Source organism: Stegodyphus dumicola, chromosome 8 (assembly GCF_044657685.1).
Source record: "Stegodyphus dumicola isolate Sdum_Otavi_A_Nest chromosome 8, ASM4465768v1".
NCBI classification, from domain to species: domain Eukaryota; kingdom Metazoa; phylum Arthropoda; class Arachnida; order Araneae; family Eresidae; genus Stegodyphus; species Stegodyphus dumicola.
Window position 1 is genome coordinate 157895687 of NC_140775.1, and position 288358 is coordinate 158184044.

The 288358-nt window shown below is 33.4% G+C and overlaps 1 protein-coding gene and 1 non-coding gene across 2 annotated transcripts; one reads left to right on the forward strand and one right to left on the reverse strand.

The window, feature by feature from the left end:
- Window positions 1–50339: 50339 nt before the first annotated feature.
- LOC118187743 (protein qui-1-like) lies at window positions 50340–199327 on the reverse strand. The gene is made up of 24 exons (XM_035358018.2): window positions 198262–199327; window positions 161825–162027; window positions 156503–156705; window positions 154313–154479; window positions 148805–148888; window positions 132370–132520; window positions 125813–125984; window positions 120906–121112; window positions 119745–120603; window positions 113363–113538; window positions 100561–100657; window positions 97306–97421; window positions 94611–94728; window positions 93797–94054; window positions 87019–87142; window positions 85789–85976; window positions 83772–84115; window positions 77729–77906; window positions 74325–74515; window positions 70403–70596; window positions 68089–68251; window positions 60788–60986; window positions 58578–58814; window positions 50340–55808 (listed from the first exon to the last, which is right to left on the reverse strand). The coding sequence occupies exons 1-24, from the start codon at window positions 198371–198373 to the stop codon at window positions 55267–55269; spliced, it is 5283 nt and encodes a 1760-aa protein (XP_035213909.1). The 5' UTR covers window positions 198374–199327; the 3' UTR covers window positions 50340–55266.
- On the forward strand, window positions 187857–187930 carry TRNAN-GUU (transfer RNA asparagine (anticodon GUU)). Its single transcript has one exon. It is a non-coding gene; the product is annotated as a tRNA-Asn (tRNA).
- Window positions 199328–288358: the final 89031 nt, after the last annotated feature.

The window sequence follows — 288358 nt, forward strand, 5'->3', positions numbered from 1 at the left end:
ATAGTTAGATAGACTCAAAAAGTTTCATGACCCTTGTCAATGAACTTCTACGTGTGCCCCCTTCGTCACACGGAGAATATCAAGTTGATATTCAATTTCACGCCAGGTACCGGCAAGCATGTCGGCATCCACAGAGGCTATTGCGGTTATAATTCTGGCTTTTAAGTCATCAATGTTCACCACTCTTCTCCTGTAAACGTTGCCCTTTACAAATCCCCAAAGGAAAATATCTAGCGTCCTTATATCAGGTGATCTGTGTGGCCAAGGAATTGGACCTCCTCGCCCAATCCATCTTCCTGTAGAATGGTCATTCAAAGAACTACGCACGATGGTATCCCAATGAGGTGGTGCCCCATCTTGTTGCAAAAAGGACATATGGCCGAAGCTCTTCTAGTTGTGGAAATACGAAGTTTTCCAACATGTCTAAGTATACGACTGATGAAACCGTCTTTTGTGTAAAAAGGAAAGGCCCAATGACTCGGTCGTGCGTAAGTCCACACCACACATTAACCTTTGGGGAATCCCTTTGTGCCTCACGGTATACATGGGGGTTTTCAGATACCCATATGCGCAAATTATGCTGATTAACAATGCCAGAAAGATCAAAGGATGCTTCGTCGGAGTACATTATGCGCTTCAAAATTCAGCATCATCTTCTATCCTCCTTAGCATATCTGTTGCAAAGGCCATCCTCCTACGCCTGTCGTCCGATTCCAAAACTTGAAGAATTTGAACTTTGTATGCATGCAGTCTTAATGTTTTCTTAATAACCTTGTACACCGTCGAAATTGGCATATCCAATTCTCTTGCCGCTGATCTCACAGATCTTCTAGGATTGCGTAAAAATGTCTCTCTGGCACGCTCAACATCAAAATCACTTGTGCATGGACGTCCGCAACGTTTCTTATATCTGCGATACTTCCAGTTTTTAGAAATTTCTTTTTCCACCGCAAGATGCTGCTTTTGGATGGAGGATCTTTTTGGTAAATTCTTCTGCAATTTCTCTGTGTTTGCATTATGGATTTCGTTTCTATGAACCACCGTAAAATCTGTGCTTTATCTTGTGGTGTATGCATTATCTTTAATATTCGGTCGAATAAATCACATACAAAAGTACTAGAACAAACACATCAAAAGTAAACATAACATTGCAATAGTTGCCAGAAACAAAAGAGAGAAAAATGCAATTAATAAGCAGACGATATTTAGACTGGAAAATGAAATTCTCTGAAATTAACCACACGCGCAGACGATATTTACAAAAGTAAAGATATTTAAACCTGAAAAGGAAAATATATAAGTTATTCCATCAATAAATGTCATAAGTTTATTTATATCTTTATTATTTTATGAATTAATAAACATCAAAATGGGTCCGGGACTTTATAAACACTCTGTATTTTGAATATGAAGATTCATGAATACATTAATGGGTGATATATTCTGAAGAATTTATGAAAGTTAAAGGAAGAAAAGAAATTAAAGTGATGTCGCAATAAATATACCATTTTTTAATTAGGCAAATTCCAAAGAAATAAATAATTAGATACTATATCTCAAAAAGAGCAAAAGAGATTACATTTCAGTTTACTTACCATTAACCATTTTGTAAATGTATAATATTCCAATTGGGAGTGACGGGTGTGATGTTTCATATTTTAAATGGGAACACATACAGCAGATCTTCCTTTTGTGTTTTGTTCTTATTTCATTTGAAACAAGAACAAAAGCTTATGAGCCTCTCTACCAAAGGATATGGTAGAGAGGCAATTGCGATTATATACTGTAACACCAACAGCTAATCAGTAGGTTGACCGTATAATAGCTTCATAGGTTGTTTTTGTATGTTCCGTAATGGACTCTTGTGTGAAGATTCATTTCTTCTGCCACTTCATTCTGTGTAGTCAAATTCAATATTGCTACACTAATTCGAATTCTTTCACATGCCATAAAACCATTTTTATGAATATGTTATAAAATATAATACTAAAAATTAAATGATAAGATTGACGGAAAAGTGATGAGGTATTTGGTCTATGTTTTGCCGCCATAAACTTCATGCAACTTTTCACAGTTTTATTGCTTCGTATTCTTGAGGTAAAACAATAAAATATGGCGGAAATGCAACTTTTGTTCTTCCATGTGTTGTAAATAAGTAATAAAAAAATCAATACTAATACATATGGACCTTCAACCTCTCAGCTACTAATTACTTAACGATTGCCATGGATGTGAATAAATCCAGTGCTTCTACCAATCAACACTTGCCATTCTTTGCCAAAATACTTTCCAACAATCCGACAGTTTCGTTTATAAGAATGGCGAAAAGATTAAACTTTTCTACTACCTACCGCTTATAACTAATATCATGCATAAAAACGCCACGGGAACAGGTAAAAACCAACTTGTTCATCTTCATCTAGTGCCGCCGTTACCCGAGCGCTTTTAATTCGCATTAAAATTCGACTAATTCGAAAGACAATCGTCCTCAATAGAAGCCAACTAGTATGAAACTTTTGAATTTTAAGTAAACTTTGATTTGAAGGTATTCTTGCTTAAAATGACGATGCTTAAAATGACTGATATTTAGGATTAATATCAGTGACATGTTGCTTAGTTGACGGCACACCACTGATTGCTATTTACATAAAGATATTTGTCATGTGAGTAATATAGTCTTTGCTCAATATTGTCTCTACAAAGTGTGCAGCTGTCACTATAGGAATGTTTACAAAGGCTAAAATGCCTTTACTTCAGAATTGTGGGAAACAGTTATAAAATAATGTGCCAAACGTGATAATATCCAAAATGTAATGATAGAAATGGTATTAAGTGGCCAAATGTGAACCGCAATAGCCCATAAATACTTGACAAATGTAAATAAAATGTAAGAATGAAAGGTGTGATCTAAAAAAAATATGAAATTAATGTAACGTACCCCCCCCAAAGATGTAAACAGGTATTACCAAATCAATTAATTTTTATTTTTCATCTCCGTTACTGAAATAAGCATTAACATAAATAAAAACTATCAACCAGACAGGCGAATGAAATAGAAATTGACTTTTTAGCACGAGTGATGCGCATCACCAGAACATCGTAGCACTTGGAAATAAAGTTAATCTTTTTTCATCAGCGCGAAACAAAGTCTCCTTGAAAAAGCAACAGTCAATTTTTACGGCAGTAATTGAATGCACTTGTTTAACAGAGATATTTTTCGAAGAAGAAGACGACCTCTTCATATCAGGAAAAGTTGAGTGGCGTGCATACAAAGACTTCTCAAAAGGATATCGAGGTTGAACAAAATTTATCTCTGCAGGTATTAGGTATATGGAGAATCATTTTGCGTCGAATCTTCAATCCATTTCGCCTTGTCATTCGGCGGTCGCAGTTAGCAAACCTTATGCTGAATAATTGTGGAGGCTTGCCTGCACAAGTTGACAGGAGACGGAGACACCCTCATTCTACCAAGAGGTGGTATTGGCTCACGTTTCCGCATATCTAGCATTAGGAGATACAATTGTAGGAGTTGTGGCCCAGGACATAATTACATAATGTACACGCTCAGAGAGTTTTTAGTTACAAATTTATTCATTGCTATTCCTTTCATATTATTTTGTTAATATATTATATGCAAAAATCAAATTTTTCAATCTATTTTGCACATATAATAAAAGATATCTTTTGGTCAAATACCTGAAAATCATTAACATGCATCCTTTAATATTCTGTAAACCGGTAATTTGACTTTCAATGGTATTAAAATTACATCAGTTAAGTTTTATGCCAGTTATTCGAATTTAAATCTGAATAATAAGTTTTATTATATGCAAAATGTATAAAAAGGCAGCTAAACCCACAGTAAATTCCAAGTAATGACATCTTTATTATTTGGAACATTTTCATAGGACACTTAATCTCTAGCCTTATGTATCCCCAGAAACGTGAGACCAAATATTGCAACTCTCAATTTTAAACAAAAACCCATTTTGCGTAATAAATTTTAAAAACCCAACTTGTAGAAATTATATGAGTACAGTAAAGTGCTTATAATTTACTATAATGCACAATTAAGTTTTTAAATCGTAACGACTGCTTCTTTATTGTTGAACGAAAGAAACGAAAATGATTATTTCAGCCTACAGTTAAATTCATTTCTTACACTAAACTGAATTGTGCATTCTTCGGTATCAACTTTTCTTTCTTCCTTAACAACCAATAAATATCTAAAAATATGATCAGTAGTATCAACACATTTATTATCACTGCATTCATCAGTATCCGAATCAGAATCCGAAGATGTAATTTTGTTTATAAATATCTTTCTGAAAAATCTCTACTGTTCCTCATAGCTATTATTTAAATTTTTGTAACCTCGCAACAGATTTCTTCTTCACTTCTGTGTGATTCGCTTAAAAAATTACCTTTTCATTTTTCTTTTACACAGTACAAAAAGTTAGGGTGGCAATTTTAACACAAAACATTTCAACCATTTGTCACTACAGAGAAAATATTTGGAGAAGAAGAAATAATTTACGAATCTTACAGACTTTCTTAGATACTTCGTTCTTGACGAAAGACTTTAAAATGAATGCACTTTCCCAAATGTTTCGTTCTAGACGTTCTAACTCCTATGATCGGTAAAAATTGCACATCCTACCATAGGAGAACTAATGAAAACATTTATCACATTAAAACAGAAATTTAGCCCTTATAAATTAGTTTAGATCCGCTTCTTCCTACGCTTAACTTGGATCTTACCCAGGCTGTCGGGTGATTTATCGTCCTTCTATGAAAATAGTAACTGAGTCAGGATAAGGTTTAAACAAACACTTTCATTTAAATTTTATCTTAACAGTGTACGCCGCGTGCTTCCACTTCAAACACTGATGTTTGCGGGAACTCCAGGTAACATAAAATGTGAACTGAAATTCAAAGTCAATTAATACTGTAGATTCGCAGTATAAAAGCCGATTTAATCCTAAGATACGGTACGCAAGGGATTTGACGAATTTTGGCGACATTATGATGAGTAGTAAACGAGTCGTCTTGGTTTTGGCATAAAGTTTCAAATTTGCGCCAAGGCCGTACCCTCTGCCAGGATTTTACCGAAAAGCCTAACAAGCGCAGGCTATATTTTAACTAACTGCGCGAGTAACTCGGCTAGAATCGGATAACCTAATTCCTAGAGCTAGGTGAGGGAACAGAACAACGGTCAGCGTCGCTGTCACAGCTCTTTGTCAGAAACTATATCCTTATACACACTGTATCCTTATACGTATTGTATCCTTATACGCAGTGTATCTTATACACACATTCTTTGTTTCGGGAACACATCTTTATTGACATCCCAGTGAGAGCTAACGAAAAGTAGAAGTGATAGCAAAATTTAAATCTTAAGGTAATGAGTTAATTAAATTAACCTCTTCGTTACTGACGTGAAGAGAATGAAGCTCCCTCATGTGCCCGTGACCTTCGATAAATGAGCGTCACTGTGCCCTGAATGTATTTTGGAATCAGGCCTAACATGCAAAAGTAATTCCTGTAAAAATCTGCTTCTCATCGAAGTATTTGGATTCTTGTATGCGTTATTTAAATATTGTTTTTATAATATTAATAGAAAAACTGATTTAATTCTAGTAACAACTTACACGCGGGATTTGGCGATGGGGATATTATGATGAAGATTAAACGAGTTATTTCGATGTTGGTTTCAACATTGCGCCAAGGCCGTACCGTGTTTTAGGTTTTTGCCAAAAAAAAAACCTGATGCTTAATAATTAAAATAAAAATTAAAAATTAGGTAATGTTCAGTATTAGTAATAATGATTATATTTACATATATAAATTATTTTGATACAAAAACAATTATTAAACTACAAATTATTTTATATAGAAGCAGAAAAACTTAAGACTTGAAATATCAGTGCCTATATCAGGTACCAAGATTAGGAGGAAGAGGATCAGTCTCGGGGCTGTATAAATTGTATTAAAGAATTGTATGTTCTGCAATCATCCGATACTAACTCTTAGACAGTCCTCCACGAAGCCATTCCTTTCCATAGGGAGATAGTTTTAGTGTGCTTTCCCATAATCTATCAAACCAAACCATCCGATGTTGATGATATTACACAGCCAAGAACACACCAGATGGCACCTTTTTTGTTTCTGTAACATATGTTTTCGGCCTTGTTTTGGATAACAGCCATCTTGGAAACATTGCCCTTGGCTGCATTCTTGGAGAGTCAAAACAAACTTTGACCCACTGTAAATTGTAAGTCCCTTACACTGCATGAAACATTTCTTAAAATTTGAACGCGCGTTTTAAGCATCACGCATTTTACGTTAGTGGAATAAAATAATAAATAATATTCATAACAACAAGGGTAACTTTCAATTCAGAAAAATTTCGCAGCATTCTCACATAAATTATGCATATTTAAAATTTGAAATAAAACGTTCCCTTTAAAGCATATCAAGTACGATATTGCGCCATCAACGACACCTCCCTCTAATTTCACATTTTATATAATGGATCCCCGGAGGGAAACCCAAGCGCATTACATATGATATTTTGGGTGTGAAGAGGTAGCCTTTTTATGCAAAAAACCTTAATAAAAGAATACTTTCATTTTAAAAAAGCGTCACCGCCATGTAAATAGAGCAACAAATTCTAAATTAAGTGCACAATTTTAACAGATATTTTTAGTATAGTAAATTAGCAAATATTAACTATATTTAGTAATGGATATAAACGTGCCACGGTATGAAATAAAAAATAAACACTATTGATAAAAAGTTTTGCTATCTGCTAATAATTGCTAACAATCCCATAGTTAAATCTCATTAATTGCCAAAGGTCTTCCACTTCTTACCCCTCCCAATGTCCAAGAACTTGCTTCTCGAGAATTTGTCTCGAAAAGCCAAATAAATTCGTTATTTTAATGTCTTACCATTGACAACGTTAGTCTGGGTGTACCAGAGATGGCGAGAGATTTTATACACGCTTTGAGAGAGGGGTAAGAGGCGGAAGAAACATCCACAACCTTGATTAGACAGCGCTAACTAATATACCGTGAAGGACAGCCTTAATGAAAGGATAATATCTATAAAATAAGCAATTTAGTGTCCTCAGAATTTTTATGAAATTTTAAAGAAATATTGAAATACCAGGCATCAGAAAAATACCTAGCAGTGTATACGAAATCTATACAATTCCTCAAATTTCAAGTATGTTCAGTTTACGGTTGATTTACGTAAACTGAACTAAGTTTCAAAGGACTTTTTTCAGAAATCTTTGATCATAGTCGACTATAAAGGGAAAAGGAAAAAAAGAATTTCCGAATATTACTTTGAACTGAGAACCGAATTTGATTCTATGAATGGAGTAGCAAATTGAAAGTGCTTGAATATCACCGTCTGAGAATCGTCCTGGAAGATGTGACATCCAATCTAGATATAATGTTACTAGAAAAAGAAAGATTCCAGGAAAGGTACTTCTTGAGCCAACGCAAAGAAGAAAATAACTCATTGGAAACAGGAATGGTTGAGGTAAAGGGAATAAAAAGCTTTTTGGAATCTTTTCTTTTTCCGCAGCAGACGCTGCATTGGTATTCTTATTTCTTTAGATGGTCGGATTTGAATTTTTATTCCAAAGAACTTTGCTTTTGTCCTACCGATGTTCGAAGCGACTACCGAACCGACTTACCGTCAGTTCTTGAAGTTGGCGGAATGGATGCCAAGAACATTCATTGGTGGGTTTTTGTTCATGTTTCCTGAATACTTCTACGGCACTGTTCTGCACTTGAATAGCCAATATCCAAACAAGTTGTTTCAGACTATTACATTTCCAAACACATTTGATTCTATCTTCTCTAGTAATTTACTTTTATTATCTATTTATCAGTTTTATGATCCAATAACCGAGATTATTCCATATAATGTTGAAAGTTGTTATTTCAGATAATTGAAATCTCTAAGACAGTTATTCAGGCAACCATGCAAATGATAAATGTTCAGTATTCGAGCATTTTCGTATGTATGCTTTTCGTTGTATTACAAATTCTAACAGGCCCACCAGCGGCCGAGCGGTAAAGTCGCTGAACACTGGTAGTTCGGCAGATAGCTCTCGAGGCTTTGCCATAATTACATACACACTCACATCAAATTCTAACAGCTTTTATAGAAGAAAGTATGTTTATTTTTTTGTCTTAAATTCGATTTTAGAATCTGTGCTTGAAAGATTTTCCTATAATAGTAGAAAAAGAGATGAAACTTCTGCAGGGCTATATTATTTTGCCTCAAGATCGCTAAAGGAACAATGCTTCGAATTCTTTCTCAAAGCCGTCGCTACGAAATTTCCGCCACAACAAAAACAAAAACCCGTTTGAAACTGGGCTGACTGATTGTCTTTGGAATAAAAATTTCGGTAAAACGTAGAATTATGTATATAATGTACAATGCAACTTATATAACTTTGCAACTATTTTTTTCTTCCGCAAAATTCACCCAGTTGCGCGAAGGTGATTGCGATAATACGTAAGTACCCTTTATATAACTTAGTAAAGTTAATATTACTTGTAAGCAACGAAAAATGCACATTGGGGCTTATATTAATACATTGTTTTTCATATACAAAATTTGTCACAGAGTTTCAGGCATGAAAATATGGATTGCTGTCGTTAAATTTCAATACAAATGTATTTTCTAGTGCTGAAAGTTAAAATAAGATGATTAAAAACAGCGAGGAAAAAATGTTGTAATGCATTGTATAATTTTGAACTTCTAATTAGGCTTTGATTAAAAAAAACAGGAAAGTGTCAATTATGCTTTATAACACACATTTTATCATTATGATCAGACGCAGTGGATAGGGGAACCTACTGTGATACCGAAGGGCCAGGTTTGAATTGAGAAGAAGGAATGGATATTTGTAAATGCACGCGGCATGTGGACATTCTAAATATATGACGAGCTGAAAGTGCTCTCATGTGGTTTGATGGTAGGGGATGGTGTGGAGATCCTCGCATCATACTCCTCCTCCGGTGTGCTCTTCCTCCAAATTGGGTAGAAGTCCAAACTTCTTGAGGCTTTGGCAACTATTCTTCCATGGCATATATGGACAAGACAAGAACAGCAACAACAATATTATAATCTTCCGTAAAAATACCTTATGAGCCTATCAGTTTTTCAGCACTTTTTCGACTTCCATCAGTATATTGTTACAAATTTTGTATTTAGTTAGATATTTTTAGTAGAATTATAATTAAAATTGTTTTATTTCCCCTTGCAATGCAGCACGAGACGAGTTTTAAGAAAAAGTTACACCGAAAAAGTAAAAACATAAGAGCACGTGCAATTAACATTGAATAACTGGATATCTCTTTTATTCGTATTGAAATTGAATAAATGTAATTGACTACTATGTTAGCTGTAACCGTAATTCCTCTTGTTGGTTTCCAGAAATCTCGAGAAGCAAAGAAATTACCAGAAATTTCTCACGACCGATTAAAAGCTATAAAAAGCCAGAGAGAGAACATCTCAGCTCAGTTGTTTAGTTACTATTCCCGCGATTTGCTAAGCTTTCTATTTGAACTGCGTTGTATTTTAACCTTTTTAGTAGTTTGAGTATAGCTGCTGGTTGTATTGCGTTTTATTTAACGTATTTGCTTTCTTTGCCTGATATTGTGAACACTTGTAAGAATATCTCTGTGGAAAATTCTAGCGATTTGTTATATTTCTTGTGATAAGAATAAAATTTTATTAACTTTTTATCGGACTTGTGCATTTAATCTGTTACGAGCGCTTACGCATGCAGCAATATTCTTAAATAACTTCAGCATGAAAATCTCGTTATTCTTTCTACAGTTCAGCCTACAAAACCGATGCCTTTGATCGTGTGTGTTTGAGAAACTGTTTGGATTTTCTGTGATTTCGGTAGGGTACTCACACACGGCAATTTATTTACAAAATCTGTTTTATACAGCTTGCTTACGAAGCTGTGATATTACCAATGAAGATACTAGTTACATAAATAAAGGCATAATATATTTATATTCTTTTATAATTTTTGCGATTGTCTTTTGTAGATTATTAAAAATCTCAAATCCCTGAATAGTCAATTTGACTTCTAACTGTAGTCAAATTTCTTCCCTCTCTTGTAGAGACTAAATTGCTGAATTATTTAAAATATTTATTTGAAGGAATTTTACGTTGTCTTCAAAAAACATTTTATTCTATTTCACCATTTGTTTATTTTAAAAACTTTCTTAAGGAATAACTTTCTTATATGTAGAAACCTTCTGATATCGAAATAAGCTGATGAATGATGTTTTCACGTTGGAAGTTTCAATTTGGCGAATTTATTTTGTTAGAAAACTTTGTATAGCGTATGCTATTCTTTAATGCAAAATTATTGAAAACAGATATTTAAGTTTTTTTCTGAAATAATGCTAGCTATTAAAATATTGTTACGAAATGTACAGGCGCGGCAGGATGGCTTCCCCGCAAAGCAGTTTTAGGGTTGCCATAAAAGGGCAAAGGAAGGCAAATTTGCCACATTTGGCGATTTCTCGCCAAATGTGGCGATATTTAACGACAAAATTGGCGATATACCAATGACGGTTGGAGAACCTTCTGGAACGAATTCTTACCGGTTTAGCTCAGAATGTTCCCGAACACAAGCTGAAAGCTATATAAACCCTGCTGGTCCGCAGTCAGTTAGTCCCCTAGTTGCAGTGGAGCAGCGGTAAGGGTAGGTTGTCTGTCGACGTTGCTCTTTTCCACCTGCAAGTTGCACCTGCGTGTTCTACCCGTACTTGGATGACGTGTTTTCCCGCCTCGGTGTTGGAGATCGTCTGCGTTTTCGCTTTGTGGTTGCTTATCTTGTGCCACTGATCGTTCATCACTGAATTGTTGGATTTCGATCCTTTGATTTTTTACTGTTTTGGATTGTTACTCTTTAGCTTTGACTATCCGTGCTGAAGACAAGGGCCTTGTGAAGTCCCGCCGGCTCATCCAGAACACCTTCGTGTGGGTCTGGTTCCGGAGCGCCGGACTCCATTAATTTGCTTATGAATGATGGAACCATTTTTGAAAGTTTTTGCGGCTACCGTTGAGGAGCTGAGAGTTAAGAAACAAAATGGAAATCTTTCTATCAAAGAAGACAAAGAATTTGATCTACTTCAAAAAGTGTATGATGCCTTAATTACTGCTCACAAAGAAATTGAAGAGTCATTAGAACATCAAGAAGAAACTCCTTCTACACCTACAGAAAGTGAATGGAAAATTGTCAAAAGAAAACGTATGAAAGGCTCACCTAATAAGCCAAATAAAGACAATTCAACTGAAATTCCTTTCGAACAAGAAACGGATAGTTCAGGTAACGAAACTGAACAAAAACCCAAAGGAGATCGAAGTGTGGATAAAAGGAAAAAAGGTCATTTTCGTCCCATTAATCCTTCTCAGCTCAAACCAGATGTTACTCCTTCCATTAACAGTCAAGAATCAATGGACACTAGTCCTGTTGTTCCAAATGAATCTCAGATAAATGAAGAAATACAAAACGATCAAAACAAAAAAGGCAAAGCGCCACCTGCCATTTATATAAATGATAAAAAATTTGATTGGAAAGAACTAAAAGCGTTATTTGCAGAACATAAATTATCAGACAAATCTGATTACACAGGTTACATTCAAAAAGAAGGCTTTAAAATTAAAATCTCTCATGTCAACATTCATAGAGAAATGACAAGTGTTCTGAACAAAAAGGAAATTAAATATCACTCCTTTCTCTTGCCTGATGAGAAGAATCATAAAGTGGTCTTCCGTCATCTTACAATGGACACAGATCCTGATGAAATCAAAGAAGAACTTTTAAGCAAAAATTACGAAGTTATAAGTGTCAGTCAACTCTCTCGTAGATTTAAAGGAGAAGTTAAAAAATTTCCACTTTTTCTTATCACTCTGAAGAAAAATGAAAAATCTAAAGAAATTTCTAAAGAAACCAAAATTTGTGGATTACATATCAAAGTCGAACCATATAAAGGAAGCTCTGGCCCAGTCCAGTGCTTCCGATGTCAAGGATTTCACCATTCACAAGCTGCTTGCCACAATGACTTTAGATGTGTTAAATGTGGTGATAACCATGACTCAAGAACCTGTCAAAAAGACAAGAATGCACCTGCTAAATGTGCAAATTGTGGTCTAGACCACACAGCTTCATTTAAAGGTTGTGAAAAGTTTCCGAAGCAAGCTAAAAAAGAACAAATCAAATCATATGCTGATAGATTTATTATCAATAAGTCTTTTGCTGAAGCCATCAAAGCTAATAACAATCCTTCTCCAAATCTTATTGCAGAAGCAAAAAAGATATTTGATGACCTTAATACTCTAGTCACCTTCCTGAAAAACTCAGGAATACAACTCCTTGCGCAAAACATCCGCCAAAATGCCACTAATACAGTATCAGATGAAACTAATTCTGACCAGCATATTCAATAAGTCAGATTCGCTTAAACTTTGCTATTGGAATGCTGCTGGCATTGTTAACAAAATTGATGAACTTTCGGACTTTTTTATAGAATATAACATAGATATTGGCATGATCTCTGAAACGCATGTTGTTCCTGCCGATAGACTGTATATTGCTAATTATCGCACCTACAGGTGTGATAGACTTTCACAAAGAAGAGGAGGAGCTGCAATTTTTGTTAAAAACTCTCTGCAATCCTGTCTTGTCTCGACAAACTCTGCTTCTGGATTCGAAAGTGTGACTGTTGCTGTTATACTCCCACAATTTGGTACCATCCATTTTACGGCTATTTATAATCCACCACGAAACCGACTTTCTGAAAATATGTTAAAAAACTTACTTCCTGAAGATCAGCAAGTTATTATTGCCGGAGACATGAATGCTAAGCACCTCGAATGGGGATGTCGTCGTTCTAACACCATTGGACGTATTATGCATAATTTTATCTGCAATCATCCTGTCGCATTACATGTACCTTCTGAAGCCACTTATCGTCCTGCCTCTCCAAATCTCTCGGACATCTTGGATATTATCCTTACAAATACTTCTATCCCTATTTTCTTGGAAGTCAAGGCAGAACTTACATCTGATCATGTACCTGTCATTGCCTCTCTTGTGTTTCTAAAGATGACCCTCCTATTACCAGAAATAATACTGACTGGATTACTTTTCACAATATCTTAATCAAACATCCTCCTATTTTCACTTCACTTTCTACCAAACAGGATATCGATCTTGTCATTCATATCTTCACTGACAGTATACTGAAAGCTTTCAGAGATGCTACAGTTACCATTCAATTAACTAACAATAATATTCGACTTCCTCGCAGTATCAGAGACATTATCAAAGAAAGAAACCGATTGCTGAAGCTTTAGCACCGTAACTGGGACCCTGCCCTTAAAAGAGAAATCAATATTTTTAATAGAAGAATCAAGAAACTTATCACTGATTTTAAAAAGGAAACAAGAGAAGATTTTATATCTAAACTTAATATTAATGATGGTTCTCTGTGGAAGTATCTTCAAAATCTTAAAAGAAGTAGTATTAATAATATACCTATTCATACGGATACTAAAATTGCCTACTTACTTAAAGATAAAGTCGATATTTTCGCTGAATACCTGGAAAAGCAGTTTACTCCTAATATGGAGCCTATGAATCAGACCTTTAAAGATGTTTTCGAAAAATATGTGTATTCCTGGCTTCATTCTTCTTCGGCTCATAATATCCTAAGGCTTACTTCTCCTATGGAAATTACTAATATTATTAAATATCTCAACATCAAAAAAGCTCCTGGAAGTGATCAAATTACAAATAAAATGCTTCGTAACTTACCTAGAAAACTTATCAGTAAATTCGCTAGTATTCTCAACGCTTGTCTTGCTCTCAACTATTTCCCTGATCCTTGGAAGCAAGCCAAAATCTTTCTTCTTCCCAAACCGGGTAAAGATGTGACCAAGCCTGATGGCTATCGTCCTATCAGTTTGTTATCCAGCCTTGGTAAAATTTATGAAAGACTTATTCTCACTAGATTGGAACCTTTTCTTCACCTGCTACCTAATGATCAGTACGGATTCAGAAAAAACCTCAGTACTACTCGACAACTAGTAAGAATTGTAGAATTTGTGGGATCTGCATTCCATAACAAGCAAAGTGTTGCGCTCCTTATGCTGGACGTGGCAAAAGCCTTTGACCGTGTCTGGCATGAGGGGCTCGTCTTCAAGCTTATCAACTTGGGACTTCCTAGAGAGCTCATTCTTCTGATCTTCTCCTTTTTGCAAAACCGCACTTTCTTCGTCGCTCAAGGAAATGAAAAATCCAAATCAAGACCTATAAGATCCAGCGTCCCACAAGGAAGTATTCTCGGTCCAGTACTATATCTTTTCTACATATCAGATTTTCCTCACCCTGGCTTGGACAATTACTCTCTGTTAGCATGTTATGCCGACGATACGGCGATTGCAATTAAATCCATTCAAGCTAATCATGCAATAGACAAAATGCAAAATTACCTCTATGCCGTAGAAGACTGGTGCACAAATTGGCGAGTAAAAATCAATGCTAGCAAGTCACAACTTTTAATTCTTAGCAAAACTAAGAAAAACATTGCTTTTAAAGACCTCTACCTTTTTCAGGAAGCTGTTCCTCTGGTCACAAAGGCCAAATACTTAGGAATTATTTTGAACCAAAGGCTCACATGGTCTAATCACATTAATAGTGTCAAGAGCAAAGCCATAGGCATAATATGCAGATTTCTCCCGGTCATTGGAAAATATTCAAATCTTAGCTTGCGTACCAAAAAACATATATATACCACTTGCATTCGACCGATACTTTGTTATGCTGCTCCTGCTTGGAACACGGTCACTCAAACTCAACTGCATCAATTACAAGTAGTGCAAAACAAATTTCTGCACATTATTACTGATTCTCACTATCTTATCCGCAATAAACTTATACACATAGACTTAAAACTTGAGACGATTCCAGATTACATCAGAAGATCTAATGCAAAATTCTTCAACAAAGCTGTGCAATGTGACTTTGTTAATTACTCCCAAGTTTTTAATTATGAAATTCTCTTCGAAGATAGAAGCGTCAGACCACTTGCAGCCCACACCTTCATGGGAGGAGACGACAACTTTTTCACTTAGATCCTCAATTGTTAGCTATTTACACTTCCAATGCATCTGATTTTGATTGAAGTTCTTCTGTTGCTTCGTTGAATAATTGTATTTAAATTGTGTTGTATAGTTGTTTTGTATTGTGTTGTATAGTTGTTTTGTATTGTGTTCTATTTAGCACTACTGATTGATGTTGTTTAAATTTGAATTTGTCATTGGAACTATTGCTGTAGTGTATCTTCTCGTATTGTTGTCATTGATTTCCATTGTCTTGGGTCCTCCTTGAAAGCTATGATCGCTCGTCACCTTTTGCGAACTTTCCGATTGGATTGTCTTGCTCCTTTTGGTACTTCTCTTCTTCCCCTTATCTCCGTTTTCTCATCTGAGATTTTCTCCACGTCCGGATTTATTTATGTCAAGTGCCCTTGGGCTTTAATTTTGGAACCGGCAACATTGCTCTTCGCAATAGCTCGGTCAATTATAGAGTCTAAGTCTAAGTTTAAGTCAGTTAGTGTGCGTCTCTCATCGAGTGAATGTGTCTCGTCTAGCGAGTCAATCCCCGCGGAGGCGATCGCGTTGACAGCCGGCCAGCGAGTGCCGAGTGGGTCGTCGAGTGCACCGAAAGAGTCTCGTGGAGTATTGCGGTTAGTGCATCGTCGAGAGAGCGTGTTGAGCTCCGGGAAAGACTGAACCGAAGAGTCAGGAGCTGTGCTCTGTGTGTCGTCGAGTGCATCGCAAGTTGTAGCGTGGAGAATCTCGAGAGTACGTGGAGTTCCGAGAACGACCAAGCAGAGTCGGCAGCTGTACGCAGAAAGCAGATTCGGCTGCTTTGCAGGAAGCTGTCTCCACCGTGATAGCCTGATAACCTGATAACCTGAAGGCTGTGTCGCTTATTGTGTCAGCGGGTTTATAGTAGATCTTCGACGACTGTAAAACGTGTTTTGGAGTTGTCCTGACAATACCGGCAAACAAAGTGTGTTTCGATACTTTATCAAGTGTCTTCGTTATTCACTCCAAATCTACACAAACCCCCTACGAACGTGAACGAAGAAAATAACGCAACAACTGGTGTGAAAATAATAATAATAATAATAATAATAAAACCGTAACAATATTATTTCTATAATTCATGTTTCACAGCAGCCTCGCTCTACGATGATTAAAAAAGAAAAACATGCAATTTTTTTTTTCTTTCTTAAAATTTCGTGCGCTCTTATAATTCTAAGCCTTCTACAATTTCACAGGTATTCATCAGAATTAGAGGTGATTTAAGGAAGAAGTAACTATAATACTTTTTAAGGTACCATCACACAATGGCCTTCATGGAAATGATAAGGAATTGATAAAATGTGTTATCAAAGAAACGGGATTCTGACACTCCTTTATGGCCCAGAAAGAAATCTGTTGCTATCTTTCGTCTTGTTACTGGCCATTATTGCCTTTCAAAACATCTGCATCGAATGAACATTATCCCAAAACCTATCTATAAATTGTGCAAGATTCATGAGGAAATGAACGCCCACACATCTGAGTCGTTGTCCTGCACTGAATGCTGGATCACTCTGGGGAAGATGTTGAGAGGCAAGATATAACGTTTAGATTTATAGATTATACTGTGGTGTGTTTTTTTAGTTTTGACTCTTCTCTTTCATCTTTGCTTGTTCTGTCTACAGTTGCCTTTGTAATCTGCCATCAGACATAAAAGCAAAAAATTAAATTTAAAAGAACTTTTAAAAAAAATTTGAGCTTTCAGATTTAAAAAAATTACTTTCTGAATGAGCTTTAAGATTTTTTTATAACGCCCAAAGGGACCTTTTCTTTTCATTTACACACACATACACGTTTCGAGAGCATTTGGACTAAAAATATTTAAAAACAGCGTATCTTTAAAATTTTTTGACAAACAGTCTGACGCGTTTGAGAGTGATCATCGCTTTTTCGGATGGCACAGACTTTCAACATCGTTGGGGAATAGCTGACGTATTTTGCACTTTGTAATCGATTAGTCGATCAAGTCCCGATGCTTCGTTTACGTTTTATGCGGAATTGTGGTAAGGCTGTATATAGAAAATCTTGCAGAAGGGAAAAAGGCCTTTTTTCTTACTTCAGTTTTTCTCTTTATATATGAGACTGGACACAATGTAAATAAATCTATGTGATACAGTCAATCGTTTTCACCTTTATAAAAGTCTGAATAAACAGAAAATGGCTCATATTGCTGACACGATGATCAAAAGTATCGATATGCTTAGTTTAGTTCTCTTGTTAATAAAAGACAGCACATATGCATATATTGAGTATAAAAAATTTAAAATTAATATATCTCTGTATTGTTGAGGCATAGTTATAAAATATATATTAGAATCTAGTGATTGTATATGTACGATTTAAAATAATAATTACGTAAGGTAGAGCACATGAGGAAGAGAATCGTTAAATTTTATTTATTTGAAAGTTTCGTTATCGTTAAACAACGTCCACTTGCTTATCGATGATACAAGTTTGTCTATCGATGGTGAAGGACAGTCTATGCTATCCGAAAAGGCGCAGAACCTGGAGATTAAAAATATTTTATTTAGTACAGTGTTGCCACTGCTCGCTTTGAAATCTTTGAATTTCTTAATCAAAAATTCGTTAAACTTTTACAAAATATGAAACAGATAACGAAACAAATTCGAAATTCAAAATTCGGGCTTCCAGTGGTGCCCATGTTCGAGTGGAGGACTACTTTATTCAGAATTTGTACTGTTGTCCAATAGCAATTCAGGTCTGTTTATATAGTATGCAAATTCTAACCTCATGGCCACTTCTATTTTTTCTCCTTCTCATCTTTTTTCCCCATCAAAATTCACAATGGAAAATTGTGTTCCAATAAAATCAGCGTTCAGTAAATTAATTTCGCCTTAAGTATTTAAAAGATTGCTAAATTAATGCTTCAAAAAATTACTTCGTACAGCATAAACGGAAGGAAAAACAATGTTATTTTTCATTAAAACAAATTCTTAAGCTTGGTACGCTTAGAAAACAGTGCTTTGAAAAAATTTCGATGCTATTAAAAGTACGAAATTTTCTAACGACATCTTTTAATATTTTCATTCTTGTCTTTTTGCGACATTCTTTCATAAATCTTTCTTTGTTCGGACAATTTTATGAATCAATTAAGATATGCTTACACAGCTTTAAAAATGAATAATGGCTTTTGAGATATAGTTCACTATTGCTTAATTAGCTAAAGCAGAACATATTTTTATACTTTCTGTAAAAGTTACTAGAATATGAAACTTTTCACAATTATTCTCTAAGATTTATAGATTTGTGAAATTAATGCTTATTTTATGAATATTTGGAGTACAGTCTGATAGAATAATTAATTTCTTAAGACTAATTGCTCTTGAAAAATTCAAAACAAAATGAGAAACATTTTAAAAATTAAAATTTCGGTCAAACACATAGTTTTAAAACAGGAAATGTAAAGATTAATGTATTTAAAGGAAGCACGGTAACTTAAATACTAGGTAGAATTTAGCCTTATATTTTAATTATTGAAAAACCCCGAAATAGGTTCTATTTTCACCATTTTAAAATTCTCTAGTTTATAAGTTAATGAAATTAAGTTACGGAATATACTATATGTTCACAAAAATCTTTACCCGGCCTCTATATTAGCAACCGTTTCTGATAGATATCGTATATTCCCGTGTATAACGTGCACCTGTAATTTAAAACTATATATTTTAATGTTTAGGTATATTCGCCATATAACGCGCACCCTTTTCCTTACGAAGAAGACTGAAAGGTACATGTGTGATGATATCTCTTATCTTTTGAAGTCATTCGTTGGAAGATTTTTTGCAAGCTTTTGAACAATGGTTTGCTGAATTCACAAGCGATAAGAGAACAATATGTGTGAAGGAAATGCTTCAGGGACTAAATAATTCTGCAAACAGGGTGGGCTGGTTCAATGGAGTTGTCCACAAGAATGTTATTCTAGGATTTTGAGAAAAGGTAGAAATAATTTGGGATACGAAGGCACTTCCGACTCGAATGATTTCTCGGAATTAGGAATCAGATGTTTTCTCTTCCTTTAGTCATCTGAAGCCTTGAAATGAATATCGAAGGTTTTAGTAAACAACATTTCCTCAAATACAGTTGATCTAGTGTTCCTTTTAGTAGTAAATATGGCGTCTTCCAAACGAAACAAACATAGTGTTCGTTCCAAATGCAAAATCGTTAAATTTGCCAAAGAAAAGAAAATCATGCTGCTGCAAGGATGTTTGGTATTGGGTAAGCTTCAAACGTGAATGGAATAAATATGACATCACAATAATTAATATGCCAAAGAAAGAATGTGCTTTTCGTTTATGAGTAACAAAATGGCCTATCCTAGAACAAAGTCCTGCAAAATCTGGCCCTAGGAATGTTCCCAGCGAACCGTGTCCTAGAAAATCTGTAGGATCGACAGGAACAGTATTTAGGAACATGTAGAAATTAAATTTCCGTATGCTCATTTTTCCTTATTTTTAAATCTATAATTTTTAAATCCAGGGTGTAACGCGTGCCTGTAAATTTCGATGTTATTTTTTGTAATAAAAGAGGGCGCTATAAGCCGGAATATACGGCATGTACTTCCATCTACAAGGATGATTTAAATGAGACAAATATTTACGTTGAATTATTTAAAAATCGGAAAAAAAAAGTCATTTACTAAAAGTAATGAAATCTAACATTTTATGAGGTCCCCGGTCAATATACCTTTGTTTAATAAAATATTATACTTTTTATTAAAATAATTGACTCGCATACAAAAAATTTTCCAATATTCTGTTCCTGACATAACTTTTGAACTTCAAGATCATAAAATTGCAATTCTTGTCACTTTGAGCAATCACTGCTGGCTAACTTCATCCTTACCTTTCTCGAGGATATTTCTATATTTCATTAAACTCTTAAAATATACACTTCTTGACAGTAGGCTCTGCCAATCAAGGCTTAGTTCGGAAGCGACCCTCTATTCATAAAGTATTCGGGTGCATCGGATCACTCCTTAGAATGTTGGAACGAGGGACCAGAACACAAACCGGAAAGGGAAATTTTCCCGTTTATCGCGTTAAATCCTTTCACTGTATGGTAATTTAGCGTGCTGAATCTTTCTGCCTTAAGAAGGAAAAACAATTAAATGATCTGTCATCTTACTGGAAAGAAACTGTCACTGTTGCAGGTGACATTAATGCTCCCATATTTTAGTATTTGGAGACTAGACATGATTTCCCTTTGAGTTTCACAAAGTTTGGGTAATGACTGCCATAGGTGTCATTTCTTCTGGCGAAATGACTATATCTCCACTGAATTAAGCGTCGCAAGAATATTCTTATGTCTATTAAAATGGTCCTCGCAAAATGCAGCCGTGTACATCGAATTGTTTTTACGGCTAATATCCCTGAAATTTTCTTATGAATATCTCCGTGATTAAGAATTAATATTTAATTATACTTTTACTAAAACTATGAAACTCTAGAAGTACAATGTTAAATATACAATCAACGAAAACTGATATAAATGCTTAATAAATATTAGTCGCACAAATCGGTATAGCGGTTAGCGTTCCAGGCTGTTGACTCGGTTTTGAATCCCGAAGATAGTTTGAATGTTTGTAAATACATAGTGTCTCTGCGGCATAAGGAGATTCACAATACTCGTCATCGAAAAGTCCCTTTGAGATGTTAGAGGTAGGGGAAGAAGGGTGGAAGATCCTCGATTCTGTGGTGTTTTCCATCAGAATGCGATGGACCATCCATGTTCTTGAGGATGTAAAATTCCTCGCCCCAGCTATTGGTGATGAGACGGCCAAATGGATCAGCTGATGTTGACTTTACTCGACAGATTCCCTCTCCGGGGTACATATATGTTGCTAGGATCTCCACGTATACACACTCGGCACCGGAGGTATAAAACCCGAACCCGGTTCATACTTCCAGAAAGAGCAGCTTCTCTTGTTCCGGACGCTAGTGACTTCGGCCATCGGAGTAGGTAGCGTGAAGACCAAGAATACGGAGATATAGTTGCTCTTCCCTTTCCTTGCCGTAGTCTTCTTTACCCAAGACTAGATGTGGGTACGATGGACCGTTTCAGTGATGGGAGTAGTTGTTTTATTTTTTATTTTTTTTTAAGTCTACATTCTGGGACTGAGGACCTCTTTTGCAGTACAAAGTCATTTGTTGTATCCTCTGTCCGAGGTGATTTTCGAATGATTTTGCCCAGCTTTTGCCTAATTTGCATGCATCTCAGTTGGAACCTGGTCACCCTGGTTGCATGTAGTTACAGGAAGGGATTTAAAATTTAATTGATTGCTCGATTAATGCATTTAATTATAAGGATCGTTAATTTATTCTTTATGACAACAGAACTTATTGGATAGAATCACATACGAACTCACTTCAGATGTTAATGCTAAGAATATAGGATCAAATACATAGCTAAACAGATGTATTTTAGGACAAGTCGTCTTTTCCTCTGACCTTCAGAAAGGCCCGCTTTACAAATTGTAGACCTCAGGTAAAAATTATTGCTGAGACCAAGTTTTCTACTGTAATGATGCCATTGGTGCAAATAATATTTTACAAAGTATTTCATGCAATGAACTTGTAGTTTAGCATCTTTTTAAGAAATCATCTTTTATCATCTTTTTATTAAAGATTACTTTTTAGAAAATACACATTTCATATTCTTTGTAGAAATTTTTTTTTCATGATTTTAGGTGAAAGCACGTTACATAAAATATAAATTTCCACATTTTAGGCACAGATCTTTTACAAAATGAACTGATATAAAGAGAAGAGCCTAAAGAATTTTTATTGATTTTGCTACAAAGTTTAATTAAGTCATGTTAAAAAATGCAATTTAATTATCTATCAATTCCAATATCAATTATAAATATTATAAATAAAGTACTTTTCCGTTATCCGAGAGCAAGCGGTTTCCAATATAGAATTTTTTTATTTCTTTAGTGCAAATTGCTTAAAGTTAACAAAAATTAATTTAAATAGAAGGTGGTACTTTTAGAAACAGACGTCTGTGAAACATTTTTGACAACGGCGTGTTTGCAATGCTTTCATTTATTATAGATATTTTCAAACATTCAAAATACTTGCGCAGTCGTGTCTCGCCAATGTTTGCTTAGTTCAATTGCTTCGATTGTGAATGCATATTTAACTATATGTAAAACTTAAGAAAAAAATACTGAAAATTTTTTACTCGCGATTTGTAACAATGTAGGGTTTATATTTATTTTAACTAACATTTATTTTAAGTTTAAACTATCTTTCCTGTCAAGCCTTACTTTCCCCTGGAACTGCCAATGCCAGAATATGTAAATTTGAGTAGAACGCGCAAGGATTCAAATTATCAGCGGAAGTATTCTGATTTAAATAGAAGGAAACGAGTTCGGTGTGATATTCTTACTTAGCGAGCGCGGAGGTAGTTAGCGAGAATTGAAGAACCCCGCGTTGCGGCCTATGTGCTTGGCGGGAAGTAGTGTTAATCGTTCCAGTGAGCTTCAAGTCTGCTGAATTAGCAGCGGTATTGTAAAACGCGGTGAGTTAGTTATTTTAGAGAACCTCGTAGTTAGAATCTTGTCTTTAGTTTCTTTTCAGGTTATTATTTTTATTTGACTGCAGAGTTGGCACCGTCTGTAAGCGTCAAGAGAACGCAATTGTAATTTATTACGTTGAATAAAAAGGGACTTAAACCCTTCACAAGGCTCTGTCTTTTATACAAGTTTTCACAGTCACCTCTTGGTTGCGTGCAAGTTGGAGGCGCGCAACGTTATATTGGTGCCTGAACAATTATCGAACTGAAATGTCCGAAAATTGGATGGAAGCCGCTGGACAACACCAAGAAATGACAACTCACTTAGAAGGATTTGGATACCTGGTCCAGACTTTGAGAGCATCAATCAAGCCAAACGTCCATTTCGACGGAAAAAATTCGGTGGCGGTATTTTTAGAAGGTCTAGAAAACCACTTTCAGCTCTACCCTGTGCCTGAAAGACAAAAAGTTGCCATCGCCACATCAGCACTAAGAGGACAGGCCGCGCTATGGTGGAAAAATATAGGCAAATTTCTTCTAGGTGAATTTGGAAGCCCGACGTATACATTTGAAAATTTCAAAAAATCGTTAGTAAAGGCCTTCCCCATAGTGAAAGATCGCGCACGGCTGGAAGCCGAACTATATAGTTTCTATCAACGGGATACAGCACAATTGACGGACTTTATTTTACGAAAAATCAAGCTAACGGATATGCTGTATGGAAAAAAACCCGATGCGGAGATAATTGAAATAATATTACCAAGATTGTTACCCGCTGTCCAAGACTACTTTGAAATTAGAAAACCAAGCACATTGCAGGAACTTTTCGAATTGGCGGTGAAGTTTCAAAATCGCAGAATAGCGGAAAGAGCGAGAGGGGAAACATATTCTCAAAGTACCCGAAGGAAGGAGGAAACCAGAAATGGAAATCGCTCGTATGGGGGAAAGAACTATCAAGCTAACGCATCGAAACTCGAAGGTCAAGGCCCAAAAAGAAAATTTGAAAATAAACATCCGCGTACCCAGAAGACACAGATTGAAAGGAAAGCTTTAAACGACTAGAGGGGCCTGTGAAAGGGAGGGTCCAGACCCCGGAAGTTTTAAAAAAACCCTCAAATAGACATTTAAACACGGTCATCGTAAAAAACTCACAGCTACCAATTATACAAGTCCTGGTTGGCGATGTACCAGTAGAAGCCCTCATCGATACAGGAGCAGAAGGAAATTTTATGAGTGAAAAGTTCTTCAAAAAGAATTTTTATAGGATACGACTATTTAAAACCAGAAATACGGAAATTATAGCGGCGCAAGGAAAAACATGTCACTGCATCGGGAAATTATCATTAAACTTACAGGTAAAAGAGGAAAATCTCAAAGTATTAATTTTTGTGGTGAAAGACCTACAACACTCTCTTATTTTAGGTATGGACTTTTTAAGGGCCGCGAGGGCCAAATTAAATTTTCAAGATAGTTCCGTGGTGTTAGAGATGGACCAGAGGGTGGTGGCACCTGTGGAGACACCTGAAGTGGACCTTAGCCATCTGAATGACCATGAAAGTAAAGCAATACAGCAAGTGGTGAGTAATTTGTCTCATTTGTTTTCAGAAAAACCAGGAAACTGCCAGATAGCAACTCACAAGATTCAATTAAATGCCGAAAAACCTTGTAGGACTAAACCGTATCGTTATGATAAACAAAAAGACCTAATCATCGAAGAACATATTCAGGAGATGTTAAAGAATAAAATAATAACGCCCATAAATAGTGAGTACGTGAGTCCAGTCGTACTATGTAGGAAAAAGAACGAGTTTCCTCCTTCGGATAAAAGGGCTTGGAGGTTTGCTATTGATTACAGAAAACTAAATAGTATTACTAAATTTCCAGTTTACCCTTTGCCGGTTATAGACGAGATCATTAGACAGATCAAATCGACAAGATATATGTCTACTTTGGACTTAACGTCTGGCTACTATCAAATAGCTATGAGACCCGAAGATATACATAAAACCGCGTTTATAACAAAATCGGGCACTTATGCATTTTTAAGCATGCCCTTTGGGTTGTGTGGGGCCCCATCAACATTCCAGAGAGCTATGGACATTGTTCTAAAGCCTGTCCTAGGAAAATCAACTTTAATTTATCTAGATGATATAATTATAACGAGTAGTACGTTGGAACAACATATTAAAGATTTAAAAGAGGTTTTAAATTATTAAAAGAGGCCGGTCTAACAATTAACGCCTCAAAATGCAAGTTCGCAACTAAAGAACTTAAATATCTCGGTTATAAAATTTCGCAAAAGGTTATAGAAACGCAAGATTCAAAAATAAAAGCTATTAAGAATTTCCCACCGCCCAACACCGCCAAGAAACTTTCATCTTTCCTTGAGTTATGTTCTTACTATCGATCTTTCATAAAAGATTTCGCTAATATTGTTGAACCACTCTTAGTAATCAAAAGAAAAAAGAGTAAATTTACGTGGACAGCGGAAGCTAACACAGCTTTTGAAAGATTAAAAGAAGCGCTTATTAATGCCCCTGTTTTAAAATATCCTGAGGGGGACGAAAACCTGGAAATTGCGACAGATGCGTCAGACTATGCGGTGGGTGCGGTTCTTATGCAAAATAACCATCCGCTGGCATTTTTTAGTAAAACATTGAATCAGACACAAAGGAATTATACAGCTACAGAAAGAGAAACATTAGCCGTATTAATGGCTGTACACAAATTTCGAGTTTATTTCGGCAAATCGCCAGTAACAATCTTTTCGGATCATGCGGCTGTTGGTAGACTTTACTCGGGGAAAAATCTAACGCCCAGGTTAATAAGATGGGCTTTAAAACTCCAAGAATATAATATCACAATAAAATATAAACCGGGTAAGGAAAAGAATGTAGCTGACGCACTTTCTCGTATAAAACTGGACGACGAAGGAAATGAACTTAAATGCGCTGTGTTGACTTAAAAAATTTTAGATTCTAGAGATACGGTTATTACTGAACTGAAAGCTGATCCTGAATTTGGAAATATCTATGCTTATTTGAAAGACCCCGAAAGCTTTGAGCATACAGATATCGATGCGATAAGAAATAGAGCAAAAAACTATGAAATAATAGATAATTTATTATTTTATACGAAAACAACAAACGAAAATCTTGAGTATAAGCCAGTCATCCCAGCCTCGCTTCGATTAAGCATTTTGAAGGAGTTGCACGAAAAAAAAACAGCGGGCCACCTAGGGGTCAGAAAGACTTTAAAAAGGGTACGCGAGGCGGTATATTTCCCGCAATTATACAAAATAGTAACGGCGTATGTCAGGTCCTGCAATCAATGTCAGTTAATAAATGATATTAATTACAGCCCGCCCGGGTACTTAAATAGCATTCGCGCTACATTTCCGAATGAAATTTTAGGCATAGATCTCCTTGGTCCCTTCCCCCAGAGCGGGTTAAATAAAAATCGTTTTCTTTTAGTAATAGTAGATCATTTTTCAAAATGGATAGAAATTGTTCCTCTTAAACGCGCGTCAGCCAAAACAGTCGCAGATGCATTCTTACACAGATACATTTTAAAATACGGTGCACCGATAAAAGTCATTAGCGATAACGGAAAACAATTCATTAGTCAAATATTTGAAAACATATGCAATGGACTTGGCATACGCCATATCAAAATGGTTCCGTATAGACCACAGGCTAACATAGCAAAAAGAGTTAATAAAAACACAGTAAAAATAATTCGCAGTTACGTGAGCACACATCACAAGCGCTGGGATGGCTACATAAATGAATTAGCTTATGCTTTAAGAACGGCACATCATGATACTACGGGAAAAACTCCAGCAGAATTATTTTTAGGCAGAAAGTTAATTACGCCTTTAGATAAATTATTCTTTGTGCAACAAAGAGAGCAGGAGTTTAAACAACAAGATGTGCAAAAGTTGATTGATCAGGCGCTTAAAACCTCGGATACGGCAAGAAATAGGCAGAAACTATATTACGATAGAAAACGCCGTGAAGCAGATTTTAAAGTTGGGGATAAAGTATTGAAGCGGAAATTTTCCTCATCAAGTGCCCCAGACAATTTTATGGCAAAGCTAGCTCCAAAATTTGAAGGTCCCTATGTAATTCAGGAAATCAAAGGAGTAGTCTTATATCTTATGAACGAGAGAGGGGAAATCTGTAAAGCAAGTCCCGACCAGGTGAAAAAATACTATAATCCAAATGATTTTGAAATCCTTAAAAGTTTCTTGCAGGACTCAAGTCTAAACGAAATAGAAGGTCCAGAGACTACAACAACTATTCCACCACCCAAGAAACAGAGAACTGAAGAGAGACCTAGCACTTCTACAACCCGGACGTCAGTATCAAAAAGAAAAAATAATTTTCAAACTCCAGCGTTTACAAAAAACAAAAATACAGATGAATCGGGTAAAGAAACCGTGGTAAAGAGAAAAACACCACCTACAAAGGATGGCAGGAGAAATTACACATCAAGGAGAACGCGCACACGGCCACAGAGTCAGGTGCCAGCAAGGCCGCCGTTCCGGAAACTGAAACGCCAGCAGGAGGCACAAAAATACGAGGAGCAGAAGAAATTCAAGAAGGACTCCAGACCGGAGGACGTCAAGACCAGCCGTCCCAGGCAGAAACGGAAAGGCCAACAACCAGACGATTACTCCGTCAAGAGGCCAGCATGTAGAGGACGCAAAAGAAAAAGCAACGTGGACGACACTCGGAGATCAATAAGGAGAAGATTGACATCCATGAAACCTCTAACTTGGGATCAATTTTGCCAAAAACGGATGACGGAGTTTCAAGCATCGAAAACTCAAAGATAAGTTAAAACCTTCTTTAATTTTTTTTTCTCTCTTTTGTTCCGAAATGTTATGCATAAGTACGAAGTTCTATGTTTTGACGAAAGTCAATATGTCTCGGTTGAGACTTAGTTTTGTTTTACTTTATTTAGCTAAGGCAAAAGTATTATTTTCTTTAAGTGTAAAAGCTAAAAACAAGCATTTTCTGTTGGTCGAAAGACTAATTCTGTTATTTTAAAGCCAAAATTTGGCCGAAGATAAAAATAACTTCGTATTCTTGTACTAATAAGAATTTTAGTTTCAGTGCCGCCAGCTTGGCGAAGAATGAGTAAAGTAAAAATTTATTTTCTCTTATTCATTTTATGGTAAATTGTAAAAAGCATATGTATTAAACTTTTGTAAATGTATGTAAATTCTTGAATGTTATGTAAAAGTAGAATTTAGTCTAGAAGCATAAAATTGTAGATGCTAAAAGTGAATGCTTAAAAGCAATGAAGTCAAAATTTAAGTATTAAACTGTAAAGTCATGCTTTAGAGCGAAAGCCTGCATGTTTAAAGATGAATGAGGGGGAAGTTAGAATGAATGTGTTTTGTAGGGTTCTCCACCTACATTTGAATTTTTAAGACTATTAAAGTAGCTCATGGAGTTGTAGAATGTCGAGTAAGGTGTGTCTATTTGGTCGTTGAATTCTAACAAATCTTGGTGGTTAGGGGAAGTGTTGTAAGACTAAAACACGAATATTCCCGTTTGACACCACACACGGTGGAGAGCCAGGGTAAAGTTAAATTAATGCTTGAAAAATTGAATGAATGTGAAGTAAGCAATAACTAAGAAAAACGAATCGTTTAAAAACAAAAATTTATTGTGTCAAGAAAGTGTAAATTATAATGTATTTAGAAAGATACTGATACTTATTCCTTCCAGATGCTGGAAGGAAAGACCAAGATTGATTGATGAAGGCCAGGAAAAGTTGCTGTAAGAAGAAAGTTATAACGAGCAACAGAATTTTAGTATATAATTGTTACATAAGATTTTTTTGTGTAAACGAGGTTCCCGCCAGTTAGTTCAGAATTAGATAAACTTACAACAGGTCGTTTGTAGGACTTGCTTCCAAGTTTTCCAAATTCTGGCAGCGGCAAATGTAGGGTTTATATTTATTTTAACTAACATTTATTTTAAGTTTAAACTATCTTTCCTGTCAAGCCTTACTTTCCCCTGGAACTGCCAATGCCAGAATATGTAAATTTGAGTAGAACGCGCAAGGATTCAAATTATCAGCGGAAGTATTCTGATTTAAATAGAAGGAAACGAGTTCGGTGTGATATTCTTACTTAGCGAGCGCGGAGGTAGTTAGCGAGAATTGAAGAACCCCGCGTTGCGGCCTATGTGCTTGGCGGGAAGTAGTGTTAATCGTTCCAGTGAGCTTCAAGTCTGCTGAATTAGCAGCGGTATTGTAAAACGCGGTGAGTTAGTTATTTTAGAGAACCTCGTAGTTAGAATCTTGTCTTTAGTTTCTTTTCAGGTTATTATTTTTATTTGACTGCAGAGTTGGCACCGTCTGTAAGCGTCAAGAGAACGCAATTGTAATTTATTACGTTGAATAAAAAGGGACTTAAACCCTTCACAAGGCTCTATCTTTTATACAAGTTTTCACAGTCACCTCTTGGTTGCGTGCAAGTTGGAGGCGCGCAACGTTATAACAATAAGTGTGTATATACCATTTATTGTAAATTACATTTGCTGTGTTTGAACTTCTGATAGCTAGTTCGTAAACAGAGGCCATGCTTTATTAACAAAGTTATAGTGCACGCACGCTTATTCACATTTACTTGTCTACCTATTAGTTTACTATCTGCCTAGTACCAACAACATTAGAGTTGATCCAGACTTAACAGTGTAACTAGTAAGGTTAATCTGCATTTAGGGCACTGATTCAGTTGTTTTAATTAACTAAGGTTGTATCATGATTGATTTCAGCCTAAATTAATTATTTCTTTGACTGAGGTTCTGAACGTTTTCAGGATATCCAAATTTGTCCTGCTTTATGATGCAATTCTGAGTTTGGCCAGGGTATAAGGTCTAAATTAATCTTAAGGAAATACAAGTACTAGTTGTAAATAAAAAGCTTGCTCTTAATGCATTTCCTTTTTGCTACGAAAGTTCTAAGAAGTTTCTCTTAAGTTCTCAAAGGCAGCTAAATCTATCCAGATAGTAAATAAGAGTAAGAAATAATGGAATTCTTACTAAGGCTTTGAAATGCCTTCGATAAACAAAATTATTCTAAAGAAAAATGAGAAAATGCTTGATTCTGCCGACGATTTATGTAAAGACAGAAAAATAAGATTAAAAGCTCTTCCATCGGAATATGCTTGAATAAAATAAAAGTATGCACGAGGTTATAATAACATTAATAACGTCCGAGTGCAGAAGAAAATAACTTCAAAATATGCTGAATAAATCTGATAAATGAAGGAAGCAGGATTTGTAAGGAACAGACATGCTAAAAGAAAATATAATATCCTTGATATTATTTTCATTTATTTTATCTTTAAATATACTTATTTTAAAGTAAATATTAAGGCATAATATTTAGCAATTATAAACATAAAATGATTTGCATTATTTTAGAGTCATTTAATAGAAACTTTCATTGTGTTATTTTTGTTAAACTCATGTTTTGTTAAACTCATGTTTAAACTCATGTTTCATTTTTGTTAAACTCTTGATATTTTGCTCTGTTTATTAAGCTAATTTATTTTTGGAAAATTAAGGGATACCATCACAGAAAACATGCGCATTATATTCTATTCGAAATGCATATAACATTTCTGAAACTTAATACCAGTAAAGACTTTAAACTATGTTAATTATGCATAAAATGTTTTCTGTCCCAAGTAATCAAATATGAAATAGTAAATGTAATTTTGACATACAAGTTTTAAATTTCGTAGATATAAACTACACTTATAAGAGTCAATTTACTGTTCTTATACCTTGTTAACTTTTCTTACTAAGATTAGCCAACTTTAAGAAAACAGTATAGAAAATTTGCTATCTGAAGATAAAAGGTGTACTTAAATAACTTGGAAAACGGCCCACTAAAGTTAAAACATGTATTTAAAAAAATGTAAAATATATATAAATATCAGGAGATTAAAAAGATTCTGATCTTGGTGTTTGTTTTCAGGATAGTCCTTTAAATAGTTTTAAGCTGAGCATCTATGATAAACCTAATAGTGTAAAAAATAGTTCTCAATTAACAGAGAAGGGAAATATGCTGAAATAAACTTTAAAATTAAGCAGAACCAGCGGCCTGGTGTTTTTTGCTCCTGACGAAGGAGTCTGTACGTGTTCAGTTTCTAAATTGATAGAGTTTTAATTCAAATCTTCGCCAAACACAAGGATCTTAATTGGATCTTTTGCTTAATTTAAAATTCTCTTTTATATCATCATAAATTAACGCCTCTGTGAGCAAGTAGTGTGCAGTTATTTAATTAAACAAATTGTAAAAAGGAAAGAAAAAGGCTTAATTATTTAAGATAGAACTGAAATTTTATTTCATATGACTGCTTACGACAATATTACTGCATATTTCTATTTACGACAATACTGCATATTTCCATGAATTGTCAGTACTTTCTATTTTCCTACATCAATGCCACGAACTGAAAATAATAAACACATGGATGATAGTTTTCTTTCAGATGTTTATTGACTAATACGTTTTTAAAAACTAATACAATGGTACTTTGGTATACGTCATTTATTTTTTCCAGGTTATCGAATGAATACCAAGCGAACTTTTCCGACAAGAAATGAAGGAAAAATAATTAATCAGTTCTTATTAAAAATCCAATTGCTATTATAACACTATTTATTACTAAAATACAAATGCAGTGTACGAAATAAATATGTCCATAAATGTTTTTGTACTCTAAAGATCAAATGCAATTTTTCAATATGTTCTAACGTGTGCGATCTTTGTTTTCTAATCGATTTAACCCCTTTCGCAGCATCAGCCAATTTAACAGCGTTTTTGTTTTTTAACATAACACTTAACATACAGTATGTGGTAGGCACGTTCTGAATACCCATGCTATCTTCAAACATTTCAACAGTCTTTTTTTTCATCTCCATAGTGATTAATTTTTTTTTTTTTTTTTTTTTTCTGCTCGACTTTTAAAATTGTTAATGAATTCACAAAATATCTGAGAGAAAAAACACAAAATAATTTGAAAATCAGAATTATATTACGGTTATATTACTCATTGGCAGTCGGAACATTATCTCGAAAGAGTAAACAAATAATATAGTAAACAAATATAGTGCGAGCAGTTGCGAATCACCGAACTCGTATTCAATGAAAATATTACATATCAAACAAAGTTTTCATGTCCAGGAAAGACGTACACTAAATTGGACGTATTTCAAACTGGATATATGCCAAGTTAACTCTGTATTAGTAGACAGCTTTGAAAATGAAGTGCTAAATAGTCATAAAGAAATGTCATGAGAAACCTTTCTTTCTGCTGCCTATTATGCGTCTATAATATAAACTTTGCAGAATTAATATTGTTGCATGTGCAATAAAGACTAATGTTTTGTGTAGTGTAGCCATTTTGTCAGCTAATCAGCTAGTAAAGGATAAAAAAACAAATTTATAGGGTCTGCCGTTTCCTGCTCGGAATTAAGTCACAAATTTTAAATCTCTATAATAATCGACTAATTTTACATTATAAAGAAACTCCTTCCCGTTTCTGTAAGGCTCTCTTGGAAGTGAGTTTTTAGTTAGTTGACATTCCAACAGGTGTCAGTGATCACTCGGCTGGTCGCAGCATCTGCGAGATTTTTGCTGTCTTCTTTACCTTTTGAGTACTTTTCTCTTCTACCTTCTCGGCGCCCCTTTATCCGTAACTTTGCTTTTTCTAGACTCGTTTTCTTGATCTTTTCACAATTTCCGGCCTCCTTTTTTTTTCTTTGAGGATCTTGTATTCCAGATACTGATGGTAATTAAGACACATTTCTTTTTGGTCTTTCATTGCTTACACTACGTGATTCCCGCTGAAAATCTCTTAGCAGTACATAGTGATCATCACGGTGCTTAATCTGGTCTACATTCGGTTTTGTACTTTCACCATTTTCTCCTTTAAAATACTGTTTCCCTTATTCGCTAAATCAAAAATGGTCCTTCGAACTTATTGCAAAACTTCCCTACTTTTCTTGTGCACACGAAAGAGACTGTTTAATTTTCAGATCTCTGTCACCCATCTTAATATTGTGAATTAAAGGGACAGATATGTCCCAGGCACCAAGAAAATTTCAGTGTGGTTATAATAAGAATTTTATTTGAGAGTTATTTGACGGGCATTGATAAGAACTAGTCACAGAGCAGACAGCATATCTCAAATTATACCTATATTATTACTATGAATAAAGAAAAGCATAATACGTAAATCTTCCCAAAAATATGCGTATGTTATCACAGACATGTTACTTAAGAGCCATTGGTGAGTTTTGATTAAATTTAAATTTAAATATCGATCTAAATCTACTGCACTGTGCTACAACGGTGACATCACTAAGGTACTTATTTACCACTACTTAACGTTCAGTTGATACCATTGCGGTATCAACTTAAGGTAAGCAGGAACCCAAACAGCTGGAAGTTCTGACTTTCACTATATAAGCAAGCGCCTGTTATAGCTAATGTTAGACTGATGTTAGTCACAGTTGCAGTGACTGAATTTAAATGGATTAGTTTAAAGTTTCGGATTCATGAAAATCTAAGATTGAACAATTTTTCAAGCCAAATCAGCGACATTTTAGAAATTTCAAAAGACGTATTTTGTAATCCTTAAAAGGGATTTATTATTTTCTCATTTAACAGCCTATAAATAAGAAGCTTTAATCAGTAAAATCTTCGTTAGTTTTATTCGCAACAGTTTTGCTTTGTCATTATTGCTTTAAATTTTTACTTTGTGGATAATTTTGGCTATGGCATTTTAAGAAGAATTTGTGTTCTTTGAGTCATTTATCTTGCTGAATGAGCTATTAATTATTTCAATATAGTTTCTATTTCTTCCTGCTCATCTGGCTAGTTAAAGACTTCCAGTGTTGACGGTGACTGCCGTAGAGATTGAATGCCGGAGAAGGCATGTTTATTTTAGCATAAAGTGCCTGCACCGCAAGGAGAACTCAAAATACACGTCCAGCCGAAATTCCTTTGGAGAGGTTGGGGTATGGAAGAGACAGCGGAAAACTCTCGGACCGTCTCGGGAGGTTCTCTTTCAAAATTGGGGCGGGACTATATCTGTACGACCAATGGTGAATTTCTGATGTCCCGCCTGTTTGTGCCTGTATCTGTTCACCTGGTAAGCTGGTAAGTAGGTAGGTAGTAGAAGTGAGTGGTACAACAGAGACTTTACCACGGATCGCCGAGTTATTGTCCCAGCACACTAACCGTCTTTAGATTTAACCCCACCATGGGGCCATTAGTGCATTACTCAGTTTAAAGCTATTACATGCTCATCTGAGCAAATTCCTGATTTATTGAAATGTACAGTTGTACAGCCTATTATAACGTTCTGTACATCGTGGATGCTGATTACATTCGGTAGTACTTCTTGCATTATTCTGCCTGACCGATTTTATTCCCGTGATGGCTCAGTTTTGCATTTTTTTTATTTTTAAAGTTTCGGGAGGATGTGTCACTGTGTTATTTTATTAACAGATGTCTCAATTGTATGTCAATGTTAGAGGATCCTTTCAAGTGGAGTTCTTTTGTATGCCGACATTTGAAGATGTATCATCCCGTTCTCAGCAATGAACATGTGTCGGTATTTTCTAGAGTGCTCTTGTAGAAGTTAACTGGAAATGGGCCATGTCTTGACAAATATTCCTGCTCATCTAATGCAGTTTCTACCAGTCACCAGTACGCAACAATATGTAGAGATAGTACTGCTTGATATTGTGGAATCCTTATTATTTGTTGGAATTCTTCAAAATTATTTTCTCTATTTCTAATATATAGGTTCTAATGTACAGGTTTAATGTATAGTACGATTATAGTAGTTTAAAGTGAAATTTGCAATTTTTAACTTTTAATCATACAGTAATAAATTTCATTATTTTATCACAAATGTTAATTAAGTGTTTGTTTTTTTTTCTATGATTTTCTACATTCTGAATTTGAAGTTGCTCTATTTTTACGGGAAATCCATTTTCTGCTAAATACTTTACGTGTATTAGAAAAAATTACAATTTTAAACCTAATAAAAAGTAAATTTCCGCGTGTATCTCATAATAACATGGAGATTGAATATTTCAAGTAATTTAAAAATAACGTTTGATGCATCTTTTGTTGAATATTAAAATGAAGCCGATCCAGGAAACGGATTGTGATCATTTTTATCTTTAACGGCCGTGCAATTTCCTGAAATATTTGAGAGAGTCATGGATGAACTATTCTCGAAATTTTACAGGCATTTAAATAAAATTCAAAATACAGCATTAAAAAGTACCATCTAGGAAATAGTTTGCTTCAATGCTTACATTATTGTGACAGTTGTTAAAAGAACTTTTCACGCCACACTGTTAAAGGAAATGCATCATTGCTTATAAATAAAAGACTTTTTCGGATTTTATTCGCACTGTGATATGATAATAGTGTTTGAAAAATAAATGTAGAATTGATAAGGCATTTCAATTTCTATGCGTGATTATAACAAAACGGCTTTCTTTTCAAAGTATATACAGTATTTATAATCTCATCTAAAATTAGTATCCTATGGCTATTAGTATGTGATTAAAATACCCATACATTTGGACTAGATAACCAACAGATAATCATTGATATACAAATTCATTTTCTTCTAGATATCCATACTTTTGCTAGTACGGGTTCGTAAGATCTATTCGGTAAGTACGCTTAATGAGCAAAACGAAACTGTCAGCTTTTTGTAATAATTAAATAGCATACAGCATAAAACCAGAAATCCGTAGCTCAGGGAAGACACAGAGATAACGCAAATTCTTCTAACAATATCACTCACAAATTCAACTCTGAAAAGCAGTTCTAAAACAGGATTCACTCAGATAAAATTTTGAACCGAGCTACTGATTTCACAGTTAAATACAGCTGTTTCTATAAGAATCTTCAAAAATGAGGTTTCCAGAAATTTCCAGAAAGTCGCCGAGTCGGGAAGAAAATTCAGATGTCGTCAAGGGCCTTCAGGAGGCTTTATGCCTGCATCTTGGCTTCTAATTGCACTAATGCTCATATTGTGAACTTTTAAATATTAATAAGTTCAGAATTGCAAAAACTACAACGTTACGTGAGAAATAAATGCTTACGCATAAATTAAGTGACCATAAACTTTTGTAGAGTCATTAGGGTATTTTTGAAGTGGTAGACTTGAAAAATGAGTAATGCCTACCCCGGGACTTGAGCCTGAACCTCTCGCCGAGTTTCCTACCGTTACACCATGAAGGCATGCAGAAAGAAAGGAGAAAATGCCTTATATTTGATTGAAGCAAACTATACGCTAAAGTTATTATATAAAACGCAATAAACAAAACAAAACAACAACAAAAAAAAAAAAAAAAACATATAATATCAGAAACAATATGCAAAAACCAAAATACCTTTATTTACAATAATGATGCCGATGCCTTTGTTTTCACCGTTATCCTTCGGATATTTATGTACTCTATATCCGTATTTTGCAAACGTGTTGAATATTCAAATCTAGATATATGAAAAATCATAGGTGCGAATAAATACTAGATATACAGATCTAGATACATGTATTTTAAAGCGCAACGTGAATGGTAGCTTTAAATAATGTACACCGAAATTATGATTAGTTGGGGATTCGCCGCAGGGTTAAGAAAGCTTATTATAATTACTACTGACAGTGAATTTCTCAATCTGTATTTCCATTCCATTTTCTGATCGTATACTGACACTGATTGTATACTGAGCAAACTTCTGGTAACCTTACAAGTGAACACTGATTGTGGTGATTTTCCATTCTCATTAACTTACATTACATTTTTAAAAATGGAAATGAATATAAAAGCGTGAATGCATGAGAAACGAAATCGAGTAATTGAATTGCAATTTCGACAGTGTAAACCACTAGCTTTATAAATGTATCAAAGACGTCCTTTATCTAAAATTAATTCTTTCTCCAAAATCAAAAGTATTGCTACGAAATGTACAGCTGCGGTAAGTTAGCTTCCCCGCAAAGCAGGGTTAAGTTTGCCAGAAAGTGGCAAAGAAAAGCATGGTTGCCAGATTTGGGAAGAAATCGCCCATTTGGAGATAAATTTGGCGATATTTCGTAGGCGAAGCGAGAACATTCTAGAACGAATTCTTACCAGTTTTCTCGAGAATGTTCTCGAAGATAGATCTAAAGCTACATATAACGCGGAGTATTTTAACTATGTCCAGTTCAGTAGCAGAGTAGTAGAGTTCAAAGATTAGCTTGAGATCGGGAGCTGTAGTTTAGTGCTTTACCGGGAAGCTGTTTCACTCTTGTAGCCTGAAGACTATGTTGCTGATTGTTTCTCGGGGGTTTTTCGACGACTGCAACGCGTGTTTAGAACTATCCTGTGTAATACTGACGAATAAATAGCGTTTTGATTCATCATCAAGTGTTGTTATCAATCAAGCCAAATCCAAGACCCTGAAGAACGCAACAAACTGTGATGTATCAAATTGTGTTAATCGTAAATTCATTGACGAAGAAAGATTTTATTTCTTAATACTTCGTCTCCAACAGCAAAGTACCTGTTTTCTGAATTCTTCGTTTGACAGTGAAAGTGTAATCGGAAAATTTAAATATATACTAGGATTCTGAAATTTAAAATAGAGCATATGAATATTCACCAGGGGATATGCAAGGTAGTCAAACCAGACAATTATTGAACCAGCCTTTTCGAAACTTAGTAAAATCTAGTGAAAACCTCTCTAACCGTCAAGAGAAAAAACATCGTGTCCGGCCACAAACAGTTCATAGCTGATACAGTTGATATTGCCAGCCATCATTAAGCTAGAGAAATAAAAAGGCTTATAAGAAAAATTATAATCTTCTTGGAGAGAAATGGATTTTCATTGAGAAGGCATCGTGATTCTGATGTCAATGGTGACAGAGGTTAATCTCAACAGAATGAAGGAAACTTTTGCCAACTCCCTGGATTTCGAACGGATGCAGGAGATGAAGCATTAAAAACCATTTAGAATCTTGCAGCAGTAACGCAACAAATATTTCGCCAAACAATACAAAATGATAACATAAATGCTTACAATAAATTTATTTTGCAAATATCGTTGAAGAAATGAATGCAAGCAAATGCTTTTCAACTACAGCTGATGAAACTACAGACATTTCATTACAAGAGCGAGTATCCATTTTCGCAAGAACTTGCAAGAAAAACTATTTTCATAGAATTTTTTTTTCGTACCTGTAATGGCGACATGGAAAGAAGATTTGGCTAATTCCATTGTACATAGTTTGTAACCTTAGATTTGAAATATATTGATATGATGGTGGCACAGCCATGTTTGGAATATTCGAAGCCCTACAAGATAAAGTGAGAGAAAAATTTCCTTCACTACTCTATGTCCCTCAGTCGGACTGTTTATGATGTATGTCACATTTAAAGATAATTGTAATTACACGGGAGGGATGGAAACATTTTATTCTTTTATGAACATTCCCAAAAGAAATTCTATTTTGCAAGAAAGTATATCAAATATGTGCCTATTTTTAAAAAGAGAATCTCTGAAAAACCATTCCCACTTATTGGATAAAGAAACACGAATTTTTTATGATTAAATGGTATAATTACTTAAACTTTTGTGTAATGTACTAGCAGTAGAGAACTGACATGATAATGATAATCTTTTGGGACTTTTAGACACCAGAGTTAATTGAAATACTTCTGTGTTTGCATTATTCTCAATTGCAAAAATATTTTTAAATATTTTGCTATTAAACAGGAATTTACATTCGAAATCGATAGATTTCATTGCAACAATTATGTTCTGGGCAATATTTCAATATAAAAAGATTCAAGAATATTTCAAGAAGCAGAAAACATTTGTTGCGTGCGTTCGGTTTTGCAATAGACTGAATGCACGCAGAACTGATAATAGCTTAATAAAATTTATATTATTAAAAGAAACACCCCACAGTTCTGGAATTTTCCACAAAAATGCTGGTACAGCTCTTCAGAGTATCACAGAATACAATCAGTAATTACACCTTAAATTGTTAAACACAACGCAGTGCAAAGCGCACCTAAAACGGATATGCTCTCGCGGATATCTCAATACTCCGGATTCAGCTCTAAAGTAATAATTGAGAGCAGATACTCTCTTCGGTCTTATATAGTTTTGACGCGGCCGCAGAGAAATCTTTGGTAAATTCCATTTCTGGAAATTATTCGGAGGCATATGAGTGTCAGATACGGTTGCAATTGCAGTTACATCGAGGATCAATTACAGTTATTCAGTTATAATATCAATTACAGTTATACAGAAACCAAACCAAAATGCCGCCAAGTTTGGCGACTTTGGTGACTTCTCGCCAAATTTGGAGCAAAAAATTAGTTTCCAAAATTAAGGATAGCTGGGCGATATCTCGCTAATTTAGTGAAACAATCAATGGTAAATAAGCCCGAGGCGTATTAGAATCATGTCTTATTTGCAGATGAAAGCAAATTTAGCATCTTTTATTCCGATGGGAGTATAATTGTAAGGAGGATAAAAAATGAGGACCCAAGATCTTGGTTCGTATAGTAAAGCATGGCGAGGGGGATCTTCTAGTGTGAGGGTGCATGTCGGTATCAGGATTAAATAATTTAGTATTTATTGATGGCGCAATGAAGCATGCTTTTTATTAAAATGTTTTAAAAGGTAATTTAAAATTATCCGACCAAAATTTGGATACTGGAAACAAGTGGAAACAAGTTTATTTATTTATTTTTTTTTTCTTCAGGATCACGATTCTAAGCACACGGCCCTCAATGTTCGACATTTTGGGTGTCTATAATTGTAATTCTCAATAGAAAGTTTTATAATTTCTGACAGTGTATCAAGTATTCAAGCAATAGCTGGTCATAGTCGCTATCATTTGGTTTATACAATATTTACTCGCATATTTTCCAACTGGACAAAAACCTAAATTACACCGGACACGTGTTCCTGTAGGAACGTTGGGCAGCGAAATGGCAGATAGCTTGCCAAAAGAGGCAGCAAATGGTACTACAACAGCAATAACCTGTTTATCAAATCCAATATCACTTTTAAAATCAAGACTTGAATAAGACTTAATTTCTCAAGGGAAACTCATGTGGTCACAAGGTAATACGGGCAGATGAACTTTTATGTTTCTACGAAAACCAACATGAGATTTAGTTACAACAAATAATGCAATAACATATCTTCTAACAGCACATGGACCCTTCATTTGATATCTTTTTCGGTTCGGCTTGTATCATACAGACAACATATGTGTATCAACAGGAACAATAGAACCTGTTTGAATGTACAATCCCTAAAGACCTCTACTTTTGTCCTTTAAAAAGTGAAAATGCCCAAGGATGGTTCAAACAACTACTCAGAAGTAAGCCTTTCCGCAAAAAACTTCAAAATTTAATGGAATATCTCTTAGAAAATTGTGATAATTTAAAGGCAGCATAAAGTAAGGCATCACAATTCCACATCAGCCTTATTTCGACATAATTAGCATCACTTCAAGCCAGCATAACTTCAATCAACAAATCTGAAACTTACTCCAGACTAACTATAAAATTTATCAGAGCTTTATCAGAACTTACTTCGGACTAACTATTAACTTCAACAGATAAATAAACTTAAACAGACTTATGAATTGTGAGCGTTTATGAATAGTGAACTATTTATGAATTATATAATATTTATCAACTATGAACTATTATTACATTTCAACAAATCACCAAATCCTCTATTAATTATTATGTATATAACCAAAATATTGTTTTTAAATCTTTATTTGAATTCTACATTATGCATTCTATATTCTATGTACGTACCATCAAAATTTCTGCTAATATTTATATGAATTATGTTAATGTATGTCAAGTATATATCAAAATTATGTGTACATCAAAATCAAATTTTTATTGCAATATAAAATTGTAAGTAAACGTGGTCACACTGAGTGAGCAATAAAGCTGAAAGTCTTCATGGCGGCACAGCTGCTCACCCAGTGGTCTCCTGTCTCCTGTCTATAAATGTCCACAAGTTTTAAAAAACACCACCTCAGTCACCAGATTAAAACCCAACAGAACATATCTGGAGAGAATTAGAGGTTAGAGTAAGAAGACAAAACATTAAAACAAAAACCAAACCTCAAACAGTAATGATGAAAGAATGGGGGAACATTGATGCAGATATTAAAAAAAAAGAACGAGGAAAAAAAAAAAAAAAACTAGTGAACTCTATTCTCAGATGTTTGAAAGTCATAAATACTGCAGTATATGCTACAAAATACTAACTGACAGAAATACTACAGTATTCACTAACATGTGCAGATGTCTTTAAAGCGTGCGAAGACATTTTTGAGGTAATTTTTTCTGTTAATTTTTTTATTATTGATTTTCCCCGAAAAATTATTTTAATATGTTCATAAAATAATTAATGTAGTTTTACTAAGAGAACTTTATAGATATTATTAAATCATTTTTATTCTAAAATATTAATTATTATTAATGAATAAAGCAATATTTCACTGAAACTCGTAAGTGTCAGAACATTTTCGTAAGCCACTGCACATATACAAATATAATTGTAAAAGAAGTTTTAGACATTTATGAAAAACTCAAACGCAGAAAGAACATTAATGTATGATTTAAAAGATCGCTTTCGAAATATTAGTGTCCTAATAAAATAAAGTGTTTTTGTACTGTTGATTGGATTTTAATAAATTTCCATTATTAATAATATAATAGTACAAATGCAGGCTGCATGTACCATCTAAAAACAACTGAGGGACCAGATTTTTTCCTTTTCTTTTTTACAAAATGAAAAATTTATTTTATTAACAAAATGAAAAATATCTTAAATAAATTTTAAATTTGTTTTTCTAAACATTTATCAAAACATAACATAAATAATGATAATAATATCATAAAGGGAAAAAAACTCAGATTTACTTTATTTATTTTCTATCTGATATCTAAAGTTTGGTACCTGCAAGAGATTTTTGTTTTTTACACTTGGATGGAAGGGTATCCACAGCTAAAACAATAAATTCTTAGACTGACATTTCTTTCAATAATTCTAATATGTTTAATTAATCATTAAGTAATTGATTTTAATTTAAACTAAAAATAAACAAATTATAGAAAGAAGCTATGCAAAGGTTTCAAAGAAACTTTTGCAAGTAGGACGGAACTTGAGAATAAATAATAACAACTTAATTTTTTTTACTTATTAAGTTTTTCTTCGGCCCATTAGCACCTCTTTTTGGTCGGATTTTGTTTCGAATTTCTCACCCCAAAAAGAACATTTTGTTGCTGAAAATTAATGTGTGTTCAGTTCTATCCTAAATTGGAAAATACAAAGTATTTTTGACAGTAAGCAGTTTTTGACGGATCTACGGGTGATCAAATATGTGATATCCCGTTCACTAATCACCAGTTTTCCACTAATCACCCAAGTTTTAAATGTAAAAAAAAACAGTGTGATACTAATAACTTTATACTTATGACAGCTCACAACTTCTTCGAAAAGATGAAGCATAGTCAGCATAACGCAATTAAACAAATGTTGGATTATGATCCAACCATTGAATACACTGTCAAACGCCCAAGGACAATTCATCACAATTCGTCATGGTGGTAACTTGTAAATTTTAATTTTAAAATTTACTTGAACTCTGAAATTGGACTCTATCCTATTATTTGTGTTGCATCTTATACTTATGTTAACCAAGAAACTTTTTTATTCAAGATTTTTATGTTACTATTTCATTTTTAAAATTATTTTTTATAAATTTTTACTTTATTGTATGATTCTACGAACTTTTGAACTTTTTACGGCCATCTAGCTACTGCATACTTCTGAAGGACTTTGAACTCTTATGCCATTCACAGCTTCAAACTGTCTTCGCGCCATTTTCATGATGTCTCACTACTGCTTATCCTGCACTCTTTCTAAATCTTAGTATGTTTTGTAGTATAAATTTTGTAGTCTTGGAGAAAAAATTGCTGGAAATTATCTTTTTCAAGTATTGTTAAATGCTCGTGGGTCAATCGGGTTCTTTTCTTAATATCAATTTCTAACAGCGATGAAAACGTTACTCATTTAGCGTTTCCAAACCAAACGATTATTATTTGCTCATAAATTCAAAACTGAGTTAATTTATTTTTTGGCAAATACAAATAAATTTAAGGAAATCTGCATTTTCGAATCTTTGCATAAGATTTATATTACAGTGTAAATTAATTAACTACACTTATAGGTTTTCTGAGCGATATTCGTAGTATTTTATAAAAATGAAAATAATATAAGCTGGAACTTCAAATAACTAAAATCTTGTATTTTTATTTAATTATTTATATTATTTATTTACTTATTGTAAATTATTTATGCTCCTTACAGGCACAACACTGAATAATGAAATTCTAATTTTTTTTTTTTTTTTTTTTTCTTCCATCCATTTAAACAGTATCTGAGTGAAGCCTGAAGCGTAGTATTTTAAATAAGATAGGTACTTTTAATGAAATACTAAATTTAATTAGGTCAAAATATTTTTTGCAGAACTGCAAGAACAAATCTATTAAAATGATAATAATTTTAATTTAAAAGAAAAAAAATATCATTTCCTCACTACATTTTTACACTATTTCGTACTTTTCATCTTAATTTAATGATTGTTGCTGCCATCTGTGAACGGAACATCAAACTAATAAATTAAAATAGCTTTAGTCTGTGTTATCAGTGCTGCCATCTATGAAGAGATACTTGAGCTAAATCTGAGCGAAACATATTATGTATTAAAGATTGGTACATGGGATAAAAATACAAGTTTTACTTCCGCCTGCGGACGAAGTTATGACTTACAACAGTAACAATTTGCATTGCGTTGTCCTACGCACGTGAACCTAATGAATTCTTTAACATCAGCTTGATTAACATGATTACCGTGATAGTTGCTTTAAGATAAAACTGTTTTTCTAGTATAATGGTTAAAAGCTTGAGTATGTTTATTTTTGCTTGAAATTACTTTTCTTTAATTATTCATTTGATCCTTTTTTATATTTTGTTTAGATTATAATATTATTTTTAAGCTTGAGTATGTTTATTTTTGCTTGAAATTACTTTTCTTTAATTATTCATTTGATCCTTTTTTATATTTTGTTTAGATTATAATATTATTTTTTAGATTTTTTTTATTTAATCTTATTATTTAATCTTCATTTAAAAGTAAGAATACGTTTCCTAAAAATACTTCTTTTCGAAGTTCAGATATATCTAAATTGCAGCGCTAAATTTACATTTTGAAGAAGACAGCAATCTATTCCCGAACTAAGCTTTTAAAAAAATTTACATTTATAATGCTATTACCCCTCAAGGACTGTCCGCCCGCTTGAACTCTTGCTGCTTTTTTCCCTCTTATTCATCTGATTTTTGTTTCTTCGCTGAAATTCGGTTTCGGTTCGGTTTATTTGATTAAGGTTACTCGAGGGCTATCTGTTTTGAGGGGGAAATGCCTTCGCGGAGGACTTTCTAAGGAAAAGTGGCTCGTATACACGCTGCACATTTTTTTTGCTAAAAAATTAATAGTATCATTATCATCTATCACTTAGCTTGACATTCCGTTAATTATAAATTTTACATCTCCTCAATGCCTCCTTCCTTTCTTTTTTAACCGTTCCAAATTAGGCATGAAATTGGAAAGGAAGTGAAATATTTCTATTCCCTATTTTTAGTTGCTGGAGAATCTTGCATTACTCTTTATTTTCGTTTGCTGGTCGCTGGTTAACCTCAATTTCACATAATATCAGGGTTAAATCTGAAATTTTGAGGTATAGCTAAATGATACAAGTTAAAATTACCAAATCTTAGGTAGTTTCAACATCAATGTTCTTTCGAAGTCGCACTTTCCTAACATTAACTGCTTCAAACTATCTATTTCTTGGTTAACAAGGTATTTTTAATCATATTTTTCATTCATTTTCGGAATGAAAACAACGGTCACATAAATTTTGTTTTAGATTCAAAATTAGCCAAACACCACACATAGCAAGATCAGAAGAAGAGGGGGCTGTTCATTCACGGTGATGTGTTTTCGTTCACGAAATTCTACTTGCAGTCTTGCGGAATGAGAAGTTGAATTATAATGGTGAATCATGAATCAGCGTATGGAAGTCAAAGCTTGTCTACACAAGGAGGACAATAAGAAGATGATAAATGTTTCCTCTGTTAAATTACGAATGAACGGGAGACTTAGCCGTTCGTTATCGACGATTACGTGAAATTTGGTGGCAACAATTTGAAAAGTGATATAAAGCATTTAAATGTTTCGATGCAAGATACCGTTTCTAGACTAATATCCCATTCGAAACTACAGTCCTTTTTGGGCTAATACTGTATTATAAAAACTGGAAATCCGTTAGAGTATTGAAATTAATATTTTTATTATTATTGTTCACACTATCGTTCATAGTTTGAACAGTTTCCCTGCATTAAAAGTTAAACGCAGAAATTACGATAGGATGTTTCATAGATGGCACCACTGGTCTAACATAAACGGGCTCTCTCTCAACTTTCGTCCGAATTTTTACTGGTAAGACATTATATAAAGAAATATAATGTAGGATAAATGACTTTATAATAAAAGTAACAAAACTCTAAGCTTCTCATATATCGTTCGTTTAATGGCAGATAATCAAATGACGCCCAAATACGAGGGTGAAGTTTCGTTTTTGTTATAATTTTAAGGGATTCAACTACTGCGTTACACAAATCGAAACATACAATAATTAATATAATAAGTTAATATAGAAACATCTAATAATAATCCGATAGCATACTTTACTTAAAAATAAATATTAAAATAGTTATAGGTCAGCTGCGGTCTAGCGACCGAATTCCATGGCGACGAAAACGCTAAATGGTGGTGTCAGTGAAGTGTCATGGTGGTGTCAGTGAAGAAATATAAATTAATTACTAGTGGCGTGAAAGTAAACATTGTTCATAACTAACAAAAAAGGGAATTAAACTTTATTTTGTCTACGTGTTAAAGAAGTGGGGAAACAAGTATATTAAATAAATAAAATTTAATTTTTTTGTAATTTCACGTTTTTAGTTGAATGCATTCAAACTTTAAAATGAATAAATCGATAATTTATCTAACAGAATATCTTATCACTTGCTACATAAAATAAAATCGTAAGGTTGCTGAACATGAACAAATTTTAAATTCAAAATTATTAAAGAGAAATTTCGATGAAATGAACATTATCATTTGTACGCTTTATCATTTCGAGACTAGCACAGTTGTTTTCTTTTAATATTGTAGCACAATTCTTGTACCATTACAACAGAGTTTCAAGTCATTTATGGCCACGAATATTGTGGCAGAAAAAAACTACATTTATTTCTAATTTTAAGGCCATTTACCTAAACTTATGCGACTTGAGAATTTTTTTTATGTGTATTTAATTCCATTCTTTTCCTCCAAAGCAAGGGAGAAAACAATAAAATCTCCAATCAGAGTAGTAATAAAAGTACGCGTGGTCAGTGCTCTTTCAAAATATTCCAGTCCAGCTGATTCATATTCACTCAATTCATTTAATAATTTGTTTGAGTTAAATGTTCGGATGACATCATCACTTAAAGTCTTAGACTGCTCAAAATAAGGAATAAATTGACACAAATAACATATTTTGATTTGAAAATACGTCATTATAGGCAGCCGCATCCTAACTAAAATAATATACCGATTTTTGAAAAGCTGTCAAAAATCAGAAAATTACATTAGAGATCCCAAAAAATCATCATTTGGAAGACTATATTTTGGTCTATTCGAAAATGTAAAAATCAAAATTCTGCTATATTTAATTTGATTGTTAACCGTCTGAGACTCATACCAGCCGTAGCCCTAAATAAGAAGATTCCGGCACTTCTTTTATGTAAATGAACAACAATTTTAGTAGAAATTTGATCTCAAAAATTTTATTTTTCGCAATAAAATTATATTAAAAATCGCTTATTAAATTTTAGTGTATCTCTTTACATTTTATTTAATTTTAATCATTTAATTACTTTAATCATTCAATTAATTAATTAATTATTTAAACAATAATTATTGATTAAATAATAATTGATAAATATTAATTGAATTGATGATAATTAAGTATTGAATTTTAAAATTATTAATGAATTTAATAGTCATTTTATTTATTTATTTACTTTTGTTCCTCTTTGCTGACGGTCTTCCATAGAGCTCCGGCCCTTCTATTTTAGAAATTAAAAAATAATTTCTAAAAGTTTTATTTTAGAACTTTTAGAAATTAAGTCCTGATATCAGTGATGAGGAAAATAAGGCGTTTAGGCATCTAAAATATTAGAGAAGGCTAAAGGAACTTTATGAAGGAAGGTAAAATTAAGGGAAAAAAAAAATCTGAAGGCTTTCAGATTCTGTATTACGCCCAAAGGGGGCATTTTTTTCATTTACACATACATACACGTTTCGAGAGTATTTAGGCTAACGCCCTTTGAGCAAAAAAATTTAAAAACAGCCTATCTTTAGAATTTCCGCTAGACTCTCTCGCGCGTTGGAGATCAAAATATTTTATTCCGTACAGCATGTTGCCATTGCTCGCATTGAAATCGTTGTTTCCTCATAAAAAATTCTTTACAGTTTAAAAAATATGAAACAGATATTAAAACAAATGCGAAATTCAAGTTTCGGGCTTTCAAATGCCCATGTTCAGGTCAGAGGTCTACGTTATTCGAAAGTTGGCTGTAGGTACCGTTATTTTTGTGACAGTGTGAGAAACATCCATACATTTATGCAGGTTCTGCATTATTTAGTTTCTTTAAATATGAAACAAGGCAATAATATTTGGTGGCCAACAATTTGAAAAGTGATACAGCATTTTTTAGTGATTCGACGCAAAATGCCGTTTCGAGACTAATAATCCTTCTGGGCTAACGCTTCTTTGGGCTAATAAAATATTAAATTAAAAGAGGCGTAGTGGTGCAAATTTGAATCAGGTTTTAAAAATATCTGCCAGCACAGATTTGATAACATATCATACTTCTAAAAAATGTAATTTTTTTAGGTTTTCTTGAACGCCTTATAGTTAGGCGCTGAACTGGTTTATATTGCTTAATTATTTATAGGGTTAAACTTTGATATGGTAATGTTGTTTATGTTCTATAACCCTAACAGAGGTGAAGCGAAAATATTCGACTAGAAGGTTGCTCAATAACTTTACCGGAGCGTCAGATTTACAGTGTCGGCAGCGAGAGAACTCAAAACCGAATAATTACAACTGCTAGAGCTAGCAGGTAATGCGCACACAAGGTCAGAAACACTTTCTGTCTCAAACCCAAAAAGATCAGCTTAAATACTCGTTACTAATTTGCATTGTGGTGAGGAATATGGAAAGGTAAAATTATAGCAAGAAACTAAATTATAAATAACAACATAAGTTACCCTATGCATTGCTAAAGATTTTCTCAGAAACAACTAAGTCACAGACAAAGATGATAATCTGACTGTAAAAGGTCTGAAAATTAATTAATGTAATAACTCAACTGTGGTATCCATAAATATTTTAACTAACACTAAGCAACAATAACAATAATCAATGGGCAGCTTTTTAATGGCATTAAAATATGAAGATATTTAATAAAATGATAAATATTTTATTTTGCTTTCAGCCTTGTCAATTCTCTAACTTGAATTGTTCCTTCGCTTTGATGACGAATTTTGAATGGCTGAAAACTATCAAAACCCGGAACAATGTGAGAAGCAACTTGTTTTATTACTATTCTACTTTTAAACCATATTTTGTGTTCACGCACATAAATTACTCACTTGTAGATTTATCCGAAAGTTAGTAAATATGAAAACAATTGCATGATGCTATGCAGAGATTTTCTCTTTAACCAATTTTATTATGTAAATGAACGTAACCGTTACTGTTATTTTAAATTTTTGGTGAAAAGTTAATTAATAATCCATCATTTTCGATATGAACGGTACTTCAGACCTCTTGATCTGAAATCCCGTGATCTTTTACTATGATGCTATTTCAAATCGTTCTTCTACAATCATTTGACGTCACTGGCAATATGGAAAATAACTATGTGAATAAATGCATCAGTAAATGCTACAGAAAAATACTTTTTCTCCTGATGATGTTTTTAATACCACACCTAGCATTTAATTTTAGACATACTGTTGCTTTAGGGATAAAGTTCCATCTAAAATATATAATTCCGGTTAAAAATATTGGCATAGCGAAATTCCTTAAAAAGAACTCTAGTCTCATTAGAGACGATACTGGCTAAGCTCTTCGAGCTCAGTGAAATGCACGACGTTTATTCACACTGTGATCCTTCTCATTTATTTATTTATTCAGTTTGTATGTGTAATATATTTGTATCATTTTTATTGTTATTATTTCCTAAAATCAAAATTCTAAATTGCGCGACTGTAATTAGTCAGCAAACGATTTTGTAGCTAAATTAAAAGAAATTTTGGAGATAATATACAATGCTGATATTCTGTATTAACAAATTCGATTCGACTAAGAGGTGATCCATGAATTACTTCTGACCAGCAAGATATTTCATCAACCATCTGAAGATTAGTATAAACTCGGTTAAGAATTTTTCTCGTAACTGGTTAATCTCATTGATTGCCGTTAACCCTTTGACTGTAATTTAAAAAAATGATCCCGTTTTTCTATCCAAGTAAACAAAATATGTCATAAATAAGGCAAATTTAGCATGTTTTTTGATAAACGGCTTTCAAGCTAAAGGCTGGAACACATATGTCTCAGCCGTAGTTGATGGTGGGATACATACGTCCCACACTTAGCAATCGACTTTCTATAAGCACACCTATTGTTCTGAACACTTTATTATATGAAATAGATTTTACATCGTATGGTACAGGGTAAAATATTCTTTGCATAACCCTAGCATTACACATTGGGCAACTCGCATCTATTCTTTTCCCTACGTTCATTTGTGTACAACGAACATGGCGGCGTCTTGATTTTCCGACTATTAGAAGATGATTCCAACATTAAGGAGATTCTAAGTACTTTTCAACGCAGCAGTAATTTTTTTAATTTTTAGTGGGTCACGTATGTCCCGTTGGTAGTCAAAGGGTTAAATATTTGGCCAAATGGTATCTAGACGCAGCAATTCTCCGTGTATTTCTGTCTCCCAATAGGATATTTGCCCAGTTCCCCCTTGCCTCTTTACATTATTTCGTTATTTAATTTCTAAATATGTCTGGGGGAATATATGATGAAAGACACTGATTTGGTGTAGAGTGATTATCATTTCTTTTGAGCGCAGAGTTTCTTGGCTATTTTCATTGTAGATTAATTTCCATGAAAAAAATCATTCCCCAAAATGTTTGCGACTGACACCAAGAATCTAGTCATCATTACTCAGAATGCTTTGGAAGTATCTTGCCTTTTACCACCGTCATTGCCAGATTTAGTGAATGTAATCAAGAAATACAGAAGCATATATAGGGAAACATCTTTTTAATATACTATCAGGCACTGCTGTACATTGGTGTAGGAAAAGTATACATAGAATTACGTATGTCTGCAACTTTTATAGATTGTCCATAAGCACAACGTTTAAGATAAAGTTCCAAATGGCACACAGAATCTTCAGATTGTGTACCAACGTTACAGATCATATGCCGGATATATTAAATACTTCAAAAACATACAGTAAAAAATAATCTTTTCTTAAATTACATCGCAATGAAGAAATACGAAAAAAATATTTAAGTTCAGAGGTACAAGATAGTAGTAATCTAAAATATATCAATATTTAAAATTCTATTGTAGAAGATTTCTGATTTAATAGAATATGTATGCTTTACTGCACATTCGGAAAATGACAGAAAACTATAAACAAAGAATAAAACTACAGATTTGTGCAAATGTTAGTGGATAAAATTGAAATGATCTGCGAAGATATTACACAACAATTTGGAAGTTCTAGTTTTTTGTATAACATGAAGTGCAGTACACGTACATTTTTATGTGACGATGAAAAGGAAAGAATGTTTTGTGAAAAGGACATCATAGTTTTGAACGTACATGAGAAAATTTCTTTGGTTTGCTAGCAGTTGATCAATTAGCATAGCTGCCTACTGAAGGGAGAAATAAATAGAAAATATGTTGCATTACAAAACGTCGAAAACAGGCACACGTTTTTTGCAGTTTCTATGACACAAATTGTGATCACATTGTGATATAAACATTACGAATGAACTCCACATAGTGCGTTACTTCCTTACAAAGAATCTATCCTCAAGTGGCAATAAGCATATAAAGCATTTGTGTGAAAACACAGATGAAAATGGAATTATCAAATTTTTATGGAGAACGCAGTGAAGAACAACTTCTGACACGATGCAATTTCAAGTGCATTTGAAATCAGTTATGGCAAATATTTCCACATAAGCTATAAAATTTACTGAATAATCAAACAAACTATATAAAGATGCAATTTTAAATACTTTTAAGTAAAGAGTGCATAAAAATATTCCCACGCTAAATAAATCATGTATAAATTGTATTTTGAATTTGTAAATATTTGTATTTTGTAAATACTATTTTATTTGTTATTTTTGTATATTGTTATATTAATACATAAATATTATTTTATTTGTTATTATTGTATATTGTTATATTAATACATAAATATTATTTTATTTGTATATATTTATATATGTAAATATCATTAATAGTATTATTATTTTGTGAATATTTATAATTTGTAAATATTTGTGTTTGAATATGTAAATTTGTAAATATTTGTATTTTGAATATAATTAATCATATATAATTTGCTTTTGTATATAAAATTTGTACAATATTTTGAACAATTCATGATAAAAATTTCTTTTCAAAGAAAGTGTCAATTAACGTAAGCATTCAAACTGCAACAACGTTGATCAAGTAGCACTTTAGGAAGGAAAAAAATTTAAAATTTTCCCCGGCTTCTTCATAAGATAATTATTAAACTAGATTTATCACAATAAAGACCTTCTAGAGAGGGAATTATGTAATATGCAAAACTGGAGTTGAAAAATGCTTTAGAAGTTTACTGATTTATCCCATTTTCTCTCTCTCGAAAAAACGTACTTACGATTAATATTAATTTAAAAAATGAAATAATAATAATATAAAAATAAATTAATAATATAAACCTAAATTAATAATATAACATGATAACATAAAAATAATTATTTAATTAGTTCTTAATATCTATTTAATTAATTCTTAATAATTACTTAATTAATTCATTATCGAGAGAAAATGATGGAATTTTGAAATGTATATGCTTCTATGGAAAATTTTTCATCTCAAGCAATGTAATTCCGAGACCATCATGAAATCGGCATTCGAAAATTCAACACGCATAGTTATCTTTAGCAATACGTATAAAATTCTCAAAATATGTTAATTAATAAATTCTGAGAAGACTTTGATAGTGTGCAATGGATTTATTTTTATTTGAAAAATTTGACTTTGAGAAATACCTGTCTTCGTGGAATTCTATCCCTCTTCGACGAAAAAAATTTAAGTTTTCTACGTTATTGAGAGGTGCTACGTGACCAAAATCATCAACCTTATTTTTATTACTTGAAATATGAATATGGATCTGATGAGCTGTTGATGAGCTGTTCTGTGAGTGTTGTATTATTTTTAGAAAATCCTATTTGCTTTCTAAAATGCAAAAGAATTAGCTTCTTGAAATTTTCCAGAATTATTTACGAATTACAATGATTAATGGATTTGAAGCACCGAATGAATTTCGACTGTAATTAATTAATTTGAATATTCAAATATATTCTGATTGTTCACAATTTAAGTTAACCAAACGACAATAATGAGACCTGCTTAACGTTGACTGAAGCATAGTATTAACCCTTGATTTTCTGACATGTGTCACCGTATTTAGACATTAACGAGGCTTTGTTCTCATTGGTACGTCAAAAAAGGAGGCTGACCTGTTCTGACCATTGTCATACACACTTCACTGTAGTTGTATAACCATAGAACCTTCTTGCGAGGTTTATTTAAAGTAAACGCTAAAAATCAAACTAAAAATAACTCTTTGCATATCTTATTAATAAAGACTTCCGAAATAAATGTTTCTTGTTTCTTACTTCTGTTCTCTCAATATAATGTAAAGGAAAAGAAATAACTTATTTAATTTCAAATGACATCTTTCCAAGTAAATTAAAACGATTGCTTTGAAGAAAATTTGGCACATTAACATGCATCACAGTTTCTACCTTCTTACTCGTTTTTCGGAACATTATACAGTTTAATTTCATTTTAGAAAATGATTTAATGCATATATTTGTTACATCAAGAAGTGTAGTTAAAGGGTATCAAATATTAGCCAGATTTGTTTAAAATAAATCTTTTCTTTTCCTCTTTCGAATGATGTTTTGGTGCTTATTGCAATACTTGCCATAACTGAATTTGAATTTCTTTTTTAAGTGTGACCTCAGATGGAAACAAATATTTCGATTCAATATATTATTAAAAATATTGGTTTCTTATACAAAAGTAAGAGATGGGACAATTTCAATGAAAATATTAATATTTTTTATACAATTTCATGTACATGATAAGTTAGGTTAATTGGTTAATTTATTACGGCAAAGCACGACAGAGCTATTGTGGAGAACTTTTTAAGGGACATTATTAGCTCGCATTCACGTTACACATGAGGAAAATTACGAAAACTCTGATGTAGATGACACGTTCCACAGGCTTCAAGCATAGGAGGAATTACTAGTGTTTAACGATCTTACCACTCGCCCGATGCCAAGCTTGTAAGTACGCGAATTATGTATGTACATGTTTATTTATAAATCAGGTTGGAAATAATCTGAAATTAAAAAAAAAAAAAAAAAAAAAAAAACTGCATAACAATTTTTTTCTGATTATTTTATTATGTTAATAAATACTGCCCAAATTTTTAATAATGTGGATTATCAGATCTCCGAAAGGAATTTGCCCATATGCTACGAAAATTTTTGTGTTTTATAAACTGTAATCAAAAGAAACTTCTCTGTTAACATTTAATAAGAAAAATCACTAAAAAACAAATTACATTTTATTAGATAGCTTCAAAAGAATTCTGGCAGCTTTGTATGACTCAGACGAAGGAGTCAGCAATTCAACAGGACGCTTGTAGATAATGCAACATGTATAATTGTAGCAGTTAGGTTATTTTGAAGGAGGATTACATGAAAAATGTGCAATGCCTCCGCCAGGACTCGAACCTGGACCTCTTGAAATAGGCGCCGAGTGTGGTACCCTTACACCACGAAGGCATTCATAAAAGGAGGGAGAAATTACCTGATATACTCCCCCTTTTAAAGGGCGACTAGGGATTAGGGCACCCAGTCGCCAAATCCTGGTGATAAAGAATCATCATTCACCACCTTTTAGTTCGGGCGACACTATAGAGTCATTAGGTTATTTGGAAGCAAAGTACATAAAAAATGTGCAGTGCTCTCAGCGGAACTCGAACCTGAACCTCTCGAAATGTGCGCGGAGTATGCTACCGTTACACCACGAAAGCATGTAGAAAATAGCATATTTAATTAAAAACAATTGTAATAAATACATTGGAATTGTTGAGATTTTCTCAAAATTTCTTGCAACTAAAATAACTGAAATAAAATATGAGGTCATATGTATGAAGACCTGCAAAGTGAGCTGCGGAAATTTTTCTGTAACAGTAACAAAAAAACAAACAAAAAAAAACTTTAGCCTTAAAGACAAAGTAACATTTGGTATTTAACAGAATGTGTCGTATTTATTACTGTAACAATGGACGTTTTGTAAATGTAATCACTTTTTAATTTAAATTTTACTTAAAGGGATTACTCCATACTAAATATGTAGTGTGTACATTTTTAGAATGTGTCTATAATAAAATAATTTGTGATTCCAGATGAATTCGGTTTATCTGATACATTGATGTTTGTTCAAAAAATGGGAAATAAATTCATTTCACGCACCTAAGGAACATACATGTGCAATATGTCATACGAATACTATTGATATGCATAGTTGTAAATGCTTTAAGCTTAAAGATATTATTTGAAAAAAACTTGAAAAACATAGCTAATTAACTGAACATAAACATTAATTACCAGGTATTGAAAGAAATATTGTTTATAGGAATGTTTATACCTCGCGCATAAAAAATGATGCTGGATTTCTTTCCAAGGTTATATTCTGGGATGTTATAATTGTGTTTTTATTTCCAAAAATAGTGTGTCAAGAAACGCTTATTTTAAATAAAATATTGACTCGAAATATTTGCTTTTTCTCTGAATGAGTGCTGTATCCGAAATAGGATGTGGAACACAAGTCATTGCAATACTTCATATATACACATATACAATTAAGATATTGTGCACACAGCGGACTGCTTTACCACAGATATATTGGCACCTTCTTGGCTGCCGTTAGAATTGGCACCCGTCTCTTCCAGACTGGCTGCTCTGCTTAAAGATTTCAGTTTTGGAGTAAGTCGCCCAAAATCAGTCACTTTCCTCTGTTGCTCGAGATCTTTCACCAGCCCTTGCGGAGATAACAATTGCTGAGGAGCTGTTTGCTGGGTCATGAACTCTGGGAAGCAGGCAAACATGCTTTGTTGCTTTTTTAGCATCTTGTGCTTGGGTAATTTAGCTTTGGGTTGTAAATCGGAAGAGTGAGGGATACCACGTCCCCCTAATCGACCATCCCAGACAGTGCCAGCTAGGTGTAGGTGCTCTCTTGATCCGAATGGGGAAGGAACTCTTCGAAAATCTTCCAGACTCAAACCCAGATCGTGTTTTGGGGACGCTGATCTCAGATCCCAGTAAAATGAGTCAAATGATTGCTCGCGCTTCAGATTGCCACGAAGTAGAACTCTTTGGGGAACAACTCCTCTCCAAGAATGCCCTAGAATAAAATAGAAGGTGAGCATTGTTGAAAGAAAGATTTTACAACACATTTAAAACAGTACCTCAGTCTGTAACTGATGTTAAGCAATGTTGGGTGTTATTCATTGTAGTAAATTAGCAATAAGAGCTTTGCACACACGATTTAATTAAATACACGTAACGTTTGTCCAAATCAGAAAAGTCAAGGTCCAGTGTTTCAATAACCTATTATTTCACACCAAAATTGACCTAAAATTTATTGGCATTAAACTATACGATTGCCTATCGATATTCGTTCTACAGCTGTGTTATTTCTGTATGGTATTTAACGACAGGTAGTGCTTATATTCTGCATATTAAATAGAGCTATCGCATATGAGAATATTAGATAATTCTGTCACTGCTGAAATTTAAAAGAAACCTTGATTTACTGGTTAAGAAATTTGAGAGGATACTTGGAAATAATTGAAATCACATTCATCTATAATTATATTATGCAGGGAAAAATTGTGCTGGAAATTTGATTTACTCAGTTTTATTTTAGTTAAAAGCTACTTTTTAAGGTTTCAATGAATTCTTTTCATCCGACTGCTTCAGTCGAAATTCGCTTGCAGGATTACTAATTCTTATATGAAGTTTTTTGAATGAAACTTAAAGGAGACATTTTTACTAGTGATGCGTTTATTAATAATAAAGAAATGAACACTTACTGCTTGTCTTCAAGAATGGGCTTTCAGGCGTTCAAAAATATATTTGTTTCTTACTAACTGAAGCATTTGTTCGGAAGTACTTGGAAAATCTTTTATTTTGGAACTGGAAAATTAATTCGGGCTGAAATAAAACTTAACAATCAGTGTGTCAATCGATGAGTACGGTCCTCTTGAATTTCACATTCACGAAATTTGGAAGAACAAATTAAAGCGATTATGAACGTTATAGCTTCATTCTAAAACCTTGTATTCTAGCTACTGTCTCCACAACGATTGTGTTGCTGTTAAAAATACAAAGACGAATGATATATAGAAGTCGATTGTTATAATAACTGAAGCAAAGCTTTTTGAAGTATTATTACTACAGAACTGATATTAAATAGGAATTCATAAATGCAACTAAATAAGTAAAAATGATGCTTTTGTTAAGGAAAAGAAACAAAGAGAAAACCTCCAAGGTGTAGGAAGCAATTGCCTATTTTAGGAGGAAAATCGCTTATACCAATCTTATTATCTACAACTGATTCAACTGGGCAGTATAATAATTACCGATGGCCGAAGTTTAGTGAATTTATACTAAACTGGCTTGTAGAGTCATTAGGTTCTTTTAAAGCCGGAAGACATGAAAAATGAGTAGTGCTCTCGCCGAGACTCGAATCACGGACCCCTCGAATATGCGCCGCGTGTGCTGGCCATTACACCACGAAGGCACACGAAGCAGGCGGGAGAAATGCCTTATATACCCTCTTTTAAAGGGCGACTGGAGATTAAGGCATCCAATCGCCAAATCCTGGTGGGGAAGAATCGTCATCCACCAGCTTTTTTAGTTAGGACGCCGCTGTAGAGTCATTAGGTTATTTTGAAGCAGGAAATCATGAAAAATTAACAATGCTTTACCCGAGACTCTAATCATGGTCCTCTCGAATACGCACCGAGTGTGCTGAATACTACACTACAAAGGCATGATAAGGACGCGGGAGAAATACCTTATAGGCTATATATAATGCGATACAAAATGCTAACAGAACTTTGTGAATATCTTCCAGGAATGAATAGTTTGGGAATGATTTATGAAGTTCTGTACCCTACAAGACAAACTTTTAGAAAGATTCGTGCAGATTAATAAAAGAAGTGTTTCTATATATCTCAGACATTTGATGTTTATTCCAGCTCAATTTGGACATGTCGAAATCAATGGCAATAGGGAAGAAAGGCTTCTGTTTTCCCTGCACCTTCCTTACATCGGTCATTGTCATGAATTCATTTGAAAGAAGAGTACTCATCACAGGCAGAATCTGGATCCGAGTGTTAATTTCAATGCCACATTAGTATAACTGTTATATTTATTAGATTTTCTAGAATATGTATAAATCTGAAAAACTGTAGATTTGCCATCTAGATTTTAATACACCCATATCTTCAAATAGTAATAGGACAAATTTTAGAAATGAACTGAAACATAATTTTAAGCAGAAACAATTGGAATTCATTTACAGTTTAAACTTTAATACGGTGTTGGTACTTCTGCAGCCAAAAAGATACAAGCTAAAACTAAGCCAGAAAGTTAAATATTTTAGTTCAGATAAAACTAAGTATAGTGAAGGGACTTCTAAAGTAAACAATAAAGATACAGATACTTGAATTTCTATGATAAGATATAAAATGTGAATAAGGTGGGGGAAAAACATTCAAATTCAAATTATTGTTTTTTATTCAATGTTTTTATTCTCCAGTTATAACCATATGGCCCCTCTCGTTTTCTAGAGTATTTGCCATACCTCTGTCAGGTATTACTTACCAACACTTCTATATTATTATCTTATTACTTTGAGAGGCATTATTGAAGAGTTTTCAGAGTAATTAACAGAAAGGAAATGATGAAGATAAGCACATCAAAAGTGATGGAAGTCAGCATGCAATGATAAAGACCATTATACCACTCTGATTTCCATCGCTTCTGTATGCTGTTAAAGTAAGAAATAAAATATCACAGAGTTTTCAACATCAAAATTTTGATTACATTACTCAAAGCTGCATGCATATTCCGTGCTTGCTCAAGGGAATGGAGTAACTCTTACCTGAAGTTTTAGCTTCTTCTGTAACTGGTGTTCCAGGTGGTAGATCTAAGATCATACCTTTAGTTGGATTGTTGTGCAGTTTGAGGAATGGAACTACATTTTGGTTAGCCAGCTGAAGCACTACTTGGGAAAGATTTAGAGCACCAGCCATATTGAGGATGGTTTGGTGAATACCTAGCACAGCCAACCGAACACCGGTACTTGTGCTCCAAATGCCTAAAGTGTTATCATCAGCAGCTACGTAGAGAAAAACATACAAACGTTTGCATTAATTGAACTTAAAAGTCATTTAAATAAAAGTCATTAAAAGAAAACTACAATCTGACACTAAAAACCTTAAAATCACACAATAACTACAATTTGAAACTTCAGTTTACAATCATATAAGTCGAAGAATTCATCATAGTAATTTCAAATTGATAAAAATATTTTAAGAGTTAAAAAATAGAAAAACAGCGAAGGATAAAAAGAAATATCAACCAGATCTATGTACGCAGATTTAAAATGAAGGCAAACTTAAAAAATTCTAAGTAGGCAGACTTTAAACAATGAAGACAATGCTATGTAGGCAGACTTGAATAATTCTAATTTAAGCATATACGTTACCGTTATACTCAAGGATAAATCTCCAAAATTTTAATCAAGAGGACATAAAATCTTGTATCTAAAATCAGAAACAAATGACAGAATAGCGATTTTCTAACCACAGGTGATGCGGAGATTTATTTAATAAGGAAAGGAATTAATCATTGAAGATCGAAGATGCAGCTGCGTATCTATTTCATGAAATCGCTTATTGCTTCGAAAAATATTCCTTTAAAATGGTAATATTTTTTATCAGAAAGCAAAATCCACGAATTGAAAGGAGAAAAGTCTTCTTTCGAAGTAATAATAACTAATCACATCGAAGATCTTTACCTATCTCAGTTTACTAGTCTACTTTACGTGCTATCTCTTGTTTAAGTGTTGATCATTTATGTGGTTCCAAATTTCTCATCAACTTTCAGTCAAAAGTAATATCTAATGCAATTACCATTTCCTATTGATTTAAATTAAAAGATACAAAATAACTTCAAGATATAATCTAATTCTGCTTAGCTGAAGAAACCAAAATAGATCTTCTGGACGTGCAGTCTAGTTCAGTCGCCTTACATTGAATGCACCAGAATAAATCATTCTCGATAAGCAGAGACTGGGTAGTTTCTATTTATGGAACTGTATTGAGCGATTCGTCACAGTAGCATGTAAGCCAATCTATGGCTGAATATTAATCTCTTGTGTTTAAAATTTTTGTTACTTGTTTAGTGTTGTAATCGCTTGTTTTTAAAATTTTACTTGCTGCATACCTTTATCTTGCATGTGTTTTATTCAAACCTTTTTTGTTATAAAACTGATAATTTAACTGAAAAATTAAAAGAATTTTTGTGGTACACTATTACTTCAAAGTAACTACATCGGTACTATTTGGTACACTCGGTGATCCAAAAGTAAGAGGAAAAAATCAATAATTCAAAAATTATAAACAATAGCATGATTCGGTTTTCACAAAATGCACAGAAAGAGAGTGCGTTTTTTAAAGAAAGTTTTTTGTTGCCAAGGTAGTTACTCCTTTTCACCGACAGGTTTTGCTGCTGTTCCGTCAAGAGTTTATATAGTGCTCTATTTCAGATCACAATGCATCTAGAATTACAAATATTCAGTAAAACGCTAAACATTCACGAGACCGGGCATCAGGCGAGACTTGACAAACTGCATAGCATCCAAGAGGGTTCAACTGTAATTCCTTTCATATGATGGTAAATAACTTCTTTCAATATGGCCTTATAATGTCGGCTGACCTCTGAGACTTAAAATTGCAAATATTTTTGCAATAAATAATTTGATTATTAAAAAAAACTGATATTTGCTTTTCATTTCTGTAAAAATTGTTAAGTTGCTTTCATCTTTACCTTCAGTTAATTGAATTTTATGTATTATTGCAGAGTTGGGTTATCTTTGGTAACGTAAACTAGTATGACAGACTTGGAGTTAATCATCGCTTCGCCTGAAAAGAACCACAGAGTCTTGATAAGGTTTAAAATAACTTTTTTATGAAATCAGAACTTTAATCAGAACTTAATGTTGAATCCTAATTTAGAGTGAAGAAGTGATCAATCCAACTTTACAAACTTTTAATTTTACTGAGAGAAACAGAGATGAAGAAATCATACCAGATATTGCCAATGTTCCATCCAAGGTAAGTTTGACGCATGTAACATTCTCAGTATGACCACGTAGTGTGAAATTGTCATTCCCTGTTGTAAGATCCCAGACGATCAAATTGCAGTCAGCTGATCCTGATACTGCAAGTGAAGGACTGAGGGGGGCGCAGGCTGCACACGTAACAGGACCTTCATGACCAACTAGAACCTAGACATTGAAAGAAACTATGCTTAAGCCATTTATTTCTGTGAAATAGTATTACAAAGTAAGTGGTTAAAGTTCTTTCCCAGCTTAGGTATAACTACTTGGCGTGTTTATTTTGCATTAAGAAATAATGTCTTCCAGAAAGAAAGTAATTAAATTCAGTGAAGATATATATATTCGCTAATAAATTTCAAGAAATATAAATAAGCATCGTATGTTTTATGATTCGGAGAGTATGTAAATGATATCTGCCATGCTTGTCAGTTTAGCGATGATTTATATTTCACATAAATCTAATTATAACATGTTTTTGTTACTTACAAACAGGACTTTACAAAAGAAATATTTATTACAATATTACTACTAGACTTTATAAAATAATAAAGAAGACATTATAGACTTTATAAAAGAAAGTTTGAAAAAAATATATTGGAAGGAATACCCACAGTTTTAAACGTTTTTTAACTCAGGTATTCTCAACAATTACAACATTTTATCAGCCGCACTGGTTAAAAACCAGACTCAAACTCCGATGCGACCACACTACCGAAGTTCTCCAGACAACACCAATTTTCAACTGATGGTCTGTCTCGCTTGCTGGTCCTTAGCCGCGAGAAGGAGGCAGATGATTGGTGAACTGCGGACAGACACATGACAATATCCATTTCTTTTTCTAATACATTCTCGTAAAGGATTATCATCTTCTTTGCACAGCTATCTGATAAATCAAATAATTAGGAAACTAATTAATTTAATTATTATTTAATGCTATATTTAGCATGCCTTTTCCCACAAATTACGAAAATTCACTTCTTTTCCAAAGCTTTCATAAACAACCTCGTAAATAATCACAAAAAAATTATCTCAATTGTCATAAATGTAACGACATAAACACTAGTTTCTTAACCTTTTGAGGCCGGGGCTTTGGTAGCAGTAAAAGCTACCAAAAGACGGGAAATCTTGAACCGAATGCTTTCCCCCCATTAAGAAATCACCTCCTATTTGCAACAAAGATTCTTGTGTAGTTTAATGGATTCTCAGAGGGGTGCATCTATGTCGCAAAAGGGAGATCTTTGAAAGAGATAAGTGGTTGAAAACCCAGGGACGTCAAATTTGACATTTCACCCCACTTTTCAGCCTGTAAAATGGGAGAAAAAGACATAGCCAATAAAGTGGACAACCCCGTCCATTCAAACAGGGAATACAACTACCAATATATTGGCCATCCGTCTACAAAAGGTTAAACAGGTATGATACGTTAAGTTTAAACTTTAATTACTTTCTAAAAAGGAAACTTTTATTGTGCATAGAAATCTTCAAACAAATTTAATGTATTAACTAATGAATTTCTTCCATTCATTTGAATTCAGTTCCATTCAGAAGAAAATTTAAATACATGACCAGAGTTATAATACTAGTATGTGTCAAAGGATTTCTGAATTTTCTTGTTTTGTCATGTAAAACGTTTGAAGTCGCCCAAAAATGTGTTAGTCATATTGTAATTTCTGCTCTGTTTTATTACCCTAAACTTAGCTAGAAATTAGATGACTTAGGGATCTTAAACTCAGGAGTGTTAAACTCTGTTACTAGTCTTAAACTCAGGAGAAGGATATAAAGAACACTTTATTAACTGAAATAAATTTCGCAGATGGCACCAATTCGTGTTTACAAAAACCAACACTTTTGGCTTAACTCAAAAAAGTAATGACTAACTTAAATGAAGTTCAGTTTCGCTTTACAGATTCACAGGTTAATTATCGTGCAGGCTGTCTCTGACTCAAAAGTAGGCGTAACGGTAAGACGGGCTCAATGCCACAGATATCTAATCGCTAGCGAAAGCAATACAATAACGTGGCTTTCACATGACCTCCCAAAACCTTCCCTTAAATGCTAACTTCTTTCTACCTCATTTGAATACACGCGCTCTAGATCATTTACATTCTGGTAAGAAAGTATGAGTTGAACACAAGAGCGATAGGAAAACTTTCTTAAACATAAATTATCTGTTAAGTAAATTAAATTAATCCCCACAATATTACGCGTGATGTTATAATAAATATTATATTTTATACAAGAGCTAGGCTTAAACCTTTTTCAATTATTCAATGTTTTCGGCACTCATTCCAAGGATTTATATGACGTAAATATGTAAATTACAAAGGAAATTTAATAGATGAATCAAGTTAACCTTTAATTACTGTGACTTTAAATTGTCGCATAAGTACTGTGAGCGGTCTCGAGACCGCTCCTGCTAAAAACAAAATAAGATATTGTTTTTTTTTTTTTTTTTTTTTTTCTTATTTGAATAAATATTATTTAATTTCATATATTTAACTTCTTCACGAAGATATAAAGCAATTTTATACTTAAACCAATTCATTAAAATAAAATATATACTATCCTCCTATTTGCAACAAAGATTCAAAGATAATAATTCCTTCGCTTACATATCTGGATGGAAGTAGTAGATTTTAAAATTCAACTTTTTTATTTTGCATTAAAATTTACGATAAGAATGCTTTAATAAGAATATAGAAAATTAACTTTTATTTTAAAAATTATAATTCGAGCTGCATTTCTACTGCTTTGTAGACAAGCTGATTCTTTGCATGCTATATATTTGTAAGCGGTTTTCCTTTTTTTGCTCGGTGAACAAATATAGCACGTTCTTTTTTTTTATCTAATTTATCGTCTTCAATCGCAATGTTTCCTTCATCATCATTTATTCCGAAAACTCTTCTTATTGTAAGTTTGAGTTCTTTAGGTAAAAATGATGAAATTATCCTCCGTTTTACATGGTACTGCACCAATTGAATTGCCAATGAAATCTTTTCGTTTCATTTTCGGAGCCAATGGGATAAGATTGAAATAATACGAATGCATTTGTTGCACGGATAATACAAGTTTCTGAATAATATTGCCATATGTTAACGTCGGGTTCGACGAGCAGTTGAATAGATTGAACGAAGAACAATATTGTGACTACGAGTTCGAACACCCCTGTTGGGCTCTTGAATAGACATTTTTCCAATAAAAAGATTTCTTGTAGAAGGAGAACATGGATTTTCATTTTCATCGGCAGATGTTTCTGAAGTTGTGTCGTGGTCGTTCTCAATAATTTCATCATGGGAACTTTCATCAGAGAACTCTAAATTAGACCAATTTCGAACTATGTATTCAATTTGGTCTTAGGTAAGATATTTAGAACGTTTTCTGCACGCATTTGAAGCCATGTCAAGAATATTTATAAAAAAGCGAAATATGTAACAACAACGAAAAGTGAACTTTATCGGCCGAAATTTGAATCGTATCTGCTGTGATCGGTCCCACAGACCGCTGAGGAGGAAAAATTTTTAAAAGTGAAAGAATAAATATAGCTACCCAAATGCAACTTGGTATGTGACCTTGGACAACTGATTTAGGAAGGTACTAGGAATGGCAATATCCATTAATTATTCTAAGGGGTGGAAGCATTTAATGGAAAATGTCTCGAGGTCTGAGAGACCGCTCACAGTAGTTAAAGGTTAAGATGTGGTTATTTGCTGAAATAACACAAATGCTGAATTATTAACTATTAGATGGATATATTTCAGAGCTTTGTTTCATCCTCTAAATTAATATAATGTAGCTTAATAAAGTTTTTACTTAATGTCGTTTGTTATGTATGTTTAGGATTTTTTCATTTACTCTGAGATGACAGCAATTGATAGAAAAGTTAATGTAACTTTCGATACATCTAAGCTGCATGGAAAATAAATTTTATATATTGTTTCTTTAGTTCATATGAAACTGTAGGTGTCTATATGTTGAAAGTCTCAGATTTTATACTCTAGCAATTACAAACCATTAAACAGTGCTTTACGTTAAACCTTCTTTGAAGCTTTTTGTTTCATGTAGGTAAGTAGTTACTCTAGTTTACTAGGTTACACCACATAATTAAAATGAAGAACAAGCAGATGTTGAAAGAGAAAATTGTCGCAATCAGAAACTTCAGAAAACACTGCAATATCTCAAAGTGCTTAATATTTAAGTTTCAAAAAGATTTTAAAAATATAAGCGTCATAATTTGCAAACTGTCACTGGATGACTTGCATCACAGATGAAACTGGCGACTAGAAAAGCTATAGTCGCAGACGATTCGGAACATTTCCGGAACTCCCGATAGCCCCATCTGGCCCAAATGGAAATGAGTGTACCACCGAGAAGTTAAGCATTGTATTAGTGAACCTGAATAGAAGACCGAATTTCATTCAGTTTTTTTGTGATATATTAAGAGAATCATCTACTTGAATAAACCAAATGTTAAATGCTGACCTTTGCTGCTAACAGTTGGACAGACAAGAGAAAAGAACTGACATCTAAAAGTACAACACTCTTCAATCGCAAAGAAGTTTCGTTCATCATGATGATGCCAGACCACATGCCATTTCAATCACTCTGCAAAAGTTACTGAAACTTGGTTAGGAAGGTCTACCCTACTTAGTGTCTTTCCTTTGAACTTGCTTCCACAGACTACTGTCTCATTATAGAACATATTCACTCTCCAAAACTTCGATGATGAGGAAAATGTAAAAACAGCATTATAATGTTTTTTTTATGCTGAACACACAAGACATTTCCATTGTGGGATAAATCTATTACAATCTATTACCAACAAGACATGTATAATGATGGAGAATCTATACAAGCATAACTATTTTTTTTTTTTTTTTTGAGTTCTTCACCTTTTTCACCTTTGACCAAAAAAAAAAAAAAAAAAAAAACTCGTAGATTTTTTGGACACACTTTAGAAAAGGAAATCCTTAACATAAAAATAAGTTGTTCAAAATGGTAAATATAAATGGTGGGAAACATTTGCAATAATACTATTTTAACGTAAGTTATCTCCTCATGGAGATTATTGCATTTATTCAATAGAGAAAAAAACTCCCTTAAACTGTTGCTGTGCTTTTGTCTTACCATCAATGTTATTTATATTATTGATTTATATGTCTTATTCACTTATTGGTGGATTAACGAAGAAATGAATTATGTACGAGAGTCTAAAATACTGTTACACGTTTGAAGCAAATGCAGTGTGCTGCTGCATATTGTAGAGGGAACTGGTGAGTTGTACATTAAACTTTGAAACTTCATTTTTCGTGTGCCCGAGATTAATCATTAATCAAGATCGAGCTGAAAGTGGGCTACTGCATAGTATAATGATAGCGAGGCTAGAAAGGCAAAATATTTAACCTTTTGAGGCCGGGGCTTTGGTAGCAGTGAAAGCTACCAAAGGACGGGGAATCTTGAACCGAATGCTTTCCCCCTATAAGAAATCACCTCCTATTTGCAACAAAGATTCTTGTATGTAGTTTAATGGATTCTCAGAGGGGTGCATCTATGTCGCAAAAGGAAGATCTTTGAAAGAGATAAGTGGTTATAGGGAGGGACGTCAAATTTGACATTTCAACCCACTTTTCAGCCTGGAAAATGGGGGAAAAAGACATGGCCACTAAAGTGGGCAACCCTGTCTTTTCAAAGAAAGGACTCTATGGCCCCTATAATGGCCATCCCGTCTTCAAAAGGTTAATCCAGCTTACAACCGTTAACTGTGGAAAAGAAGAGTTATCGACTGCTTATAACAGGCAACCTTCAGGATACCTTCAGGATGGGTCGATACTAGATACTCTCATTATACGGTGCATTTAAACATGTAGCCATATTTTTTTAAACATGTAGTCACACCCGTTTCAAGCTGACCCTGTATTTGATAGTTAGTCAGTTCTTATAAGTGACATTTAATTAAGGACTGTTACAAGAGTCTGCATTTGAGTAGATCTTTAGTGTGATTCTTTTTTCTGGTTAAGCTCTACATTTTAATTGATTGGAAATAATCTAATTTCTGTTCATTTCTGTGTTAGTCTCCAAAGTGACTACAGAGAAATTGTCTTTAAATATTTGTACATAGGTTAGTTTATGTTTTCCTTCCCTTTGTAAGGATTTATATTATTTTAACTAACGATTTAAAGTTTGAATTTAGACCTTTCCTGTAAGAATACATTTCCCTAATTGTCAGTGCCAGAATAGTTAAATGTTGTAGTGCGCTAATTGCATTTATCTGCTGCCACTAGCTTCAAAGGGGGTTTAAATTACGGGATCTCGCTGAGCCCCGTGGGCTAGTTTTATCACTTGTTAATATTTCAACTTTTAGTTTCAATTATCTGACTTTCATTTACCGCCCAAGCAGAGACGAAGTTTGTTAGCGTCGAGCTGACGCATTGGAAATTTTAAAGATTTAATAAAGAGTACTTTAACTCTTCCCCTGTGTAGTTTCCTACTGCTTCAATTTCAGATAGAAGTTAACCCACCTGGACTCCACAACTTAATGAATAAGTAATTGAGATCTGATACCTCGATAAATGTAAATACGCTTATCGTCACCATCTGAGTTCACACCATCCTCTAGCAAAAGCGCGGAGCTTTTATCGGATGTAAGTTACAGTTGTATATGTTGTTGTTACTTATGCTAACTTGTCTGACGTAGTCAGCCCAAGCCCACGAAATTCCTTGGGGGAAGGAGCTCTAGATTACGCCTGCCGTTGGCAACAGCCTTGAGCACCATTCAGATGACAGTGAGATTTAGCTCAGTTCTGCCCCCAATTTGAATGGAGAATACCCCGGGCAGACGGATCCGTGGGTCTGCAACCCCTCTCCCCTTCCACCAAACCACATGAGAGGACTTTCGGCTCGCCGCATATTTAGAGTGCCTCCATGCTGCACCGACACTATACATTTACAAACATCCATGCTTTCTCCTGTATTCGAATCCCGGGCCCTTCGGCACGGCAGTCAGTGATGCTAACCACTGTACCGGGAGGCACATGTTACATTAGTAAAAGACTGCATACAAAAGGTTAAAAATACCACGTCATACAAAATACTATCACTTAACACATTACCAAAATTTCCTGATTAAAATGAGAATTTTTGTGAGAAAAAATATAGTATAATTGCTACATGCAGAAAATCAGCCACTTTCGTTTACTGTAGTTCAGCATACATAAGGAACAAAACTATGAAAACAGTTTCTGCATATATCAATATTACGAAAGCAAGAGGTTACCTGAGTGAGTTTTCCTGTGCCTACTTCCCACACTTTCAGTGACATGTCATTCGATCCTGTCACGATTGTCTGGCAGTCATAGGTGACAGTAAAGCAGGTGATGGCATCGCTGTGACTTACAGACTTTTCGGAATCCATATCCATCACTGGCCAAAACTTTAGGCTTTTTAAATAAAAAGAAATGAATTATTATTTGAATAATGGAAAATACTTTTACAACAAAAAGTAAATAAATTATTAATAATAAACTGTATCTGCATGATTAACTCCTTTATAGTCGTTTATAAGGAACTATCGCATTTTTTCCTGTGTTTTCTTATAGTGTAAGTGCAGCACGTTCAGCTACCGAGATGGTTCGAGTCCTAGAGAGACTATAATTGAATTTTCATGCTTCCAGAAACTTAATAAATCTCTACACGTTTAGTACGATGTTTAAAATAATGCAAATATATCTTTAAAAATATTTTCATGAAATTTAATTATGAAGATTAGTGATACATTAAAAAGATATACATATCTTGCATTACACGAGTTAATGATTATCAAACATTGATTTGACTACAGAATAAATGCCAGTACAATCACAAGTTTTGGTGGATGTGGGGGATCTGTTTTTAACATCAAACCCTTCAGAATTTCAATATAGTTGTAGTGTTTATTTTTGTTCTGTAAATGTCTGAGAATAATAGAGATTTCGAACTTCAGAATAAATGCCTCATCTCTCTTTTACAAATAATAGCATATTATAGTCTAGCTATTATAGTCAGCTTTATGTATTACATAACACGAAACTTGGCATAAAAATCAGTTATTTGTTGCTATAGAAGCACGTCTGCAACATTAACCTTAGTGTTATAGTTGTTACTGTTGTTACCAGTCTCTTTTGCCTGACAAAGGTCAGTACAAGTCAACGACATTCATCGTGGCAACAGGTCATAAGCGCCTGTAGTTGGCTAGAGCTTTGAGCACCATATAGCTGACAGCCCGATTTCGACTGTCTCCCACCCCTCTTGCCCTTTTCGGCTCACTGCATATTTAGAGTGCCCCATGCCACACAGACACTATACATTTACAAACATCCATGCTTTCTCCGGGATTCGAACCTCCACTCTGCCAGTCAGAGTCACTAACCACAAAAATAAAAATGAGGAACGTTTAGGACATGACATTAAATCTGATGACGGAAAACTTTTCCTGACATACTCAAACTTCTACTTACCTTGCATGTTGCAAAATAAATTGGTCCTCTAAAATTCAAGAAGTTAACTATTTTGCTTATTTTCAGATTTGATTGAAAAGCATCGCCTATGTAGCGAAGATTAACAATTGTGAATCGATAGGTATAGCTATAACAAAGGTTGATGGTTGTCAGCTAAGGAAGACAGCGGTGATTTATGATGGATATATCATCCTGGCAGGCGAAAAGAGATCAAAACCAGACAGCGGACAACATTGCTCTGCAATTCGCAGCACAAGGGATGACGAGTGTTCGAGTTTAAAGTGGCCAGACGCTTTCATAAAGGTGAGATCAATAAAGGATCTTTCATTTTTGGAATTTGGCGAGTTTTTCTTTGGGCCAGTTTTCGTAGTTTGTTCTTTAATTGCCGTTTATTGTCGTTTTATTGAATTGTCATACTTTCTATTGTGTATTTGTACGTAAATTCTTTGATGCATTAATCGTGTTTCGTTTCGTATTGTACTGCATTGCATATTATTTTCATTTGAACATTTTTCTTATTGACGCTTCGTATTTTAACTATTTTGCACTGTTTTATAATTTTAGTATTCAGCACCTTTTTTTTTACTTATTTCTCTTTCGATTTAACATGTCAACAGGAGAACCGATTTTGTAGGTTACGTCTGAAGCGTATAAAACTCTTGACGTTTTACGGAGTAGCGGGAAAAATTACGACAGTTGCTTAAGTTTTAGCACACCAGTATATGTAAATATTATACAAAATGCAAAGACAATAAATCAAAAATTTTAAATAAGAAGATATTTTAATTAAAAGAAATAAAATAGATTTCTTTTAATGGAGTACCAAAGACACAGAATGTACAAGTACTTCTGTGTCTTTAGCACTTTTGTGTCTTAGACACAAAATGTACAAGTACTTCTGTGTCTTTCTGAAGTACTTAAAATGAAGTACCAAAGATACAGAATGTACAAGTTACTAAGAATAAGGCAAATGGAAAAACAAATTACAAAAAAGGGAAAATAGCTTAAAATTTGAAAATGCGGAAACTCAAAAAGCATTCAAAAATGAAAACCAAAAGACAGAAGTAGTAGATTGTTTACGAAGCTGCGTTGTACCTGCTGTCGTTTTTACCTCCCACTGCAAACACCATGTTGGCATGGACAGCCACGTTGTGAGAAGGCTTGGAGCAAACTACTAGCTGTACTCCAGTATCGGCCTGCCACAGACGGTGATTACTTTGAGAGTCTACAGACAGAATTCTTCGACTGTCAGATGTTATCGCCACAGCGGTGATTTTACTCTGATGTTCCTATAAATAAGATCATACATTTTATTCTTTTGCCTTTATGTAATCTGTGAGTAAGCCTGATTAAAACCTGGGAGGGAAATAGAAAAGGAACTGGTATGACAAAGAAGTGGTAAACAATTTCTGAATTTTAAAATTATTAACATCTTATAATCTCATCTTGATATCTTGAAATAAATCTACGCCAAACTCAAGGCTGTTGTGTCACTAATTTTATATTTCACTTGGCGTATTTCTCTTCTGTTTTAACTTCTAAATTGTTTCAAGAAATATAGACTCAATGCTTTAATACATATCAAGTACAAAACACGCCTCCGGTTTTGAATGCTTATGACTTTAACACTTAAAGAACTACCCTGTCCAAATTTTTTTGCTATAACGTATACGTTCATAAAGTTTTAGTGGTACAGCAGCAGTCTGTTATGCGAGAAATATTGATGCGATCATTCAGCTTCAATGACACGTTTGAATGGTATCCGATGTAAAGAGTTAACTCTTTCACATCGTTAAAGGCCAAAATCTGTTTCAGGATCTGAAATGCCCCTATGTATGAATTTTTGTTCGAATGTATTTCTTTTCCCCCCGTGCAGGTACATAGAATGTTATAGCGTTAACAATAACGTATACTTAAGTGAAATGATTACTTCTCTCTTGGGGACTTTTGTGCGGTTTCACCCACTGTGTTCAGTTTCTCCTTAGGACAAGCTTGAAAGTCAGATCATCAATATCTAAACAAAGGAAAGTGCTTTCAAATAGCAGAACTAATTTAATCGCTTGAAAAGAATGATTAACAACTCCCTAAAAAATAAGCCATGCGCTAATACGATGATCACGAGGTTAGAAAAGGACGCAGGCGAGAGGGCAATTTTGCTGTGAAAGAGCTAACAGCAGCGTTGATATTGCTGCAGGTAGCCTACCTCCGAGCATTACAGGTTCCTCCCTAAAACTCGTAACGTTCCCTTAAATGGGAAAAATGAATGACATTTTCTTAAATATAATTCCAAAGAGATCGTCTCACTTTGACTGAGAAAGTCACTGAACACTGGTAGTTGGGCCTGGGTTCAATACCAGGCGAACTTGTTGGCTTCTGTGGGTTTCCCTATATGTAAAGGCTTAGTGGATAAGAAGTTGGCAAGATTCAGACAACATTATATTTTATGACTTCTTGAAATCAAACATTGTGTCTGTTTTCATCCTCCGCTGTAATTTTTGTAATATTTTTTTTTAAAAATTAGCTTTTTAATAGAAACTCGGGTACTGACTGATGACAACACAGTGAAAAACAAGACTTTTTAAAATTTGTATCCTAAATAATGAAATGAGAAATCAATACCTTAATATAAATGCGGTACTTCGTAATTTTAATATAAATGCTTCGATATAAATTCAGAAAATGCTGTGGTGGAGAAGAGCAAAACAGCATTTTCAGAATGTGAATACAAACCCTTTCTTAATTATAAACCTTTTCAGGAACACTTAAGTAAATATGGGGTTTTACATATAATAAATGATAACACATATGTAAATTAAATGTTAACATAACATAGATGTCCGTTAATATAAATATAAATTATCACAGATATAAGGCAAATATAATTGAATGATAACATAGATATAAGTTTAGGATTTTAGATGTAATGAATGATAGCATAGTTAATAAAATGAGGATGAAAAACAAAATAAACATTTATTCCAATTTTATATCATACTTCTAAATAACAAGTTCTCCAAATTTAAATTTCACAAAGAATGATTACAAAACTATCTAAATTAAATAAAAATAAAACATTTTTTTATTTTTCAGTGACTTCGATGTATTTGAGTCTTCGAATTAATTCTTTTAATGTCAAGCACGATGTTAGAAATCTGAATTACTATTTAATTTGAATTACTATTAAATTCAGAATTTTACAAAGAATGATTACAAAACCATTTTAATTAAATAAAAATAAAAATATTTTTATTTGTCAGTGACTTTGATGTATTTGATTCTTCGAATTACAAATTCTATTAATGTCAGGCACAATGTCAGAAATCTGAATTACTATGTCAGATCAAGTCGGTCTATATATTTGGATTTCGTTGCAATGTAATTTGAGAAATTTGCCTCTTAGAAATATGTTGCCGGAAAAGGAAATATGAGTACCTGATTTTGATAAATTTAAACATTCTTCTCAAAACTTTATCCAAAATCGTTTAACGCTAGTTCTTTATATTTTTGTTTATGCCGGAATCAATTTTGAAAAGAATTAATTTTTTAAACAATAGTAATTTTAACGGTAAGAAGTATCACACTTATTAGTTAGTATTATTAAACATATTATATTACTTACGAATTTCGAAGAGAAGATAAAATAAAAAAGTAAGAATTCCAAAGAAAGCTGATACGTTTACAATACTAAAGCAACACTTAAAACTCTGTATTTCTGAGGACAGAACAGAGCCCTAAATGTATCCTGCGTGTATTTTGCTGGCAATGTAAATCATCTGGTGTATTACTAAATGTATTACGTGAGCGATTTAAATCTCTTTATATTTTGGTTTCTCTCTAAAATTTCATTTTTAAGAATTTTTTTAAATTGTGTTAAATATACAAAAGCTGACAATGTTTCGTTGTCCTTTAACATGAGTTTCACATTTCGAGGAACACTTAATGGATGTTTCGGAACACAGTCTGAAAAACACTTTTCACTTAACACAAAATACTGGCTGATTTAAAAGCCATTATGTGTTAAAGAATTTGTATAATTGCTACAAATTAAAATAATTTAATTTACAATATATTCAAGTGATAATTTTTGGACATAAATAGCTTTATTGTAGTTAATAAAAAGTATTTTTAAATCCATATATTGCGCTATTGCATAACAGTTTCCTAAGTTTGCTAATGTTTTAGTTATTATTGTTATTTTTCGAAGTTATAACTGCAAACATTTTAAGATTTATAAAACTCACCGGTAATTTTACGTTCATTTACTTTCGTGCTTTTCTTTTTCTTTTCTTTTTTTTTTTCAATCTTCACCAGAACATATGTTTGTTAAGGTTTAAATAGAAGTGAAACAGGTATTTAGAGAAGATGGTTCGGTCACTCGTTTATCTTGAGAGTGAACAAGTGTTGAGTCGTTAATTTGCTGGTTGTCTAATCATTATTGGTGTTAGGCAGTGTTCAACTGTAATGAAGCTGAAGCTTGTTATATGCAGTTTTATTACATCCTTTAAGTTTAAATATTGTGCATTAAACACAGGTAGTTGTAGACAATTTCGATTAATTTTGAATATTATTGTTAAGTGAACGAAAAATAGTAAAGATTTATTACTTGTGTCACTGAAACTCGATGCATATATTAGTAAGTTTGTGACACCGATAATTTCAAAAAGAAAAATTATAATTTTTCATCATGAAATCGTGTTCATTCATTTGATTTTTCATAGCTTTGAAGATCAGATTATATCATATTCGAAATCACTTGCAATTGCTTTCCTACCGTCATTTAGAATACCTTACCTCCAAAATGGCGTTAAATTATTTTCGGAAAGTTACGTAGTGCCAATGCGACGACAAAATAATTTAATAGCAATTAAGAAAAATGAACCAAGGACATCATTCTTTATTTGTTTGTGTGCTGAATGCGCATAAATCTACTTTGAAATCAACATCAATAAATTCGAAGAATGTAATGCGTTAACAAATGGAATAAAGCATAAGATTTTTATATATTTACAAACTATACCTGAAATGTTGAGACTATAAGCCCTAGCGTGAGGCCCCAGACTTTAAGTGTGGCGTCATCTGATCCTGAAACAGCAAACAAGCCATTCGGGGAGAAAGCCACACAAGTAATACTGGCTGTATGTCCTTTCAGACTAGCGTGGAGTTCTCCTGAATTCAGCTGCCAGACTTTCACTACTTTATCCCTGGAACCTTAAAGAAAGAAAAATAAATTGCTAATTCAAGTTATAGCCAAATGCTTCTAAGAGTTTTTAATTAAAGCTTGGAAAGATTAAGAAATATTGAAACAAATAAAAGTCGCCATATGATATTATCTGATATTAATTTACGAATTTGAACTGAATACTTTACTTAAAAACATTAAGTTGGTACGATTACTTACTAGTTTAGACTTAATTTCCCAGAAATTGAGAAAGAAAGTATAGAAATCCATAAATGTTCCGATTATTATTTTACGGTAAAAAGTTGGAAGAAAACAACTGTTGGTCTTATAATGTACATATAGTAAAAATTAGTAAGTGTAATGAAATCAACACAATAATTATATAGTTATTATTTATTATATAGTTAAGTACATTTACGTTACTATGTATTCGACTGGATAAGTAAAAGACATAAAGCAATTTTTTTATTTCACTAACATTTCAGTAGCATATGAAATGAAGCAGATGAGATCAAGTAGTGATCTCTAAAGTCTTTAAATAAATTACTTTAAAAGAACTGTATACTCCCTGATGAAACTGTTTAAAGATATCATTTATCTCAAGCTACCATTAGACCATCGATCACGTATAGAGTGAAACACTGAACATTTCAATTATGCAAAACAGCAATGCCAGAGTGAAATCAGTCACTTTGTTCTTTTCTTTGCAATTCTTGACTAGAGAATTAGGACATTGTTTATCTTGGGAAAACAGTTTCCATCAAGCATTAATTCTAGAGGGATGGAAGACATCAATTTATTTCCGAGAACTTGTAATACCTCCTTCCCTTAGGACTATTTACATTTCAGAAGTAGATGGGAGTTGATTACGCTATGTTTCCAAAGGAAGTTCAATGTTCTCTGCATTACTCGATGTTCACTTACATCACGTAACATAGTGTTCAATGGTCTGTAACTCAGAAGATTTTTCAGCGTTGTTGACTGTTAATCGATGTCAATGAAAGGAAATGTCCTGCGTAGTACTTTTTTTACAGTAAGATTGATGTGTGTGATGTTCCGAAGTAGAGCAATGTGAAATTTGCTAATTTTCATTCTCTAGCAGTTATAAAAACCTTTGGATTGTGAAGATTTCTAGAGTAAGAAAGGCTTGCACAAATTATTATCCCTTTTTTGAGAAATTAACTTTGATAGCTGAGAGATTCCCAAATCTTTCTAAAAATCTAAAATTTATAGAATAATTTTGCTATGTCAGCGAATTTCATCCAGTGGACTACTGATGTTCCAATATATTTGATTTTCAGAGTTAGGCGAGGTATTTTGCTGATGTTTCTCAGGATTCTATTATATTTTTCTTCTTCAGTACTTTCCAGTAATCAATATTTTACACAACTTTTAGTTCTTTCACCTGTTACTTTTATTGCTGTGGGGATATCTTAATAACCACGATCAATTTAACCTTCTCAGTCTCACTCTATATAAGCAAAATTTCGGAAAAAGCGCCGTGAAATTAGAAATAATACGTTCCAGAGAGTATTGTTACGGATTTTGTACTTCGTTAGCATTATTTTGGTAGAACTATAATTAAAATTGTTAAATTTTCCCGAGCAATGCAGCGCGTGACGAGTTTTAAGAGAAAGCTACTACGCAAGAAAAATACAGGAGAACTCGTATTTAACAATTAATAAATAGATAACTGATAATTGTACTCTTTTGCTTTCCAGAAAACGCCAAATTCTTCTCGTGCATGATTAAAAAGCTTATAAAAGCCGGAGGAAAACATCTCAATGTAGTTGTTTACTAAGTTTTTGTTGCTGATTGCAGCGAATTCGCGGTGAGATCGGATTAGCTTTCTCTGCTTTGAATTGTGTTCTATTTAACGTTTTAGTAATTCTAAATATAACTACTGTGAGATACTGGGATATTGTACGATTATCTCTGAAAACATTTCATCATTTTGGTTTGTTTCTTGAGATAAGAATAAACTGTACGAACATTTTATCGACTTGTGCATTCAATCCATTACGAAACCGTACGCACGCAACAGTATTATTAATTTACAAAAATTATGTGTTCAGTACTTTGAACATTAAAAGGTTTCTAGCAAAAGTTAACTTTTGTTTTGTTTTGTTTCGTTTCTACCTGTGATATTCGATTTTTATAACTTAAAGAATTTGACTATCTTTAGTAACATAAACTAGTACGAAACCCTAACCGACTTAGAATGGATTATCATATGGCCTGAGACGTTAAGAGTGGGTTACCGCTTGGTCTAAAGATACATAAAAAGCATATTTTTTGTTTATCTTGAAATGCACGTCCTATGTTTGAGAATATCACCAGTTGTGGCAATGTAACTTAAAGTAACAGTCAAATTCAAATTAAAACTGAAGCTAGTAGTCAAAGACTATGCAATTTATTTAAAATCTATGTTGGCTCAGAGCTTCGTAACAATTTAATCGCAAAGCCGAATAATTACAATGGTATCAAAGCTGGCAAAGCTTTGTAACGTGGCTCCGACAGGCAGAAACAGGTTCCGTCTTACAATCCTAAAATTTCAGCTTGAATACTGTCTAACAGATTTATGTTTATAATGAAGAAACGGAAAATGAGAAGTTGTAGTAAAGATCTAAATCATAATAACGAGGTAATTAAAATAATATAATAACCATACACACTTTATAACACTAATTAATAGTTGTTAATAGAAATCTTCTGACCTTAAACCGTCAGACACTGATCTAAAACCAAATTAATTGCATTAATTGCATTAAATTAATTTGAGAATCATTATAGTGTTTTCATAAGTTTTCAGATGTCTGATGTAATTTTCATCATGGCTAAATAAATAAGCTATGATCTAATTTTTATAGAGGATAATGATATATGATAGGAAGTATTAACTGATTGATTTGCGTACTGAATTATTTCGCAAACCGATTTAGAAAGCAGATTTTTTTTGCATGTTATTAATTACATAAAAAACGAATTTCTCAGCTACATAGGGATTATGAAATCAGGTAGCTGCCATTTTCAGATGTGGCATGCATCTCTAATCTGGCAATAATATTGTCAAAATGTTTTACTAAGTTTCAAGAAATGTATCATGGCGTAGCTAAAAACATGTAAAGTAGGAAATTAACATTCTCCGAATGGTACATGCAGTACTCACTCAGAATCGTTTGTTAGTGAATAATCAAAAATAAAATACTTCAGTTCTTTTTCTAAGTTTTTTCATATTTTACCTGAAACTGCAAGAGATCCGTCTCTTGAAACAGCAACACATGTAACTGGCTCTTGATGCTTATCTTCTTTCCTGCTGCGGGATTTTGGGCCGAACATTTCAGATTTTTTACAGAAGAAATTCCATACAACGATCTTATTACCTCCTGATGTTATAAGAAATCGATCGTTGTCTTGAGCCTAAAGAAAAAAATCTACCGTTAAAATGAAATTTATCATCATTTCAAAATAAAAAGGTATATTACACTAAAAATTCTTTGAAATATCATAGAAGAGTAATTTTAAAACTTTAAAATGTTGTATAGTCACTAAGTTCAATAAAGTTTAGAAAAATGTCTAAAATTTATGTGTTTCTAATTATAGAATTTGAAAGAACATTGCATTTTTAAATGAATTCTTTGCGAAAAGTAATTCATATTTCAAAACTAAAGTACATATATACACAGATAAAATTACGAAGGGCCTTTTGCATGCAAGTGAGAATGAACACTAAGCATATTTTACATAAAATACTCATGTAATGTTTTTACACATGTATGTGGTAATAAACATTTTACATAGGTTTGTATTTCGAATTTGGTACTATTCCGTTTTGAGGACCGTAAAAAAATTGCAGCGAAAATATATGCGTAAAAGGGCCAAAACTAGAAAACGTGCACATTTAACAGAGCGCCAAATCTAGAGTACGCGCTGATTTCAAATTGCGTAAGTTTAGATAGTTCTGTATTTCTTAAGATGCCATTGAAATACTAGTTTAATTTTTAAATACTTTTTTGATTTTAAATCCTTTTTTGATATCCTATGGATTTAACAATTTGGGAATTGCCCATGACGAAAAGTCTGCAATAGAATTTTTCTAAGAAAAGGCATCATTCATTATAGAAAATTGTGTTTGAACAACCAACGAGATGAAATTATGCTTTAGCTATGACTCGGTAGCGAAATAACGATGCAGGAATCCATTCAGTTATGTTTAGCCATTTTTTATATAAATTATAATAATGATCTGAAATAGTTATTTATTCTTATGCTTCCATTCAGTTATGTTTAGCCTTTTTCATATAAATTATAACAATAAAAAAGTATTATATGAAATTAACCTTTCATCTAAATTAAAACAATAACCTTTTAGATAGTTATTTACTATTATACTTCCTTTTTTGTGTTAGGGTTGCCGCAATTATTTTTGGCAGCACTGGCATCAACAATAGTTTGGCGATTTTTTACAGTCCTCAAAACGGAATCGTATCCGCATTTTTTACACATCTGAAAATTTTAACTAAATATTTTATCTCGGTATGGTATATTTTAAAACAAGGAACAGCGCAAGAAAGTAGTTTAAAACAAGGAACGAACGAAAATTAACACATGCAAATTGCAATGATATAATTTAAAAGAAATTTTATACACTTTTAATAATAGAGATAAAAAATTAATTCATTTATAATAAAACATTACTAAGCTAAACCTTCAGCAAATGCGAAATAATATATCTGTAAGAAAATAAAAGTTGCAGTATGAATTCAATAGGAAAAAAAGAAAAAAAAATGCAAATCAAGTAATGCCATCTAGAAATAAAAAAGTAAACTAAAGTAAATAATGCGGGATAGTCAAGAAGTAAAATTTTGAAAAGGAGATAACCGTACCACATACGGTAAATCTTGCTAAACAACAAAATGGTTGCTTGTATAATCTACGGTATTTGACCAAAATTGTTAAGTGGGTAAATTAATTAGTTTCCAGTATTTCTGCACGAGAACGCTGGCTGTAAAATAAAAATCGGTAAATAATAAACAGAATAAACTTTCGTGAATATGAAATAACTGCTAAACATTTATAGACTACTTCTTTTTTGCAACGAGATTCTAGACTTTCATTTCATTCATTTCAGATATTTTGCAATAGAAATCTAATGCAACGATTTTATTGTTATGTGATATTATGACAAATTGTTATTTTGGATGAAATTATTTATCCTTTTTTTAAACAGATGACTCTCAAGAGTTTTGTAACAATTAACTATTTAATATAGCTAACAAGCATTCATAAATATGCACATGGTAAATGAATCTAATTTGAATGCATTCTTTTTAGCACTTTTAGGCTGTTTCTCAGTATTTTGAATATTAGCCATTCTTGGTTAAAGCCATGGATTTATCTGCATATGTCACTCGAGTAAAAGTATTATCTAAGGACGAATAAAAGGCAGAAGAAATACTGAATAAAAGTGAAAATTATTAAAAAATAAAACGTTTAACAGTTAAAAAATGCAACAAATAATATATAGAAATAAATAATATAGGAAAACAAAGAAACTGATGCATATTGAAAGCATAGAATAGAAGAAAACGCGATCTAAAATAGTAAATCTTTACAAATTACAAAGCTAGTTTATATTAAGGGTATATGTTTTTTCAAGTTCTTTCAAATTCCAAAAGCTTTTTTCTTCTCTAATTCAAAAATGTAAAAAAATAATAGTAAGTAATAATTAATAACTTAATTTCTTTAATAGAAAAATAATGGAAATAAAAATGTCCTAACAAAATAAATAACTAAATATTTTCCAGTAAATATTTTAAATCTTAGTTTGAATTTTTAGATCAATGGCATTTTAGGCAAAGCAACAACTTTGTGTTTGGTGTAAATTTCAGCCAAGATTCTATTAATTTCGAAGGCAAACAGGTACAGGTCGCTCTTCATCAGCAACAAAGAAATATGCAACGAAGGAAAAGCCGTGGCTGTATTTACACGCAAAAGACATAAAGCGAACGAAAAGGTAGCGCCATCTATCTAAAGAAATCTACAGTTTGAGTGTATACATGTTTGCCTCGATCAAGACTCCAATGAGTCTTGACTAAAATCTTCACCAAACACTAGGTTGTCGAATGGCATTTCTTTTTTATTATGTCGTGTAAAATTCCGAGAATTGCCGAGAAAATTGCGAACTTTTCAAGTAAAGCTTTAATTCTCAATCTGATTTTCTTTGGATTTTTCCTAAATGTTCAATATTTGTCTGTTTCCTAGTTGTAGTAAATTAGACTGCATTTGACATAAAACTTATAAAATAAAATTTTGTTCTGTTATCATTTCCGTTACGTAAAAAAATGTAATAAAAATAGACAAATATGTAAATAAACTAAAATCACTTTATAGTATTAACAGAATTGGTATCAGAAGGCTACCGAAGCAATGACAGTGATAAATGCTTGTACAAATATCTTAATTTTTGGTTCGTGAAAGGGGAACTCGAATTCACAACCTAAGTACGGAGATGTGTCTAATGATTATCATAAAATAAAGGCGGATTTAAAGCGATTTTAACGTAATAGCTTCAAGTAAAGAATATTTAAGAAAACTTCAGTCCTCGGTATATGCTCCTGAATTAGTAAAAGGATAAATTTGAGAAGAAAATGTATAGTACCATAAATTATAAAGGAATCTCGAGATAAAATTCTAATAAAAAGACTTCAGTTAGTAACATTAATTTAGAAAAGACAGCATAGGAAAATTGTATTTTAAAAGGATGTTGCTCAATTTGATTGCTGAGAAGCAATATTCAAAACATCTGCGCTATGTATTACAATTAAGGCAACCTTTTTTAAAAATGCTCTGATCCATTCTATTTGGTATTTTCTGACATAACGTAGTGTACAGATAAGAAAGAAGTTATTTCTAGGAATACATATAACTCATCATCGCGTAAAAATTTAACATTTGAAGACACTGAAAGGCAGCATATGATTCTAAAGTTACATAAAGTGTTCACTATGCGCTTTAAGGAAAGTGTAAGAAGTGTAAGTGACATGTTGGCCTTTTTTTGACAGAGAGACTTAACAATTCTTCGATTATACGAAATTCCAGGAGTTCCCGCGATCAGAAGTCATACTAACAAAATCTGAAAGTGGGGAAACAAAACATCTGAAAGCATCAGCAGTTGGCACGAGCTTCATCAAAGTTGGTCCGAAGCAATCCCTTCAATTTCTAATTAGAATAAAGTATTGCTCAATCTTACACAAATACGGTGGTCTCCAAGACAACTCCTTCGTGTAAAGCAGAAAGCATAAGCTGCTCAAAAGGTGGCTTTAACTGGCACTTGCAGCAATGTGCTTTAATGGAGCATAAAAAAAGTCACTGACGTGAAAAAAAATAAGCCAAGGCAAAAAGTAGCTATTTAGTCACACAATAGAGAAATGTAATCGGTTTCAAGCATATGTTTTTACACACCATTACAGATATACAAATTCTGATATGTACACCACATAACTTTCTTGTACGGAATATTAAATTATACGCATTTTTTCTTGCATTTCATTTAAACTTATTGAATTGAATTAAATCTACTTCGTCGATAGCGCATAAACCACAATAGAATAAATGCACTCTTTAAAATTCACTCTATTTGTTTACAATAGCAACGCTCTGGCGCTACGTTCACTTAACAGCGTTATATTTCGTTCATATTTTAGCTCTGCACAAAATTTATATCATTTGAAGAATTATCGAATCGTTGCCACATGTTCTATTCAATTATTATAATAAATCTAGACTCATGTATACAAGAAATTAAGCAAACAAAAAAAAAAAAAAAAAGAAACAGCTTTTCACAGACGATTCAGTATTTCTCATTCAATTAATTCAGTTCTCACTTCGAGACAAGGCAAAAATACTTAAAAATGCAGAATATCTATATTAAAAATTACGAAGTAAATCTTAAACACTTATTTCCTCGAAAAAATTCCAGAAAGGATTAAGCATGATTTAATTCGCAATAATAAATGAAGGCGTTATCTTTGTTGTTGCGAAGCTTAGTCTCTCTAGATTGGAAACAAATCTACTATACTGCTGTTTCAATTGTAAAGAAACATATCCGCCATGTTATTTAAAAATTGGGTTTAACCACACTTAAACAGCTTTTAAATTGTTGATAATTATACAAATATTGCTTGCAGATTTCCGAAAGGCATAAAAACCTTAACCGGAAGATAAGAACTACATAATTCGATCATTTTTAAAGCAAAAAATGCACAATTTACAAGAGTAAAGAAACTGAGATCACTGAGCCGGGTAACAGAGTGGATATATATATAAATATATTTATATACTCGTACGTTTGGTGCGGCCGATTGCAACTAAAATACGAGGTGCACATTTACATGCTATAGCAGTCTTATATACAAAATTTCAACGTTCTGAAGCTATTCGTTTTTGAGTTATGCGAGATACATACGTAACATACATACGTACAGACACCACGAAAAATTCTCTTCAGAATTCATTTTAAGGCAGTTTTATAATTTTTTTGAAGGAAAAGAATTTTTTATTCTGTTCTTACGTACAGATGTCACGCAAAAACATCGTTAAATTGCATTCGTTAGCGGTCAAAATGGATATTTTCGTTGAAATATGCTGCCTAAAATGCTTCGCAATTACAATACTTCCTTTTTACTTCGTACAAGGAAATAAACATTATATGTTTGGTCAACTAAGTATTTGTCACATTCACCTAGTTAAAATGTGTCTCTTCAGTCCAAAATTTCAGACCAAACGCCTATAAGCAAATCTCATCGATTCAGATCACGTTTAACCACTCCACGATATCGTTGTCTAACACACCACATTACATTTGGCTAATTATAAACCTCTTTCCATAAATAAGGGACAGAAAAGCATGTACTTCAGCTTAAGAATTCATCGAAGGATTTTACGCACTTGTATCTCTCCCTGTACCGATAAACTAATCGAACGAAAGCGAGTATTTTCTTCTTTTAAGTAATATATGCAGAACGGATTAACTGAAAATGCTGCTTACTTTCCATATAATAAAAAAATTTTTGCTTGCATAACTTTTCTGTTAAAATGTCATCGATGGCAAAGTTTACAAACTACATTTTCATTCTAGAAAGTATTTTCCTATAATTAACATATATGCCAAGTTTCAATTTCATATGACAATTAGAAAAGACTACAGACGATTTTGAAGAGGATTGCTTACTTATTAACAACTCAGTATCTCAACAAGTCGTCTTGTGTCTTGTATAATCTTACCTGAATGCTGGAGACAGGATCACTGTGTCCTGTGAGGGTCTGTAACAGCTTCGCAGAATGTATGTCAAAGAGATAGATTTTTCCATCTTTGCAACCAACCACACATCTGCAATTGTCCCTGGCGAAACATAAAGATGTAACTGGAGACGTATGGCCGTAAAGGCAATGAACATCGGAGCCCGTGGTCAATGACCGTACATGTACAGATTGGTCAGTACAGGCAAGTAACAAGAATGTTGAATCCCATGAGATATCCATATGGGTAATGGGAGAAGTGAGATGGATTGTATTCAGCAAGGTGAAATCTTCCAGACTCCATATACAAACGCAACGGTCTGTGGAAGCTACAAATGTAAGAATCAACAAATTACAATATTTGCGATAAATGAATGCAAGAAATAATCTTAAAATTAGACTGAAATGTAATAATGGCAGAATTAATGAATTTTAAAACTAGATTTTAATGTAGAAAAAGAGAGATGAAAAACACTTAAAATTTCATAACAGGAAAACTAGCACATATTATAACATGGAAAATAGTTATTTAAAAATTCTACTTAAAAATATATTTATCTATTTAGTAAATCCATAATGTGCAAAAATTTAGAAACGTTTTAAAATGAAAAAGTGTAAAATTTAGAGATCTTTAAAACAGTTTACATGATTATTAAAGGCAGAAAAAAATGAAAATGTTAGATGTCGGATTTATAACTGAAAATGGTTGCTCATACAATGCCTTGAAAATAAGTTAAAAACCACTAAACTAAAATCTCTATAAATTAAAAAAATATTTCTTTTTCTATACGTTAGCAAGACAATTCAAATAGCGGTTTCAGTACGCCTTTCATTCAAAGAGGTATTTTCTGAATCTTTATTATATGCGGCTTAAGTCTCTGTTTGTCGCCGATAGTTTTTTGGTTGCTTGCGTAACTGTACTAGCCAATGGGGTGAAGTTGCCACGGCATTCAAATAGTCCATATACACTGATATCATACATACAGTTATCATTGTTTTAATTAAATTATCATGGTATTTAAGAACATTTAAATATTTTTAATTCATACAGTTGTTGCTTATTATGCATTTAACTACATTTACATATGAATTACCAAATTTGCAAACGTTGAGAAATTAAAGGAGACGAAACCAACTAACGAGTTGCGCGTAGTACATCTCAGGTAGGTTTACCCAAATTCCTATGCTAAATATTCTTTCGCGTAAAGAGTTTAAAATGTTGGACGATTTTATTCCGACATTATATTTTCAACTGAATTTTCAGCTGAACGCAAATTGGGCGTGTCAGGGGGAACGTAAACATTTGTTTGCATTAGAAATCATCTGTTTATAATCAATTTATAATATTTAGAATAGTCATTTCGTATAACCGCCGGGCTTTCTAGTTTCATCATATGGAGATAGCAAAGAAAACAAATTTCTCCACAGCTGACATAAGTAACTACGCTTTAAGTCTTGGTAAAACCTTTAACTTTGACTTGAAGAACTCTAAAAAAAGGCACGAAATCCTTTAAACGTTTCATGCGTGAAATTGATAATATTTAAAACACTAAAAATTTAATCTAATCTAAGAAATAAAAAATCAAAACAGAATATACCAAAATAAGATTTCTTTTCTTGAACGTCATGCATAATTTTAAAGTCTGATCATATATTATGTATTAAAAATTATTATTATTTCGTCTTTTGGCATTAAATCGCTCCATCTCCATAATGAAATCAATTTAAAAATTTTATACTGTAATCGGTTAATTATATTACATACAGTTTAAGCTTTCCCTATGAATGGTTTACAAGCACTTGCACAATAATATTTACTTGATCATCTTTTCATTCTGACCACCGCTTCATTTTCAAAGCAATAACATCGGTTGCTTCATTCTCGAAGCGTCTCTGGATGCAATAAAATGTGCTAGATAGTTTAATCTTTAAATACAGAGGAAGTTCTTTCAGTTCTGTTTGCATGACACAGTTAATTTCGTTTTCGTATATTTTACTTTACCTGAAGCAAAAATATCATCTCCAGAGTTGACTGCTACGCTGCTAATGACACCTCTATGGTTTTCCAGTTTATGGATCACTTGACCATTATCTCTTCTACTGATAGCTACGACCCCTGAGTCTGAGCCGCTAATAATAAGTACTTCAGAATGGATAGTCGTTAGGCACTGTACACCTGAAGTATGGTGCCTGAAAGTAAATATATTTTCTTAATATAAGTGGTTTCAAAGCAAGCTAACAAATGCTCTCTCTTTCATACAGTATTTATTAAGTATTAATACAAAAATCTATTTGCCCAACGTCTAAAACTACTACTAAAACATCACATAGCACTCATTTCTGCGTAATTATATTTATCTATAAAGCACGGTTATGACTATAACCGTGTTTTATAGATAAATATAATTTATCTATAATAATCTATAATAATATATAATAATATATAATAATATAATTTATCTATAATAAGTTTTATAGATAAATATATTTATCTATAAACACGGTTATGACTATAACTGTGTTTATAGATAAATAAATCTGCCATACTCGCTGAGGAATTTAATATTAAGAATGAATCCCGTAATTTAAGTTAATATTTCGGAATAATAAAATCTTCTGCAAACAAGTGTTAGCAGAAGCTTGAAATAAGAAGCTTACTTAGCTTGAAATAAGATTTCACGTACATTCATAAATTTCAATAATATTTCGTGTACAGAATTACTTTCTTCATGAAAACATGTTGAAAGTTAACAGCTTTGTTGCATATTCTACTTCTTAATTTTAATACTTAGAAGTTTGTGAAAACGAACGCGTGAAAAATGCCAGTTTTTTGCATAAAATACATATAGAATTTCAGAATATCGTTAAAGTGACTTTATATTGACATCATGCTTAAAATCTTCAGTAGCAGTTCTTGTGTCATTATTTTTTCTACCGTTTAACGACTTCTGATTATTTGTGTCATATATTAGGGAATAAATTGCTAACTAATAATTGCTAATAATTACTAACTAATAATCGAGTCTAGCCAACTGAGATCAGGGGATAAAATGGCTTTTCCCGACAGATAAATCTATTCAAAGATTTACATATTATTTATACTAAAAACACAATTTCTTTCATAAATGGTTTTGACCGTTAATAAATGTCTTTCTGCTTTCAACGATGAGTTAAATATTTCTCAATGCAAGATTATTATTATTTTAAAAATAAAACAGATTTCCAAAATTACGTCAGTTTGTGAACGATATCTCCTTTCTCTACATTCCAAACTATGATTTCCGAATCTTTGGATCCACTGAGAAGCCATCTTCCCGATGGTGTCAGGTACAGACATGTTATTCGTGCCTTGTGCCCTGTAAAAGAATAGAATTTTAAAGATAAATACGCCAACGTACAGTATTGGATTAATATTTTAAATGATATTGATGAACATCAATTGTTACTTAACATTTAAATTTAGTTGAATGTGAAAGTTACCTTGTGTTTACAGATACTGACATATTTTCGATGTAATAATGAAACATTTGCACTGAAAATAATTGACGTGAGTTGATATGAGTGACGTGAAGTGAATATGTGTTATATCTAACTAACTATATATTGTTATTACGCTGAATCCTGATATAGATTTAAATTGTCCTCAAGTTTAATAGATTATAGCTAATAAATCATTAAAATCAGCTATGTTATCGAAGATTCAAAACGCGTATTTCGTGAGGAAATAAAATCTGTTCTATAACTAATTAATACTATAGATAATAACTACTTAGATTACGAATGGTCTATATCTCTTTAACATAATACCGCAAACATCTAAATTTCGCTTTAAAGTATATGTATAGATAAATTTCATTAAGAACTGTGATATGTATGTAAAAATTAATACCTTAAATTTAAGTGGTTTAAAATATATTAAATAGGAATCAGTTACTGCTCAAATATAGTCCTTGTACGATGAAAATTATATGCAACTTCAAATCAAGTAAAAGTTTAAAAAAACGTACTTTCTTGCAAATTAGGGAGATAGAAAAGCATCGTATACTAACGGATATATTGCACTATACGTAATAACTGTATAAAAGTTAGCACATAATCAGAAAATTCAGAAAAAATCAAAAAATTATTTAATAGGAAAAACGCAATGAAAAGAAGAGGTAATAGACCATGAATGGAAGATGATAAAAACAACTTGATATTACCATAAACGCGAAATTTGCTATTAAGCTGTGGTCACTAAAGTTATCTTATCAGTTACTGTATAATTCGTTATACATGGTAATCTGTGTGTATACGTCGAGAGGTAACGTTTTGCTTAAAACGTTTATACAAAATTGTAAACAACCTATGCAACCCGAATTTTAAACCATGCTATCTATCCAGCTAGCTACATATATTGCCAGATATGCAAATAACTTGTGGTCTAACATAGATAAGCTTATTCGACGACCTGAAGACAAATGCCGAGTCACTCTCTACTTCTCTTGGAATACCACAGGATAGATCAATGTTGATGAAAAGGCAGTTTCTCCATCAGAAACTTTTTTTTCTCATTTCATTCAAATTCAAGGTATGTGCATTATTTGGAACTTTGGATATACCCTGGTGACATTCATTTTAGTTGTTATTTGCGGTAATTATTTTCAAGCAATAGCGAGATTTTTTTCCTCCATCATTTGCACTCTTGCTTTTACGATTAAAACACAATTCTTTATAAGAGATATTGTAAAGGTGACGTAAAGACGTTTTCGGTATCGTAAAGACTCGAAATGCTGTAACTTTTAAGTGCTTTTAATATTTTCGTGATGTAATCTTGAATTTAATATTTTGTTTCTAGTGAGTGGCCAGATCTATTCAACAACAACAAGAGAAATTCAACACATGGGAAACAACAACAAGAGAAATTCAACACAAGAAGAAATAACAACAACAATTCTTTATTTTTATTATGTTCGAAAAAAGTCTATATATTATTCTAATTTTAATTAAGAGCTCAGCAATCCTAAAGAGGGAACTGAAGGTGATCATCTGATGGTCAAAAGTAATTCACCAAGCTTCTCATACCAGAGAAAGGATTATTAGAACACTTTATGTCGGCTAGCGATATTGAGAAATATGATTAATGTATTGTTACGAATTTGGTATTTAAAAAGCTAATGTTAGTTCAATTATAAATTAAATGGTTTTATTTCTCGCGCAGTGCAGCGCGTGACGAATATTAAAAGAAAGCTAAGCCGGAAAAATTAAAAATACAAGAGCGCGTGCGTTAAATAAATAAATATCACTTTTTGATTTCCAGAAAGTACTAGAAAATTCTAGCGCGTGATTTTAAAATCTTATAAAAGGAGGAAAACATCTCAGTTTGTAGTAGTTGCTTACTTTGTTGTTGTTTAGAAAACTGCTGTTGTTGATTATAGCGAATTCGCGGATTAGCGTTCTATTGTACATTTGAGTAGTTAAAAGATAACTACTGTGAGATATTGTAATACTGCATGATAATTTGAGAAAATTTAAGCATTTTTGTTGTGATAATAAAAAGTTTTGTTCATTTTTCATCGGACTTGTGCATTCACTTCATAACGAACCCGTACTCACGCAACAATTTTTGGTGTCAGAAGTGGGGTTTGAATGCCAATAACAAGATGGAAGAACAATTCAGGCAAATGATGACTGCATTTGCTGCTTTCCAAGAAAAGATGGAAGGAGCCGTCAACTCCGTTAAAGAAGAAATTAAAGGCGAGATGAAATTGGGCCAAGAATCCGTTAAGGAAGAGATGGAGGCCATTCAAGCTGGTCAATTAACTTTTAAAGACGAAATAAAAGCCGTACAAGTAAAGATTGAAGAAAGTCAATACGAAATGAAAAGAGAAATTGCCTGCATAATAGAAACCAAATTCGATGCTATGGAAGGTAGAATAGATGTGGTTGAAAATAAAGTTGGGCAAATTGAAGAAAAGGTTTCTTCTGTCAAAGATGAAATAGAAGATAGAGTGTCGGCTGTGGAGCGACAAGTCGAAGGAAGAGTTTCGGTCTTCCAACAACAAATTGAAGAAAGAGTTTCTGCCGTCCAAGGACATATTGAACAACAAATCGAAGACAGAATTTCTGCTGTAGTCGCCAAAGAAGTTGACACTTTAAAGAAATTCGTAGCGACGGCAGGGAGCACTTCGGATGGTTTAAATTTCTACCCATGCCTGCTCGTCCCTCTCTGAAGCTATCGACATATGATGGGAAGACCTCCTGGCAGGTGTATAAGACACAATTTTCTATCGTGGCGGATGCGAATGGATGGGATTCCCAAGCTAAGGCCTGTCATCTCGCCGCTTCTTTAAGAGCCGACGCAGCGGATATCCTTCAGACTCTTCCCGAAAACAAAAGGTTAGATTTCGAAGCTCTGTCCGGCGCCTTGGAGCTGCGCTTCGGGGAGAAATGTTTAAAAGACTACAGCAGGCTCCAATTAAAATCCCGTCAACAGAAGCTCACCGAAACACTCCAGGAACTCGCCACGGATGTTGAAAGGCTGTCCCACCTCGCATTTACGGAGTGCCCGAGAGAAACGAGGGAAATTCTGTCGCTGCAATATTTCATCGATGGCATCCGGGACCCTGAAATACAGAAAGCACTGCGAATGGCAGATGTAAAAGATGTAAAAAGCGCTCTGTTGTACGCCGTGAAATTGGAGGCAGCCCAGCAAGCAACTCTTAGGGATCGCTATCCAGTCAGAGCTGTGCGAGTCCACGACCCAGGGGACCAGTTGATGGCTCGTTTAGATGATTTATCCAGACAAGTCGATGCTTTGATACGGAGTAGCAGTGAGAACAAAGTGGCTGTAAGATGTTGGAGATGTGGTTCTGAAGGTCACCTACAACGGCATTGCAGAACACCCTAGGGCACGGATAATAAAACGGATGAGTTGACAAGACCAGTGAATGCTTTAAAACGGAATAGTGGTGAAACGAAACCGACCCTAAAGTGCTGGAATTGCGGTGTTGAAGGCCACCTACGAGGGAACTGCAGAACTCCCCAGAGCACGGAAAATAAGGCATACGATTTAAACAGACAATTAAATGCCACGGGAAGGAAAAGGACTGACAAGAAACCAAAGTGCTGGAACTGTGCAGTTGAAGGCCAAGTAAGAAAGAATTGCAGAACACCCCAGGGTACGAAAATTGAGACAATTTCTGAGCAACGACGCAGGAAACAAATTAATGACCATATCAAGGAACGGAGGTTGCCAGATAATGAAAAACCCTGTTTTAAAGCGCTTAAGATCTCTATAGTGAGTGGCAACAATAACGGACTGTCCATCAATGGGAATATCGATGGAGTTCCCTGCAATATGATCATTGACACAGGAGCTAATGTTACCATCATTAGGAAAGATTTAGCTGAACAGTTTAAAGATAAACTTATTTGGACGCCATCCTGTGTTACCCTTCAGACTGCGTCTGGTGATAAAATCGACATAAGTGGAAAGTTAAACGTAAACATCACATTTGGAAATGCCGCCTACCATCACACGGCTTATGTAGCGGATATCACAGATCCATGCATACTCGGATTGGACTTTTTAAGGAAATACAGTTTTTCCTTAGACTTGAAAAACAACAAACTGCTCTCAGCATCTGATGGCATGACTATCCATCCTCAAAAGGGATCCTCACTTGGAAATGCCAACGCCTTGTCCGAAAGACCCAGCTCAGGAAGCTGCCGAAATCGTGCTAGGGCCAAAAAGAAACGCAAGACTACCAGCTATTCTCCATCACAGATGCTTTTCGGTCGAGACCTTCGTCTCCCTTGTGACCGCCTGTTTGATCTCCGTACGGATGCTCCTACATTGCCTGAGGAAGACATCCAAGATGTCCAGGCCCGTTTTGAAGTGATGCACCGTTCCGCACGAAAGCGAGTGAACTTGGCGACGGAGAAGGTGATGACCACATACTACACGAGAGCTACTGGACATAAATTCAAATAAGGAGACAAGGTGAGGTTGTGGAACCCGATTCAACGAAAAGGACTGAGTCCTAAATTACAGTCACCTTCGGATGGTCCATATACAGTACTGAACACGAATGACGTCGTGGTTCGGATCCGTGAGTCTTCGAACTCTTACGACAGGTTAGCTTATTACTATGGCCATAGTACGTAATGTAAATAATTGTAAATAGTATTAGACCATGGTCCTTTTTGTTTATAAATATGTATTTGATTTGATTTGTATTTAGTATTTGATTTGCATTTTGTATTTGATAGCATTTGATTTGTTTTATTTATTGCATTTATTGTTCATGTTGTTTATTATTGTAATGTAATGCTTATTAATGCATTTATGCCACAGTTGTAAGTTTAGCTTCCTGTCCAGGGATTGTACTGCCCGGGACGTGCAGTCCTTGGGAAGGGGGCAATGTTACGAATTTGGTATTTAAAAAGCTAATGTTAGTTCAATTATAAATTAAATGGTTTTATTTCTCGCGCAGTGCATCGCGTGACGAATATTAAAAGAAAGCTAAGCCGGAAAAATTAAAAATACAAGAGCGCGTGCGTTAAATAAATAAATATCTCTTTTTGATTTCCAGAAAGTACTAGAAAATTCTAGATTATGTGATTTTAAAATCTTATAAAAGGAGGAAAACATCTCAGTTCGTAGTAGTTGCTTAGTTTGTTGTTGTTTAGAAAACTGCTGTTGTTGATTATAGCGAATTCGCGGATTAGCGTTCTTTAGCTGTTTTGAATTACGTTCTATTGTACATTTGAGTAGTTAAAAGATAACTACTGTGAGATATTGTAATACTGCATGATAATTTGAGAAAAGTTAAGCATTTTTGTTGTGATAATAAAAAGTTTTGTTCATTTTTCATCGGACTTGTGCATTCACTTCATAACGAACCCGTACGCACGCAACAGTATAATGGGATTAAATAAAATAAGAACAATACATTTTAACATCTATTATGTCACGTTTTGGGATAAAGAATTATTCGTAGGTCATTTGAATATTGAACTCTTATAAAAAGTCAACCCCAAAAATACAACGATAAAACAACTCAGCAAAATATTATCGGCTTACACACGGAAACTGCCTCAGCAATAAATTAGTGTTTTGTCGGTGGTATATGATGTTACAGAGTTAGTTTTGAAATTAGAACTGATATAATTCCAGAAAATAACCGTAATTTATTTTGATGTTTGGAGTGTTTACATTTTGTACTTCAAACTGTTTATGCAATCCATTTGGACGCTCAGATTTGTTCATTTACATGTTCTTCGCAGTAATAAGCTTTGTATAATAACGAGAATGAGTAATAATACGGAGTGTATAAACAGGTCTTAAATGACAATTATGTTTAGTCTTGTGAGAAAATGAAATAATATTAACATAATATGAATCATTTACTTATTCTGCGAACAAGCATTATGTTGCAGTAGTATTCTTGTATTCTAAAACAAACAAACAAACAAACAAAAAAACAAACAAAAAAAAAAATGCTACAATATCCATTAACTGACTGCCAAACGGGGGAAGAATAGGCAAATTTAAATAAAAATTGACATTGATATCGACATCAATTAAAAATGAATGCTATAAATAAAATCACAATAAATGCTGTTTACTGTCCGCTAATCTAAATGCACCGAAATTGCGAAATTTCAAATTTTTATATTTTTTATAAATTCAGACTACTTCTACTAAATGTAATCCAATTAATATATAATACACTTAGAAGTATATATCAAAACGGTTATAGGTCAGCAACGTTCTGAAACCCATAGCAGGTGCAACGTTATATCGTATCGCTAACGCTATCTCCAGTTGCAATACGCTATATATCGTGTTGATAAGGAAGCCATCTAGCCTGGGAGTTACCAAATGTCTTTGTATCATATAATCATTAATTTCAAACGCTTGTTTTGTTCACATTCGTACTTGTAAATTTCGGAAAAGTTTTTCAGTTTTTAACAGTTAAATATTGCTCTCTGTAACTGACATAAGTTGGCAGTTAGAGTCTTACCTGGAAACATGCGAACAAAATTTCGGGAAGGTAGATGGTACATTTCAATGTTGGTTTCTTGAGAACAACATATCACATGTTGACTATCAGGCGTGCTCACCATGTGTGTGATAGGGTGGGGACAAGTCATCATTGTCACTTGAGGTGGAAGACTTAGAGTCAACCAGTTGTTTTGAGGCACAAGTATAGGGATGACGTTATTGTTACACCATTCGCGAGCATTGTTAACCAAGTGATCCATGGTTTCAGTAGTACCATCTGAAGAAAAGGTTTATAGTAAAATAAAGCTATACATTTTAATAAATGAAGAAGTTCAAACTTTTATCTGTTCGTTTAGGAAAAAAGGATAATTATATTTTACATCACAATGAGATTTTTTGTAACATTTTTCAATTCATATTATTAAAAAAATGGTAAAATAGATGATATATCTAGGATACACAATCGGTCGGACTGTCTTTCTGTAGCATACTTCCACACTACGAAGCTTGACTAAACGTGATGAATAAAGATACTAATTAGCATCATTTTTAGATGAACAAGAAACATGGATATTTAAAACTTCTAAATTCGATTTCATAGACACTTAAAAATAACAACAATTAACCAAGAGACATTGAACTAGCGTAAAACAGAGATAAAAGAAAGAAAACTTACTGTAAAAATGTGCAAATTAGAATGCAATAATTTTTGATTAAATTAATTAAATGGGGCTTGTTTATTATACTTCTTCATTTTAATAAACACATACTTAGGCATATTACCCATTAAGCTATCTTTAAACTGGCGTACAACTAAGAATCTCGAAACTTACTCAAGAATGGTCTCAACCAGTTGATGATTTCGGTTGCTAATTGTTGCGGATCTTGGCTAAGAACATCCACAGATTGTTTTGTCATGCTGTAAAGCAACTCCACTTCCCAGTCCAGCATCTACATATAAATATATTAATGAATCAATTATCAATCGGAAAAAGGTTTAGAAAAAACTAAACCTAATACGAAAGAATTAAGGATTAATTGTTATTAATTTGATAATTTTTAACATACACATATCGATAAGTTACCGCACATTTTTTAAATTTTTCTCTTATTTTTAAATCACCGCACAGAAGTGGCGGCCTGTAACATCGTGAACAAAAACGCCGGCTAATCTTTGGAATATGGTAACAGGTAGTTTGGAGACATTTTGGTAAGGCGATAAAGGTTACTAGCTAGGACTTTAACAGTGTACATGGATAAAGTCAAGAGTGTGCGCAATGCCATTTTTGTGCAATTCTGGGATGTTTTTTAAGTGAAAATAGGTCGACGTGTACATGGATGATACCGTGTATGTCCAATTCTTAAAAACGCGGCGAGCAGTTTGCGATTCTGCACTTTCTCCTAATTTCGCACCTAATCTTCGTTATGATTAAGCACTTTTGTTCATAAAAGTTCTAGCATAAGCGTAATTCGGCTAGCAGATTGTTGGAAAAAATTTTCAGTAAAATAAAAAAGAAAAAAAGAAACATGACTTTACTTCGTGAGAACAAAATGGCGTCCAAACAAAAACTAGCAGGTTGTTGTAGCAGGGTTGGTCGCCAAATGTTCGCCAAAAAATCGCCAAGTTGCCATAATCCAAAGATTAACCAAAACGCCCTAGAGAAACAATGCAAGGAGAAAACATCGACCTATAAAACATGCGATGAAAGCGACGGAAAACAAAAGATGAAAAAACGAGGGAAGAACGTATTTTCTGAAATATAGTAGTTCTGAAATATTGCAATATAAAACATCATTTAAGATATGAAATAATGATGGGATTTTGCAATTTGAAAACGTCGTCATAAAAGGCATTCTGGTAAAAAATTAAGCAGCTACAAAACATCGAATGAACAAACATCGCAACAATACGCATTTATACCGGATAAGATATTTAGAATTCCATGAAACATAGCTTTTGAAATTGCAGTATTATTTTCAGTGAAGCAAATACTCTCTAAGATGGCCACTCGTAGTTTCAGATGATTTTAATCTTCTCTGGATGTAGTGTTTTTAGGGAATATGATGTTAAATAATGATGTTAATTTTTCTCTTTAGAAATATTTTTTACTTTCATAGGTAGTCGTCTTTGAGAGCTGGCTAACCAAGAAACATTTCTTGCATTTTAATTGTCTAAAGAATATAAAAAGCATTTTTTCCTATGACTTTTAGATATTGATTAATGTGCAGATCGAAATTAGTTATCAGTATCTTTCGTTTAATATGCATATCCTTGTTTATTGGTATTGTACTTAAGTAGTTTTAATTCATGATTTTGACATTTTTAAGAATTTTTTCATAGACACAGAACATATTGCTCTACTAATTATTCAAAAATTATTGTTACAGAACAATCACAAAACACAGATTCTAGTATAGTATTCTGTAATTATTCTGTATTGTTACAGAGTAATTACAGAATAATCACAAAACATATTGCTCTACTAATTATTCAAAAATTATTGTTCATATGCAATTAGATGTCGTGATCTTTCCTTTTTTTCTGATAGGTTGACCTATGCGTAATATAATGTCGAACAGAAGCTCCCGCTGTATTCGCAGAAATTGTGCCTGTCATTCGTACTAATTCTCTAATAAGGATTAAGCAAAAATGACCCATTTTGGGTCGTTAAACCACTTTCTAAAGTACCAGTGTTCAAAATGACGCTGATAGTACTTTTCTTAAAATCTGATGTTAAAATCCTCTCCATATACAGAAAGCTAGAACCCTAAGTTATGAGTATCAATAACGGTTTTCATTAGGTGGAAACAACCAGCGTCCAATAGTAACCTGCTGCAAAGAAAAATGAAACTAGTGCAGTCTAATGTTCTGCATGAGGATGAACTAGAGAAAAATACAGAAACAAAGACTGCAAATAAATCCTACATCTAATTTCACAGATATATGCAGGAAAAAATACACGTTTTTTGCAAAAATGTAAATAACCCGTTACTTAAAAGCAATGGCTGATAGGAAAAATGGAAACTAATTCTTAAATCAGGGCGAAAGTTCAGAATTTAAGTGTGTTTAGCAAAGACTATGTTAAAATTTATAGTTCAGTTAAATAATACATATTTGTAGTTCATTTTGAAGAAACGCTTGAAAAGTTTAATAAAACTAGATAGCAAATGTAGCAAAATTTTGCTATTCTTAAAAAAAGAAAGTTCACAATGCAAAAGCTACGAGGTATACTTTATTCTCGTAATGCATTAAAATAGTTGTATTCCATGATTTCCAAGTGTTCCATTGTTTCCAAATGAGTCAAAACTCGACTTTAGGTTGGCACTGCTTTTGAAGAGAAAATCGTGAAATCCGTTGAATGCTAATTCAGAAGGCTCTCATGGGCTCGTTCCTATGAAATCAGTGTCAATCTACCGCTGAATATTACTTAGTTATAAATTTGAATTTTCCATGTTTATTATGCGTTATAATACTCCAAAGTGCAAATTGCACGTTAAAATACTCAATGTCCAAATTCACAGCGTTACCTGACATCTCACTATTTCCAGTACACTGCGAGTATAACTGATTGAAGCGCCCCTAGTAGCAGCAAGAAGAAAATCGAAGTTGCAAACTGCATCTTGCTTCAACTTCTTATGATCTCCTGCAAAATAGAGATTGCGATTAAAATTCTTTAGAGGTTAAATAACAATAAATAATTTACGTTTTGATAAAATTCTTAAAACATTTCATCCTGTGTGTGAAATTAACGTAAATGCTTTAAAAGCATATATTCCAATTCTAAATAAAAGATCTAGGGTATTCGAAATTATAACATAATTCCTATACATTTCAACTTTTCAAGATGCAGTAGCTTTATCGTATCAGAAGATTAAATATCCACAGTAGTAATGCACTAACATTTTACCTCAAAATTATGATAATAAATAAATAAGGATTCACAAAACACGCCACACAGTGATCAGTAACACAATAAAATGTAACAAAAATAACACATTAAAGAATTTCTTTTCGTGGCAGTTTCCCGACCATTAGCCTACATAAGCATGAGGGATTCTCATCTATATTTCATGATTTACAGATTGTTGTAACCAAACATTGTGTATGCAATGAAATTTCTATTTCATACCTACAAATGAAAGACGCTTTTCTTGATCTGTCCTCTCCTGAATTCCACCCCATTAAAGATACGGTACATCATAAGTCACTTATGCAATAACAATGCAATATTTATACCTTAGTTCACTGTATTTAAGGATAAATTGAAATACCAGACAATTTAGCAAACAGTAGAGTGTAGAATAATAGAGAAGCTGATCGCCACTGATGATTGTTATAAATATTTCGTACGTTAGAATCCCACAGATGTTCAAGTAAAATTTAGAACAACATCATAGATAAAAGGAATTGCTCTTTGATTAGGAAACTACTACTCATCTAAATAAGAAATGTATAGTTATGGATATTTACTTTATATTAGTATGCTTTCACTGTCCGCGAAGGCATCAGAACTGCTAGCAGTTGCATGAAACTTGGAAGACGAATAAAAGTAATTTTATGCTTGATAACCAATAATACTTCGAACTTTCTATGGTATTATGATAATTATGAGTGCTTCATTAAAGAGTGACACATCTGTAAGCTATAATGTAATTTGGAGCAGCTACATTGTCGTGCAGAAATTAAGGACGAAATGGTGGAGAAATTAAAATAAAAATGGAACAAGACAACAGAACGACCCAAAAGACCAGTCAGGAAATGGAATTGGGATAGGTACATTACGGCATGCTCATATATGGTACATGACATAAGGGGAAGGAGTGTTGGAGGGATATCGCTCACGAGTGATGTACGCTCACCAATTCATTGAAAGATATTGCGCGGTGGATAGAGAATTCAAGGTCATCCAATTGCTACTACCGCAATATATGGCAAAAAGGACATCCAAGAGACATCATCTGGATGACTTGGCGACAGGTCGAACCCCTGGAAGCCAGAAAAATTTCAAAGTGTGACATATGCGGCGGAGGACTTTGAGATCACTTACAACATCGTTTCATGAGACTGTACAGCATTTAAAACGGCAGTAACAGCTGTTCTAGAGTTCAACAACAGTCGTCCATGAACAACAATGTCGGTGGACGAGCGTTATAATGTCATACTTACGAGAAGAAGCAGATGGCGAACAGCGGAAATTATCCTAAAGCATTTGCAGAGACTACTAAATACCCTATATCACCTTCTCAATAAGAAATGTAGAGTTATGGATATTTATGTTTTCTGGATGCGTTATCTATATCTGCATAAAGAAATGTAGATATAGATAATGCATCCAGAAAACTGCACAAACGTGGTCTATATTCCCGACGACCAGTAAGGTCTGTACTGTTAACGGCTGCTTATCGAGGATGCCGGTTTTTCTTGTGCCGAGAACACGCGAACTGGAAATAACAAGAATGGGGTTGAATGTTCTCTGTGGATGAGAGCCAGTTTTAGTCTGACAAGTGATTCGATACGTGTACAGATAACCCCTGCAGAAATAAGGGGTCAGCCCTCTAACATCATCGAAAGGGTCTACTTAGGAAATGCTGCAGCTCTAGGTGGGGGTAGCATTATGCTTGGCAGCAGTACTGGCCTGCACATCTCCCAAGGAGTTTCAGTCACTGGTGCTTGCTATTGTGAAGAGGTTCTCTAGTCTCATGTGCGATACACATCAACCTACAGCAGCTGTCGCATCGTACAATAACAGCGCTACATCTCATCGTACAGTATCTTGGAGAATGAAGGTATTCAAGGTATGGATTAATCTGCAAGGTCTTCAGAACTAAATATCATAGAACATGTGTGGAGCCTTTTCTAGAGTCTCTTGTCACCACGTGACCAGCCGCCAGCAGGATTCCTCAACTGAAATTTTAGCAACCAGAAGAATGCACCACAATGTTTCAGCAGCACGTTGACAAGCTTTCCCTTACGTTGTAATTTCCGAATCGCTGTCAGAGGTGATATTATCCCTTTCTAAAGCCTAGATCTTTCTTGCCATATGCTATCACATGAATATCTCTGTCTTCTATAAAGTTGCACTCAGAGTCATCTTTTAAATAAAGTGTTCTTTTATCTTTTTTATTCTTTGTTAGGAAGTTTTGGCCATACGTCCATATCTTCCCGTCTTGGGTGTATTATGGTATGATTTGGGTTGATGAAGAACACTTCTCTAAGACGTTATATTCAAAAACCTATTTTGTCCTTAAAATTTGAACACCAGTGTAGTTGCATGATGGTAAAACTATAAATCATATGCAAAATTGCTCTCCGTTTCTTTAAACTTGTAATTGTTTAGAGACATCAGAATTTACAAAGTTCTGTTATTTTGAATTACCTCTTAGTATTAAGTTAATTGCTTTGCAGTTTCCTACCCTTATATTGTAGTGCACTGAACGTATAAATATATTATCTTATCGTACATATTATGCCAATATAATAAAAAGTTAATTCATTTATGGTCCTTTATTTTATGGAACCCAGAAGAAATGATTACATTGTATGATACAGAACAGTAAAAATCAAACTTGATAACTGATTTTAAAAATGAACTTCTGTAATGGATGAATTCTTACATGCTTTATAAGTAATCAAGATAAATAAGTCGAATGTCTGAAAAAAGGAATTAAATTAAGAAAAAAAATTAAACCAGAAAGGTACGATTAGAATGCAACGTATAAGTTAGGAAGGAAAGAAGGAAGGTTAGGAAATGACATGAAGACAAACCACTTAATTCGACTGACCACTGAGCATGAAGTGGTACCAGAGCTCATCAATCTCTCTCAACATATCCGACCAGTCTTCTTTACGTTTCGACTTGGATTCGTCCAGAGGAGAACCCTGAAACACAGAAGAGTTAGCATTCGAGGTAATGAAAGATGTCATTAGAAGATAGCAGGCACTAGACTCTGCGGAAGGAAATTCATACCAAAGAAAATTATACGAATACATCAGTCGAGATAATTGCTTAATACTACTTTATATTTATCTTGCTGAACTGGCATTTTTATTTCATAAATTATAAGGTATTTTTCTCGCCTTTTCAGCACGCTTTCCTGGCGCAGTGGTCAGCACAGTCGGCGCGCATTCGAGAGGTCCGTGGTTCGAGTCCCAGCGAGGGCATTGCTCATTTATCATGTCTTCAGCATAAAAAAAATGCCTAATGTTTCTACAATGGCGCCCGAACTAAAATGGGTGGTGGATGATGATTCTCCACCACCAGGATTTGGCGATTGGGTCATCCCCTAATCCTCAGCCGCCCTTTAAAAGGGGGTGTATAAGGTATTACTCCCGCCTTCTTAGCAAGACTTCGTGGTGTAGTGCACACTCGGCACGTATTCGAGAGGTCCATGGTTCGAGTCTCGGTGAGGGCATTGCTAATTTTTCACGTCTTCAGCGTCAATGTCTCTACAAAGTATTATTTCTTTGTATTTCTTTTGAAATAGTATAAGCTAAATTCCTAGGGCAACTAATTTTAAACAAAAGAAATCAAAGAAATGTGAGTAGATTTGCAAAAACTTAGTTTTGAAAGTTAAATGGAATCTTCTTCCTCAGCCGCGGGTCGATGAATGAAGAAAAGGACATATATGCCTACGTGAGAACAATCTCTTGGCTGCTCTGCCGGCGTGACTCGAGTGATCCGCACTACAGATCCAACTCCCCCTCAGGACTAGGCGCGGAGATTCAACCTCCGCTCTGGCCCCTCAGGAGAGCTAGCGCACCACCTGGAATTCACCAGGCAGCACTGGTCGTTAATTTGCTACCTGTAAGTCGCATGGGCGAGCCCGTCGCAGTAAGTCATTACCCAGCAAACTGGGGGGCGTCCACCTCTCGGCTACCAGCATCTAGGTAAGAAAGGAAGGAGTGGCCAACCGGCACTAGAAGTGAAGCACTGCTTCGAAGCTTCGGTCACCAGATGGAGTGTTCTTTGTTTACATTCAGACGCTCGCTCGACACTGTTCTGATAGTATTTCGACACACGACAGTTCCATACAAATCGAAAAAGGGACACTTTCGAGAATGAAAGAAACATTCATAGTGTGATGGATTTGTATAGTTTAGTGACATTTACACAAAAATCACATCTTGGTTATTTTTCGATAACTAACAACAGCGATTTTGATTATGAATTTGTTTTATAAAATTCTAAGCTCTTGAACTACAAAAATATAGATTTTAAGAAAAATGTTATGGTTAAAGAATGAAAAATACCTTACGGTACCTTTAAAATTGTATACGTCTTTCGATACCCTTGATAGAGTAATCGCTACTTTTATTTTATGTTCCAAATGCCAAAATGTTTTAAATAAAATAATTTTTTTTCACATCCACATATTATTGTAACATGTACCTTTTAAAATTTTTCAGAGGAGAGGCTTTACTGTTGCTCATTTTAAACTCATCGTTTTAATTTTATATATCTGAAAAATAATCACTTTGGGATTACACGTTTTACTTATTTGGGTTAATTAAAAATAAAATTCTTATTTTATTCCCTTTCAGAAATGTTCAGAGAAAGTTAAGTACTATTTAAAGTACTCGTATTTCGCTAATTTCTAATAATTCTCTAATTTAAAATGAACCGAATAGAGTATTAATTATAAATTGACTTATATTTTTCGATTTAAAAGATGCCTCAGAAGCCAAAAAATCATGTCATATTTAAGAACGTATTTTAGGAAGAAACTCTATAAATAGAAAAGAAATAATGCATAATTTTAACATTAATAATACAATAAACTTTGATCTTAATTTTTGTACCTTAACCGAATAAAATCGAATTACCTTAAATTTTTTTTCTGATGTAATTAACGAAAACTTGTGAAAATACTTCCTTCAAATTAAACCATTCTGAGAAAACAGTTCTGTGAAAAGTATAACATTTTATTCCGTTCAGAATGAAATGTTGTTTAAAAATATGTTGTTTTCATATACTTAGGACTCTGAAGTGTTGTAGAAAAATAAAATATATACATTTATATGTATATTTACGATGTAATTACAAAATATTTACATCTGATCTCGCGTCAAAACCCATTGAACTTAATGGTAAATGACCCAATGTTTTGGTCACCACGTAGGGATCGCCGGTGCTTCAGAGCAGGGTACGGGAGAAACCTGTTTAGGGCCACTCCATCTTACTTCCTACCTCTATGGCTACCAGAGCCGTATCGCTGAGGACAGGCCAGACCCCGAGGCCGGCGAATAAATGACCTTCAGAACCACCAAGTTCATACATTTTATACCCCCGTGGCGGAGCCTGCCTAGGTACAGATCCTAGCCAGTAGCTTCTCAGAGTTCTCGACCCCCGGGGGGAGCCTACGTGAGAACAGCAGAAAAAAAAATTGAAAGTGTTCTAAAATGTTCAAATAACCATTAAAATATTGAATGAGCTCCATTACTATAAGAATTTGAAATTACAAATTTAGAATTATTTACGTTTTCCATTACTATATTTTTATTGGATTATTAGAACTGATTATCCAAATTAAAAATCGATATAAAGAAGGGATTTACTTGATTGCATTTGATGGATAACACCGTCCGACAGAGGAAGGAAAGAAGTAAAGTTGAGGGCCTAACCAGTTTCTTTTCTTTATAGGCTTAAAGCAGAGAATATCCCGCCTTGTTTATCAAAATATTTAGTGATTTGCCCTTAAAACCCACTTTCGACACTTTTGGCTGTAAATATTCCGTAATTAAGTTGCAATATCTACTTATTAAGTTTTTGGTGTGACAGCTGAAGTACGTGCAGCAACCAGACAGGAGAAGGGTAAAAAAGCACCTTTTATTAAGATTCTTCAAAATTCACAATGTTAACTTGAAGTTAACAAACTACGCCTCGCTCGGGCGATAACTCAAATAACAAGAACTAAACTAAAAACTCAAAGATATTAACAAAGAGTAGAATTATTCTCCAGGATTCGGATAATCCTGTTACCTAAAACTGCGTTGAAGTCTAGTGGCAGTAAAGTAATAGCTGAATAGCTGTTACGCCACAATTCACCAGGAATAAATGCAGAACTAGAAACTCACGCTATCAAGGTAAAGTGTTTGCCTGCACTCTCTAACGTTCCCTTCATGAACTCTATCCCGAGTATTTAAAACTTTTCGTCCTCAAGGTTGAATTTACCTTCCTTCACGCATGCTACTAAATAAAAATATTCTGGCACTGACAATTAGCAGAATGAAGGCTTATGGGAAAGCGTAAACGTAAACTTAACTGGTTATTCAAAATAAATATAAATTTCTATTTTAGAAATTTATATTTATATATGACCCGGGGGTCATAAAATTGTCCGCATAAATGCATATATTTTCTTTTTTTTTTACAATATTTCAGAGTCCTAACTATGTGAAAGAATTCTCTTTTAACCCTTTGCGGCACAGTGTGTCCGGTCTGGACACACCTAAAAATTTCCTTCTGTACGCACAGGATTTATAAGTTACTATAGGTTACTCTGAACCTTCTTTATTTATAGTAGATGGCAGCTCAACACAAACCAGTCCATATATTTTAGCCACGTTTAGTTTTTTAAGAGCCTCATTTTTCAAAGAAATCTTCCAGATTTTTTAGGGTATAAAAGGATTTGTTTTAAAAGAAATTTCTATGTTATTTTTTTGCCTGTATGCTAATCTTCTTATTCTATATTAGTTTTAAATTTTTACCTTGAAATCTTGCCTAAAATTAAACGGCGAACCCTAGGTGTGGCCAGACCGGGCTCACCGGTAATCTAGGACAACTGAGAGTCTGTATTCTTTGCTTCTCCGCATCTCATCGGTCATTGACAACAATGCTCGTTTCAGCACTCTTTTCGAAGATCCATCCAATCAGTGTGCCACTTTGGGCACACTCACAGAATTAAAACGATCTTTACAAAATTTTACTTGTGTACTCCTCTAGGCCTAATTAGACTGTCTACCTTTTCTTTTTTTCTTTTTTTTCTTTCTTTCTTTCTTTTTTTTTTTTTTTTTTTTTTTATCAATACTTTGACTTTAAAAGGTAGCGTGTCGGAAAGGGTTAAACAACGTTTCATTCTAAACGAAATTAAACGCTATACTCTTACTTTAGAAAGGTAGTAGTAACTACTTAGCTATCAATTTAAACAAATTTAACTCCTATGTTAATAGCAGTTTGAATCTGAACGAAACGTTTTGGCAAGTTTTTGTTAATTATATTAAGAAGAAATTTAATACAAATCGGTTTCCTTTGATTAACAATTACAAAAATTAAAATAAAATTATATGTAATTTACATTTTTTCATTAAAATAAGACGTTATTTCTTTCATAGAGACCCTCTTTCCGAAATATTATTTCAAATTTTAGGTGAATTTTAGCTAAGTTTAGCTAATTTTAGCTTTTTAAATCGAAAATCATAATCTTTCTAAAATTAATGCTCTCTTTTGTTTGTTTCAAATTAGAGCACTTTTAATTTTAATAGTGCTCTAATTCGGATATTTAAGGGTTAGAATTTCAGCTGATCTCTGTTTTCCATGTAATTTACTTGAATGAGAATTTAGGCAAGGGAAATAGGAAAAATGCTCATTAGTTAAGGTTCTTAGAAAGTCTTACATGAAGATATTCCTCCCTTTAGAAAGATAGCCATCGTGAGCTTCAAATAACTTGTAGAGACATTAGGTTAATTGGAAAAGCCGAAGAGATGAAAAATGAACAATCGCCTTCGCCGGGAATCGAACCACGGACCTCTGGAATACCGACCCAGCGTGCAGAACCACTCCACCACGAAGGCACGTTAGAAAAGCGGGAGAAATACCTTATATACTCCCCTTTTTAAAGGGCAACTAGGGTTTTTAGGGAACTAATCGCCAAATCCTCGGCGTGGAGAAACCTCATCCACAACCCTTTTAGTTCGGGCGCCACTGTAGAAACATTAGGTTAATTGGAAAAGGCGGAGAGATGAAAAATGAATAATTGTCTTCGCTGGGAGTCGAACCACGGACCTCTGGAATACCGGCCCAGCGTGCAGAACCACTCCACCACGAAGGCACGCTAGGAAAGCGAGAGAAATACTTTATAAACTTAACATAAACGATGTGCCGAATAACAAGCATTTTAACATGCATGGTTTATCATTTTCATTTGTACATCAGTTTGCAAGCGTTTGATTTATAACGCGTTTCTTTATACGATCATTATTAAATTCAAAATATTTCTAGTAATTATATTTTGGCAGTATATTTAATAGATCTCTAATTCTGTGAATTTAATAAACAAAGGTTCCCAATTCTTTATTCTAATATTAACCATATTGTTACCAGATAACAATTTTGATTGCCATAATTTTGCAGGCCAAAGATAACTCAACGCGTTATTGAGTAGGTGGTCATAATGTTTTGGCTTTTCATTGTTGCATTTAATTTTTCTGTACCTGTGCAATAGTTGACGGTATAAGTATCCATTTTGTACTAATTCCACAGATTAAACTTTTAGTGTAATTTTTCTTTTCCTCCTATACCGTCCCATTTATTCGTTTGTCCCCGCTTCTAGAATTGTTCTGGTTATTCCGGGCTGACTTTAATTTTGTGGTCCTCTAGTAATGTCTTCACATTTCCATTATTAACTTTCAAACCAATGGTCAAAATGTAGTCGAATCCTTCAAAGTCTCGGTCTGAGACATGTTCTGACTAGTTTCCACAAGGCAGAATTCATGGTCTCGTAAGTCGCATGCTGCCAGACTTTGCCAATTAGAATTAAGTAATAGAAAATATTAAAATAATTTTTGAAGCAGTCTGTGCGAATTAATTCTGTCGGAGGTTATCTTAAACTGCTTTAAAATTAAACAATCATTTTGGGTGTTTTTTTATTAATAACTCGAAATATTTTTGTCACCCGAGACATGTTTTATTCAAAAAATTTTTTGTTGATAAAAGGAGTTCACGATTCCCCTATAAGGATTGTAGAGCTCGAACCGTCTTAGCCCAGAAGGGCTATTAATTTCGTTTTGGCATTTTTAGTTGATTCGCTTTTCAAACTGTTGCCACCAAATATTACAGCTTTGTATTATATTTAAAGAAATATATGTTTGCCATGTTTTTGCCTTCATCTCTTCATTTGGTAATTATTTATTTGTCTTTATGCTTATAAATAAGACTGAAAAGCTAAAAAAGCAAAATAGTTTTATTTTGCTTTTTTAAACAGAATCATTTTTCATTTGCCTTTCGAGAACAATAAGACTAGCTAAAGAAAGAAGTCCAAAGTATCAGTGTTGGTGAAAAGAATGTAGAATAGCTTGAATGCTGGAATCCTGTTTATGAAAAGCCTTTCAGAAATCCCATACTACTAATACAAGACTATTGAAAAATTTAAAACCATCTCACTTTCTTCATTTATACCTTGTTTTCCAAACTTTCCAACGACATCTCTCTCAACAACGTTCAGTAAGCTTGGATAATTGTATCAGATAATCGAAGCTTTAATGTTATAAAGATTTATTTAGTTTTTGTAATCATATATTTTATGTTAATCGTCTTTACTGTCTTTCTGGCCTTCCGGTTTCCTACTAGAATGCTAATTTATAGTTTACTTGTATTCAGATGAACTAGAAAGAGATAATATTTAAAGGAAGGTTTTAGATTGTAGAATCAGAGCGTATTCCGCCTGCTGAAGGCCACGTTATTAATTGAATCTCTTAATCCGCGGCGTTGCGTTATTCTCGCTATTAGCTTTTCACACCAGTATTAGGTCTGAGCCAATTTGCACGCATTCTGTTTGCGTAGCATTTGGGCTAACCTACGATTTACTTTGTTAAATTCGTTATTTTTCTGAGTTACGCCATAAATGCTAGAAGGTTGTTTTGTGATAACGAGCATAGTCTTCTGCTAATCAATTTATTTAAATGGGTCCTTTACAACCTTTCCCAGTTCTGTGTTGTAAATTCTAAGAAAACTGCGATAATTCGCTTGTCTTCCAGAGTTCTCACTTAGTTCATTTTACCAAACAGATTGAAACTCAATACTGTATTGAAATTTAAGGCTTTAAACCTCTTAGCTACTAATTTGCAACGAAGCTGAATATTATTATATTACATAAGAAGCAAATATTTCATGTAGAATGTAGAATACTTTTGGAAGTCAAGGTTTTGACATAAAGTTATTCTGGACCTTAATACTCGCGCATTTTAAAACGAATGCCTAGTTCGAAGAGTGCACTGATTTATATTTCCAGAAATTTCATGTTAAGGAAAATACTTATATATATATACTGTAATAAAATTCATTTCAATGATGGCTGTCATCTTTAAGTGCTGATAAACATTAACTTCTTTTTTCTAACAGTACTTTGGCATCCTGAATAAAAGTAATCTTTGCGCGTAAAATGTAGATAGAAAAGTACTCATAGAATTAGAACGTAAAAAAGTTATAATGGTTTCTTTATTAAAAGAAATTTAAACATGAAACAGAATTGAAACCTCAAACGAAACTGCATTTTAAAATGCATTACAGTTTTATTCGTGATACTCATATTATTTGAATAAAGCCAAATCCTTGGAGAGAAAAAAAAAATGTATTTACGGGTATGCAGGATGAAAATAAAATCTTGTCTTCCCATTTCAGAATATCTGTTTTGGAAAATCGCTGTTTGAAATATATTTCTCCGCATTATCACGCAAATTACACAAAGAGGCAAAAAATTAATTTTCATAGAATATAAATTTTCAGGCATTTATTTCTTTCCTTATAAGAAAGAAAAATAATTATTTTAACTAAAATTTACATTTAAGAGTCATTAGTTTATAAATTTATACTGCGTGTGGTTTGAACAGTATGCACGTTTCAAAGCAAATATGAATGTAATTATGCATTTTAACCCATTTGCGCTTCATTAAAATCATTTATAAAGCTTTATAAGTAAAGCTTAATGTTTCCTTTGCTTTGTTGTGGAATTCTAAAAAGTATGTTTACGCACTGCTAAAAAATTTCTCTCTCTTAAGTTCACATTTGTTCTTAGATAAAGAAATGTTAAAAGCATATTATTTTACTTCAGATAAATTACTTGCAACATCTAACATATGTTTAATTATAAAAGATACTTATTTAACATATTGTATTATTTAATGTTTATTAACTGAAATCTTATTGATTTTAATCAGTTTCTTTCAGTGCACTACAGGACATTTTCTCTAGAAGAGGAAAGACTCAATATTTAAAATTAAGCATAAAATCAACCCCAGTTTGGTGTAGCTTTGAATATAGTTTGAATATAGTTGTAATATAGTTTAATATAATAATATGTAATATAGTTTGTAATATAGTTTTGAGTATAGTTGTAACAGAAGGATGAAATAAATGATGAAATTTAAAGGTAATTTTGAGGTACAGAACATGCAGAAATATATACCGCGGACACCCGTATCTGGTTTAGAAAGTCCTCCACGAAGGCATCCCTACCCTTAGGCAGATAGCCCTAGTGTGCTTTACCGTAATAAAATAAACCAAGCCAAACCCGTATCTGGTTGTAATTTCAGCTGCAATGCTGGCCTTGTAGTTAAACATACTTTTGATGGCATTTCAGATATAAATGTTGATGGTATTTCCATGTGGCTTCAATTCTGTGCTAGGTTGTGCCTATGTAATAGTGCAACTCTTGTGCCGTATAGACTGGCGGATGTTGTCATGTTAATCTCTCTACAACCATTGATCAGATATTTTCAGTCAGTAAGAAATCTGGAGATGACATCATTCGAGCAATGATCACCCTGCTGGCATTCCGTGGCTTTATAGATGTCATCGTATCTTATATACGTGCACTTGGACTAAGAAAAAATTTGTTAGATGATTCTTATCTCGGGTACTTGTACTGGGATCCCGAACGTTGCTGTATGTGGTTCTTCTGGTTTCAATGAATGCACATTTATGTAAGTCATTGGATCTCAACGAGAGCGATCAACAGTTTTGCGGTGTGGTAATTCGTAGTTCCGTAAGTTACGATTCATTTAGTATGAGTTAGTTGTTTTACACGAAGCATAACATGATCTCCAACACAAAAGCATCAACTAAAGGCGATTTTTGAATAAAAAATCGACGTTTCAATCTGCCTTTTATACTGTTTCGAACAGTTGGGTCATTATGTTTTCCTATAATGTGAGCATTCCATGAAATGCTAATCATTTGCATATCTCAGCTTATTTTAATTTGTATTCAAATTTGAATTTGCTGAAAACTTCTTTCATGGTCTTAACGGACAGCAGACCACTTTAGAAGCGGTTGTTGTAAAAACTTCTAAAGAAATAAAAAAATTGTTAAGCTCGAGGGATTGTGAAAGAAAAATTAATAGTTAACATATTTTTTAACCATATAAAGAGGATAACATACATTCTAAAATCGTGTCTTATGAAGCCACAAAATCGAATGGGCACTGTAGAATACTTAGCATATTGCTGATTGGACGCTGCTCGAATTGGCCTCTTTCTGGGTTTTGCCCATAGTGGTTTGTATGCCAACCAGTCTGAAGCAAAGGCTAAAACAGTTATACGAACTCTGTGAATTGAAGACATATATTACTATATTCAGAATAATAAGAGAATGCAATGATTTACAAAAGACCTGAACACTGGCAACATTTTGAGTAATCAGGAGAAAGACAGAATTTGTGACAGCTTGACATGAACATATTCAAATTGCAACTGTTCAAGCTTATGTGCGTACACTTATGTAGAATGGCATCTGATAAAAACATGTAAGCAATTAATAAATAAAATGAAACAGCAACACTATTATGCTACTGATATTTTATCCAGGAGATGCGAAACGAGGGGAGAAAAAATATATAAATCTGTTAAAGTGGAGTTTTACATAAGACATGTTTTCTCCTGCCAGAACTTCATTAATTCTGCAAAATCTGATTTAGCTCCTTAGTGCTTCTTTTTTTAGATATAATTTCGTACATTTTATGCTCCCAGTTTCAGACTCACGTGTAATAGCTTCGCCTTCAGCAGTGGGCATTTTCGTTTCCCATGTTCCCTGTAAGCGCTTTCATACAACAATTGAAATTTTAATTTGGCTGTTTACTTGTAGGAGATGGAAAACATTTTTCTTCTTCTTCTTCTTGTGCATTCTTGTGTCTATTAAGGGTATTTGAACTTTGTTATTGCATGCAGAAAAGAGAAAGTAATATTATAAGGTATTTCTCCCACTTCCCTAGCGTGCCTTCGTGGTGTAACGGTAGCACGCTGGGCCGGTATTCCAGAGGTGCGCGGTTCGATTCCCGGCGAAGGCGGTTGCATATTTTACATCTTTTCTGCTTCCAGTTAGCCTAATGAAGTGGCGCCCGAACTAAAAAGGCTGTGGATGATAATTCTCCGCACCCAGGATTTGGCGACTAGGTCCCCTAAAATCCTAGTCGCCCTTTAAAAAGGGGAGTATATAAGGTATTTTACCCAATTCCCTAGCGTGCCTTCGTGGTGTAATGGTAGCACGCTGGGCCGGTATTCCAGAGGTCCGTGGTTTGATTCCCGGGGAAGGCGGTTGCATATTTTTCATCTTTTCTGCTTCCAATTAGCTTAGTGACTCTACAATATCACTAGACAGAAGACCAACTTCATTTATTATTAATTTAAATTTCCATTACACTTTTACTAGATAAACATTGTAAAACTGTATTTTCTGAGGACAGAAAAATTTACAGGGTATTTTTAGATTTTCGTCTTTAAGGAAGGAGGAATTATTTTGTATGGCGTTATGAAAGCTGTTCCAACGTTTACATATATACTACTTGATTCATCTGTGTAAGCTATTTTGTAGGTATGCAGTATATAGTTTTAAATCAGATTTTGATATTATGAGAATTTTCAGGGTGCAGGAATACGAAACGATTGGGAATTCAAAGATATTCGGTCTTATGTTAGCCCGTATAAGGAAGCTTGATTATTGAGCTCTATAAATTCTCTAGCTTTGATGGAAGTTATATTGGCGTTATTGCGTACTATATTCGAAGTGCAGCTTCAGATATGATGTGGAAAGATTTCTTTGTATTGCGGAGATAAGGTCGTGAAGAGCACTGAAGTCTTTCCTGTAATAGTGTAATAGAGACAGCCTGTAATAGTGACAGCCCAAGTAACAGCTCCATAATTAACAAATATCGCGTGAAAAAGCTTCTGAATATGAGGATTTACGTCTCAATCATATTCATTCATTCTGTTTCATTTTCATCCTCATTTTTCTCTTAATTCTTCATACGGCTTCTTTTAAAGTTTTGTTTGATTTCTTGAAGATGCGCTATCCAGGAGAATTTTCCAACTATAGTAATTCCAAGAACTGTTTTTCATCAGTGTCAAAAGTATGTTTTTTGTTTCATTTCGTTTTGTTCGAAAGTGGCATTGTTTGCACATGTAAATATTCTGGAAACAATGCTTGACGCGTATTACTATTTAAAAGCTCTCAAAATACTACTTGGTATATTTCTTGAGTTTCTTGCTTATACTGAACAGCAATTCAGTGTTCTAATAAGTTCCATTATTCTCAGTTTTAGAGTAAAAGGAAGAACAATTTCATGGGACCGATTTGAAGTTAATGAATGCTTAGCTGATTAATGGCTCCCATATTTACGACGCGAAAAATTCTTATAACTCAACTGCAGACAAAGATTGATTAAAACTAATAAAAGCTATATTAATGAGAAAGTAGAAGGGAGTCTTTAACGATTATTCAAGATTTTAAGTCATAAATATTCATACAGAAAGAACAAAGTTTAAAATATAAAGGGCTTTGTATTGTTTGAAATACTTCCTGCTCATCCGTGCCAATTAACCCATGCTTTAACATACATTGACTATTTAAGTATTACGTATAAATTACGTATTTGGTAACGTTTTACGTTAATCGAATTTCACGTCTATTGTGTCCATTAAATAACCTCATTTGTTTACTCAAATTTCTTTCAAAATTATGTTGGCATTAATTCTTTAATTGTCCGTGTAGAAATAACTGCTACTACAAAACAGAAATACAATGTAATTGTACTTTTTATTTCTCGAAAACGTTTGATTAAAAACCGTATGTTCGTGTGAAAGACGACGCTAAAATGATTAATCATGATCAGGTGTGATAAGATGTATGGAAATCAGATTTCAAAATTAAGCAAAATTCATCTTTAGAAGCTTTAGTGTTTGAAATGCACTGCATTTTATTTTATCATCCAGTGTATCAAACGTGTTTCTGGCGTTTTTGACTTTTTTTTTCCAATCCTTTTAATACAATTAAACACTGGAGATTTAATGTTATAAGATGTAAACAATAAGTACTGTTTTTGCTCAAAGAAATTAAGGAAACACTTGTATAACTAACTTTCTACCAGTGTGCGTTACAGAAAAATTAACTCTTGGAGTCTGGATTCTTTATAATTAAAGTTTAATTTATACTGCATATATATAACTAACTGCTTTTGATATGTAAGAAAATAATTTTAGATTTGTTTTGTACCTACATTTTTGGAACAACAAAAAAAATATTTTACAACATTGAGCCTGCAGAACTCATAGCATGTTCAACAATTATGGTTATATTTAAATACAAACATAAAAGCTTACCTTTTGTTCTTTTTCCATGAGAAAACCTAAATGAAATGCATGTGCAAGATCTGCATGGCACAAGCGAGAGTCATTGCTGTTGGGAAGGTATCGAGATTTGATGGCGTTGGCTATTGTTGTATGGCTCCAGTATAAATACGGCCTTTTATCTACGTAATACATTTTCATCAAAACACCTATATACGCAGGATAAAAACAATTAAAAATTACTCTTAAAATCCTCAAGAAAGATTTAGTTAAAATGTTTCAAAAATGAAATTAAATCAATCAATTTAAAATAAAAACACAAAGACATAATTGCATGTAAAAAAAAAGTTCATAAAAGAACCATATTTTAAATCATAGAACATACCTCTAATATAAAACAGTTGATATAAACAGTCTCTACCTAATATAAAGCAGTTGATGTTTTATAGTGTTTTCGAAACTAGATGATTTATTTAAATACATTTTCTTATTTAAATTAAATCTAGTATCAAATTTTTACTGTAACTCATATTCGAAATTATCTTTCTTGCAGCCTGATGTTAAGTCATTCTACTGCATAAATTATCGGATCGAACTACAGTATCCAGTATGACTTTAATGTTTTTTGCATTTTATTTTTATACCGAAATTATTCTCATAAATATTAATTCTCGAAATTTGTCAAACGAGGATACCCTAACATTTTTATTTGAAAATTACAAATAATTAGATGCATTACTTTTCTGAATTTATAAAGCTACGATTAAAAATACTTTAAGAATAATTTATGCAGTAAGATATAATTATGCAATAAGAATTATGATATTTTGATTTAATATAGTTACTTTTTGTTTAACACAAATATTGTTAATTTGATTATGTGCAGGAGCGCATTTAACTTTTTGCCTCTGGTCAAACTAGGCATGGCTCTGATTCCAGATTGTTATTATTTATTTACGTGCCCTGTCCTAAGGCAATACACGGTGGGGAGGGATGCCTTCGTGGAGGACTGACTAGTGTTAACACGTTACATATAAGGAAAACCACAAAAACGCCCATGCAGACTGCCCGTTGAGGGACATTACCGCTCGGCCACTGATAGGCTCTGGTTCCAGATGAAGTTCGAGGTAATTTCTTATATTGTGATTTGGAATTTCCTCGAACTATAAGCAAAATTCGAGACTGAAAGGCGGTTTATTTAGTTTTATATTATAAAACCAGCGCTTAATTAAAGTTGCGTATCTCATTTCACAGAGACGAAAAAACATTCACAGAAACTCTTCATACTGAAACTTTTATTAAAAGAAAAGCAATCACATAAGCATTTACTAATTTATTATTTTCTTTTTACCCACAAACTTTAAAATTATGCTTACGGAAGAAAATTATTTAATAAATTAGTTTTTTCTTTATCTGGAGTGTTTTAGTCAAGCAAAAATTTGCATTTCATTCCCTCAGATTTGAATGTAGAAGCAGGTAAAAAGCTTCAAAAAAGAGCAATAATATCAAACGCAGAAAATTACAAAAAGAAACGTACGAACGAGAAAAAATATGCTAAGTGTTACAGTTTTCGAAAATAAATAGAGAAAAAAAAACCGCATGTTGCATCAACGCGTTTTTTTCTTTTTACTGGTAAGGAAATTTATAGCTTAAAAATACGCACGCCATAACTCTAAGGAATTTAAGAAATTAAGAAATCAGTAAAAGGAAAAGACACTCAAAAATTAAATTCATTGCTTTTTTCCCCTTTCAAGCAAAACCAAGATGCATTTCAAAGATAAGACAGAACGTTATTTCAAAAAAAAAAAAAAAAAAAAAATCTTTCTGCAGTCTTTTTTTTTTTATTACAGGGATGTCTCCTTTCAAGTTAATTTATGGTTCAGAGATACGTAGTCCACTGAGTGTTCTGAAGTCCAGTTAGAGTGGTGAGATAGCGATACCTTTAAATATGAAGCAATCAGTTGTTGATTATTTACAAGAAATGAAAATAAACCTTCTTAATAGAATCTGAGAAACAAGCAGCTTTTTCAAATTACTTTAATTTTCGAGCTATTCCTGAAGAATTTAAAGTAGCAGAAAAGGTTTATTTTCTTATTTGTAACTCATTCAATAAAATCTATGCGAGATGGACTAGTCCAGGGGAGGATTATAAAGTATTGTCCATCTCATTCATATAAAGCCAAACTATTTGATGGAAAATAACACATGTTGACGTGAATAAAATCAGAAAACATATCGGTGGAATAATTGTTGTGGTAGTTTTCTTCGAATATGTAAGAGTTTGGAGAGATTCATCCAGCTCCGCGAACTTCATCTCAAGATATAAAATGTGTTCTCCAGAAATTGCAGCTTGAACATTTAACGTGTGATCAACAGCAGCAGCAAATTAGACAACTCAAAGAAAGCACGAATCGTTATTTACAGGTGAAGTGAAAATTTCGAAAGTGGGTTGCCATAAAAATAAAATTAAAATCCAACGAAGAAAGGGAAAAAAACCGCACATTTACCAAAATAGTGAAATTTTAAAAGCCAAAGTTTGGAAGAAACCAGTGCAGAAATTGCATATCCTATAGTTTGAACAAGAAAAACGGAATAATTCGACTCTGTAATTGATTATCATGAAATTAAATGCTATAACAATTACAGATGATTTTCCTTTGCGAAATGCAGTAGGGCAAGCTAATATAATAGTTACACTGGATTTATTACGAGGTTATTGGGCTATTCCCACGGATCCTTAAATTTGTGATTACCCTTCGTTTAAAACTCATAGACAACAGTACAGATTTAAAGTTATGAGTTTTGGTCTGAATGCAACAGCATTTCAAAGAGTAATTAATAAAGCACTCTATGAATACAGAGACTTTGCCAGAGAATATATTGACGACGTCGCAGTTTTCCAAAGGACTAGAAATCTCGTATGATTCATTTGGTATGATACTCACCAAGTTTAAAAAGCTTCGCTTTACAGTCAATAGCAGCAAATGTCATTTTGCCAAACCACAAATCAAATATTTGGGCCATGTAATTGGTTCTAGAAAACATCAAGAGGATCCTGATAAGATAAAAGCCATTTTCAGATTATCAAAACCGAAAACAAAGAAGCAGATCAGAAGTTTATTAGGCCTATGTAACTATTATAGAATCTATATTCTAAAATATTCTGAATTAGTATGTTCACTTACTAAACGTACAAAGAAGAACATGATAAAACACCATGGAAAGAAGAGCACGACATAGCTTTTGAGGAACTTAAAGCTCTACATTGTATACACCAGTTTTGAGGGATCCATTCATCATACATTGTGATGTCTCTCAAAGAAGAGTTACAGCATGTTTATCTAAAAGTTTCAATGAGCACAATCCACCCCATAACCTTTGCAATTCAGAAATTAAATCGAACTCAGCAATCGTGATTTACTATAGAAAGACGAGTATACGCTATTCCATGATGGAGTTTGAAGAAATTTGAAACCTGGATTTTCAGATCCGAAGTTGAACTATACACCGACCATAATCCATTACCTTACCTAACGAAATATACATTGTAATCATTTAGATTACAGCGTTGGACTTACAAAAATACAATATCGACATGAAATACTGTCCAAAATGGGTAATGCAGATACTTTATCCAAACTTGATAGAAGAAGGAATATCTTATTCTTAAATGGACAGAAAAACGTTTTAGGTACTTAATTTTAGGTACAATTCCCAAGACTTCAATTTTAATGTTTTATATTGATTTTTTAATTTTCTTATTATCTTTAAAGTTTATTGCAAGATATTTTTTTACTAAGTAATATTTGTAAAGTTACAGAAATTAGTTGCTTATAGCAATTAGGTAACTTAAACGTAACATTCTTAACCATTTTTGAAGATTTCATTTAAAATTATTTACGTTTAAGAGTTAACTTTGTTATGTAAATGTTGTCATATTTTTATATTTTCTTGTAGATTGGGAAAGGAAGTATCAGATTAGTAGACATAATGTTCGATTTTGTGCCCCAGACATTTAGTTATCAGAATGCCTTTGGACATCCTGACTAACCACTAGTTTGGGGCTGGGAGGTGTAGTGCCTGGTCCTCCAAAATTTTACTCCTAAAAGAAACTTGTGCCGTCTAGGTGGAGGAAAAGAGTCAGTTGGAGACTAGCTCCCGGCGGGAGAAGCCGAATGTTCAGTGTAGTGAATTCGAGATCGGCAGTTCTGGGCTAATTAATACATTTTCTATTTGCATAAAGTGTATGAGAAAGTTAACCTGAGTGACTCGACACCGGCCACAACTGGATCTTACACAATGATTAATATTTAGGAAGAACTTACCATTTAACAGAATAACAGAAAATAAGCAGAGCCTAATATGTATGTTAAAGGAATTTGTATGCCCATGTAACTGAACAGTAATTGTTTAATTTATGTTTCCAATCCTTCCGAATCTTGGCCGTGGAGCACAGATCGTATATATATATATATATATATATATATATATATATATATATATTCTATGGAGGACTCCCAATAACAGCTTAAGCTTATTTGCAGGGCTATTTTGCTCATGAGTTTCAGAGAGAGAGAGAGAAATGATTAATATGAAATATTGTTTTCTACAAAATAACGTTATACTCGCTCGTCCTTCAGTGTTCTTAACGTATTTACAACTCTATAATTAAAATAAGAAAAAAATCGCGAATGATATGTCAGCACAAGGAAGCATTAGAAGGGTACATTAATTATCATATGGATGCTAGATTAAGAATAGAAAAGTTTTCATTCTCCATTATCTTATCCTCCAAATTTTGAAGGATAAAGAATGTGGAGAATAAGATAATAACCACAGTAAAAATTAGGATTTTTTTGTAATTAAATAGTTTTAAGAGCCAAGTGATTTACAGCGCAAATGTACACAAAAACACGACTGTTTTTAGTGAGGTTTTACACAGATTTTTAAGTGATGCATTAAACACCTTTTGTCTTTTACTTATAGTCCAAAAGGACTATTAGTCTCGAAATGCGATTTTGCTTTGTGTCGCTTTTAAGTCTGTTGCTATTCGGTAAAATTTAATATTTATCTTTTAAAGTCGGTCTGTCTGTTATTGGAGAACCTGAACCAACAAAGCTATTTAAAAATAATAGATGCAGTTCTAAAGAACAGTAAATTTTTACTTTTGAATTTGCCTCAATTAAAAAAAATGCACTTAATTTATAGGTTTTTATTAATTTTACTAACCAATTTTTTATATTAAATTGCTTTGCAATCGTTTCTCTGGCCCATTTTCCTGCCAGAATATAAATTTCTAGTTCACGCAATATTCAACTGAGTCAGAAAGGAAATAATATTTAAAGCAAGGTTTTAGTGGGTAGAATCAGGGCCTGCTGAAGGCCACGCATGCTAACTAATTCTCTTGAGAGTAGTTTTCTGCGGCGTTGGGTTATTTTCTCCATTAGGTTTGTCACGCCAGTTTTAAGTCAGAGCCAACTTGCGCGTTTTGTGTTTGTGCAGCTCTTCGAGTAACGTATGCTAACTTAATTTAAAATTCCTTATTTTTGATTTGAGAAATAAATGTTGGCTGTTTTGTAACCACAAGCAGTGTATTATGTTAAACCTTTAACTGAATTAAATAAAAGTCTCTTTCATACCCTTTCTCAGTCCCTGTGGTAATTCAAAAGCGTAGTGATAAGTCACTTAGGTGTTAGAGTTCTCATCTATGGTATCAAAGAAGGAGAAACTCTATAAAAACTTTTGACATTTTTGTAGAATTAGGTTACATATTTTTTCACGTTAATGCGTTGTTTCACCTTCAGTTCGACTTTGTTGCCATTAGGAAAAGCTTAGATATTTCTTTCATATTCAGTCTGTCTGCCATTAATTAACAAACTATTCTATCTAAAAACAACACATGAAGTTCTTAAAAATATTATTATTTTTTTTACATTTTAATCTGATTGATTTAAATAAAAATGAATTTAACTTATGATATATATAATTTAAAAACATTAAATATTTTTAAAGAATAACATTACAGATTTTTTCATTTTTTAAATATACAAATGATACGCCGGGTTAGTCTAAATTCATATTCATCTAATATCCTATAAAATGTTTCGTTGTTCCATCTGGATCATGTCTATTGATAATCTCTACTAATAAAACATGTTAAATTTTAAAACAGCCGTTTTGGTTGATGGTTAAAATTTGAAACCTTACAGAATATTTTTCAGTCTTCCTTTACTGATTTTTAAAATTTTCTCGTGACTAGTATTTCTAAGGTGAGAAAAATGAAAAAAAGCAGGTTTCCTTAAAAATTAACTTTTCTTTCAAAGATATATAATATGTTTCTTAACAGTATTTCTGCACTGATAAATGAATAATAACAATTAATACATGGCGCATACTCATAAAAAACTTTACTTACTCAGTTCTTTCTTGATATCCAACCAATTTATTGGCGAAAATTCAACTTTCTTGCTATCGACATCATTATCTAGTTGCGGACCTTCATATTCTGTAGAGGCTAGAAGTTCCACAATTTCAGCCTCTCTGAGTCCAAAACTGGTACAAGTCAAGTATGTTGCAATTTTCCTGATTGTCTCCACTCCATATTTGTTTTCGAGATCTATCAAAAATATGTTCACAATTTCTTCTATACTCAGAGGTACATCTTTGTCATTTAAGCTTTTGTAAGATGGCCATCGCTTGGCTAAACTTGAGAGCAATTTTACATATAGCGGGCTCACAGATTTGTCATTTATTCTTTGTTTCACTACCTGCCATTGATCTGATGTTAGCACATGTTTGTTATCTTTTAAGTTTGACTGCATCATACTCAGTGCTGATTGGCCATTTAGAGATGATATGTACACGAAATTTTCACTGGTGGATATTCTGGTTTTCAACAAACCAAGAATTTTTTCCTCCTCTTCCGATATGGAACAAATGATGTGAACATTTGGTGGTAAATTCCATGGCAGCCATCCCAAGATAGATGCCTGGTTGTTTGGTGCGCATCGCAAAGAATGGAGATTGTCGAGCACAATAATGAGATCATTGTCTTTGGCTTCAACGAGTTTAAGAAGGTCCTGAAACCATATACTGAGTTTTCCAAGCTCGAAGCTGTAATGCCTTGGTGTTATCTCGAAACCAAAAAGTAAACTGATGTGTAAACATAAATTTCGAAGAAGTTCAGGCGTAAATGAAGTGCACGGACTTCGACCAACATGGCGGATTATCCTGACCACATCATTTCCAAGCCATTCGGGAGAGTACATGAATACCTTAAAAACAGAAATGAAGACAGTATAGTAAAAGTTAGCAGCTAATTTTGTGCATAGCTATTCTGAATGAATTGAAATGCAATTGTTATAAAGATACATTAGCTTTTGTTTACAGAATTATATGGATAAATTACGAGAATTATAAATCTATATTTCTGTTAACAATACATGAAGTTTGCTGAAATCTGATAAGTTCCTTTACAAAAAAGATAAGAAACAGGAAGGACTTTGAGATAATCCTGAAAACGAATTAATGAGTTAATATTTACCAGTATAATAGGTATATAGTGATACAACCGCACCTGTGAGAGTAGTGTTGATTTTCCTGATCCGTCTTGACCGCAGACAATGACAGGTGAATGTCTTATGCATGTATCTTCCTGCCCCAGCATCAGATTTTGGATTTGAAGTAGAGGTCCACAGTCGCTGTCTAAGGATTGTGATACTCCGAGGACTCTCAAATGTTGTCTGCTGTTGCTTAAATGGCTTTGTGACTCTCTTACTACTTCCTTGAAGACAAAAAAGTATACAGTTAGTAGAATGCAAGTATTCCTCAAATGAGTTCGATTACAGCCTACAGCAATAACGAGAAAAATTGCAACAAAATAAGTGGTTTGACGTTTTCCCCTCGTTGTGTATAAAAGTTCATTAACATTATAAAGTAGAGCTTATCTGCAATACTTAGCACAGTAGCCAATCCGAATAATCCTCTACATATGAATCTGTGCCTAAGCATATAATTATGGTGTGATTGACAGCTTTCAGATAAAGGAATTGGTCGAGACAACGCCAACCGCCAAGCAAGGCTCTCGCCGGAGGACTTGTGACAATTCATTTGAAATTATGTACACCTGGCTACGGAGCTCTAGCTGTAGATCTGATCTGCTATGTATAATTATTTGTTTTTAACTATGCTGAAATAATAAAAAATGTATTTACAGGATAAAGTACATCGGACTGAATGCAGGTTTAACTTAAAAGACGTTATTCGGTGATTTTTATTACTTCGCGCAAACATTCAGAGTACTTAATTATATTTAAAACTTAATTATACTTAAAAAAATAAATGTAGGGTTAGCCTGAAATTTACATGGCTAAGTTACAACAACATTACATGCACAACTCTTTTGTAACATGATAGATAACAGTGCGTTAATCAAGTTCTTCCCAAACAAGAATCATCATTTCCATATCGACAGCTGTTGAGTTGAGATGCATTGTTTAAGCCCTTAAACGTTTAGAAAAAGGGGAGAGAAGAAAATTTGGTCAGTCATACAGTCATTGGAGGCCAATATTCTGGCATGCTGAAGGCCAAATGCAACTCCAAGTCAGATTTTGGACTTTACCGTTTTTCTACCTGATTTACGGACACACTACTCGACCAATGTCAAGAGAGCCCACGTGATGCTTGCTGGTATTAAGAAACAAACGAGAAGATGATGTCTTGCTCTACAAAATGGTAATAAATCTTTCCTAATAAAAAGAAATATTTTTCGATTTATAAGAGCTTATTCTGTCTAATTTTTAGGCTAACCTGTATAATGTGTTGTGTAACATATAATACAATTTTCAGTAAATATTGCAGGATCGCCACTAATATTATGGTAATTAAATTCAATATTATTAATTAGAGCTTTTTATTTACATTCTTAATACACACTGCGTATTCCGAATGTAATGAGTTATATATAATAAAACAGAATGTTAAAAATTATTATATTCTTGAATGCATGATATTAATTTGCACTTATTATATACGTGACCACTTGTCCAGGCAAAGATGCAGAAGCACCCCGGAGCCCACGGTGTAGAAAACAGATAACAGGGCACTACCGACCATAACTCTCTAAGGGCTGTTTGTCCCGCCGAGTTTAGTTTTATATACGCACTCATGATAAAAATGTTCAGGCTGTGATATAAAAGCATAAAGGCTATCATTAATAGTGTGATTAACTACGCTCATGTATTAAAAATCTATATAACTGGGTTTGCGTTTTTTTCCGTTGATAGAAAACATAATTATAATATAATGCTACCTTAATTTTATTAAGAGGATGTATAAATATGAGGCACTTAAAATGAAAACACTTTATGGACTAAATTATAATCAAAGATCCTTTGAATTCCCTTAATATATAATCGATTTTTATTTTAACACATACGAACCCTTGATGAGAAAATGCATAAGAAAACTGATTTTTAATTTTAGTCATGAGGATTAAAAAAAATAAGGCAGTAATTTTTTATTTTAAAGCACTGGAGTTTAACAAAAAAAAATATATTTTTATTTCATATAAAAAACACATTTTCTACACTAAATCACGATAGGCATATAAATATATAAAAACCTAATATATTAATATATCGATATATAAATGTTTAATATAAGTTACGCTTCTGTCTTTAATACCTACTAGGCTACATATCAAACAAATTTATCAATATGTCAAGTAAATGAACTTAAAATAATTTAATACCTTCGTAAAAATTATGTATTTCATTGCATTTATTATAATAGTTAAAGCAAATAGATTGAAAATTTGTAAGTGTATTGAGAAAAGCTTTGTTTTGCTTGTCTTAGAAAAAAAGAACAGACAGTTCCGGAGTTTGGAACTCCAAATATCTGAAGTAAACTGCTTTAAAAATATTACAGTTCCTTTTTATCTAGTTGTTTGGAGAGTTAGAACTTGGATATATATCTCTCGGATCGTATTTTAATGAATACCGTCGTTGTAGAGGGTTGTCGTGCAGGAGCTTTCAGGTGGGCTAGTTTCAACATATACACATTCAGAAATGTATCAGATCGCATTTTTATGACAATCAATCATTTCTAAATAGCTCTTTAGAATATTTGATGGATGCATCGTCAATCGAATGTCCATCAGATGCCTTATCCATCAAATACAACATCAGCAGTACTTTATCTATCACATATCATATCCATAGGACACTAATACATTTCTCCACGTCTTATACTAGAAGATACCTATGTCCTAAGCTAGTTAAGTGATAAATTGCAACTTATGAGAATGATACTTTTCCTCCCTTACTAAAATACAAAAATAAAATTTAAAAAAAAAAAAAAAAAAAAAACTAACTGACAGTTGTTCTTTACAACTAGTAGTTGTGAAATAAAACTGCACTAAAATAAAAATAAAATAAAATAAAAAAAACTGACAGTTGTTCTTACAACTAGTAGTTGCGAAATAAAAATGTGAGAATAATACAACTGATTGCCAATAGCTAAAATTTCACTATCGGCAGATAAAATATTGCGAGAATTTAAAACTGCTTTATTCTTCAGGATAATAAGTATAACAGTGCAAGCTGATATATTTACTGATATTTAATTAATGTCTCATGCCCTAACCTAAAATATGTTGAGTATATACATATATGTTAAAACAAGGGATGCCTCTTCAAAGAAGATATTTCAAGTCGAAACTACTCTTATTTGCGTTACTACGAAACCCCCATAGCTTTAGCTCGTAAATACAAATCCAAACCTAGAGCGAACTACCTTTATTCAGCCATCTCATCCACTCGGCCACTGATGGAGAATAAGAAAACAAATAAATGGATTTCAAGAACAACCAAATTACAAAATTCTGCAACTTAAATTATTTTAGCGAAGAGTTATCATAACCATTTTCTATCATTATATCATTTGCTTTGTTTTAAGGTATATACTTTATAAGGAATTTAAAATTTTATTAGTCTTCATAAATGCACTTACAAAATTTTGACTGCGGTTTAATGACAATAATTTATTCAAAGTTACTTGAAATTTCTAAGTGAAACATATTCCCAATCACGATTTTTTTTCAACAATGTGTTTGATATAATTTGAAATACATAAATTATGTTTTAATTACGCTTAAAATCTTGCTCTCCAGATTAAGATAAGAAATAACTGTGATAAAATGAAAACCACATTAGCGCATGGACTCTCAGTTGAAGATTGTTTTGTACAACATAACAGTGAAACTGCTCTTGGAAATGATTCTTACTAATTGAATTGCCTTGAACTAATTTTTATTAATTGCATTGCATTGAAATGAATTTGTAGTAATTTCATACATTGAACTAATTTTTACCAATTGCATTGCATTGAAAGTAATTCTTACTAATTTCTAATATTGAACTAATTTTTACCAGTTGCATTAAATTAGAGTTTATTCTTACTTTTTGCTTATATTGAAATTGATTCTTACTTATTACTGGATACATAATGGAAGATACTTGGAATCTCATAAGAAAAGTCTGATTAGAATAACTTTATGTGAAGCTCGGAATTTCAATCATTTTTTCCTAGTGATATAACATTTTTAATAGTATTTATTCGTATTATGTAATGGGCCCACCAGCGGCCGAGCGGTAAAGGCGCTGAACACTGGTAGTTCGGTCTGAGGTTCGAATCCCGCGAACGGGCTGGCTGCATGGGCGTTTTCGTGGTTTTCCCCATGTGTAACGTGTATACGAGCCAGTTTCCCTTAGAAAGTCCTCCACGAAAGGCATCCCTCCCTTTAGGCAGATAGCCCTCGTGTGCTTTGCCATAATTAAATACACCAACGTATTATGTAATAACAGTAGAACCTACAATTTTTAAATAATAATTTCTGATTAAAATACTTACCTTTTGATTTAACTACAATAAGAAATCTTGAACAAATGCAGTAACCGGACCATTCGTAACGATGCAAAGAAATGTTTCTTCATAGCGTTAATCTCAAAATTTTTAACTATAATTGTATTCATAAAGAAATTTTTAATCTTTTCTGTTATAGGAAAAGTACATGTCAAACAGTTTGCTACAGAAAGATTTACGCTCCAATGTGGGAATTCGATTCATTGGAGAAACCCAAATAAATATGATAAAAATATTAAAAATTGTAGCAGATACTGTTACTTATTTGCTGCTTTTAAACGAAATTTGCATTTCGTATCTCTTATAGCTGAGTTCTTGATTTCTTTAGAACTATGTTATTCTATTTCAGTTCCTAACTTATTACAATAATTACCTAAAAGATATATTTACTCAGTTAAAACATACTTGCGCTCTATATTGTTTTCTGTAACGAAAATTATTTGAAATATTGCATTATATTCTATAACAGATGCTTCTGAACATAGAACAAAATTACGCAAAACAAATATTTGGTATCAGCATGAATCATTTCAATCTGAGATGTTTAGATAGTTACTTTACCTGAATTGGTTTCCTGATGCGTGGCGGGAGATTCTGCCAATCAGGAGTAGTGGCTAACAAGTCTTCGTTCACAAGTGATTTGATGTTAGTGAATACTGAATTTCCGAATTTCTCCAGATAATATCTGTGTTCAGAATAACTGGAGTCGAGACCACCTTCTTTCCATGGCACACTGTTGATTTTTAATAAATTTGCTTAGTTAGTATTCAGGAAACATAATGCTTGCAGCAAAGAGTCTAAAGAACTTTAGACCATAATTTTTGCAAGACATTAAGCATTTTAACTTGAGTTCTGCATATTTTAAAAGATTAGAGAATAAAAATATTACACATGATTTAGGATATGTCATTTAAAAAAAAAAAAAAAAAAAAAACACAAACGAGGTAATTTTCTTTCATTAAATTTCACTTATATGAGCAAAGAATCAGGTGACACTCATATTTTTTGTTTAAGAAATGTTACCCTGTTCATAAATATGCAAATATGCATCATAGTTTCCTAACTGTATTCAAAATATGAAAAAGCAATACCTTAACCTAAAAGACAGATATCAAATAACATGAGTTTATTATCATAAAAATCATAATGATGATAAATTTTATAGGGAGAGAAAACTTTAAAGCCGTTCTATCGCAAAAAGTTTCTTTTCTTTTTATATTTTTTCCTCCAGTTTCGCTCAGGACATTTAAAAGCCTATTCAAAATATCTCCATCAAATTTGTGTCATAGTAACACTACTCTATTTCACTTAACTTGAGTTAACATATGACTTAACATTTTAATACTTAACATTTTTAGTTAAATTTTATTCTCCTACATTCTTTTGCATAAAAAAATAAATCTGAAACACAGTCTTGTATGTGTGCGCATAGTAGATTATAACATAACTAGATGAAAAAAAATAAAAATTCATCGTTGACTTTTAATATTATTTGTTGCATTCATAAGGACAAAAATATTTAGTAACAATCAAGGCTATATTATTAATTATGCTTATTACTAATGACTTAATTTGCTCACATATCTGATCAGTACTAAATGAATGTTAGGCTATTTGATTATGGCAAAGCAAATGAGAGATATGTTCTTAAAAAGAGGGATATGTTCTCGGAAGAATTTCTGGCTCATATTCACATTGCACGGGATTAAAATCGCAATAAAAACCAACAATGCGATCAGCCCGTTTGCTTTTGAGTTCGGACCCAAGTAGAATTACCAGAATTCAGTGATTTGTAATCACTCAGCCACTGATATGAACTACTAAATTCATCAAAAATTAAATACTACGCTTGCATGAATTTAAGGTGAGTGTTAGCAAATGTTTAAAATATTCTGCATTTCAGCATTTTTGTTTCGTTGCATTGGAACAATGTATTTTCACTATGGAAACATAGTTCCGTGAGAAACATTTTAAAAGCTCGCAATTGTTGGAAATTCCTTTTACCAAGCACTAAGTCAAGCGCGTAAAATACACTCATGTCCATAAATTAAGGATAATGAAAAATCAGGCAAAGGAAGAGTTAGAAGCAAAACAAATTTGACTTGTAAAGCTTATTTATTTATTAAACAAAAGGTAAAGAGCAAAAAAAGATGCTATATGCTTGATATTATTAAAAAAATTAGCGATTTTTTCTCCCTGGAGCAAATTACAAAATACATCTATTTACAAAAACCAATATTACATGGTTGGTATGATTGTTAATACATTGTATGTCTCCCAGACGATGCAATACAGTCCGTACAACGCCTAGGCATGCTGAGTATCAAATTATCGATCTGCTCTTGGGAGATATTACACCACTCAAAAAGCAATGCTCTCCGAAGTTCCGGTAGACATGTAGGAGGAGGTTTACGGGCTGCAACTCGTCGGCCAAGCATGTCCCACACGTGCTCTACTGGATTCAAGTCCGGTGAGAATGCTGTCCAGTCCATACGGGTGATATCCTCCGATTGAAGGCATTCGCTTATGATGTTTGCTCGGTGAGGACGGGAGTTGTCATCCATAAAAAATAATGTGCACTCATGGTGCCCCGAAACAAACGTACATGTTGTTCCAGAATGACGTCCAGATAGATTTGGCTTGTCATGGTTCCAATTTGAACATGCAGGTCAGTTCTGAAACCCAGAATAATTCCACCCCAAACGAGCACTCCTGCACCACCGTAACGGTGTCGTTTAGTGATATTTTCTTGGTGGTAACGGGTACCTGGAGCTCTCCATATGAATGTCCGGCGAGAATCAGACTGCAAGCTAAACCTGGACTCGTCGGAAAACATCACACAAGCCCACTGTTGCGGTGTCTACAATGCATGCTCTCTACTCCAGGGTAACCGCAGGCGACAGTGAGTTGCAGTAAGTGTGAACGCATCTGACAGGTCTACGAGCATATAGACCAATCTGCCCTAAGCGTCTGTACACGGTCTGCCTTGAAATTGTCATACCAGTGGCTGAAGAGACTTGACGAGACAGGTCTGAGGCTGTGCTCCGTCTGTTTTTTTGGTAGTAACTGCCAAATACCGGTCCTCATTCGGCGTTGTAACTCTGGGGCGACCTGTGCTGTAACGTCTACTCACATTACCATCATCTTGGAATCGTTGCCAAAGCCTGGAGATGACACTCTGGGCAATTCAAAGTTCGTCTGATACTTCCAGTTGGGTACGCCCACATTCCAGACGGCCGATAATTCTACCACGTAAAAAATCATCCAAATGCATCCTTTGTGTCATAACTATTCGGTTATTGCACTGAAATGCTTATAAAGCGCCTGCGAACAATTTTACTTCTTTGCCTGTATTCCTTATATATCACTCTCTTACACTCTCGTCATTGTGACGTACCATCGGTGTCATCTGGTTACTTCCTGCAATTTGCATATGATTCTTGAAGATGTGTGTAGTGATTTTACAGGTGATATATTTATTTTAGAGTTCCATTTCCGCGTGACTCCGAATTATCCTTAATTTATGGTCATGAGTGTATTTCGGTGCCTCTCAGACGGGAAAGCTGTTAGCGACTGCCGTTTCACTGCCGCATCGAAAGGCTCGGATTCGAATCCCGCGAAGGCACAGATGCTAGTAAATGAATAGTGTCTGTGCGGCATATGGGCACTCAAAATATATGAAGAGGATAATGGTACGGAAAGAGGAGAAAGAGATCCTCGGATCCTTTCCCCGGTGTGCTGTCCTTCAGAACGAAGCGCGGAACTGAGCGTGAAGTGTGACAGTCACTTGTATTGGGCTCAATGTAGGCATGTTCTTATTGCTTCGGATAAGCGAGATTAGTAACAACAGCAACAAAGTTCGTTTCCCAGCATAGTTTAAATAACGTATTTATTGTATCATTTTGGTATCTCTTTCACCGTGTTTCATTTTGCACCTGAAATAAGGAGACAAAATGCGAAAGATCTTGTGCGAAGTCCTTTCAAACGCACTTAGATACTTTTCTATGAAAATCTGACAAGAACCAAGAACTTCGTAAAAAAATTTAGTTTGTAAAAAAATGCAGTCATCTGACCAAAATTTCTCATTCGAAAATTCAAAATAATTGATAACTTCTTTCATGTCAGTATAACACTCTTCCAATATTTACTTATTCAGAGGAATTAAACAAACATTTTTAAGAGATTTATAATGCGAAACAAAGACATGTTAATCCAAGACAAATAAAGGTGTCCTAATCTAAGTTAATTAATTATTCGTTGCAGTTTCATCCAGTCAAATGTTAAGTCTGGGTAAATATGCGCTTCGATTATTTTGTCGTTAAATAATCCGATATGTATTTCTTTTTCTTCCGCTTTTATAATGACAACTCTGAACATTATAAACTTTTATTACTTCACAAAATTATTAATGTCTCGAAAATATAGATAATATTTTCGCCAACATTAATTAGAGTACGTTGGCATTTACTTTTAAATATCTTACTAAAATTATTCTCTTTCCCTAATTCTAGGTACGTAGAACGTCAGCTTAACTTATATATTGTGAATAGTGTATTTTTGTATTTCTACTCTGAATGTATAATCACATTCAAACTTAAAAGTTAGTGAAAAAAAATCTAAAAAAATGCTTTTCCCCGCGATGTAAACATTTAATTCAATATTTTAAGCTTTTTTCGGTTACTACAAAGTAAAATGTATCTCCTTATAGGCTTGTATGAAAATTTGCAACTGATATGTGTTCTAAAAAGAGATGCCTGTATAGAGGACTCTCTAATGGAAATTGACTTAAGCATTACTTTTTGAAGACTACTTTTCACTTGTTTATGCTTTTATCATATATTGTACAGCTAGTAAAATAACGATAACTATAAAAATGTTAAAACAGAGGGAAATGAGTTTGCTTTTAATGTATCACATTATAAAAATGCGAAAACGAGAAAAATGAATTTATCTCCAATATTCTCTTGTCATTACTTTTAAAGGTAAAAGTAAGACAAGTTCCATTTAGAAATGGAAGCGACAGTATACATCTTTGGTACGACACATACCGTATCTGTCGGCGTATAAGACGCACTTTTTTTCTTTGAAAATAGGTCTGGAAAAGGGGTGTGTCTTATACGTCGATACTCAGTTTTTGATTACATTAATTTCTGGGAATTTTCTTTATCCGGAGTTTTGCGATTTGTTTCCTTCTTTTTTTTTTGTGGAATGTTGGAATATTACAGTTACAAATCTGTAGATTTCAAAGGTACAAAAAATGTTACTGTTAAAACTTCAGGGCACGAAAAAACTCACTACACGGTTGTTTTATCCTGCGGTGCTGATGGGAACAAAACTGCCCCCCACTATTGCTTTTTAAAAGGCTGGATGGACGGAGGAGGAATAATGTTATGGATAAATAAAATTTGGTCGAGGCGGACTGGCGGGCTGTTGAAGAAATCTGCCCTATTAGTATGGGATCAGTTTCGTTCTCACAGAACAGAAGATGTTAAAAATAAACTCAAAGAATTTAAAACTCAATTAGGGGGAATTCCAGAGGCCTAACTAGTCAGCTTCAACCTTTGTCTGCATTAATAAACCATTTAAGAAATTTATGAATAAGAAGTGGAATAGCTGGATGTAGTTTTCAAATTTTGAAGTTACACCACAAGAAAGAAGGAAGACGCCTAGGATTTTGCAAGTTTGTGAATGGGTCAAAGCTTCATGGAATGCTGTAAAAACAGAGACAGTGGTTAAATTATATTAAAAATGTCGCTACTAATGCAGAGGGCAATTTGTTGTATGAGGACTCAGATGCTGATTTAGAAGAGGTTTCAAGTGACTCTTCATTTAACTCTGGAGATGAGTGTCTTGGTTTCGACGAAGAAGATTAAAAGGTGTTCTTTCCCAGATAGATTGGGTATTAGCAGAAAGTATTACTTTGTATTTGTATTACTTTATATTTAAAATACTGTAAGATCATTATAATGATCAGTAATAAAGTTTTATCTTTCAAAAATGTGTAAAACAAAAGAGGGTGAATGTTATAGACATGTGCGTCTTATACGCCGACAAATACAGTATATTCACTAAGGAGTCAACAAGAATTTCAAATAACAAATTATCTTCTTCTTTAATTTAAGTAACAAACATTTAATTTCATTATTCCGATTGACATCTGTAATCACAATATGCTTCAGTTTAGAATTTGGACTTTTCAGCAAAAAATATTTTCATTGTACCTATAATTATTCCGTGAATAATAAACGAGGAATTGCGCAATGAAATGCTGTTATGCTAATTACTGCACAGCGTAAAAGAAAATATTATGAAAATAATTCTTCTACTCTGGGGAACCATGCAGAAATAAACGAACGCCTAAACTATCTAATTGTTGGATCTAGAATCTGAATAAAAAATAGTAAATAGAATATATAGAGTTAATTAATGTAGATTTTATGCAAGTAATGTAAATTATTGCAAGAGGTGAACGTCAAGTAAAATAAAAGCGCTTGACTAAATCAAACCTTTATTTGGAGTTACTGTTAGCGTAACCTCCGACCAGTAACAAAATATGTTAATTTAAATCATAGTATAATTCCAGTCAATAAAAAGGTATTTTCTTATCATCTGTCAGAAACTTTGTTTCCCTGTCACTTTTTATAGCAATGTATATATTTACTTATCGGTTAATTTGTTGTCAGACTGGAAAACAGTTTCCTTCGAAGCCTTAATGGAATTCAACTTTTCGAACTTTTGCTTCCAAGAATTTTACGTTGTTTGGTCCCATGAGTTTTCCTTCCTCCTACTGATTTATCTACTCGAAACTTTGCGTCGAGAAGAATTCTCGCCATCGACGTAAAATATTGCAACAGAAATTTGTCGTTCAGACTATTTCTATGGGAATGCGCTTCTAAGTAAAGTTGACTATTGTGTTTCGTGTCTATACATATGGATATCGACTACAAATTCAAGGGAAGAACACCGACTTGCCTTATTAAATAAATCTCAATTTAATAAGAAAGGGACAATTTTATTGCTTTTTTTATTAAACATTTTATAAGCCATTCATAAATTTAGTCATCCATAAGTATTACAGATAAATAATTCATAATTCATAGGTGAGAACCACTTCTTACTTGAAATAGTGTATGTTCTTTCGGTTGACAGAAAATATGACATCATCTATCAGACCTTGTAAACTGGAAGCTGATTCTTCATCTGCGGAGAAACTTTCTTGGGATGATACATCAATGTATTGGGAAATACTTGGGTCGTTGCAGACAAATCCTGTAATAAATTAGCGAAGTGACAAAATTAAGATCGTTGATCTTTTTATGAAATTTACAAATTCTTCACGAAGATAAACTTAATGGTTAACTATAATGACAGTGCTTGTAGCCCAAAACGGAATAAAGGCTCAGAAAATACTCTAAAAATATTTGAAATGTAAAGATTGTATTCTAACTTTGGTAAAAAACACTTTCTAATACTAAAAAATATTTAGAGTTATTATAATAGTCAGATATTCTAGAACTTGTTTTGTGATGATAGCCTTATAATTTTAAATACTATTTTTTATTTTCTACTTTCTACAGTATTCTGTGGTTAGAAGGAAAGTACCGTAATTTAAAGGTTAAGTTAGGTTATTAGGGTAAGTTAAAGCGCAAGATTATTTACGTAAGGCAAAGCATAGGACTATCTGCCTAAGCAAAGGAATGCCTTAGAAGGACATTCTAACGGAAACTGGCTCGTATAAATGCCACACGTGGGGTTACGAGGTGTGACATGTATAAGACACATGGAGCTATAACTGAAAGCTATAACGGCGCTCATACAGCTGGCCCTTTCGAAGTTTTCTGGCCCTGGACCAAATTACCAGTGTTTCACTCAGTTACAAATGGAGAAGACACAAAAATCACACGTTAGCCAACACGTTAGCTTCAGTTCGAACTACCAGTATTCAACGGTCTTAACAAATCGGCTACTGGTAGGACATTGCATTTAAAAATTCGAAGACTAAAATATATGCAGTCTAACTTATGAAATTATTTCTATATCTAATGATTGTTACATTAAGAGGAAAACTCTAGATAATAAGAGGGAAAAAATGTGAAACTTAAAAGAATAATAAAATTCTATTTTCTTACGTTCTTACACTGCTTGTCTGATCGTGATTTTTTAATAAACAAATTTAACTGAATAAATTTAGAACAAATTTCGTCTGCCCATCAGAATGCAGCGACTGTTCAGCACAACTAACATTATCGCAGAGTGGCCTCCCTTACAGTCTGAGCTAATTGCCTTTTTAAGCACTTGCCAGCAACGTTGAGGTGGCAGCAATGCCGGAGTTTCAGTTGGCAGTTCAGACCGTTAATAGATTTACTATTGACCTTCTCCTAATATTAATACTGAGCGCTGCAATACCACATAATCACTATTATAATACTACATAATCATTATTACAATAAGCACAATGTATCTAGATTGCTAATACATGTTATCATTTTACACTACATAGATATGTTATACGTATTATTATTTTTGTCTCCGCATTACAACTATTCCAGTCATACTGATGCAATATTCAGATTCTATATACTATTAGTAACATTTACAAATGAAAGTTTCATTATGTTGTATTATTAGTGCTATAATGCACATAATCACTTTAACAGTGTTACATTACAGTAGGATTTTACAACACGTACATGCGTATGTATTACGTAGCGTTACATTTCCTCTTGTCTTGCAAACATTACGTTCTGTTCACGTAATATTAATGTACGGTATACTTATACGGAATTTAGTACTATTACATTTTTAATTTTCTTGTATTGTGAGTGCTATATTATAAATAACCAGCATTAAAATGTTGCAATACATCAATGCACGTTATCATTTTATAGTAATCCACCGAAAGACTGAAGAGAATCAACAACTGCAAGATATATACGGAAATTAGCAGTTACGGAAGTGTTCAAAAGCAGTACAATAATAAAATAAAATTGAAAATAATTAGAAATAGGGAGTCCGCAAGCAAATCATTCTTTTAACGATTTGGTATTTCTTGCATTCTTGTAATATTCTCTCAGTTAGTTTAATTACTTGTTTATCACTATTAGTGTTGTTCTTTATTTTTCTTAAAGATTCGAAACGCAAAAACATTGCATTGGCAATAAATACGAAGGCAAAACTGGTGATAAAGCTAAAAACAAATACGCAATTATTTAGAAATAAATTATAAAATAATTTGTATATTAGAAGAGTATATATCAACGCAAGAGTATTATATCAGCGCGAGAGTATTATATCAGCGCGAGAATATTATATCAACTACTGCTTAAAATATAATTCGACCTACTTCTACAGTGAATATGAGAATGAGGGATCTTTCGAATTTTTGAAAGCATGGAAGGTTTTCCTGCACTAAATTAATTATATTGTTATACAAAATTTCAAGGCTAAGTAGAAATGTGGTATTTTATGTTATAAATTCTCATTTAAATTATGTATTACTGACTTCATCTGGAGTATTTGTTAAAATTGAAATTGGATTTAACTAAATGTAAGGTATTTATAAGGTATCAATTTAAAGGGATTATAAGTAAAGGTGTACAACTAAATGCTTATCTTAAAAGTAAATTCTTATATTTACGTGAAGATGAAAAGAACTGTTTTGATAATATTGCAAATAATAAGCTTGAAAATTCTTGTGTAAATGAGCAGTTAAAGGAATCATTAAATAATCTAGTAATACATTTACAAAACCTAAATATGAATTCAGTTGTATTAATGCTGAACCTCTAAGTGTAATATGGATTTGGGAACTTTCTGCAACTTATAGATTCATATAGCGACTCCTCTAAATACAATAATGTAAATTAATGCGTAAAACAAATTGAGATTTGTTACGATTATTCCAAATCAGTAGTAGACATAGAATTTTTATATTTGTGACATTGTGTGGAAAGTTTCAAAAAGGCTTTCCTAAATAAATACGACTATGAAGATTCTAAAGAAAAAATATTATTTTTTATGAATTTTTAAGTCCTAACTTGCATTTACAAGTCATTAGTGTTAATTTGAATTTGAATTTTAGTATATTTATGTTTTTATTTCAGTTAAGTAATATTGAAGAAAATTTATGACTATAAATCGTAATTAAACTCTGATATATTCATGGAATGCTAAAAGCCGCTCACCTTGTTCAAAGGAACAGAGTTTTTATATACTACTGTATTTAAGTATCGCACGGCCATCACAAAATATTTAAACTGATTTGCTTGTAGAGGACCTACCTATTTTCCATCAACGCTTATTCTATTATTGTAGTTTTCGAAGGCCTAACACTCACAAATTGGTACGCGACGCTGAACATGGGTAGTTCTTCTCGAGCTATCTTCCTAGCCAACGAGATAACTGTATGGGATTTTCAAGATAATACCGGCTAATATTGGTATACTAAGGCAATTTTACTTAAAACTTCCTTCCTGAAGGTAAGTGTTCTTTTATAGATGCCCCTCAAATGCATTCTCTTAAACAAACTGAAGTTCTAGAATTTATGAATTCATTAAAGTTCAAATGCGTTCTCTTAAACAAACTGAAGTTCTAGAATCTATGAATCCACTAGCAGCTTCGCTGCCAACCTTCGTCTGGCTTTTAAATGTACCGGAAAAATGGCTGAAGGGAACACCAAACATTAAATTTAAAAACTGCGTATAATTTTACTCAACTTCATAAAAAAAGCAGAACAACTTCATAAAAAAGTTATTACGTATAACAAAATTACAATGAAATAAGCAGTATCCCTTAATACAAATATTAATGATCCTAATAAATAAATTAACCAACTTCCTTTTGCAAAATCTTAAGAACTCAAATGGTATAAAGGAGGTTAAGAATTTTGTTTCCTAAAAAAATCACTCAAATCTTTTCAATATCTTTAAGACAGTGAAATGAGCAATAAATAACATAAAAGAATACAAAAAACAAAAAATTCAAAAAAGCAAGGTATAATTAATCATATTTTATCTTATATTTTCAAGAGAAAAAAACAACAATGAAATAAGTTACATCCCTTAATACAAATATTAATTATCCTAATAAAAAAATTAACCAACTTTCCGTTGAAGAAACAAAAATCATGCAAAACTTCTCAATATCTTACAAACAGTGAAATAAGCAAAAAATAACATGAAAGCAACTCAAGAAACATACAATTCCGCACAGAATTTTACTCTGCAGAACAACTTTATTAAAAAAATCAATAAAAATGTATTATATATATATATAAAATGAAAATGAAATATGCCGATCTGTTAAAAACAGTGACATAAAAAATACGATGAAAAATGGTTGCATTTAAAAATTTTTATAAAAGTACAAAATATTATCATTTTTCCAAAATTCTTTTTGTAAAAGCAGTCGCAAGGATGAAAGTTTAGCGTGTCCAAAAATCAAAGAAAAATAAACTGTACATTTCTAAAAATAAACACTTTTAGAAAAAATCCCATTGAAAATGTGTTAAGCTGCCTTTGTTAAATAAATTTGTATTCAATCGATTTATTGAAACACGAAATTTATTTTAAGTTCGTAAAATAGCTAAGTGCCTACGTTTCATGACGATGTGAAAATGGAATGTGTAGAGTAAAATCTCGCTTTCCTATAGCCCATTATGTCTCAAAATGACGCGATTTCGTCACAAAACATAAAATAATAAAAACTCTAATTCGAATTTCGAAAAAATCCCTTCGAGGTGCACTGGTTTTTGGTCTAGATGCACCTATGTACCAAATTTCGTAGCCGTGGGTCTATTAGCTTACGCGCAGGGCGAACGAAAGACAGACACATACACACACACACAGACTCTTTCTTTTATTATATGTAGAGATTAACGTTCAAACGCATTCTCACTTTATGATAATAAAATTTTAAGATAATTTGTTACAGTATTATTCAAAAATTATTCTTCGTGCTTCTTATACCTGGTATAAATCCATAACTATCACTTATTCCTTCTCCAAACACTTATAAAATCTATTTCCCCCTTTTTTTTTTCTAAACAGAATACACGTTAGTCTTTATCAGCTGCTCCGACGCAATTATTCTTAAATTAAAAATGTTATAGATGAAGCTCAATAGATGGCAGCACTGCCGAAATATTCTTCAATTTCCAAGAAGACTTTAAACGGCGGATGATGATAAATACGTTTTACTGAAGACAGTTTATTTGCATATTATGCATTTAAGTAAATTTCTCTTAATTTCGAAAACGCAAAACAATGTAATTACTTTTTAGCGGTATGTCGATCGTTAAAGTTTAAATTTATGAGCTTTCATCAGAGATTAAATGGAAAAATGAAATAAAGACTGATCTCATTCTTTAAATTTCCTTTCCGCTTTCAATTTGGAGAAATTCCTCTCGCTTAATTTGAAGAATAATTGCTATTCATACAAACAGAACCTTTATTGAACTTCATTATTACTATTATTAAATTATGTTTATGCGTGATCTGCCTAAAAAGAGCAATGACTTTATGGAAGTCTTTTAAATGAAAACTGGATTACTTTTCAGATTGAACCTTAGAATAAATTCTGAAAATTTTTGCGTGTCAAGCGCGCTGTATGAGATTTGAAATCGGGTCGAACTACCAGTGTTCAGTTTTCTTTTCCCCAGGTATTACATGACTCATGCAGAGCGGAAAGATGTATGGCTACGCAAAGGGGTATACTCCTCAAAAAGGACTCCAAGAAAAAGACATCACTGGTTTATTTTTCTTGGAGGTAGTTTATGCATTGCAGAACGTCGTGTATCTTATGTGTGAACTACGTCTTGGTAAGGTAAGTCTGGATGTTTTAAACTACAATATTCACTTAATTTTCCCCGGACACCAGGTACAATTTTCCGTGTGAATCTTCTTGCATCACTAATTAGAACGAAAATCAATAGTTAGTCTTGGGATTTGCTGATTGAAAAGGATACAGAACGTCGAATCAAACTTTGTTTTTTAAATCAAATGTCCAGACATTTGCTGGGAAAACATTTATCGGAAATTTCCAAACATTTATCGGGACTGGCGTAATAAATTTGTCTTTTACCCGCGCCATTATTGAGTACATCGCTTAAAATCCACCAAAGGAAAGAGACTGGTACTTCAAACCTGCGAGAACAAGATGCTTTCATAAGGGTGCGTCGTCACTGTTCGAAAAGACAGAAACCTCCATAAGGGTGCCCCAGCATAACGGAGTGTGCACAAACTGACAAGCAGTTTCTAGCTTGAAAAAAAGCGACCCTTACGTCAAGGTAACCTTATTTCAGTTCAGTTTTTGTTTCAATTACTGATTAATTTATTGAGCAATGGGGGAAATAAATCTTCGGTATTTTAAAGAAGAAGTGGGATTCTTACTAAGGGCATCCTCATCTTTATGAAAAATGCTGAATTGTTATAAACCTGTCCGCATCTTCATGATAAATCCTGCACTAGCATAAGGATGCCTATACCTTTATGAAAAACGCCGGATTGAGATTAGTGTACCAACGTTCAGCGTGTGTACAAAATTTGAATTCGATAGGTTATAAGGAAGCGCCTTAAAAATCGATGGCAAACTTCCTACCATAGTGAGCTTATAGCATAAAAAGCATCTTCATTGGTATCATTGGAATGCATCACCTTTCTATGTATTTTATGGTCTTTCTTTGTGTGTTGGTGGTGTATTTAATTATGGCAAAGCACACGAGGGCTATCTGCCTAAGGGGAGGGATGCCTTCGTGGAGGACTTTCTAAGGGAAACTGGCTCGTATACACGTTACACATGGGGAAAACCACGAAAACACCCATGCAGCCAGCCCGTTCGCGGGATTCGAACCTCGGACCGAACTACCAGTGTTCAGCGACTTTACCGCTCGGCCGCTGGTGGGCCCCTATGTATTTTATGTTTTTTATCATTTTAGTTATTCCCCGGTATTTTTAATATCACGATCTATGGAGTGGTTGCTAATTTTTGTTTTTTATTTCAAATCACACTTCATGACTTCGTCATGTGCCGTTTCTTTTACAATGAACCTTTTGTTTTTACTCAGATAATTCAATAGTATTTTCCACAATTTCTGCATCCTTATTATAGATTCTGATTTTTTGCGTTGCCTTTGAGCCGTTTTCCAGGTACTCAGGTTGAAAATTAGTATCATTATTATTATTAGTACTTTGAAGGCCTGAAAATAATTCATATTGTTATTATTTATTTTAATAATAATTATAATAAATAATAATAACATGACCCTTATTTTTGTTTGTTTATAAGCATCCAAATTAATATCAGGACCCAGAGAGAATATTTTCCTTGGGATCGAGATTACAGGTATTAAAAATACTGTAATTTAAGCAATTCTTATTACATTAAAAATACACTTACGTAATTTACAGTAAATATTAATTAATTAATCAGTAACTCAAACGAAGCTCGGAGTTGCACAATGATACCCTCATCATTATAAAAAACGCCACTCTGGCGTAAGGGTGACGGAGATCGGTTTCAAACCAAAAACTGATCTACACAGTTTGTGCGGCCTTCCTTACTATACTGGGGTGACCTTATATAGGTTTCTGTCCTTTCGAACAATAACCGACTGGCAAAAGAGTGCTGAATATTTATGCCGGAGCACCACCTGTATGAGCATATGCAAAGTTCTGGTGCTCCGTCCACTTTTCCCTGTCTCTGCCGGAACACCTTTATGAAGCGGACCCACGACAGCAGTGTAAGAACACACATAAACACGGAGTTTGTACGCAAATCTGATTTCCATTAGCGTGGTACGAATGTTTGTGTAAGTGGTTCTCTAATCTGCAAAAGAATGGTCTTTGGTTGAAATCTGTGCTTTGGCGAACGAATTCGAACCGTGAGGAGTTGAACTACATTTAAGTTTTATTCATAAGTCTGCGGAAGAGACCGGAGTCACGTGGTAAAAGAGGAGCAATCAGACGGTATTAAAAAAACTAATCGCGACAGAATCATATTTGGCGTTTCAAGAAAAAATATTTTATTTAGAAATACTTGTTTATGAGTTTAAAAGATGCAGATATTATAGCGAAAAATCTGAGCACTGCGCTCATTGAAAAAGACAGCGACTGATTGAATCTAGTTAAAAAAAAGGAGCAGCAACAATAACAAAAAGATAATAAGCATGTGCGGTGCTAGTGTGTAGTGAAGAGTCAGCAGTGTCAGTTTAACTATAAAAAATATAATTCAAGTCCATGAATTCGCAAAATTTTCCTAAATGTACGTACTTATACATTTACCTTTTAAAAAAAAACTTCTGATTACCTCAAAATAATATAGCAAATGAAATATGGCATTAGTAAAATTTTTTAAATAGGTAAAAAATTAATAACATGCTTTAGAAATTAAATTGAATAGTCTTTTACATATTCAACTTTACGAAATTTACTTTAAATTTGTAATTTTTTATTTATAAAAACATTTTTGAGTTTACAGATATCTGTAGGCACATCTTTTATTTTGCATATTAGCAGCCACTCTAATCTCAATCGAAACGCCATTTTATTATTATTTTCTTTTTTATTTATTTTAACCCAAAGAGCGTTAGACCAGAAAGGCTATTAATCTCAAAACGGCAATTTGCGTCGTGGATTCACTTTTCAAACTATTGCCACCAAATATTGTCGCCATGTATTACATTTAAGGAAACTAAGCAATGAAGAATCTTCATGAATGTTTCTCGCATTGTGACGAAACAACGGTACCTATAGAGCCATCAAATTTTGAATAACGTAGTCTTCCAACCGAACGTGGGCATTTTGGAAGCCGGAATTTGTTTTAATATCTATTTCATATTTTGTAAAACTTTAACGAATTTTTGATTAACAAACTCAACGATTTAAAAGCAAGTAATGGCAACAGTCTACGGGGAAAAAACATCTTTATCTCCAGCGCGCGAGACTGTGTATCGGAAATTTTAAAGGTATGCTCTCTTTAAATTGCTTTGTGATATTACTGTTGAATTAAATTTTATGGTTTACGTTCTAAGAATATGATATTTGATATATAAACGTAACATACACAACATTAAAAAAATGTCCCTTTGGGCGTAATACAAAATCTGAAAACTTTCAGTTTTTATTTTTTATTCATTATTTTTTTAAGAAAATGAACTAGAATTAAAAGAATATGAGATGAACAGTCTCAGGCAGCAAATGTAAATAAGATCAAAAAATGTAATTAAAAAACCCATTACTTGGTCGTCTGTGTAAGTCAGATTTGGTAAGGTTGACTTACACAGATTATGACGATAGCGTGGAGTTAAAGCTAGTAGCAGAGATAAGAGTAGAATTATGGCGTAGCAGTATTATTACATAGAGGTTTCCGTTTTCCTTTTTGTTTATGTTTTTGTTTCCTAGGTAAATATATGTTTTTGTTTTCCTTTTCTGTTAATGTTCATACCAGTCCATGACTTTAGATTTATGTTATATATGCAGTGTTCATGCATGTATTTTATTTATATCGTGAGAGGATTTTAAATCGTTGCAGAATTCCCTGTGAAACTTTATTATGCACAAATGTTTATGAAGTTTATGAAGTTTAAATTTATAAATTAGAAGTAAAATGATATAAGTTATGTACATAATATACTGCATATTGTGCAGTTTAATACATAAACAAGATTTCTAATAAAATATCTAGCTATGACACTGAAAAAAATCACTGCTAAAATTTTATGCTACGTATTTTCCGTTTTACTTAAATTAATTCGGTGTAAATCTGATCTTTAAGGAATCAAGTCTAAAATCTGACGTTATGTATATCTTTTTTTTTTCCTCAAAATTTGGGCATATTTTTGAAATGTACAATGTCGCATAGCAGTGAGCTGTATACATTCAAAGCATTCAATTCTGTGCAAGTATTACCAAACTCTCCTTATAATTACTCTGTATTTTTAAAGTACCATCTATTTTTAAACTATTCATATGTTTAAATTTTTTGTTTGTTTTGCATTAATAATATGTTTTAATATTATTTCATCAATATTTAAGGCTTATGAAAAGGCAGGGAAAAATGTTTTGATTACTTAAAATAAGCTTCTACGCAAACACATAAATTCATAAAGTAGATTATAACCTTAATAAAAAACTGGTAACATATTGTACTTTCTCATTCATAAACAGAAATAAATAATTAAAAAACTAAATTTAAGTATCTCAGGAGTCCGAATCCCTTAGGTTAAACACAAAGACATCTGGTGGCAGTAAATGCAAATGATCACCGAACTTTCTTAAGCGCAGTCCAATGCAATAGTGTGAACGGTCTTTCATGTTCGAATGCGTTTCTCCCAATGACACTACGCTCACGAACCACACTTATAACCTTAATAAAAACTGGTAACATATTGTACTTTCCCATTAACATATTGTACTTTCTCATTTATAAACAGAAATAAATAATTAAAAATCTAAATTTAAGTATCTCAGGAGTCCGAATCCCTTAGGTTAAACACAGAGACATCTGGGGGCAGTAAATGCAAATGATCACCGAACTCTCTTAAGCGTTCTCCAATGCAATAGTGTGAACGGTCTTTCATGTTCGAAGGCGTTTCTCCCAATGACACTACGCTCACGAACCACACTTATACCTTAATAAAAACTGGTAACATATTGTACTTTCTCATTAACATATTGTACTTTCTCATTAACATATCGTACTTTCTCATTCATAAACAGAAAGAAATAATTAAAAAACTAAATTTAAGTATCTCAGGAGTCCGAATCCCTTAGGTTAAACACAGAGACATCTGCGGGCAGTAAATGCAAATGATCACCGAACTCTCTTAAGCGCAGTCCAATGCAATAGTGTGAACGGTCTTTCATGTTCGAATGCGTTTCTCCCAATGACACTTCGCTCACGAACCACACTTATAACCTTAATAAAAACTGGTAACATATTGTATTTTCTCATTAACATATCGTACTTTCTCATTCATAAACAGAAAGAAATAATTAAAAAACTAAATTTAAGTATCTCAGGAGTCCGAATCCCTTAGGTTAAACACAGAGACATCTGGGGGCAGTAAATGCAAATGATCCCCAAACTCTCTTAAGCGCAGTCCAATGCAATAGTGTGAACGGTCTTTCATGTTCGAATGCGTTTCTCCCAATGACACTACGCTCACGAACCACACTTATAACCTTAATAAAAACTGGTAACATATTGTACTTTATCATTCATAAACAGAAAGAAATAATTAAAAAACTAAATTTAAGTATCTCAGGAGTCCGAATCCCTTAGGTTAAACACAGAGACATCTGCGGGCAGTAAATGCAAATGATTACCAAACTCTCTTAAGCGCAGTCCAATGCAATAGTGTGAACGGTCTTTCATGTTCGAATGCGTTTCTCCCAATGACACTACGCTCACGAACCACACTTATAACCTTAATAAAAACTGGTAACATATTGTACTTTATCATTCATAAACAGAAAAAAATAATTAAAAAACTAAATTTAAGTATCTCAGGAGTCCGAATCCCTTAGGTTAAACACAGAGACATCTGCAGGCAGTAAATGCAAATAATTACCAAACTCTCTTAAGCGCAGTCCAATGCAATAGTGTGAACGGTCTTTCATGTTCGAATGCGTTTCTCCCAATGACACTACGCTCACGAACCACACTTATAACCTTAATAAAAACTGGTAACGTATTGTACTTTATCATTCATAAACAGAAAGATATAATTAAAAAACTAAATTTAAGTATCTCAGGAGTCCGAATCCCTTAGGTTAAACACAGAGACATCTGCGGGCAGTAAATGCAAATGATTACCAAACTCTCTTAAGCGCAGTCCAATGCAATAGTGTGAACGGTCTTCCATGTTCGAATGCGTTTCTCCCAATGACACTTCGCTCACGAACCACACTTATAACCTTAATAAAAACTGGTAACATATTGTATTTTCTCATTAACATATCGTACTTTCTCATTCATAAACAGAAAGAAATAATTAAAAAACTAAATTTAAGTATCTCAGGAGTCCGAATCCCTTAGGTTAAACACAGAGACATCTGGGGGCAGTAAATGCAAATGATCACCAAACTCTCTTAAGCGCAGTCCAATGCAATAGTGTGAACGGTCTTTCATGTTCGAATGCGTTTCTCCCAATGACACTACGCTCACGAACCACACTTATAACCTTAATAAAAACTGGTAACATATTGTACTTTCTCATTAACATATCGTACTTTCTCATTCATAAACAGAAAGAAATAATTAAAAAACTAAATTTAAGTATCTCAGGAGTCCGAATCCCTTAGGTTAAACACAGAGACATCTGCGGGCAGTAAATGCAAATGATTACCAAACTCTCTTAAGCGCAGTCCAATGCAATAGTGTGAACGGTCTTTCATGTTCGAATGCGTTTCTCCCAATGACACTACGCTCACGAACTACACTTATAACCTTAATAAAAACTGGTAACATATTGTACTTTATCATTCATAAACAGAAAGATATAATTAAAAAACTAAATTTAAGTATCTCAGGAGTCCGAATCCCTTAGGTTAAACACAGAGACATCTGCGGGCAGTAAATGCAAATGATCACCGAACTCTCTTAAGCGCAGTCCAATGCAATAGTGTGAACGGTCTTTCATGTTCGAATGCGTTTCTCCCAATGAGACTACGCTCACGAACCACACTAGTGGAAACGGGGCATTCGTTAACCACTGTACCGCCCAGAACGACTGAAAACAAACATTTTATTAATCAAATTCAGGCAACAGATGCAGTAATTTACGTACAGAGCAAGAGATCATTGTCAAATGCAGCATAAGATATAAAACTGACTTCGATAAAATAGAGGCATAATTGTTTTGTCAAGAATTTGAATTTCAAATATTTAATCATTACTGTATCATTACGCTAAAAAAAGGGAGGGGAAAAAACAGGGAAAACTGAATTTCTTGATAAGCGAGAGAGAACACAGCGAAATTTCAATAATGATTGAATAACAAGGAGGAAAATAAAAACCGCAGCACCATTTCAAGCGCTTAATTTAGTATTTTACTTTCAACTCTGCATCTTCGTATTATTCTCTTTGAGTAAATGAATATAAACACGAAAATTCCGTCCATTCAGACGCTTATTTAATACATTTACGGCTGCGTGTCCATTCTGTCAACATCTTTTCCACGTAACGACGCCTATCAGAATCAAAATCGTTATAAGTGTACCAATTACGAGTGCAGAATAAGTCACATCACTGCACAGAGTAAACAAACTCGAGGCGAACATTCCAATTTCTATTTCGATTGCAGAAGAATAGAAATAGAGTGGGATCTTTCAAATCTATCCGTTAGGAATTTGAATATATATTGAAATTTCCCCGTGGAGGAGGAAGTTCAGAGACACGAAAGAGGCACCATTTCACCCTCTAAGCTCATTATAATGAAAGTAATATTTCCCGGGTATCGTCACGGATTCTTTTGTGTTTTCGATTGCTGATATATTCACTTGCAGTAGTAATTCCAATGCTTTCTAGGCAGTTAAATAATGAGGTGATAGATTCTATTTCAATCCGTGCACTCCGTTTGTAATCCTTTTGCGATATTCTTTGATTAAAATTTGCTGTGCCCCCCCCCCTGGAAAAAAGTCCAATTTAATCTATGACATTTTTGAGCATGAAGATCTCAGAAAAATATCTCTTTTATAATAATACCGCGCAATACTGATTTGCATCATTGATTATCTATTAATTAACTACAGGAAAAAAAGTGAACACTAGCGGGAGACTAACAACATGAGGGAACACTAACAGCTCAACTCGAATGCGAATCCCACTGAATCTGGCTAAGTTGGAGATTTCATGTTTTTCGTCATGTATAATATGAATATGAACCGGTTTCCCTCAAAATGTTGTCCACGAAAGCATCCTTTTCCTTAGCATGTTTTACTATATCCATATCCTATCTTATCCTGCAATGGAGAAAGTGAAGTCTATTCATTTGTCTTAAAAATGATGCTTTTATGAAGGATGAAAAGATGATGATATATATGTATTGCAATGCGTTTGTGGAATATTTCACAGCACATAATGTAATATATATTCGGGTGATTTAAAAGATGACTTTGGTTGGAGTATTGTCAACTTTGGAAGTTATGCAGGAAGCTGTACAAATAAGCAACAACACGGAGAAGGCCGTGGTTGTTATTCATAAATCGCCTACGAATATTAATTTCTAAATGACGAAAAAATGCACTTCCAAGCCCGAAGTTTGTTTTTTATTTTTACTTATTTTGCGCTTTGTATGAACTTAGGGAATTTTTTATAAACAAAGTACTCAACGATTTAAAAGAAACGTTTCGCCTCTCGGCAAAGCGAAATATATTTACCCTTCAAATTTAATGAAAAAAAAATCTGCAGTTTTAAAGAAATAGGTTGCTATTAGGTAAATCGTGTGACATGTTTCACTTAAATTTAGTCAATTAAAAGAATTTAAAAGAAATGTGCTATCAGCACCCTAAATTAAATATTTTTTAAGCTTCCACGAATCAGGGTTTTGCCATTCAGTAAAGAATAATATATTTAATTTATGTTTCAAATTTAATTTACTGTTATTAATTAATAAACGGAGCGATTTAAAAGCAAATAAACGCTGTTAACGATATATAAAATCAAAAGAATTACGCTCGTATGAAATGAAATATAAAATCAAAAGTATTTATTTTAAGTAAAATGGAGTTATAGATAACTTTTTGCGAATGTGAAATGTATCAAGGAAATATAACACACCAAAATAACAAGTTTTGTAGATATTTTTTGCATAATTAATCAAGTCAAATTTATGAGTCAAATTTATGAGTAAGCGCCCAACTATGATTAGCTATCGAAGATCTGCTTATTTCTCTTTATCGAACATAATATTTGTGGACAAATCGAACAATTTCTTAACTAAAAGAAATATGAAACTGGATGGCAATAAATTTATGGTAATTTTTAACAGGGAATATCTTTTATGATGACAAGTGGATTTCATAACGAACAGTATAACAAAAGCACCATACAATGCTTTTAAATCTTATAATCGTTAATTAATAGCAATCGTCCCCCATGCAAGAATAATGAATTTACAGAATCCCTGTCGTCAGTAGTAGAGGGAGCTTATTGTTTCGTTTTAGTTCAGTGACCTGTGTGCAAGATGTCATTTTGCTTTGATTGCTTGACCAATGGTCAAGTTGCTAGTGTTAGCCAGAGCAGAAAATAAAGGTAGTTAACCATCTAAAAAGTAACTAATTATCCTAATAATTGCTGGAAACACTGTTGATATTGGGATAATATATTTATTTCGCAATATATTTATCGTTTTTGACATTCATTTGAAACCTTAATATTGAAAAACGGCTGGAGTTTGGAAAGTTCAAATGTAAAAATGATAACAGTTTGGGCTCAAACCACGGTAAACACAGCAATAAAAACCTTGTTGAGGGAAAATTTCAGAACAGTGCGGAATGCAGTCAACTACCGATTTACTTGATTCTGATTAACTGGCCCCCTATGTAAAAACATTACATTTGTTTATTATGGAATGATGAAAAAACTGATATCATTGACTTTAAGCATAAAATAATTGTTCAAGGCAAATCTAAAAACGAAAAGCAAATGCTTGGCATAAAATCTGTAACAGGTTATATCATACTATATGAGAATTAATTTTATACACAGTAATGTAATCTAATTTTACACAGTCTGAAACAGTTAAACGCTGTTGAATCATTACTAAAAGCAAATTGCTCAGTCGTAAAAAATTAATCAACTGTACAGACTGTAATCTTTTCAAGTTCTTGCAAACATTGTGCATCAGTACTATTTATAACTAAGTTTCTTCATTGTGTAGAGTCACTAGGCTTATTTGAGAGCAGGCAGTATGAAAAATCATAAAAGTCTTTCCTTTTTCGAACTTTGGATTCCCGATTACACGCCAGGGAATTACACCCCAGGCCGATTACACGCCACGATTACACATCATCTTTATTTTGTGAATACGCCAATTACATCACGTATTCACAAAATAAAGATGATGAAAATTCCTTATATCTTCCCCTGATGAAGGGGCGACTGTAGGGTAGAGGATTCAGTTAATGAAAAAATATCGTCAACCACATTTTAGTTTGGTAACCATTTGTATAGTCCTTTTATAGTTTTTCATAGTCGGGAAACGTTAAAACACCAGTTACGTTCTCACCTGGGTTTGAGTTCCGGATCATCCTATTCTAGCGAGTAGGACTTCCATTTACACCATGAAAGAAAGCGATGAGGAAAGGGAAAATACCTTTTAACTGCGCATAGCAGTTTTAAAGCGGATAGTCTGATTATGATGGTCGTTATAAAAATTAATCGATTTGCTACAACAACGTTTAAAAAACAAAATAATTTTCTGAAGCAATTGCAAACAAATTAAATATTCGTTTGAATGGCAGAAACAGGGTCTGACAGTGAAGAATTTATTTCTGATGCATGTATATTTAGATTAATTATATAAGGAAAATGAATAAAATGTGGTACACTCACCTTCGATTTGTCTTATCACGCATAGAATTCGCTGTTGAGCACTTGAGGACAAGCTAAGAGCGAAATCTAATTGATTATAAACACCTGAAAAGCAAAATATTCTTCAATATTCATACACATTAGTCAGTAGATTCAAAATAAAAACCATACTTTGAAATTTTACACTAAGAAAAGATGAAAAAGAAAAAGAAGATGAAGACAACGGGAAAGCTTTAACAAGAAAATATAAATTAAAATTTACGTTCTTAAATTAAAACATTAAAACATATTTAAGTTCTGTAACAGTGTTAACATTTTTACGTCGTTTTGAAAAGGTTACTAATTTGATTAATTTCTATAAAATGTTTGTCACTAAAATATAGAATTCATGTACTTTCTCAGGAAATGGCAACACTGTTCATATACCCTTACTGCGTTTAAATTTAAAATAATAAAAGTGTTTATATGTATATATATATATATTGATGTTTATAGATAAAATCTTAGTTATAAGTGCGAATTTGAACAGGTGGAACATATTTGTTAGTAGTAAATGTTTTCTGATATCCGCAAATGACTAGTAAATTTAAGAATGATGATAAAGTTTGAAATAGAAATGCATAGAAAAGTACTCTATATATGCATGTGCATGCTCTGTATATTTTAAGGGAACTTATACCATAAACAGTCGGTCTGAAAATACAAATATATGGATGTCCTTTTTCTTTGGAAAAATTGTGTGTAAATTGTGCGTAGTAGCATGGTCTCGGAAGCTACTTTCAGAAAGCGCATAAACTTCTAGAAGTAGCTTCAGAAAACAACCTCTCAAACGAACAGTAGCATTAAATCGATAACAGGCTATGGCACTGAATAACGGTTGCCGTATACTGACAGCTGTCATGTTCACAGATCCTGTACCTGTACGTCCATATTACCGAGACAAATACACTAGGCGTTCTAAATCAATTTGATTTGTAGCGGTTAAAATGCTGCGATGTTCCATAGGCTAACATCTAAAATAGACTAACGAGACGAAACATTAAGTCATTTTCCACATTTTTCAATGAACTCGTCTGGGTTACATGGAAGTCACATAATTAAGCGGAAATGGCATTTAGCTGATGCTGGAGGAGATAAGAAATCATTCTTACACATACTTTTGTGAGTGATGGGAAAGGCTGTTGATCTAATCGAATTTGATAGAGGGAAGACTGTAATGGCTCGGAAGACTCGAACGAGTATTTCCGAAGCTGCACGCCTGGTAGGTTGTTTACGATCTGCCGTTGTTACTATTTAAGCAAAGACAAAAAATGACAGTGAACCAGCAGTAAATACCAAAGTGTTGGACGTCCATACGTCGGAGACTGTTCTGTTCCCCTTGGTACAGCAAAATTGGCGCCACACTCAGTGTCTCAGCTGACAGCCCAATACATTGCAGGTCCAAGCGCAAGTGTTTCGGAACACACAGTTTAGCGGACATTGTTTGATAAGGAACTGCGCAGCAGACGTCCCACTCGTGTGGCTTTATAGAACAAGCATCATTGTCAACTACGCCGACAGTGGGCCCGGGAACATCGAGACTGGACCTTGGATAAGTGGAAGACTGTTGCTTGGTTAGACGAATCATGCTTTCTCATAGTCGTGTCAGGGAGAACAGTTGCTGTCTTCCAGGTGAACAGTTGCTCTCCCTATACAACAGGTCATATAGAGGCTGCTGGTGGCGGTATTATGCTTTGGGATCCTAATTTGTGGTAGAACAGACAAGACCATGAAAGCTGCGGACTATCTGAACGTAACTGCAGATTAGTTGCACCCTTACATAGCGTCCGTCTTTCCAGCTGGAAACAGAGTCTTCCAGTAGGACAACGTCCATGTCACAAAGCTTGAATTGTGTTGGAGTAGTTCGGGGAGCATGAGTATGAATTCCAATTAAATGTCCCGGCCATCTAACTCACCGAATATTTACCCGATAGAGCACATTTGGGATATCATAAAGCGGCAGTTGAGAGCTAAGACGCCGTCATTTCGGAATATCACAACTTTGCATGTTCGCTACTTGTACATTTTGTATACCTTGTCTCCAGTCATCTACCAAGAACTTGTGGCAATCCTGCGAAAGCAAGTTGCAGCTATTTTGCAGGTCAAAGTTCGCACTACGCTTTATTGAGTAGGGGGACATAACGTTTTGGATCTTGAGTGTATGTTGTTGTTGACGGGGCAGTGAGCATTAAATGTGAAGATGCATATTGCATGAATATTCTGTTGGTAGAAGTGAAATAAAATTTAGTTGCCGTCTGATTTATGGATGATAGAATATCTAACACGACTACCTTGAAATAAATTGCATAGGTCATATAAGGAATGGCCTTTCGAGGCACAATGTAAAGTGAAAGATCGGATAATAAGAGATGATAAAATAACCAACTAATAAGAAAGCTTAGTTATGATACTGAATACAAACGAAGGATTCTTCAGTATTTTTTGAAGCATCGTTCTAAAAATAAGCGTAACTAGTACCAGTCGTGTATTCCAGTCAAGAATAAGTGCATATCGAATTAACAGTTTTCTGTGGGAGAGCGGCTTTATTTAATATTTCTTCCTATTTTGTTTCTTCTTCTCCAATAATAAAACATAATACATTTTGCATAATTATTTCTTCAGGTAAAACTGTGTAACTTTCCTTATGTGTACAAGCTGTATAGGATTTTTAGAATTTTTTTTCAAGACAGGAAACACGCAGAATCAATCCTTGTTGGGATTGTAACTGTAGACTTACGACTATCAATTAGTTATACTTCCACAGTTACCCCGCGAAGGCTCGAAGTAGGGAAGGTGAAAATTCCTTGCAAAGTTTCTGATAGTTTTGCCACTACTTGAAATTAAAATAATCTTATCATATTATTGTTTAGCATATCTTATAGTAGTAACTGATTCATAATTTGTGATAGTTATGCCATTGTATTTGTACAAAGTATGCATTATAATAGCTGAAATCTTGAAATTCTTAAATATTAATTCTAGTTGTATATTCCCAATGTTTCTTAAAGAAAGTATATAACTATATGAAAACAACTTCAACTTTATATGTAGGGCTATATTATAAATTCAAAATTTGATTTACTATATACGGTTTCGGTAAAGTAAGATGTCAAATCAATAAAATATTCACGATGCTTTAACAATAACAAACGTGAAATGCATTTATAATTTCGAGCATTTTAGTATATAATTTTTTAGAAAGCAAAGTTGTTTTCAAAGCACAATTAATCTTTCATGTATCCGGGCTTATTATACTGGTGGCTGCGTATAAAAAGAATAAAATGAATGAAGTTCACAGAAACATTAGAACAAAGTAAAAAATGAGTAATAAAATCTGTTTTTCAATTTTTTGATAAAAAGTTTGCATATTTATATGTATTACGTGGTACACAGGAATTACATGACTTATATGTATTACCTATCTTATGAATTATCTCATTATTTTAATATTATTATATACATAACTATTATTTTAAATAATACGATATAAATCTTTGCAGCGCACACAATAACAAGGTAAATCTGTTTAGAATAGTTTCGTTTAAAATATATAAATTTAAGTCAATATCTATATTCTTTAAATGGAAAATAAAGAATATGATTATTCATTAAAGGAAAAATAATGCATAAGGAGTAAAAGATGCATACGCTAATAACAAGAGAAGGAAAAATATAAATTTAAAACTGCTATTTTCCAAAACTAACGCTAACAGCTTATAAAAATTTATTTAAATTCAAAGTCGATTCCGTTTAAATATAAAATAATATACCAGAAATAAAAAAACAAATTTACATTTTCTAATATTTATTGTATTATTGGTGTTTGTATTTTTAGTGTTATTTTTACGACACTAAAAATACAGAACATATCTACAAAATTGCATATGTAAAGTATTTTCTTCATGACTGTATGTAAATTCCAAATTCCTATCCGAAAATACATTCTCTCTGTTCTACTGTTCAACTAACCGTTTTTTAATTAATCTTCAAAGAGACGCTTGTAGGAGCCATTTACTAATCGGCAAAATTAGAATAGTTTAATTAATGGTCGTATTGCTGTAGGAAACTACGTGGTCTGTATTCTTCAGTCATTCCCAGAGTGTTTGCATTACCGAAAGTGAAAGGTGGTCACTTCAGTTCACGAAACAATGTACTGGACACTTATCCGAATCTGGTTGACAGAGTAACAATTTATTAGAGTTAGATTGTGAATACAATACATTAGTGAACAGTAATATGTGAATAGAATCAATGGAGATAATCTGTTTGGTTAGATAAGCTATTGCATGTACTTCGAGCATGATGGAACGCTGGATCACTACCATACTGTTAGAGGGAATGTCTCATTTCATTGTATAGCTAACGCTGCGTTGGTAGACGGCAGCAATTAGTTGCAATCACGAAGTGTACATCTATAGCCTTCAGATTCCTTTACACCGGAATGTTTGAATTTCGTTGTAGAACAGCAGCAAGCTATGCAGTTTTGTGAAATTTTAAGCAAATTTTGTGTCATGCCGGATCATAATTCTACATAAAGATGCACTTAATGCTGCTGCATAATATTGAAAATTTAAAATCAGATCAATAAAAAATTTTGAACTATAAATTTATTGATTAATAACAAATTAAAATGTCTAGTTAAATGCATTAATTACACCTTTTAAAGATGAAGAAACTACCTGCACACACACATATACACAGAAAAACGTACATGTATGCGTCAATAAACTTCGATAATGCAATTGCACTACGTTTTAGATTTCAGAAATAGCCGTCGAGATATGTATACGCAGAAAAATATGTTTTCTTCAATCGACTTTTAATTATTGATATACCGTATTTGCCGGCGTATAAGACGCACCCCTTATTTGTGCACATTTTTGAAGGGTAAAGCTTTTATTACTGACCATTTTAATGAATTTATAGTATTTTAAATACAGATACAAAGTAATACTTTCTTCAAATACCCAGTCTATCCGGGAAAGCACACATTTTAATCTTCTTCGTCCAAACCCAGACACTCATCTCCAGAGCTAAATGAAGAGTCACTTAAAACCTCTTCTAAATCAGCATCCGTGTTCTCAAAGCATCTCAACATCTTGTACAACCAATTGTCACCTAACCATCCAGTGCACTACTTATGCCACACTTCTTAAATGATTTAACCACTGTCCACAACATCCCATAAAGCTTTGACCCATTCATAAACGACGTATCTACGCAATAAGTATCAACGTATAAGACGCAAGTATCGCCGTATAAGATGCGGACCGTTTTTAGACCTATTTTCAAATAAAAACAGTGCGTCATATACGCCGTCAAATACGGTAATTGTCGAATTGGTAAATACGTTTCTGCGCAGATCTTATAATAGACGCGGAATTATTTTCACTTCTAGAAGTTATAATCAGTCTACATGCAAAATATACTGTTTCACAGGAAAGACATTAGGATGGTGGTCTAGAAGCCATGATAAAGCATTTTAATCACCTGACATGAAGTATCTTCTCTGCCTGGTGTCTTTGTTTTGGTTAATGAGTCCTTCCTGGTGTGCCACCCGTGCACCGTATTGGATGATTTTCAGGACCTGTTCTTCCTCTTCGATCCATTCTTGAGCTTCAGCTTCGAAATCTTTCTTTCGCATATCGGGAGGACGCCTGTATAAAACAAAACATTACTAAATACGGGTAAGGTTTTAGAAATTTTGCTTTGAAAATCATGCAAATTAAATGAAACTAGAGAGACTGCACATGATATGCAGATGATTAGAATTTAAGAGTAATAATGCAGGCTGAGCAAGTCCGAGTTACCTCTAACGTCTTGTTTAAATAGAGAACCACAGAAGAAAACTAAAAGTTGTGCTTCATAATCAGTCTGTGGTAACAATTTTATGAGAAGCTCACTGTACCTGGAGACGAAGGACCCAATACACGCTTATTACGTTGCTTGGATGCAGGCGAATGTGAGGCCTGTGAGAAGGAAGATGTTTCTGTGAACTTTACTTTGGAGTGAAGACGGTATGCTGCCCTGATGGCGCGACTTCATGTGGTAAGTGGTGTTGGTTGCGTTTGTTAAAGTTGTGTATTACTTACTGCATATAGAACTAAAATACATTTAATATAAATTTAGGAGGGGATGTATTGCAATACCTAACAACACTGAAGACACAGAAGCGATTATTGTCAATTATTGTTCTCATTATGTGAGGATTTTGCTAGCGGCAAAAATCTGTCTAGTCGAGAGTTTAGGAGCGTTCTTAGTTCATGCCTTGTCTAAAACAGTTTGCAGACTAAAGTAGTCACACCGTCTTACTTCTTAGGTTGTATTTTACGTCCTGTGACTCGTTATAGTTGAAACAGTACCAGAGAAGCAACAGGATCACTGGCCCATCAGCCTCCCTGAAATCGAGACGTTTTGGTGAGACACACAGTGCAGGTCGTTAAAATCCCTTGACACTGGCTGTGAAGTTATTATTCTTATAATGTCAAGTGAGACGTAACTGATCGAATTATTACTTCTGCAATATCAGATTCTGATTAAATTTCCTTTCGCTCTAACATATGTACATAAATACGTATGTTGTTTGAAGATAAAATGTCAATCTCGTCCTCTGTATATTTTTTTTCTTACCTTTATCTGTGAATTTGTAAATTTTATTATATTTTGAGCTGTGATTTTTATATTTTTTATTTACTTCTACAAGCCTTGTGTTGCACTGAGTGGTGCACAAAGAGTTTAAATTGTTTAAAATATTTTTAAATATGTTTAAAATAATATATATTAATTTGTTTTAATATTTAAAAAGTTCATCACTTTTATCAATGTGAAAACAAAATTTATTTTTTTCTCATAACGACAGCAGATTATGTTTAATCCATTCGATAAGTTTATCAGCTTGAAATAAAAATCTTATACGATTAGGTTTCTTGTTAACACGAAATTCGTGGGAGAGTTTGTAGTCATGAATGAGAAACAATGAGATGGAAACAAAGAATGTCATTGTGAGATTTACGTGAACTTACGTATGATGAGATTACTCTAATATTCACGGTCCGCGTAACTAATAAACTGGATGGACAAACTATTTATGTTTATTTTGTTTTCGAGACATCAGAATAAAAAAAAGACAACTAGATTTGGAAACAGTAGTTTTAGTGAAGAAGAATCACAGTTAGACTTCCAGTCCTTTCTTGTGAGCATTTCCACTCGCTTTTTCGCTTTCCACGTGTTATAATTCCACTACAAACTGCTGCAATTCTTGCACATTGCTGAAAAATTATTTATATAGTTTCAAAACTTCAACTACAAATGCTCTGCTGTGTATATGACAAATGAAAAGCTTAAAAGTTGCAAAAAAGAATGGTCAATAGTAGTGCCTAAAACCTCCTTTTCTAATGTTGCGATATGTCCTTCGAATACATTAAAAATTTAAAATTTTAACTTTCATAAATCAATAAACTATCATTTTTAATAGGTTTCTGATTTTATGCAAATTAATTGGAAAATAAAAAATAGTTTACGAGCACTGCAATAGCAAATTTGTTTTAATTAATCATAAATAAGATTTCAAAAATTGAAAAATATTATTAATCGTATAAAAAGAGACACGATATCGATAATGGGAGATACTGTCAAGGGATTGCTAAGTTAAATGGAAAAAAAAAAGAAAAAGGAACAAACCTCAATGAGAATTTTGTGTTTTTTGAGTCTAGAGAACGGACGACGTAAGCTGGTGGTACCATATTTGAGTTGAGCGTGTACCATTGGTTTAGAAGGTTAACATCTAGACCTGCTTCTTGGGCCTTTTCATAGATTGGATCGAACTCTGTAGCTTCGATACACCACGGTAGAGGACAGGGCTTGTACTTATTACCAATCATGCACTAAAGATTGAAGAGAAAAATCATTAGTGTCCGCTCGTTTTTATAAAATTATCCTGAAATAAATATGAAAGTGAGGCTCCAGTTAAAATGCTGATGTCATATAAAATGTAAAATATTTATTTTTGCTTTAAAGGTTTTTTTGTCAAAAGTAAAAATAAGGGCTAATACAATAGTGACACAGTCATATATGTATATACAAATTTAGAATAACATTCCATTAAAACCGTTAAGTAAAACAAAAACGAACAAATCAACGTAAAATGCCAATAGCCCTTTTGGGCTAACGCCCTTTGGGCTAGTTATGACTAAATTGTAAGCTATTATACTATCAAAATATAATTACATTATTATGTTAATATAATATTAATTAATAGTTATATATATATAATATATATATATATTTATAATAATTATACTATAATGGTAAGAACAACTACCTCGAGCGTTCAGAAAGGTATTGCTTTTAAAGATATTGATTAAAAGCTATTGCTTGCTTTTATTCTCATTATTATATATTTCAGTTTAAGGACCACAGAAGCAGTTTAAATATCTATTATAGCCAGCCAGAATGTCGCTTAACTTATATTGTTAAACAGGTGTGAAGTAATTTTCAAATAAACTTAGGTATGTGTAGTTTTCTATTTCATATTAGGCGGAAAGGCAAAGTCAGTTTTATTTTAAATTATGTATAAATTTAAGCAGGTTAGTGATGATTTATTACTGATACTTTAAGCAGGACAATCTATAACCAGTTCTAATTGTGGTCCAAAATTATTCTGATAAATATGTGAATTATATTTAACGTGTCGGCTTAATTATATCCCTTAGGTGCATATACAATGAATTGTTTCACTAAGACACACAGTGTATTAAACCAAACAAAGGAAATGATGCGATATTATATTATGTCAAATAACATATTCATTTTGCAAGAAATTCCAAATATTCTGCTCATGCGCACTTATGATGCTGTAATCAATTTATCAGTCCACTAACTTCAAGATTCGGCTTAGAATACAAGCGAAAGACAGCAGAGAAATTCTTAACTCTTAATATTTCTACTATGTTATATGAACATTACAGGTATTCAAAAAGGAATTCTTGACACACATAAATAGCATTTTATAATTTTAAAAATGAATTTCTTTCGATTCACGTCTTCATTGTCGATGGGCATCCCGAATAGTAACTTTGGAAAAAATGAAATATATCGAGGTAACATAATTTTATACTTTATTTTTGACTCTATTTATACTCAAGACATGCAAAATTTCAGGCAGTCAGATTAAGTGAACGTAATGAGTTCACTAGACAAAAGGAAAAAGTAAGTATAATGCTAAAGCATTAGCTTAAATTTCGAGACAGAAACAGTCCAAGTAATTGCTCCAATTATTGAAATAACATGATTTAAAATAATGATGCTTCATATGCTATCAATGAACTCTAGACGATTAGTAACAATATTTTTTCCTGCTGGTAGACTCAGCATAATGAATAGAAACAAAGTAAGGAAAACGTTTCAAATAAATCATCCTGTTTAATTACTTGATTTATTGCTATGCAAATATGATTTATCTGCAATTTCAGTTTTGTAATTTTTAAACTATATTAGTAAGCAATTTAACTTGTAGGAGTAACTAATGCTAGCTAATATATAATGGAAGACCTTCAGAAAGTGTAAGAAAAAATCTTACAGATGACACAAGTGTTCTCATAAGCCTTCGAAATAAACATGAAATACACTAGTTATCATAGAGGAAAAATCACAAAAATAGCGATAACTCCCTCAAAAATAAGCAAAACCGTGTAAAATTTGAATATGTTGCCAAGTAAAATTAGCTGAGTAAAACTACCATATGCAAATTAGTGGCGCTGCACTCTGAATATGTCATCTGCGAGGAGAATAAAAGTCCATGTTTGAGAGCAAGCCCACATATTTTACTGTGATAGTGACATCAGAAATGTGAGATAGGCAATTCGTAACAATGACCTCCAGGCATCATTTGCCTGCAGAACTATGATGGAAAGCCATTGGGAGACTAGAGGCAGGATACAGTCAAACAGAAGTGGCCAGATGGCTAAATGTGAGTCCTTCTGTGGTTCATAGACTTTGGAGGCGATTTCAAACAACAGATTCGGCATCTAGGAGGTTAAGCCAAGGACGGCCAACTGCTACGACGAGCGCCGATGACCGATATTTGACATTATGTACATTCAAGAATAGAACCGTTGCTCCGACTCTTCTTAGATCCTCTCTTGCTGCAGCCACCGGAAGGTTGGTGTCAACGTCAACTGTGCGTGGAAGGCTTCACGAAAGTGGTCTGTATGCGAGACGACCAGCCATTTGCGTGCCGCTCACGTCACGCCATAGGAAGGACCGTTTTGCAGTAGGCACGACGACATGTCCACTGGACGCCTGATCGGTGGAGTGCTGTGCTCTTTACAGATGAGTCCAGGTTTAATCTAGAAAGCGATAGTAGGCGTTATTTCATATGTAGAGAACCTGGAAACCGTTATCATCTGTCAAGCATCCGTTAAAGAGATGCATACGGAAGAGGCAGTGTCTGTGTTTGGGGTGGCATCTCTTTGTGTGGACGCACAGACCTTCATGTCTTTTCTACGGAAACCGTGAATGCACCGGTTTATAGAGATGACATCCTTGATGCTTATGTGCGGCCATGTGCCGGGATAATAGGTGATGCTTTCTTGTTACAGGACGATAACGCAAGACCACACAGGACTTGCATCGTAGATGATTATCTTCAACAGGAAACAATTATGCGCATGGAGTGGACAGCTCGATCCCCGGACTTGAATCCTATCGAGCACGTTTGGGATGCTTTAGAGAGACGTCTAGCTGCTCTCAATCCGCCCCCTCAGATCCTTGCCGAGTTTGCAACTGCTTTGCAAGATCAGTGGCTCTCGCTTCCTATGGAACTGATAGACCGCATATTTGAAAGCATCACACATCGCTGAATGTGATGCATTGCTTTTAGAGGCGATTATATTCCATATTGAAGGTACTTTTACTATAGCAAACTGACACCTTCGATTTGCTCATTTTATACATGTGCTAATTTTTATACTACCATAATTGTCTGGTAATTTATTTTTATGTTATTTGTTATAATTTATTTTTATGTTATTGCTTACTATATGTTGTATATTGTGGGTGAGTTTCATAAAATTCTACATGTAACGTTTTCAGTAATCGTGATTTTTGTGATCTTTCCTTAATTTATGATAACCAGTGTATTTGGAATACAGATACTGCACTACTGAAAAATGGACTTCTGGATCACTGGCGTAATTAAAGCAACATTGATTTAAACAAAAACTCGGCACATTATATAATGACGATGATTTCCAGCATATGATTGAATTTCTGATGAGAGCTACTCGTCTAATCCCAGGACTGTTCAAGCAGTCGTGCAGTCTTTCATTATTATTTCAAACTACTCTTTTATCACTTCTCTCGCAGTGCAGTAAACCTTTCGTTTTATCAGAAATGTTGTACAGGGACATTTGATCAAGAGGTTAAATCAAGTCAAGGTTATAAATTCAAATAACTTTGATTTGATCACATTCACCAAATAGAAATTATCAGAAATTGTCTACTAAGTATCCAGAACACTGGTGAAACCACCTGTCCGCCGGGAAAAATTGCTGCAGCTCAAAATTTTATTAATTGGCATTTGCAAACAAAGTTTATATAGCTTTGCCCTATCTCAGAAATGATGTATGACTGTTTGTCATCTCTGTTGTGAAATCTTAAATTTTCGATTTTTATGATAATGCAAAGCCTCCCAGCCGATATAGTGGTTAGTGACCCTGCCTGTCCCAGCGATGGGCCCAGGTTTGAACTGTCCGACCCTTCATAGGAAGCAACAGTGGCCACCTATTTAGAATAATGAATTGGCCAGTTCGCAATGGTGGCCAATTCACACCTATTGGCTATTAAATACAGCGTCTGACTGTAGAGACATTAGGTATTTTTTTTTGGAAGCCGGAGAGATGAAAAATTATCAACCGCCTTCGTCGGGAATCGAACCACCGACCTCTGGATAGTGATAATGATAGTCATAGTGATTTCTGACTCAAAACCTTGGAGATTATATGCTCCGAATACAGGTGTGATATTTCAATATGCAGATGAATTACAGGTGCACATATTAAAAGAAATAATTTAAAACAAGCACACTGATGATAAAATCGACAGATAGAATAAAGTGATGAAAGCTGACATGTATAGTAAAATCCAAATGATTCAACTGTTAAAAAAGGTAAAATTCATGAATGACATTAGACATTAAAACTATTTCAAAATGAATGATAAAACCCAATATCTCTTAGATAAAAGAATATGTTAGTATTAAAATCTTGCCCGATGAGATGTTGAAGAGCTACCTCAGAACTATTAAATATTTTCTCACGAAGTTTACTAAAAAAGGGCGCTCTGTTAAAATGTGACACAGGAAGGGTATAGAATTACATCTGCAACAAACAGGTTATCTGTCTGCTTTTAAAAGGTAGTTATGTGTCACTCGTGAATGACCAATTCTGAGGCGAGCTAAAAGCACTTCCTCTCCCCGATTTCCATCTGCTTTCCAATGTTCTATTCTCGTTTTTATTTTTCTCAGCTTGTTATTAAGCTGAGAATCCCAGAATAGATGCCACATACATAGGACCTTCTGCTTGATTACAATACGGAACTCTGGAATACCGGCCCAGTGTGCAGAACCACTACACCACAAAGGCACGAATTTATATTAAAACCATGCAGTTAGATAAATCTCTGTTAGGGGGAGAGTGATTCTGACACGGGTCCCTCTTCGTCAGGAGCAAAATCATTTCTATAAAATGGGATGAACTATGATTATATTCATATCAAACCATTACTTCTAAATCTGCGCAAAGCAGCAAAATAAATGTCTGCTTTGCTCAATCTAAAATGTTATTTAAATGTATAAAAGTTTTAGTTAAAAATGTTGAAGCCTTACCTTATATTAGTATAACTTTTAGAATAGCAAGCTTAAAAATTTTATAAACCTCTGAATTAGAAGAAAGAATACTTTTAGGTTTTTAATTTTTTAATGAAACACAGAAATCTAAAACTCACCAACAAAAAACATCCGAGAGATTCCTGGTGACAATTTTCAATCTCCCTGAGTTGCTGCCCAAATGCGTGTGGATCGTACGTAGAATCGAGATCTACTCCTTGCTGCACATCCAGAACTTCGAGATCAACTCCCACTGCCGCACAGTGTCTTTGCATTTCAGGCCAAACGTTTTCGTGCAGGTATCGCCTTTCCAATTCAAAATCTATAAAACGAAGCACGCATTAAAAAGAAAATAAAGCTTAATAAAAATAAGTCCATTTCGCATTGATAAAGTAAAATCCATTTAAAATTGATTAAATGCGTATCTCGGTAATTTGGCGAGATATCGCAAAACTGACAATGTGTTTTGGCGATTTAATTTGTCGCCAAATGTGGCGATGTAGCAACAAAAGTCGCCAAACTTGCCTAGCATTTGGCGACATTTTGGTATGGGCCCTATATCACCGTAATAACTATTGTAACTGGATAAATGTAATTGATCGAGGATATATTGTCTTTGAAAAATATAAAGCATTGTCATTTGAGAGAAATGTTTCCTGCAGTCCTCGTGTGCAAGCGATCCAGTGAAACAATACATAGCAATATCTTGAATATTTGAGTCTTTCTTTCATTAAATAAAAATATTATACGATAGCTAATGATGAAATAACATGACGAGGGTACCCCCTACCACTAACTTCAGCTACACATTTTGATTATACTAACAACTGTATTTTTTAAGATATCCTATTCTCATTAAAAGGAGTGCACATACTTGAGAAATCATATATTTGATTAACGTAAAGATAAAGTCCAGTTCTCTTTATTTTAGCCAAGCGCATTTCTGTATGCGTATACCTTCTTCTTGTTCGACATGTTCAAAACCGAAACACTGCTAGAAACTGGAAATTGCTTAAATATGAATCAAGTATTTTTCCAGCATTTTCAAATACCTCGAGGGAAACATCTTCTTCGTGATATTTATCATGTAATTGTGAATCCATTTTTTTTTTTTTTTTTGTAAATGCATTCACATTTAAATAAAAAATCTGACGTGTACATCACATGACTTCCTTATACGGAATATTAAATTATACGCAATTTCCCTGCATTTCATTTAAACATATTGAATTAACAGTTAACGAATTTTGAAGTAAATCTACTTCGTCGATGCGCATAAACCACACTACAATAAATGCGTTCTTTAACGTTTACTATATTTATTTAGCATAGCGACACTAGCGTTACGTTCACTTAACAGCATTAACATTCATTTTATAATTCAGAGTGCACAAAAATTATATAATCTAAAGAATTACAAGTTCTATTCAAGTACTATAATAAATCTAAAACGATGTATAAAAGAAATTAAAGAAATAAAAAAGAAACAGGTTTCCCCAGACGATTCAGGGCCGTTTACCTAATGCGCATGCGCTATGCAGTTCTTTCTTCGCGGCAAGGCAAAAATACATAAAAATTCAAAATATTTTCATTAAAATTTGAAACATATAGAAAAACGCAAGACGCTAAATACAGTTAAAACAATTAAAAAATAATTTTTACAATTAAAATTACAGTTTCTACGCCAAAACAAGCTAATAACTTAAATTGTAATTCCAGAATGAATTAAGCATGATTTAATTCGCAACAATAAAAGAAGACGTCACTTTGTTGCTGCGAAGCTTAGTTTCTCTAGATTGGCAACAAATCCACTATTTTGCTAAGTTTCATTTGTAAACAAAAATGGCTGCCAGGGTAATCAAAAATTAGGCTTAGCCACCTTTAAAAAACTTTAAATTTGTTGATAATTCCACAATTCTTAAATGCAGGTTAACTAAAGGCATAAAAATCCTAACCAGAACAATATAGTTCAATCATTTTTAAAGCAAAAAATGCACAGTTGACAAACATGTAAGAATAAAGAAACTCAGCTCACTGAGCCGAGTAACAGAGTGTATTTATATACTTGCGGCGCTGCCGATTGCAACCAAAATGGGAGGTGCACATCTACATGTTATAGCTGTCCTATATACAAAATTTCAACGTTCCGAGGCTACTTGTTTTTGAGGTATGGGAGATACGTACAGACGCTACGAAAAATTCTCTTTAGAATTTATTTTAAATCAGTTTTATAATTTTTTTGGGGGGAAAAAGTGTCCTTAATTCTGTCCTTACCTGCAGATGTCACGCAAAAACATCGTTGAATTGCATTCGATAGCGGTCAAAATGGGTAATTTCGTTGAAATATGATTGCCGAAATTTTTTGGGTTTACGATACTTCCTTCTTATTTCGTACAAAGAAGTAATTATTGAGAATTATTGAAAAGGATATGTCTAATAATTCTCCACTTAAAATCCAAATTCAGAGGAGACACTGAGTCTTCATACGAGAATAATAATCAGTTATTCAAAATATCCCAAATTTGAAGAAAAATGATGTTTTGAAGTGAAATTTGCGAAATTTAAGACATCACTCTTAGCATTTATAACTTTGTAGGGATTATTTTAACTTTCTAACAGTTATTTTTAATTTTTGAAACGCTTTCCTTTACTTTTTTGTTTTCCAACTACAATTTCCTGCCAGAATGAGATTTCAATATCGCATTTTATGTAAATGAGGTAGAACCAGTATTTAATGAGAAGTGCAGTGACTTCCGTAGAGAGATCTTAGAAGTTCTTAGTAGAGCGTGTTCTGTCATCTGGCCACGTCGTTGCTTTAAGACTATCTTGCTACGTTCGGTCGTAGCAAGGCCGACTATCTTGCTATGTTCGGCCGACTATCTTGCTACGTTCGGCCAACTATCTTGCTACGTACGGCCGACTATCTTGCTACTAAGGCCGACTATCTTGCTACGTTCGGCCATAGTACGGCCAATACGAGCAGGCACTTTTACGTGCCTGTTAGTATTGGCCGGTGAGGTTTAATTAAGGGCAAACTCGGCCTGTTATTTCTGTACGATTTCGACTGGTTTTTAATTAGAATTAGTTTCTTACTTTCTATTTTAAGCGCAAGTGGTGGCTCTCCTGTAAGTCCGAGAGGGGCCAAATATTATTATTGAGTAGAATGAAAGGGTATTTTAATCCGTCTTTGGACTTTGCTCCTATAGTTGTAAGAAGAACTGCGAATAATCGCTATGCTCTTCTCCAAAGTATAACTTTAACAGATGAGGTATCGGCGTGATGAAAATGAAAGGTTTAACAATTTTTATTTATTTCTAAGGAAAGTACTTCTTGATTTCTTTTTAATTTTATTGGAGCTTGTAGAGGAATTAGGTTATTTTTTGGAAGAAGGTAAGATGAAAAATGAGCAAACGCCTTCGCCGGGAATCGAACCACGGACCTCTGGAATACCGGCCCAGTGTGCAGACCACCACACCACGAAGGCACGCTAGGAAAGTGAGAGAAATAGTACCATATAATATATCTCCAGATTAAATACATAATTTTACTTACTTTACCATTTTTGTGATCAATTTTACGTATTACACTTTATATACCTGCAGGTATTTGTTTCTTTGTTCTTTCACAAAGGGTAGGTTAAACATTTCATATTTTTTGGACTGAAGACATTTCCAAAATCTTATTACAATCTTAGTATTACTAGTTAACTTTCCGTTAATTTCTTTCCTGTGTGCCTTATCTCGTCACGATACGCACTCAGACCTGCAAGTTTATATTCAGGTTTATGCATGTTTTACGGCAATGAACATATAGTATAAGACTAGGTGCAATTCTGCGCGCGAAATCAGAAGTTGTTTCGACGGATTTTTTATTCTAATTAGCCCAAAGGGACGTCACCTCACACAAGGGCTATTAGTCTCAAAACGACATTTTGTGGAGTTTCACTATAAATGCCGACAACGTAATCCTCCATGGGTACCTGGACGGCTGAATGTTTGAATCTCGTATTTGCTTTATTATCTGTTACATGTTTTGTAGACTTTTAATGAATTTTAGCTTAACAAGCTCAACGATTTCAAAGCAAGCAATGGCAACACTGTACGGAAAAAACTTTGAGCAAGCGAGACTGTCAATCGGAAATTTTAAAGATATGCTGTTTTTAAATATTTCGTGCTACTGCTGTTGAATTCAATTTTTTGTGGTTTAAGTACGAAAAATATGATATTTTCTAAATAAAATAACATGCTTCTTTGGACGTAATATAAAATCTGAATTGTTTCAGATTTTTCTAAAAATTTTTATTTCTACATTTGAGCATGGATAAGATTAAGATTGTTTGGTTCCTTGACTAGGTCAAGCCAGTTTCTGATACTGTTTTTTCTATTGATTTTTATATTCATTTAGCTTATTAACTCTTGTCTACAAAAATGTATATCATCTTACATATTATCCATATAAATGATTTATAATGTATACGAGTGAATCTAAAAGTTGTCAAATTTATAAAGTTTACAGAAATGTCAGATTTAAATAATGATGACACAGTCAACGATACATTTACAATTATATGAAGTCAACAAAAGCCTTAGAATATAGGCATGGAACTGCGGGTAATGCAGCTGAATTTTGAAAATATGCGAATTGTCTGAAAAAACACTGAAGTAACAGCGTAAGTTTTTTATAGTCTTTGTTTTCTCTTGAAGTTGTCTGACCTGCGTCTGGGCAATTTCGAAATTAATACAGTTTTATTTAAAATTAAGAAGAGAAAACTGTTGGTTTAAAAAATATGAAGAAGAAGCTGTCGCAATATTAAACGTTATAGTCGAATTTCGTATCAATTTATCTAGAAAGAATTAAGAACAGGATTCTCAGATACTTTTACAAATATCAGAATATGCAACACGTTATTGTTACTTTTTACTTCCTTGTGGGAAGTAAAGGAAGTATTGTAATCAAGAAAAATTCCGGGTATCATATTTCAACAAAAATATCCATTTTGACCGCTATCGAATGCAATTTAACAATTTTTTTTTGCGTGACATCTGTACGTAAGGACAGAATAAAGGACTCTATTTTCTCAAACGGATTATAAAACTGATTTCAAATGGATTCAGAAGAGAATGTTTTTCATGGCGTCTGTATGTATGTATGTATTTCGCCAAAAATGAGCACATTCAGAAAGTTGAAATTTTGTATCTAGGACTGCTACAACATGTATTTGTGCACTTCCGTTTTTGGTTGCAATCGGCCTTACCAAAAGCGTATAAATATATATATATATATATATATAGCAAGTAGTAGTAACTTGTTTTCGCACTAAATGAATTTAAGATCATGCAACATTTGATATGCTAAATAGCAGCTATTAGCGCTATTTATCTCTTGCCTAATGTACCCACTTTATATATTATCTCCATTCTTCTTTTTTAATATTTTAATTTTTAAAATTTAAAATTCTTATACAAAAACTTTATACTGTACTGAAAGTTAGCAGCCTCCTTACTTTTATATCTTGCTAGTTTATCTCAAATTGAAATCATTAAATGTCATTCCACCAGATGACAAACTTGAAAATTTAACGCCATGCCTGCTACATGTAAACCCAAAAAACAATTTCTATGAAAACCATTTAACTGTATTTACATGATTACATGCGGCACTTGACATATAAAATATATAGGACAGACTAAAAACAATCTTAACTTTCGAATCAATAACCATAGAGCTCAAATCAAAAAATTCAACGCAGAAAAAAAAAAAAAAAATAGCATTAAAATAAGTACACCATCACAACTCAATACAGCAGAATTAGAGCACGTTAAACACCATGACTTCAACTCTATTCAACTTCAGATACTAGATATAATACCCAATCACAAAACACGAATTTTTCAGAAATCTCTCTATATACTAAAACAACGTTCACTTTATCCATATGGACTTAACATTTATAAACATAGTCAGAGAGATACTTCTAAGAAGTCTATTTTCAGCCAATTTAAGCAATAAAACGCAGAGAGGAATAAGAGGAAGCAAAATAAAAAATAATGCGAGATTTTTAGCCACTTTGGATACACTTGCATTGAAAAAACAATTGAAATGTTTTTTTTTTTTTTTTTTTTTTTTTTTTTTTTTTTTTTTTGACTTAGACAATTTTTCCAAGAAACTTCTCAACTGGTTACACTCCTGTACTAATAAATTCCTTATCAAACTAAAAAAATTCATTCAAGAAAGCTACGACGACATACAAATCATTAAAGACATGATTCTCGATTTTAGTCTTTTCAGACTCTCTAATAGTCTCACTCAACGCAAAATTTATTTTAAAGTCAATTTTCTACATCCGCAGTTTGACAATATTCATTTCTCAAGAATCATCAGAGATTGTTAAGATTACTTCCCTGCAGTTGACACAATACCTATGGTTGCATTTAAATATCAAAGGACCTTAAGCAACTTCCTGACTAACCACCATGAAATAGACGAAACAGCAGAATGACATTGTAAGACACCAATTTACAGCAATTACGTAGATTCTCATCACCAGCGCATAATTACTGGCAACCTGAATATCATACAAAACCATCAACTTAAAACACTGATGAGTTATGGTACAGAATTTAGACCAGTCAGAAACATGACTACAAATTTCTGTTACAAGACTTTCGAAAACAACATCAACGAATTTATAGTTAAAGCAAGCCATCAACTGAATTTACCCATAGATACTTTCTTAAAATGGAAAGCTAAAATTCTTCAACGCATATCCACGGAAATAAGTTCCCTCAAGTTTAAAAGTACACTGAATTGGTCGCAACTGACATCAGATATTAAAAAATTAAAACAGCTTTTTACTATTACAAAAATAGATAAGGCAACTAATAACTTTAGCATTATATGAAAACAATTCTACGCAGAAATTATTCATAAAGAACTTCTCAACGCAACTACTTATCAATTAGCCAACCTTACAGAAACATCTATAATTAACAGGTTTAAAACATTTCATAAGAACTCAATATTACTTTCAATGCAAACTACAACAGATTTACCAATCTTTATGCGATTCCCAAATTCCATAAAACACCATTAAAATTCAGATTTATTGCTAATGGAACTAATAATTACAAGAAAAATGTAGACTATTATTTTTCAATTCAACTTAAATCTGTAAATTTATTTTCAATGATTGTAACGCTAATCATAACTATTGCTGGATCATTCATAATAACACTCCTGTAAATTTATTTTCAATGATTGTAACACTAATCATAACTATTGCTGGATCATTCATAATAACACCCCTGTGTATTAATACAATTCAAACCATTAACATCCAAAACATTAATTGCTATGACTTTGAAAACTTAAATACCTCATTTTCTCTAGAAGAAATCTATACCAGTCTACTTGATCTACCTAAACTCTTCCCTGATATGCTGAATATCATGACTCTTAACAAATGGAAAACCTACCTAAAATGCACACTTTTTCATAACAACAATAATTTAAGTTTCAAAATCAACTATTTAAACAAGTCAGAGGATTGCCAATGGGCTTACATTCCAGCACCTCGATCTGTAATATCTTTTTATTTGTCAAAGAATTTAACTTCCAAAAAAATCTACAACCACAAGAGTTAAATTACTACAAACACACCTACAGATATATTGATGACCTTATTACAATTAATAATTTTGATAAAATTGAACACTCCGAGATTTATCCAAATTGTCTTACACTTAATAAAACTAATAATTCACAAAATAGCATAGACTTTCTAGATCTTCAAATCATTAACTACAAAAAAATTTTACTTTTTGAAAAAACAAGAAACTTCATTTTCAATACTAACAAATTAATAAATTGGAACTCCAACATATCCAAAACAGTAATTAACAATACTATAATTAATCAAATACAACGAATTAAAATTATATGCACAGATACAATGTATTTACAACGCGAAATTTTGCTCGTTGTTAAAATTCTCAAAAATAATCTAATACCCATTCAATTTATCAATCATTGCCTTAAAAGAGCAGGCGTTAAATACTCACTCTAAATCATTTAACTGATAGAGATATGATAATTTGTTCCTAAACCTGAGAAGGCGGTATAAGCTGGATGACTATCAGTTGAAGGATTTGTATATAGTGTAATTACTCAGTTGTATATATTGTAAAAAGCTAATTGTCTTCAGACTTATGCTGTTACTAAAAAAATGCTGTTACTAAATATATATATATATACATATTTTTAGTAACAGCATTTATATATATATATATATATATAATGTACCCATTCTGTTACTCGGCTCCATGAGCTCGAGCTCAGTTTTTTTAGCATTTAAACGGAAAATAAAATCGATTACTGACGTTGAATTACGACATTAAGCCTGGCTCAAATTCAAAAAAGAAAATGCTAACTACAAAAAGATGATTCTCGAATCTAAATTAAAAAGTTGGCTCAAATTGTTCAAACAATAAAGAAATTTATAGCACCCTATACGTGATCACCAATAGTAAAATATTTAAACCGTCACAAATCCAACTTTCCTCAAACTTGCTTTCAAGTTCTGCTGAAATTCAGGATGCCACTCTCTCTACCCTATATGGAAATTCTTGACTCTGTCTCCAGCTGAAGACTATCCTATTAAAATCATAATCCGCAACTGCAATGACATTCGACAAACAGACAACGATATTCCGTTCCCAAAACAAAAAATCAAGCAAATAATTAAAAACCTAGCTTTGAAAAAGGCACCAGACCCAGATGGCGTCGATACCCATATTATAAAAATAATCAATCAAGCCCCTCCTCACATAATCTGTAGTTTTTGCAATGGATGTATAGAGCTCTCGACCTTTCCTGATTATCTGAAAATTGGTAATATAAGGCCCATATCCACACGGCGTTTGTTTCCCACGAACAACTGTTTCGGACAACTTTTCTGCCTGGTTTACTATTGAAAGAAAGACGTGCGACTTTTTCCTTATTTTCCAAAAAAGTTGCAAGTTGTTCGGTTTCAACCAATCAGTTATCAGCTTCGAATGCTATCAGTTTGTTTGTAATGGAGAACAGTTTCCCCTTGTGTTAACCCCAAAGCGATCTATGGTGATTGGCTGATGTGACAAAGCAGAAACATTTTTCCAAACAATTGTTCTTCCGAAACAAGCCGATGTGTGATAGCAGCCTATTACTCTTCAATAAGAAGAATAAAAGCTCCAATGAACCTAAATCTTGTCGTCTGATAAATCTTCTCCCAGCCCTGGGAAACGTTTTGGAAAAATGTCTTATTGGTCGCCTAAAATTTCACGTTTAAAGCAAAAACTTAATAAGCAATAACCAGTTTGGATTTCAAAGCCTACTTTAAACAGGTCATGCAATTAAATCGGCTCTTGAACACGTCAGAAACAATAAAATCAACCAACTTCATTCTGCAATAGTATGTCTCGACTTAAAATCAGCTTTTGATTCCTTATGGTGACCAACAGTTTTACAAACGCTGCGTTCCTTTAAAAGTGCCTTCAAATTTATTTATAATTATTCAAAATTACTTCAGAAACAGGAAAAGTACGATTCATTACAACAACACTGAAATTGTACGTAACCAAGTCAGACGATGTCCCCAGTCTTGCGTGAGTGCAGATCTATGGAATATCAATTTCAACAGCATCATTGCCTATCCATGCCCAAATCACTCAAAAATTGTAGCTTTTGCAGACGATGTAGCTTTTATTACAAGTGACCGTACAAGAGACATTGTACGGGATAATTGTAACGAAACGCTTCAGATTTTCAACCAACTTTGTAAAATTTAAAAACTGCAAATTTCACATAGTAAGTTCCAAGTCTTAATGATCCATAAACCAGGGCAAATTATAACTAAAGCTTTAGCTCTAAAATTTGATAATCAAAAGATCAAATCTGTGAATACCATCAAGTACCACAACTTGGATATTCTTCTCGTAAATAATACCCATATATAAACTTTATAAATATTTTATACATTATAGTCTTCTCTAATATTTTAAATAAACGATTTTATACAACAGCAGTATGAAGTTCACTATAATATATATACTCAATAGAAATGGCATCATTCGCTACTACACTTGTTTTGAGGCAGCCAATTGAGATCTGTTGGTGAGCGACGCACGTGTGCGGAAATCTAGTTAGTTAGACAATATTGCTCCATTGTTTCGTAAATTAACTCTCAGCCCTACAGAATGTGAATTGCGTAATGATGAATTCGATTAAAGGAGACCCACCTCTGGAATTCGGTTCTAAATTTAGTCGTTGTTTGGCGGAGGTGGTTGAATTTTCCAAATATATGCACAACATAGTTTGCAAGTAGAAAAAACAGATTTGTTTAGATTTAAGTGATTTCTGAAGGCAAACTCTTGCAGGCAGAAAGAGAATTCGTTAAAACTCTATGAACATTAATTGCCTGAATGAGAAACATATACTTCATTTCAGATTTTAAGTGTACTTATAAAGATTTTGGAGGGCTTAGGTCGTAAAAGGAAAGAATGTAAAGAATTTGACCACATTTTATCTTATTTCGGCTTACAGTTTAGCACAAAGCTGTTTAATAACGCGTATTTTTCATTCACTGGAACATGTGTTATTTCGTTTTCTGATACATTTTTATTTGCAGAATATTATTAAATCGTTCTTAAATCGAAAATTAATTATTATTAAAATCTGAAGTACTGTTTACTCACCATCTCATTTGTCTTTTATATTAATATATTTTATATATATATTTTTTATGCATATACCGAAATGGTTAACAGTGAATCCCTAAATTTTTAAGGTATCTTTAAAAGAAATAATTAGAAAAAAAAACATGCTTATCTTCTTACAATTATTAATTTCTTTTTAAAGTTATTCAAATTTTTTAAAAATAAAACTGACGAACAGCTAAATATTTAATTCCTTCTTACTCTTTTCTTTGAAAAACGAATTTTATTTCAGAGGAAGATTCATCAATTTCTTATGCTAATTAGTTGATAATTTTAGAAATTAGTGTAATTGCTTACGAAAATATAAAAGTTTAAAGAATTTACTGGTAGCATATTGCTAACACTACGTACTTTTCACTTTGATATGTCAGATCTTGTTTTGAAACTGAGAAGAGCAAATCAAGTTGAAAATGCCAAAAATCTTAAATGTTCATGATTTGCTGTACAATATATTTTGGAACATTTTAAAAAAGCAGAAGGATAAAAATGATGAAATGAAGAAGAAAAGTGGGCAAATATTAAGTTTCCCAATGAATCTATTATCAGCAAAGCTTCGTTTTAATTCTTTTTCAGATAAGAATAATCTTACGAAATGTCCAAAATGATTTTAGATAAAACAATGTAATCTCTAAAATATGTATCATTTCTCCCTTGCCGTTTAAGTGCTTAGTACACCTGTTGCACCTTATACAGAGGCTGTTCGCTCATTTTTTAGACGATTTTGGTAAGCGGTAATAAAATTCATTTGCTGCAAAAGAAGTTAATTGCAATTGTACTATGTTTTTAAAAGTCAAAATTATCGTCTGTGGCTTGAAAGTTTTGTTTTTACTCAAGATGGCGAATTTAACAAAGCAGTGGTCCGAAGGCAACATTTACGCTCTTTCCGAAGAGAAATATGCATACTCCGTTATCCAAAAACGACGTGAGAGTCATGGTTTTGTGATATCTAAAGCATTGATAAGTAATATCATCAACAAGAAAGGAAAAAAACGTGAAATTGGAGCCTCAAGTGGGACAAAAATTCCAAACAAGTATCCAAGGAGAAAAGGGACATCTTCGACTATTGCAAAGGTACGTTGTTTAATGTTGAAAGAAAATCCCCTTAGTCAAAGGATAGCTGCAAAACCATTAAAATTCTCGGTGTCCACTGTAAACAAAAGGCTAAACGTTGATTTAAATCTTAAGAAAGCGAAAAAAGGCAATGTGCATCGTCTTCTTCCAAAGCATATCGCTCAACGCAGGACACGCTGCAGAATTCTATATGAGAAACACTTATCCAAAGAAAAATGGAAAAATATTGTCACAATAGATGAAGCATGGGTGTATTAAAATGATTGTACCAAAAAAAGGGCCATTTGTTATTGTAAAAGGGGAGTAAAAACTTTAAGTACAAGGTTCAAAGAATCGAAAGAACGTTTTTCTAAGGGATTCATGATTGTTGCTGGTTTTTCTTATAATGGCAAGTTAAAAATAAAGAGAGTGCAAAAAAATGTCAAGATTAACTTCAAATACTATCAGGAACATATTTTATCGCCAATTTTTCTGAATGAAATACCATCGCTTTACCCACAGTACCATCCATCTGTGAGACTCCATCAGGACAAAGTTAGCAGTCACACATCAAAATCCACTGTAAATTTCCTAAAAGAAATGAACAAAAAACTGGTATCAGGGCCATACCCTTCACTGATATCCCTACTAAATCCCCCGATGTGTTGCCTATGGATTTTTGTGCTTTTGGACTTTTAAAAACTGCATTATCCAAACGCTGTCCCAAAACCCTAACAGGACTCTGGAAAGCTGTTCGGGAGGAATGGGAGAGAATACCTCTTCTGCCACTTCAAAAGGCATTATTATCCTGGAAATTGCGGTGTCGAAAGATAGTTCAGAGTAAGGGATGTCAAATAGAACATTTAAAACACAAAAATTTTATGTAATTTAGTTTTGTGAATACAATATACCTCGTCTAAAAATGTGTGAACAGCCTCTTAATGAGATGAAAAAAAGGTTAAGAATACAATGAGTAAGTGTTAACTAACACAGAGTGTTAGTTATGACTATAAAACACGCGAGGAGGCAGTATTATGATGGAAATTAGGAACGCATGTCGACCATTGGTGTAAGGAAAATGTGCATTTTGAATTTCACATGAATAGCAAAACGTATATGAGTGTTTTTAAGCGACTCTACAATCATCATTTCGTAAATTATTCGGTGGCGTCAAAATTTCAGTAGGATAACGCATCGTGTCACAAATAACTCACTTGAAGGGTAGTGATTTCTTCATAATAGTATTGATTTTTTACACTGGTCATCAGAGTCTTTAGATCTTAACCCAATAGTATATGCGGGGTATCTATTGCAGCAATAGCTGTGGTAATACCCAATAACATTCAAAATATCTCTTAAAATTGCGCTTGAATAAATTTGGAATGGAATAAATGAGGAAGATAGTCGTAACATAGTGGCTAGCGTGAAGAGGAGAATTGCTGCTGTAAGTAAAAGTGGGAAATATAAATGAATGTGAAAAAATATTACTTCAATATTATTCAATGATAAAAAGTTTGGAATTTATTTCTTGCTAAACTGTTTTATAGTCGCCCAGACGGTATAGTGGTTAGGGGAGCTTACTGTGGTACCAAAGGGCCTGGTTTCGAATCCCGAAGACATGGATGTTTGTAAATGTGTAGGGTCTGTGTGACATGTGGGCACTGTAAATAAGCGGAGAGCCAAAAGTCCTCTTGTGTGGTTTGGTAGAAGTGGAGAAGTTCATACTGTAATGTTACACATAATTTCACTAAAATTATTTGCATATATAGAAAAGTCGTAATAATATTGTAAAATATTGTTGTCTGCGTATGTGTTCGTAATAAATTGAATGCACACAGGTTCGTTAAGAGGTTAATAAAATTTACTTTTGTCAAATTAAACACCTCAAAGTTCTGGAACTTTCAACAGAAATACTAGTACAGGTGTTCACAGTATCACAGAGTACAATCAGTAATTACGCTTCACACTATTAAGAACGTTAAACCCAACGCATTGCAAAGCGCATCTAGTGAAGAAACTAACACATAGATATCTCCGTTGGCTCTAAACTAACAAATCGCAACAACAATAACTAAACAATTGACAGCAGATTATAGTTTTCAACCGGCCGCCTTGATATTTCTAGTACTTTTTATTTCTCGAAAGTACTGAAAAGCAATAAGAATTAAGGTTGTAGCTATATAGTAATAAATTACATTTATTGAATTACTGCATCAAGTACGTTGATACATGGAACCGGACAAAATTGCCGCCAAATAGTAGCCAAGTTTGGCGACTTTGGGCGATTTCTTGCCAAATTTGGTGAAAAATAAGTCACCATCACCGTTGTCACCTTGACGATATCTTGCAAAATTACCGAGATACTCATTTACCCAATGTTTAAAGATACTCATTTACCCAATGCTACTCGCCCCTATATTCTTACTTTTCTTACATTATTCCTATATTCTTACATTATGCATAAAAAATACGACAATTTCACATACAATTGCCCTAAAATCATCTATGTATATACAAAATTCGTAATAATATCAATAGGATAAAATAAAAAAAACTTTGTCACGTGAAAATAGTATTTAAAATTCTCATAAGAATAATTTTTGTGTGTAAATAATATTTATCCCAAATTAATAAATATAGACTCGAAGATATTTCTCATTCATTTGCACTAATTCTCGAATGATGGATTAATTTAATGGAAAATCGTTAAAACTCCTGGTAGAGTAAAATAACGCATTCCTTTACAGGAAATGTCGGATGGTAATGATACTAATTAACTTACATGCATCAGAGATATCTCGAATCGTTTAAATGAAAACTATAATCATCCACCGGCGATAGATTCAACACACTTTAGAAATACGATATGATTTTACTTTATACCTGAGTCGACGGTTAATGTCCATTTTCCTTATTAAATATGCGAAGCTGAAAATCGATACTTGAAGGAAAAGAAAAGTCGATGAATTATGACTTTTTACGGTCAATTGAAAAAAGCTGTTAAGCTATTAATCATAAATTTAATTTTGCAAGGAGGAGAGATACGTAAGGAATTACTTTCCAGAACCTAGTTATGTTTTTTGAATAAGTTCAGCACTTTTTGTCAGAAAAAATTCTCCTAAACAATTAATGGCTTTTTTATAACTTGGAGGCACAGAAATCCATAATCGCTTCACTCAAAAATATTATACTCTAAGAGAATTTGGGAAATAAATATTTAAAAAGTTTCTGTATAAGCTTCAAATAATGCATAAAAATACACCTGTTACTATTTATTATAGTAAAGTTTTCATTAACATTATATTCATATTTTTTTTAATTTAGTTCTGCCAATCACATATTTCATTGAAAAATACCAAATCGGAAAATGCAAGTTAATGACGTATTTTATAATTTATTTTTTTTCTTGAGAGAAAAAGCTAGTGTAAAATTAACTACACAAGAATGAAATTAATTAACATAAAATACTATAACGTCTTGTGTGCTTGGCTATCATAAACTGAGTTCGACGTTAGAAGACTGTTTATAGAATAATTCTGAAGAACTACAAAGTCAGAAGAGGGGCATAAAGAACTTTTTATTAACTCAAATAAAATTCATAGATGGAACCAACTCGTGTTTACGAAAGCCAACAGTTTTGGCTTAACTCAAAAGGTTATGAATAACTTAAAAGAAGGTTAAGTTCAGCACAACAGCTTCAGAGGGTAACTATCGAGCAAGCAGACTTTGACTGAAAAGTTGGCTTAAATAAAAAAAGAATAGCAAGAATAGCTCAAAGCCACAGAAATCTAATGCCAAGAAAATCGAAGATAGCCAAGTGGCCATTTGGCAGGCAAAACAATTCTACCTTCCAAAACCTTCCCTTAAATACTAAGTAACCTTGTTTGTACCTCATTTGAATACACTCACGGTAGACAATTTGCATTCTGGAAGAAAGTGTGAGGTGAAAGCAAGAGGAATAGGAAAGTCGCTTAAACACAAAATAACTGTTAAGTAAATTAAGTAAATCCGCACAATGCAAAGAATTTATGCACATGCATCAATATACGTGGGTTGTAAATTAAATAGTGGCAACTTAACCTTGAAACTCGCAGAAGGGCGGGCATGTGCAAATAGGATATGGGAACGGTGAGGTGGCGCTGTTGTAGATCTGAAGCGTGCAAAAAAAAGAGGTCGATCTGCTTAGAAGGGTAGTTGTTGTGTGGCGAGTTCAAGCATTTCGTTCGGGTCGGAATGTGATTGCGGATTTGCAACGCACAGGTCGGCCCTCCATTCCTCAAGAGCAGATTGACATCCTGATCGGTTTCCTTACCATAGACCGCGGATGGACTGTCGGATAATTATCCTTAGAGGTTAGTCTGAGTCATCAAACGGTGTGGCGCATAATGAAAAAATCTCTCATCACGAGGAAAATTACTTTCCGCTGGGTTTCACATCGACTAACCGAAATGGCACCTCTATGCACTGGCTGGTACCCACTTGGAGAGATACTGCAATGAAGGAGACGCAATTCTGCAGCGTATTGTCGCCATTGATGAGACTTGGGCACGAGCTTATGAGCCTGAATTAAAGCGTCAATCAAATGAATGGCGTCACCAAGGTTTGCCACGTCCACAGAAATTTCGACAGGAACCCAGTCGGGTGAAGGTTATGCTGATTATGGCATACGAATGGGACGGTGTGATTCTTACACATGCTGTACCTGAAGGACAAACTGTCAACGCAGATTACTATTGCCGATTTCTACAGCACCATCTGTGTCCGGCTATGCGGCGTAAACGTCCACGTTTATTGCACAACAATCTCCCTATCGTATTGCATGCCAACGCTCGTTGCCACCTCGCAAACAATGTCACTCTCCTTTTGCGACGGTGGCAGTGGAAAATCCTAGAACACCCTCCCTACTCACCCGACATGAGTCCTTGTGACTTCGATCTGTTTCCGAAATTGAAGGCACCCCTCCGAGATCGCCGATTTCATGACGTTTCGTCTGTACTCCACGCAGTAGGGCGCTCGGTCGTTCACATTTACAATCAACACCTTGCCACTGGTCTACAACTGCTACCCGACATTTGGCAAAAGGTTATAAGCTTTGTTGCGGATTACATAGAAGGAATGTAATGCAATTGTACTTGTAAGTTTATTAAAAACTGATTTATACCTATGTTGCCATTACTTAATTTACGGCCCTCGTAAAAATAAATTATGGAAAGTAATAATAAACAAATAAAATACAATTACTGGGCTATAAAAAGGAAAATTGTAAAAATAAATACACACATTTTATCGATTTTAAAAAAATTTTCCCTTCCTTAAGAACAACAAGTCTGGCTAGTTTAAACCAAAAGACCAAGCATATTTAATCTTCGACTGCTACAGTAAGGCGCGAAATCTATCAAGTGCGGCACTTTTTAAGGAAGAATCCGCATACAGCCCCCTTCATGGTACACACACTTCAATGTTGTTAAATCTCCTAATCACACATAAAAGCCACTTCAGTTATTTTGCAGCTTGTGTGAAATTTCTCGACAAAATTTTGAGATTCAAACGTCCTACCCAGGTTCTTTCGTTGAGCCCATCTTCCGTCGTTTAAGTAATAAAACGAGGTTTCTCCTCTCAAGCATCTGAATGATCTTCCATTCGTGCTATCAGACGAACATTAATTTAACGAGCCTGTTCGCTTATCACTGAGATGACGAAGGTACTTCTGGAGTTTATTCGCAAAGTAAGGCCAGAAATAAATTTGTGGCTACCATTAGGTTTTTTTAAAAAAAATGGTAATATAAGAAATCATGTGCCTTCTCATGTGAAACTATGTCTTTTTTGTTTGCCAAGGACGTCCCAAACACTTTCCTCTCGACACTTTGACACTGCGACACTTCTTTACACCTTTTCCATTAAAAAGAAATCCAAACAACAAGATATAAGTAGTTATGAATTATTTACCCTCCACTACATGTTATTTCGAGGCCACTGTAGGTAGTTCTCGAATTTGTGGCCGAAGAAATGTTGAAGTCAGCTGTACTCTCCCCAGGTTCGAACTATGGATCGTCCACTTAACAGTTGACGTGCTAATCATTTACATTATAACAGCATTACATTCTTTACACTTCGGAAGAGAAATATGGTAACTTTCTAAAATATGTGACGTTATAAATCTGGTACTTTCGCAAACATTGCTCCTATATATTAGTTAGAACAATGATAAGTATTGGTCCCATTTCTCTTTATACCTGAATATAAATAGTAAGAAGATATTTAGGATTATTCGATTAAACCTATCTTCATAACATTCTAATATGTGTATAGAGAGCTCTATGAGTTTAGGCGGTACATATAATTTAAACCATTTTTTAATACGTTAGAAATGAAATTCGTTTCCTGATTCGAATGAGTAAGAAGACAATCAGAATCAAGAAGCTTCTTGGTGGCTTCCTAAACAAGGTATATGGCATGTGACAAGCTTCCTAAACTAAGACGTACTTTTAGCTTTTAATAGGATTGATCCAAGAATGTCCGTCGTGTTTATCTTCAATGGTACTCCAGCTATAGTATAGTAAGCTGTGCAGTGTGCATAATAGCGTGCCTGTTCATGAAACTCATGCAGCAAAAGATTTGAACCAATCTCCCACTCCCACTTTGGCTTTGTACCATAAGAATATTCAAATACAATTTATGGATTTCTTCGTAAAACAAAAATGGTTACCAGCTGGACGACTAAAAAGTTCTGATTTAAGATTTTTAATTTGATTATTACTGAGATTTTTATTTCCTTATTACTCCCAGATTTGTCTCTAATATCATGGAATGTGCGTTAATTTATTTGCCCGCATGGCCTCTAAATCTGTTGCTTTGCATCAGAGCATTAGTTTTCTTTTTCAATCACCGTGCCCTAGGAAATGCAACAACTGTTCTGCAAAAGACTTTCTGAATGAAGAAATTCATTGCCAAATTTTTCAACAGATTCATTCTTCTACATGATTTCCCAGTGAATGTTTGAAATTAAATATTGAGGTATAATTGCAATAACGTATTGTCAAAATATTTTAATGCGGCAATGATGTAATTAGGTATTGTCTGTGTTCAGCAAGAATATGTACCCAAAAAGACAGTGAAAAAAAGCATTTTACAGATCTTTTAATAGGGTTTCTAAAACGCTTGCTCAAACATTATATTCCTTGCACAAAATAAAGAAATAAGAACTAGAAACAACTATTTCTTTCAAGAGAACTAACCACAGATGAAATTTTAGTGTTATCATTTGTGTCAAAAATGAAGTCACATTCGGATTGGTTATAATCCAATATAGCAGGAAAGCACGATATCTTTTGTTTCCACATTGAGGTTTAAAAAATCATATAAACTAACATTCGTAAGATGCAAAGGCAGTCAAATTTGTTTGTTTGCTAAGGCAGTCAATTTTTCTGATTCTTACGCAGCCATTCAATCAAGCTCTGTTGAACACCCATTAACACCCAAAATTTCGCAATGTTAAGAATTTTTTCATAACTCTCACTTTAAAAGGAAAACAAATCGTCCTCCAATGGACGCTTGATCAATGTTGCCTTTGGGAGCAATGGACAAGCGGACTTCCTTGCGAAAAGAGGAGCCAGCTTACTACAGCACCCTAATACAGGCATATCTTACAGGAGAATTAAAAGGTTTTTAATGTATTTACTAACGCCTAATATCTTACGAGATCTTTAGACTCGTACAGCCTTAAAAAGTTAAGGAATGATAAGTCCTTCTCTTATTCCTGATAGTCCAAGACGCAATGTAGTTACAGTTTTCCGTCTGTCTACAGGACTTAATTGCCTCGCCGCCCACGTGAACCTCATAAGCATTTCAACCGATCCTATTTGTCCACTTTGGGATTCTGGAGAAGAAATGGACAGAGACCACCTGCTTCTATGTGGAGTTCTTCGTGGTCTTACGGAGTCGAGATAATGGGAGGCAAGAACTCTCTTTAGGCAATGACTCGGTCTTTCTGTTCTTAGTTCCATTATTTGTAACTTTTATTTACAAGATTTTAGATCTTTGCAACTTTTTGCCTGATCATTAGAAATAAAAATAAAGCATTCATAAGATGTCATCTTACTTAATTTAATAAAATTAAGTAAGAAAGCGAGATATTTTATATTATAAGCTAATATGTTTCAAGCGACAAAACAGCTCATTACCAGATAAAGCTGATCATGCCGCCCATAAGGAACCCGAAACATTATCTCTCTTATCCACGTATGCTGGCTATCCATGCGTATTAAGAACAGTAAGTGTTTGTTTCCTCTTAGAAAAGCCTTGAAGTTCATTAGCGTTCCTTGTGCTCTATGTCCCGCTAGTTTATGGGTACGGAATCGATAAATAAAGTACCACATTCCGTTGTCCAATTTGTACCAGAATGTAATGAATAGTTTATATGAGTATATAAAGATTAAATACGGAAAATGAAAAATTTTGGAACTTTCATGCAAGAGTTCGTGGATAAACCAATCATCATACATCTATACACACACACACAGACAGAGATAAATCATTATAGAAATAGTAAGAATTTGTTGTGGGGACCTTAATTCCTGCTTATTCAAGAAAAATTCACCACCGAATTTTTGGACCAAAAACATTATCTCCTTTACGTATAAAGGTTAACGAAGGGTAACAAAATTAGGAATTTTAGCAAATCAGCAGCAAAGGCGTAAAATAAGTTTCTGCAATGCGTCGTATATAGTGTTTCGAATTGAAAATTAGATTCAAGTGCGGGCAAACACTCCTTAAAGAAGACAAGGTAAGTGAAAGAGCTAAGGGAATTGCTGCTGAAAAGGGAAAACCAAATTTGGGAACTTTTGCAAGCTGAATATAGGAGAATCATCAGCGACATTGCATCTTGTGAGTATGCTGGATGTTTATAGCGTTAAAATCGAAATGCCATAAACATGCTGAAGACCCATCGGATTCTATACAGTGACATTACCTCTGTCACCGAGTACTCCTTATTCTCGAGTTTCTTGCAAACCTCAATATGTTATCCTTTGCGTATCTGTTCTATTCGTCAGATCTAACTCTTGTCAAATTCTTCCTTTTTTACTGAAGCTGAAAATACACATGAAAGGTCACCGATTTCCCACCGTTGCCCCGAGATCTCTCGAAATCGCAAAATGTTGTGAACTCTTTTGTGAAAAATGAATTAGGGGATATATTCTAGGAGTAGCAAGAAGGTAGATATGCACTTTTTCTTCCGCAAGGTGACTGTTTCAAAGATATGACGTTCATATTTCAAAATGGGGGAAATTATTGATAGAAGCATATAATTTAAACCTATTTTTAACTCTTGGAGTTATATTATTCATATCTGTTGAGATATTCTTAGGGGATAAATTTATTCCTTCTCGTAAATCCATTACCTTAGAAAGTTATGAACATGTTAATATATCTCTTTTATTCTTTTCGAATTATATATATATTATATCAAAGTCGTTTAATTCATTTTCGTGAAATATCGCAGCAGGCGATAAACATATATAACAGTAAAAGTTCTTGATTTGATTTACTTTATGAAATAATTTTTCATTAATTTTACCAGGAAAGTTGAAAAATTTCTATGTATAAATATCTAAGCTTCTTTTCATATGAGCTTTTCGAGCTTTCTTACAGCTTTGACTCTCAGCGATGCTGCAAATAAGAGATATGTTTTTAATTTTATTTTTATTTTATTTTGAATGTGCGTATGGCTGTCTGTTTGAAGATCGTCATTCAACAAAATTTACTTTAAATGCGACGAAAAAATATTCTTGCTAAGTGCAGTGAATTTAGGATGAAAGTCATAATAACTTTTGTCTTAACTATACTGTTTTCTTGCTTACGGGTTTATATTTAATAAACAGTGAAATGTTTGATTTATGTCATTAATGGATAAACAATATATTAAGCATGAAGAATGCTTTGATTTATTAGGTTATACCTATATATACCTATAAAAGTTATATGGAATTCTCTTCTTATACATACACATACATGCAAAGAAGACGAGAAGAGGTGGTCTTTAATTGCTTTTAAAATACAGCAGTTTTTTAATGTTCGCAACTATTGATCCAGCGAATTTAATATGATTGTACTCTTTACTTCTCATAATCTCCTACTTACTGATTAATAACTCTTCTCCCTAGAAAAACAGATTTGCCGAAAATATCGCCTATTCTACGAAAGAAAACTTACCAAAGAAAGTTGCGATAACTTGATAAACAACAACCAAATGACATCCAGCAGGAAAATTTCATTTACTCTTCGCACATTGAACACGTACATGACCGTTAAAAATCTATTAGTTAATGTTTCGATTATCCATATTTTAATTAACATTTTGCTTTTATTACCACATTAAGTTTAAGGTAGTTTAATTTGTAATACACAGGGTATACCATAAATATTGGTACAGACTTTAAGGGGAGGAAGGGCGTATCAAAAGCACTGGCATTGCATAGCATCCTGTAACCGGAAGCATAATAGGAAAATGATATCAAATTTGCAAGAAATGAAAAGACAAAAGAGATTATTAAAAGTATTTATTGCTCATAAATATTATATATGCTGCAGTAAATGATACTATTTCAAAATGTTACAAAATATTTTCAAAGTTTCCATCGCTACATATGTAGACCAACAAACCATGGATTGTTGGACATGGTCCAAATCGTATGGATTTGCTTGGACATCTGCCCCAATACAGCACACGATTCCCGCAAACGGTGAGAGTGGGGGGAGGCTAGGCAACCAATTTAGCTCGCCCAACTCATCCTTGACTAAATGACATACTCAGATGTCCTCGAACATACCTTTCGTAATAGGGAGCCGCCCCCATCATATAGTGAAACCCCGTGTTGCTTTTCACATTTTATGCTATAGGTCAGCGGTTTTCAACTTTTTGATTAATGCGTATCATCTAAACAAAAATTGAAAAACCTTTAGTACCACCACTACGAAATACTACTATTACTACCACTCTTTAACAAATCTCAGACAGCATAAATTTAAGAGTGTTGGAGAAAAAAACTCAATCAGGATGTTGGGATTTTAATTTTTGAATTGAATCGTTAAAATACTTTGCTTCTTTGCGTACCACATATTTTTCTCTTGCGTACCACCGGTTGAGAACCCCTGCTATAGGTGAAATAGGCCTGGCAGAAGCTGTTCCAAAAAGTTGAGATAATTTGCTGTTGTCACAGACAATAGCAACAATGCGCATCGTGCTAGTTAAACACCCCTTCGACGTCTCCGAGTTCGGTTGCGTTACCACATTTTGAGCCAAAGCTTCAATCTTCGTGTCCAGTTTGGGGAATATTAACCCCATTCCCTTTCGGTCGACAGGGGGACAAACACGCTTTTGTTAGGCAAAGCTCAACGTCCCCCTTCGGAACGAATTTCTCCGATTGCTTAGGACCAACTAACCCACGTTCAACTGCTGTTCATATGGAAACCTTCTCCACCGTCAGTCCTCAAGGTTCTTACTTGAGTATTTGCTACTACCACCAAGATTTGCACCAGCGGCTGCTCCAGGCGGGCTCACGCCCGGCACCTTCGACGCACACCGCTGAGACTCTCCTACTACATCTCGTTGAAACACACCAACCCACGCGAAGTACGCCGCACCAGTTAACAAAGCGTAGTCTCAGAAATGGACATCTTTGGCACTTTGGTAGAGATACCACTGATACCAAATCGCTGGTGGTTCATCTACGGATGACCTTAAATGTAACTGTATCGGCTCGCGTTCTTTCATTAGTTAATATTTTAATCTGACACGCCGATAATTTATTGAGCTAACTTAGTATTTAACTTTTTAGTATACAGATCAATGTCCAAACAATGTCTATGGATCAATGTTTAATTTGAATTGACTGTTCTCGTTTTAATTTGCATTTCCGCATGCTGTGGTTATTTATAGCACAAAGCTGTTCTATTTAAATAAAAAGGATTGTTTTAAAACCTTAAGAGTTTGTCTTATTATCTAAGACCTAGCGATAATTCACTACATGTTTGTTAGGGTTATAGGTAGAAGTACTAGCTAAAGTAACAGTACTAGACCAGGTATAACTTTATAGTAGATTAAGTATAACTTTATAAGATAATTTTCAAGTCAATACCACACACCATGCATCTATTTTACAGAATTTTGTAATGAATTTAAGACTTCTTATAGACTAAAAAAGGTTAACACTCTCCTGTACATTATACAAGAGATGAATGACATTTGAGAAGCACAAATGGTTCAAGCGCCGAAGATAGATTTTATATCTTTAAGCCTTGATTTTAAACATGCGTTTCCAATGAAAAATTTCTCAATATAAGATTGAAACTTTATAAAACGAATTTCAGCAGTGGGAGGGGTGATTTTGTAAAATGCAGAATTTAAATTTATGCATATGCCCAAAAAGGAAAAAAGGTCCAATAATGCAATAATGTTCCATACCTTTACATGCTAAAATTCGTATAGTTATGCTCAAATAAGGTTTTCATAAGCCATCTACAAATTCAGCGACATATTCCTTTTTCGTCAATATAGAACCATTAATCATTAAAATTACAAAAAAATCTTGTTTTGCAGTTCTAGGCGAAATCTAAGCGAACAATATCTAGTTTTCTTTTGTTATGGGTGATCAACTTCAGGAAATTCATTACAATGTAGAGACATTGGGTTTTTTTTTTTTTCTTCTTGCAAGCAGGAGAGATGAAAAATGAGCAATACCCTCGCCGAGACTCGAACCATAGTCCTCTCGAATACGCGTCGAACGTGCTGACTACTACACTACAAGGGCATGCTAAGAAGTCGGGAGAAATACCTTTTAATATGTCTGAAAATTCCGAAAGCAAAGATATAAAGAAATCTTTGTATGTAAGTTAGGAAATCCTGAAAAACATTTTAACAAGTGTAAACGCTTTTGCGTGACTTTCATAAAAATCAAACGTTTTGCAGATGTAAAGCCTTCAACTTTGTCTACTGAGATTGCTTGATAGAAATATGCCTATATATTACACGAAACTTCAGAAAGTGTGCGATGTTTAAAGAAATAAAACTTTTAATAGCCCCCATATATGCATACAGTACAAAATACTTTGCGCAAGTCGGACTCTTCTAAAAGAAAACTGGATAATCTTATACTACTATCTTAATAAAATTAAAAACTAAGTATTTATCGCTCGAAGCCAGATTCTTTAAAGAGAAAAAAGTTCCCACTTCTCATTCTCCTTTCTTTCTCTGCCCAGGGACCTGGTATCTTACCATAATTATTTCTCATTTTTGAATTCTCAAAGGTTCGCTGAATTTTAAAGGAACAAATGTTTCGAGAAATCTACAAAAGAAATATTATCGAATTTTAAAACAGGAGCCCATAAATCATCGCATGCGCCTGTACAGTGAACGATATCTGCAGTGTACTCATTTTTAGTTCTAATGGGAAATGCTAAATTAAAATTCTTTAAAGTTATATTTAATTTAAGAAATTTGATCCTGTTCATGGATTAAAATTTTGCTTTTCTTTTGCACTAAATTGCAATGAAATAGCAGCTACCAGAAGAATGTTGAAAAATGTGTCTCGAATAATAATTTAAAAGACGGATAAAATAAAAATTGCACTTATTATAGATAAAACAATAAAAATCTAAAATTGCAGTATGAAAATTTCATATCGTAGTCTAAAACCACGACGAATTTACCACAAAAATTTCAAAAGAATTTTAAAATATTAAAAATATAAAAAATCATAGGATGCAGAAGAAAATACAAATTGATCCTTACATGCAGATTTATATTTGAAGCGTGAAAAAATTTTAAGTTTAGTAGTTATAGTAAGTCTGCTGCGGTAAGAATCATTCCCCTAAAAATTAACGTTCTAAAACCCAAAATCTTATATTTAAAATAGGGAAACAATTAGTAGGAAAAAAAACGCAATATTATTTCATTCGAAATTAAAATATTTAGAGATTTGTGCATATGATTATTAAAGAAAAAACTTAATTTTTGAAAATATAACTATGTATTTATTTAACACTGGATAATTTGTGCACCAAGAGTTGAAATAAACGTTTCGTTGAAAGTCGCATACTTTTTTTTTTTTGCCAAGATAACAAATTCTTTCACTGAATAAAAATTTGAAAGAAACATTGCATGGCAACATGTGAACAATGATCAGCTGACTTGCTTTCACGGGACACACATCCCCCTTTTCTAATATAAAATCATAAACGGGTAGGGTGTGTTAGATAAGATCTGCATTATCGTACTAAAACAATTATTTAGTTTTTCCCAGTGAAAGATAAAAGAAGGAATGATATTACTCGTTATCTGAAAGAACTGCGCGTAGCCTCCGTGGCGCAATCGGCTAGCGCGTTCGGCTGTTAACCGAAAGGTTGGTGGTTCGAGCCCACCCGGGGGCGATGTCGTTTTTTTTTTTTTTTTTTTTAAGAACTTACTCTAAAAAAATCTGAAAGCGTTCAGACTTGAACGATCGGCAAAGAGGATTGGAATAGCGAATAATATGAGTTACATGAGCGCGCGCACTGGGTCCAAAAGATCCGAATCGGGATTTTTGAAGAAAAAATTGTAAATCTTCAAAAAAAAAAAAATGCTGCATCTTTGCCAATAGTACATTTTAGGATCAAACTTAAGAAAATATGAACATTAAATTTTTTATTTCTACAAATACTTTTATGAAATAAAATTTCTTAAAGGAATAGAAAATTGTATCATATATTAGGATAGGAAAAAATATATTGTATCTTTGTGTCGCATTCTTTTTTTCTTTATTAGCTCTACTCTGTATCGATTTTTTATTTTCTTTATTAACACAACAGACACCGAGAAAAAATGCAACAACAAATGTTAGCAGTACTTTGTACAAATTGTTGTGTGTTCTGCATACAAATATTTTTCACATTCTGTACAGCGAGTTTTCGTTTTTGTATGTTTTTCCGCTTGGCACAATCTTCATTTTTTATCATTCCCGATAACTTTTTTTTCCAATAAAGCAATTGATATCATTCTCACGATTCTCTTATCTTATGATATGATCTTATGATATCTTATCTTATGATAATGATTCTCAGTTTCTGAGAATCATTATCATAAGAACTAAACAGTCATGATTACTTCCATTCCCTCATTTTCTTGAATACATTCTACGCCAGTTGATGCATTTAAGATACTATTTTGCAACATTTCTTCCTTGTAAGATAAATTACTTGACATGTTTGCTGCTTTCTATACTATCACAAATCACTTATATAATAGTAATACGAATAGAGGCGCCGGGTCTAGAAGGCCCGATCCGATCAAAATCAAGACTCCGAATCAAAGCTGCAGTAAAAAGAAATCGGAAACATAAAGAAGTCGACCTCAGACACGACAACACTGAATTTCAACAATTTGCATAAAATAGGCGTGCTTCGAGAAAGGTTTGTTTAATCGCGTGGGACCGTTGGATTTCCGCTCGCGAGTTAAAATGCCTTATCAGAAACATTTCGTGTTTGTCGCCATTAATTATAGTATCTTTTGAGTTCTAAAGCACTACTGCATTAATTATTACGTGCGACACCAATGTTCGTAAAAGGCTATTTCAGTCAATCCACAATTTAGAAACTATTTCTACTTCTGCAATCAAAGACAGAATTTCTGTCCTACTCCTGTATTTTTTTATTCCAGTCATAGCTTTTGGATATTTCTTTGATGTCCAAATTCCACATCACGTATCTTGAGTAAAAATATCGAGCAACTTCTAAAGAATATTCGATAAAAGATAGAGTTAACGCATCAGACTAAGAGTAAACAACGGTGGATGCGTGCCGGGAATTAAGTAGGAAAAATGAAGATCCAAAAAGAGAAATATCGAATGAGTGATCAGAAAAAAGGTGGCAAAGACTGATTTCCAAAAAGACTTGAAAAGGCAAGCAAAATGAGGCTGAATAAAAGACGCTGAATGAATTTTTGATATGCGGGTGCTTTATGAATGAACTAGTGTTTTCAGTACTACAAAACATTGATTAAAGCTGAAATAAAATGGAAAACGTAAGCGGAGGGTTCGTTATCAACAAATAGGAAGACGACAAATATTCACCTCGGTTAGATTTATCTCGTTTTATGCAACTTTAATTCACTCTTTTTAGCTCGAATGATTCAGCTGATGATCCAGCCTAATAATACGGCATAAAAAGCCTTTTCTTTGCGCTTCTAGAGTTACAAGTGTTATTGACCGCTATCTTATCGTAGCAATTTCTGGACTACCAAGATATCCAATTTTACTGTTTGAACAATATTGCGGTTAACAGCGAACTGACGCAAACGTCAAGAAAAAGTACCTCTGTAGTGAGGTTAGTTAACCACTTGCGCTAACCGAATTAATGGCTGATATAAGAAATGCTATTTCTGTTCCAGGATGTGCATACAGATATGTAGTCACAATTAAAGTTCCACCTCAGTATAAGTTCTTAGCATTTATACCTGTAAGTCTGATATGTGGCCTAAGCCGCATTGCATAAGTAATATCATATCTTAGTAGTGTATCACAACTAATCCTATTAATATTTGTCTGTATCTGTTGTTATACTGTATATATTTATAATAATGAACTTAGTTGTCATAGAGACGATGTGACAATGTAATAGTAATAGCCTGTATCTGTTGCTATAACTGTATATGTTTATAATCAAGGTACAGTGTTATTCACTCCCCTATGCTGAGCTAATTAGTGTTGTAATGTCATAATCATTGTCCACTTTCCTCTGTCTGTGTTAAGTTCCGCTAGATATTTGCAATGCAGTAATGTATGTCCTAATGCGCAGATATATATGGCGCAGCTTTTATGTGAATCTATCATACCATACACGAATATGTCATTGTCTTATGTATATCTACAGGCCAACTGTACCTTAACCCATAATTTATATGTATTACCGATAAGTATTGTATGTAGTGCACTTTTTAATACCAATTTCAAATATGTATGTAATCTCCCATTATTCTAATAGCCAAACTCTAGATAAAGGTGGACGTGGCGCTGTACCAATTAACCCAATGGTAAAGGGATGGTGCCCACGTCCCCCGTCGCATATCGCATATCGCATATCAGTATAAGTTCCACCTCAGTACGACAAGTCAAATAGGTTTGACTTGTCGTAAATCATATTGGGAAAGAAAGACAAATATCATGTTCCTGAATAGAAGTCATCACAACACCGTCATGAACGTGTAATTATTAATTGATACACATGATTCAAAAAAAACATCCCAGCGTGGATAGCAGATGTCATCTAAGCATTCATGGAGAAGATTACGTAGCCATGAAGTTTTATACTGTGTAGTTCTATCCAAAAATTAATATGAGATTACCAACAGGTGTAAATTCGCATTCCATGAGAAAGTAAACTAAAAGTGATTCATTCCTGTACCAAACGATGCAACATGCATTGGTTTCGAATACAGCTGGACGACATATGGGATCCATAGATTAGAGCAGAGGAAAAGAATGTTATAAAATTTGCGGAAGGAGGTATTGAAAAAAATAAAATATATGAAAACAGGAATTGTATTAGTGTAGGCAGAGTGATAACCAGCTGTATTACGCATACAAAAGACCTATTAAACTATTAAGCCAGCCAGCTTTGTAATAAATTACTTGAGAGTTTTCTAACAACAATGAAGCACAGATCGCAACTGTTAAGTAAACCTACAGTGCTGTACAGCATACCAAACATAACCCTATAAAATGTGCAGGGATATTATTATTTTAATTAACCAATTATTTAGACCATTACCATAACATCTACTTTTCCGTTTCCTCACCAGCAATGTAAATTAGTTTTGAGAGATCTAAGCTGAGGTTTTCGGATTGTAATACAGAGCGCCTATCGATGCCACGTGGAAATGGAACTATTCGCCGTGGCTGTTTCGACGTGACCGTTTCTCCGGCGGCCGTTTCGACGTCAAGACACATTTTTCTTCACACGACTGTATTATATCTTGTCATATGTATTAACTTGACTTAAACTAATAACTGTTAAGTTTAATAATTAAATTTAATTTGATAAACATTTTAAGTGAATTAATATATAAAATGCTTTATTGTACATTTTATGCAAATACAACGTTACACATGACATATTAATTTTAAGAGAGTAAGGTTAAGGCAGTATAAGACAAGATTGCAAAGTCATTCCGCTTTCCATTCAGATTTCATAAAAATGTGAATTTTCTGCTTGTATGAGTTCTCTGAACTAGCCGATTAAAATTTCACGAAATTTTAACGAATCATATAAACACTGTACCCGCATAACTTTAAAATCGATATTATAACTTCTGTTTTACCAGAAGTTTAGCCTCAGTTCTCTTTGATACTGATATAATTTCCCAACTATGTGTAATTTCTTCATATCTCATACTTATTATTATACATATTAAAAGCAACCTTTATTAAGTAGACTAAAGGTAAGCAGAAATTATTAAACTAAATAAATTTAACACGAGTATAATGCGGCAAGATAAAATACAGTCAATGTAAAGAAAAATATGTTTTGACGGCGAAATGTCCCGACGGCAAAACGGCCACGGCGAAATCGCCACGGTGCAATGCGAAAAGTTCTAGACCCTGCCACGTTACTAGGTTTCACTAGCTCTGATAACATTATAAATATTCGAATTTGAGCTATTGCTGCCGACATTTCATTGCCATGCATGTGGGAAGTTCTGAGCCAATTTAGAGTTTAAAATCAAATATGTATTAGTCTTTGAATACTGGGCTGAGTTTTTAAAACTGAATTTGGTTGTTACTTTAAGTCTATGATCACATGTGGTGGTTGTTTTGTTAAGCACAAGGAATACGTTTTATGTTCAGATTCTGATTTAATAAAAAGGTTATTTAATTGCGATGCCGGTGTGAAGTTCTGAGCCAGTTTAGAGTTTAAAATCAAATGTGTAGTCTTTGACTACTGGGTTGAGTTTTTAAAACTGAATTTGGTTGTTACTTTAAGTCTATGATCACATGTGGTGGTTGTTTTGTTAAGCACAAGGAATACGTTTTATGTTCAGATTCTGATTTAATAAAAAGGTTATTTTAAACTCCTCACGTCTCTGCAGTTAACTTCAAGTACAGCGACAATTTACTTCTAGTCTGTTAGGAGTTTCATGCTATTTTATGCTACCAGAGAAAGTCAAACTCTATAAATGCTATATAATAATGTATTATAAGATATAATAGATGGTTCATTTAGATCTTCAGAGGAACATCCAAGAATGACGAAGGCTGCATTCTTTATGGTGTAAACTGGAATTTCAAAGAGTGCTGATACCTTCATTGAAGTCTGTGACTGTTCACTAGTTGTTCATATTGGTGTCCCAGCACCTTGATGAAAGTTGCATTCTGCGTGGTGAAAAATTAAACTTCATAAGGATGCCACGCACTTCTTATGTCTTAATAAACAAGAGTAACTTGCAAAAGATGATTAGTTCTTGATATGCATTACATCCTAATGTATAAAATTAATAAAAAATATTTGCATCTTGGAAGAGAGGGAATTTATCAGTTTTAGTCATGCAACGTTACATGAATTCTCAAAATTCCATCCTCTTTTTTTAAATTTTAGTATTCTTTACTTATTCAAGCTCATTGATATTAAAAAAAATCAGGTGATAATTTCATAAAAATCTGTAACACGTTATATAAGATAAAGTCAGCAAAAGGAATTCTTTCGTCAGCTTAAAGAACTTACTTTGTTCCAAAACTGTCTCTCTGAATAATTTTATACGTTTGAATCTGATTGGTGAAATAAATTCTACCTATTGTTTATTCAATACCTAACATGATACTTTTCTTTTGCTTTCACACAGTGCACATTGTAGGAATAACGGTGAATTTCATTCAATTTACTCCATTATTTCCAGAAGGGCGTATGATTGCATAGAAATAATTTTCTTCACAACACCAGAGTAAATAAATTTGTCATACATTCAACGTACATGAACTATGGTTTTCAACTTCGTAAGACTCATTCTTGTAGATGAGGTGCTGTCACAATTTATTTACATAAATTATTTTCTTCTGTAGAAAGTAGAAAGACCTTCTTTATATCCTTCCTCGAGGATTATTGAAGTTCTTAGTTTGAAATCGACTCCGAAAGAAAATGAAATTTTGTAAACCTTTGAGTTAGCATTGCCACAAAAAAAAAAAAAAGACGAAAACTTCCATGCAGGGGAAACTTATTCACCGAATTTGAACTCGGGCCGAACCACAAATGTTTAGCTGTTTCATTTTTGGACCATTCAAGAAAATGAATTTTCTGCATTATTAAATATAAACATAGATAAATATATTTCTTCTGTCCAAAGAACTAAAATAAAACGTATAATTTTCCTCTTATCAAACTCGCATTAAATGAATTATAACCGCATTCAGTATTTTAACACTCTGCTTTCGCAATCACTTAAAAACCATCAAGATAAATGTTACATTCCAGATTATTGGTTTACACAATTTTGTTTAAAATTAAGAAATCCTAGATTAATATTGACAAGGCAATTGAAATTTAACGATAAATGTTACAAAACATGCCAATTTAAATATGAGAATTTTCAATCAATTCAGGACAAATCTTTTACACTATTACCCAATGTCGTTTTTCATACAAAAAAGCACACTGAAGCTAAATAATGTTGGAACTTAGAATAATGTGAAAAGTTACTTACAATTCATAAAATGCTCTATTCTCTAAGAAAGTGTTTGTCTGTGTGTCAGTGTGTGTGTGTCTTTCGTTCGCGCTGCGCGGAAGCTAATAGACCTACGGCTACGAAATTTGGTATACAGGTGCATCTAGACAAGAGCCAGTCCACGTCGAAGCGATTTTTTCGAAATTCGAATTTTTTTTTATTTTATGTTTTGGGACGAAATCGCGCCATTTTGAGACCTAATGGGCTATAGGAAAGTGAGATTTTACTCTACACACTCCATTTTCACATCGTCATGAAACGTAGGCACTTAGCTATTTTACGAACTTAAAATAAATTTCGTGTTTCAATAAATTGATTCAATACGAATTTATTTAACAAAGTAAGCTTAATACATTTCAACGAGATTTTTTCTAAAAAAGTTTATTTAAAAAATGTACAGTTTATTTTTCTTTGATTTTTGGACACGTTAAACTTTCATCCTTGCGACTGCTTTTACAAAAAGAATTTTGGAAAAATGATAATATTTTGTATTTAAAAAAAAAAATAAATGAAGCTTCCGAGTACACTTCTCACATCTCACATCCTTAACAATGTGATTTTGACAGCAATTTTCCTTTCTTATTGTTGTTGATAGTTTTTGATGAAATCGCATCATTTTGAATAGTTTCATTCTTTTAAAAATATGGGTTTGGAAACAATTTTCCATCGCATTTCTTATGTCACTGTTTTTAAGAGATTGGCATATTTCATTGCCATTTTTTATATATATAATACATTTTTTTTTTTTTTTTTTTTTTTTTTTTTTGATAAAGTTGTTCTGCAGAGTAAAATTCTGCGCGGAATTTATTGCATTTTGAGTTTCTTTCATGTTATTTTTTGCTTATTTCACTATTTGTAAGATATTGAAAAGTTTTGCATGATTTTGTTTTTCTTCAACGGAAAATTCGTTAATTTTTTTATTAGGATTATTAATATTTGTATTAAGGAATATAGCTTTTTTCATTGCAATATTTTTTGTCTTGAAAATATAAGATAAAATATCAATAATTATACTTTGCTTTTCAGAATTTTTTGTATTCTTTTATGTTATTTATTGCACATTTCACTGTGTTTAAGATATTGAAAAGTTTTGAGTGATTTTTTTAGGAAACAAAGTTCTTAACCTCTTTTATACCATTTGAGTTCTTAAGATTTTGCAAAGGGAAGTTGGTTAATTTATTTGTATTAAGAAATATTGCTTATTTCATCATAATTTTGTTATAGATAATATATTTTTTATGAAGTTGTTCTGCAGAGTAAAATTCTACGCAGTTTTTAAATTTAACGTATGGTGTTCCCTCAGTCATTTTCCCGGTACATTTAAAAGCCAGACGAAGGCTGGCAGCGAAGCTGCTAGTATATAATAAAAAGAAGAGTCTGTCTATCTGTGCGTGTGTTTTTCGTTCGTGTTGCGCGTAAGCTAACAGATCCCTGGCTCCGAAATTTGGTATGTAGGTGCATCTAGACATGTGCCAGTGCACCTCGAAGCGAGTTTTGCAAAATTCGAATAAGTTTTTTTTTTTTTTTTATGTTTTTTGATGAAATCGCATCAAATCGATAATTATGTCTCATTATATCAGCAACATTGGCACGCAGCCATTGTTGATGATATATGTCTGTTGCCATTTTTGCTGGTATCAGCACTGTAGCCGCTCGGAAAAATAAGGGCGATAATTCTATGCAGTGTTTAAATTTAATGTTTCTCTTGGATACTAGACGTTTGTCGAGAGAAGGCAACGGGAAGATGGTTAATTTATTTATTCGGATAATTAATTTTTGTATTAAGGGATATTGCTTATTTCATTGTAATGTTTTTATATGCCATATATTTTTACTGAAATTTTTTTTGATAAAGTTGTTCTTCAGAGCAAAATTCTGTGCAGTTTTTAAATTTAATGTTTGGTGTTCCCTTTAGGCATTTTTCTGGTACATTTAAAAGCCAGACAAACTGGCCACATAGCGGTTAATGTATAATATATGTTGCAGTAATAATCTGTAACGAAAATCGGAAATTTTTCATTGCACCTACGAGTGTGAAAAAGTAACAAATCATTGATTGATGAATAAAATAGTAAATCCATAACTCAGAGGCGGAAACGCCTTAGTTATTAATGAAGGTGGAATAAGTATAGAAGTTTCGTTAATTTTTAAATGGCATCGTCCTTTATATAGAATGTTCGCACATTTTTTAGCCGATGTTCATAGTGTTTACAGAAATATTTTGTCTTTCAAATGTTCTGTGTGATAAACCTTAATCCTGACTATTTTTTCACACCGTGATTTCCAAGACAGTGAAGCCTTTTGTACTATAGAAAAATATATTTTATCCCATTCCTCTTGGACACTTTCCAAAGTCCAAGGAGGTCGACGTTTGGTCAGGCAATTTTTAAAATTCCAAAAGCGCAAAACTCCATGAGTAATACATCAAGAAATTTAGTAGGGATATCAGTGGATGTATAGCTTTAATGCCCATTTTTTGTTCCATTTTTTAGAGGAATTTAACAGCGGAATTTCATGTGTGGCTACTTGCTTTATCTTGATGAAGTTCTATTAATTGATGGCTCTGTGCGTGAAGAGTAGGTATTTCATATTTACAATGCGGGTATGAAATATGTTCTTGATAATATATGGAGTTGATCTTAATATATTCCCTCACTCTCTTAATTTTAAATTCTGCCGTTATATGAAAAATCAACAACAATCATAAATCTCCTTGAAAAACTTTCTTTAGATTCTTTGAACCAAGTTTTAAGATTTTTATCTCCCCTATGATAGTAATAAAGGAATCTATTTTTTTAAGTCATTTAAATACACCCCAAATTCATCTATTGTGAAAACATTTATCCACTTCCGTTCGGATATATGTTTCACATAAAGAATTCTGCAGCGCGCTCTGCGTTCGGCGTTGTGTCGTGGAGAAAGACGAACATATTCGTATTATGTTTTTTTTTGTTTTTTTTTTTAAGATTTAAATCAGCATTAACCACTTTGCGGCTGACACTCAGTATTTTTAGGATTTTGCAACTGTCCTTTGAATTGGTGGATTTTCTTTTAAGATTACAAATCTTACCTCTACAGCATTCTAAACATTCCTTTTTTTTTTTTTTTTTTATTTATTTTTTTTATATGCATTTGAAATAATTTTTCCACACGAAGCCAAACGTTGACGTTGTTTTACTTTCTTGTTGCTAATATTACCTATCGTAGCTTTATATATCGAAACATCATGGCTTTCAAAGCGTTTTTTAGTAACTAGTTTTTTTTTAATTTATATAACTAGGTTAATAACTAAAATAAACTAATAACTAATAACTAAAATTTTTTTAATAATTTTTTTTTTGGGGGGGAAAGAGCACAAACGTAGCCTTCCTTCTATTGCTTCTTTAAAAGCGCCATTTTGCATGAAAACAAAACTGTCAACTAAGAGACGGTTATTTATGCCTTCAAAAATGCAGTTGCATTTAGAAAAACATTAGGCAGACGAATTTTTATATCGAAACAAAATCGTATAAAAAATGTGCGAACAGCCTGTGTATTTCATTATTAGCATCATTTTTAGTTCTGTCCGTAGCTTTCCTGATGCAACAGTTTTTTGAACCATCAAACGTTCATTTCCAGCTTATTTGTTGGAATGAATGGGACATGGCATTCACAGACAGCTCGTCTTTTATATCTAGCTAAATCAACCTGTAAGTTATTTGAGCTTTTATGTCTTTGCACCAGATTTATAGAGCAATTTTAAATTTCTGCTTATATACACAGGCTTTCAGTTTGGGCTGATTTTTTGCAGAAACTTCTTCCATCTCAACGTATGTACAAATCGGTTTATATTCGGAAATTGTATTTTGTAAAAAAAATAGTTTCACTTATTAATAGGTTTCTATTTAAAATTTGATTTCTGAAATGTGAAACTTTTATGTGAAATCATTAGTTTTTTATCTAACCAAGCGTGAGAATACATAATAAAGTCATATTTGTACGTAAGCCTAAATCTCAATTTACGTTGGATGCTCACCTGTTTTTGATGACACGATCATTATCTTCACAACCCTGGAAGGCGGCTCAGGTATACTCGTCAGATTTCCATGCAAGACCGAGTCTAATATGCTGTCCTGCGAATCCGCCATCTTGAGGATTGACGTGGTAACTGCCTCAGAAGAAGATCTAAATAGTCCACTTGCCCTTGCTCTCAATCATTTCTAAAATATAATACGAGCCATAAGTTGGAAGAAATCGTATCGGAAACATGCACAATCATAGTCAATTTTGATAAAGTACTGTTCCGACTAAAATCTTTAGAATATTACAAATGCTTGAATGACAAAAAAATTCAGGTTTTCTTTCTATTCACAAACAGACATAAAATAATAATATATACTAAAAAATCAATAATTAAGCGTTGCCACTAAACCTGATAATTAGCATCAAGTAATAATCATACTTGTTCAAAATTTAGCTTAAATGGAGAAGATAAATTTCAAATATTTGTTTGGTTTTTATTATAAATTCTTCCGGAAAGTATTTTCTACGTAAGATTTATCCATATTATTCTTTTACAGCACAGACTTTGGCGTTTTCATCTGAAATATGTCTATGCCGTATGAAAGGAAATATTAAACCGGAGATCTAAACTAAATTACTCTTGAACCAGACTAAGGTAAACTGTTTTAGCTCAAGTTCAAGTGCATCAGTTCAAACTGTGACTTTAGCCTTGATATTATTAACCACGTAGAATTGACAATTATTTTGCATTTTAAAATTAGTAAAATAACCTAAGTGTTATTTAAATGTACAATAATTCCTCATTTGCCTCTTTATACCTGTTTTAAGTTTGAATTCAATAATTTGTAGGTAATTTCTGTCTCCTTTCTCCATGCATTATTGGTGTAACAATACCACACTCGGCGCGTATTCGGGAGATCCAGATTTGTATTCCAGCGACGGCATTGCACATTTATTCAGTTTCCTGAGATCGGAAAAAAATTCTAATGATTCTACTATAGCGCCCGAACTAATAGATGGTGGATGCTGATTCTTCACCCCCCAGGATTTGGCGACTGGTCCCCTAATCCCCAGTCGCCCTTTAAAAGAGAGAGTATACAAGCTATTTTCTCCCTCCTTTTCTGCATGCCTTCGTGATGTGACGGTGGCACACTTGGCGTATATTGGAAAGGCCCACGTTCGAGTTCCAGTGAGAGAATTGCACATTTTTCGTGTTTCCTACATCAAAAAATAATTTCCTAATGACTCTACAAAGTTAACATAAAATTAAATGAAAATAATAGAATACATAACAAGAATTTGATCAATGTTGTAGTTCTTCAATTTAACACATGAATTTGCAATATCAATTTACACGAGCTTAGGCATAACTTGCAAAACATTTTTATAAAATGGTTAACAAAAATGCAAAGCTCGGAGTATTCATAGTTGTACTTTTTACTACGAAATTCAAGACCTCTGATTGTCTATTTATGTTCTTGAATTTTGAATCTATGTTCTTGAAAAGCTCTTGGATTTTTTAAAGTATTGAATTTAAGAAACTATTTGCATGTTGTAAGATTATAGCTTAAAAAATCAGGTTGAATTTAGCTTTTTTCTCTTTGTTCCATTGCAATTTAATCCAATCCGGATGAAGCAAATTTAAAATTTTGCGTTTTCAAAGTTATCTTTCTCAAAATTCAAAAAATCTGTTTACTATGTGGTGGCGCTACGATAGGTATGCTATGAATTTTTTTTTTTTTTTTTTTTTTTTTTTTTTTAGGAAGGCAGGAATTTTAGCTCTCTTTGTTCGAGTACAGAGACAGACATAGTGAAATTTCCAAAATCACAGGAAACGAAACAGCTATTAGTTAATAGCTGTTAGTGTATATCGTTAATAGTGAGTATTGGAGTTAATTATTTCTGCTTTTTATCAAGATGGATTAGAAAGGCTGCACTCTGATAACGTCTAAACGCAACATTTGCTTTCTTACCCAAGTACTGTATGGTTTTGAAAGCTATTGTGTCCAAGAAAGTTATTACTAGAATAATATAATTAAAAAATACAAAAAAATCTGAAAGTTTTCAGATTTTATATTAAGCTCAAATGGTCATTTTGTAAGGTTTTATGTTAAACTAACTAAGTTTCTTTTTATTTTAAGTTATCCTTTCCTGTGAACTCTTATTTCAACTTCCCTTCAGAATGAGCGCACGGTTCAGCTTTATGCTAATTTGGTTTGGAGCCAAGTTGTATTCAAGGTTAGTGAGAAACTTCTCAATTGTGAGAGAGCTTTTAGTCTCAGACCACGTCGGCTCGGTGGACGTTCGCCAGAATAGTTTATTCAAGTTCTTACGCCTTAGTGCTGTTCCTCAAATACTGATGGAAGTGATTTAAGTGCGTTAGTACTTAGCAAAGGCTTGCTACGCACCATAAATAGGCCAATCTCGCGTTTAAGCTCTGTGACAGCAACTATTTAAATGTCTACTGAAGTTTTACTTTTAACTTGCTTGATTGTTCAAGACCCAAGCGCGATTATTATTTGTTCTGTTATCACTCCCGAGTTGGGAGTTGCTGTAAATAGTGATTCCAATAAAAGGGTCTTTTACACCCTTCTTACTTTGTAATTCTTCTAGCATTCTTAAGAACATAGCTGCATTCAGCTCACTGTTCGAGGTCAGGACATTGATACTAGCACCATTATGTTTGCCAAAAGTATGCACAGAACATTAAGTCCTGATAATTTTATTAAAGTTTTGTGTGTTACCTTCATTTATTAAATATCATGTTCTTGGCACCTAAATCATAAAATTCAATTCAACAGCAATATCACGAAATATTTAAAAAGAGCATATTTTTAGCATTTCCGATACACAGTCTCGAGCTTCAGATAAAAAAAAAATCGCGAACCTAGAAGTTCTTTCCAAAAGTCACGTGCTCAGTTAATACATACAGCGGAGTACAAACACAATTCTACACTGGCCATGGTCCCTTCCCACATTACCTTAAGAGATTCGGCATACGAGCATCAGATTTGTGTGAATGTGGTGCGGTAGGTGATGCAGATCACTTCCTCTTCAACTGCCCACAAACCGATAAACTGCATTTAAAAATGCCAAGCAGTGAATACTGGCCGCAATGGGCGGAGAATACCCGCGGCAACAAACAGACGAAAACTAAAATAGAGGAGGTAATCAGGCTTTGCTCAGCAAGATTCTAAGAAATTCTCCCCCTCTCTTGAGAACTGTATCTTCGCAGCATAATTTTAATAGCAATTCAAAATACTACAACAACTGAACATCAACACTAGGAAAATAGCTCACCCCGTAGAATAATAACAGGACTGTAAGAGCAAAACTATTGTAATGTAAGCATATTACTATCCAATTTATATGTACTTGATAAAAATAATATTGTAAAGCAGTTTAAATGATATTGAAAATCCAGTCAATGTGTAAATGAATTACAAGTTTAATTTTGATTATCTCAGTAAAGGTATTGTAAATATGAATTCATATAATGTCTAAATGTACACATAGCTGTCATGATTTCATGTATCTATCATATGTAACTTGTACAAGACAATGATTGTAATCAACATATCTATGCTTATTCACAGGCCTTGTATGCCCATGTAATATTTATATGTATATTCTTACACGGAGGAAATTTTCCCTTCTGCCAGGATGACTACTAACACTGTAAGACTTTTACAACAAAGTCAGGTCAGTGGTTATCTCAGGCGGCGCTCAGTATTGCCATTGCTCGCTTTGAAATTATTTTGTCAATCAAAAATTCGTTGAAATTTTACGAAATAGGAAATTGATAATAAAAATTTAGGCTTTCAGATGCGAATATTCGAGAGGAGGACTACATTATTCAAAACTGGATGTCCCTAGTTACCGTTGTGTTTTCACAGTGCGAGAAACATATATGCATTCATACAGATTCTTTATCGTTTAATTTTTTTAATATAATGCAGGGCTGTATTTGAAAAGTGAAACGCCGTTTCATAGTTGGCGACGCAATGTCCCCCTTCTGGGCAAATTGCCCCTTTGGGCTAAAAAATAATTTTTTTAATAAGATAAGCGTTTTTTTAAAACTCATAACACTGTAAACGAACTAGAAGTGACAAAAATTATATGGGAACAAGAGATTAAATAACTCTTTCTACAAAATTCATTGACAGCGTTATATCACGAGTAATAAAAGCGTGAGTGTGAAAGTAACGAAATTTAGCAATCGAGTAGCATTTCTTATTTTATAACTTTTTTATTGTTATCTTTTTAGTCTCAATACCATGTTGTCAATCAAATTATTCAACTGAAAAATAAACTTTCAACAATGTATAAAAATTCTTTTATTTCCAACAATTATCTTACATCAAATAATGGAAATCTATCCATTGATTTTAAGGAAAAACAGAGATTATGGTAAAACTTTATATAAACCACATTAAAAGTTTCTCCGCTCTATCCGATGGTGCAAATGGCACAGAAGATTTCATTTTGGCTCAGTAGTATAACATTGAATTTGTATTTCTCAGCAATGCCGAAGGATAAAGAAGTAGTTTCGCTTCTGTTCATCATTGCATCATATTTTTAAAGCATATATTATTCCGCTCATATTACTATTCACTGGGCTCGTAAATAGTCCAATGAATATTTTTAATCCTATGTGTTTTAAAAGAAGGTGAAAAGTTTGTGATGCAAATTTCAAATTTTTCTAACCGATGCATTTTTCAGCTGTTGAAATTTTAAATAATAAATGACAAATAGTCAGCAAATTCCAGCAATTTCAAAAATTCGTCCTCCCCCCAAAAAATACAGGACGTTAGAACGTTTATAGAAATTTTATTTAAAAGAATTTTTTCTGCTCTATAGGATGGCGTAAATGGTAAATTCTTAGATTTTTAGTTCGCTCGTTAAATGAAGATGTGATGAAAAAGACGTAGAGAACATTGTGATGAAAAGAACGCATCAATATAGGGCTTGGAGAAAGCTGCAACGGATTGACAATGGTTCTCTGCGTTATAACTTGGAGAGACTTTACTGCGTTGCTAGAAAGATGACACGAAGGAGACGCTTGCACACAGACATGGCCGAAATGAATATTTTGTATTGCTAAACACGGAACTAATTATCGAAATTATATTTTTAGTCGCACATGATCATGGGCACAATAGACATCCCACAATTTTACGCATAGTATTACATTTTAGATAACGGCCTAGTTAGCAGCAGCACAAAGCAAAGCGAGAGAAGTAGCGTCTTAACTGCAAGAGAGCTGAAGCAAAAGTGCGTAATTATCCCGTATGAAGACGCACCAAGAGACGGTTTTGGTTTAGATTAGAAAAAACTCAGCTCTTACAATTTTGAATTCAGGTTTCTAATTATATGATGAGCGTTACGCAAGCACTACAAGATGGACTGCTCTAGAAATGACGCAGTCCAGGAAAGTTGTCAGGACTGCTATTCCTTCTAATTGCATTTAGTAATCCTGGATAGGAGCAGGGAGCTTACTCAAACTATGCTTGTGTGTGTGTGTAGGACAAACATCACCAATAAGAAGGATTAACTTTACCCTTTATTTCTCACAGCGTACAGTCACTCCTGCATTTCGGGATACAGAGACCAGCACTTTTGGTCTAAACACAGAAAATAAGAAATAAACTAACTTAATAAAAACTAAACTTAAATGCTTTACAGAGACTACTAACGCCAAGATTGGCCTTTTGACACTACGTATGTGGTGAGCGAAATTCAAATACTACAATACATCTTAGTATATAAGCACGAACTAAGTTCTGGCCTTAAAAGGCAGACATGAACTGACTAAAAAGCACTCGCGTGGCATTGCAGCAAGAAGGCTATCTCTTTCTCTCTTGGCTAAAAGCCACATCTTAATTACCCATACAGTTTGCAACCTCATTAGCAGAAACAATTCTACTCGCGCTTATTCTGGCCGGAAATGGAAAATAAGAGATGATAGCAATGATTTTAAAATAAAATAAACGTTAGTAAAACTCAAAATCGTTAGAAAGTTATTACGATTTTTACAATAACAGAGAGGGGAAATTAAAAGGTTACCGCTTGCTCATATTATAATTTTGATTTACTCATACATATTTCTTATCTTACGTACATGCATATATATGCAAAAAATCACTTAAAGATTAAATTTTAATCAATGGAAATAAAATTTTGTGAAAAGAAATGCGTTATCATATTGCATTTTAATCAACAAACTGTGTGTTTGTGTAAAAAATTTCAATTCGATAGCTTAGCAGGAAGTAGGTTAGAAGCCGTTGACAAAATGTAAGCATAGTATACCAAGAGTGAGCTTAATAAAAATTTATAAACCTCGCCATGATACATAACCTCGACAAAATTTGTGTTGCTCTTGACACATCGTTGATACCACTTGCTGCCCTTTTATATCTTGAGTCCTCTTTCCTACCGGCGTCAGTGTTAAACCAGAAATGGATGCATTTGAGAAATATTTTAAAAATGCTTTGTCGTATATAGGGCAACTGCCTTGTGATAAATTTCCACTTCAAGTTTACACAACGGAGTAGTCCACGCAGTTTCATTTCGGTGAACAAAAGAGAACAAACCCGCTTTGAAAGAGAATGCTTGAACTTCACGAAAGTAAAGAAAGATATGTGCGTGTTTTGACTTACAGTTGCTTAATTTCAGCTAAAACAACTGAAAATACCAATCCACTGTCTGCGCCATTTCTGGTCTCATTACACAAACATTTTCTTGACATGCGTACTATGTTCCAAAATTAGTTCCTCTCCCTTCACAAAGTGCTGTTTTTTAATTTTGCAATCTGAATTCTTTGCAACTGAGAAAAAATTAACTGTGGTTGTAGCACCCACTCACATTTACTTTAGTTAAAATTAGGGGTCTTCAATCCGTGGCCCGCTGAAGGTATCTTGGTGGTCCCCCATTTGGATTTGAAGAATTCGGAGAAATTTTGACTTCAAGAAAAATTGCCTTGTCAACGTTTTACCTTAATTTTTTCTCTTATTCCTGATATTAAAAAAAAAAAAATTATTGACATGCCTGATATGTGAGATAACATTTTTTGAAAATGATGAAATTTTCAAAAATTTTACTTTTTATGTAATTTATCTTATGTAATATTGTTTCAACTCCAATTATAATTTATAGATTTACAGTGTGACTCTGCAGTAAAATGCAAGTTTCTTTAAAAATCCTATATTAATTGATTTTTATCCGAAGTATGTGACCGAAGACAAGTATCGAGGAATTCTTAAACATGCACTCTTCATGCCTTCTATCTTTGGCAGTACCTACATACGTGAACAGCTTTTTTTTAAAATGAAAATCCTAAAATCAAAACCAAGAACACGGCTGATAGACAAACATTTGGAGGAAACTTTACGAATTGCAACAATACAGTATTTAACCGGATATTGAAGCTTTAATCAAGCAGAAACGAATGTGAAATTTTGCATTAAAACTAAAGTAATTACCATCTCCTGCCAGAAATGTAAGTTTTTTCTTTCTTTTTTTTATTGCAAATGAAATTTGTAACATCGTTCTGTATAATCATCTTTATATTTTTTACAGTTAAAAAAATATTTAAAACAATTTAATTCGATTTCCAGTTCACTTTTTATAAGAAATGTGTGTGTGTGTATATATACACTCACTTCCAAACGTTAAGCACGAAGATGTAAAATGCAAAACAAAATCAACAATTACTGCTTTGATTGACACAAAATTCGGAGGAAACTAGCATATATATTTATGCATAAATCAAAATCAATAATTATATACAGAAATGAAAACAATATTAAATTTTTGCAAGTTATCAGATAATGACATACTGGAGACTTGAACAGAATTATGTATAAAGTGAAAATAAACAGCATAAAATGAAAAAAAGGACATAATAGGGTATGTGATCCCCCCTCATCTGTATACAAAGTTTACACCTTGTGACCATGCTTTCAATTAGGTGGTCAACCACCGCAGAATTAAGCAATCACCATTCTTCTTGTAGAGCAGTTTCCAGATCAATAAGAGTGGCTGGATGTGAGAAACGTGAAGATACAGCACGGCCGAGAGCATCGCAAAGATTTTAGATGGGATTAAGGTCGGGCGAGTATGCTGGCTACGCCATACGCGCAATCCCTTCACTTTCCAGGTAGTCATCAACGATGTCAGCTCTATGGGACGTGCGTTATCGTCCATTAAAACAAAAATAGGGCAAACTTCTGCAGCGTATAATCTCACAATGAGTTCTAGGACTTCATCTCGATACCGAACAGCCGTCAAAGAACCCGTTTAATGTTGTGCAGGTCGGAGCGGAATCCTAATGAAATCCCTGCCCACACCGTAATGCTTCCGCCTCGGAATGCGTGATGTTCCGTTATGTTTTGGGACTGATTGCGTGTTCGTTGTTCACGCCATATCCTTATACGCTTGTCTGACTCATCAGTAAACATGACATTGCCCCAGTCAGAGACATTGCAATTGACATGTTCCCTGCACCACTGTAATCGTGCCCCTCTTGATTGGACAAATAGAGGAACACAAACTCGAGGTACCCGGGCATACAGTCCACTCATATGTAGTCTTCAGCGTACAGTAGCTGCAGATATCGCCTTACCAATGGACGCTGTAACCATAGATGTCACACATGTGAAGGTCGCTCTCCGATTCCGCGTGGCTACAATAGCAATATGTCGATCTTCCCCGGGGGTTGTAATCCTTGGGCGACCGGCTATGGGCTTCGGACAACCGTCTGTGTGGTTTGAAATTGTTTCGATAAACGCGAAATTGCAGAAGGATGAACGCCGATGAAAAAGCAACATCTGTGATCGACTGTCTGCTTCAATGCGCCCCACAGTACTCCAGCGCTTAGAATCTTCCATTCGTCTTCTGGAAGTCATAGAAACACGTATGTCTTGAAAACAAATTATACGAAAATTTTAAACACCTTCTATCAGCACTTACATCAACTTCTGTAACCCTTCCTAAAGCTGGCTTCTTATAAGACTGCCTTTTTTGCATATTTCTTGACATGAAAGTGCGATTGGCTGTTACTTAACATATTTGCATACTTCCATCTACCTCTGCAGCGAATTGCATCCTCTTCAATTCTGATTGGCTTCTGGAAATTAGCATTTTACTCTCCTTGCTTAACTTTTGGAACTGAGTGTACATATATAATATACAAATCTGTAACACTATTTCTTCGCTTAGAATCAGTTGTGGTCTTGTAAAACAAACCTCCCTTTTTATATAAATTGTTTTACTACACTATTTTTTTGACAGACATGTAGCCCGCGGATCTCTGTGAATTTATTGATGTAACTCTTTGGGCGTGAAAGTTTGAAGACCTCCTAGTTAGTGACACTGAGTGTCGTACCAAAGGGCCCGGTTTTGAATCCCATAGAAGGCATGGATGTTTGTAAATGTCTGTGTGGCAAGAGGGAACTTTAAATATGCGACGGGCCGAAAGTCCTTTCGAAAGTTGCTGATAGGGGAAGAGGAGTGGGAGACCATCGGAAGCGTCCCCTCAGGGTGGTCTTTGTCAAAACTGGAGGTGGAACTGAACAAAGTTGTACTGTTACCTGCGTGGTACTCAAGGTTCTTGCCAACGACAGGCGTGGTCTTGCACTTCTTGCTACGATGAATTTCGTGAACTTGTTCTGATGTTACTCTCAGACAAGTCAGATAAGTCACAACACAACACACGTAAGTTGCTTTTAACACACTTATCTTCATTGTTTTAAAATTTACCCTCTAAAACCATAAAAAAGTTTCATAGCTTTAGGGATGATTCTGAAGAAAACTAAAGGGATTTGGTAGCAACGACATTTGACGTGCAATCTTAAAAACTCTCAATTTCTTAGAATCTAATTTGTAAAAAGTTGATCTGTGTCAAAACTAATCAACGTCGGATCAGCTGAATCCTGCTTAAATAAACTCACACGTGAAACTCAAATAAATTCGCATTTCTGCCTTGAATAGTAGAAATGAAATTTCATTGCGACTTTCACTGATCTTCTATTGATGCAAATGCTTCATGTCATAGAAAGTGGAATTACCACGCTCAAAAAGTTATCGACCATCAAAATTTCAAATACAAGTTATAGTAACAACGATAGAACAGCAATTATTTGATTCAAAATCACGTTTCTATTAAAAAAATGAAGTACTTTGGAAAAGCAAACTTTAATTAAAAAGAGCCTTGTATATAAGAAAGATTATATATAAAACATATTAAAATTTAAAATATTTAATTAAATATTTTATATATTGTTATGGATTAAGAAACACTGCTATTAAAATCTCATTAATAATTCATGACGTTATAAGTTATGTAATTAATAATCACTCTGCTTTTTGAGATCAGTAGGAAAAAGCGGATTAGCAGTTGATCTTCTTTTATGAGCTCCCAAAAAACCTCGATATGCCATGTTAAACGTGCTGCAAACCGATTAAAATTATTTCTAATGTAAAAAGGATTAAGCCATTTATGATGTCATGTATAGCCCTTTTTGATTACATTTTGGTCTCTATAAAAAGTAAATTAATTGTTTAAAACTACAGTTTATCGCATGCATCTATAGTCTTGAAATGTAAGTTTTTAAATTGTTCTATTGTTATTCTCTCACACTTGTAAAAAATGCTTTCCGCTGAGTAAAAGAAATCTGACTCAAAATCCAAGAAAATATATTTTTTTCAACTTATTTAATTTTCTTCAATTAAATATTTAAAACTCAGTTAAGAAACTTTTATTACATACTTTCAATGATTACAGAGTCTTTTATTTCCAGATTTAGTTTTGGTAAGCAGTTAGTTACACGCATAAAGTACGGTAAAGCTCTAGGTATATGAACCTTATTTCGTTACTAAAAAGCTATAAGATTCTACTATTATCTCAAGCTCTAAAATGCGAGCAGTCCACGAATAATCGTAGATAGAATATTGGGAATGTTTGTGGCTGTTCAAGAATTCAGCCGCCATTGGAACATTATTATTTTTAACCAACCCTGCTTCAGTAAGAGGTTAGGTTAGGTTATATAATTACGGCAAAGCTTCTAGGGTTATCAGCCTAAGGGGAGGGATGCCTTCGTGGAGGACTTTCTAAGGGAAATTGGCTCGTACACACGTTACAGATGAGGAAAACCACGAAAACACCCATGCAGCCAGCCCGGTCTTGGGATTCGAACCTCGGACTGAACTCCCAGAGTTCAGCAACTTTACCGCTCGGCCGCTGGTGAGCCTGCTTCAGTAAGAATCTGTCTAGAATGGAATACGAAAGTTTTCACCTCTCTTTCACTTCCAAAAAAGTTTAAGAGCATTTTACACAGGCTTGGATTATGTACACTGCACGGAAATTAAGAAAAAAAATGGACTCTGTATCTTCCGTTCTACTAGGTCGATTGGCGTAATTCAACTTGCGTTTTTCATGCCTTGTAAGCGTAACTTAGGATATGTATTAGATTTACATATAGCATTGTTCTAATAAGGGCATTTTGACACAAAATCAGGCGTTTTAGGAAATGACATGCCATTCTTTTTTCCATATTTCGATTCTACGATTAGCTCTCAAAATGTTAGCTCCTTAATGTTAATTCAATTTTGTATGTATTTATTAATATCTCTTTTTTATTATCCTTATTTTATTCTTTCTTTCACAGTACACAATTTAATTTTCTTCTAAATAAAATTCACTCATTTTTTATGATTCATTTTTAAATTTGTATTTTTAAATAATTTGTATAAGTTTTTGAAAAAAAATTTGAATTATAACCTATAAAATTTTTACCATCATCTTAAAATATATGTATTTCTAAATATACCTGAAAATTTAGAGCATTTTAACTAATTTTTCGGAAGATATACGCGAATTTTGTATATTGGCGCGTTTTGAAATTTGGCGTATTTGTTGAAAGCGATAATAACTGACTTTTTTCCGCTGCTGTACAATGGAAGGGAGAGGAAAACAGGTTGCCATATATTAAGAAATTCGCCAAGTGAATCATTCTTGGCGCAAACTGAAAAAAATGCGCCAAGCTAAATTTTTTAATTTCTCCCTAAATTTCGCAGTAAATTAAAAAAATCTAATATTTAAGGCATAATCTGAGTCATGAATCGAAATATGGAAAAAAAATTGGCATGTCATTTCAGAAGAAGTCAGATTTTGTATCAAAATACCTATATTAGAACAGTGTTATATATAAATCTAATACATATCCTAAGTCGCGCTTTCGAGACATGAAAAACGGAAGTTGGATTTCGTCAATCGGCCCAGTAGAACGGGAGCTATAGAACTTCCCCCCCGTGCCAAGTGTACATTTCTGATGGCATACCTTTATCGATACATTCTAACTGTGGCTTACTATTAGCTAAGCCATAGACGCGATGCATTTCCAATAACAGAGGATTCGTAAATTGATGCATGTTCTCAGTACGACATCGGAAGCGTTATTACTCTAGCGTACCTCTAGTACCGAACTGGAGCGTCAGCGTATAGTGTAATCTATCGGATTGTTGTCCTGATTTCCTACGTGATATGTTCATGCGATGTTCTCTAACCACCTTGAAAGCAACATGTACGCGGAGTTCTAAGAAAATTTGTAGAGAAGGACCTACATTTATCTTTATATGAGCTAAATGAATAGCAGATAGGCCACTTGAAAACTAATAACTACAATATTTATGAGCTGATTAAGTACAAATTTAACTTATTATAGGCCGGTTCCACTGAAGAAGCCTGGTCCAGAATGGCTGACAAAGTTGCCTAACATTTCAAGCAAAGCTCGTTTTAATACAGAATTTAAAATTCGGGAAATTTCTGCTCTGTTTCAGTGAGTCAAGTCAAAAGAGTTATCTCACTAGTGAGAGTAAAATTTTCACACTTTTCCGGAATATTTTTCATCTTGTAGAAAAGAAAATTTAAATATCTGGCACATTTCAAGCAGCAATTTATATATTCAAGTATAAAAGAGAAGAATGTGACGGTATATGTATTCTAAATACGTTCGATATTATTATATTCACTGGGTATCTACTTCAAAATATTCACTATTTAACATATAACAGAAACAGCTTCGAGAATTTATATAAATATGCATAAGCAGTTGGAAAATTCAGTAAAATATTTAAAACTCTATAACTTACTTATAGATTCTGTGAAATATTCCTTGTTTGCTATTTGTAAAAGTAAACTTGCTTCAAAAAATACTTTGAGAAAATTCTAAACACGCTGCAATGTTTCTAGATCATATGCTCGTATGTTTACAGAGATAAAAATTCTGATGTAATCTGCTTAATTACAGAAGTCAATGCTAACTGAAATTTTGATGAACACTTTAGAAACTTAGTATGTACAAGGCAGTATATGCAAAATATCAATTTGATCAGTTTGTTCAAAGTGATAATCCATTTTAAAGCAGTGTAAGAGCTTTATTTTGATCTACAGTTTCTCTAAACTTACTGTTTACACTACATAGTTACGTTGTAGAATCATTAGGTTTTTTTTTTTTTTTTTTTTTTTTTTTTTGAAGCTGGAAACATGAAAAATGAGCAAATCCCTTGCCAGGACTAGAACCTGGACCTCTATGCGCCGAGTGTGCTAAGCATTACACCACGAAGGCATTCAGAAAAGAGGGAGAAAATACCTTATATACTCCCCCTTTTAAAGAACGACTGCGGATTGGATGACCCAATCGCCAAATCCTGGTGGTGAAGAATCATCATCCACTGCCTTTTTTAGTTGGGGTCCCACTGTAGAGTCATTAATTTTTTGAAGCAGGAGATATGAAAAATGAGCAATGCCCCTGCAGGGACTCTAATCTGGACCTCTTGTTACAGTTTATGTAGAGTTATGTAGCCCGCGAGTTACAGTTATGTAGCCCACGAGACGGCGCAGCTTTTTTACTTTTAGCTTGTTATATTTTTCTTACCGCACTGCGGATTTTTGATATAGATTTAGTGGCAACCAGAGAAACATGATGAACGTTCTTCTGTAAGCATACAGTTGTTGTAAATAACTGTAAATAAAGTTTCTGTGTGAAAACCAAAATGAAACAGAATTCCAAGCTTTCTGTGAATATTCAGCAAGAACGGTAAGCAAAAAATCCCTTATCAAATGTTGTTAAATGTAAACAAAAAGAATAAAATACAAATAAGAAAAAAGATCATGAATTGTGCAACACCTCTCGAATTCGCGCCGAGGGTGCTAAGCATTACACCACGAAGCCATACAGAAAGGAGGGAGAAAATTTATAGAACAGTTTTAAGGTAAAAATCTCATGTATGTAAATCAGTCTAAATATGCAAACATGTTTTCTTTCGAAACGCTTTTAAAAATGCATGTTTATATTATACAAGAATTCTTCTACACTGGCTTCTAAACGTTAAACACGCAATGCAAATTAGCAATTTTCAAAAGCACAGTTTATCTCGAGTGGCTGAAAATCACTGTAGATGCAGATGGCAGTATGCAGATCGAATATTACAGACAATCACAACTGACTGTCTGATCAAAGAACCGTCGTCGAAGACGCCAGCATTCCTAAAGGTTTGAGAATGATCAACTAAATGCCGATATTAAATGTTTACAATATTCGTAAGATAATTCTTGATGACATTCATGTTTGTATGACTGAAAATGAACGTCAGACAGTGAGCTCTGGGATGCTGTCATACGTATTAAAGCAGGGCATGCGCACCGCAAGCTTCACATGATGACAGTGTACACCTCAGTTCCACCACACAATCCAGACGGCCAAGATAAATGTGGTGTCGCCAACAGCTCAATATTAGTCTTAAATATCAAATTGTTAATGACTAAAATGTGACGCCATCACTAATTTATGAAAACTAAATATTATTTTCATCTTTGAACATAATGCTTGTTACATACATAAACACATTTGTTACTTTCATGTGACATTTTCTGTTAATAAAAGCTTTGCTTTTCCATTTTTATTGATTTTTGTTGGGTTTAATGTTTGTAGATGTTATGTTTGTTGGGAAGCCAGTGTGTTTGGATCAATGAAATGCTGTTTAAAAGTTACACATAGCTTCTCATATTCTCTAGTAATATAGCAGGTGATCTCATGTTTTGAATAACAGAAACATTACTTTTATTTATTTATTTTATATCTGTACTCATATTTAATTACTTTGCTGTCAATTAGATCAAATCTTATCTGAAACTTTCGTGTCATACAGGGATAATCACTTAGGTGGTGGAAAGTTATAGAGAGGCAGCGAATATTTTAAACTGTATCTAGTACTTTTTCAAATGCTAATGGGAAACTGCTGCAAGCTATATTGACCTGTGTTTGCGTGTGTTTATGACGTTGAATATAATCGTATTGCAAATTTCATTAGTTGTGTCTTCAAAAAAGAAAAAAAAAATTATACATTATTGAAAAATGCATCTTTTTTACTACGTTCGAAATTGCATGTTCGAGGTAAATCTGTATTATATGAGATTCAAATATGTAATAGGTTTCAATTGGGGAATTTTATAACCATTTCAAATACTGTGTTTTGCATCGAAAATCATTTACTTTAATTGTTTTAACATTGTTATTATTATTACTTTAGCATTTACTTAAAATGCACAATTAGCTATTTACAGAATCGGCAGTCAAAATAGTGTATCCTTAACTATAATTTTTTAAGACATTAGTTCGCAGTTCTGCTACAGTTTGAGAAACTGTAAAAGTAATGTAATAGAAAATAGTAACAATTACTTTACTACAAGAAAACACTGAAGCTTTGAAGCGACTCTGACTAATGTATCAAAGGCCCAGGTTCGAAACTCGAAGAAAGCATGTATGTTTGTGAAAGTATAGTATCTATTCTGATATCAGGCAAGCGAGATTAGCCACAACAACAACATGAATGGAACATTTATAGAAATAACATTAATTAAATTGGCTTCTAATTACATAACACATTAGAAAAGCGATGAAATCCAATGCAACAATTCAATTCTATATGCAGGAATCGAGTTTAGGACGAAATGTACACTTTCACTGTCTTAGACACTCGGCCGCAGCATCAATATTTTGAGGACCTATATGTATATAAAAATATATATGCATATATATAACAAACATTCTTTATTCGTAAAAAGCAAATTTAAAGTTAATTAAATTTTAAATGAAATTGAATTACAAAAAAAATATTAATTATTGCTGCGAACTAATCGACAAAATCATTTAAATTCTAGAAGCAAATGTAAATCAAATTAAGATGAGCCATTATAAAAGTAAAGGGGGAGCTAACCTACAATACAGTGAATTTTTAAAGTAAAAAATTCTTAACTCAATTTTTTGACAGGAAAATTTTAAAAAACTGGGAATTTAAATGGTATTGCTAATTTAATACACTAAATTTCAAAGCTAAAATGAACTATTGTATTTAAACAGAAACTGTAAGTAAAATGTAAATAAAGCTAAGTGCAAAACTTAGCTTTATTTACATTTTACTTACAGTTATATATACATATATAAACATTCATATACATATATATATATATATATGTGTGCATATAAAGTTTATGCATGTATATATATATGTGTGTGTATGTACACACACATATATATATACATGTATAAAGTTTGCGAATATATATATACGAGGGTAAGTTGAAAAATAAGGTTCCCCTGTCGACTGTGATCAGAGTTGTGTATGAAAGTCAAAAAATAGAATGAGACATTAAAGATATGACATACCTTTATTTTTCCACATAGGTACCAAGTACATTGAGACATTTGTCATATCGCTTGATAAGCTTCAAAAAGCCCTCCAGGAAAGAATCAGGGCTTTGCATATGGAAGAAGCGTTGAACGGCTTGTTTCACTTCAGTATTGCTTCCAAAGCGCCTTCTCCCGAGATTTTTCTTCAAAGCCGGAAACAGATGGAAGTCGCTTGGTGCGAGATCAGGACTGTATGGCGGATGGTGTAGGCGCTCCCAACCAAGAGTTGCAATATGGTTTTGCGTTGCCGTCGCCGAATGTGGTCTGGCGTTGTCATCCAACAGCAGAACGCCAGATGTGAGAAGGCCAGGCCGCTTTTTCCGAATCGCCTCTTTCAATTTCGACAGGGTGTCACAGTCCATCACTGATCGACTGTGACACCCTGTCCATCACTGAATGTGCAACACCATCTCCGCACCATTTGCTTTGACATCACATGTGGCCCATAGACTTCCACGAGGCGGTTAGGAATTGTTAAAGAGTTTTTCATAAATCTTCAGTTTTTTTTTAAATTCAGGAATGGATTTACAACCGTATAAAATTATTTTGTTGTTTGATGAATCAGGAATACCATGTATCACATACTCAATCAAAGAAGAATCATCCATAGAACCTTTGTGTGCGAGGTCTCTCATAGCTAAAAAATATTCTTGTAAGGTTTCAGATGTTTTTATGTGACAAGATTCCATTATTTTATGTAATTGAAGGCTATTAATTTTTTCCGAAAATTCATCTAATAAATGGTGTTTTAATTGTTCCCAATTAGTATATCCACGAATTGATCTAATTAATGTTAAAGCTGGACCTGTAAGACATTTTTTAACAAAAATTACTTGGTGTACAGGATTCGTGATTTGATAGAGATTAAAAATGTCATCAATGTCAGAAATAAAAGTTTCAACCCTGTAATTATCCCGAGAGGAAAAGGGTTTGATCAAATCAACAATGTCCTTTAAGCTAAAACATTGAAACGGAACAGTCTGTGTTTGCGAGTTAGTTGATACCAATAAATTTGCAGGCGCGCTTTCAAGACAGGTTTTTGACTCCATTTGTTTACATAACGATTCATCTGGAGTGTGATTAATGTTCTTTTGGGCGACGCTATGCGTCGAGAGTGAACTTTGCACCAAAGCTTCTTCTTCAAGGTCGCTGTAGTCAGCGGAATCTGATTTTAATAACGATACATCAGCTAGATTCGTAAGAATTTTATTAGCACAGTTTTCAATATCGGTGGATAATTCTAAATATAGTAAGCTACATATGGCAATTAAATCTGTGAGAGAAAATTCTTTCATAATTTTTTGTTTCGTATCGTCAAAGTTAAATGGTTTGGGAAAACCAGAAAAATTGCGTAACCTAGCACGATTCTGCGGATCACCATCTGAGCCAAAAACTAATCGATGTAAAAGCTTGATGTGCTTTGTACTGGCAGTGTTTAATGACTGTGCAATGTTGGGATAATCGTTAAGTGTAGCCATTATTTATCAGTTTTGTTTTTACCAAATATGAAATTCACAAAATATGTATATTTCGATTTCATCAAATATGTATCTGGTATTAAATATTTATCAGAAATTAGCATGCCAAAATATATTCTTAATTTTTCTTATTCTTCACAATAATATTAATTCTTCTTAGTATATTACACAATAACTATGATGTCAAAAATCATAAATGAAATTGTGAACATATGATTCAAAAAAATGGTAAAATATATCGTCAAACAAATCTTCATATAAGACTATGTTAAGAATGAAAAATAGAATTGCACGTTAGGATATGATATCAAAATTAATAATTTAAAATAATATTATACAGTCCTTGTAAAATATAGGCATCACAAGAAATAAGAAATTTATGCACCAGATTCGAAAACGAAAGTAATTCTTCAAAGTAACTTTTTTAATACATCACAATTCTGTAAATAGTCAGTAATGGATTTTCATCAAAGTCAAATACCTGTAGTTTATTCAATTAAATTTCATCAAAGCTGTTTAATTAATTATCATCAACATCAAATTCGAAAACGGAAGTGTTAATTCTTCAAATTAATAATCATTCAAAAATAAAATGAATTTTCATCAAAATCAAATGCCTTTCGCTTCTTCAAATAAACTTCATAAAAAGGCGTCATCAAATATTCATAATTTGAAAGAATATTACTTCCTGATTAGCATTACTTCATCAAATAAAGTTAGCTCTACTTACGTGCTGACGAATCACAACAACGGGAATCTTGCGATATTATACCACAGTAGTACATCATTGATAGTTATATTCCGTGGTAGTCTAGGGGATTTAAAAAGCTGAAGAGAAGAACAGAATTTAGTTCAAGGAGTCGAAAGAGTTCGTGGGGCCGAGCCCCCATGTAGGATGAGGTTAGGATTAAAACAGAGGACGGCAGTGACATTTTTAAAGGTATTTAATGAGGAAAGAATAAACATGATTATTGTATGTACAAAATGAAAGGAAGTAAGATAAAATGTTTGATTCATCATGAAACGAAATTATATCGTCAATCAATGTTCTCGAGCGGCATGGTTCAGCTCCATCCAACGCCACGTTCTCACATCATCGGAATGCCAGTCAGTCCATTTCCTCGCGCAGCTTGAAGAAGTATCTCGCCGCTGTCGCTGTTGCCAGATTCAGGAAAAGGCGTACGAGTTATAGGAGCGAATTACCACATATATATATGCATAAAGTTTGCGAATATATATATGTGAATAAAATTTGCGAAAATATATATATGAATAAAATTTGAGAATATATATGTATGAATAAAAATTGAAATATTTTGCGGATATATATGCGCAAGTTTAAGTTTACGAATATATATATTTTAATAAAATTTGCGGATATATATATATGAACAAAATTGGAAATATTTTGCAGATATATATAATTTATGTAATTTGAAAAATATATAAAGATAACATTTTATAAATATATAATGTGAAATATTTTTCAGATATATATACGAATACAATTTGAAAGATTGCAGTAGATTTAGAAGATTCACATCAGCGTAAATTTCAATAATTAGCGCTGTAATTTAACCACGTTTCCAAACCAAATATATCAATTTCTAGAGCTAAAAAACGTAATCTCTCTTCTGGAAATTGAGCTTATTTAATGTAAATTTATATTAAATTATAATGCTCCAGAGTTGCCTGAAGGAGCATTAAGAATGTGAATAATGAAACATTTATGATAACAGAATAAAAAGTAATTCTTGTTCAGAGTTTCGGACTTTTTATTTTTCAGAGTATAATTTCTTACTTTTGCATTTTCCTCTTTAAATCCATATACCAGTTAAGCAACACAGGTGTTGCGACAAAGACTTAAGGAAAAAAATGTATATCGTAGTTTGTATTTCGCTTGGGGTTTATACCATTCCGTGAGAAAAACTGCAGTCTCACATTTCGCCTACATGCTCTAAAAATAACAATAATCCTGTTAAAGTAGCTTTTACTTAAAAAATCGCTAACAAGATAAACAAACAAGCCATGTCTTTGAAGAAGATCACGTTAATAAAAAGAAAATGCGCAGACTTTTTAGCTAAAATAACCTAGTAAGCAAAGTTTGTTTTCATTTTTATTCTCTCTTTCCTTCAAGATGTTATACAAAAATAAAAGTACTCCCTTAATGTATTTCAAAATTTAACCACAAATTTTCGTTTGCTGCATCACATCAAAGGAACTGAACATTCCATAGTTTTTATTTTTATTTATTTATTTAGTTTATCGAATGACACAGTGACATCGTAAAAATGGGATTTCGTATTTGTAACAATCTATGCAAGCTACAAATTTTCACACCATAGATTTATTATAAAAAACTGACATGAAATGGAGCATTCTAAAGGTTTTGTTCGATATTTAAGTACATTTTAAGAAGTTATTTTATTTATCATATCATCTTCAAGAGGTATCTGCCTATTGCAAGGATGAATTCGCGGAAGAATTTTTAAGGAAAACTAATTTGTATTCACATTACTGTTAGAAGATAAACCTCGAGAATTCCCATGTAGCTGGCCCATTTGTCGGTATTTGAATGGGAATTAAACGACCAGGGCTAACGGATTTTACCGCTCGGCTGCTGGTGGGCCTCATTTCTGAAGTAAGGTTATTACTTCCGCGAATTCATCCTTGCAATAGCTATAAGAGTTTATATATATATATATATATATACAGACTAAATAATATTTTAATTTATATATATATATATAAATTAAAATATAGTGTATAACTCAGTGCCGTACATAAATTAGTGTGTGTGTGTGTGTATTTAATTATGGCAAAGCACACGAGGGCTATCTGCCTAAGGGGAGGGATGCCTTTCGTGGAGGACTTTCTAAGGGAAACTGGCTCGTATACACGTTACAAATGGGGAAAACCACGAAAACGCCCATGCAGCGAGCCCGTTCGCGGGATTCGAACCTCGGACCGAACTACCAGTGTTCAGCGACTTTACCGCTCGGCCGCTGGTGGGCCTCGTACATAAATTAGAGAAATGAAAAAAAAAAAAAAAAAGCCACAGATGGTAATGCAAAATTTTGAGAATATATCAAAATACACACGAATTTATAATGATGCAAATCAGAGACGAACATTTGTTTACATTAGCTTCTACATATCTTCAAACTATTACGTTAATTCTTCGACAAATAATTATTTCAATAGCTCTAATCCCTTTTTAAATAGGAAGCATAACCATAATCTTTCATTACAAATTCGTAAGATTATCATAAAATGAAGATGAATCATGTTATTTGACTTCGAAATTCAGTTTTATTGAGCAATATACTATATCGTACACCTGCATTCTGTCATGCGAAGAATGGAATGCCGAAGTATGCAATGCGGAATATGCTATGCGAAGTATGCAATAATGCGAAATATTGCAATGCCGATCTACACGTATGACGATGAAATGTTAATTTTTAATTTTTGTAAACTGATAACTATTTTATTTAATAAAAAGTTTAAAAAAAACCTGATGTGTAGACCACATGACTTCCTTGTACGGAATATTAAAGTATACCCATTTTTTCTTGCATTTCATTTAAACTTGTTGGATTGAATTAAATCTACTACCTCGTTGATAGCGCATAAACCACAATAGAATAAATGCACTCTTTAAAATTCACTATATTTGTTTACCTTAGCGACACTCTGGCGCTAGGTTCACTTAACAGCGTTATATTTCGTCCATATTATAACTATGTCTATGTCTATGTCTTATCACTTAGTAAGAGGCAATCGACCATTAACTGCCTTTACCAATATATTATACTTGACTTTTAAATGCTTGAGGAATCGAGTAAGTTGCATCCAATAATATGGAAGTACTTGTGCACATGCTGTGCTAGAACACAGAGGTTACTAGCGACGGAGGCTCCTGTGCCGCCGTCGTAGAATAAGTACACTTTAAACAAATGAGGCGCTCGTGTGGCGCCATCTATTAGTAGGGATGAAAATCATTTTAGTTGACTGGAGCTGTGGTGAAGCTATCTCTTGCAGGATGTATTGTAAGGCATTTTTAAAATTTCATAAAAATTATTCTTCTGATAAGCAATACTTGGAAAGTGAAATGATGAAAAACTTTCACTTTCCAAGTATTGCAATTTGCAGTACATTGAAACGTTTCACAAGCGTAAAAACTATTTATACACAAAGTTTGCCTGCTTTGGCAGGGAAAAAGTTCATAGCGCTTTGTAATTTGATAAGTATATCTATATGTAAAGAAAATGAAGTAAAATATTGGCTAAATAAGAAGAAAACGAAAATATATAGATTACCACCAACTATTATGGTGAATAGTGCGGGTGCTCTTGTGGCGTTGTTCAATTGTGAAATCATAATTTCCTTATTTTTTTATGATATACTTAGGATGACTGTCAGATTTCATAAAAAAGTTATGAGAAGCTTTTAGAATTTCAGAATCCGTGGGTTTAATTTTTAAGTCATTGTGAAGAGTGCTGTTTCATACGAACCAAGGCGCATTTGTAATTATTCGGATGGCCTTGTTTTGAATTCTTTGTAATTTTTTCGCGATGAGTTCTTGCAGTTGCAGCCCACGCTGGGGAAGCATACAGTAAAATCAGGCGGATAGCTTGTAGACAAATAACTCTTTTTGTAGCGAGACTAAGAATTTCTTCGTATGAGTGCATAGATACTACCCTATTGCTTGGTTGGCTCTTTTACAGATATTTTCGATATGGTTTTTGAAGGTTAGTATTTGATCGAGATAAACGCCTAAATATTTAACACATTTTTCATTTGGGATAGAGATATTATTAATTGTGATATTGTTGAGATATCTTCTAGAAGGGTTTTTTTGGAAATATATAGTAGTGGATTTGCTTTCATTGATTTAAATTTTCCTAACGTTAAACCATGGGAAGATATAGTCTTTTTCATTTTGGAGGTTTTGGATGCCTCTTTGTGGATTGATGGATTTGCTAAGCATTGCAATATCGTCTGCATAGGTGATAATGGCATCTTTGTGATTGGGAGGATCATTTATGTAGATGTTAAAAAGAAAGTGAAAAATCGAGCGCTGAGGGACACCTGCTTTTATTACACTGATATAAGATAGCTCGTTCTTAATACGAACTTGAAAAGTTCTGTTTTCCAAAAAACTTGAAATTAGTATTATTAATCCAGGTGGAAATTTGTTTCCGATAAGTTTGGTAAGGAGGCCTGTGTGCCAAATCTTATCAAACGCTTTTTCAATATCAATGAAGATGCCATATTATAACTCAGAATGCACAAAATTTATACTATAATAAATCTAAAACGATGTATAAAAGAAATTAAGCAAAGAACAACAACAACAAAAAAGAAACAGTTTTTCACAGACGATTCAGTATTTTTCATTCAATTATTTCAGTTCTCACTTCGCGACAAAGCAAAAATACATTAAATCTCAAGATGTCTGTATTGAAACTTATGAAGTAAATCTTAATCACTTAATTCCAGAATGGACTAAGCATGATTTAATTCGCACTAATAAAAAAAAGGCGTTATCTTTGTTATTTCAAATCTTACTTTCTCAAGATTGGCAACAAATGTACTATTCTGCTGTTTCAAATGTAAACAAGCAACGGCCGCCATGGAAAACATTATTAGGCTTAGCGGCACTTAGGCAATTTTTAATTGTTGATAATTCTAAAAATATGCAGACAGATTTGCTTAAGTCATAAAAACCTTAACTCGAAGATAAGAACAATATAATTCAATCAATTTTAAAGCAAAAAATGCACAATTTACAAACATATAAGAATAAAGAAACTGAAGTAACTGAGCCAAGTAACAGAGTGGATACATTTATATATATATACATATATGTATATACTTTTGGTGCAGCCGATTGCAACCAAAATACGTTCCTTTCTGAGTTATTATGCAAGATACATACGTGCGTACGTATGTACGCACGCATAGACGCCACGAAAAATTCTCTTCAGAATTCCTTTCAAATTAGTTTTTTTGGGTGAAAGGAGTCCTTTATCCTGTTTTGCGTTGAAATATGATGCCTGAAACTTTTCGCGATTACAACACTTCCTTTTTTACGTCGTACAAGGAAGTAAAAAAGAGAATGACGATAACGTATTGTTATTTTATCATAAATGTTTTATTTCTACATTTGCTATCAAGAAGCGATTATTTTACCTGTTAGGTGAATTACGTATGTAAGAGTACATTTATCACACTTACAGTTTAGATCAGTAACAGGAATATTCCATATTCTACAATGATCGTGCGCCACTAATTCCGAAAATTTCTTTTCTGCATTTGATTTCTTCAATGAGGACTGCTTTAATGTAACGATTTGACACACAGTTGGTTTGATGACAATGGTCGTGTCATGCTGATCTGATATGCAGTATATACGATGCATACAATGCATAATTGTTTCATATTTTGTAAACCTTACACATTTTTTATTAACAAATTGTACGATTCGAAAACGAGCAGTGGCAACATTTTTCGACTTAAAGCAGATTTTTATCTTCAGCGCGCAAGATTGTTGCCACTGGGAAAAATGAGAGCGAAAAGTAACGTTTTCAGAACTTTTAATTAATATCTGAGTTAATTAAAGTCATACGAAGATGAGAACGGCGAAATGGCTTCCAACGAATTTTTGGAATCGGGAGTACCTCTCTTGAAACTCAATTCCCTTCCGTTCCAGAGGAGTTTGCTACAAACAAACATATAGGATCCGCATAGATATTAGTAGTATAGATGTTGTTTTTAAATATTTTATTTTATATTTCAAATTTTGTAGAACGTTAACGAATTTTTGATTAACAAACTGAATGGTGTCAAAGCGAGCGAGTAACGGCAACAAAGTACGAAAAAAGAAAAATTTTATCTCCATCAAGCAAGACTGTCTATCAGAAATTCTAAAGAAAAGTGTTTTTAAATATTAGAAACATTAGCCCAAATGTTCTCGAAGGGTGCATGCGTATGTAAATGAAAAAAAAGAACACTCCTTTTGGTGTAATACAAAATCTGAAATCTTTCGGATTTTTATGTTTATATTGCTTTAGAATTTTTTGCCTGGTTTTGTATCTGGTATGCTAGATTTTTAGTGGGACAATCCTTAGAATTTCTTATTAAGAATTCATTATACTTCAGGCTGATTTTATAGAACAGCATGTTAAAACCGTATTGAGATATGCATAATTTAATAGAATACCAAATCTCACTGCATTTAATATGAAATGTGCACACCTAAGTTTGCTAATCCAAGACACTCATATTGGACTAATAACTTTACTCGATCTTTTAAGTAACATCTGGGGTCTTCGGTATTCTTTATCTTTTGTGCTGGGTTTATAAAGTTTCTACTTATTCAACAGTTTCACTCGCTTGGGAAGACGACAGGTTTCATGAAATTTACAAAACTCTCACCCAAATATAATATTAATCAAAAGAGATCCACAGTATCTCAAAGAATCAGAATAAAACAGCAACTTGGAGTAATAATGAGTTCAGGATCATGGCACAGATGCAATGAATTATTTTTCAATTAAAAGTTAAGTAAGTCTATGATATTTAGACTTTCTGAAACTCAGATGTTTTCTGCGACAATCTTATGAATATTTAAAGCAATTCCATTTGTGAATATTCAAATGTACAGAAGCTTTCTACATGAATATTCATATAGCAAGTTACTGTATCTTCGTGAAAGATGATATCGCAGTCTATACAGTAAAAATGCTACACAAACGGAGTATATCGTTTCTTTCAGAAAGCTTCAACATCATTCTTGATTTCTCTAACTTAACTATTCTTTGAATTTTTTATGCGTGGATCAATCTTTTGAGAAATCCAACAAGTTTGACCCTAAAGGAAAGATATAAATATTATCATAATTGTTATTTGAATTTCTTGGATTTCTTTCATATTGAAATATTGAAACTATTGATATATTGCCTTAAACTTGCAATATTCATTTCAAAATAATATATCTTCGAAGTTCTTAGCCTGCACAAAAATTTATCAATTCTTGAGATTGGTTGAACCCTTTATTTATCATAAGATCTTTAAATTAATGCTATTACTGTATGTTTTTATGCACTCATCATGTTTATGTTTGCTCATGTGCTCGTCATGTTTATGGTATCTCATAATTATGTTTACATGTATCATCTGGTTTCGTTAGAGTTAATTAAACTACCTCAAATGAGAAATAAAATAATTAATTGTTAGATTGTTAAGAGATGCTTAGAACTTATTGTTACTTTTATATCTAACGCAAATTTTCATAGTGAAAACATAACTTCGAATATAAGCAATGAGAAAAGATCTGAAAGGTTTCACATTTTAACGGTCTCTCAGAAGAGTTTGTTAAGCTTTCTTACGCTCTCTTCTAGCTCGCAGTCTACCAATCCGCTATTACACTCATTGCTACTAACCCATTTTTTTTCTTTTGTCCTTTTAGCTTTATTATTAAGCATCATGTTCTCCACATTTAACAACAGCAAAATTACAAAAGTTTTAAAAGCAGCATAGCATTCTACACTGCTGGCCACCGTAAATGCAAGACCTTGAAGGAAGCATGCAAATAAGATGAAATTTACAACATGCATTAGCGGAGGTAAGATATGCAAATGATTAGAATATCAGCGCAGACGCACATCAACGATTTCAAGTTCGGAATTTTTTTTTTTGTGTGTTTTTTTTCAAAAAAAAAAAAAAAGGATCAATTATGCCTGGTAGTAAACAGCAATCATCGTTTGATCAAGTATACGAGTTCGACAAAGGAAGAATAGTGACCTACCGAGAGTGTGGATTATCTTTCAGGGAAATCTGCAGTCGTGTTGGACGAAATCCAAAAACTGTAATGCGGATATGTGACCGTTGGATGCAGGAGGATACGACGAACCGACGTGTTCGATCCACCCACCTCAGTGCACCACTTCACGTGATGACAGGAACATTGTGCGCATGGCAGTGACGGATCTCTCAGTCACATCACAAAACATTAGCACAGCACATTCAGTCTGTAACGCATCATCTAGCGTCTGCGCGTACAATTCGACGTCGTTTACAGCAGAGTGGTCTGTCCGCAAGACGTCCATTGCTTCGTCTACCCTTGACACAGAACCACATACGTCTCCAACGCCAATGGCGTGATGAAAGAAGGATGTGGACGGCAGAATGGAATGAAATTGTCTTTACTGACGAGTCACGCTTCTGTCTGCAACATCACGATGGTCGGAATCCAGTCTGGAGATACCATGGAGAAAGGATGCTAAAAAGCTGCGTTATGCACCACCACATTGGTCTTGCACCGGGTATTATGGTTTATGGGGCGGTATTGGATATTACTCTGGCATTAACAGCCAGCGATTACCTATGCGTATTAACAGCCAGCGATACATCTCCGAGGTGTTGGAGCCAGTTGTCCTTCCTTACCTTCAGGGCTTGCCCACAGCCATATTTCAAAAGGTTAATGCGCGACCACACGTGGCACGCATTGTCCAAGGTTTCTTCGTCAATCGCCAGATTGAATTGTTTCCCTGGCCGGCTCGCTCTCCGGATCTTTCGCAGATAGAAAACATGTGGTCCATGGTTGCTGAATGATTGACACAGATTACATCACAAGCTGCCACACCAGATCAACTTTGGCAACGTGTGGAAGCTGCTTGGTCTGCTGTACCCCAAGAACACATCCAAAGTCTCTTTGAATCAATGCGGAGGCGTGTGGCAGCGGTGATCTCCAAAAATGGCGGCTACTCTGGCTACGCTTTCTGGAAGGAACCACACTTCACAGAAGTCATTTGATACTTTGATAAATTTAATCATTTGATACTTGCTCATCATGTTAGCTACTAAATAAATTGTGTTGTGATATCTCTTGTCTTTGTTGGTGTTGCAATTTTGGTGGCGAGCAATGTACATTTAGAATTCCCAATCTAGCGTTAAGTATTGGCATACATTTTTCTGTTTTTTTTTTTTCAGTCTTTTCTCAGTTCATCATAGCAATGTTCAGTTTTCTTGCTCAGGATGGCTTTAGAAAACTTATTTTTTGTCTTTTTCTTATTAAAGTTTTGAGTGTTAACTTTATTTTCTTCGCACTTACGCCGAATAAATTTAGATCCAACATCAAAATAACAAAATATTTAAAAATACAGCATATGTTTAGAACTTCCGTTAAACAGTCTTAAATGCTCGAGATAAAAATGTTTTATTTCGTACGATGTTGCCACTGCTCGCTCTCAAATCTTTGAGTTTGTTAATCAAAAATTCGTTAAACGTTTAGAAAATACGAAAGAGATAATAAAACAAATTTGAAATTCAAAATTAGGGCTTCCAAGTGCCCATGTTCAGTTGGAGGACTGCGTTATTCAAAATTTTAGAGCTCTAGGTATCATTCTTTTCTTCACAATGCGAGAAACATACATACATTTGAACAGATTCTCAATTATTTAATTTCTTTAAATATAATACAGGGCTACAATATTTGGTGGCAACAATGTGGAAAGTGAGACAACGCATTTAAGCGTTAAGACCTAAAATGCTCTTTCGAAACTAGTATCCCGTTCGGGACGAACGTCCGTTTTGGGCTACGAATTCCTAGAATATGATTTTAGAATTTAATTACTTATGTTTCCTTTTCAATGTTACGAGAAACATATATGAATAGAGACTTTTTTATTCTAGATCTCGGGTGGAGTTCGGAATAGGTCTCATGAAATTACGTTTTTCAATTTGGCAAAATTAATGAAAAAAAGAAGGATAGTCATTGATTTTATTTAACAAATTGTTACCTGGTTGCAGGAATTTTGAACACCAATATTATGTAATTCGTTCGGTGGAAATCTTTCTATCAAAAGGTTTCATTAAAATATAAACCACATAAGATCCAATGGACTTTAATTTTAAATTAAAAAGCTGCTTTACTTTCGATTTACGTATAATGATACGGACAATGACTAGTTTTGTGTACGAATATGTAGCCGTCATGATCGGTACAGTGGTCAGCGAATCAGGGTGCCATACAAATGGGGCCAGGTTGAATTACAGAGAAGACATAGATGTTTGTAAATGTAAGATAAATGCGCAACATGCCGAAAAACCCTCTCCCCCCAAAAAAACACCAGTCCACTCGAGTGATTTGGTGGTAGGAGAATACAAGTCGAAGACCATCGGACTAACCCCTCGCCGTGCTCTTAAACAAACTGGGCCGGAATTGCATAGTTAGTGAGGATGGGATGACATCTCTACGACCAAATGCGAAACTCTAGTGACCTCTATAAACATGTGTTTTTGTAAACGGCATCTGCAATATTTTCACCCAGCCAAATTTGGGCTGTTAAGTAAGCAATTGATAGTTAAGAAAGAGCAAGTATACTTGGGAACCACACTTTGGATACGACTTAGCAAAGAATACAGTCTTTAGTTCCAGTTTTTTCAGCTCTCTGTTAGGAAATATTTACCAGTTTCCCCTTTAAAATTTTCCCTGAAGTTTTCTAATTAACAACTAAAAGTTAAATTTCGGTAAAAAATATAGTTCATTAAATTCTGTTAGTACATTTATTCGATATAATGCTATTAATACCACTTTGCTATTAAGAAAGCTTTGTTATTACTTAACGAGTTGAGCAGCAGTATCCCGTTAAGAACTGTGGACTGATTTTCTTCGAGCAAAGGATAAAAATAAAGCTTTTGGCATTTATGTGCCATACGGCATTTGCATCGATTTCAAAATGGTTCTTCTCTTTACAAATTGATTGCTGTCCTTGCCGAAAAGTAATCAAAATTCCTTTTCGGAACAGTATGTAAATACTGCCAAATTAATTAAGGGAACTTTCGTTGGAGCAGAAATTAGATAAAGTCCCTAATTGGGGGATCTGAGTTCCTTCATGTATATCCTAAACGAGGAAGAGTGACAAGACTTGTTCTAAGAAAGTTGACACCAAAAATAATTCCTTCATTAAATTTGGAGGATTGGGTATTGCTCGAAAAATTATTTAAAACTAAAATAACAGGACACAAATCTCAGCTTCTAAGCAGATAATTTTTTTTTTGCTCTGTGTCTTAGACTTTTGCAAATGTCTTAACAATTAATTTTTGATTAATTAGTGTAATGCATGAAATATTATATCACAACAAAACGCATGTTTACATAAAAGCTGTTCAAATAACTGATTAAAAAAAACTACAAAATTGATTTAATATTAACTTATTTTATGAAAGTGGTAACTAATTTCACTAAAATTCGATTGAATGTCTGGATGTATGTCGGTTCCACGTTTCCGAATCTGGAGTAAGCTCTAAAATTTGAGCCCACCAGCGGCCGAGCGGTAAAGTCGCTGAACACTGGTAGTTCGGTTTGAGATTCGAATCCCCCGAACGGGCTGGCTGCATGGGGGTTTTCGTAGTTTTTCCCATGTGTAACGTGTATACGAGCCAGTTCCCTTAGAAAGTCCTCCCCGAAGGCATCCCTTCCTTTAGGCAGATAGCCCTAGTGTGCTTTGCCATAATTAAATACACCACCACCTTTAAAATTTCTTGTAAAAGCAAATGTTCAGGAACTTATTACACATGCAACTCTCTGCGACAAACAAAATTTGTTTAGAACAAACTTTTCAAGCTATTTATTATAGAAAGACAGGCCCATTTGGATAAAAATATCGAACTGCATATTTTTCAAATGTTAAGTTGTCAGCATTATCTCAGCCATAGTATTCTCAACATAAAATCCCAGTACCAGTCTTTTGAGGTTTGTCGACCTTTTTTTTACTAAAGTCAAAACTCAGGAAACTGACATCAAATTTTTCATTGTTTCAAAACATGCCATTTTATAATAAAGGTTTTAAATGCAGTGAAGCATGCACGTCCCGGATTTTCTTCTCTTTGTCACTTATGTTTCTTCTCTTTGTCACTTATGTTTCTTCTCTTTGTCACTTATGTTCTTATTATTGCATTAGATAATGCAATAATTAAATGATGCATAACATGACGAGCAACTGTAGAACATTTTCTATCATTTTTTCAAATGTTTTATAAAACACAAGGGGTTGTGGAGGATCAGCCTGCATTTAAACAGCCCCCTTTCCCTACCAGCAACTTTCATCTCAGCGCAAGCGCAATGCTGGTGCCGTACAGATACTATACATTTACAAACATCCATGCCTTCTCCGGGATTCGAATCCGGGCTCTTCGGTACGGCAGTCAGAGTCACTAACCAGTATCTGGGCTGGTCGAAGAATTATAAAGAAGGCAAATAGTGAAATTTGTAATTTCATTCACTAAGCGACTACGAAACATCAAAACATTCTCATCAATGTAACTGCACCAGAAGTGCTTTGGATTACAGTTTCTAAATATGAAACACTATAAATATTTTTGAAGTGAAAAATATATTTCAGTAGCAAAAGAGAATTCGTTTTTTAGGTTAGTAATGTAATATATTATGTAATATGGCCATCTGGTTAGAAGTAATGAAGATAGTTGCAGCAAGAAAATCTTTCTGGCAAAGCCCATGGGAAATAGACCTCGGGGCAGACCTCTGCTAAGATGGATTGATTGTGCCGAAAAAGATCTTAATATTTTAAAGGTTAAAATCTGGAGGACAGTTTCCAGGAGTAGAAATTCCTGGAGAAGGCCATGGGCCCTCAGGGCTGTCGAGCCATTGAAGAAGAAGTATGTAATATCAGCATTAGTCTAGAAGAATGCATTTAATGTGGAAAAATATAATTAATCTAGCACACTAGAGTGATACATAGCTATCTTCTGAAAGCTGAAAATGAGCCTATTTGTTTAAATTGTAATGTCTGTGTATCTGTTCGTCATAATTTAATAGAGTGTCCATGTTTTAATAGTCTTCGTCAAAAATATTTTAATAGCTGTGACTTACCTCTCGACCGTTTAATCGGATGAGAAGTCAATTGTAATTTATTTTATTATTTAAAAGAGACTGGCTTTTATCACCTAATGTAATTTGTTTTGAAGATTGTGTCTTGGATTATAATGTGTGCTTTTACCTTGTTTTTATATGACTTCATCCTCTGGATTTGGTACATTTATCCACTTGTTTTTATTTATTGTATTTTAATTTCATCAATTTTAATCATCCCACCTTGTGTTTGGCGAGTTTTAATCGTCTTTGGTTTTGCGCCAATAACCTTCACTCACTCACTCACTCACTAATTAATCTGGAAAATTCAGTCATCCAGATTAACACAATTAATCTGGAATTTGGATAGCGGGAACACGTATTTCTCGAATTACTACGTAACGAAGCAGTGCAGTTACAGACCTCCTTTGGAAAAAGCTGATTTGTTGCTTGGAATTTGTGATCGTAAAATAATCATTGCGAGATAATGAATTAATTTGATTTTTTTTTCAGAATTCAAGGGACAGTTATAATATTTCCAACACATTAATCAAGATTACAATTATTCTTTATCCTACTTGTAACCCTGATTATAAATATCATTGCAAATATGTGCATTCAATTTTGAATGCATTTCATGGCACTGTTGTTTCTGGCTATTGCTATAACGTTTTGTATTGTTTTATCTATTTATTATTTTATTTGTTACATTTTTATGTAATAATTATAGAATTTACACTTGTATAAGTGAATTTTGGTCATGTATTTCGTATTTAAGCGTTTATTTTTTCAACAGAATTGTAGATTTTTTTCATTCTGAATCTGAATTAAACTGTAAAAATAGCTCAACTAGAACCACTGGTAGAAACCTAGGCCATCTTGATCACAGAGCTCTTCAAGATGGCCTTTGCAGAGGCTCTCCTGGCGAGTCTTAGTGACGAAGTTTATCGTCAAGTTGGCAAAATTTGAAAAGGTTTTGCCAGTTTGGTGTCTTCAGGAATTTTTAGATGAACGCATTTTCGAAGCTGAAGCAGCGAGTTTTCGCGAAGTTTCCAGAAGATTTAGCCCAATCCCATAAACATGGTTCCGACAGCTACGATCAGTCAGTTGATAGTCAAATCTTAGTAATTTTAGAGGGGTTGCTATCAAAAGAAAATTAGACAAACTGCGTTTTAGAATTTACTCTCCGAGTGATATCCTTTATTTACGATATTAATCGCTTATTAAAGTAGATTTAACTAATATCTGCGTTTTCCATGAGTTATTTATAAGTATTTATTTGCTGTGTAATATTTTTACTGTAAAACTGTCAATTGTTCCTGCTCGTCTGGAGCGATTATTTAAAAAGGTATCGACAAACTCGAAGCTGTTCAACAATATTAATTACAGAAAGCCTGCAGAGTTTAATGTGCTTCGCAATCATCCAAAGTGTTCAAACGCTTGGTAAAAGTTAACAGAATCATCGCTAAGTTTAAATAATAACTGAAACTTCACAAAGATGTAAAAGACCATTTACTATAAAAACAGAAGGCCGACTTTGTGCTTGCAGATCAGCCAGTCACTTGAGGCAAAATAACTTAAAGCAACTTGAGTCAAATATAGCATTTATATTCAAATAAGCTAAGCTTAGTTAACGCGAAGTTGGCTCATAACTTAATGGGCATGAATTTCAACTATCTGCAATTAAAATGCAAGGCCGAAGACTAAAATCTTATTTTATCTAGAAATCCTAGTAATGTGGCCTAGAGATGCTGAACATGCTCTGTCTTACAATCTAAAAATATCATCTTAAATACATTGGAACTAAATTTGCATTCTGGTAGTGAAACGGAATGGAGAAGTGAAAGTGACAGTAAAGATCCAAAATATAAAATAATTGTAATCTTTTATTAATTAAAATAAAGGATCCTCACAGGTTTAATAGCTAATATTAAATTATACCTATACAAAGTGACTTTGCATTTCTCTTTGTCTCAGATATCTACTTCAATGTCTGATCTTTGAAATTCACATTTTGAATTTCATTCTCATGACTTGCCTTAGCAAAATTTAATATCTAAGACGTATAGGCATAATGTTACGCTCTATAAATAAATTTATGTATCTTATATATGGAATTATTTTTTACGCTTTCTTGGAGAATATTAAAACAAGAAATTGAAGATTGTTTCTAGATTTGCCATAAAAACAGCAATTTATATTTCATTAACGGATTAATGACTAGTGAAATTCTGGTTTAAAATTGTTTTATGGAATTAAAATTATATAAATCCAGAATTTAATTAAACAGGAATATTTACCTACATTATTAGTTTTATAATGAAATACAGGGTGTTTCTAAAGTCCCGGACCCATTTTGATGTTTAATAACTCATAAAATAATGAAGATATAAACAAACTTATGGCATTTATTGTTGGAATAACTTATATATTTTCCTTTTCAGGTTTAAATATCTTTACTTTTGTAAATATCGTCTGCGCGTGTGGTTAATTTCAGATAATTTCATTTTCCAGTCTAAATATCTGTACTTTTCTAAATATCGTCTGTAATATCGTCGTAAACACCCTTTCATCTTTCTCGCATTGTTAATTGCCATAATGTGCGCATATGGGGATCTGAAAACCCCTATGAATACCGTGAGGCACAAAAGGATTCCCCAAAGGTTAATGTGTGGTGTGGACTAATGCACGACCGAGTCATTGGACCTTTCGTTTTTACAGAAAAGACGGCCTCATCAGTCGTATACTTAGACATGTTGGAAAAATTCGTATTTCCACAACAAGAAGAGCTTCAGCCGCATGTCGGTTTGCAACAAGATGGTGCACCACCTCATTGGGGTACCATCGTTCATAGTTCTTTGAATGACCATTTTACAGGAAGATGGATTGGGCGAGGAGGTCCAATTCCTTGGCCACCCAGATCAACTGATATAACGCCGCTGGACTTTTTCCTTTGGGGATTTGTAAAGGTTTACAACCACATTAGCCTCTATGGATGCCGACATGCTTGCCGGTACCTGGTGTGAAATTGAATATCGACTTGATATTTTCCGTGCGACGAAGGGGACACACGTGGAAGTTCATTGACAAGGGTCATGAAACGTTTTGATTATCTAATCATTTATGTTATTAATTTTAATCTATCTTTATTATTTTATGAGTTATTAAACATCAAAATGGGTCCGGGACTTTATAAACACCCTGCATTTATTAAATATTTTTCGTTAGGAAATTAAAACCTAAATATTTGCTGATTTGCAGATCACTTCTTTATTTCAAATACTTAAAAGAAAGGAAAAAAAGGTAGCATTTCTGGAATTAAACTTGCAAAATGACAGAATACATTATTTTTAACAGAAGCTGAGACTTTCTAAGCCGTGGGCTAACCAAGGGAAATAAAAAATGTTATATCTCACCCGATAAGAAAACGCAGTTAGACTCAGCAAGCTTAAACAAGATTATGATATAACCACAACATTTATTTTAGCAATTTATCGGAGTTCTTAAGAAGTCTGAAAAGAAAAATATTTTATTCCTGAAGAATAAATGTAGTTAGTTTAAAGGGGAAAAAGTAGAATATCGTGAATAAAACATCACCCCATTACTCAGGCAATAAGATTATACCCTTAAGCTTTGATAAATCGAGAGATTGCGACCGTATGTCCTTTTCAAAATAAACTCTAGTACTTTTATTTTTCTTACATAAAAGAGTCTTAAATGTGTAGGATAGATTTTTTAAGGACTAGTATCGCATGACAGAACAGACACGTAAATCTATCTAGTTTCATTTCCTATATCTGAGAATTTTTCTTTGCAACTCATGAGTAAAGTAATAAAAGTTTATTTTACAGTGAAGCCACCGTTTTTCTGGTAAAGAAAAATCAACGATCTTTTTAAACACATTTGTAAAGGAATTATTGGATTTCTGCTTGAGTGCTGTCTGAATGTAAGTCCTTCCCAGCCTGTTTAGCAAAGATTTAAAGGATCTAAATCCCGGCAAGGCACAGAAAATTCTTGACGCTGAGAAATATAAAATGTCACAACAGTGGCGTCTGGGGTAAAATGTAGTAGAGGGCAACATGCCACTTCTTGAATTTGGACGACTGGGTCTCGTGCCTCTCTTTCATATACGATTTCGTGTAGAACATCTGACAAGAAGCTGAAAGATATATAGTTTAAGTCCCAACAAGGCAGCATCTTGTCTTTTTCATTTCTCTCTTGCAAAATCGGAATAAATACTGGACCAAAATACAAAGTATTTTCGTACGCGCAGTATAATATTGAAATCAAATGTTTCCTGTTTCATAATACATAATTATTAACTTCATAAATTAACTCTCTTGGCGCATGGTTAGTTAGAACTTGTTAACACTGAAAGTTTCTTTCAGTTCTGCTTGGTTTAAAATTTTTAATTGTGTTTTTCATCCTTTTTTCTAGTGCAGACCAGTTTTATAAATTCGAATGTTCTGCGGATCACTTTTTTACTCTTATTTCCTTCGAAAGAAATTTTTCAAGTGTATAATACTATCTGCATATTTAGATTTTTAAAACAGCCTTAATTAAAATTCATTTAATTTTCTATTGGTGTTAAGTAAGTTAATGCAAAAAATATATGTTTGTTTTTAATGATTCGAGTCCATTAGAGTCTCTATGATCTTTAATAAATAGATATCTTGTAAATTATATTTAAACTGAATAAATATGATTGACTACTATGTTAACTCTAACTGTAATTCCATCCTCTTATTCGTTTCCAGAAATCTCGAGAAGCTGAAAATAAATGCTGGAACTATCTAGCGCGACCGTTTGAAAGATATAAAAAGCCAGAGAGAGAACATCTCAGCTCAGTTGTTTAGTTAGTTGCGATTTGTAGTTACGCACGAAAAGATAAATCTTAGTTAGTATTCGTTTTAATAACGCTTTGCATTTTAACGTTTTTAATACTTTAAAGTATAACTACTGATTATATTGCGTGATATTTTAAGCACTTGTGTGAATATCTCTAGGGAAAATTTCCGCATTCTGTTATATTTATTTTGATAAGAATACATTTTATTAACCTTTTATCGGACTTGTTATTTTCGGACTTTATTAACCTTGCATTCAATCTCTTACGAACCCATAGGCACGCAACAATATTTTGATTTCTAAAGAAGATTTACAAATCATACATTGTACACTTCTCGATTTTTATCGTTTCAAGATGGTGCAGAAGCAACTCCGAAACAGCTATACCAGAAAAAAATCACGAAGTAGCAAGCGGGAGGATAAAATATTGTTGTACAAAACATCGTGAGAATAAAATTTGTAAAGTATAAAAATCTCAGTTCTGAAAATTTGTGGTAGAAATAAAGCGTTTTCATTTCAAAAATTTCGCAGCTCTAAAATATCATCATACAAAATATCGTGTTAAAAAAGGTACCAACAAATCCTCACATGATGATAATATTGCACACATACGTTTCATGACTAAAGAAACTTTACGTGAATTTACGAGCAATGATTTATGGGCATAAGAAGAATTAAGTAATACTTTTGCTTCGATTTCTTCGATTTTTGCATTAATGAAATAAATACAATTTTAAACTTAGTAGAATAGAATTTTAAACATATAATACTGTTTAACATATAATACTGTTTTATTTCAAATTTTCCTCAGTTGTTTAACTCCGAATAAATCGTTCTCCACGTTACTCCATGACCTTACATAGAGAGGTTTCACTTACGAATATTTTAAAGCTTCCAGATAATGTTGTGTTGTGTTGTGACTTATCTCACTTATCTGACAGTAACATGAGAACAAGCCCACGCAATTCATCGATTCATCGTAGTAACTTGTCTGACAGTAACATGAGAACAAGCCCACGCAATTCATCGTAGTAACTTGTCTGACAGTAATATGAGAACAAGCCCACGCAATTCATCGTAGTAACTTGTCTGACAGTAACATGAGAACAAGCCCAGCCCGCGCAATTCATCGTAGTAACGTGTCTGACAGTAACATGAGAACAAGCCCACGCAATTCATCGTAGTAACTTGTCTGACAGTAACATGAGAACAAGCCCACGCAATTCATCGTAGTAACTTGTCTGACAGTAACATGAGAACAAGCCCACGCAATTCATCGTAGTAACTTGTCTGACAGTAACATGAGAACAAGCCCACGCAATTCATCGTAGTAACTTGTCTGACAGTTACATGAGAACAAGCCCACGCAATTCATCGTAGTAACTTGTCTGACAGTAACATGAGAACAAGCCCACGCAATTCATCGTAGTAACTTGTCTGACAGTAACATGAGAACAAGCCCACGCAATTCATCGTAGTAACGTGTCTGACAGTAACATGAGAACAAGCCCAGCCCGCGCAATTCATCGTAGTAACGTGTCTGACAGTAACATGAGAACAAGCCCACGCAATTCATCGTAGTAACTTGTCTGACAGTAACATGAGAACAAGCCCACGCAATTCATCGTAGTAACTTGTCTGACAGTAACATGAGAACAAGCCCACGCAATTCATCGTAGTAACTTGTCTGACAGTAACATGAGAACAAGCCCACGCAATTCATCGTAGTAACTTGTCTGACAGTAACATGAGAACAAGTCCACGCAATTCATCGTAGTAACTTGTCTGACAGTAACATGAGAACAAGCCCACGCAATTCATCGTAGTAACTTGTCTGACAGTAACATGAGAACAAGCCCACGCAATTCATCGTAGTAACTTGTCTGACAGTAACATGAGAACAAGCCCACGCAATTCATCGTAGTAACTTGTCTGACAGTAACATGAGAACAAGCCCACGCAATTCATCGTAGTAACTTGTCTGACAGTAACATGAGAACAAGCCCACGCAATTCATCGTAGTAACTTGTCTGACAGTTACATGAGAACAAGCCCACGCAATTCATCGTAGTAACTTGTCTGACAGTAACATGAGAACAAGCCCACGCAATTCATCGTAGTAACTTGTCTGACAGTAACATGAGAACAAGCCCACGCAATTCATCGTAGTAACTTGTCTGACAGTAACATGAGAACAAGCCCACGCAATTCATCGTAGTAACGTGTCTGACAGTAACATGAGAACAAGCCAACGCAATTCATCGTAGTAACTTGTCTGACAGTAACATGAGAACAAGCTCACGCAATTCATCGTAGCAAGTAGTGCAAGACTGCGCATGTCGCTGACAAGAGCGTTGAGCATCGTACAGGTGACAGCACGACTTCGTTTAGTTTCGCCTCCAATTTTGAAAAGAGCAACCCCGGGGGGGGGTTACGGGTACGATTATCTTCCATCCCTCTTTCTCTACCACTAACCTCTCAAGAGGACTTTTGTCTCACCGCATAGCTAGAGGGCCCTCATGCTGCAAAGGCACTATACATTTATCGACATCAACATCAGTTTCACCGGGATTCGAAGGCGGGTTGAATGAGGAAAAAAGAGCGCAAAAATTAGCGCTTTCGGAGATTTTAATTAATATATCGGCTGACTAAAGTGTAGTACCAAGATGAGAATGGTTGTAATGGCTTCCCACAAATTTTTGAAATCTGGGGGGTACCTTTTTGGAAACTCAACTCCCCGCAGTTCCGAAAGAGAAGAATGCCAGAAACAAACAGACATACGCACACAAATATTATTGGAATCTTTATATTTGCATCCTTATGATTTGATAAATATACTAAAATGTGATGCTAAAATGTGAGTAGACTTATGAAATGCATTTCCTCCTCTTTTTCTAATGATAGGTAAAAGAAGTTATTATCCAAAACCTGATGAAAGCATGTTTTCACATTTCAATGAATTCTTTTATTTAGAATTTAATGAAAGATTTAGTTTCGCATCCATTACGTAAATTATGCGTGGAAAAAAAGAATTCTCCCTCGTATTTTGAAATTTTACCTAATTTTGATATATGAAAAGATACATTATGGTATATATCTCGCAACATTTGCAGAATACAAACAGAAATGTTTCAAGTTCGGAAGTACTGTAAGCATTCCCTATGGTCTGAAATAGCAAATGCAAGCTTTCAACCATTCGTCATATATATTATTTTGGGTAGCTGAAGTTCTACAAACCCATACTAACGTCACTTTCCTAGCGGCAGTCGTAATATACTACACTGCAAAAAACATTGGCTCTGTTTTATCTTCGTAATTTATTAAAAATGCGCATACGTAATTAACGGAGAAGTTAAACACATTTCCGGACTCTTTCAACGCAGCTCAATATTAACCAGCTTCCATTCCTAACTTATTCAGAATCTGGAATATTTGAATATTTTAAAAAGGCGCTTTTGTAGAGATGAAGAGGAACATGCACATCTATTTATATTTTCTTTCTTAGAAATTTTTATTTTTTAAAAGCGCGAGTGAAGAAATATGTTCGCCTGAAATAGGAAGGAAACTTTATTGCTCTTTTACTATCGAAAAAACGGCTTGCGTTACCTCTGTTTATACATGACATGCATAAGCCGTTAATAGACTTCCTGAGATGTACGAGTTTATAAATCATTTTAAAGCTTTGTTGAAAGCGAGTTGTGGAAAAGTTTTTCGAGCCCAAAGTTTAAATACTTAAACGATGTTGAAACATATGAAGGTTATTGGGATATGGAGACATAATGTGCTTTCTAATGATAATTTGTTTCATATTTAATTTATACGATGAAAAAATACAAACTTCTAAGGAAATCCGTGTGAAAAGCTTGAAAGGTATTTTCTCCCTCCTTCCAGCATGCCTTTGTGATGTATTCAAACATGCCTTCGAGGGCACTGCATAATTTTTATATCTCTTGCTTTTTTTTTTAAAAAAAAAAAAAAAACCCTAATGACTCTACAGTAGCACACGAACTAAAAGAGTAACAACAATATTTCGTCAGCACTAGCATTTGGGGACTAAGTCCTCTAATCTCCAGTCTCCCTTTAAAACGGAGAGTACATAAAGTATTATCTCCTTCCTTCCAGCACGCTTTCGTGGTCTAACGGTAGCACACTTGGCTCGTATTCGAGAGGTCTCTGACGAGAGCATTGATCATTTTTAACCAACAGCATCAAAAAACCTAATGACTCTACAAGTCGAGCCCGAACTGAAAGTTGATAGACAATAGCTCGTTAAGACTGGAAATTGGTGACTGGGTTCTCTAATCCACAGTCGCTCTTTAAAGGGCCATTCATACTTGGGCTCATCTGAGCTAACGGAGGCATCTGGCATAGCCAACGCAACGTTAAAAATAGTTTTTCCTCATAGCTCAGAGAGTTGATAGTTGATAGTTGACGGGGGACGTGTGCACCATCCCTTTACCGTAATGGTTAATTGGCATATGCAACACGTCCACCTCTATCTTGAGCCAGATGGGCCACACAGGCACCGCGCACCATACACCGAAACCCAGCGACCAGGCCATCCAGGTAGCAGTCCAAAAGACCAAAGAAAACCCCAGAAGCATATTCACACCAACCGCCCGGGCCTAGTATTTATTGAGTCAAAGTTCAACAAATACATGGCCAGACAAGGGCTCAAAAAAAAAAATAGATAAATAAAGGGTACATTTGTAGTTTTGACAAAGCATAAGATTACCAAGGTGCAAGTGCCAGTTTTGAATAAATACTATAATCACATGATATAATTAGAACAAAACGCATACAGATAGCGATAACAATAGAAAACCAAAGGAGTAAACACCATTACAAAACTACTATTGCTACATACTACAATACTACAAAACTACTACTAGAATACTTACAAACAGTACTACAAACTGATACAATGCTAAATATTACAAAACTGCTACTGCTGCTATATACTAGGCTGATATTAATGCTGATAGTATGATATCGGTGATGTAATGATCTTAATACTGATGGTAAGTTCAATACAATAGTTAGTGTACAAAGCAAGAATATAATACATAAATACATTATGCAACTATATAAATACCAATACAAGGTAAAGAGGATACATTATACAACTATATATACACACACATATATATATATATATATATATACCAATACAAGGTAAAACGATACTAATGATTCTGTACGAGATGCAAGACAAGATAGATAATTCAATATAAGATCAATAAGCCATATTGTTCAATACAATAGTTAATGCAAAGTTAATAAAACACTATTTATATTACTATACCAACTGTATATTTCCTATATTAGTGCAATTTTATACAAGATGACGCATATCTATACGATGCTCACAATTTAGTATATATTACTCCCTTAAAAGGGGGAGTATATAACGCATTTTCTCCTTCCCTCCTGTTGTAATGATACAACAAACGGCAGGTATTCGAGAGGTCCAGATTCGAGTCCCCTCGAGGGCACTGCACATTTTCATGTCTCCTGCTTCAGGGAAAATTAAAAAAACCTAAAAAAGTCTGAAATGTGTCAGATTTTAATTTACGTCCAAAGGGGCGTTTTTTTAACGATTTGTGTGTTTTCTTTATTTACTAAATATTATATTCTTCGCACTTAAAACGTAAATTCAGTTCAACAGCAACAGCGGGAGATAAAAAGTCCCCCCCCCCATAGAGTATTGCCATTGCTCGCTTTTAACTCGTTGAGTTTGTTAATAAAAAATAATTTTAAAGCTAGCTATAAAAATCATTTTAAAGTTTTACAAAATATGAAATCGATCACAAAACAAATTCGAAATTTCAAATTTGGGCTTTCAGATCCCCATATTCGCAGTAGGATTACGTCATTCAAGAATGGATAGCTCTAGGGACCGTTGTTTTATCACAATGCGAGAAATAGACATACATATGTGCAGATTCTTCATTATTGAAATTCATTAAACATAATACAGGGCTCTAATATTTGGTGGCAACAATTTGAAAAGTGATACAGCCTTTTGAAGTTTTCAACGCAAAATTCCAAAACAAAAATAATAGTCTTTAAACATAAATGTATGAATCTTTCTCGCACTGTGATAAAACGAAAATACTTAGACCGATCAAATATTGAATAACGTAATGGCAACATATTCGAAAAGTAAAATAATGCATTTACATTGAGCGATATATAAAGTGAATAAGCACAAAATGGTATTTCTAGTAATCTTTTGAGCATTTAGAAAAAAAATCTGAAAGCTTTTAGATTCTACATTATGCCTAATGGGGTAATTTTTAACGTTTTGCGTGTTACTCTTATTTATTAAATATCATGTTCTTCGTATTTAAACCATAAAATTCAGTTCAACAACAGTATCGTAGAATAATTTTAAAATGAGCGTATCTTTAGAATTTCCGATAAACAGTCTCGCGCGCTGGAGATAATTTTTTTTTTCGTACAGTGTTGCCATTCCTCGCTTTGAAATCGTTCATTTTGTTAATCAAAAATTGGTTGAAGTGTTACAAAATATAAAATCGATAGTAAAACAAATTCCAAATTTTTAATTTTGGTCTTCCAGATGCCCATATTCGGAGAGGATTACCTTATTCGAAATTCGATGGCTCTAGGTACCCTTGTTTTACCACAGTGCGAGAAACATACATACATTTGTGCAGATTCTTCATTATTTATTTTTTAATATAATAGAGGGCTCTAATATTTGGTGGCAACAATTTGAAAAGTGAACCGACATTTCAGCACAAAATGCCAAAGCGAAATTAATAGTCCCTCTGCGCTAATTGCCCCTTTGGACCCCCCCCCCCAAAAAAATAAAAATAAAGAACCACGTACGGGAATTGACCAATAAATTAAGAGGCGTAGTGATTTCAGTGAAGTTTGTCGTACCTGAGGTAATTTCCTTATATAAAAACATCACAAGACATTGAGCGTTTTATGCTTTAAACATCAAATGAACAATGTGGCAAATTATTTTTCGAAATTTTCATAGATTAAAATCATAAAGAATTAAACACATCCTTATCTTATAAAACAAAATTATTAGAAAAAGAAGAAATACTTTTTGTTTCTTATCGTTATCGGAAATAATACTAAAAATTTTTACAAAATCAAAAGTTAAAATAATGAAATAATTCAATGAGACAATTTTGTCTTGAAGTAATTAATGAAACTAGGTGCACGTAAAAAATAAATTACATATTCTTAGTAGAAATAAATAGATAATGAGCGACTTTTTAATTTCTTAAGCCTACGTTTTAAGGGAAAAAAACGGTTTTTCTTAATAATTAAGAAAGCTTTAATAGCTTTTTAATTGCTCTTTTGATCTAGGATTTAGCAATGAGACAAAAGTGTAACATTTATAATTAATGATGCCAGTAAAGGAAAGCGTAAGAATTTAAAAATAAGTTATTTTAGTTAAATTAGCCGTCAATAAAAGCCTGTAGTTTGAATCAACAAGCCAGTAAAAAAGACATTCAGAGGTTTAAGTAAAATGTATTAATGAATAGTATAATAGTGCCATACAATATCATTTATTTCATTGCTACTTAGTAATATTCATTACTGTGTGGAAGAAGCTATACTCATCATATTTTCTGTGCACCTGTCTTCGTGAGCAATACTGTTAAGGGAACTCATACACCTTAAACCTCTCATGATCTTCGAATATGTGACTGTTGCAAGAATTGGGATATTTTATTTATTTTAAAAGCAATTACTTCCAACTTTTTACAGCTGACTATATAATATAGCTTCTTTGGAAACTAGTAACCATAAAGTTTGTGTTGCCACAAGTATTTTTGTAATTTAATCCTCTTTGTGACAAAATATTTCGCCGTGTTTCCACCTTGCGCGCATGATATTTTAAAAATGGCTAATGGTACACGCTTGAAATTTAATGGAATTCTTTATATGGGCACTATTTTCTAACCGAATCAACAATCTGATGAATATTTTAATATTGAAAAATTTTATGGGCGAAAACATTAAAAAATTTTTTAATAAAATACATTTTATAATCTCAACTCAAAATAAAATAAATATTTAACATGAAATTTTTAGAATTTTAGGTTCACAGTAGTTTCCAAATGTTATAAAAGCTATATATTAAATATGGAATCAAATTATGAAACAGAATGTTTCAAACTGTGCGCGCAAGTTGGAAACATAACGAAAAATGTTGTCACAAAGCGGATTAAATTATAAAAATATTTGTGGCAACACAAACTTTCAGATTACTATTTCATAAAGCAGCTATATTATGTAGTCAGCTGTAAAATGTTGGTAGTAATTGCTTTTAAAATAAATAAGTTATCCCAATTCTCGCAACAGTCACCTATTCGAACATCTTACGGGTTTTAAGGTGTATGAATCCCCTTAAATAAAAAATGTGATATAGACACCACTTGACTTCCTGGTACAGCCTATTTAATTATATACAATTAAAATTAAAGTTTTCCTTAATTACAATTAAACAGAAAGACATATGTTTTTGGTTTTTTGGCCCCACTCGGCAAAAAGGCACTGAAGTGTGTGCAGAAACTGACTTAATTCACTATGCCACTAAGTTTCAAATGTAAGCAAATGACGGAGTCGTTAGGCTTAGTGGAACTTAAACAACTTTCAAACTGTCGATAATTCTACAACTTTTTCATGCAGGTTAAGTAACGGCATAAAAATCTTAACCAGAACATAAGAAAAATTTCAATCACTTTAAAGCAAAAAATGCACAATTTACCAAAATATAAGAATAAAAAATACTTAGCTCACCGACTTGGGTAACAGAGTTGATATATATGCATACACATATTTATATACTTTTAATGTGGCCAATTGCAACCAAAAAGAGAGGTGCACATCTACATGTTATATCGGTCCCATAGACACAAATTAACGTTCTGATTTTGCCTTGATTATGCATCTCTCTCTATTACTCATTTGATGTACCGTATAAGTTTGCATCATACTATTATTTCTGTAATTTGTATCATTCACATCAGTAATCAACTTGAGCTCTTAATAATTAATAAAAATTCCATTCTTTTTGTCAGAAACTCTGTGAATTGCCCCTGCTTATTTACTTCCTGTTTGCATAGGGAGAACAAGGATATTTATCGTTTCTATAGCACACTGTTTATTGAGGTATATCATTAAAATACATTAAGCTTAAACCATTTTAGTTCAAACATAATTTCGAATATTTGCCAACTAGAAATAGAATATCAGCACTTATATTTTGCATTTACACTATGTTATCATATGCTGGATTTTTCACATTATAGTAGAGCACATTAGGGTTAATCTGCTTTAAGATCAGATAATTACCTAAACGTTGAGAACATTACATTATTGTAAAATATTTTGTATTAATTTGAAAATTCCTGTAAATTCATAATATTTTATGTTTATGAATTTATTTGAATGGATTATAATTTGAATAAAATGGTAATTATTGTTTGAATCAAATTCGATTATACTGTTGCGTTTGTACAAGTTTGCAATAGTAGATTGAATGCATAAGTCCGATAAAAAGTTAATAAAATTTACTCTTATCAAAATCAATATAACATTCAGTTATATTGCTATAATTTTCCTCAGAGATGTTCGTACAAGTGTTCAAAATATCACGCTGTGACAATTAGTAGTTATACTTCAAACTACTAAAAACTTTAAAATACAACACAATGCGAAGCGTATATCTAAAGAGGAAGCTAACTCCGATTTACCTCAGTTCATGCGGTAATACAATTCGCAACAACAGTAACTAAGCAACTAAATAAACAACTGCACTGAGATGCTTTGATAATTAAGACACAATAACACACCGAATAAATACTAATTCAGAAGTCAAACAACAAAAATCAGCGTTATATTTACAAAATTTTCACAGGACTAGTTTCGATGGTTTTACCGAACCATCATCTTCAGCTGCAAAACCGCAAATGAACAACACAATGCGATTTATTTCCTATCTTGTTCATTTGCGGTTTTGCAGCTGAAGATGATGGTTCGGTAAAACCATCGAAACTAGTCCTGTGAAAATTTTGTAAATATAACGCTGATTTTTGTTGTTTGACTTCTGAATTAGTATGCTTTGATACTTTCATATCATACTGGCCCACAGCAGGGATTTCATTTCCTGCCCTTATCAGTTCCTTAATGAGTCCCAAACGGGCCTGTCGGAAATGAGAAACATCAGCGACGAACTGAACTGAGACGCAGTTTCTTCGACCTTATATAGTTTTTAACCGGCAGCGCGAGATCTTTCTAGTAAATTCTGCTTCTCGAGATTTCTGGAAAGCAAAAAGAGGATGTAATTATGGTTACAGCTAACATAGTGGTCAATTACATTTGTACAATTTAAAAATAAATTACCGAGATAAACTTTTACTCAATGTTAAATAAACGTGCTCCCGTATTTTTAATTTTCCCTCATAACTTTCTCTTAAAATTCGTCTCCCGCTGCATTCCACGGGGAAATACAATAATTTTATTAATTTTAATTATAATTCTACTAAAATTAGCTACCTGAATAAAGTGTGTAACACTACGAGGTCACGAAATAACAACCGTAATTTATTTAATTAAATGCTACTTATATAATCATAAATTAATATTTCATTTTGTTGCTAAGTTGGTTAATTGGTCACATCAAAGCAAACGAACGGCATTCCTTTAGAAGGGATATCTTCCTAGGTATTAATCAAATTATGTTCTATTTTTGCTATATTTAGGGAAAGTCAAAGAAATTCTATGCAGTTAGTTCTTTCACTGGACGCTCAGTAGTTTGCAGTGAGCGAACTAGCTGCATAAGATATTTAGAGCCGACAGGATCTATTAGTGTGTAACCATTTTAGCCGCTCGGTCACAGTTGGCTCCATAAAATACTAATTTGTTTAAAATTCTGCGAATTTTATAAAGGAACTTTTATGATGAGTATACTAAGGAATGATAATAATTTTACTATTGATGTGTCAATAGGGTATATATAGGAAGTGGGTTATAATGGGAAACATCCCTGCCATTTACACTATTGAAACTGGTTTCAGAAAATTATCTATCTTGCTTTCAGAAACTTCCTGGCTAGAAGGCTATAACAACAGTAAGAATTTTAGGATTTAAAGCATTTAGCTACTTTTCGCATACGTAACGTATACCCCAGTGTTTCGTTATTAGAAATTTCGGAAGATTATATCCTTTGACGCTAGCATTATCACACCACCGATACACTTCTGATTTCTCATAAGATGACACGTCCAATTTACCATCGCCATCTGTGGAAACCGTATCTGATTTTATAAGACAATTTTCAATTACTTTCAATTAATCAGACAGGCATCTTGCCAAAATTCCGATTTATAATATTAAGTTTCTTCGATAATGCTACAGATAAGTAGGCTTCATTAACCTTTACTCTAAGGAAATCGTTACCATTCTGTAGTTGCAATGCCAACTACCGAAACAAGTTATTTTGAGTGACTACTGGACAAGTAACTGCGGAATGCAATTATATCGTGGTCCGGAGAAACCTAATTATTTCTTGACACCTACTTCCGACCTGATGAATAATTCCTAATTTACCCACTAGATCCGGGAGATCACAAACTGTACTTAATTGAATTCTTTGCCTACTTGCTCGCGAACAATTGACTGTTGTCGCATTGCTGAGAGTGTACTTTCCACTTCAGTTGCCTTAAGAAAGCCACCTATACACAAAGAATGACCATTCTTGAGTGAAAAGGGAAGATGAGTTGAAGAATATGGCATATTCATTTGAAAAGAGTATGAATAATATTCTTCTCACAGAATAAAATCCCAGTTAGTTTCTCCTTTATCCAAAACAGGTGGCTTTCAAATGCTAACAAACATTACTGCATTTCAAGGGAATTTTTAGTCCAAAGGGATTTCAGTCCCGAAGGACTATTGCTTTCGTTTTGGCATTTTGCGTCGGATTCATAAACGTCGGTTCACTTTTCAAACTGTTGCCACAAAATGTTAGAGTCCTGCATTATATTTGAAGAAATTAAATAATGAAAAATCTGCATAAATGATTGTCTATTTCTTGCATTGTGATAAAACAATGGTACATAGAGCCATCGAATTTTGAATGACGAAATCCTACTGCGAATATGGGCATCTGAAATCCCAAATTTGGAATTTGTTTTATTATAGATTTTATATTTTGTAAAACTTTAACGAATTTTTGATTTACAAACTCAATGCTTTAAAAGCGAGAAATGGCAACGTTATATATAAAAAAAAATACTTTTATCTCCAGCTCGCGAGACTGTGTATATCGGAAATTCTAAAGATATGCTTAATTTAACATTATTTTGCGATATTGCTCTTGAACTGAATTTTATGGTTTAAGTGCAAAGAACATCATATTTAATAAATAAAGGTAACACTCAAAACGTTAAAAAAAAGGCCCTTTTGGACGTAATTTAAAATCTGAAAAATTTCAGATTTTTTTTTTAAAGAATTTAATTCATTAGCCTTTTCTTAGGGACTTTTTACATAAGTAATAAAACTAAAATAAAAGAATGTGCAAGCTTCAGTTTCACCATCTGAACAGATTTCAGTTTCAATGCAGATCATTTTACTTCCTCGTACAAAGGAAGTATTGTAATCGCGAAAAGTTTCAGGCATCATATTTCAACGAAAATATCCATTTTGACCGCTATCAAATGCAATTTAACGAAGTTTTTCCGAGTAAGAACAGAATAAAAGACTCTTTTCCCAAAAAAATTATAAAGCTGATTTAAAATGAAATCTGAGGAGAGTTTTTCGTGGCGTCTGGTGCGTACGAACGTATCTCGCATAACTCAAAATCAGGTAGCCTCAGAACGTTGACATTTTGTATATAGGACTAGTATAACATATAGATGTGCACCTCGTATTTTGGTTTCAATTGGCCGCACCAAACGTATATAAATATATGTATGTATGTATATATATATCCACTCTGTTAACCGGCTCAGTTTTCTCAAATTCTTTACTCTTATATGTTTGTAAGTTGTGCATTTTTTGCTTTAAAAATCATTGAATTATGTTGTTCTTATCTTTTAAGATTTTTATGCCTTTAGTAAATCTGCATGCCATATTTGTGAAGTTATTAACAATTTATAAGTTGTTCAAGTTTGGCTAAGCCTAATGAGTTTTGCGATGGCGGCCATGATCGTTTACATTTTAAACTTGGCAGAATAGCGGATTTGTTGCCAATCTAGGAAAACAAGCTTTGAAACAACAAAGATAACACCTTCATTTATTATTGCGAATTAAATCATGCTTAATTCATTCTGGAATTTATTCGAGGAAATAAGTGTTTAAGATTTACTTCGTAATTTTTAATATAGATATTTTGAGTTTTATGTATCTTTGCCTTGTCTGGAAGTGAGAACTGAATTAATTGAATGAGAAATACTGAATCGTCTGTGAGAAACTGTTTCTTTATTGTTTGTTTAATTTCTTTTATACATCGTTTTAGATTTACTATAGTATTTGAATAGAACTTGTGGCAACGTTTAAATAACTCTTCAAATGATATGAATTTTGTGCATTCTGAGTTATAACTAAGTTCTGAGTTAATTATAATAATTATAATTAAGTATAATTCTAAGTTAGGAATAAAATGTAACGCTGTGAAGTGAACCTAGCGCCAGAGTGTCGCTATGGTAAACAAATGTAGTGAATTTTAAGACTGCATTTATTCTATTATGGTTTATGCGCTGCCGAAGAAGTAGATTTAATTGAATCCAATAAGTTTAAATGAAATGCAAGAAAAATGCATATAATTTGATGTCCCGTACAAAGAAGTCATTTGGCATACACATCAGATTTTTTTTTAGTCCAAAGGGGCTTTGTCCCTGAAGGACTGGTGTTTTCGTTTTGCGATTTTGCGTCGATTCACTACAAATGGCGAATCACTTTTCAAACTGTAGCCAGAAAGTATTATTGCCCTGTGTTATATTTAAATAAATTAAATAATGAAAAATCTGCATAAATGTATGTATATTTTGCTCATTGTGATAAAACAACGGTACGTAGAGCCTTCGAATTTTGAATGACGTAATCCTCCTACGAATATGGGCATGTGAAAGACCAAGTTTGAAATTAGGAATTTGTTTTATTATTGATTTCCTATTTTGTAGAACTTTAACGAAATTTTGATTAACAAATCGAGGATTTCAAAGCTAGAAATGGCAACGTTATACAGAAAAAACATTTTTATCTTCAGTACTTGAAGTATCCGGGAATTCAAAGATATGCTCATTTTTAAACTATTTTGAAATATTGCTGTTGAACTGAGTTTTATCGTGTAAGTGGAAAGAACGTGATCTTGTCTATACATATAATAATAATAATAATAATAATGATAATAATAATAATAATAATACATATAATAAAAGAAAGAGTTTGTCTGTGTGAGTGTGTCTTTCGTTCGCGCTTGCGCGTAAGCTAATAGACCCACGGCTACGAGATTTGGCACATAGGTGCATCTAGAGAAGAGCCAGTGCACTTCGAAGCGATTTTTTCGAAATTCGAATTCGAATTTTTTTTATTTTATGTTTTGTGACGAAATTGAATTATTTTGAGACATAATGTGCTATAGGAAAGCGAGTCCATTTTCTCATCGTCATGAAACGTAGACACTTAGCTATTTTACGAACTTAAAATAAATTTCGTGTTTCAATAAATCGATTAAATACGAATTTATTTAACAAAGTGATCTTAACACTTTTTTCAAGGGGATTTGTTTCTAAAAAAGTCTATTTTTAAAAATGTAAAGTTTATTTTTCTTTGAATTTTGGACACGTTAAACTTTTCTCCTTGCGACTGCTTTTACAAAAATAATTTTGGAAAAATGATAAAATTTGGAATTTATTTAATTAAATGAAGCTTGAACTTTAAATGAGTACACTTTTCACATCTCACATCCTTAAAAATGTGATTTTGGCAGCAATTTTCCTATCTTATTGTTGATAGATTTTTGATGAAATCGCATCATTTTGAATAGATTCATTCTTTTAGAAATATGGGTTTGGCAACAATTTTTCATCGTATTTCTTATGTCACTGTTTTTAAGAGATTGCCATATTTCATTGTCATTTTTTATATGTATAATACTCTGCAGAGTAATATTCTGTGCAGTTTTTTAATTTAATGTTTGTTGTTCCCTTCAGGCAATTTTCCGGTACATTTAAAAGCCAGACGAAGGCTGGCCGCGCAACGACTAGTATTTAATAAATAACTGTTACACACAAAATGTTAAAAAAATACCTCTTTAGTAGTGATTTAAAATCTGAAACATTTCAGATTTTCTTTCTCTTTGTTAAAAGAAACTTTAAATTGTCATTGGTTCTTAAGAACAGCTGAAGTGTTAGGAATGAAAAGAGATTAGGATGCTTATGAATCTTGAATTCTATAATTTGTTAAGAGAGCAGAGATGATAGAAACATCTTGAGTTCTACAGCATTTCGAAACTGAGATTTAGCATTGCCATTTGAGATAGTTCTTAGCCAAAAGCGGTTTTTACTGTATCTGAAATCTTTCAGATTTTATATTACGCCTAAAGGGGATTTTTTTTTATGTTTTATGTGTTACCTTTATATATTAAAAATAATGTTCTTCGCACTTAAAAACCACATGAAATCCAATTCAACAGAAATATCACGAAATATTTAAAAACAGCATATCTTTAAAATTTCCGATAGAGAGTCTCGCGCCCTGGAGAAAATTGTTGTTTTCCGTACAGTGTTGCCATTCCTGTTTTTGAAATCGTCGTGTTTGTTAATAAAAAATTTGTTAATGTTTTACAAAATATAAAATAGATTATAAAACAAATTCGAAATTCGGGCGCCCAGGTGACCATTTTCAGGTGGAGGATAACTTTATTCAAAATTTAATGGCTCCAGGTACCTTTTTTTTTCACAATGCGAGAAACGTACCTACATTCATGCAGATTCTTCATTATTTAATTTCTTTAAATGTAGTATACGGCGTTGGTGGCAAGAATTTGAAAAGTTATGCGGACATTTATAGCAAAACATATATTTTATAATTAAACGACATTTATGGAGATTTATAATTAAATGGACAATTATAGTGTAAGAACGCAAAATGCCGTTTGGAAACTAATAGCCTATCTGGGCTACAGCTCCTTTGGACTAAAAAAAATGAATGCTTCTTTTATGACAACATTTAAATAAAATTAGGAATAATAACTGAAAACATGCACTTGCTGTTTCACTTGTAGCTCGAAAAATAATTAATGAAAATGAAAATAAATGTTTACATTAATAAAATACAAATTATTCAAATAGAAATTCAGAACAGTAAAATATAAAATTTACTTCGTCAAAGGAAAATGTAAGTATAAATTAGATGGGAAAGTGAAGAAAGAGCAAACACAAATTAAACTAGCTAAGCGCATTGATGTAAATTAGTTTTAAAATCGCATTGATTTGTTTGTATATCTTGTATTTTATGAACAAACATTCTCTATTCGTAAAATGCAAATTTAAAGTTAATTAAATTTTAAATGATAAACATTTAAAAATATTTTTAAAAATAAATTCAAAATTAAAATTAATTTTATTTCAAAAACATTTTCGATTTTTTTTTCAGTCCTTAATGTTTTTCAACTCTTAATATTTTGCAACCATTTTTTCACATTGCGTTACAGTTAGCATTTTTACAATTTTTTACACATTTTTACACTTCACAGTTACTTCAAAGTTAGCAAAAACATTTTTCAACAGTACATACATTTTACATTATTAAAAATGTATAGAATAGGTTTTTAAAATAGATCTAACAAACAGCAGCTTAACACTCAACTTTGCCTTATATTAGCGCTCTCTATCTATAAAGTTAGAAGAAACACGCTACTTAACATCACTTAGTTTGGCATGCTGCTCCACTCTCCAAATATAAATATAGTTGGTAAGTTAAATTAAAACTTACTTTTTACTTGCCTTTTCAGTATTATTTTAGTATTATTTATATATTTTTTATAAATAGTATCTAGTTCCTTTTTTATTTACTTGCATAATTCGTGTCGGGGAAGTTTTTTGTAGGCAAGAGTTTTTAAATTACTTTGGTTTTTTAAAAAATTTGGTTTTCTACGCTTAATGGACTTTAATTATTCTAGTCTTAGACTTGCTAATTTCTCTAAATTCCGCTTGTTTAAATTTCTTTTTAATAATTCACAGCATTTGGTTTTACTTTTGGTTTCGAAACACGAATTGAATAATTGAAGAGTTAGGTTTGGAGGCAATTTCCCTTTGATAAGTCTGTCTCCTGCCTGCTCAATTCACTTATCCATTTTTTATAAATTTTTAGGTTTAAAAAATTTATTGGAATTATATATTATACACTTATTACAGTGGATGGACAAAAATATGGAAACACCTTGTGAAATGCATGTTTGAAAAAAAAGATTGATTTTAATGAAATATGTAGGTGGCGCTGGCGTTTTTGACTACTGACGTCACCTATACAACTTCGTAAATGTGCTAAACAGTTCAGTTGTTGTCGGAGTACTGTTATGTGAGGTTGTCATTGCATTATGTCAGAGTTAACAGACTTCGAACGTGGGCAAATTGTTGGAGCACGTATGGTAGGTGCTTCCGTAAGCAAGGTAGCCGAGGTGTTTAGTGTTTCAAGAGGTACTGTATCGAAGATTTATTCCGCATATTTGAAAAGCGGAAAAACATCATCTGCTAAATCACAGCGCGGACGAAAGTGTGTCCTGAGTGATCGTGACAGACGATCATTAAGGGCAATTGTGACGAAAAATAAGAAGATCACAGCTGCAAAAGTTACTGCTGAAATGAATGTTGTGTTACCGAACCCTGTGAGTACCAAAACAATTAGAAGGGAGCTTCATAAACAGGGAATTGCTGGCCGTGCTGCAATTGAGAAGCCACTCATCAGTGATGCTAATGCCCGTAACAGGAAAAGGTGGTGTTTAAGTCATAAAGCATAGACTATAGAGCAGTGGAAGCGAGTAATATGGTCTGACGAGTTTTCTTTCACATTGTTTCCCACTTCTGGCCGAGTTTTCGTCTGGAGAACGCCATCTCAAGCCTATAATACTGACTGCTTGTTGTCAAGAATGAAACATGGCGGGGGTTCTGTTATGGTTTGGGCAGCCATATCGTGGTTCTCTGCTAGCCCCATGATAACTGTGTCAGGGCACATGACTGCCAAGACTTATGTGAACATTTTGGCCGATGAAGTTCATGCCATGGTACAAACTTTGTTCCCCGATGGTGATGGTGTCTTCCAAGACGACAAAACCCTTGTTCACACAGCTCACATTGTCCAGGACTGGTTTTCTGAGCACGAGGATGAGTTTTCCCACCTTTCTGGCCAACACAGTCACCAGACCTGAATATTATCGAACCTTTGTGGTCTACATTGGAACGGAAAGTGCGTTCTCGTTATCCACCGCCAACATCGTTATCTGAACTTGCCACCGTTTTGCAGGAAGAATGGTATAATATTCCCTTGGCAAACATACAGGAAATGTATTTGTCCATTCCGAGAAGACTGCAAGCTGTTTTGCATGCCAACTGGTTTCCTACACCATATTAAGCAAAGAAACATGTTTTTTTAAAGGTGTTTCCATATTTTTGTCCAACCCCTGTATATATTCATAGATTTTAATACTTGTACTTGATTTGCATATGCTCTCAGAATTTAAATTATATTGTAGATTAGTTCGCAGCAATAATTAATCATTTATTTGTAATTCAATTTCATTTAAAATTTAATTAACTTTAAATTTGCTTTATATGAATAGAGAATGTTTGTTAAATTATTTAAATTAAATTTAACTTTATTATAGTCTTTTGAAACAAATGAATTTTATTATATATATATATTATATAGACATTATATTTCATCTATTTTGCAGTACTATTTAGTCTTATTTATTTATGCTTCATTTTATTGAAATGATTGCGTAGTCTTTCAATCATGGTGTCTAACTGCATTTCTGTATGTTATTAATTATTTTATTATTTAACAGCATATACTACAATGTGAGTAAATAAAGGCTGAAATCCTAAAAATAGTTTAAAGAGAGTAGAATTAATTATTAACAGTATTAATGAAATACTTTTGCTAAAAGATTTTGTCGCCAAATTTATCACATTTGGCTATATCTCATTCATCCGGGAACATTTCAAAAATTTCCATGGAACAGAATTTGTTTTTGGAATACTCTGAAGCATGCTATCTTTCGCTAGGGTGCAAACCACAGACAGCATAAGTTAATTGAGAGCTCACTAATATTACAGGCTTATATGCTGTGGTATTTCTTGGGGATTTTAGCCTTTATTTCTACTGCATATTTATATTTTTATGTCTATGGAACTTTGGTTACATTGAACCTGCATTTCTAAGACCGAACTAATACTATCTCTTCCTGCATTAAAGAAAATTACAGCTTATCTTTGAGATATTATTAGCTTATCACTTTCATTTGTAGAAATAGTTATCACTTAGAAAAACGATAAAGTTTATGGTTTTTCTCTTCGTCTGGCCTTCCTATTCCAGAGATTATTACAGAATCGTAACACGTAACAAATAATGTCTTAATGTCGAATTTTTTGAACATCCATTATTGGAAGATGAAAATTCGACGAAAAGATAAAACGAACATGCTAGCTGACTGCCGGAAAAAAAAGGCCGTTGGGATGAAAATAGAGATGAAAAACTCAATTGAAGCGAATGCCAAAATAATGATTTCTGCTATGTCGGATATGAAGGTAAACAACCTACAATAACAAATAAAGGTAGTGAATATGCAATTTTAGATGATAACGGAATAATCCGGTAAACAGATAGCTATTACCCATGAGAAATACCAAGTATTTGAAAAAAAAAAACTGTTAAGAAAGAAAAAAAACATAGATGAAAACAACGATTCATGTTTGAAGCGATAATGTTTAAAGTTTCTTTCAATCTAGTCTTGTATTCGAGATATTTCTACAAATATGCAATCACGATGTACTTAATGCTAATCTGAGCGGCATATTTTGTTTAGAAGAAAGAAAAGCTGATTTTTATGGATGATTCATAATAATAATAATAACAAAAAACCTGGTAATGCACATATAAAAACAAATAATTAGTAATTTTAAATGTAGAATTTATTGTTTCTTATTAGAATATGGTATATAATATGTTTTGCTGATTACAAAATTCGTTCAATTACAACATGAAAATGTTAAGAAAATAATATGCAAAATAAATGCTAAATTTTAAAAGAAAACTTTTTTTATAAAATAATTTTCCTTTCCCGAAATTGTGACGGGTAAATGAATAGATAAAAAATACTGAAAAGTTATTTAATTTACAGAATTGATGTTAAAAATTTCAAAAGGATGTGTAAATGCACTTAATTTTCAACATGGGGAATTCCATTTGTAACATATTCTCATGTCCCAGCTTGTAGTCAATCATTGAAATAGTTCTATTCCTGGGATTTAAATAATATCATTTCAAGCTGCCAAAATACTCCAATAGCATTAAATTGACAGAAATAAATGAGTTAAACTCTTATTTTAATAAATCGTTTGCATGGAGGCAAACAATTTCATTAAAATAAGAGCCTCAATCATTCCATTTTGTTATTTCCCAAAGCAAAATGCGATTTTATAACATTGTGCTTTAATATCAACTTGAGCACTAAACACTGCATTCTATTCTTCATTCGCACAATATGAGATAAAACTATTGAATCAAATTTGAAAATAGCATTTATAATTTTATCGCCACAGTTAAATAAAGAATTATCTTCATTTCTTTATGTCCAATCCTTTGTAACCTTAAAAATTAACACTTATATATCCTATTTCAAGCTTATAAGTCTTATAAGTCTACAGATAATTCTTCACACTCTAAATTGTAATCGCCGAATTATTTAAATAAATTATTACTTTACCTTCCTTTATTTACTCAAAAAATTAATAATAAATTTGTTGATAATAATAAATATGTGTGGCAATCAAAAAAGACGAAGAGATTTTATAATTTTAAATCTCCAGCAGTATGCATTTTTTGGCATACTTTAAAACTCATCGACTATTGTAGAAGCTGAATTGGTGAAAAAATCTGAAAGGTTTCGGATTTTAAATTAAGTCCAAAGGGGCCCTTTCTTAATATTTTGTGTGTTATCTTTATTTATTAAATATCATGTTCTACAATTTCCGATGCACAGTCTCACGCTCTGGAGATAGAAATGATTTTTCTGTACACCGTTGCCATAGCTCCCTTTGAAATCCTTGAGTTTGTTAATCAAAAATTTGTTAAAGTTTTACAAAATATGAAATAGATAATAAAACAAATTCCAAATTTAAAATTTGCTCTTCCAAATGCCCATATTCGCAGTAGGATTACGTCATTCAAAATTTTATGTCTCTAGGTACCTTTGTTTTATCACAATACCAGAAACATACATACATTTATGAAGATTCTTCATTATTTAATTTCTTCAAATATAACACAGGGCGATAGTATTTTGTGGCAGCAGTTTGAAAATTGAAACGGACATTCAGAGTGATCCGACGCAAAATTGGAAAACGAATATAATATTTCCTCATGGAAAAAGTCCCTTTGGACTAAAAATTTGCTAAATACTGATAATATCATAAGGATAAGTTTTACTAACATTTATTTTATTTTAAAACTTTACTGCCCTCTTTTATTTTCCACTTACATCCAGAATAAACGCGTTAGTTTGGTTATGCAAATTGTGCTTGCAAACTCTTTAAGTATTATAGTTGTGGCTTTTCTTTAAGTAGAGAGAGATTAAGTCTTCACGCCACTGTTTTCTCGCTTGCTTCCAATCAGTTGCTGTCCTCCTTTAAGGTCAGAGGTTTAATATCGAAGACGTATTGTAGTTTTACGCAGTTTGCGTACTGAATACGTAAAAATCTAAAAAGCCAATCTTCGTGTTATTCGTCTGTGTAAAGTATTCGAGTTTAGCTCTTATTTAAATTTAGTTAGCTAGATGTTATTATTTTCTTACGTTCAGACCACAAGTGCTTGGTCTTTGTATCCCGAAGTCCTATAATGCGTGGAGAATAAAGGGTAATTTAACCCTTCTTATCTTTGTTATCTCTTCTACAGTTTAACAGAACATAGTCTGCAGTAAGCTCACTGTTCTATTCAGGACACTTACATATTCGCAAATCAGATAAAAATAAATAGTAGTCCTGATAATAAGACCAGGTTCAATTCACGAGGAAAGGGCTGTCTACTTGGGAATTTGCGTGTTTTTGCTCCTGTGCGGTTTGAATAAGAGCCAGTTTCCATTGGAAAGTCTTCGATAAAGGCAACCATTTTCTTATTGACTAGCCGTAGTCTGCTCTGTTGTCTTCCAATAAATCCAATGAACGATCTTGCTTATAACAAGCGTTTACTGTATTATAGGTATATTTTCTCATTTTCAGTTTTCAAATATAATTATCTGAAGAGATATTTCACTAGGAAACGAGAATTAAAGGACATAGATGATTGTCACGTCTCCAAGCATCGGGAAACCGAAATGTCTCTGTAGTTGTGACAGAACTAAAATGTAGTTGGCGTCAATTCGTCACCACATGAATTTGGTAAACAGAGTCGTACTTCCTTTTTTTATTCGTTTCCTAAATGGGGGGGGGAGAGATAAGGAATCATGCCAAAGTTCACAAAGTTCCCTTTTAATATTCGGAGTAGCATGGCCAGCTAGCAGATGAGAGAACCGTTGTTCAAATCTGGGTGAGAGCAGAGTCGATTTTCTCCGCAATCAAAATTTCGAAGGTTTTAATACGACAGGAAAAAGCGAACGGGATGTTCGAAATTTACTGTATTTCGGGGAACGGGATGTTCGAAATTTACTGTATTTCGGGGAACGGGATGTATACATGTATTGCGTCATACTGTGATCCAACGCTACAGGGTTATTTACAAAAATGGTTTTAAAGACAACTATATTGGTTGGTACGTATACTAAGACTTGTTTCGTAGCAATTGTTGCTACGAAACAAGTAGCTCAAATATATTCCGGCCTTTTTCCAAAAAGTACTTAGAGTTTTGTTGATCTTATTCTGAAATTTTGAGCTGTTTATAAAATACCTTCAGAATTCAGTTCTGATCGCAGTCTATCTAACATTGTGACTGTGTTAATGGACAAATGAAAGGTGCTCTACTGCGCACGTTTTACTAAAAAGATAGTTATCTCGAACGGCTTTAACCCTTAGAAAAAAAGAAGCCTTCACTAAATCATATGCGTAAAATACACAAACACACGTCCTCATCCATTACCCGTCCAGTTCGTTTCTTCCTTTCCCCGTCCATTAACGCATAAAGATGTATGAAAATTTCTATTGACATCCTTTTTACTTCCTAACAAAGAAGCTTCCTTTAAGGCTCTCTACAATAAACAGATACAGTGTATTTAGATAATCTGCACCTGTTACTGCATACCTTAGGGAAAGGGAATAAAACAACATCTCAATCTCCACCGTTTTGGGCGGTTTTGGTGTCTTGAATAAAAGGCTGTCTCGGTGGTTTTGCCCCGACTTTTAGCTCGCAATGTATTTTGAGTAACGTTTTGCCTCACAGACGCTATACGCTTGCAAATATTTATGCCTTCTCCTGGATCTAGCCGCTGAACCGGAATGACTTTAACAAACATAAGCTTTGAAAGCTATTTGTATTGGGGAATAAAAGATATGTTTTGAATAAAATATCATTTGTAATTAAATTTCTACTTATAGAGGTAGGAAAATTTTCATGAAGTCGTCTACTCTTTTAAGAAAGTTTGCATTTAGAAGTATACCTCTAAAATCATTATGAAAGTAAATAAAATCTAAAGCAGCTCTTTTCGAACACCTCGAAAGCAAACGTTGAATTCCTCTTTGCAAAGATACGTATTCTTAATAAACTCTCAAAATTTCGAAAACAAATCAATTATTTGCGGATTAGACTATGAATGCTGAATAAAGAATGAAAACACTTGCCGATTCAGCACTAATGGATACTTCATCGTTTAAAAGTAACTGCCATTTCTCACTCTTCAAAGAAAATCATTAGCTTAAGACTTATTTCATGCTTCTCAGTGGACCTACGCATAATCTCTTCCTTTCAGTGTAGATGTTTGATTCGTTTTAATGTTTAGTACTTTGCTTTAAATAATCGCTTCCTCCTGCAATTATATCTTATGTAGATTGAATGTTGCTTAAGCAATGAACTCAAGAAAATGTGATTACGGGTCGTTTCGTGAATTTAAAAGATCCCAAGGGCGCACCTTTAAAAGCAAATCTAAATAAATCCTCTATTATGTTTACATTAAATACACGGAGGATATTTAGCTGTTACAGTTGTTTTAGAAAAGCCGTAATTTAAAATTTGCATCAGTTCACCGGTGACTATTTGGTAATCGGTTAAGAAATAAGGAGTATTAGGAAATAAGGATATAAAAACCCAATGGTTATTCTCTTCAAAAGCAAGGGTTTAAAAATAGTAATGAAAAATTATTACATCTGGGTTGTGAGTGTCCATTACAGAAATTTGCTTTCTTCGCTTTTAAGAATTCGTTTGTTGGGAAATTTTCACTGCATTAATCATTAATGTATGGCAACGGTTGTTATTCAATGTATAAAAGATCGTGACAGTTGTAATTGTAATGTGCTATTAGTCTCGATCCCATGGAGGTTAGAATAGTGAGAATACGCATGACGTCACAAAACTGAAGCCAAGGAAATATTAGCAATGTGACGTCAAGACTTATTTTGGCCTCCTGTACAGCGTACGGATAAGAATACGAAACATATTGCTAAATAAAAATGACACTGAATTCGAAAGCAAATATCAACGACTGCAGGTTCAGAAAGTTATTTTTAGGCATAATTTGCACACAATACCATTGAAACTTCCAGTGATCTTCCAGGGTTTACCCTGTATACATTGTTTTAGAGTTACTATTTACACATTATCATATAGCTAGATTTATTAAATTTGTAAGAGTAATTTGCAATCCTTGTGACTTTTCTATGTACCAAGTAACAAATCTCTTATGTTAAGCATTAAAATTAGGACGGAGACTTATAAACGTTCAATGATGAATAGCTAGTATGTAGACAAGGCCGATTAGAATGTTGTTGTGTTGTGACTTATCTTACTTGCCTGACAGTAACATCAAAACAAGCCCACGAAATTCATTGTGCCAAGGAGAGCAAGACTATCGTTGGCAAGAGCTTTGAGCGCAGTATGACTTCGCTCAGTTCCGCGCCCAATCTTGATGGAAAGCAACACGGGGGAGATGACTCCCCTAAGCACTACAACCATCTGGGCGGCCCGATTAAAATGTAAACTAATCCAAACAGAAGTTAAGGCAGCGGATATGATAAATCATGACGTCATACCATGATGTTTAATGACTTCATTTACACTGCACGCGACATACGAAGAAAGTTTACTCCATCTATTCTAATCTGCATGCTTGATCCTCACAGTTTATTCGTGTCACTTTTCAAAGAAAAGGATGTTGCTACCACATATTATCGCCATGTACTGTTTTTAAAGGAATAACATAGCGAATATAAAAAAATATCTATATGGGAACACTTCACATTCTACCGAGTTTAAATGTTTGATGATTTCGCTGTTGCATTTTATGTGGCGAAGATGTGAGAAACGTGATATTTATATAATAACTTTAAACACACAAAATAGTTAGTAATAAAAAGACCAAAATGTTTGGTTTGGTCAAAAAAAAGTTGTGTTAGAATCAGTGAATCCAAGAGTAGAATGCTAAAGTACGAGCTGAGGGAGTGCTTAAAAAATCATAACGAAGCATCCTATTACGATGTTAAATTCTGAATCCTTTCAGATTTTTTTTTCTTTTTCTTTTCTATTTCTCATTTTTTTTAAAATTTACTTTTTAAAATTTAACGTACTTTAAAAAATTATGAGCTTCAGAGAAATGGAAATTTAAAGGGTTGTACTGTTTATTGCAATATTTATTTTTTATTTTAATACTATCAATTATATTAATGAAATTAAGTGCTGTCCTTCTAATGGTATTTACTACACTTCTCTTTTCTGGCATCGACTATAATAATGGGAAATGTAAATTTGTAATCGTTGAACAACGGGATACACTCGTGTCTGCACTCGATGCCAAAAATAAAAGTGATCTCTAATATCTACTACAACCTGTTGTTAAAGCAAATCACCACACAAAAAAAAATCATTGTTATCAATGTCTTCTACGCCAATACCAGTTATTATCTGCTACTATATAAATGCAATAATACAGTAATAAAAAGAATTCTTCAAAACGATTTGTAACGCAACAAATCTATTTCCCGACCCACATTTTGGGAATCACTGATAAAGAGAATAGTACTACTACCATAGAATGCATTAAAATGGAAATACGCTATCCTTGCGTACCTTGCCATAATTAAAAATAATGCATTACGCAGTTTTAAAACTAACTTTAAAAGAACAAAAATCAATTTTATGATTAGCCTTTTCCTTTTCCAACACAGATTTGGCTTCTCCGTTTTCCTAAACAATGTAATAATTTATTTTTTATGTACATAAACAAGTCTACTTCGGAGATCGGAAAATCGGTTGTTTTTAACATCTGCTTCTGTTAATGTTTGAGCTATGTCGCTTAAACCCGAAATATTTTTATGCTTAACGTTAATTTTTATCAATATACTCTCACATTCTTTCGGCCAATCTAGGCAGACAACTTTTATCTTCATCAGATACGTCTAGCTCATCAAAACACTTTCTCTTCGTTACCCTCCAGAATAAAAAAGATTTAGATGCATTGTATGAGATAATCTTGTCAATCAAATGAACTAATATGCTCTTTAACCTTTGCACGGAAAGCATCCGATATTATGCAGAACACAACCCAAATTTGTTAGTTGTTAGAGTTGCACTGAAATAGTATATTAATTATGGAGTTATAAATTAAAAAATTAATAAAAAAAATCTGAAAGCTTTCAGATTTTACATTACGCCCAAAGGGGCGTTGTTTTAACATTTCGTGTGTTACTTTTATTTATTAAATATTATGTTCTTCGCACCTAAACCATAAAATTCAATTCGACAGCAATATCGAAAACAAATTTAAAATAAGGATATCTTTAGAATTTACGATACACTCGCGCGCTGGGGATAAAAATGTTTTTTGTTCCGTACAGTGTTGCCATTCCTCGCTTTGAAATCTCTGAGTTCGTTAATCCAATATTCTTTAATGTTTGACAAAGTATGAAATAGATAATATCACAAATTCCAAATTAGGGCTTCCAGACGTCCATATTCGGTTGAGGATTACGTTATTCAAAATAGGATGGGTCTAGGTACCGTTGTTTTTTCACAATGCGAGAAACATATATACATTTATGCATATTCTTCAATATTTGATTTCTTTAAATATAATACAGCTCTGTAATATTTGATGGCAACAATGTGAAAACTGAATAAACGCAAAATGCCAAAACGAAATCAATATCCCTTCTGGGGTAACGCCCTTTGGGGTCATAAATAGCATTTTGGCTGTTTCTCTTGATTATTTTTTTTATTTTTGCTGAGAAAATTTTCTAACTGACCAAAGATTTATAATTCCAGTTACTAAACAAATAACTAACCTAAAAGAGGTTTACGTACTTGTTACAGAAATGTTGATGTGTTATGAATTTTCCCAATAAGATGCCGAGTTGATTATGAATTCGTCACAAACGTAAATCGCAACAACGTTTTATGATATACCATTACATAAATATCAGGTTCGTATTTGAGGCAGTTATGTAAACTTTATATGAATGGTTAACTGAAAATCAATGTATGTTAAAGACTTGTAGCTAAATCATGAAAATTTAATGCAATTAACGTTGCCACTGAAATGAATAACTGGACTTAGGGCAACCACGAGACAAAGGAACTTGTAGAGTCACTAGGTTATTTTGAAAAAAATCTGATGTGTACACCACATGACTTCCTTGTATTGGAATATTAAATTATACGCATTTTTCTTGCATTTCATTTAAACTTATTGGATTGAATTAAATCTACTTCGCCGACAGCGCATAAACCACAATAGAATAAATGCATTCCTTAAAATTCACTCTAGTATTTGCTTACCATAGCGACACTTTGGCGCTAGATTCACTTAACAGTATTAATAATTATATAACAGTTAACTTATATAATAATTATATAACGGAAACTAAGTTAACTGTTATATTATAAAATAATTATATAACAGTTAACTTATATATATCGTTCATATTATAACTCATAATGCACAAAATTTATATCATTTAAAGAATAGAATTATCTAATCGTTGCCACATGTTCTATTCAAATACTATAATAAAGCCAGAATGATGTATAAAAGAAATTAATAAACAAAACAAAAAAGAAACAGTTTTTCACAGACGATTGAGTATTTCTCATTTAATTAATTCAGTTCTCACTTCGCGAGAAGGCAAAATACATAAAAGCTCAAAATATCTGTATTAAAATTTACGGAGTAAATCTTAAACACTTATTTCCTGGAATAAATTCCAGATTGGATTAAGCATGATTTAATTCCCAATAATAAAAGAAGGGGTTATCTTTGTTGTTGCGAAGCTACGTTTCTCTGGATTGGCAACAACTCCACTATTCTGCTGTTTCAAATGTAAACAAGCAATGGCCGCCATCAAAAACATTATTAGGCTTAGGGGCACCTTAACAACTTTAAAATTGTTGATATTTCTAAAAATATTGCATACAGATTTACTAAAGGCATAAAAACCTTAACAGGAAGATAAGAACAACATAATTCAATCATTTCTAAAGCAAAAAATGTACCATTTACAAACATATAAGAGTAAAGAAACTGAGATCACTGAGCCGGGAAACAGATTGGATATATATATAAATATATTTATATAAGTTTGGTGCGGCCAATTGCAACCAAAATAAAAGGTGCACATCTACATGTTATAGCAGGCCTATTTGCAAAATTTAAACGTTCTGAGGCTACTCGTTTTTGAGTTATCCGAGATAGGTACGTACGCGCGTACGTATATACGTACGTACAGACGCCACGAAAAATTATCTTCACAATTAATTTTAAAGCACTTTTTAAATTTTTTTGAAGGAAAAGAGTCTTTTATTCTGTCTTTACGAACAGATATGACGCAAAAACATCGTTAAATTGCATTCGATAGCGGTCAAAATGGATATTTTCGTTGAAATATGGTGCCTGAAACTTTTCGCGATTACAATACTTCCTTTTTACTTCGTATAAGGAAGTAAAAAGGACATGAAAAATGAGCAAATCCCTCACCAGGACTCGAACCTGGACCTCTCCAATACGTGCCGAGCCTGCTACAGTTACGCTACAAAAGCATGCTAGAAGGAGGGAGAAAATACCTCATAAACGTTTTGCGAGTAAATTATACTTTTCATCTGGATTTTAATAACAAAAAAAAAAAAAAAGAATTGGAATTAAACTGAATTGTATGTAATTTAAATATTGATTTTATCTTTTTGAGTAGTTGGAGATGTAGTATTTTTACCGTATCGCAAATGCCGCTCCAGTCAGAATAGGAATTTAGCGAATATTTGCGTAACACAAAAAACGTAACACAAAAAAGTGACATTATATATTAAGTCATACCAACATATTAGCTTTGTATATCTAGCTATTTTTATTTATTTGTTTAATAAATTTCAAACATTAGCGCTTAGCCATGAGTTCACGGGCTCTTCTGTAATTTTTAACAATATCATCGTATCGAGAAAGTGCAATACAATGATTTAAATGTGTTACCGAATGCATGAACTTCCCCCTTATCTAGAATAAATGAAAGATTTCTTTCCTTCCTCCAAATGATTCTTAAACTCTTAAAATTGTTTTGAAGTGAAGCAAATTTAATCATTTTAAATAAAAATTTCTAATGTGGTAATACTATTCCCCTACACAACATTGTATTAGTGGGTAGATGCAACAAATGTTCCAAAAAGGAGATAGTTGATATTAAAAGAACATATTTTCAATTTATAATTTAAACAAAAGTATAACTTATTCACTGTTACATAAATATAGCGTTCTGTTTCTTCTTGACATCACCTATCAAAATTTCTAAAGCTGTGTTGAAAGGTGAAAAGAAAATTAAATATTTTCTCAAATATTCATAAGTGGCAAAAGCGAACTGAGAAATGTACAATATTTTCTTTTTCGTTGCACGAAATTAAGCAAAGAAAACTCGCAGCTCCTTGTCACTTAAGTACGATATGCAAAACTGAAAGACCTTTACTTTACATAATGCTGAAAAAACGCGCAGAGAAATGTGACGCTGGTAAGGATAACATAAGGGAAAAAAAGTTTTCTCACTCTTATTTTTCTTTTAAACACAATTTTGTCCGGAAAAATCTTCATCTGATCGTGAAAGATGAAGATAGCTAGAGGGAGAAGAAAAGTTAATGAGGTTTTGGGGTATAAGATTTCTGCTTTCTTGATAAAAAAAATGAAATAAATAGAAATAAAAAACGGAAAAAGCACTAGTTCCTGCTCGTGACATCACCTTAGTTGAGCGTGCACGTCTTGATCAATAAAGTTTAGCTTGAGAGCAGCATCGTAATTGATTTCCTTCCTTCTGTACAGTTCCGAAAATCTTGGAAATATTCCAACTTCATAGATTCCCAGGAAGAAGATTAGACCAACTTGATTTTGTACAAAGATTTGAACCTCAAATTATCCCAAAGTTGAGATAAATGAAGTAATTAAGATTGATTTGAAAATTAGTCAGCTTTATGACTTTCAAAACCCCACTATATTCCATTAATCATAATAACTATATCTTTGTTTCACACATATAAGATGGACGAGGAGATATCTTTCTTCCGCTGTGGACTTTACTGACTGCAGTTTGACAAGGGTCGGCGACCTTGTCGCTGTGGTGTGCCAAACAAACATTGGTAGACATTGGTAAACATTGTGGTGTACCAAACAAAACATATTGGTAGACAATATGATTCAGGATGCCGCACAGTAGGAAATATTTAAAACAATTCGATTCCCTCGGCAATGCATGAAACGTTAGGGTATAGAGGACAAGAATTAAGATTTAGAATGTCATTATGTATTTTTTAAGTCATTTAATGATATTTATTGACAAAAATGAACAACATAAAATATATCTATCCCTTCAACATAAACAAAAAACCTGTTGTGGACACCACATGACTTCCTTGTACGGAATATTAAACTATACTCAATTTTTCCTGCATTTCATTTAAACTCATTTCCTTGAATTTGTTACAGATATAATTCTCATTCGATTAATCCAGTTCTCACTTCGCGGCAAGGCAAAAATACATAAAAAATCAAAACATTTTTATTAAAAATTGAAAGATATAGAAAAACATAAAACATCAAATACAGTTAAAACAGTTAAAAAAATAATTTTAACAATTAAAATTGCAGTTTCTACGCAGAAACATGCAATTCGGCCAGCCGGCAAGAAAGCAGATTTTTTGGTGCACAAAACTAAAAGTTTCCTTTTGGTTCCACTCGGCAAAATGACGCTAAAGGTGCAGAAAGATTTAATTCACTATGCTAATTGTCAAATGTAAACAAATATGGCTGCTGTGGTAAAAAAAAATAGGCTTAGCCGCACTTAAACACCTTTTACATTTTTGATAATTCTACAACTATTGCATGCATATTAACAAAAGGCATAAAAACCTTAACCGGAAGATATGAACAACACAATTTAATCATTTTTAAAGCACACAAAAAAACTGAGCTGAGCCGAGTAACAAAGAGAGCCACTCTGTTATATATTTATATAATAAATGCATATATATATATATATATATATATATATATACACCTTTGGTACAACTGATCGCAACCAAAATAGCAGGTGCATAACTACGTGTTATAAAAGTCCACTATACAAAATTTCAACGTTCTGAGGCTACTCATTTTTGAGATATGCGAAGTAATACGTACAGAACGTACGTATACGTACGTTCAGAAGCCATGAAATAAACTCTGCTGATTCAATTTTTAAATTAGTTTTATTATTCGTTTGGGGATAAAGGAATCCTTTATTCTGTCTTTACGTTACAGATATCATACAAAATCTTCGTTAAATTGCATTCGATAGTGGTCAAAATGGATATTTCCGGAACCTTTCTTTACTATGTACTAGGAAGTAAGAGTTAAAATTGTACATATATTATGTATTATGTATCTTATAAACATATTTGTTATAATGAAAATAAACGACATAAAATACAAGCATTCTTTTAATACAGTTGAATAAAAAATTTTAACTTTAATGCGAACCTTACTCCTGTACTGCTGAACTTAATATCGCAGTGTCAGATGTATAATTTGTGACTTTCAAGTTAACTCATGATTCTGAATATTCAGTTGTTCAAGAACTTATTTGTGGAATTAAAAATATTTTTCATTTGAGAAAAGATTTTTTTCACATAGATATGCGGTATCAAAAGCGAAAAGTAGAGCATATACAATCTCCTTCAAAGAATTAAATCTGTCCGGCACTGGCATTCAGCAATTTAAAATAAGTGTTGATTTATCTTTAGAGTTATTTTCCAGATTGGTTCATAATTCCATAAATTTTGCTTTTCATAATTCTTAAGTTGTTAATTCAATAAGATCCATTTCAAAAATTATCAACTTCCATCCACCCAAAAAATTGACAAATCGAATGACTTCTTAATGGATATACCAAATCTGGTATAATCTGGTTTGATTAGGAAGGAAAATGTAGACATAAAAGCTCCAAAGTTTTTGCTTGCATCTTTTGGAAAATTCGTCCTTAAATACTTCAACAACACTTCCATATCTTCAAAAACATGTTGAAGTACTTGTACCCATGTTTAAGCATCTAAGGTCGATGTATTTGCAAGCGTTTTATATTTGTCACATATTTATAGGTACTAGTATTAATATCACGGAAAAACACATTTAATTTTGCAGCAAAGCCTTTCCAATATTCAAAACGTTCAAGCACATTTTGGCCCTTTTCTTGCAATCCTTAGTTCGTTGAGATGTTCAGTTATATCAGTTAGAAACATCAATTTGCAAAACCCTTCTTTCAATTTAGTGAAATGTTGATTCTTTTCATTAAGAAAAACTTCAGCGTGTTCCATGCAAGACTCAAGTGAATTCAACTAAGGCAATGGACATGGCTGATCCACATATTCGCTTTCAATTTCTTCTGAAAGTGATTTAAATTGCCTGTGTACCAATGAAGAACCAGACACTATGAAATTAACTATATTGACAACATTATTCATTACATAAATTAAACGTTGTGACGAAATTTGGTTATCTAATCTTTCCTGATAGCGCAGAGAGGATAGACAGTGCGATTTACTTTGCCTGATAATTTTGTAGAGAGGTGTGGATTGGCAAAGAGAAATGTATCGCGTGCCAAATCTGGTACGCGTGCCAAAGGTTGCCGATGCCTGAATTAGACCAATTAATGATACCCTAGAAACATAACAGGAGTTATAAGCCAATAATAATTATGCAATGCTCAAGAGGGATTCACTGTGAGTCTCATGTGCAGGATTATTGTTTTATATTATTTAGTTAAATTAATCATAGAATTTATACTACGTTATTGCTACTACATTTTCTGCGTCATTAAATAAATACAATTTTATGTCTTGAACAAACACGAATTTTCGAAGAGCATATGTTATTATAAAAATATTCATATCTTACTAAATTCATCCATGTAAGGGGGCCTAGGTATACTATCTGATTCAGAGTAGAACTTTTGCTACAACATGCGGAAATTTTAGATCTTCGAAATGATCAACAATGTCAACGAACGTAAAAAGTGATAAACATTTTAATGTAATCTTCTTATACTTAACGTATGATTTCAGCTTGATGTCGCCAAATGGGCGATATTCCATGGACAGATGGAGAAACTTCTGGAACGAATTCTTACCGGTTTAGCCCAGAATGTTCTCGAACTCAAGCCGAAAGCTATATAAACCCTGCTGGTCCGCAGTCAGGGGGTGTGCTTCATCGAGTGAGTGTGTCTCGTCTAGCGAGTCAATCCCTGCGGAGGCGATCGCGTTGACAGCCGGCCAGCGAGTGCCGAGTAGGTCGTCGAGTGCACCGAAAGAGTCTCGTAGAGTATCGCGGTTTGTGCATCGTCGAGAGAGCGTGTTGAGCTCCGGAAACGACTAAACCGAAGAGTCAGGAGCTGTGCTCTGTGTGTCGTCGAGTGCATCGCGAGTTGTAGCGTGGATAGTCTCGAGATTACGTGGAGTTCCAAGAACGACCAAGCAGAGTCGGGTGCTTTGCAGGAAGCTGTCTCCACCGTGATAGGCTGATAACCTGAAGGCTGTGTCGCTGATCGTGTCAGCGTGTTTATAGTAGTTCATCGACGACTGTAAACGTGCTTTGGAGCTGTCCTGACAATACTGGCCAATAAAGTGTGTTTCGATCCTTCATCAAGTAGTGTCTTCGTTATTCACTCCAAATCTACAAACCCCGTACGAACGAACATGAAGAAAGAAAATAACGTAACAACTGGTGTCAGAAGAAAGAAAACAAACGTAACAATACGTTTTCCTCGGCAATTCAAAATCTTTTCGAAACGTTTTCTCTTGTCAAATATGTAAAAATATAAAAATATTAAGAATTTACAATGTGAAAACGTATGGTACTATTTATTATTATCTCGAAAAATGAAAACAAATCATAGGTATTGGAATTTAAATTTTCACTTCGAAATTCGGAGAGTCTCACGGAAAGGAAAAAACAACCATTTTCTTAATTAAAGGCACAACAATTAGCATTTACTTTTTGTCGAGTCTGTCTCAAATGATCACAAAATTAAAATCCTACAAATCTAAAAGATTTTGTATTAAAACGTATTCTGATTCTCAAAGGACCAGTCTCATATGAATTCAAAATGAAGCTGTTTTTCAGATCTTGGGAATTAAACACAGTTAAACCTTAGATTTACATTTCGCTCCTAGGTGTTCTGTGAAAGCGAAAACTACTAAAACCATTTCGAAGAGAAGCATATGTGACATTCGCAATTTTTTACATTTTATCAGTGACTTAACCCTATTACTATTGTTATTTTCATTTTTAATTTTTAGACTCTCATCTTCAATGGAAATGATGCTTAATTTAAAAACGCTTGATTACGTACATACTTCAGAATTCTCTGCTTAATCTTGTTATTAAAAGAGGTGATAAAAACATTTGAATAATAATAGGATCTTCTTTTCAATGATTTCTTTCAGTCGGTTGCTCATGAGACTTAAAACATTTATATAGGTGTATTTTTCAGCGTAGATATGTATAAAAAGGCAAATTTTATGTGGAAATATTTTGTCCTCTTTTTTTCTCTCCTGAAGGAAATTTATATTTTGTATGTAAGATTATTCCTTAAACGCGAGGATTGTAACAAAATAACTGTTCTTTTTATTCTCGGATTTTATTTTATGTTATTTTAGAGCGGTATATCTTACCAGTAGATGCATTTTGGATCTTTCTTGAGTTAAGAATCGAAACTTATAACTCTCACCTGGTGTATTTTGAACACGCGAATAATTTTTGTATATTCGAAATGACTGAAAAGCTGTCGTAGGTCTGGATTCCTATCTTGCTAAACACCAACGATCCTCTCCTCGGCATCTTCCGCTTGAGTCAAATCTTTGCCATTAATTTGTCTCGATTTTAATTCCCGTTGATCGATTTCGCATCATGCGATTTTCCTTTATTCAAAATTGTTATAACATATCTCTCACATCATCTATGAAAGCTTTTAAACTTTTTAAAGCATATATAATTTACACACAAGGAAAACTTATGAAAGAAGTAGCAATAATTTTAGCAGCAGCGCTATTGGATGATAGTTAAAGCCATATCCTCAATTGACAATGAAATTGTTGTACAAAGAAGAAAAAAGAAGTGAACTTAAAATCTTATTAATTTAATTAATGATGCATGTAAGCACCAAAAAGAGCATTAGAAAAATTGGAAAGATCTATGGTATGGACTTCAATTATCTCCAGTAACTGGTCTCATATCTTTGCGTTACAATGCATGCTATGATTCAGTAGAACAGATGGCTAATACTGTTCCGCTAGTGTAAAATAGTTGTTGTATAGTTGGTGGATAGTATGTTGGACAGTGTATAGTTGCTGGATATAGTGTATAGTTGCTCGATAGTATGCTCCAAGTCTCAAATACTACTCTAGAACGTTAGCTAGACCTTCAGAAGATGTTATGTAGAGAAATTATCTGATAGCGTTATAAAAAAATTAGGTGAATGATTTTATGATTTATGGAAATTTAAATTTTATTTTGATTCTGAATTATTTAATTTAAGGCTTTAATTTTTGGGAAAAGACAGATGCTTCTGGGAATATTATTTAGTTTAAAAGAGTATTATTTATTTTCCTCTATTTGTAAATCTTGTACAAACTTTTATTCATTGTGAAAGAAGCAGGGAAAGGGAGGCTATGATACGCTATTCAATAGCGTATCATAGCTGGACTTTTAACCATAATTTTGATTTTGGGTCTGCAAAAATCATCCAAAAGGCTTCTTCCATAGGCGAATTGGATTTTCTTGAGGCTTTTCACATTCACAAAGATTTAGAAAGTTTAGTTAATGATTTGAAGTCCAATCCAGTCCTTCCTAATGCCTTTAAAATTCTACTATCTTAATTCAATTATTTTTGCCGATAGATGGCGTTACCTCCTCGCACTTGGTACTACCAGAGGGTATAAAAAATCCGTTCAGTGGTTGCTTTCCATTATTTGAAGTTCAGATTTTAAGCGTAATGTGCATTTGCCCCTCGCTCCCTATTTTAACTTCGCTAATATTTCTTTATGCTTGATCAGACAGCCTGGCTCAGTAAAAGTAGGCGGCCAGTGCAACTCTGATTAAAAATCTAGTTATAACCACGTGCAGTGCTGATAAGCACCACGTGTTTCTGTGATTCCTATTTTCTTCTTTCTATGTATTTCTTTCTCCTGATGAGGAGGGACCTTTAGCTGCCCTCGAAATCGATTGAGTGTTTCATTATACCTACGCTAAATATAAGGTTGTTTTTTACGATTTTGATTGTCACATTAGCGTGTTTCTCTCCTAGTCTCTTACAGTATGTTTTCTTTATATATTTAATATGAACTTTTCCTTTATATCTTGTATATGTTTTATGTTTTCGATCCTCTCACGGCGCGGTCCCGGAATGCATTTTTTCACAACGCAAAAATGCTGTACACGTTTCACTATACGATCACTCCCTTTAACGGCAAGTAGTTTCATATTTAACATTTAACAATATAGGAATTTCAGATATAACTGGTACCTAGAAGTAAAATTATTTAACCTTGGTGTCGAAACTTATTTCTTCATAACATTGGTGCCGTGACCAGGATGCAATATGACAAAGACACATGGATGCTCCATGGGCATGTTTAGCAAGCGGACTGGCCGTAGAAATGTGGACTGAGTCGAAGGGTATCCATAAGTGTAGCTCACAATCCTTTACTTGTCTGTTTACTTTGCTTTCCTCCTGTCTGCCTAGTAAATGTTCATTGTATCTGCCTAGTAAATGTTCATTGTATTATAAAAGGAAGATACGGAATTCGGGCGCGTACTTGGACACAGTTGATTGCCTCAATTTTCTTGATTCAAGTAAACTTAATGACCACACAGTTTCGCTGGAAAGGAAATATAGTGAACGATAATTCGTCACCACCAGGAACTGGCTCTGGGTTACCGCTTCCTCAGCCACCATTTAAATGGAGAGAATATAAGGTACTTCACACACCTTACAGCTTGCCTTCATCATGTAAATGGAAGCACGCCTGGCTAGCAGTCGTAATTTCCCGAGCCTCGGTGAAGGCATTAATTATTTTACATAACTGCTATCCCTAGAATTCTTTGCCTTTACGAGATAAAAAAATATTTTCTGTCCTGAAATCAGCATTAGAAGCTAATTGCTGACTGAACTGCGAACTTAAATTGAGCTGTTTTTTTTTTTTAATTTCAAATTGGGTTAATATACAAGCGTGCGTTAGCTGGACAAGTTTTCATAGAAATATTCTAATACGATCAGCATGTGTGTAGCATTTAAAACAATATTAAGACAGCGCATGATGACAGAGGGACAGTAAGTATGTAACCAGCTTTATGGAATGGATAAGATACATAGAGGTTGGATAATTGCATAAGTTGCAGTCTTTTTAGAGGGTTATGGAATTTCATTATCTAATTCTTTGGCGATGGGACACCAGAAAGTGAATCTCAGCTTTAGAAAATATCATTTGAAATCAAAAAGAGTTTCTATAAAATAATATTTATTTATGCTAATTGTTATCACCATGAAAATCTCTCAAATAGTTCCAAATGCGAGGCCTAATCATCATAATGCTTTCGCAATGTTTCATTACTATGAACTACTGGCCCATTGTGAAACTATCATTGCATTAGCCAACCACAACTACTCTTATAACTACCGAATTTACATTATTAACGGGACCATTTTCTGATTGAAGATAATGAGAAAAGAGCTTTAGAAAGCTATACACGTAGATAAAACTGCTTGACTGAAAGACTAAGCCTCTTCCGCCTTATTGCTCTCGTATTGTACCAAAGTAGATTCTCCCTGTTTCGCTCATTAGCCAAATCACATGCATAGCAATCAGTTCATTAATATCGAAGCTGTTGAAAGGAAACTGCAATGATTTTATCTATAAACAGCATAGTTCTAGTCTCAGGATACATTGATTCTGCCAAAATATCGGAAAAGATATTTTTGATTCTGAAAGAAGCTGTTCGGGGGAAACCTTTAATAAGCTTGATGCAGAATGTTTGTTGATGCTCCGAGCAAGACTAATTAACTCATTGTTTCTAGAACGTTCAGTAACTATCTTTAGGTAGCGGAATAGATAATATTAAAATTAATCAGTAAACAATCACAGTTTTCTATAGCATAGTAAATGATTTCACGTTTATTGAAGTAAGGTAAATTTCGATTTCTGTGTACGCAAATATTAATTTTGCCGTTTAGTTTGTAGGGTTTATATTTATTTTAACTAACATTTATTTTAAGTTTAAACTATCTTTCCTGTCAAGCCTTACTTTCCCCTGGAACTGCCAATGCCAGAGTATGTAAATTTTAGTAGAACACGCAAGGATTCAAATTATCAGCGGAAGTATTCTGATTTAAATAGAAAGGAAACGAGTTCGAGGTATGATATTCTTACTTCACGAGCGCGGAGGTAGTTGGCCAGAAATTGAAGAACCCCGCGTTTCGGCCTGTGTGCTTGCCTGGAAGTAGTGTTAATCGTTCAAGTGATCTTCAAGTTTGCTGAATTATCAGCGGTATTGTAAAACACGGTGAGTTAGTTACTTTTAGAGAGCCTCGTAGTTAGAGTCTTGTCTTCAGTTTCTTTTCAGGTTATTATTTTTATTTGACCGCCGCGTTGGCGCAGTTTGTGAGCGTCAAGAGCACGCACTTGTAATTTACTCGTGTTACGTTGAATAAAAAGGGACTTAAACCCTTAACAAGACTCTGTCTTTTATCCAGTTTTCACAGTCACCTCTTGGTTGCGTGCAAGTTGGAGGCGCGCAACGCTACAAGTTGTACAAGCATATTACTATCGTTGTAATTCCTTTCTGTTGCTCTTACGTAATTGATAAAATATCACCATAGTAAATATTGATTAAATGGTTATTCTTTCTTTAACTCATGTTATTTTAGTTATATTTTCCCTTTAACTGCTTGCCTTTTACAATGGGAACTTAGTATTGATTTTTTTTTCTTTTCTACTTAAGAAAAACACAAGGCTTGCACGTCCAAAATTCGTCATAAATGTAAGGAAAAATACCCCAAAAGATTGAATTTTAAGATCTTTGTTACTCGAGTGAAATTTGAGTTCTCCGTTACCCCTGTATCGCGAAACGTTCGAGAAAATTTAAAGATAATACATTTAAATTCACTGTTCGAGATACCACAATTATTCTTGCCTTGTCTGAGATAAAAATGCGTGTGCAGTGGCGTATGTATTTAGCCTCTGCTAATCATTTTACCTTCCAAAAAATTCTTCAGCTATGTTGAAGAAAACTTTCCAATTTCAGTTAAAATATTTATCTCAGGCTAATAGGAAAATTTAAATTTATACATTTGTAGAGTCATTAGGTTATTTTTAAAGCAGAAAGGAAAAATTAGCAACGCCCTCGCTGGGAATCGAACCCCAGACTTCTGGAATACGCGCCCAGCGTGCAAACCACTACACTACAAAGGAGTGCTAAGAAAGATGGAGAAGTACCTTATATGCTCCCCCTTTTAAGGAGCGACTGGTGTTTTTAGGGGACCCAATGGCCAAATCTAGGATGTGGAGAATCATCATCCACCACCCTTTCAGTTCGGGCTCTACTGTAGAGTCAATAGGTTATTTTTAAAGCAGGAATGATGAAAAATGAGCAACGCCTTCGCCGAGAATCGAACCAGCGTGGAGACTACTACACTACGAAGGCATGCTAAGAAGGCGGGAGAAATACCTTATACACTGACAATCATCATGGCTTCACAATATTTTTAATTTTAGATAACGAGTACTTAAGGTTCCCCAAGAAGTCACCGTTGGCAAGTGCTAACTAAATCTGAACGTTTCACTCATTCGCTTCAAATTTGATCGTTTTTTTTAAATACGAGTCAGATTCTAGTTGATTCCATTGTTATTTTCCAATGCGTAAGTTGTATCGCCATTAGGTTAGAATTAGTAGAGCCATTTTGAAACAGAAGACATGAAAAATGAGCAAACTCTCGCCGGGATCTGAATCAAATGTAAACCAATGGCAACATCGTTAAAATTAGTGTAACCTAAATAACTTTCAAAGGTTCAGATCGATTCAGAGGTCCAGATCGATTGAATCTGGACCTCTGAATACCTGCTCAGTGTGCTTACCGTTACACCATGAAGGATGCGTTCCAGCTTGTTTTCGTGGAAAGAGGGATAAAATACCTTACGTGCTTCCCCTTTAAAAAGGCGACTTGGGATAAGGTGATCCAGTCGTCAAATCCTGGTAGTGACGAATTATTGCCCACCACCTTTTAGTTCGGAAGCCACTGTAGACACATAAGGGTTTTTTTTTCATTTTTTTAAGCAAAAATGTGAAAAAGGAGTAATGCCTTCCAGGAACTCAAAACTGGACCTCTCGAATACGTATCGATTGTGCTACCGTAACACCACGAAGACATGCTGGAAACAGGAAGGAGATACCTTACATGCTACTCCTTTTACAGAGCGACTGACACCCAATCGCCAAATTATCGTCCTCCACATTTTTACCTCATCGTACGAAGTAAAGGAACTATTGCAAACACGACAAATTCCGGGTACCATATTTTAAGAAAAATATTCAATTTGACCGTTATGGAATGCAATTTAAGTATGTTTTTACGTGACATCTGTGCGTAAGAAGAGAAGAAAGGACTCTTTTTCCCTAAACGAATTGTCAAACTGATTTAAAAAGGATTCAGAAGAGATTTTTTCGTGACGTCTGTACTTACGTATGTACGTATGTAACTAAGTCAAAAACGATTAGTCTCAGAACGTTGAAATTTTGTATATAGGACTGCTATAACATGTAGTTGTACAACTCCCTTTTTGGTTGCAATTGGCTGCAAGAAAAAGTATATAAATATGTGTATGCATACATATATCCACTCTGTTACCCAAGTTGGTGAGCTAATTTTTTTTATTCACATATGTTGGTAAATTGTGCATTTTGTGCTTTAAAAGAGATTGAATTTTGTTCTTATGTTCTGGTTAAGGTTTTTATGCCATTAGTTAATCTGCATGAATAGTTGCAAATGAAAATGAGCAATGCCTTCACGGGGAATCGAACCAGGGATCTCTGAAATACGCGCCCAGCGTGCAGACCAACACACCACGAAGCATGCCAAGAAGATGGGGAAATACCTTATATACTCCCCCTTTTAAAAGCCAACTGGGTTTTTAGAGGACTCAGTCGCCAAATCCTGGGTGTGAAGAATCATCATTCGCCACCCTTTTAGTTCGGACGCCATTGTAGATTCATTAGGTATTTTTGGATGCAAGAGAGATTGAGAAATGAGCAGCGCTTTCGCCGGGAATCGAACCACTAACCTCTGGAATACACGCCCAGCGTGCAGACCACCTCACCACAAAGGCATGCCAAGACGTAGGGCGAAATACCTTATGTACTCCTTCTTTTAAAGGGAGACTGCGGTTTTAAGAGGACCCAATCGCCTAATCCTGGGTGTGGAGAATCCTCATCCACCACCCTTTTAGTTCGGGAGCCTTCGCCGAGAATCGAACCGCGGGCTCTGGAATATGCGCTCCGCGTGGACACCACCACACCACGAAGGCATGTTAGAAAACGGGATAAATACCTTGTAAGCTGAAAGGAGAGATTTTCAAAATTTGTACCATACTACGTTGTCCTTTTTCAAAACGAATTTCTCTTTGTTTCTGTGTTTAATTATCCCTTACTTTAGATTAAATTTGAAAAAAGATTTCCTTATTTGTTGAAAGAACTTTGGCTTTGGTCCAATTACTTTGATTGTGTTAAAAATGTAAATGCTCAAGGCTCTGTTGCTATACCATCGAGGAGATCAAACACAACAGCTAGCGGGTAAAAATATATTTAGCTGAGAGCACGGATAACATTTATTGCTTTGTGGCTAATACTCAGCACAATTTAAATCAAGCCCTGTTACATTACTTTTAAAGTACTGAGATTTACGAAGCAAAAAAGGCGATCACTTACTCATTATAATCAGTTTACAACGCTTCACAGAACAAAGAACCTTTTTATTTTCGTTTCCAACTTCACTTTTGTTGGAAAATTGTAGAAAAGCTTAAGTGGTAGTTTCTATTTTTTTTAAGTAATTCCTAAATTTTTCTGATAATGATTTAAATACGTATTTAAGCTGCCTAACAACGTGGAAGTTAATGATTCCTCTCTCATATTATTTCTTTCGTTAATTAGAAGAGATTTAAAATGTCTTTTGTTCCTTTATTCCTTCTATGCTCTGTAATTAAAGAATCCTCCTTTGAAGATTTAGCATCTTATGTAAAAATGGAGATCTATTATCGTATTAATCGGCATTTTTATTAAGTTACATATTAATCAACAGATCAGATTTTAACATAATAGCTCAAAAGGAAAATATTAATTGAGAATAAACTGCGGTTTAAAAAAATGCTAATTTTAAAATTAAAAGTAATTATGTTGTTATTAATTGCTTACATATATAATAACTATATCCTTTGAAAATATTTTATAATGTATTTTTAAAATAAATGATAAATTAACTATCGTATCTTACAGTAAGTGCTGGGTTAGATATTAAATACAGTTTTTACCAATTGATGAAAATGTCGATTATATTTTCATTTCTGAAAAATTGAGTTACGAGGAAATATTTCGTAGCGCTTACAAAGTTGTTCTTAAGTAATTTTTAAACATTAGATACATAACTGCATAGTTAGTGCGTGCGCATTATTCGGAACAAAGTTTTGCGCACTGAGACAAAGGTTTAAGTGCGCGTAAGTTTAAATGGACATTTATTAAAATTTTTGGAGGTAAGATAGTCATGAATTTTCGACTAAAAAAAAAAATTAGAATGAAAAATGACTTGTGAGCCCAAAAGGCGTTAGCTCAGAAGGACTATTAATTTCAAAACGGCATTTTACGTCGATTCACTGTTCAAACTAATGATATCAAATATTATCGCCATGTATCATATTAAAAAAAATCTAAATAATGAAGAATCAGCATGAATGTTTCTCGCATTGGGAAGAAAGAACGGTACCTAAAGCCATCCAATTTTCAATAACGTAGTCCTCCAATCAAATATGGGTACTTGGAATCCCGGATACTTGCTGGTAAATCTCCCTTACTATGGAGTGACTATAAGCAATAGACATTTACAATTTGCTTTAAAAGTTTCTTTAAATGAAGGCAATAATTAAAAAGTTAAATTTACACATTTACAGAAACATTGGCAAAGCTTTATAGAAATGTACTCATCTAAAATACATTTTTGTTAAATCTTAGAAAATAAATTAGAGAAAAGCCTAAACACTTTTTTAAGAAGTCCATTTCAGCCTCTAAAATATGTATGTATTGTGCATTTGGTACTTGATATGTTTTAGTTTAACAACGAAACAAATCTTCTATCTCTCTATCATTAATTTTCTTTAATTACAGCCTACGAGCGCTGCTTAGGACAAAAACATTTACTTCTGTGTCAAGCCCAAGCCGGAGATGGTACTCAGTTTTCGTGATTCATCATTTGGATAGCGACACATTGAATGTAAAGTATCAAATTCTGTATTGATTTTCCAAGTGTTGTGAACCTTATTCGGCTACGTTTTTCTTTCCATTTATATCGAAATGGAAGATAAATTATAAAGCAAAAGAGGTGAAAGTGTAGCTTTAAAATTGCGAGATAAGATTGGGGGGGTATTTATTGATACAAGTGATACTGCTCAGGAATTCTTTAAAGCGCACGTAAATATTCTTTTTAAAGAGTTTAAGCTAGATGTTAACAGCTCGCCAAATATGACATAGAAGATTCTAATATCGCAGTTTTTAAATTTTATTGCTATTTTTGCCTACTCGATACATTGATTTTGACAGAAAATGGTTGTCTCTTCTTCAACATTTTCAAAATTATTTTTTATCCAAGAAGTCTGTCTCTGTCTCTTCGTCTTTGGAAACGATAGAATTAGTCTAAGCCAAAATAAAGTTTTTTTTTTGGGGGGGGGAGGCATAATCTTAAGCTTCGGTATCCTTTGGAAATAAGGTATGTTATTCGCACTAAATTACTGTCTAAATACCGAATGAAAAATTAAATCATAATTGACGAGATGACATACCTGTAGAGTCCCTTCAATGCTTATATATGTGAAACAATTTTGCAGACATAATATAGCAGTACTCTAATAAAATAACGAAAGTAGCTAATTTAAACTATCATTAGCAATAAGTGTCTTTTTAAAGTCACGCGTTTAAGGGCTTAATATTTAGAATTCTGAAAGCAATAAAAAATTGAATTTCCGATGGTGTGTGCTTGATTCAAGATGAAACGTTTTATAACTTTCAGAAAAAAAAAAAAAAGCATTCTAAGAAATACGTTGTGTATTTTTATTGATATGGTAGAGACGTTTGCGTAGTTGGAAGTCTCTTCAAAGAACTCCTTTATTTCTTTTAAATAAATTAAGTAAGTTTAAAACGGATTATAAGTCATTATTATTAAAGACTGGCACAGACATGAAGACTTAAGTGAACTGATTTTTCATGATTTGGTTAGAATTTCATGCACTTAATATGGGCACCATTATTTGGAATTTCGTTGGTAGCCATTAGGGTTTGATACAATTTATCATTATGACAGCTACCTTAAATTTAACCTTATGAAGGTGTTTGATTAAAATCATAAATAAAAAAAAATCTGAAAGTTTTCAGATTTTACATTACGCCCAAAGGGGCTTTTTTTAACGTTTTCTGTGTTACTTTTATTTATTAAATATCATGTTCTTTGCATTAAACCATAATTCAATTCAACAGCAATATTGCAAAATAATTCAATTCAACAGTAATTTTAAAATGAGCTTATCTTTAGAATTTCTGATACACAGTCCCGCGCGCTGAAGATAAGAAGGTTTGTTCCCCCGTAGAGTGTTGCCATTGCTCGCTTTTAAATCGATGAGTTTCTCAATCAAAAATTCTTTAATGTCTGACAAAATCTGAAATAGATAATAAAACTACCACAGTTTTATCACAATGAGAAAAATATACATACATTTAATGCATATTCTTCATTATTTAATTTCTTTAGGGCTGTACTAGTTGGTGACAACAGTTTGAATGAACGCAGAATGTGAATCGATGCAAAATGCCAAAACGAAATTAATAACCCATCTGGGCTAACGCCCTTTGGGCTAAAAATTCACTTAGATTCGTTAAGCTCTGTTAAATAAAATGGTTAGAATTAAACTAGTGGACTTAAATGATAATAAGAAGTAGTGTGATTTATTAGTCGGGAACTTCGGCAAGTAGATAAATTAGAATGGCACTTGATACGAGCCTCTTTTTGAGTAGAAGATGGAAAAATGCTTTAATAATAAATTTTAATATATAATATCCAAGTATGATAGTAAAATTGACGTCATAGACGTTGAAAATGCAAGAAGTGATTTTGGTTGGGTGATGTTTGTTGGGGTAATCTTATAAGATATTTCTCCCGCGTTTCTAGCGGGCCTTTGTGGTGTAGTGGTCAGCATACTCAGCAGGTATTTCAGAGGTCTGGGGTTCGATTCCCGGTTGTTAATTTTCCATCTTTCCTGCTTCCAAAAATTCCTAAGGTCTCTACAGTGGTGCCCGAACTACAAGGGGTGTTGGATGATGATTCTGCGCACCCAGTTTGGCGATTAGGTCCCCTAAAAACCCCAGTCCTCTTTTAAAAGGGGGAGTATATAAGGTATTTCTCCCACCTTCTTAACTTGCCTTCGTGGTGTAATGGTCAGTACACTAAGCGGGCATTTCAGAGGTCCGTGGTTCGATTCACGACGAAGGGCGTTTGCATATTTTTTATCTCTCCGGCTTTTCCAATTTAACTAATGTCTCTACAATCTACCTCTCATTGCGATGCGAATTATTAAATGTTACTCAAACCTTTAATTACCACTATTGGAAAACATAAGAAGCGACTTTGACATGGATGTAATATGGAATCACTACCGTATAAGGGAAGCGGTGACGAATTACTAATTTCTCTGTCCAAAAATATGTCAGCATTATCATGAAGACATATATGACATGAAAATATGTCGGCATTATCAGAGACTGTTCGCACATCTTTTAGACGATCTTACTTTGCTGAAAAAAAATCTTCTGCTTGGAATTTTGTTAACTGTAACTATATTTTTTAAGGTATAAAATATCGTCTACTAATTGACAGTTTTTTCATGCTAAAATGTCGCTTTTAAAGAAGCAATGGAAGGAAGGCTATGTTTGTGTTCTTTCCAAAAAAACTTATTCGTATCTAGTTAGTAAGAATCGTTGTAAAAGCCATTGTTTTCCGGTACCTAAAGCTATGATAGGTAACGTTGTCAACAACAAAAGGAAAAAAAAACATTTAGCTTTAAGTAGAGACATTGTTTCAAATACGCATCCAACGAAAAAAACGGAATTTTTCGAATGTTGCAAAAGTAAGATATTTAATATTGAAAGAAACTACGCCAATTCAAAGAACTCTTTCAAAATCATTCAAATATTCTGCGTCAACTGTAAAAAGAGTGATTAATGCTGATTTGAATCTTCAAAAGGCGAAAAAACATAATGTGCATCGTCTTTCTTCACGATATATCGCGGAACGCAGAACGCACTATAGAATTCTTTATGAGAAATTTTTATCCGAATAAAAATATTCTTAAATGACTGGAATAAAATATATCCATTTACTTTCATCAAAGAGGAAAAAATTCATAAAACATGGTTCAAGGAATCTAAAGGTTTTTCGAAAGGATGTATGATTGTTGGTGCTTTTTCATATAACGGCAAATTAAAAATAAAGAGATTGGAGAAAAATAGAGAGATCAGCTCCACACATTATCGAAAAAATATTTTGTACCGAATTTTGTACTGAAATAACTTCTCTTTACACACAGGGTGATCATTCAGTAGAACTGCATTAAGACAAAGCAAGCAGCTACACTTCAAAATGATTGATTCCCTGGTAAAAATGGAACAAGAAATGGGTATCAAGGCCATAATACCCTTCTCTCATATCCCTATTAAATCTCCTGATCTATTACCAATGTATTTTTCTGCTTTTTGACTTTTGAAAAGGGGATTATCCAAACGTTGATCTACAACCTCCTTAGACTTAGGAACGCTGTTCGAGGGCAATGGGATAAAATACCTCTTCAGATACCACAAAAGGTTTTATTGTCTTGGAAATTACGGTGTAGAAAGATAGTGAAGAATAAAAATTATAAACTGGAATATTTAACACATAAAAGCCTCAGTACAGGTAGCTAACTTCGCAGAAAATTTCTTTTTTTAAAAATTTATTGTAAACGAAGCATGAATTAAGACAATCTGTAAATGGAGCTTCGTGTTGCGAGCTATGCAATACAGTAAATCTATCTTAGAAATGAAATAGGAAATTTAGAGCTAAGAGTAATTTGAGAAAAAGAAATAACGTTGTCTCTCAAAATTTGAAACTTCACGATCAGTAAATTAGATTATCTTCATGCATAATAAATTACGGCGAACGGATAAAACTACTTCCTTAACGCAAAACCACTTATTCGAAAATATTTCCTTAACAAATTTAATCTAATTCCGCTTCGGATATTTTTCTACACTTGAAAGCTGCCGGAACATTTCAGTTTCACATTTATTCATACTTAAAGTTAGAATAGGAAAGAGATAAAATTAACCCTTGAAACTCATTAGGTCCTCTAACTTCGGACTTTTCAGTAAATTATTATAATACTCGATATTTCATATCGAGAAACCTTTTAGTTCTATAATTAGAGTCATATTAATAAAGCGTACTTTAATTTCGCAGTTAGAAGTTTTCAGGAAATCAGAAGATTTAATAAAAGGGAAGATAAATTAGTTTTTATTTTATTATAAGTCCATTCCAGCCACTATAAAGAAGTTTAAGGTTACATAGGTTTAAATTGCGCATACTACGTGAATTTAATTAAGCAGTTTAGTTTTATTAAAAACAAATTATGCATGCATGCAAAACATCTCAGGTGTGAGGCAGAATTTTTATAGCTAAGAATTTAATTATATGTATTTTTAAATTTTCATTAATTCTCTCTTGTCGAAATTTGTGTAATTTAATAATATTCTTGCTCTTTGAAATGTTCCTACCGCACGCAGCTTTGTTTAGCAATTTTTGAATATCTACATTTATAAACTATTGAACGAAATATTTCAAAATATTCATTTTTTTTCCTTCGTATTGAAGTATTTATAATGTATGTAATGATTTTCAGTTTCTTATGTGAAATGGGATTTCTATTACGTAAAATAATTTTAGCAACGACAAATGATTCAGCTAATTAGCTGAGGAAACATATGTCAATGATAATTGCCTAACTATGCGCTCCTGAAAGTTTACTGTTACAACATTACTGGGATTACCAATTAAAATTTAAACATAATTGGTAAACCCTTCATCATATTCCTAAGAAAAATCGACTTTGGTATAAATATTCAACATCTTCCTGATGCAGTAAATGAATGTACTACTTTTATTTCTTCTAATGGCAAATTTCACCTGCATTTGATTAATATTTAACTGAAACATGAAACATAAAGTCTCAGTAAACTAGAGTACACCCATGTCTTAACCCTTTCCGGCACGCTACCTTTTAAAGTTGGAATTTCGACAAAAAAAGTAGGCAGTCTAAATCAGGCCCAGAGGAGTACACAGGTAAAATTTTGTGATGATAGCACATATCGTTTTAATCCTATGGGTGTGCCCGAAGCGGGCACACTGAATGAATAGAGTGCTGAAGCGAGCATTGCTGAGAAGCGCGTAAAAGAGTAAGAGACTTTGCCTACGATTAAAAAACACAAAATTCTGAATATCGTAGCAGATTTAGCAGTACCCAGGATGTGCCATGGGAAAGGCCTGCAACTCTACACCCAATAAAAAAGCTCTTCTTGGTTATATGATGATTACATGCGTGTAAGTGAAAAAAGGAAAACGTAACTTGGGTATACAACATTTACATTTCATATTTACACTTTCATTTATTTTTTTCATGGTGGTACTTTTCGAAGAAAGTGACACCACCTTTAAAAAATCACAACTCAATATTGCATGTTTCGCACAAGTACCGGGATCCGTATCAGATTCACTATCTGGAAACAATTCGTGTAGCACTTTCAGTGCTTCAAAAATGGCCAGCCCTCTAAGATCCATTTGAAAAATAATTGAAAATCCGAAAAAAAAAATATTATATCTACAATTTGAAATTAAGGACTAACTACAAAATAAATTTAAATAAAGGTCTACAACTCTAAACTATTAAACGTAGCGCTAACAAATTTCTTTGAACGAAAGCGAAAGAGACAAAAAGAACTGCTCTAATGAAAAACCAAAGAGCTAACTGATAAATTACCCCTTATCTTCAGAAAATCACCCCTACAATTTCTTAGTTGTTAACCAAACCTTCTTTCCCCAAAAAAGAAAAATAAAGACCAAAAAAGAGAAAAGAAGAAAGAAAAAAACAGGAAATGAAAGATGTGGCCCACCTTTCTATAATGAATGATCTGACCAACGAGCTGCAGAGAAACAAAGATACAGGTTTTGATCTTGTTTAGTCTATCAGAGAGCCCACTCTGGGCACACCTGATGTTCGGCGTTCCATTTTAGGCAAGATTTCAAGGTAAAAATTTTAAAATATTATACAATAAGAAGGTTAGAATACAGCCAAGAAAATAACATAGAAATTTCTTTTCAAACAATTTCTTTTATATCCTTATAAAAACTCTGGAAGATTTCTTTGAAAAATGAGGGCCTTTAAAAACTAAACATGGCAAAAATATATGAACTGGTTTGTCTTGGGCTGCCATCTACTATAAATAAAGAAAGTTCAGAGTAACCTATAGTAACATAAAAGTCCTTTTTCATTAAATTTTTCTCTGCGTACAGAAGGAAATTTTTAGGTGTGCCCAGACGCCTTGCTTCACACTTAGCCGCAGAAGTTAGTGTGCCGCACACTTGGGCACACTAACTTCTGTTTTTAAGTAGAAATGCAAACGCCAGATACATAAATATCCACAAGACTCAAGAGATATCTTTTTTTCAGTATGGCTCTCTTGTGCTTCAATGTTCAAATATTCTGCACCAAATTTCTTAATATTCTTCTCGTAATCTTTTTTTCAGTATGGCTCTCTTGTGCTTCAGTGTTCAAATATTCTGCACCAAATTTCTTAATGTTCTTCTTGTATTCATGGTTTTGCTTATGTATATATTTTTCTAATTCAAGTCTTACTTAAGGGGTTATTTAAGGATTTCAAAAAGTTGTCTTAAAATTACTCGATCTTATAACCATTTAATGACATGATCTAGTTACTTCAGGCTGAGAAAAAAATATTAAAAATAATTTAGCTTTGACAGCTATAATTTAGCATGACTGAAAGAATATATATTGAGAACTTTTGTCTGCGCGTATGTGTCACTTATCTCACTTGTCTGACAGTAACATCAGCACAAGCCCACGAAATTCATCGTGGCAAGGTGGTGTGGTGTATTTAATTACGGCAAAGCACACTAGGGCTATCTGCCAAAGGGGAGGGATGCCTTTCGTGGAGGACTTTCTAAGGGAGACTGGCTCGTATACACGTTACACACGGGGAAAGCCACGAAAACACCCATGCAGCCAGCCCGTTCGCGGGATTCGAACCTCGGACCGAACTACCAGTGTTCAGCGACTTTAACCGCTCGGCCGCTGGTGGGCCCCATCTTGGCAAGGAGTGAAAGACTGCGTTTGTCGTTCGCAGGAGCCTTGAGCACCATACTGGTGAAAGCTCGAATTTGCTCAGTTAAACTTGCCCAGCCCGGGGGTCGAGCCCGGACCAGTGGTGCTACTGCGCCACCGGACCCCACTGAGAACTTTTAACAGCCATGTGCTTTTGGAAAATACAAGAGTGGAGGTGCCGGATTACATTTTAGATCTTGCCGCCACATACCTCTAACCGGAAAGTTACAAAGGACTAAAAGAATAGTTAGGCCGTTTCGACTTTTTAGGAACAAAATATGATCTGATAATGGCGCACAGTACTGATAGCCAAAGCCAAGCAGTGGGCAACGCTAGGTCTTCAAACAATAATTACTATGGCTTCAGGAAAGCCGATATTTACCACTGAGACTAAGTTTAGATGTAAATGATTTATTATGCAGATATATAGAAAGCTAGTTTGACATCTATGGTCAGCCGTTGACATATTTAGTCAGAATCAAAGTTGTTGGAATATGATTTTGCCACAGAAATGCCACCTCTTGACAGATAGGTAAAGACATGATCTTAAGTCAGGAAATGACGTTACGGTCTAGGTAAAGATCGGAATACTCAAACAAACAAGTACTAGGATTAAGTCGTAGAAATGTAAAATCACACACAGGTTTTCATTAGAATCCTCCCGAGCTTGAGCTTAGGAAATCAGAAATGCATCAAATATCTTCTCCTGTCTTTAGGTCTATATATAAAATGCAGGAAGCTATGTCGGCTTTTCACTGATTATAGTGACGTCCGTCTACAATAAGCAGTAACTGTGGAACAGTACTTTGGAAGCAATGGTGCGAATAATCTACAGAGACCACAGTGTAATCGAAAACACTTTGAGTACTCCAGAAGAAGCTTAATCAATCTGTCCGTTCTTTCACATTGCACTCAAAGGCCTTCATTATTGAACTCAAAAAAGCAGAAGCGTTTGCCTTCTGTTATTTTTGTTCATCTGGTGGAAGTAATGGGTCTCTGATGCGAAAACTGTTTCAATGTCAATCTGTTTGAAATTTGCGCACGGATTTCTTGTTGTGAAACACTAAATAGTTTAAAATTAAACAGTTAGAGCTACTTGATAAGAAGCGAAAGGAGAAGAAACGTTTGACCAATCACCTCCTATTTCTTTCTTCATTTTTTGTACAGTTGATAAGTATTGAGTTGTCTGAAAAGTCATGGCACATATTTCTATGTTGTTGTAACATTATTTTTTATATAGCGAACAATGATTAGTTAGTAGTAACTTTTTTCGATAAGTTTTTGCTTTCTTTTAACGAGCTTCGTAATTGATCATTTACAAAAAAAACCTAGCTTTATCAGCGAAAAGCTGAAAAAGATGCTGATTTACGGCCTCATCTTAATAATGTTATACTACGAAAGAAATTTTATAGAGAAGAAACAAGTGAAAGTCTGATTGCACAAGATCGGGTTAGCATGACACGCGTGGCAAAACTTTTCTTCGAAGCACCAATAATTTCACCGAAATTTTGTCAGGTGATCAAA

Coding starts and splice junctions, on each gene's coding strand:
- LOC118187743 (XM_035358018.2), bottom strand. CDS start 198,373: ATGGCGGATTCGCAGGACAGCATATTAGACTCGGTCTTGCATGGAAAT. Junction 156,706..161,824: donor CTCTCGGATGTTTTTTGTTG/GTGAGTTTTAGA, acceptor TTCAATCTTTAG/TGCATGATTGGTAATAAGTA. Junction 100,658..113,362: donor TCATGGAAAAAGAACAAAAG/GTAAGCTTTTAT, acceptor TCTGTGTTTCAG/GGTTCTCCTCTGGACGAATC.